Below are 237,365 nucleotides of genomic sequence, written 5' to 3'. Positions count from 1 at the left end.
AATTCAATCCATACAACTTATCTTTTCATAATAATGCAAAATAGTGAACACTCCACACCAACTCACAATCAAGATGGCCTCCAGCATTTCTAACCCCTTTTACCTCAGTGTTGGCCCCCACAGCTTTTCCTTAACAACCCTGACGGCCCTCGCAACCTTCCTGTTTCCCTTTTATTTTATCTCCCTCCAGTTCACAGACAGATTGGGATCAAAGGACTTTGCAATGCAATGGAGGTGTTTTGTCCAATACTGAGACAAGGTAACAAAGTTCTTAATGTTTAGCATATTAACCACCTTTTGTCAAGTTGCCTTTCATAACTATAAACTTTGCTTTAAAAACCCAACATTAACGCTAACTTTGTTTAAACTGATTTTGTGAAATAATGGTCAAAATATCCTGAAACACAACAGTTATATACAGAATCTAATTTCCCTACTTTCTTTTTGATGGTCTGCTATCCTCCTATCCGCTCCTGAAGGCACTGACTTATGCTGGCTGCCCACTAATTCCTTGTCCAAGTGGCCATGTGTGAGCCTGGACAGAGAGTTTCATCAGGTTGTTCAACCAGGCTGGGCATCACAGTGGAGCCCAATCCTATCCTCACTCCACATCCACACATGGACACTTTCCAGCAGAGGTCGCTGGACAGCAATCGGGAATGGCATCTTTAGCTGATTTTTTTTTCATTCCCCGACCCAGAGGTGCTGAGGTCAGCTTTGCCACCACTCTGACTGAGATCAGGTAATTCAGCACAGACCAAGGATCAAGCTTGGGACCATCTGGTCTGTGTGGTGCCTTTGCCAACTGAGCTATTGGGAGAAGCCCTGAGTTGCCATAGTTCTGTTGTGATTAATGAATCATCCAAAGGTCATTACCATTTTATTACCTTCTCATTTCCACCCCTTCTCAAGATGATCCATCGTGTGTTCTCACTGAGCTACCTCTGCAGTGCTGGCTATGTTTGAGTAAATGTGTCTAATAGGCCTTACCCACTGTATCCCAATCCCTTTAGATTGACAGTATAATTCTTCACCAGCTGCTTCCACTATTGATTCCAAGGCCTTCCACATCACTGGTATCACTTTGTTGATAGCAAGGTAGTCAGCAGTGCAATTTGCATTGATTTATTTATTTGGCTTCAAGACCCACCTTCTATCAGGCTCAACCTGGAGGCCCTGAAGTGCTGTCAGCATTGGACAAATCCCGGACTGTCAGGTTTTTGGTTACAAGCCACATACTCAGCATCTCTGAGTCAGGGAGTGAGAAAAATCTGCCAGAGTTGCCGCTCCCAATCGTTATCCAGCGACCCCAGCTGGAAAGTTTCCACGGGTGAATGTTGGGCGAGGATAAGGTTGGGCTAGCTGTGATGCCCATTGTGGTTAAATAGCTTGATGACACTGTGGCCTAGAAATTGGTTCTGAACGATCCCTGCGCCGGAACAGGTAGTCCCGAGGCACACCAGATAATTGGGGCTCGGGCCTCATTTAAATGAGACTGGCAATCTGCGGACACCTACTGGACATCCCCAGGCAGCTGGCCGGCGAATCGACATTGGATTTTGGGCCTATTGGAGTAGGTTCCATAGGTGACAAGACCTGTCTAGTAGGTACAGTGAGAGAAATTCTGGATTTACCAGCGAAGTCTAGACACCTGGGAGAGATTGAGTTGGCAATCCAGTGAGATCCCGCAGATAAATTCATATAATATTGTCCAAGATGATTTTAGGATGAGACAATCGTACTTCATTGGGGTTATTCCAGCAGGACGCACTGCTAGCGGAGAGCCTCGGTCGTTTGGTTGATGTGTCCCATGATTTTATGATCATTAAAATTTCAGATTTCACTGGCAGCTGCCCGGGCTTCCTCCCAACAGGGTAGTCCCTGTAAAATTGGTCCCACATGTCTGCAATCCTACAGACCCCGTGTCTGAGATCCCCTGAGTGTCTGAGATCCCCTGAGTGTCTGAGATCCCCTGAGTGTCTGAGATCCCCTGAGTGTCTGAGATCCCCTGAGTGTCTGAGATCCCCTGGGTGTCTGAGATCCCCTGGGTGTCTGAGATCCCCTGGGTGTCTGAGATCCCCTGGGTGTCTGAGATCCCCCGGGTGTCTGAGATCCCCCGAGTGTCTGAGATCCCCCCCCTATAGTGTCTGAGACCCCCCCCCCTATAGTGTCTGAGACCCCCCCCCATAGTGTCTGAGACCCCCCCCCCATAGTGTCTGAGACCCCCCCCCCCATAGTGTCTGAGACCCCCCCCATAGTGTCTGAGACCCCCCCCCCCCCCCCCCGATAGTGTCTGAGACCGCCCCCCCCCCTCCATAGTGTTTGAGATCCCCCTTGCTCTCTCACCCGTTGGCTCTCTGTGTGTTGTGAGGGGCGTTTTCTGCATCCATTGAGTTGAATGAGGCTGAACCTCACACTTGGTGATGCCAAGTACACATTTCTATGCATGTTCTGCTGCTCAGTAGCTTTTCTTTGACGTCATTCTCCCACCCCCTGTGTATTGTGTTTATCACCTTATCCGTGCAATTATTTACAGTGACATAAACTGCAGAAGTGAAGTGTTGCTTGTGCACATTACGATCCATTAATTTATCCGGTGACATGCTTGTCATCTGCCCTTCAATCCTTTGTAACGATCAACAAGACAACTTTGCCAATATTGTTCACTTTTCTCCCCTGTCCTCTCCTAAAGATTTTGCTGGGGTCAGGTTCCACCAGTGTTGCCAGCCCTCAGTACCTCGCCCACCAGCCATTCTCTTTTATATTCATTCTCGGGATGTGGGCGTCGCTGGCAAGGCCACATTTATTGCCCATCCCTTGTTGCCCTGAGAAGGTGGTGGTGAGCCTTCCAGCAAGTGTTTGTACAACTGAGTTGTTGCCTGGCCACTTAAGAGGGCATTAAATCAACCATGTAGTGTGGGACTGGTGTCGCATGTAGGCCAGACTGGGTAGCCGTGGCAGGTTCTCTTCCCTGAATGACATTAGTGAACCAGCTGAGTCTTTATGAAAATCCGACCGCTTTTATGGTCATTTTTTTACTGCCAGACCACAAATCACCAAATTTAGTGAATTCAGTTTCACAGTGAACCACGGTGGGATTTGAGCTAACAACCTCTGGGTCCCTAGTCCAGTACCATATCCACAGTGGGCCTGGACAGTGAATGTAGGCAGGCTAATTAACCATTGAAAGATTAAAAAAAAGGCTTTTTTTTATTTGTTCATGGGATGTGGGCGTCGCTGGCGAGGCCGGCATTTATTGCCCATCCCTAATTGCCCTTGAGAAGGTGGTGGTGAGCCGTCTTCTTGAACCGCTGCAGTCTGTGTGGTGACGGTTCTCCCACAGTGCTGTTAGGAAGGGAGTTCCAGGATTTTGACCCAGCTACGATGAAGGAACGGCGATATATTTCCAAGACGGGATGGTGTGTGACTTGGAGGGGGACGTGCAGGTGGTGTTGTTCCCATGTGCCTGCTGCTCTTGTCCTTCTAGGTGGTAGAGGTCGCGGGTTTGGGAGGTGCTGTCGCATGTCTCTAGCGTCTCTTACAACCTCAGGATGTCCCAAAGCGCTTTACAGCCAATGAAGTAGTTTTGAAGTGTAGTCACTGTTATAATGAAGGCAATGTGGCAGCCAATTTGCAGACAGCAAGATCCCACAAACAGCAATGAGATAGTGACCAGATATTGGTTGAGGGATAAATATTAGCTAGGAAAATAGGGAGAGCTCCCCTTCAAAATATTGCCACGGGATCTTTTATGTCCACCCGAGAGGGCAAACACGGCCTCGGTTTAACGTCCCATCTGAAAGATGGTACCTCCAATAGTGCAGCACTCCCTCAGTAATGCACTGCAGTATCAGCCTAGGTTATGTGCTCAAGTCTCTGGAGTGGGACTTGAACCCACAACCTTCTGATTTGGAGGCAAGAGTGCTACCCACTGAGCCACAGCTGACATAAGGGCCATCTCCATCAAGCCTGATCCTGTCCTTGGGTGACATTCAAAGCAGGAGTCACTAGGTAATGGTCAGATGCAGAACCCAAGCTGATATTTCCCTTCCCTAGCTCAGGGATGCTGAAGCTAACTGTAGAGGCTCTTCTGTTACCCTGGCTGAGATCTACCAACTGAGCATGGACTAGGAATTGACCCTGGGATTCTCTGCTCTGTGGTTCAGTGTGCCTTTGCCAATGGAGCCATCAATGGTGCCAGCAATGCAAGGGTAGAATGTCCTGACTCTTGCCCCCAGGAACGCCCATATCCCCAGATACAATGCTCAGGAAAAAGGGGCAGATATCAGTTTTGCCAAGTCTCTGCACCTTTTCAGTTGCCCCGTGCTTTCCCTGGGAGGCGGAGCTGGGCTGGTCCTTGCTGTAAGCATAGGCCCATTGCAGACATGCTAATGAGGTGGGAGATGGTGCTCCCATCTATCAGCCTAATTTTCTTGGGACAGCGTTAATTGGGCATCTCAGTCCTGGGGTGCCCACTAAAACATGGTGCTGTGGCCTGTCCTAAGACCCCTGCCAACAAGAGAATCAATAGGGGTCCTGCAGACAGGCCAGAAACAGGATTTTTTCAGGCAAATGGCTGGTGATCTTCATCAGCATCGAAAAGGCCCTGATCTCAGAGGCCCAACAGGCTGTGCAGGCCTGCAGCTGTGCTCAAATTTCCTGCCCTTTCTGCCAGTGCTAAGCTCCGTTAGGAGCAAATCTGCACCAGGGCTGCTCCTGGGCCACGTTATTGAGCCTGGATAGATAATAACGACAGACCTCTAGCTGGACAGGAGCAGTGGACTTCAGACTAACTGCTCCTGTCCAGCTTCAAAGCAAAGGAGGGAGACAGAAAAATCTTCATGCCAGAAGACTTACATCGAGTTACATTGAAAGAACAGCACAGAAACAGGCCACTTGGCCCAACTGGTCCATGCCGGCATTTATGCTCCACATGAGCCTCCTCCCTCCCTACTTCATCTAACCCTATCAGGATAACCTTCCATTCCTTTCTCCCTCATGTGCTTATCTAGCTTCCCCTTAAATGCATCTATGTTACTTGTCTCAACTTCTCCTTATGGTAGCAGGTTCCACATTCTTATCACTCTCTGGGTAAAGAAGTTTCTCCTGAATTCCCTATTGAATTTATTAGTGACTATCTTATATTTATGACCTCTAGTTTTGGGCTCCCCCACAAGTGGGAACATTTTCTCTACCCTATCAAATCCTATCATTATCTTAAAGACCTCTATCAGGTGACCCCTCAGCCCTCTTCGAGAGAAAAGAGTCCCAGCCTGTTCAGCCTTTCCTGATAAGGATAACCTCTCAGTTCTGGTATCATCCTTGTGAATCTTTTTTGCACCCTCTCCAATGCCTCTATATCCTTTTTATAATATGGAGACTAGAACTGTGCACACTGCTCCAAGTGTGGCCTACCCAAGGTTCCATACAAATTTAACATTAACTTTGCTTTTCAATTCTACCTCTCTAGAAATGAACCCCGGTGCTTGATTTGCCTTTTATTTATGGCCTTATTAACCTGCGTCACTACTTTTAGTGATTTGTGTATCTGTACCCCAAGATCCCTTTGCTCCTCTACCCCATTTAGACTATTATCCAAGCAGGATGTGGCCTCTTTATTCTTCCTACCAAAATGCACCACCTCACACTTATCCATATTGAAATTCATTTGCCAATTACATGCCCATTCCGCAAGTTTATTAATGTCCTCTTGCATTTTGATGCATTGTACCTTTGTATTAGTTACACCCCCCCAATTTGGTGTCGTCTGCAAATTTTGTAATTGTACTTCCGATTCCTGAATCCAAATCGTGAATGCAAATTGTGAACAACAGTGGTCCCAGCACCGATCCCTGTGGAACACCACTTCCCACCTTTTGCCAGTCTGAGTAACTACCCTTAACCCCTACTGTCCATTTTCTGTTTTGTAGCCAGCTTGTTTTCCATTTTGCTAACTGTCCCCTGACTCGACATGCTCTGGCCTTAGCATGAGTCTACAATGCTGTACCTTATTGAAGGCCTTTGGAAAATCCAAATATATTACATCTACTATCACTTGTCTACTCTTTCTCTTCTTCAAAGAATTCAATAAGGTTAGTCAAGCATGACTTTCCCTTCTGAAATCAGTGCGAACCATCATTATTATATTTTCGTTCTCTAGATGTTTTTCTATTACATCTTTGAGTAAAGATTCCATTATCTTTCCTCCTATTGATGTTATCTGCATGTGATTCATAACCCAGCTCATCTCTGGGTTTTCTCAACTTGGAGCTTTGCCCACTTTGTCAACGTTCCCTTTAATTACTACAGCCAGGCCATTGTCAACATTCATCTCAGTCATTACTATACACGTTAACCAAGGGAACTAGTAAAAGCTGACCAACAGCTTCAAAAAAGTTAACACAGCCCCCAAAAAGCTGACAACTAAAAAATGGCCCTGAAATTTGAAAACAAGTAGCTACGTGGACTTTAGTTTTAATCTCTTCATTTGTGCGTAGAATCCATTCTATTCTTTAGTGCACTGCCTGATAGGGATGTGTTTATTTTGTACTCTATTGATCTTGTGTCTGAAGATTCCCCATTGCTCATCTGTCGCTCCGTTTGCTCACTTTTCTATCCTGTTATTGTGATCTGATCTCTTTTTATCTAATTGAACTTTGATTCTTTTTTCAAGTCCAGCACCCTTATCTTTGATAGTTCATTGTTCTTTTCCATTTTAAATTGAACCTAATTAGATTGTGGTTGCTGTTTCCCAAGTGTTCTCCAATGCTTACGTCAGTTATTTGCACCACTTAATGTCCCAGAAGTAAATCAAGCAATGCTTCTTTCCTTGTTGGACTAGAAACTGATCTATGAAACAGTCCTGGATTCATTCCCACCTTGACGACATGCGGTATTTTCATTCCAGTCTATATTGGAATAGTTAAAATCACCCAATACTAGTGCCCTGTCGTTCTTACATGGCCCAGAAATTGCTGGAAAAATAATGGCGAATTAATGCCCCCCGCCATTATTAGTTTGCAAAAAAATCCAGCAATTTGTGCCGAAGAAGAAATACTCCATGAGTTCCGATTTTCCACAAATTGCCGGTCGGTTTGCACCGCTAGCCTCGACAAAACCGAAAAAATTACAACCTCGCTGTGAGCCTCTCCATTGAAATTAATTGCTGGATTTGCATCATAATTGCAAATTACTCTCGCCGCTGCCATTTAGGGCGAGTAATTCATGTGGTGAGGACCCTGTTCATGGCGTGATTTACGGTCCTGACATGAAACTCAACCTTGGAGGCTCAGAAAGGGAACAAGTGAAGCTGTGAAGTCTCACTCCAGCAGGTAGTGAATTGTCCCTGGAGGTTTTTAAAACATTTTAAAAAATCTGTCTTGGCGGTATTTTTGTGCCAGTCTTGCCATCCACACTCCTGTTACTGTCATAAGATAATAATTTTCAGGATGCAAAGCTGTTTTGACACTCAGAAATGCAAATTAGATAGATTTCTTTCAGAAAATAATTGTGGAATACAGTATATGAATAAGAGTGTTTGTACATTTCGTGCACCTACCCCGCCATTCAATTATTATTAACTTCTCAAGAACCAATACAACAATTCCCAAACACAACTGAGTTACAATGACCTCTTCTGCTCGTTATGGAATCTTTGTTCTTTAAAATTTTTTTCTTACTTTTCCTTTCTGTCTCCTTTTTCTCTTTCTCTTAATCCACTCTCTCTCTTTCCCTATTTTTTTATTTTTCTTTCTGTATCTAATTAGACTCTAATTCACCCTATTTCCTTCTCCGTTGTTGGCCCTGTTTCTTTCTCTATCCTTAAATTTCCTTGGTTAAGGGACTAGACCATTGGGCACGATGTTCATGAGGTCCCAGATGCGACACTGACATTGCTGCCCCATTTCCATTCACATTTCCAGCAATTTGCGGCACAAATATAGTGCGACCTGAAGGGTGAGGGAAAAAAGTCCAGTTCACGTCACTCGCCACGAGATGCGCCATTCCAGCAATTTCTGTGCCAATTTATCTAAACTGTCTGTAGATCTCCTCCTCTATTTCTTCTCCACTATTCAGTGGCCTGTAATGCACCAAGAATTGTACCATTTCGCTTCCTGTTTCTTAACTCTCCATTTGGATTCTGTCTTAAAACAATCCCCGAAGACATCCTTATCTTCAAATGCTGATAGAATCCTTTACCAGCATTGCCACCCAACTCTTTTTGTTATAACCAGGAACTCTATTCTTTGACGCACCCACTTTATAGGAATATATTTAATTTGTACTCTATCCATCTCATACTTTCCCCTCCTGTTTAATAACTTTTCTGTCCAGTAATTTCTTAACTCATTGAACTGTCCAAACCTAAGCAATGTCTCCATTATAGTTCCTGTTTCACATCCCTCCAGAGTTATTGATACTTCTAAGTGTACATTCATATATATATATTTTGTGAAGCCCTTGTACATTTTGACTGCAGCCTATTTTTATCCGGTTTAACATAAAATACACCAGGAAACCTTTCACAGAACAGGGGACAGAATAATGGAATACAATCCATCAAAATCAAGAAAATAGTACCATGTAACAAAAATGGAATTTGACCAATACAGATACTATAAAACAGGGACCCTCGACATAATTAATTTATTAAGGAACAGAAACAGTTCAGCAGAATGAGAATTCTATTGGTGTTAATACTTTGTTGAGCTTGAATTGTGCCTTTGTTAGTTGGTGAGCCGTGGTGTTTCAACGCAAGCTCAGTTCCTTTTAAAGATCACTTAGTATCATTTTAGCATAGGCTTGGGCCAAGGTTTTTGTAGCTTTTGGTTTGGGCTGAGACATTTTCGTTAAGATTGGCCTGAGATTTTTGGTTTAGCCCAAGAACTTTGGTTTAAGCTTAGGCTGAGATCTTAGGTTTAGGTGATGCCAAAGCAAAACCAGTAATCACTCTGTTAGAACAGGTTTTAATCCTTGCCCCGGTGTACTGACACAGCCACTAGGAACTTGTCCGTTCCACCTTTCAAACATCATTTTTATCAATTAAAAGGTTTATTGAAACAACTCGAAACTCAAATTTTTACTTTCTAAGAATACAAATATTAAGTAGCAGCAATAACATGGAAACATTAAAAAGCTAATGCACCACAAACATAAAATATAACAAGTAAATTTAGAAAAGCTTTCAAATATCAAAGTACAGGACGCATAGAATCAGATCAACACATGATACTTATGCAACTGCAATAAGAGAATTATTGATGTAATAAAACTGAAGTAATAAAACCTGCTGCGCTGATCGAAATTTCATAGTTAAAGGTTAAATGAGTGTCTAGAAGTCCACCATCTCTGCAATGTGTTTTGTTTCAACCCCATCTCTCCCTTTCCATTGCTAAAACCCTAGTCCATTCCCATCACTTGTAAACAATTTTACAACACCAAGTTATAGTCCAGCAATTTTATTTGAAATTCACAAGCTTTCGGAGGCTTCCTCCTTCCTCAGGTGAATGCTGTGGAAATCACCCCAAGGCTTGATTTGACTGCAGCCTATTTTTATCCGGTTTAACATAAAATACACCAGGAAACCTTTCACAGAACAGGGGACAGAATAATGGAATACAATCTGTCAAAATCAAGAAAATAGTGCCATGTAACAAAAATGGAATTTGACCAATACAGATACTATAAAACAGGGACCCTCGACATAATTAATTTATTAAGGAACAGAAACAGTTCAGCAGAATGAGAATTCTATTGGTGTTAATACTTTGTTGAGCTTGAATTGTGCCTGTTAGTTGGTTAGCCGTGGTGTTTCAACGCAAGCTCAGTTCCTTTTAAAGATCACTTAGTGTCAAAGGCTGCAGTGGAAATCCCCATCACCCCAAGGCTTGATTTCTCTAATGGGCTGTTAGCTAACCGCCCTGCCTCAACCCTCCGCAAGCTTCAACTCATCCAAAACACTGCAGACCTCCACAAAGTCTCACTCTCCCATCGCTATCTCCAAACTCACCTGGGCCATCACACACAAGTGTGTCAATTTCAAAATTCTCCCACTTGTTTCATATCCCTTCAAGGCTTTGCCTCACCCGACCATTGTCATCTTTTCCCGCTGTATGTTGCCGCAACAACAACAACAACTTGTATTTATATATCGCCTTTAACACAGTAAAATGTCTCAAAGTGCTTCACAGGAGCGATTATCAAACAAAATTTGATACCGAGCCACGGAAGAAGATATTAGGACAGGTGACCAAAAGCTTGGTCAAAGGTAAGTTTTAAAGACCATTTTAAAGGAGAAGAGAGAGGTGGAGAGATTTAGGGAGGGAATTCCAGAGCTTAGGTCCTAGACAGCTGAAGGCACGGCAGCCAATGGTGGAGTGATTAAAATCGGGGATGCTCAAGAGGACAGAATTGGAGGAGCGCAGAAATCTTGGAGGGATGTATGGCTGGAGGAGGTTACAGAGATGGGGCGAGGCCATGGAGGGATTTGAAAACAAGGATGAGAATTTTACCCTCTGCTCCTCCAACCCCAGACCTCTCACCTCTCGCTCCCTCCACTCCATCACTGGCAGCTCCTCATCCAACCATTACGCACCTGCCTTCTGGAATTCTTCACCCAATTCCTTCTGCTTTTCCACCTCCCTGCTTTCAGATGCTTCCCAAAAACCCTCCTCTTCGCTCATGATTTCAGTTCCCCATGCTAGCCTCTTCCCTTTTTCCTCCTTTTCCCATGCTCGCTATCTACTATTCTCCCTTTCCTCACTGATATATATTGATTCCTCAGTGCTCTAAGCTGTCTTCTGCATGTGAGCAGTGCTATATAAATGCAAGTAAGTTGTTCACTGCTTCTCACCAACTGAGTAGTTATGTTTTTGCAACCCGAGGTTGTACTGTGCTACGGCTCAGCTTTGAAAAGAGACATCTCAGATGGTTTGTTAGAGAGGTGCATAAGATACTTAATGGAAAAGAGAAAGTAAAGCCACCACAATACTTTCAGGTACACCAGAGCAGCAGGATAAGAGACAAAAAAATGAAGCATTTTTGTCTCGGATTTAGCCATGGCTTTGGCTTCTTTCATTGTGTAACAGTACATAAGCGTTTAAAAACTAGCTTCACTCTAGAGAATGTTCCTGCTTATTTTTGTTACATTTGTAACAGAGCGAGGGAGGGACGATATGTGAGCCATAGGCTTTTGAGAGCTCTGTATCCGCTATAGGTGTACAGCTTTAAGAAATTGTATAAAATGTCAGAATGACCAAGGCAAGGCAGCTTTAAGAAATCTTTAAAGGCAATTAAGGTCAGCCTAGAAGGATAAAAGGCAGAGAAATAGTTCTGTTGAGAGAGGTTGGAGAGGAAGGAGGTGTGAGTATGTCTGTTGGAAACTAATCCCTGTTTCTGTTTTGTTCATCTCTGAACTTAAAGACACCACTGCCGTGGATGATAAAACCTCAATGGTTTTGAACATTAAGCTCTAGTTTGTGTGTCTGATTGACCACTGGGTCCTAGGCTTGCTTGAGTGTTCTACACATTTTGTTGCAATGATTAGGGAGTTTTTGCAAAAGCAAATGTCTGAGGAAGGGGCCAAGCCATTCTTTTCAAATATAAACATTTGATTGGTAATTCCTGTGAAGCACTTTGAGACATTTTACTGTGTTAAAGGCGATATATAAATACAAGTTGTTGTTGTTGTTGCGGCAACATACGGCGGGAAAAGATGACAATGGTCGGGTGAGGCAAAGCCTTGAAGGGATATGAAACAAGTGGGAGAATTTTGAAATTGACACACTTGTGTGTGATGGCCCAGGTGAGTTTGGAGATAGCGATGGGAGAGTGAGACTTTGTGGAGGTCTGCAGTGTTTTGGATGAGTTGAAGCTTGCGGAGGGTTGAGGCAGGGCGGTTAGCTAACAGCCCATTAGAGAAATCAAGCCTTGGGGTGATGGGAATTTCCACTCCATCATAAGGTCAGAAATGGGGATGTTCGCTGATGACTGCACAGTGTTCAGTTCCATTCGCAACCCCTCAGATAATGAAGCAGTCCGAGCCCGCATGCAGCAAGACCTGGACAACATCCAGGCTTGGGCTCATAAGTGGCAAGTAACATTCGTGCCAGATAAGTGCCAGGCAATGACCATCTCCAACAAGAGAGAGTCTAACCACCTCCCCTTGACATTCAACGGCATTACTATCGCCGAATCCCCCACCATCAACATCCTGGGGGTCACCATTGACCAGAAACTTAACTGGACCAGCCATATAAATACTGTGGCTACGAGAGCAGGTCAGAGGCTGGGTATTCTGCGGCGAGTGACTCACCTCCTGACTCCCCAAAGCCTTTCCACCATCTACAAGGCACAAGTCAGGAGTGTGATGGAATACTCTCCACTTGCCTGGATGAGTGCAGCTCCAACAACACTCAAGAAGCTCGACACCATCCAAGATAAAGCAGCCCGCTTGATTGGCACCCCATCCACCACCCGAAACATTCACTCCCTTCACCACCGGCGCACTGTGGCTGCAGTGTGCACCATCCACAGGATGCACTGCAGCAACTCGCCAAGGCTTCTTCGACAGCACCTCCCAAACCCGCGACCTCTACCACCTAGAAGGACAAGGGCAGCAGGCGCATGGGAACAACACCACCTGCACGTTCCCCTCCAAGTCACACACCATCCCGACTTGGAAATATATCGCCGTTCCTTCATTGTCGCTGGGTCAAAATCCTGGAACTCCCTTCCTAACAGCACTGTGGGAGAACCGTCACCACACGGACTGCAGCGGTTCAAGAAGGCGGCTCACCACCACCTTCTCGAGGGCAATTAGGGATGGGCAATAAATGCCGGCCTTGCCAACGACGCCCACATCCCGTGAACGAATAAAAAAAAAATTTAGATCTGCACGGTTCCGGTAACTGTTTGGAAGGTATTTATAGGCCTGTCTTTTTCAAGATGTGGAGATGCCGGTGATGGACTGGGGTTGACAATTGTAAACAATTTTACAACACCAATTTATAGTCCAGCAATTTTATTTTAAATTCACAAGCTTTCGGAGGCTTCCTCCTTCCTCAGGTGAACGTTGTTGGAAATGAAATCCTCGAAATCGCATTTATAATTCACAGAACAATGCTTGGTGATTACAGACAGTTTTTTCAACTGCCCGTTGCCAAGGCAATCAGTGTGCAGACAGACAGGTGTTACCTGCAAGGTCTCCGAATATACAAATCACCAAAAAAAAACCCCAAAAAAACAGAGACAGAGAGGTAGAAACATAGAAAAGACAGCAACTGACCCGTTATATTAAAAACAGATAACATTTGTTCGCTGGTGGGGTAGCGTGTAGCGTGACATGAACCCAAGATCCCGGTTGAGGCCGTCCTCATGGGTGCGGAACTTGGCTATCAATTTCTGCTCGACGATTTTGCGTTGTCGTGTGTCTCAAAGGCCGCCTTGGAGTACGCTTACCCGAAGGTCGTAGGCTGAATGTCCTTGACTGCTGAAGTGTTCCCCGACTGGGAGGGAACCCTCCTGTTTGGTGATTGTTGCGCGGTGTCCGTTCATCCGTTGTCGCAGCGTCTGCATGGTCTCGCCAATGTACCATGCTCTGGGGCATCCTTTCCTGCAACGTATGAGGTAGACAACGTTGGCCGAGTCACAGGAGGAACGCGATGGACACCTACAGACGCTGAAAGACGCCCTGGTAAGAACGGGATATGACGCTCGACTCATCGATCGACAGTTCCGACGGGCCACAGCGAAAAATCGCATAGACCTCCTCAGGAGACTAACACGGGACGCAACCAACAGAGTACCCTTTGTCGTCCAGTACTTCCCCGGAGCGGAGAAACTACGCCATGTTCTCCGCAGCCTTCAACATGTCATCAATGACGACGAACACCTCGCTATGGCCATCCCCACACCTCCACTACTCGCCTTTAAACAGCCACCCAACCTCAAACAGACCATCGTTTGCAGCAAATTACCTAGCTTTCAAGAGAACAGCGTCCACGCCACCACACAACCCTGCCACGGTAACCTCTGCAAGACATGCCAGATCATCGACACAGATACCACCATCACACGAGAGGACACCACCCACCAAGTGCATGGTTCATACTCCTGTGACTCGGCCAACGTTGTCTACCTCATACGTTGCAGGAAAGGATGCCCCAGAGCATGAACGGACACCGCGCAACAATCACCAAACAGGAGGGTTCCCTCCCAGTCGGGGAACACTTCAGCAGTCAAGGACATTCAGCCACCGACCTTCGGGTAAGCGTACTCCAAGGCGGCCTTCGAGACACACGACAACGCAAAATCGTCGAGCCAAGTTCCGCACCCATGAGGACGGCCTCAACCGGGATCTTGGGTTCATGTCACGCTGCATGTTACCCCACCAGCGAACAAATGTTATCTGTTTTTAATATAACGGGTCAGTTGCTGTCTTTTCTATGTTTCTACCTCTCTATCTCTGTTTTTTTTTGTTTTTTTTGTTTTTTTTTTGGTGATTTGTATATTCGGAGACCTTGCAGGTAACACCTGTCTGTCTGCACACTGATTGCCTTGGCAACGGGCAGTTGAAAAAACTGTCTGTAATCACCAAGCATTGTTCTGTGAATTATAAATGCGACTTCATTTCGAGGATTTCATTTCCAACAACGTTCACCTGAGGAAGGAGGAAGCCTCCGAAAGCTTGTGAATTTAAAATAAAATTGCTGGACTATAACTTGGTGTTGTAAAATTGTTTACAATTGTCTTTTTCAAAGCAGTGAGTCTATCTGCAACCTTCGAAAAGTGTCTTCCTAGAACCTCCAGCGAGAATTAGTTAAATCAGATAATTTCAGTAGGTGATGAGAAAAGGAAAAAATTAATTACTGTATAGCCTAGCGTAGAAATTGCAAACTATTATTTTTCTCTTACAATGAGGAGCTAACTAAGCTTAGTTACAATTTTAAAATATATGTCATATTACTGCTAATATTTGCTTGCTCTATTGCTGTTTAATAAGTACGTTTGGCAATTAAAACCTGAGGCAAGACTTAGTGTAGTGTTGTTCTGCTGCCTTCTGAAGACAGAGAGGATTCCATGAAAGACAGGGTGCATAGCTGGTAGCTAACATGATCTGAAAAAAGGGTACTCTGTTCATTTCCTGGGCACCGAATGAATTTTACCTTGATATCAGGGCAATATATGGGACGGAAGGAGTTGGGGATAACTACAAGAGCGAGCTGAAGCACAGAAACCAGAACCATTGAGAGTAAAATAGGGTAAAATAGGGAAGCAGTGAGTTGGGATAAATGGTACATTCTCGGACTGGCAACCTGTAGCCAGTGGTGTTCCGCAGGGGTCGGTGCTGGGTCCCCAACTCTTTACAATCTATATTAACGATTTGGAGGAGGGGACCGAGTGTAACATATCAAAGTTTGCAGATGATACAAAGATGGGAGGGAAAGTAGAGAGTGAGGAGGACATAAAAAACCTACAAGGGGATATAGACAGGCTGGGTGAGTGGGCGGAGATTTGGCAGATGCAATACAATATTGGAAAATGTGAGGTTATGCACTTTGGCAGGAAAAATCGGAGAGCAAGTTATTATCTTAATGGCGAGAAACTGGAAAGTACTGCAGTACAAAGGGATCTGGGGGTCCTCGTGCAAGAAAATCAAAAAGTTAGTTTGCAGGTGCAGCAGGTGATGAAGAAGGCTTTTATTGCTAGGGGGATAGAATATAAAAACAGGGAGGTATTGCTGCAGTGATATAAGGTATTGGTGAGACCGCACCTGGAATACTGCATACAGTTTTGGTGTCCATACTTAAGAAAAGACATACTTGCTCTCAAGGCAGTACAAAGAAGGTTCACTCGGTTAATCCCGGGGATGAGGGGGCGGACATATGAGGAGAGGTTGAGTAGATTGGGACTCTACTCATTGGAGTTCAGAAGAATGAGAGGCGATCTTATTGAAACATATAAGATTGTGAAGGGGCTTGATCGGGTGGATGCGGTAAGGATGTTCCCAAGGATGGGTGAAACTAGAACTAGGGGGCATAATCTTAGAATAAGGGGCTGCTCTTTCAAAACTGAGATGAGGAGCAACTTCTTCACTCAGAGGGTGGTAGGTCTGTGGAATTTGCTGCCCCAGGAAGCTGTGGAAGCTACATCATTAAATAAATTTAAAACCGAAATAGACAGTTTCCTAGAAGTAAAGGGAATTAGGGGTTACGGGGAGCGGGCAGGAAATTGGACATGAATTTAGATTTGAGGTTAGGATCAGATCAGCCATGATCTTATTGAATGGCGGAGCAGGCTCGAGGGGCCGATTGGCCTACTCCTGCTCCTATTTCTTATGTTCTTATGTAAAAAGAACCCTAAAGTCTAACAAGCAGGTTCAGGGTTGTGAAGGGTAATTTTAGGACAGACTCCAGGAACCGTTTCTTTGCACAGAGGTTGATAAACAGCTGGAATGAGGTTGCCAGGAAGGGTGGTTGAGGAAGAGACCCTGGATTCGTTTAAGAAACAGCTCACGGGAAAATGGGAGAGCTGGTAATCTGGAAGGGTGAGATCAAATGGGCCGAATGGCACATAAATTGAACCTAATTTCTGCTATTGGGGCAGAAGAGAATGTTTCTAGAAAATAAATCTCGTGCTCCAGCACTTCAGTAGTTTTGAAATCCCACATTGCTGCAAACTGTGCTTTGTGTACTTCCAGGCTTTGTGCACCTCCCTCATGAGGGCTTTCTTCATGTGTGAGTGTCTGCAGGCACTCATGTTGGAGGTAAAAAAGTAGAGGTGAGATACTTCCCTGAGGGATAAACAAAGGAAAGACAACTTACCCAGGGTTGCTGTGGTGTACTTTCTAGCATCTTGTTACTGCAAGATTGATTGAGGCCTGGGAGCATGGACTTCCACCCATCTCTAGTCCAAGGAAGGGGTGTAGCCTTGCCTTTGGAGCAGGCCTCCAAGCCATCTCGAGCCCAAGGACGTCTTGTTGTCCAAGCTTTGGGAGCAAGTCTACAACCCATCTCTAGTCCAGGTAGAGTATGTAGCCCAGGCCATGCAGATGTCTAGCCCATCTCTACTCCATAGAAGGTGTACAATCTGGACCGGAGAGCAAGTGTCCAGCTTAACTCCAGATCCAAAGAATGCCTTTAGCCCGAATAGTGGGAGCAGATCTCCAGCCCGTCCTCTGGGCATGTAGTGTGGGGAGACTTCAAGCAGCAAAAAAATGGCAGTAGCTAAACATTCCATCCATTTACCACCAATCACATTGCTGCCTTTTCTTGTGGATTGTGCCATTGGATAACTCATCATATTTCCATTGAAGGAACTGTCAATGTTCACTCAACAAATAATTGTAGGTCAAGGGTCAGAGTTCACTGTGTGAACCAGGTTAGAGTAACTGACACACCTGTGACACAAGCAGAGTTTTTGTCCTTTGTCAAATAGGGAAAATGTATATTTTTTTTAACAGCAATGGTAGAAATCTGATTTAAAAATTAGTTTTAGCTAGCCCTGACTGAAAAGGAGCCCCTTTTGTCTCTGCGACAGAGTTAGGAGCAGCAGCCAATACACAAAACTGGACAGAGCCATCCACAGATTCGCTGTCAATATCTCTGACTGTACTCAGATACAAATTAAGTCAAAGTTTCAATAGCAAAATACTGCAGTAGCTGGAAATCTGAAATAAAAACAGAAAATGCTGAAAATACTCAGCAAGTCAGGCAGCATCCGTGGAGAAAGAAACAGGGATAACGTTTCAGGTCGATGACCCATTGTCAGAACGAGGAGAAGTTGAAGATTAAACAGTTTTTAAGCATGATGTGGAGATGCCGGTGATGGACTTTAAGTTTTTAAGCAAGCACAGAGCCAGGGAGAGGGTGGGGCGGGGGTGGGGGGTGGGGAGAAGGAAGGGGATGGGAGGAAAGAACAAAGGGGAAGCCCTTTGATAGGGTGGAGGGCAAGGGTGATTAAATGACAAAAGGGATGATAGTGTAAGCCTGGCTAAGTCAAAGTTCGCTTGGTGCAGGCAGTTTCTCTTCGAAATGCAAATGTGTGCGGGTCTACACACGTAGGCAAATTCTTTATTTCTAATAGCTGATCCATTGAGGGATATGCTGGAGGAGGAAGTCAAGGGACAGAATTTGTGAGGCTCCACTGCTTGTGTGGAGCCTCACCAATGTGAGCATGGGGTACTGAATTGGAGGTATCATGTTGTGGGCCAATTTCTGACATGCTTGGGTCCAGTGAGGCTCCGCAGCTGCAGTCACTCCTCCAAATAAAGATACTGCCCTCATTACTCAACTTTAATGCAGTTTGCTTGTGAAGCTGGGCTGTATATGATGTGATGTATCACCAAGTACAAATGTGACATAAGGAAGTCGACAAAAAGACTGTTTTAGCCCAAACGTCAGAACTGCATTCTAAAGAGGATACTTCAATGCCTTGTAGGCTGATCCTATCTTTATTATTTTTTAAAGTATTTGTACCATGTTCAGTCATACTACTTCGATGTAATTATCTTACTTGTAAATCAATCTATTACTTCTGGCCTGAACGATATGGTCTGACAGTGTGGTATTTACTGCCTTTCAGACTTTGACCAGAATGAGGGGGGGCACCCAATATTGTAGAATTGTATTCCAGCACAATCTGTAACCTCATGGCCCGGTATATTCCTCACTCTACCATTATCAACAAGCCAGGGGATCAACCCTGGTTCAATGAGGAGTGTAGAAGAGCATGCCAGGAGCAGCACCAGGCGTACCTAAAAATGAGGTGCCAACCTGGTGAAGCTACACCTCAGGACTACATGTATGCTGAACTGCAAAAGCAACATGCTATAGACAGAGCTAAGCGATTCCACAAACAACGGATCAGATCAAAGCTCTGCAGTCCTGCCACATCAAGTCGTGAATGGTGGTGGACAATTAAACAACTAACGGGAGGAGGAGGCTCTGCAAACATCCCCATCCTCAATGATGGCGGAGTCCAGCACGTGAGTGCAAAAGACAAGGCTGGAGCGTTTGCAACCATCTTCAGCCAGAAGTGCCGAGTGGATGATCCATCTCGGCCTCCTCCCGATATCCTCACCATCACAGAAGCCAGTCTTCAGCCAATTCGATTCACTCCACGTGATATCAAGAAACGGCTGAGTGCATTGGATACAGCAAAGGCTATGGGCCTCGACAACATCCCGGCTGTAGTGCTGAAGACTTGTGCTCCAGAACTAGCCGCGCCTCTAGCCAAGCTGTTTCAGTACAGCGACAACACTGGCATCCACCCGACAATGTGTAAAATTGCCCAGGTATGTTCTGTCCACAAAAAGCAGGACAAATCCAATCCGGCCCATTACCGCCCCATCAGTCTACTCTCAATCATCAGCAAAGTGATGGAAGGTGTCGTCGACAGTGCTATCAAGCGGCACTTACTCACCAATAATCTGCTCACAGATGCTCAGTTTGGGTTCCGCCAGAACCACTTGGCTCCAGACCTCATTACAGCCTTGGTCCAAACATGGACAAAAGAGCTGAATTCCAGAGGTGAGAATGGAGTGACTGCTCTTGACATCAAGGCAGCATTTGACCGAGTGTGGCACCAAGGAGCCCTCGTAAAATTGAAGTCAATGGAATCAGGGGGAAAACTCTCCAGCGGCTGGAGTCATACCTAGCACAAAGGAAGATGGTAGTGGTTGTTGGAGGCCAATCTTCTCAACCCCAGGACATTGCTGCAGGAGTTCCTCAGGGCAGTGTCCTTGGCCCAACCATCTTCAGCTGCTTCATCAATGACCTTCCCTCCATCATAAGGTCAGAAATGGGGATGTTTGCTGATGATGCACAGTGTTCAGTTCCATTCATAACCCCTCAAATAATGAAGCAGTCCGAGCCTGCATGCAGCAAGACCTGGACAACATCCAGGCGTGGGCTGATAAGTAGCAAGTAACATTCACGCCAGATAAGTGCCAGGCAATGACCATCTCCAACAGGAGAGAGTCTAACCACCTCCCCTTGACATTCAACGGCATTACCATCGCCGAATCTCCCACCATCAACATCCTGGGGATCACCATTGACCACAAACTTAACTGAACCAGCCATATAAATACTGTAGCTACAAGAGCAGGTCAGAGGCTGGGTATTCTGTGGCGGTGACTCACCTCCTGACTCCCCAAAGCCTTTCCACCATCTACAAGGCACAAGTCAGGAGTGTGATGGAATACTCTCCACTTGCCTGGATGAGTGCAACTCCAACAACACTCAAGAAGCTCGACACTATCCAGGACAAAGCAGCCCGCTTGATTGGCACCCCATCCACCACACTAAACATTCACTCCCTTCACCACCAGTGCACAGTGGCTGCAGTGTGTACCATCCATAGGATGCACTGCAGCAACTCGCCAAGGCTTCTTCGACAGCACCTTCCAAACCCGCGACCTCTGCCACCTAGAAGGACAAGAGCAGCAGGCACATGGGAACAACACCACCTGCACGTTCCCCTCCAAGGCACACACCATCCCGACTTGGAAATATATCGCCGTTCCTTCATCGTCGCTGGGTCAAAATCCTGGAACTCCCTTCCTAACAGCACTGTGGGAGAACCTTCATAAGAAATAGGAGCAGGAGTCGTCCAATTGGCCCCTCGAGCCTGCTCCGCCATTCAATAAGATCATGGCTGATCTGATCGTAACCTCAAATCTAAATTCATGTCCAATTTCCTGCCCGCTCCCCGTAACCCCGAATTCCCTTTACTTCTAGGAAACTGTCTATTTCTGTTTTAAATTTGTTTAATGATGTAGCTTCCACAGCTTCCTGGGGCAGCAAATTCCACAGACCTACTACCCTCTGAGTGAAGAAGTTTCTCCTCATCTCAGTTTTGAAAGAGCAGCCCCTTATTCTAAGATTATGCCCCCTAGTTCTAGTTTCACCCATCCTTGGGAACATCCTTACCGCATCCACCCGATCAAGCCCCTTCACAATCTTATATGTTTCAATAAGATCGCCTCTCATTCTTCTGAACTCCAATGAGTAGAGTCCAAATCTACTCAACCTCTCCTCATATGTCCGCCCCCTCATCCCCGGGATTAACCGAGTGAACCTTCTTTGTACTGCCTCGAGAGCAAGTACGTCTTTTCTTAAGTATGGACACCAAAACTGTCTGCAGTATTCCAGGTGTGGTCTCACCAATACCTTATATAACTGCAGCAATACCTCCCTGTTTTTATATTCTATCCCCCTAGCAATAAAAGCCAACATTCCGTAGGCCTTCTTGATCACCTGCTGCACCTGCATACTAAGTTTTTGATTTTCTTGCACGAGGACCCCCAGATCCCTTTGTACTGCAGTACTTTCCAGTTTCTCGCCATTAAGATAATAACTTGCTCTATGATTTTTCCTGCCAAAGTGCATAACCTCACATTTTCCAATATTGTTTTGCATCTGCCAAATCTCCGCCCACTCACCCAGCCTGTCTATATCCCCTAGTAGGTTTTTTATGTCCTCCTCACTCTCTACTTTCCCTCCCAAATATTGTATCATCTGCAAACTTTGATATGTTACACTCGGTCCCCTCCTCCAAATCGTTAATATAGATTGTAAAGAGTTGGGGACCCAGCACCGACCCCTGCGGAACACCACTGGCTACTGGTTGCCTGTCCGAGAATGAACCATTTATCCCAACTCTCTACTTCCTGTTAGATAACCAATCCTCCACCCATGCCAGAATATTACCCCCAATCCAGTGATTCTTTATCTTGAGCAATAATCCTTTATGTGGCACCTTGTCGAATGCCTTCTGGAAGTCTAAATACACTACGTCCACTGGTTCCCCTTTATCCACCCTGTACGTTATGTCCTCAAAGCACTCAAGCAAATTTGTCAGACATGACTTCCTCTTCGTAAAGCCATGCTGACTTTGTCCTATTAAATTATGTTTATCCAAATGTTCTGCTACGGTCTCCTTAATAATAGACTCCAAAATTTTACCCACCACAGATGTTAGGCTAACTGGTCTATAATTTCCAGCCTTCTGCCTACTAACCTTTTTAAATAAGGGTGTTACTTTAGCAGTTTTCCAATCTGCCGGGACCTTTGCTGAGTCCAGAGAATTTTGGAAAATTATTACCAAAGCATCTACAATCCCTACTGCCACTTCCCTCAAGACCCTTGGATGTAAGCCATCAGGTCCAGGGGATTTATCCGCCTTGAGTCCCATTATTTTATTGAGTACCAATTCCTTAGTGATTTTAATCGTATTTAGCTCCTCCCCCCCCAGAGCCCCCTGTTTGTCCAGTGTTGGGATATTCTTAGTGTCCTCTACCGTAAAGACTGAAACAAAATATTTGTTCAGCATTTTCGCCATCTCCATGTTTCCCACCATTAATTTCCCAGTCTCATCCTCTAAAGGACCTACGTTTGCCTTAGCCACCCTTTTTCTTTTTATATAACTGTAGAAACTCTTGCTATCTGTTTTTATATTTTTTGCTAATTTAGTTTCATAATCTATCTTCCCTTTCTTAATCAATCCTTTAGTTACTTTTTGTTGTCTTTTGAAGACTTCCCAATCTTTTATCCTCCCACTAAGTTTGGCTACCTTATATGTCTTTGTTTTTAGTCGGATACTATCCTTAATTTCTTTACTTAGCCACGGATGGCTGTCATTTCTTTGACACCCTTTTTTCCTCAGTGGGATATATTCTTTTTGAAAGTTGTAAAATAACTCCTTAAATGAACACCACTGCTCATGTACTGTCTTACCCTTTAATCTATTTTCCCAGTCCACTTTAATCAATTCCGCTCTCATACCATCATAGTCTCCTTTATTCAAGCTCAGTACGCTTGTTTGAGAACCAACCTTCTCACCCTCTAATTGGATATGGAATGTAACCATGTTATGGTCACTCATTCCAAGGGGATCCTTAACTCGGACATTATTAATTAATCCTGGCTCATTACACAGGACTAGGTCCAAGGTTGCTTGCCCCCTTTTTGGATCAGTTACATACTGCTCAAGAAATCCATCTCTATTACACTCAATGAACTCTTCCTCAAGGCTGCCCCACCCAATTTGATTTGTCCAGTTGATATCATAGCTAAAATCCCCCATAATTATAGCTGTTCCCTTATTACATGCCCCGACTATTTCCTGATTAATACTTCTTCCAGCAGAGTTGCAACTATTAGGAGGCCCACGAGTGTTTTTTGCCCCTTATTATTCCTTATCTCTACCCAAACTGTTTCATTATCCTGATCCTTTATCCCAATATCATTTCTCTGTATTACAGTGATTCCTTCCTTTATTAACATAGCCACCCCACCTCCCCTTCCTTCCTGCCTGTCCTTCCTGATTGTTAAATACCTTGGCATATTTAATTCCCAGTCGTTGTCACCCTGCAGCCATGTTTCTGTAATGGCCACAAGATCATACCCATACGTCGTTATTTGTGCCGTTAACTCGTCCATTTTGTTACGAATGCTACGTGCATTCAGATAAAGAACTTTAAAATATGTTTTGTGACACTTAGTTCCTGCTTTTTCCTTTTACTCCATACCTTCTGTGCCTTCCTGACACGCTTTCCTCTGTCACCCTGCTCAGGTTCCCAACCCCGTGCCACAGCTTTGATGCTGGGTTAATCGCCTTACGCCTTCTAGTTTTTATTTTTTCTGTCGTGCCTAAAGTACACTTTCTTTCCGCTGCTCTACGCTTTTCCCTTTCACTTGTTCTTGAACAACTGTTTGTACTATTAGTATTGTAGATTTCCCCTGGGTCTTCCCCTCTCTTGCTGCTCTCAACTTTATTCCCTTCTGACTCCCCGCTCAGGTTCCCATCCCCCTGCCACTCTAGTTTAAACCTTCCCCAACAGCACTAGCAAACACCCCCTCAAGGACATTGGTCCCGGTCCTGCTCGGGTGTAACCCGTCTCGCTTGTACAGGTCCCACCTTCCCCAGAACTGGTCCCAATATCCTAGGAATCTAAATCCCTCCCTCCTACACCATCCCTGCAGCCATGCATTCATCCTGTCTATTCTCCTGTTCCTTTACTCACTAGCACGTGGCTTCACCACACGGACTGCAGCGGTTCAAGAAGGCGGCTCACCACCACCTTCTTAAGGGCAATTAGGGATAGGCAATAAATGCTGGCCTCGCCAGCGATGCCCACATCCCATGAACGAATAAAAAAAAACTCCACTGCAAATATTGTAATTATGGGGTACTGGGGTAATTATTAATCCCTTGGCAGGTTATGCGACTCATGGTACATCTAAAGGTACAGTTTATGGGAGGCTTGGGTCTACATAGTGGACACTCTCTTTCTGCCATAAGCACAAGTTAACGCTGTTGGGAGAAAGTCCAAACCGTAACGATGCCATCACCTTCGCAGAGCGAATGATGCTGCTACATATGAGGGTGCAATTCCTCTCATGACACCTCCGTTAAATCTCAGATTTAAGACTTAATTGAGGTTGCATCTACTGCTTTTTGTGGGAGAGAATTACTTCTCCCACCCTTTACATGAAGAAGTGTTTCCTAATTTCTCTCCTGAATGGCTTGGCACTGATTTTGTCCTGGATGCCCCCACCAGAGGAAAAAGTTTCTCTCCATCTACCCTATCAATTCCTTTCAAAATCCTAAAAAACTCAATCAATTCACACTTTAACCTTCTATATTCCTGGGAATACAAGGCTAGTTAATGTAATCTCACCTCATAATTTAACCCTTGGAGCTCTGTTAACATTCTGGTGAATCTGTGCTGCACTCCTTCCAAGGCCAATATATCCTTTCTGAGGTGCAGTGCCCAGAACTGTACACAGTACTCCAGATGTGGTCCAACCAGGACTTTGTATAGCTGTAGCAAAACTTCCTCCCCTTTATATTCTAGCCCTCCAGTTATGAAGGCTAACATTCCATTAGCCTTTTTGATTATTTTTTTGAATCTGACCACTACATTTTAGTGATCTGTGTACATGGACCCCTACATAACTTTGGACCTCCACTGTTCCGAGCTTTTCACCATTTAAAAAATACTCGGATCAATCCTTTTTTCGTTCAAAATGGATGACCTCACACCTGCGTTGAAATCCATCTGCCACAGTTTTGCCCACTCACTGAATCTATCAATATCTCTGTAATTTTATGCTCCCATCGACACTACTTACATCAATCTTTTTGTCATCGGCAAACTTGGATATATGGCTCCCACCCAACGAACGATGGGGGTGACTTGTGTTCTGATTGCCCCATCACTCTCAGTGGGTTGTACGCTGCCCCATCACTGGACTCGATCCAGCCCACCTTAAGGAGAAGAAATTTCCCTCCCGCACCCCCCCCAACCTGTGCCAGGTGTACAAGTAAGTTTTTGATCCGTGTGCTAACCCAGATTCACAGTTGCATGTCCACGGATAAAACCATCCCTAATGGACGTCCGGAGGTCATGAAAGGCACTATGTGAATGCAAGTCCTTTTCTTTAATTCAACAACTTGCATTTATATAGAACCTTTCAAATCCTCAGGATACCCCAAAGTGCTTCACAGCCAATAAATTAGTATTGAAGTACAGTCACTATTGCCAGTGTTTACACTTCAAGGTCTGCCAATCATCCAGATCAGCCATGATCTCATTGAATGGCGGAACAGGCTCGAGGGGCTGAATGGCCTAGTCCTGTTCCTATCTTCCTGTGTTCCTATAACAACAACTTGCATTTAAAGAGTGCTTTTAACGTAGTAAAACATTTCAAGGTGCTATATACAGGAGCGATTATCAAACAAAATTTGACATAAGGAGATATTAGATATCAGGTGACCAAAAGGTTGCTCAAAGAGGTAGGTTTTAAGGAGCGTCTTAGAGGAGGAGGGAGACGTAGAGAGGCGGAGAGGTTTAGGAAGGGAATTCCAGACCTTAGGGCCTAGGCAGCTGAAGGCGCGGCCGCCAATGGTGGAGCGATTAAAATCGGGGTTGCGCAATAGGCCAGAATTGGCCTCTTAGTGATTCCCAATCATCCCCATTGGATGTTCCTTCCAGGTAGGCTGGCTAAGTCCTGGGCACAATGGGAACCAGCACACCCGAGTGCCCCTTCATCAACACTTTTTAATCACAAAGTGATACGATGTTTTTCCGGACAGTATTCTTTATCAGCCTTCGGGTGAAGTGGCCTTTCAAGTGCTGTCTCAGTTATCTCAGTTCAAACGGACCCATGCTGCGTGAATTGTGCTCGATCACGTTTTACAACCACTGAACTTTTATCAAGCAAACAACATTTTATACGGGCCGACCTTTGTGCTCAGCCTCACGTATCTCAGAGGGAAAACTTTCGGATGACATTTTAATATACCTCGCAGCTGTGCTTCCTGTACTCTTTAAAGTTAAAGACCTGAGAGAAGGACAATTGGAATGTTTTAACATACACCGTGGAGAAATGAGGCGATTGCTAAGTTTCTGTCTGTGGACCATGGTTGCTGTCCGGGCGTCCTTGGGTACGAACCCCTATCCGAAGTGTACCGATAAGTTGTTTACACTTAACGTGATCCTACTGAATGATTCTAGCTCTCCTTGGACCTTGGAAAACGTCCTTCCAGTTATAATGGATGGAATTCGGCTTATTGAAAACAAATTGCGACAGAAAGGTAAGAGGCAAGTTTAGCTTCGTCTCCACTGTGTTCAGTCCTGGTCTCCATATTACAAAAAGGATATAGAGGCACTGGAGAAGGTGCAAAAAAAGGTTTACAAGGATGATACCAGAACTGAGGAAAGATTGAGCAGGCTGGGGCTCTTTTCTCTAGAAAAGAGAAGGCTGAGGGGTGATCTCATCGGGGTCTTCAAAATTACGAAGGTGTTGGATGGGGTAGATGTAGTTAAGATGCTTCCACTTGTGGGGAGTCCAAAACTAAGGGGCCATAAATATAAGATAGTCACTAATAAATCCAATGAAGAATTCAGGAGAAACTTCTTTACCCAGAGAGTGGTTAGAATGTGGAACTTGCTATCACAAGGAGTAGCTGAGGCAAATCGCATTGATGCATTTAAGGGGAAGATCGACAAACACATGAGGGAGTAAGGAATTGAAGGATATGTTGATAGGGCTAGATGAAATAGGATGGGAAGAGGCTCATGTGGATCATAAACACCGGCCTAGACCAGTTGGGCCGAATGGCCTGTTTCTGTGCTCTTAATTCTATGTAATGTTCTATAGGATTGTACTTCTGTGGGATTGGGTATTGCAATGGGTTCATACACTGCCCTTCCACCTCTCAGTCCTGGGCTCAATCCAATCTACCTTGAGAGAAAGAAAGTTCACTTTCCACCCTTTTCTCTCTCGATGCCAGGTGTACACAAAAGTAAGGAAAAGTGGAAATGTAGCGGACAGAGAGAGCTATAAAAAGCAACACAGGGACACAAAGAAAGTAATAAGAGATACAAAAAGGGAATACTGCAAGGGATATTAAGGCTAACAGTAAAAGTGTTAATGAATATGTTAAGAGAAAGAGTGGTCTACTTTGATCTTTGGGCGACCTGTTGGGGGAGTGCGCTGGTCGGTGAAGAGGACCCCCCGGCAACGATTTTGAGGCTCGATTTCATTTAAATCTGGCAGGTGAGCTGTGGGGTGCGAAACAGGCATAACCACATGTGCAGAAAGTGCCTCCGTCTGCTCGAACTCGAGCTCAGGGTTTCTGAACTTGAGGAGCGACTGGTGTCACTGCAGGACATACGGGAGGCTGAAAGTTTCTTGCAGCGCACGTTCCAGGAGGTGACCACCCCGCAGCCACAATGAGTTCAGGAGGACAGTAAGTGGGTGGCCATCCGGCAGGGTAGGAAGAAGAGGCAGCAGTGCAGGAATCCTCCGGGAGTGTGCCGCTCACAAACTGGTTTTCATTGACCGGTGAGGATGACGACACCTTTGGGGAGTGCACTATAGAGCACATCCACGGCACCATGGGACAAAGGACTGCACAGGAGGGCACAGCGAAGTGTAGAAATGCAGTTGTTCTAGGGGATTCGATAGTCGGGGGATAGACAGTCGTTTCTACAACTCCCGATGTGAATCTGGCGTGGTGTGTTGCCTCCCTGGTGCCAGGATAAAGGACACCACGGAGAGGGTGCAGAACATTCTGTGGGGGGAAGGGGAACACCCAGAAGTTGTGGTCCGTGTGGGAACCAATGAAATAAGAAGGAAATGGGTTAAGGTCCTACAGACAGAGTTTCGGGAGCTAGGGAGAAGGCTGAAGTGCAGGACCTCAAAGGTGGTGATCTCTGGATCACTCCCCGTGCCATGCACTGTGAGTAAAGGAACAGCAAGATAAAGCAGGTTAATGAGTGGCTGGAGAAATGGTGCAGGAGGGAGGGCTTCAGATTCCTGGGGCATTGGGACCGATTCTGGGGCAGTTGGGACCTGTACAAGATGGAGGGTTGCACCTCAACAGAGCTGGGACCAATGTCCTCGCAGGGAGGTTAACTAGTGCTGTGGGGGAGGGTTTAAACTAATTTGGCAGGGGGACGGGAACCAGGATGAAGCACCAGAGAGGAGAAACTAGGTGCATAGAGGACTGAGAAGGACAAACAGTATTAGATAAGAGATCAGATGGTGGAGAAATGCAAAGCAGACTAAGGCGGGTTTGGAGTGCATGTGCGTAAATGGACTGAGCATGGTAAATAAGGTTGGTGAACTGCAGGCACAAGTTGCCACATGGAATGATGATATAGTGGCAATAACGGAGACCTGACTCAAACAGGAGCAGGAATAGGAACGTAACATTCCTGGCTAAAATGTATGCAGAAGGAAAAGGGATGGAAATAAAGGAGGGGGGTTGGCAGTGCTGATCAAAGATACTGTTACAGCCCTGGAAAGGGATGATGTGCTCGAGGGTTCAAAGACACAATTCATTTGGTTAAAGTAAAGGAGCAGTTACGCTGCTGGGTGTACACTATAGACCACCAAATAATGGGATGGAGATAGAGGAGCAAATCTGCAAGGAAATTTCAGGAAGAGAAAAAAACAATAGAGCAGTGATACTGGAGGACTTCAATTATCCCAATATAGACTGGGAAAAAACAGTGTGAAGGGCAAGCAGGGGGAGGAATTCCTGAAATGTACACAGGAGAACTTTCTTGGCCAGTGTGTTTCCAGCCCAACGAGGAAGGAAGCATTGCTGGATCTAGTTCTGGGGAATGAAGTGGGGCAAGTGGAGCATGTCTCAGTGGGAGGGATTTGGGAAACAGTCATCGCAATATCATTAAGTTTAGAGTAGTTATGGAAAGGGACAAGGAAAAATCAAAGGTAAAGATACTCAACTGGAAGAGGGCTAATTTCCCTGAAAAGGGATCTGGGCTAGGTGGATTGGAAACAAAGATTGGCAGGTAAAACAGTAAATAAAGCAATCGGTGGCCTTCAAAGAGGAGATAGTTCGCGTACAGACTAGACACATTCCTATGAGGGGAAAGGAAGGGCATCCAAAGCTAGAGCTCCCTGGATGAAAAAGGGATATAGAGGATAAATTGAAACATAAAAAGGAAGCTTATGATAAATGTCAGATTCATAATTCAGGAGAGAACCAAGCGGAATACAAAAAGTGCAGAAGAGAAATGAAAAAGGAAATAAGAGGGGCAAAGAGAGTGAATGAAAAAAGATTTTTTTTATTATTCATTCATGGGATGTGGGCATCGCTGGCAAGGCCAGCATTTATTGCCCATCCCTAATTGCCCTTGAGAAGGTGGTGGTGAGCCACCTTCTTGAACCGCTGCAATCCATGTGGTGAAGGTACTCCCACAGTGCTGTTAGGAAGGGAGTTCCAGGATTTTGACCCAGCGACGATGAAGGAACGGTGATATATTTCCAAGTCGGGATGGTGTGTGACTTGGAGGGGAACGTGCAATTGGTGTTGTTCCCATGTGCCTGCTGCTCTTGTCCTTCTAGGTGGTAGAGGTCGCGGATTTGGGAGGTGCTGTTGAAGAAGCTTTGGTGAGTTGCTGCAATGCATCTTGTAGATGGTACACACTGCAGCCACGGTGCACCAGTGGTGGAGGGAGTGAATGTTTAGGGTGGTGGATGGGCTGCCAATCAAGCGGGCTGCTTTGTCCTGGATGGTGTCGAGCTTCTTGAGTGTTGTTGGAGCTGCACTCATCCAGGCAAGTGGAGAGTATTCCATTACACTCCTGACTTGTGCCTTGTAGATGGTGGAAAGACTTCGGGAAGTCAGGAGGAGATTAGCGGGTCACATAAAATGGAACTTTAAAGACTTTTATAAACATATAAATATTAAAAGGATAGTCAAAGGAAGGGTTAGGCTGATTAGGGATCAAAAAGGAAATCTTTTGGAGGTAGAGGGCATGGCTGATGAACTAAATGAATACTTTGCTTCTGTCTTCACAAAAGAAGAGGATGCTGCCAATTTCACAGTAAAGGAGGAGGTAGAGAAATTGGATAAGATGACAATAGATAAAGAGGAGGTACTTAAAAGGTTGGCAGCGCTCAAAGTACGAAAGTCACATGGTGCAGATGGGATGCATCCTAGGTTGCTGAGGGAAGTAAGGGTGGAAGTAGCAGAGGCCCTGGCCACAGTCTTCCAATCCTCCTTAGATATGGGAGTGGTGCCAGCAGACTGGAGGGTTGCAATTGTTACACCCCTGTTCAACAAAGGTGAGAGGGATAAACTCGACAATTCAGGGCAGTCAACCTAATGTCGGTGGTGGGGGAACTTTTAGAGACAATACTCCAGGACAAAATTAATTGTCACTTGGAAAAACATGGGTTGATAAATGATAGCTAGCACGGATTTGTTAAAGGAAAATTGTGTCTGACAAACTTGATTGAGTTCTTTGATGAAGTAATGGAGAGGGTTGATGAGGTTAGTGTGGTTGATGTTGTGTATATGGACTTTCAAAAGGTGTTTGATAAAGTACCACGTAATAGACTTGTTAGCAAAATTGAAACCCATGGGATTAAAGAGACAGTGGCAGCGTGGATACAAAATTGGCTGAGAGACGGAAAGCAGAGAGTCGTGGTGAATGGTTGTTTTCAAACTGGAGGGAAGTATACAGTGGTGTTTCCCAGGGGTCAGTATTAGGACCACTGCTCTTTTTGATCTATATTAATGACATGGACTTGGGTACAGAGAGTATAATTTCCAAGTTTGCAGGTGATATAAAGCTTGGAAATATAGTGAGCAGTGAGGGGGATAGTAGCAGATTTCAAGAGGACATAGACAGATAGGTGAAATGGGTAGACAAACAGCAGATGAAATTTAATGCAGAGAAGTGTGAAGTAATGCATTTTGGAAGGAAGAATGAGGATAGGTAATGTAAACTAAATGGTACAATTTTAAAAGGGGTGCAGGAACAGAGAGACCTGGGGGTTCTTTGAAGGTGGCAGGACAAGTTGAGAAGGCTGTTAAAAAAAGCATATGGGATCCTTGGCTTTATAAATAGAGGCATAGAGTACAAAAGCAAAGAAGTTATGCTAAACCTTCATAAATTACTGGTTAAACCTCAGCTGGAATATTGTGTTCAATTCTGGGCACTACATTTTAGGAAGGATGTCAAGGCCTTGGAGAGGGTGCAGAGGAGATTTACTGGAATGGTACCAGGGATGAGAGAATTCAGTTATGTGAAGAGACTGGAGAAGTTGGGATTGTTCTCCTTAGAGCAGAGAAGGTTAAGGGGAGATTTAATAGAGGTGTTCAAAATTATGAGGGGTTTTGATGGAATAAATAAGGAGAAACTGTTTCCACAGGCAGGAGGGTCAGTAACCAGAGGACACAGATTTAAAGTAATTAGCAAATGAACCAGAGGTGAGATGAGGAGACATTTTTTTATATAGTGAGTTGTTATGATCTGGATTGTACTGGCTGAAAGGGTGGTGGAAACAGATTCAATTGTAACTTTCAAAAAGGAATTGAGTAAATACTTGGAGGGAAAAATTGCAGGGTTATGGGGAAATAGTAGTGGAGTGGAACTAATTGAATACCTTTTAAATGAGCCAACACAGGCTCGATGGGCCAAATGGCCTCCTTCTGTGTTATATGATTCTATGATAATTCAAGTGTCACTTGTTAAATTCTGCACAAGTGATAAGAAAGAGTTGCAATTCTATAGCACCTTGTCACATCTCGGAAAAATTCCAAAGTATTCACATTCAGTGAATTACAATGAAGTGCAGTGACTGTTGTTAAGTAGAACAGGGCAGCCATTTTGTGTCCAGCAAGATCCCACAGACAGCAAGCGAATGAATGGCCGGTTAATATGTTTTTGATGGCGCCTGTTGAAGGAGGCACTGGAAGGACACCCAGTTCTTCCTCTAATAGTGGCACAGGGTCTTTAACAAGCATCTATACAGCCACAGGGCACCTCAGTTTAATGTACCACCCAAAGGACACCTCCAACGACTCAACGCTCCTTCAGTGCTACACTGGAGTGTCAACCAAGATCTGGAGTGCACAATCTGCTGACCCAGAGGCGAGGATGCTGACCAACCAAGCTAGTCTGACAAGTAGAATCCGATGAGCGAGGAAAATTAGTACTCAGATGAGAAGAAGACTGTCCCGTCCATGATGAAGATTGAATGATAAAATATTCACTGACACACGTCAAAGTGTTGCCGTAGGTCTGCGCATATCATCGCTGGTGGCAGGAACTGTGTGGATGGGAGATCGGCCATGAGCCCAATGTCAGCAGGGGTGGTGAAGAGATGTGGAGGAGGATGCTACATGCTCAGGGTTAACTGTCGTGTCTGTTGATTTGCAGATTTATTAATTGCGATTTGAAGTTATTGATTGTCCTTCGATCGTGTATAAATTACCTAGCAAGGAGAAGGCGAACCAATCATATCACTTCAAATATTTTTGAGACATTTTTGCCCGCAAACTTTCCTGCCCTCAGCCCGTGAGTTTAGTCTCAAAAGAAACGCCTGGAATTTCCATCGGGGTTTCATCGATATTCAGGTGAAGTCACGGTGAGAGACCTGAGAATCTCCGCAGAAAATTTACCCAAAGATTTTTAACACAATAAAAACTTAGAAAATTACATATTCCACCAATAAAATTGTCCTTTATGTGAGTGAGTAGCTTTATTAATGTTTTTTTTAACAGGAAAACCTCAGCCTCTTTCAAAATCCTGGGTTTGAACTTGATATTTTGATAAACAGCTATTATTTTGTTAGTTTCAGGGAGATGGTGCAGTCTGAGCATGTCCCACAACTGGGGACGTATATCACCCCACAGTGTCAAATTCCAAGCGACTTTCGAAGTTGCAGAATAGTTTTTTTCAGGCAATGATTCATATATTTCATTTTTAGTTCAGAGGAACATTAATCAGAGACAGCTGGAGAGAGATACAGGGAGAGGGATCGAGAAAGAGAGAGAGAGGGATAGAGAGAGGGATAGAGAGAGAGAGAGTGAAGAATAGAGAGAGAGTGGGGGAGAGGGAGAGAGAGAGGGGATAGAAAGAGGGATAGAGAGAGTGAGGAATAGAGAGGGGATAGAAAGAGGGAGATAAAGTGGGGGCTAGAAAGAGAGAGGGATAGGTGAAGATTGAATGAGTGATTTTACCCCAATGGTTGAGTAATCGGGTGACACTGATTGTCTGGGCTCTCATAAAAAGATTTACCACTTGAGATGGGAAAAGTCACCAACTTCAAAGGGGGAGAACTTGGTGAAAAAGTAACTAACGGAGTTGTGCTCATGTTTCAGATTTTGACGTCACCTTGAATGCATCATTTCATGGTTTTGACACAGCTCTGTATGTGTCCAAAGGCTGCCCCACAAGCACTTGTGAAGGTGTGGAGAATCTGAAGAGATTATATGTGAGTACACTGTGAGTTAGACAAGCACGGTTGGTCCTGAGCTGTGACTCTGTGACTGTGTCCTGCCTATTTACTCAGTTGGGTGCAGCACATCAATGGCAATTGACAATTAATGGTATTTCATTGTAGCTGCCTGGAGACACACCAGACTGGTGGGTTAACACGGAGCCGGGGTAGAACTCCGTCATGGACATCGACAACCCATTGCGCACTCCACCCAATTTACACTCCGCCCGTTTCACTCTCTGTCCGATTTACACTCTGCCCGTTTCACTCTCTGTCCGATTTACACTCTGCCCGTTTCACTCTCTGCCCGATTTACACTCTGTCTGATTTACACTCCGCCCGTTTCACGCCCTGCCCGTTTCACTCTCTGCCCGATTTACACTCCGTCTGATTTACACTCTGCCCGTTTCACTCTCTGTCTGATTTACACTCTGTCTGATTTACACTCTGCCCGTTTCACTCTCTGCCCGATTTACACTCCGTCTGATTTACACTCTGCCCGTTTCACTCTCTGTCTGATTTACACTCTGTCTGATTTACACTCTGCCCGATTTACACTCCGTCTGATTTACACTCCGCCCGTTTCACTCTCTGCCCGTTTCACGCTCTGCCCCGTTTCACTCACTGTCTGATTTACACTCTGTCTGATTTACACTCTGCCCATTTCACACTCTGCCCATTTCACTCTCTGTCCGATTTACACTCTGCCCATTTCACTCTCTGTCCGATTTACACTCTGTCTGATTTACACTCTGCCCGTTTCACGCTCTGCCCCGTTTCACTCACTGTCCGATTTACACTCCGTCCGATTTACACTCCGCCTGTTTCACTTTCTGTCCGATTTACACTCTGCCCATTTCACACTCTGGCCGTTTCACTCTCTGCCCGTTTCACACTCTGTCCGTTTCACACTCTGCCCGTTTCACTCTCTGTCTGATTTACACTCTGCCCGTTTCACACTCTGTCCGTTTCACACTCTGCCCGTTTCACTCTCTGCCCGATTTACACTCTGTCTGATTTACACTCTGCCCGTTTCACACTCTGCCCGTTCCACTCCCTGTCCGATTTACACTCCATCCGATTTACACTCCGCCTGTTTCACTTTCTGTCCGATTTACACTCTGCCCATTTCACACTCTGGCCGTTTCACTGTCTGTCTGTTTCACTCTCTGTCTGATTTACACTCTGTCTGATTTATACTCCGTCCGATTTACACTCCGCCCGTTTCAATCTGTCCGTTTCACACTCTGCCCGTTTCACACTCTGCCCATTTCACTCTCTGTCCGATTTACACTCCATCCGATTTACACTCCGCCTGTTTCTCTTTCTGTCCGATTTACACTCTGCCCGTTTCACTCTCTGTCTGTTTCACTCTCTGTCCGATTTACACTCTGCCCGTTTCACTCTCTGTCCGTTTCACTCTCTGTCCGATTTACACTCCGGCCGTTTCACACTCTGTCTGATTTACATTCTGCCCATTTCACACTCCACCCGTTTCACACTCTGCCCGATTTACACCACGTCCGTTTCACACTCTACCCGATTCACATTCCGCCCGTTTCACACTCCGGCCAAATTTCTTTTCCATTACAGTCAGGCAGAGAGTGAAACTGGTGGAGTGTGAAACGGGCGGCCAATTGGCCATCTTGTGTTACTGACCAAGGTGATTTTAGACTCCGTCCATGGTTATCCAAACATGGTCAGTTCCCAGACTTGGCTAGATTGTCATGGGGAGGGGTAGTGAGCAGAGGCTTCTTTGCTGACTGCAGTGACGTTGGAGCAGCTTTACCCGACTCTGCAGCTGGGCTATTAGATTGCTTGGGCGAATGCAGGAAAATGGGGAGGGAGTAGGGGAAGGAGCGGACGCCCCTAATGCAGCCCCACCCGATTTTCTTGTATCCGCTGTGTCCAGGCCATCCAATAGACCAGGGGCAGGATCAAGAAAATCTGCCCCATTAATTCTTGCTGAAATCTAAAAAGGTGCAGTATCTATTAGACTGCCTACATAACCAGTGCAGAGCAGTTCCCAGTTAGAGTGAGATGCTCTGTTGTAAACGAGGCAGATGCTGAAATGCGGCGACTTGGTAAAATCTCCAATAAGGTCATCTTCCGTTCAGGGATGTTTGTAGTTTCTTAACCACTCACATTGAGAATGGTTAGAATGTGGACCTCGCTACCACATAGAGTAATTGAGGCAAATAGCATCGATGCATTTAAGGGGAAACTAGATAAACATATGAGGGAGAAAGGAATAGAAGGTTATGCTGATAGGATTCGATGAAGAGGGGAGGGAGGAGGCTCGAGTGGAGCATAAACACCTGCATAGACTAGTTGGGCTGAATGGCACGTAATTTGTGCTGTACATTCTATCATGAGCTGTAATGATACCATCTGGATCTTTCCCCTAAGACCGAAGGCGTTTGAGTCCCTTGGGACCAGGATAGGTTGTTGTCCTCATATTGGGAACGGTGGGTTTGAGACACCCTCCCCTCACTGCAGCATGAATGTGAAATCCAGGGATATCTCCTTACGTTTTGCACCTCCCTTCCCAGTGACACCACTCAAAGAGGCTTCTTCTGGGGCTGCTGAGTTCTGCATCATCTGATAAGTGGGGTGGGTTGAACACAGTGCTGAATATGGTTCATATCAGCCAGGTATTCCCCTTACTGTGTGACAATGAACCTGGTTCCTCTTATACCCTTCCACTGTACCACCCTTGTGGTATGGGAGGCATCATCAGCACAAGGACTGCTCTTCGAGAAGAGTGCCCAGCGCCAGCTTCTCAGGCATCTAAGGATGCATAATTAATGCAGCTTTGCCAGGATCGTCAACATCCCAGGAACAAATAAAATAAACCTTACCAACCAAAGGATGACCCAATAAAGGAGATCAGTGGGATCACAACGAACATGTCTACCATATCTGTGATTAAAAATATAATATTTTGTTCTAAATATAGAACAAAAACAGAATTGCAGAAATACTCACCAAATGCATCAGCCACTGAAGGGGAAAAGAAGAGCAAACTATCGGGTGGAGCCTGGCAATGGAGTGTTCTGTTTGTTCACAGTGGGAGTGAATAAAATTGAAGAATAAACTTCACCCTTTTTGAATTACATAGAATTTTACAGCATAGAAACAGGCCATTTGGCCCCACAGGCCTATGCCGGTATTTATGCTCCACACGAGCCTCCTCCTTCCCTTTTTCATCTAACCCTACCGATATTTCCTTCTATTCCTTTCTCCCTCATGTAGTTACCTAGCTTCCCCTTAAATGCATCTACGCTATTCGCCTCAACCACTCCACGTGGTAGGTAGCGAGTTCCACGTTCTAACCACTCTCTGGGTAAAGAATTGGGCAAAATGTTGCATGATTCGCAAACCACTAACGTGTATTGTTTTACGCTTTCCAAAGGCATCTTGTAATTGGAGTGAATACAAAGTGAAAGGAGAAGGGGGAGCGTACCCAGTAGGATTGACGATCTCTGACCTTGTTTCTCTTTTTATCCCTGTATCTAGAAGACTGAGAATTTAGGTTGTGCAATTCTGGGTCCAACGTGCACCTATGCCACCTTTCAAATTGTGTCGTAAGTCTCTGCTTCCTAATGGTTTGAGTTACTTTCTGTGTTGGAGTGAGAGGTGTATGTCAATATTATTGTCGCAGATGGTTACAAGGATTTACTTTCGAGCTCGAAGGGATAGAAACTTGGATTGTATGTGTGCTGGCGGAGGATGCGATGTGCATGACAGCATCAGGTCGCTGAAATTTTCCACTGCATAATTAGGTGGCAAATTACCCAGCTGATCTTCCCCTGCAGGCTGGAGGAGACGGTAACGGGTATAGATGACCCAAACTGGCCAGTCTTCACTACTGCCGGAGGGTGTGTGGTAATGAGTGACTTGCATCGACAGAAAGGTGGGACAAGTAAGGGGGTGCAGGAACAGAGAGAACTGGGGGTGTACTTACACAAATCTTTGAAGGTGGCAGGACAAGTTGAGAAAGCATACTTGGCTTTATAAACAGAGTACAAAAGCAAGGATGTTATGCTAAACCTTTAAAAATCACTGGTTAGGCCGCAGCTGGAGTATTGTGTCCAATTCTGGGTCCCACATTTTAGGCAGGACCTTAGAAAGGGTGCAGAGGAGATTTACTAGAATGGTACCAGGGATGAAAGACTTCACTTATGTGGAGAGACTGGAGAAACTGGGGTTGTTCTCCTTAGAGCAGAGAAGGTTAAGGGGAGATTTAATAGAGGTGTTCAAAATCATGAAGGGTTTTGACAGAATAAATAAGGATAAACTGTTCCCAGTGGCAGGAAGGTCAGTAACCAGAGGACATAGATTTAAGGTAATTGGCAAAATAGCCAGAGGAGAGATGAGGAGAATTTTTTTTATGCAGCGAGTTGTTATGATCTGGAATGCGCTGCCTGAAAGGGTGGTGGAAGCAGATTCAATAATAACTTTCAAAAGGGAATTGGATGAATACTTGAAGGGGAAAAATTTGTCGGGCTATGGTGAAAGACCAGGCAAGTGGGACTAATTGGATAGCTCTTTCAAAGAGTCAGCACAGGCACAATGGGCCGAATGGCCTCCTTCTGTGCTGCATCATTCTATGATTCTAAGATTCTAAGTAGCTTCCCCGATGGATCAGTGGGTAAATACATCCCCCAATGTGGTACTGATCAATACAGACAGGGAAGGTCCAAGTTCAGGCCATGTTCTGTACTGCGTTTGCTGATCTCAGCCGATTGGGGTGCTGCTATTGACCCAAGGAAGAATCAGCCGGGGTTCCTGCTTGTGATCATTCTCAGTGTCCCCAGAGTTCATTTTGTGGGAACAGGCTTGGGCTCAATTGTGATTCTCTCAATAAATCCCCTGCTGATACTCAAATGGCCACTTGGGTGAGGTACAGGAGGGCTAGTGGCGCCAAATGCAGTGTAGTCCAGTGAGGAGTGCCTTCAACAACAACAACAATAACAACTTGCATTTATATAGCACCTTTAACATAGTAAAACGCCCCAGTGCACTTCACGGGAGTGATTATCAAACAAAATTTGACACCGAGCGACATAAGGAGATATTAGGAGAGGTGACCAAAAGCTTGGTCAAAGAAGTAGGTTTTAAGGGGCATCTTAAAGGAGGTGAGAGAGTTGGAGGGGCGAAGAGGTTTAGGGAGGGAATTCCAGAGCTTAGGGCCAAGGCAGCTGAAGGCACGGCCGCCAATGGTGGAGCGATTAAAATCAGAGGATGCGCAAGAGGCCAGTATTGGAGGAACAAAGAAGAGGAAAAGTAGGTTAAAAAGGAAAAAAATGGAACAAAAAAGTTGAAATAAATAACAATATCATCACAAACTCTTTCACTTTTTTTCCTTGTCAGGCTGGAAACATCTTTGGAGATCCCCATTGTCTCTGCAGGAAGCTTTGGGTTATCCTGTGACTATAAACCCGATTTGACCAGGATCCTACCCACGGCTAGGAAAATCTCCAGCTTTTTCGAATGGTTCTGGCCCGACAAGAATGAAGTAAAGTCATACCATTGGAACTCAACTTATATCTACAAAAAAGATGAAAACACGGAATCCTGCTTCTGGTAGGGTGGCTTTTATATATTCTACCTCAGAATAAGATCAATATTCTCCCCAGACTACTCACTACTCTCTCCAAATGAACCTCACTTCCAGAGCTGAGAAGCTTCAATTTGACACAAGTGAATAAACCTCATCTCTGTAGTCAAAGGCTCCCTGTTTGACTCAGCCAATGAAGCTCATCCCCAAAGCTGAGAGGCTTCTGTCTCCACTTTCAGCCGACTATAGTCGCAAGAATGGAATTGAAGAAATGTGGACAGTGTGTTTCTTTAGATGGTCCATTGGAAGGATTGAGCTTGATGGGCTGGTGGCCTTTTCTCATTTAATGTTTACCAGCAGAATTGAGAGGAATTTACATCGAGAGCATTTAACTCCCTGCACACATTTAACTCCCTGGAATACTGAGAACCCTTACGTGCACACATTTAGGTGCCTGCGTGAAAAGGGCAGGACTTCATTTTGACCAAGAATACTGCAGGCAGGGTTGTCAGATGCACAGGGCTTTCCATCCCAGACAAGAAAATCCCAGAGTTCTCGAGCAATTGAGGAAGATGGATACTGGCAGGAAAACAGGATATTTCTCCCAGGTTTTGATATCTGCCTCAGAGGCAAGAAACCTGATGAAATATAAACATAAATGTAAATATGATCTCTTCGACATCTGTTTGGCCAGTAACTTATGATTAGAGCTGTTTTGTCACAACAGACACCAAGAGACATCCTTGTTCTCTTACACAAGTGATGTGGTACAGCCTGTCATACCAGCATCGTTACATGGTTCCATGGTTAATGTGAGCGGCTGTGCCTTTAGTTCAGTAAACGGGCAGGAATATCGACTGGAGTCGTCAAGAGAAACACTCCCAACCAAAGTCTTGCCCAAGGCCTCTCTCGGAAATGCTGCACCACTGTGTGATGGGTGGTAGTGCTTCCCATTCCCTCCTTCCCTCACCCCAACATGTGTCAGCTTGGCTCAGTTGGTAGCACTCTCATCTCTGAGTCACAAGACTGTGGGCTCAAGCCCAACTCCAGGGTTTGAGTACATAATCTAGGCCGGCGCGGACACGATGGGCCGAAGGGCCTCTATCCGTGCTGTATAACTCTATGACTCTATGACAATTCAGTGCAGTGCTGAGGGAGTGCTGCATTGTACGAGCTGATGCACTCCAGATGTTAAACCAAGGGTCCATTTGCTTGTACCAATGGCTCAGATGGATATTAAAGACCCCATGATGCCATTACAAAGGAAAGCGGGGCATTTTTTTGCTCGCCTGGCTGTCATTTCGTCCTCAAACAACAGCTCAAAAAATGGCTGTTAGTAGAATATTGGCTGCCGAATTTATTTAGAAAGGAAGAATGTGCATTTATATAGTGCCTACCCTGTCCTTGGTATATTTACATAACACCAATCACTCCACTTCAAAGTAATGACAAATCATTGTAGATGAAATATTTTGAGACATTTCTAAGAGCTGTGATAAGGTTCTTTACAAATGGAAGTCCTCCTTAGATCCTGATTTCAGTAATAGTATTGTGGTAGTTACTATGGGCTCGAATTTAGCAGGCCTGCGGGTTCCCAGCGGGTGGTCCTCCGGGAGCGTCGAAAACGCGAACGGCGAAATTAGTGGGTTGCCCACGCGATCGTAGCAGGCAATCCACTAATAGGATCCAATTACCTGCTCCTCCGGGGTCCACGGCGCTGGCCTGTGCGTCGGTCGGGCTGCGCATGCGCAGTACGATCTGTCAGCTGGAGGCTCTCTAGTTAAAGGGGCAGTCCTCCACTGACAGATGCTGCAACCAATGGGACAAATTGCAGCATGGAGCAGCCCAGGGGGAAGGCTGCTCCCAGTTTAATGATGCCTCACCCCAGCTATCATCAGATGGGGTGAGGAGGATTGGGAGGACACAGATCTTCCCCCCGGCGGGCGGGAGGAAGCAGCCTGCCTCTGCCACCAAGAAGGCCTGGCTCGAGGTGGCAGAGGGGGTCACCTGCGCCACCAACATATGGCCCACCTGCATACAGTGCAGGAGGCGCTGCAATGACCGCAGTAGGTCCGCCACAGTGAGAACACGAAGTCTTTCCCCTACACTCCGTCTGCCACAACACTGCCCCCACCCCAAATCTCCTTCGGCACCGCCAACACTATTCTGTCACATCACCCTTCATGCCCACTCACACCCCATCCTCATCTTACCTCCACCTACTCACCTCGCCAGTACTCATCCTGCCACTAACACGCGACCCAATCCTCATACAATCTCATGGCTCCATCCCATACTCACCCTCTCGTGCATCTCCCTCACGGCCAGCCTCACTCAACCTGCCACCACCTGTGCTGCAGCCACAGGGCATGCATCACATATGTGCAGTAGGCAGCGTAAGGCAAACGTCTCGTCAGCATGAAGGGGGTGCACAAGGGTGTCTGAGGGTTTGTCATGGGTGTTACCCATATTGAATTTCAGAGCCACAAACAGCACACATTATATTGACACCACCACTGCCATGTCTCCGCGAATCCTGTCCATTGTGTCCAATTATGCCCGCTCCTGGGTATCACTATGAGGACCCACCACTGATGCCACCCATCGTGTTACTGCAGAGTAGGTGCAGGTGTATTTGCAGGGCTCGTCCGCGCAGACGACTGAGAGACATCGGCGGTGTAGCCGGCTGCACCCTGGAAGGATGCGGAGGAGAAGGTGTGGAGGACAGTGGTGACTTTGCCAGCGACAGGTAAGCAGTTGGTGCTGGGGCCAGCCAGGAGCAGCTCGGCATGAAAGAGGCTGCAGATCTCCACGACTACATGTCGACCGAATCTGCGCCTCCCTGTGCACTGCTGCTCGGAGAGGTCCGGGGAGCTGCGCCTCGGTCTGTGGACCCTGTGGCGAGGGTAGTGCCCTCTGCGACGCGTCTCTCTCTGCGGTAGCCCTCCCTCCTGCTGTGCAGGTGGGCGTGCAACCACACCGTGTTGGGGGGATCCACGTCTCTGCGGCGGACGGCGTGGACTGCGAGGCTGCTGGTGCTGGTCATGCTCTTTGTCCTCCGAGGGTGTCCACACACCACCCAACTGGCAGGTGTTGGTCTGAGGGGTTGTGCAGGGTAGGTGTGTGGGTCCTCGGACTGGGGCTGCGGTTTCACGTCGGTCTGTCCTCTGGCTTGGCCGGGGGGTGGTGGGGGGCAGGGGTTGCCCTATGTGACGCGGTGGCCTCCTGCGTGGGTGAGGGCTCTCCCCCGTGGAGCGCACCTTGGCACCTGCCACAGGCTGCTGGCTGCAACACGCCTGGTTTGAAGGGTCCTGTTTCCCCCAATGTGGGAAACTGACTGCTTTGAACGTAAAATCCCACACTTCCTCTTTTGACAGCTGCTTCAGCTCATTAACTGACCACAACGAGCAAGTTAAGTACTCTCAAGTGGAACCCCGCTGGCTTTAATTGCCTGCGGGATTCCCACCAGCGGGGCTTTCGCGTGCAGCCCCGCACGTCAGCGCGGTACCCGGAAGTGGCCGGGATTTCATCCGAATCCGGTCACGTGATCGGAGATCGCGATTTTCGGGGCCCCCCCGCTGGAAACCCGCAGGTAACCCGACCCTAAAATCGAGCCCTATGTGCCCACTAGTCAAAGAATTCCATTTCAGTAAGATCCCCTTCGCTTAGAACCATCACCACCCCTCCCACCGTCCCACCTCCTAATGATAGTCCTTTCCTTATTTTGCTGGAGAGCAAGAAAAAGAATAGCCCTGAATCCCACATTGGTCAACACCCTACAGCCGGGTGGAGTACTCGTAATACTGCTGGATGTATAATATTACTGGGTGTATAATACTACAGGGTGCATAATACTACAGGTTGTAGTATTTGTACTACTACTGGGGGAAAAATACTACTGAGTGTACTATTCATAATACTACTGGGTGTAGTATTCATAATACTGGATATAGCACTCATAATATTACTGGCTGTATAATACTACTGGGTTTAACAACAATGATTACACTTCAAAAAGCTGTCCTGGGGATATGATAATTATATGTGAATGAAAGTTCATTCTTTCTTACAGGATGTGTTCCAACCCTTTAACAGATTCTGTTTCCATGATTTTAGGTACATCAATGCTTTGGAAGCAGGGTCAGCCCCATTCTCTTCGGATTTAGAAGTTAAGCAAATCATCCGTACACCAAATAAATTCCGGATGATGTTGAATGACCATCGCAGGAAGAGTAATGGTGAGAATCCTGTCTCTGCTCCATGTGCTATGGGTCAGGCTGCTGTGTAACTTTGTAATTCAACTAAAAATTGCAGGATTTCAGAAAACTGAGGAAGCATTCAGTAAACTGTCAGCTCCACAGGCAGGACTGTCATGTGATATCTCCATGTGTTTTTTTCACCCAATTTCCTGTCCTCCTTTTTTGAAAGCAGTGCCCAGTATCTCACCCAGTGACCCAATACAGAACTAAAGATATTCTAGGAAAAGCAAAAGAAGAATATGGCTAACCAAACCTATCCCTTTGATTGATCTAAACCCCAGCCTTTTCACCATATCCCTCAATCCCACCTATCTACCTTTTTTTTTTATTTGTTCATGGGGATGTGGGCGTCGCTGGCAAGGCCAGCATTTATTGCCCATCCCTAATTGCCCTTGAGAAGGTGGTGGTGAGCCGCCTTCTTGAAACGCTGCAGTCCGTGTGGTGAAGGTTCTCCCACAGTGCTGTTAGGAAGGGAGTTCCAGGATTTTGACCCAGCGACGATGAAGGAACGGCGATATATTTCCAAGTCGGGATGGTATGTGACTTGGAGGGGAATGTGCAGGTGGTGTTGTTCCCATGTACCTGCTGCCCTTGTCCTTCTAGGTGGTAGAGGTTGCGGGTTTGGGAGGTGCTGTCGAAGAAGCCTTGTCAAGTTGCTGCAGTTCATCCTGTGGATGGTACACACTGCAGCCACAGTGCGCCGGTAGTGAAGGGAGTGAATGTTTAGGGTGGTGGATGGGGTGCCAATCAAGCGGGCTTCTTTGTCCTGAATGGTGTCAAGCTTCTTGAGTGTTGTTGGAGCTGCACTCATCCAGGCAAGTGGAGAGTATTCCATCACACTCCTGACCTGTGCCTTGTAGATGGCGGAAAGGCTCTAGGGAGTCAGAAGGCGAGTCACTCGCCGCAGAATACCCAGCCTCTGACCTGCTCTTGTAGCCACAGTATTTACTCACCATATCACTTAATCCCACCTATCTACCTTCTCACCATTACCCTCAAGCCACAATAGATCTCTGAGAGGGAGAGAATGAATTGTGTACCTTACAGTACAAGTAAGAAAGCTAGGTCAGACTACATATGTTGTACGACAGCCCTTGCTTGCACCATGTGGATTTTTTTCTATTCGAAACTAAGACTAACCATTTAGCTATCTTCACCCCAGCACTGCCTCTCCTGTCCTGATGTCTCCCTGCCCCATCTTCCAAAGTTTAGTAATTTGCTTCTGTCTTCCACCTCCAGCCCTCATCGGACTCATCACCTCTGTGAGACCCACCTTCTGCTCTCGACCCTCTCCAGACTCGAGTACTGACCACTCACCTATCTTTCTTCGGCTCATTGCTTGCTGATACCATCAACCCCTCCCTTTCCCAGAGATTGTTCCACCCTTTCAAACCCCTTCATGTAAAGTTCCCCTATCCCTCTCTGCTCTCTAATTTCTGCCTCATCTCTAACTTCCCTTTCCTCTCTCAAGTTCCAGAATGTGTGTGTCATCATCACCAAACTCCATGCCTACCTCTCCCACCAATCCCCGTTTGAATCCCTTCAGTCTGGTTTCTGCCCCACTGATCCCGCCCTGTTCAAAGTCACCAGTGATACCCTATGTGACTATGCTCATGGCACGCTAACCCTCCTCATCCTCCATGACTTTCGACAGTCAATTGTCCATCTGTTTCGTCCTCTTCTCCTCGTTGATCTGCCTCTCTGGCACTGCCCTATAATGGATCCACTCCTTCCTGTCCCAATGGAGCCAATATATTTCCTCCAATGACTTCTCTCCCACTCTGTACGGTCACCTTCAGCATGCTCCAAGACAACGTCCTTGCCTCCCTCCTATTCCTCAGTTGCTTGTTCTTCTCCATGACATTATCCATAAGCATGGAGCCCACTTCCATTGTTCCCTGACAACATCCATCTTTCCCTCTCTGCCCCCATCCTTGATTCCATAACTATTGCTGACAGCAAGTCAAGACTGAGACAGAACTGTCTCCAGCTCAACATCAGCAAAACTGGAGCCTTTCTGTTTAGCTCCTCTCAGAAAGTGCGTGGCTCAGGCACTGAACCCATCCCTCGCCGCTGTTACTCGGTCTGGCTGAATCTGACAGTATACCTGCTGCTCAACCTCGCACTGAGCTTAGAACCCACACATCCAGTCTATCACCAAGACCACCGACCTCCACATTCGCAGTGATGCCCATCACTACCAACATCCTCATTGACACTTATGTCACCTCCCAGTTTGACTTCTCCAACACTCCTCATTGGCCTATAAAGCTCCACATTACGTAAATTCCCAACTCACCCAGAACTCTGCTGTTCATATAAATCCCACTCCCATCACCCTCACTGATCTCAATTGGCTCCTCATCCTTCAGCTCGTTAACTCCATCTTAATTCTCAATTCCCCCCCCCCCCACCCCACCGCCTCACTACTCCCTATCTATGCCTTCCTCTACAACCTTAACTCCCAGCGCATGCCCGCCGCTCTTTAGACCCTTGTCTACTGTGGGACCTTCCCTCTCACCCTCCACACCACCATTGGTGCCATCTACATAAGAACATAAGAACATAAGAAATAGGAGCAGGAGAAGGCCAATCGGCCCCTCGAGCCTGCTCCGCCATTCAATAAGATCATGGCTGATCTGATCCTAACCTCAAATCTAAATTCATGTCCAATTTCCTGCCCGCTCCCCGTAACCCCTAATTCCCTTTACTTCTAGGAAACTGTCCATTTCTGTTTTAAATTTATTTAATGATGTCGCTTCCACAGCTTCCTGGGGCAGCAAATTCCACAGACCTACTACCCTCTGAGTGAAGAAGTTTCTCCTCATCTCAGTTTTGAAAGAGCAGCCCCTTATTCTAAGATTATGGCCCCTAGTTCTAGTTTCACCCATCCTTGGGAACATCCTCACCGCATCCACCCGATCAAGCCCCTTCACAATCTTATATGTTTCAATAAGATCGCCTCTCATTCTTCTGAACTCCAATGAGTAGAGTCCCAATCTACTCAACCTCTCCTCATATGTCCGCCCCCTCATCCCTGGGATTAACCGAGTGAACCTTCTTTGTACTGCCTCGAGAGCAAGTATGTATTTTCTTAAGTATGGAGACCAAAACTGTATGCAGTATTCCAGGTGCGGTCTCACCAATATCTTATATAACTGCAGCAATACCTCCCTGTTTTTATATTCTATCCCCCTAGCAATAAAAGCCAACATTCCGTTGGCCTTCTTGATCACCTGCTGCACGTGCATACTAACCTTTTGATTTTCTTGCACGAGGACCCCCAGATCCCTTTGTACTGCAGTACTTTCCAGTTTCTCGCCATTAAGATAATAACTTGCTCTCTGATTTTTCCTGCCAAAGTGCATAACCTCACATTTTCCAATATTGTATTGCATCTGCCAAATCTCTGCCCACTCACCCAGCCTGTCTATATCCTCTTGTAGGTTTTTTATGTCCTCCTCACTCTCTACTTTCCCTCCCATCTTTGTATCATCTGCAAACTTTGATCTTGCCCTACACTCTGGAATTTTCATCCTGAACACCTCCGCCTAGCTCCCCTTCAAAAACATCCTCAAAACCTACTGTGTTTTTTTGGCCACCTCCCCACCATCTTTCCTTCTTCCAACTCAGGTCCCTTGACCCCATTTGTAAAGCACCTTTTAATATTTTCATCCAAGTAATGCGCTGGATCTATTCTTGGTCCCCTCCTATTTCCCATCTACATGCTACCCCTCGGCGACATCATCTGAAAACACAACATCGGGTTCCACATATACGCTGGCACCACCCAGATCTGCCTCACCACCACCTCCCTCGACCCTTCCACTGCCACTGATTTGTCATGCTGCTTGTCCGACATCCAGTAATGGATAAGCAAAAATTTCCTCCAACTAAATATTGGGAAGATCAAAGCCATTGTCTTCATACCCACCACGAACTCCGTTCCCTAGCCAATGACTATGTCTCCCTAGCCACTGTCTGAGGCTGAACCAGACCATTCGCAACCTTGGCGTCCTATTTGACCCTGAGATGAGCTTCTGACCACATATCCGCTCCATCACCAAGACCGCCAACTTCCACCTCCGTAACATCATCCGTCTCCACTCCGCCTCAGCTCATCTGCTGCTGAAACCCTCCTCCATGTCTTTGTTACCTCCAGACTCAACTATTCCAATGCTTCCCTGGCCGGCCTCCCATCTTCCACCCTCCATAAACTTGAGCTCATCCAAAACTCTGCTGCCCGCATCCTAACTCGCACCAAGTCCCGTTCATCCATCACCCCTGTGCTCGCTGACCTACATTGGTTCCCAGTTCGGGAACGCCTCAATTTTAAAATTCTCATAATTGTTTTCAAATCCCTCCATGGCCTCACCCCTCCCTGTCTCTCTAACCTCCTCCAGCCCTACATTCCTCCGAGATCTCTGGACTCCTCCAATTCTGGCCTCTTGCACATCCCCGATTTTCATCGCTCCACCATTGGCGGCCATGCCTTCAGCTGCCTAGGCCCTAAGCTCTGGAATTCTCTCCCTAAACCTCTCCGCCTCTCTATCTCTCTCTCCTCCTTTAAGACGCTCCTTAAAACCTACCTCACCTGTCCTAATATCCCCTTATATGGCTCGGTGTCAAATTTTGTTTGATAATCGCTCCAGTGAATCACCTTGGGACTACATTAAAGGTGCTATATAAATGCAAGTTGTTGTTGTTGTTGTGCATAAGGGCACGTTTCTTTTTTGCTTTAGCTGATCCCAGGGACATGGCTTATCGAGTGAATCTAAATTGTTTAGGTTAGCTCAGAGTGTAGATTGATTTAGATAGTTTATTTAGGTAGTTATGTTGTTTGGATTGTCTCTGGTAATAAAATGTTTACAACTTGTTGACTCTGTTGACTAACTGAGTCAATTGCTCCAGGTCCGTACAGCCTCCACCCAGCACAGCCCACAATGCTTAAGAAGGTTTAGTGCTCTTCCCAGTGGAGAGTTAGAGTGGGAGTTTGTCCCTTGTTTTTCCTATTGCTCTTCCTCATTAATGGCGACTCGGTATGTCCATGTGGGCCAGTAGTAACTGGAAGAGGGAGAGGCAGTGTTTTACTGCATTACAAAGCTGCACCACTGGGGTCAGCTGAGTGGAAGAGAGGGTTCTATCAGTAAATAACAGACTATAACATTGCTGTATATGTCACAGTGCTGCATGTTACTGGATATACTGCTTATATACACACAAATATTAGCTAACCTCCTCTATTGTTGCACAAGGGGAATCAAGTGTAGTGGTTAGATGAAGTGGAGTTTAAGGATGGGAAATAATTGGACAAAGGAGTACAGAAATCTTTTAGTCTCCATTTTAAAGTTATACATTCTGTCCTTATTTTTATGCAATACTTTGATTTGATATTATTTATGGTACAGTGTAGGTCCGATAAGTGAGGTGCCAGCCATACAGCAGCTGGGTGTCCCAGCTCATATTCACTTAGCGGCCAAAGTCCTCCGGCCCTGATCCTCGCCTGAACCTGCAAGCATCGCCAGGGGAAATCCCCCAGTGAAGAATTAGAAGGGGAGTGAGTTATCGGCTGGGATCTAATCGAGCGGTTGGCATATAGAAGCTAGATAAACACATGAGAAAGAAAGGAATAGAAGAAAATGCTGATAGGGTGAGATGAAGTAGGGCTCGTGTGGACCATAAACCAGCATAGGCCAGTTAGGCCAAATGGCCTGTTTCTATGCTGTAAATTCTATGTAATTCTATGTAACAGATACCTAGGAGTGAGTTACAGGCTGGAATCTAATCGAGGGGTTCGGGTAACATCATAAACCACATGAAAGGTTAAAGGATCACTCTCTGTGAAAACTGAGGTTTGTTGGGTTTGTTAGCCTTCCTGTGTTCGATGCACATGGTGGGTGAGACAGTGAATCCGTGACGTGACTGTCGCTGACACCTCCTGTTTCACTGCAGGGTTGGGTACAGAGATGACAGACGCTCCCCCTGAGGTCATTGACCCCTTGCTGCGCTGAAGTTGCACAGGCCTCAACTGTTGTCTGCACCTTGCCCCAGTTGGCATTCCTCATGTTGGCACCCAGGTCATGAGTTTCAGCAGGCAAGTTGGCCATGGGGGGCTTCGCAGCTCAGCCTAATCCTGTCTCACCACTTGATCAGGGTCAGCGGCCTTTGCTAATTCTGCTTCCCTCACTCGCTTGGGGGCAACTGTAGCACCTGTACAGTTGCCTTCCCCCCCCGCCACCCCCAAACCAGCTCACAGCACAGAAAGGCGATAGAAACCGTATCTGTGAATCTGCACAGCTCAGTTACAAACTGTGCCAGTGGGACAGATACCCCTTTGTAGTTTTAATGTTTGGGAGTGTTGGATCTTGAAGCTGGAGTGTGAGGTAATCTGATAGGTGGGAGACTGAAATCCATTTGGAATATTGTCACTGACGGTGTTTCAGGAAGGGGCTCAGTGGTAGCACTCTCGCCTCTGAGTCAGCAGATCGTGGGTTCAAGTCCCACTCCAGAGGCTTGAGCACAAAATCCAGGCTGATACTCACAGTCTCAGTACTGAGGGAGTGCTGCACTGTGGGAGGTGCCGACTCTTGTGTGAGACATTAAACTGAGGCCCCGTCTGCCCCCTCAAAAGTGGACTTAGAAGAAGAGCAGGGGAGTTCCCCCCGTGTCCTGGCCAATATTTACCCCTCAACCAACATCACTAAAACAGATTATCTGGTCATTATCTCATTACTGTTTGTGGGAGCTTGCTGTCTGCAAATTGACTGTTGCGTTTCCTACATTACAACAGTGACTACGCTTCAAAAAGTACTTCATTGGCTGTTTAGCGCTTTGAGACTTGCTGAGGTTGTGAAAGGCGCGATATAAATGCAAGTTCTTTCTTTATAGTCTGCAGCTGATTACTGTAAAACTCCAGTGGCCCCAGTTTGAACTCGGTGTGGGTTTTGAGCAGGTGGGTAATGGGGTTAATTGGAAACTCACCGCTGCTCCAGAATTGAGGCCCGGGCTATTTTTAAATCTCGAGTTTCATTTAAATCCCTTTGAACGGCTTCCCGCCCAGAAGCGATGGGATGTTGCCTGGTGGCTGCCCGCTGACACAAAGTAGATGTTGGGATTGGGTCCTGGGGGGTTTCTCGCGGAGGGTCTTGCCTTTGGGAAGGGGGAGGAGGGGATCCTGGGGCAGTGGAGGCCTAAGTTTTCCTTGTGAGTCTCGGGGGAGCTCTCCTGCTCCTCCTGGCCCCACAAAGGAAAGAAAACCACTTCCTTCCCAGTGGGCCCTGACTGGCCTCCATGCTCCAGTCTGAGTTAAAATTGCAGTCGGGTGCCGATGATGTCATGGGGACCTGACACGCCTGTGCAAAGAAAGATCCCATCACTTTTGGACGGGTGTCCTTACCACCTGCTCAGGAGAGCGGGTTAAAAATCACAGACGGCATGATTCTGGTAGTCAGGAAGTTTTTAACCGCTCACCAGATGGGCAGGGTTGAAATCACCCCCTTCTTTGTCCGCAGTTTGTGCACAACCCCTTCAAGGTGCTCAGCCTCACCCTCGATACGAACTTCACAATCTGGTATTCAAATGCGCTCTGTCTATTCTGCAATCAGGAAAGAGCAAATGGAAGACATGGAAGAATGTTTAAAAATAGCCAGTCGAGCTCCACTGATCTCACACCCCCTCCGACATGCCTTCTCACTATTCACTAATCTCATAATCACAAATAATTCCACTCAACAGAACCACTTTTAATAATAAAAATGAAACTTTATGGATTTAAATAATCAAATGAAATGTGAAGTTTACTAAATTTCATTAGACCGAACGTCAATTTCAGAGTTCCTGAACCGCTGCCACTGCGTTTGTAAATGTTTTTCAGAAATTAAAACTTAATAAGGGGGTCATTCAGATACATTAAACCAGTGCTGCAGGGCGAAGGGCAGGGGGCAGGGGGCAAAGGGCAGTGGGCAAGGGGCAAAGGACAGTGGGCAAGGGGCAAAGGACAGTGGGCAGGGGGCAAAGGGCAGTGGGTGGGGGGGTAGAGGGCAGAGGGTGAGGGGCAATGGGTGGGGAGCGAAGGGCAGTGGGTAGGGAGTGAAGGGCAGCGGGCAAAGGGCAGGGGGCAAAGGGCAGTGGACAGGGGACGAATAATCATGGGTGTGGATAAAGGGCAGTGGGTGGGTCGAAGGGCAGTGGGCAGAGAGCGGGCAGAAGTTGACCCTGAACAGCTGCTTGAACTGCTAGTTGGCCCACTTAATATGGCTTAAGCAGCACCTGTCTAATTGACGCCTACGGTAATGTCAAATGGCCCGACACAGGGGTCTGTCCGGCGTAACTGGGGATGGTGTAAGTGGTGGGGACTATATTGCAGTATTGTAGTTCTTATCACCGAGCCGCACTCCTTTTGAATGTAGCTCCCTGTTTGGATTGTGGGATGGGTGAACTTACCCTCATATCCTCAATCCCTTCACTCTCCAGAAACTCAGCATGAACCCATTAACCCTGCGTCAGTGCCTCCCCGGTAACCTAACCCACAATTCCATCACCCTCTGGGTGAAAAGGCTCTCCTTCTCACCCCTAACTCTGCCTCCATCACAAAGTCACTTTTGAGTAACTCACTGTGAAGCCATCTGAGGAGTTTATGAGATGTTTTAAGAAGCTATATAAATGCAAGGCTTTCTTTGACCGCCTCCTTTTTAGATTGTGCCCCCGGTATTTGATTCCTCGAGTCATAAACAACAAGAACAACAACTTGCATTTATACAGTGTCTTTAATGTAGTAAAACATCCCAAGGCGCTTCACAGGAGCGATTATCAGACAAAATTTGACACCGAGCCATATAAGGAGATATTAGGACAAAAGAGGTAGGTTTTAAGGAGCAATGTTACGGAGGTGGAAGTAGGCAGTCTTAGTGATGGAGAGGAAATGAGATCGGAAGCTCATCTCAGGGTCAAATACGCCAAGATTGCGAACAGTCGAGTTCAGCCTCAGATATCGGCCATTCCCTGTCTCTCTCCATTCCACCGTTCTCTATTTTGTTTTTCTCCAACAACAACAACAACAACTTGCATCTATATAGCACCTTTAACATAGTAAAACGTCCCAAGGCGTATCTCAGGAGCGATTATCAAACAAGGCGATATTAGAACAGGTGACCAAAAGCTTGGTCAAAGAGGTAGGTTTTAAGGAGCGTCTTAAAGGAGGAGAGAGAGGCAGAGAGGTTTAGGGAGGGAATTCCAGAGCATAGGGCCTAGGCAGCTGAAGGCATGGCCGCAAATGGTGGAGCGATTAAAATCGGGGATGCACAAGAGGCCAGAATTGGAGGAGTGCAGAGATCTCGGAGGGTTGTAGGGCTGGAGGAGGTTAGAGAGATAGGGAGGGGCGAGGCCAGGAAGGGATTTACAAAACAAGGATGAGAATTTTAAAATCAAGGCGCTGCCGGACCGGGAGTTCGATATGAGTCCTGGGGTGATGGGTGAACAGAACTTGGTGCAAGTTGGGATATGAGCAGCACTGCAGGTTCCAACCTGCAGAGCAGTTCGAATTCTCATGGGACCGGCAGATCCCTGGTGAACTGTGCGTTGGAGTTAATCTGTGAGCAGTTGGGAAAATACCTGCAGAACCCAAGATTTATGGCCCACTTACAGCTACGAATCCATTATGTTGCCAAGATAACAATTGCTTTTTAAAAATTAGATCGTGAGTCTGCTTATCATTACTCAGCAAACACTCAACTTCTCAAAGTTTTTGCCACTCTGCTATAATTTCTGCCCCTCAGTTAAACAATTTCTGATCAATACCCTTGGGTATGGAGCAGCCGGACCACACACTTTTCAACCTCGCGTGCATCCCAGGCCTTCCTCAGGGGCTGAGCAAGAGCTGGGCCCCAGCTGCACCAACCCTGGCGCAAGGTTCAGAGGTTGATCCACTCTGATTATGGTCTGGCCCACGTTGCTATGCCGTCGCATTGCTCATTTTTTTTTTTATTCGTTCACGGGATGTGGGCGTCGCTGGCGAGGCCAGCATTTATTGCCCATCCCTAATTGCCCTCGAGAAGGTGGTGGTGAGCCGCCTTCTTGAACCGCTGCAGTCCGTGTGGTGACGGTTCTCCCACAGTGCTGTTAGGAAGGGAGTTCCAGGATTTTGACCCAGCGACGATGAAGGAACGGCGATATATTTCCAAGTCGGGATGGTGTGTGACTTGGAGGGGAACGTGCAGGTGGTGTTGTTCCCATGTGCCTGCTGCTCTTGTCCTTCTAGGTGGTAAAGGTCGCGGGTTTGGGAGGTGCTGTCGAAGAAGCCTTGGCGAGTTGCTGCAGTGCATCCTGTGGATGGTACACACTGCAGCCACAGTGCGCCGGTGGTGAAGGGAGTGAATGTTTAGGGTGATGGATGGGGTGCCAATCAAGCGGGCTGCTTTATCTTGGATGGTGTCGAGCTTCTTGAGTGTTGTTGGAGCTGCACTCATCCAGGCAAGTGGAGAGTATTCCATCACACTCCTGACTTGTGCCTTGTAGATGGTGGAAAGGCTTTGGGGAGTCAGGAGGTGAGTCACTCGCCGCAGAATACCCAGCCTCTGACCTGCTCTCGTAGCCACAGTATTTATATGGCTGGTCCAGTTCAGTTTCTGGTCAATGGTGACCCCCAGGATGTTGATGGTGGGGGATTCGGCGATGGTAATGCCGTTGAATGTCAAGGGGAGGTGGTTAGACTTTCTCTTATTGGAGATGGTCATTGCCTGGCACTTATCTGGTGCGAATGTTACTTGCCACTTATGAGCCCAAGCCTGGATGTTGTCCAGGTCTTGCTGCATGCGGGCTCGGACTGCTTCATTATCTGAGGGGTTGCGAATGGAACTGAACACTGTGCAGTCATCAGCGAACATCCCCATTTCTGACCTTATGATGGAGGGAAGGTCATTGATGAAGCAGCTGAAGATGGTTGGGCCTAGGACACTGCCCTGAGGAACTCCTTCAGCAATGCCTTGGGGCTGAGATGATTGGCCTCCAACAACCACTACCATCTTCCTTTGTGCTAGGTATGACTCCAGCCACTGGAGAGTTTTCCCCCTGATTCCCATGGACTTCAATTTTACTAGGGCTCCTTGGTGCCACACTCGGTCAAATGCTGCCTTGATGTCAAGGGCAGTCACTCTCACCTCACCTCTGGAATTCAGCTCTTTTGTCCATGTTTGGACCAAGGCTGTAATGAGGTCTGGAGCCGAGTGGTCCTGGCGGAACCCAAACTGAGCATCGGTGAGCAGGTTATTGGTGAGTCAGTGCCGCTTGATCGCACTGTCGACGACACCTTCCATCACTTTGCTGATGATTGAGAGTAGACTGAAGGGGCGGTAATTGGCCGGATTGGATTTGTCCTGCTTTTTGTGGACAGGACACACCTGGGCAATTTTCCACATTGTCGGGTGGATGCCAGTGTTGTAGCTGTACTGGAACAGCTTGGCTAGAGGCGCAGCTAGTTCTGGAGCACAAGTCTTCAGCACTACAGCTGGGATGTTGTCGGGGCCCATAGCCTTTGCTGTATCCAGTGCACTCAGCCGTTTCTTGATATCACGTGGAGTGAATCGAATTGGCCGAAGACTGGCTTCCGTGATGGTGGGGATATCGGGAGGAGGCTGAGATGGATCATCCACTCGGCACTTCTGGCTGAAGATGGTTGCAAACGCTTCAGCCTTGTCTTTTGCACTCACGTGCTGGACTCCGCCATCATTGAGAATGGGGATGTTTGCAGAGCCTCCTCCTCCCGTTAGTTGTTTAATTGTCCACCACCATTCACGACTGGATGTGGCAGGACTGCAGAGCTTTGATCTGATCCGTTGGTTGTGGAATCGCTTAGCTCTGTCTATAGCATGTTGCTTCCGCTGTTTAGCATGCATGTAGTCCTGAGTTGTAGCTTCACCAGGTTGGTACCTCATTTTTAGGTACGCCTGGTGCTGCTCCTGGCATGCTCTTCTACACTCCTCATTGAACCAGGGTTGATCCCCTGGCTTGTTGGTAATGGTAGAGTGAGGAATATGCCGGGCCATGAGGTTACAGATTGTGCTGGAATACAATTCTGCTGCTGCTGATGGCCCACAGCGCCTCATGGATGCCCAATTTTGAGCTGCTAGATCCGTTCTGAATCTATCCCATTTAGCACGGTGGTAGTGCCACACAACACATTGGATGGTGTCCTCAGTGCGAAGACGGGACTTCATCTCCACGAGGACTGTGCGGTGGTCACTCCTACCAATACTGTCATGGACAAATGCATTTGTGACAGGGAGATTGGTGAGGACAAGGTCAAGTAAGTTTTTCCCTCGTGTTGGTTCGCTCACCACCTGCCGCAGGCCCAGTCTAGCAGCTATGTCCTTCAGGACTCGGCCAGCTCGGTCAGTAGTGGTGCTACCGAGCCACTCTTGGTGATGGACATTGAAGTCCCCCACCCAGAGTACATTTTGTGCCCTTGCTACCCTCAGTGCTTCCTCCAAGTGGTGCTCAACATGGAGGAGGACTGATTCATCAGCTGAGGGAGGACGGTAGGTGGTAATCAGCAGGAGGTTTCCTTGCCCATGTTTGACCTGATGCCATGAGATTTCATGGGGTCCAGAGTCAATGTTGAGGACTCCCAGGGCCACTCCCTCCTGACTGTATATCACTGTACCGCCACCTCTGGTGGGTCTGTCCTGCCAGTGGGACAGGACATACCCAGGGATGGTGATGGAAGAGTCTGGGACGTTGGCTGAAAGATATGATTCTGTAAGTATGGCTATGTCAGGCTGTTGCTGTGCCGTGTGATCCTGAGTAGGATTGATTTTTTTTTGGAGGCCTGTCCAATTTGGATGTGACATTCTGTATTTCTGAGTGAGTCATTCAAGTCATAGACTATTGCAGTGCACAAAACAGGCCGTTTGTTCCATCAAATGCGGGGCGGTGATTATCTCCCAGTGCAGGGGTGGTGTTAGGGGTCCCAACACCTGATTGCTACCCAGCGCCTCCCACTGGAATGTACGTGTGTGTGGTGTGAGGCTCGGATCAGGCTTGTCTCTGAATCCCCCCGCCCAATAGCTTGCTGACGCTTACTGGCTAGGGTGTCAGCGTGGCTCAGCACTCTCGCCTCTGAGTCAGAAGGTTCAGGTCCCACGTCAGGGATTTGCGCACATAATTTAGGCTGACACTCCCAGTGTAGTATTGAGGGAGTGCTGTACTGTCGGAGATGCCATCTTTCGGATGAGACGTGAAGCCAAAGCCCCGTCTGCCCTCTCAGGTGGACGTAAAAGATCCCACGGCCACTATTCGAAGAATAGGGGATCCTCACTGGTATCCTGGCCAATATTTATCCCTCAACCAACATTCCAAAACAGATTATTTGGCCATTTGCTGTGCGCAAATTGGCTGCTGCATTTCCTACATTACAACAGTGACTGCACTTCAAGAAGTACTTCATTGGCTGCAAAGCATTTTGGGATGTCCTGAGGTCATGAAAGGCACTATATAAATGCAAGTTTTTCTTTCCTTTCTTTTGTAATCCTTGCAATTTGTCCATTTCTCGAAGCTCCAGCTGTTGACAGTGGAGAGAATGGTGAGTGAATGTTTAGGGTGGTGGATGGGCTGCCGATCAAGCGGGCTGCTTTGTCCTGGATGGTGTTGAGCCTCTTGAGTGTTGTTGGAGCTGCACTCATCCAGGCAAGTGGAGAGTATTCCATCACACTGCTGACTTGTGCTTTGTAGGTGGTGGAGAGGCTTTGGGGAGTCAGAAGGTGAGCCACTCACTGGAGAATACCCAGCCTCTGACCTGCTCTTGCAGCCACGTCATTTATGTAGCTGGTCCAGTTAAGTTTCTGCTCAGTGGTGATCCTCACGATGTTGATGGTGGGGGATTCGGCGATGGTAATGCTGTTGAATGTCAAGAGGAGGTGGTTAGACTCTCTTTTGTTGAAGATGGTCATTGCCTGGCACTTCTCTGGCACGAATGTCACTTGCCACTTATCAGCCCAAGCCTGGATGTTGTCCAGGTCTTGCTGCATGTGGGCATGGACTGCTTCATTATCTGAGGGGTTGTGAATGGAACTGAACACTGTGCAATCATCAGCGAACATCCTCATTTCTGACCCTATGATGGAGGGAAGGACATTGATGAAGTAGCTGAAGATGGTTGGGCCTAGGAGACTGCCCGAGGAACTCCTGCAGCAATGTCCTGGGGCTGAGATGATTGGCCTCCTCCAACAACCATCTTCCTTTGTGCTCCAACCACTGGAAAGTTTTTCCCCTGATCGCCGTGGACTTCAGTTTTACTAGGGCTCCTTGGTGCCACACTCAGTCAAATGCTGCCTTGATGTCAAGGGCAGTTACTGTCACCTCACCTCACCTCTGGAATTCAGCTCTTTTGTCCATGTTTGGACCAAGGCTGTAATGAGGTCTGGAGCCGAGTGGACCTGGCAGAACCCAAACTGAGCATCAGTGAGCAGGTGAGTAAGTGCTGCTTGATAGCACTGTCGATGACACCTTCCATCACTTTGCTGACGATTGGGAGTAGGCTGATGGGGCAGTAATTGGCCGGGTTGGATGTGTGCTGCTTTTTGTGGACAGGACATACCTGGGCAATTTTCCACTTTGTCGGGTAGATACCAGTGTTGGAGCTGTATTGGGACAGCTTGGCTAGAGGCGCAGCTAGTTCTGGAGCACAAGTCTTCAGCACTACAGCCGGGATGTTGTCGGATCCCTCGCCTTTGCTGCGTCCAGTGCGCTCAGCCCTTTCTTGATATCATGTGGAGTGAATCGAATTAGCTGAAGACTGGCATCGGTGATGGTGGGGACCTGAGGAAGAAGCCGAGAAAGATCATTCACTCAGCACTTCCGGCTGAAGATGGTTGCAAGCACTTCAGCCTTGTCATTTGCACTCACGTGCTGGATTCTGCCATCATTGAGGATGAGGATGTTCACAGAGCCTCCTCCTCCCGTTAGTTGTTTAATTGTCCACCACCAGTGACTGGATGTGGCAGGATGCAGAGCTTTGATCTGATCCATTGGTTGTGGGATCGCTTAGTTCTGCTGCTTAGCATCACATGTAGCCCTGTGTTGTAGCTTCACCAGGTTGGCACCTCATTTTTAGATATGCCTGGTGCTGCTCCCAGCATGCCCTTCTACACTCCTCATTGAACCAGGGTTGATTCCCTGGCTTGTTGGTAATGGTAGAGTGAGGAATATGCCGGGCCATGAGGTTACAGATTGTGCTGGAATAAAATTCTGCTGCTGATGATGGCCCACAGCACCTCATGGATACCCAGCTTTGAGCTGCTAGATCTGTTCTTAACCTGTTCCACTGAGCACAGTGGTAGTGCCACACGACACGATGGTCGGTGTCCTCATTGTGAGGATGGGACTTCGTCTCCACAAGAACTGTGCGGTGGTCACTCCTACCAATACTGTCATGGACAGATGCAACTGCGATAGGTAGATTGGTGAGGACGAGGTCAAGTCGGTTATTCTCTCGTGTTGGTTCTTTCACCACCTGCCGCAGGCCCAGTCTGGCAACTATGTCCTTCAGGACTTGGCCAGCTCGGTCAGTGGTGGTGATACCGAACCACTCTTGGTGATGGACATTGAAGTCCCTCAACCAGAGTACATTCTGTGCCCTTGCTACCCTCAGTGCTTCCTCCAATTGGTGTTCGACATGGAGGAGCACTGATTCATCAGATAAGGGAGGGCGGTAGGTGGTAATCAGCAGGAGGTTTCCTTGCCCTTGTTTGACCTGAAGCCATGAGACTTCTTTGGGTCCGGAGTCAATGTCGAGGGCTCCCAGGGCCACTCCCTCCTGACTGTATACCACTGTACGGCCACCTCTTGTGGGTCTGTCCTGTCGGGATGGTGATGGAGGAGTCTGGGACGTTGGCTGATCGATATGATTCAAATGTCAGGCTGTTGCTTGACTAGCCTGTGGGACAGCTGTCCCATCTTTTGCCCCAGTCCCCAGATGTTCGTGAGGAGGACTTTGCAGGGTCGATTAGGCTGGTTGTGCCTTCATCATGTCTGAATCAGATGCCTAGATCGCAGCCAAGTGGTCCATCCGGTTTAGTCCTCTCATTCCTTTTTTGTAGCGATTTGATACGACTGAGTGTCTTGCTCGGCCATTTCAGGAGGCAGTTAAGAGTCAACTACGGTGGTGTAGGGACTGGTGTCACATATAGGCCCAGACTGGATAAGGATGGCAGGTTTTTAAAGGACATTCATGAACCAGTTGGTTCCTTACGACAATCTGACAGCTTCATGGTCACTTTTACTGATACCAGCTTTTTATTCCAGATTTATTCTGTTATTTTTCTAAACTGAATTCAAATTCATAAACTCCCATGGTGGAATTTGAACTCACCTTCTCTCGATGGGTTACCAGTCCAGCAACACACCCACTACGCTGCCATTCTCTGGGGCTGCAGAAACATGAGATTTATTCGGCAGTGAAGTCTCCCCGCACCATCAGAAAATGTTGATTTTTGACAGGTTGTTTGTTTTGGAGCCTACTGGGATTCTTATTTACAAGCCAAAAATAGTTTCTCCTGGGAGGGATGGAGATATTTTAAATATGAAAATAAATGAGTTGTGGGGACTTCAATTCGGGTTCCCAATTCTGATTCCTGGAGGTTTCATCACATGACTTCCTGCCTCCAACCACCCCACCCAGTCAAACAGCCATTTTTCACTCATTGTCCTCATCCTGCTCCTATGTTCCTTTCAGCCCCTCGAGCCTGTTCCGCCATTCAGTTAGATCATGGCTGACCTGTATCCTAACTCCATCAACCCGCCTTGGCTTCATATTCCTTAATACCCTTGGCTAGCAAAGATCTCAGATTTAAGACTATTAATTGAGCTAGCATCTACTGCTTTTTGGGGAGAGAGTTCCACACTTCTGCCACCCTTTGCATGAAGAAGTGTTCCTTAACTTCTCTCCTGAATGGCCTGGCTCTGATTTTAAGGTTATGTTCCCTTGTCCCAGACTGGCCCACCAGTGGAAAAAGTTTCTCCCTATCTACCCTAACAATTCCTTTCAAAATCCTAAAAACCTCAATCAAATCACCCCTTAACCTCATCTCCAATATTTTTATAACTTATAAACAAAAGTGTTTCATAAAAATTGCAAGAAACACACAATTTTTTTAATGCTCCTATGATTTTTCTCCCAGATGTTGCTCCTGATATTAATCCTTAATTCCCGGAGTTTCCAGGACAATCCTGGAGGGTTGGCGACCCAAACATCAATCCAGCTCCACAGGGTCCAGTTCCTATCATTGGGAATGTAACCCCAGACACACCAAGTAATCAACCCCAGACACGATGTTAATTAACCCCAGACGCACTGCGTTAATTAACCCCAGACACACCATGTTATTAACCCCAGACACTATGTTAACTAACCCCAGACACACCGTGTTAACTAACCCCAGACACACCATGTTAATTCACCCCAGACACACCATGTTAATTAACCCCAGACACACCATGTTAATTAACCCCAGACGCACTGCGTTAATTAACCCTAGACACACCATGTTAACTAACCCCAGACACACGTTAATTAACCCCAGACACATATTAATTAACCCCAGACACACCATGTTAATTAACCCCAGACACACCATGTTAATTAACCCCAGACACATCATGTTAATTAACCCCAGACACACCATGTTAATTAACCCAGACACGCCACGTTAATTAACCCCAGACACATCATGTTAATTAACCCCAGACACAACACACTAATTAACCCCAGACACATCATGTTAATTAATCCCAGGCACACTACGTTAATTAACCCCAGACACATCATGTTAATTAACCCCAGACACACCATGTTAATTAACCCAGACACACCACGTTAATTAACCCCAGACACATCATGTTAATTAACCCCAGACACAACACACTAATTAACCCCAGACACATCATGTTAATTAATCCCAGGCACACTATGTTAATTAACCCCAGACACATCATGTTAATTAACCCCAGACACATCATGTTAATTAACCCCAGACACATCATGTTAATTAACCCCAGACACAACACACTAATTAACCCCAGACACATCATGTTAATTAATCCCAGGCACACTACGTTAATTAACCCCCAGGTGCACCACGTTAATTAACCCCAGACACACCACGTTAATTAACCCCAGACACACCTAGTTAATTAAACCCAGACACACCACGTTAATTAACCCCAGACACATCATGTTAATTAACCCCAGACACAACACACTAATTAACCCCAGACACATCATGTTAATTAACCCCATACACACCACGTTAATTCACCCCAGACACACCACGTTAATTAACCCCAGACACACCACGTTAATTAACCCCAGACACACCACGTTAATTAACCCCAGACACACCATGTTAATTAAACCCAGACACACCACGTTAATTAACCCCAGACACATCATGTTAATTAACCCCAGACACAACACACTAATTAACCCCAGACACATCATGTTAATTAATCCCAGGCACACTACGTTAATTAACCCCCAGGTGCACCACGTTAATTAACCCCAGACACACCACGTTAATTAACCCCAGACACACCATGTTAATTAAACCCAGATGCACCACATTAATTAACCCCAGAAACTCCATGTTAATTAACCCCAGACACACCATGTTAATTAACCCCAGATGCATCACATTAATTAACCCCAGAAACTCCATGTTAATTCACCCCAGACACACCATGTTAATTAAACCCAGACACACCATGTTAATTAACCCCAGATGCATCACATTAATTAACCCCAGAAACTCCATGTTAATTAACCCCAGACACACCACGTTAATTAACCCCAGATGCATCACATTAATTAACCCCAGAAACTCCATGTTAATTAACCCCAGACACACCATGTTAATTAACCCCAGACACACCACGTTAATTCACCCCAGCCACACCACGTTAATTAACCCCAGACACACCATGTTAATTAACCCCAGACACATCATGTTAATTAACCCCAGACACACCATGTTAATTAACCCCAGACACACCATGTTAATTCACCCCAGACACACCACGTTAATTAACCCCATACACACCACGTTAATTCACCCCAGACACACCATGTTAATTAACCCCAGACACACCATGTTAATTAACCCCAGACACACCATGTTAATTAACCCCATACACACCACGTTAATTAACCCCATACACATCACGTTAATTAACCCCATACACACCACGTTAATTCACCCCAGACACACCACGTTAATTAACCCCAGACACACCACGTTAATTAACCCCATACACGCCATGTTAATTAAACCCAGACACACCATGTTAATTAACCCTAGACACACCTAGTTAATTAACCCCAGATGCATCACATTAATTAACCCCAGACACCACCATGTTAATTAACCCCAGACGCACCTAGTTAATTAATGAAGTGACACATTTTTCAACACAAGCTTACAATAATCCCAACCGAGGCCAAAACTGGTGCAAGATTACCTGTGTTGAGGGGAAACTGATTTAATTGAACAATTTTTATTTTTAAATCACTTCAGGACAGACAAGATTGGGTGAATTTTATCACATAGAAACATAGAAAATAGGAGCAGGAGTAGGCCATTCAATATAATCATGGCTGATCCTCTATCTCAATACCATATTGCTGCTCTCTCCCTATACCCCTTGATGTAAGGAATCTTACAACACCAGGTTATAGTCCAACAGTTTTATTTGAAAATCACAAGCTTTCGGAGGCTTTCTTCTTCGTCAGGTGAGTGTGGGATTCCATGAAGGTTACCGCATATATAGTCAGAGAACAATGCCTGGTGATTGCAGATAATCTTTCCAACTGCCCGTTGTCAAGGCAATCAAAGTGTTCAGACAGAGAGACATTACATACAGGACTACTGAATATACAAACGGTCAGAACCCAAAGACAGAGAGAGAGAGAGAAACATCCGAAAGGATGAGAAAGAGAGAGAATGACCAGTTGTATTAAAAACAGATAACTCTTTTTTCGCTGGTGGGGTTATGTGTAGCGTGACATGAACCCAAGATCCCGGTTGAGGCCGTCCTCATGGGTGCAGAACTTGGCTATCAATTTCTGCTCAACGATTTTGCGTTGTCGTGTGTCTCGAAGGCCGCCTTGGAGAACGCTTACCCGAAGATCGGTGGCTGAATGTCCTTGACTGCTGAAGTGTTCCCCGACTGGGAGGGAACCCTCCTGTCTGGCGATTGTTGCGCGGTGTCCGTTCATCCGTTGTCGCAGTGTCTGCATGGTCTCGCCAATGTACCATACTCTGGGGCATCCTTTCCTGCAACATATGAGGTAGACAATGTTGGCCGAGTCACAGGAGTATGAACCATGTACCTGGTGGGTGGTGTCCTCTCGTGTGATGGTGGTATCTGTGTCGATGATCTGGCATGTCTTGCAGAGGTTGCCGTGGCAGGGTTGTGTGGTGTCGTGGACGCTGTTCTCCTGAAAGCTGGGTAATTTGCTGCGAGCGATGGTCTGTTTGAGGTTGGGTGGCTGTTTGAAGGCGAGTAGTGGAGGCGTGGGGATGGCCTTAGCGAGGTGTTCGTCATCATCGATGACATGTTGAAGGCTGCGGAGAACATGGCGTAGTTTCTCCGCTCCAGGGAAGTACTGGACGACGAAGGGTACTCTGTTGGTTGCGTCCCGTGTTAGTCTTCTGAGGAGGTCTATGCGATTTTTTGCTGTGGCCCGTCGGAACTGTCGATCGACGAGTCGAGCGTCATATCCCGTTCTTACGAGGGCGTCTTTCAGCGTCTGTAGGTGTCCATCGCGTTCCTCCTCATCTGAGCAGATCCTGTGTATTTGCAGGGCCTGTCCATAGGGGATGGCCTCTTTGACGTGGTTAGGGTGGAAGCTGGAAAAGTGGAGCATCGTGAGGTTGTCCGTGGGCTTGCGGTAAAGTGAGGTGCTGAGGTGCTTGTCTTTGATGGAGATTCGTGTGTCCAAGAAAGAAACCGATTCTGAGGAGTAGCCCATGGTGAGTTTGATGGTGGGATGGAACTTGTTGATGTTATCGTGTAGTCTCTTCAGTGATTCTTCGCCGTGGGTCCATAGAAAGAAAATGTCGTCGATGTATCTGGTGTATAGCGTTGGTTGGAGGTCCTGTGCAGTGAAGAAGTCGTGCTCGAACTTGTGCATGAAAATGTTGGCGAATTGGGGTGCGAATTTGGTCCCCATTTCTGTTCTGTGTGTTTGGGTAAAGAACTGGTTATCGAAGGTGAAGACATTGTGATCCAGGATGAAGCGGATGAGTTGTAGGATGGCGTCTGGAGATTGGCTGTTGTTGGTGTTGAGTACTGATGCTGTTGCAGCGATGCCGTCATCGTGGGGGATACTGGTGTAGAGTGCCGAGACGTCCATCGTGGTGAGAAGTGTTCCTGGTTCAACTGGTCCGTGGGTGCTGAGTTTTTGTAGGAAGTCTGTAGTGTCGCGACAGAAGCTGGGGGTTCCCTGTGCGATGGGTTTCAGGATGCCCTCGACGTATCCAGAGAGGTTCTCACACAGGGTTCCGTTGCCTGATATGATAGGACGTCCGGGTGTGTTGGCTTTGTGTATCTTTGGGAGGCAGTACAAGTCTCCCACGCAGAATGAGAGCACGTAGGATGCTTTGAAGGTCTGGATCGAAGGTCTTGATCAGTTTGTTGAGCTGGTGGGTGTGTTCTTTGGTCGGATCTGCGGGTAACCGTCTGTAGTGTTCCGAGCGATCCAGACCTTCAAAGCATCCTACATGCTCTCATCCCACATACTCCCCTTGGAAGGAGTGCAGCGCAGATTCACCAGAATGTTACCAGGGCTCCAAGGGTTAAATTATGTGGAGAGATTACATAAACTATTGTATTCTCTGAAATATAGAAGGTTGAGGGGTGACTCAACTGAGGTTTTTAGGATTCAGAAAAGAATTAATAGGGTAGGTCTAGTGAAATTTTTTCTGCTGGTGGGGGTGTCTAGGACAAGGGAACATAACCTTAAAATCAGAGCCAGGACATTCAGGAATGAAGTTAAGAAACACTTCTTCACGCAAAGGGTGGTAGAAGTGTGGAACTCTTTAACACAAAAAGCAGTAGATGCTACCTCAATTAATATTTTTAAATCTGAGATAGATAGATTTTTGCTAGCCAAGGGTATTAAGGGAGGTGGAACCAAGATGGTGGATGGAATTAGGAGAGAGATCAGCCATGATCTAACTAAATGGCGAAACAGGCTCGAGGGGCTGAATGGCTTCCTCCTGTTCCTATGTTCCTATATTCCTTGTGTGTTTATCAAGCTTCCCTTTAAATGCATCGAAAATCATTATCAAAATAAAACCTTAATTCTGATGACCAAATCATTAACCCGTCATTTCCCCTTTTAGGTGCTGATCGATATTTTCCATTTTTAAAATCTTTAAAATAGGAGGTCAGAACTTGCAGGAGGTGTGAATAGCAGAGGAATGTTTAAGTCTGTTCCTATGACAGTCTTCAGCCTGTTACCTTGACGAAGACATTAACCCATTTAAAGCAAACAGGATATTTTACCTTTTAACCCTTGCCATTTCCTGGTGAGTTCTCCCGATCAGCCAACATAACTTGCCAGAAGATTGGCGCTAATCTCAGTAACCCTGCTCTCCGGGGCTCCCGCTGATCTTCCACCAGCCGATCGGGAGAACCTCCTAGAAAATTCTCTGTAAGCGTTTACTCAATAACAACAACTTGCATTTATATAGCGCCTTCAACGTAGTAAAACTTTCCAAGACGCTTCACAGGAGCAATTATCAAACAAAATTTGACACCGAGCCACATAAGGAGATATTAGGACAGGTGACCAAAAGTTTGGTCAAAGAGGTAGGTTTTCAGGAGCATCTTCAAGGAGGAGAGAGAGGTAGAGAATCGGAGAGATTTAGGGAGGGAGTTCCAGAGGTTAGGGCGCAGGCAGCTGAAGGCACGGCCTCCAATGGTGGAGCGATTAAAATCGGGGTTGCGCAGAGATTTCGGAGGGTTGATAGGGAGGGGCGAGGCCATGGAGGGATTTGAAAACAAGGATGAGAATTTTAAAATCGAGGCGTTGCCGGACCGAGAGCCAATGTAGGTCAGCGAGCACAGGGATGATGGGTGAATGGGACTTGGTGCGAGTTAGGATACGGGCAGCAGAGTTTTGGATGAGCTCAAGTTTACGGAGGGTGCAAGGTAGGAGGCCGGCCAGGAGAGTATTGGAATAGTGGAGTGAAGAATCAGAGAAAGGTTACTTCACTGAAGGAGGCCATTCGGCCCATTGAGTCCGCACTGGCTCTATGCATGTGCAATCCAGCTAGTCCCACTCTCCTGCCCTATCCCCTTAGCCCTGCAATTTTTTTCCTTTCAAGTATTTATCCAGTTCCCTTTTGAAGGCCATGATTGAATCTGCCTCCACCACCCCCTCGGGCAGTGCATTCCAGATCCTAACCACTCGCTGACCCTTGCACCAATGGGAACAGTTTCTCTCTATCTATTCTGTCTAGACCTTTCATGATTTTGAATACCTCTATCAAATCTCTTCGCAACCATCTGTGTTTCAAGGAGAACAACCCCAGCTTCTTCAGTCTATCCACGTAACTAAAGTCCCTCATCCCTGGAATCATTCTAGTAAATCTCTTCTGCACCTTCTCCAAGGCCTTCAAATCTTTCCTAAAGTGCGGTGCCCAGAACTGTACACAATATTCCAGTTGTGTGGCCGAACCAGTGTTTTATAAAGGTTCATCATGACTTCCATACTTTTGTACTCGATGTCTCTATTTATAAAGCCCAGGATCCCGTATGCTTTTTTAACCGCTTTCTCAACCTGCCCTGCCACCTTCAATGTTTTGTGCACATATTCCCCCAGATCTCTCTGTTCCTGTACCCTTTTTAGAGTTGTGCCCTCTAGTTTATATTGCCTTGCCTCGTTCTTCCAACCGAAATATATCACTTCACATTTTTCTGCGTTAAATTTCATCTGCCACATGTCCAATCATGCCACCAACCTGTCTATAGCCTCTTGAAGTCTATCACTATCTCCTCACTGTTTACCCTTCCAAGTTTTGTGTCATCTGCAAATTTAGAAATTGTGCCCTGTACACCCAAGTCCAAGTCATTAATATATATCAAGAAAAGTAGTGGTCCCAGCACTGATCCCTGGGGAACACCAGTGTACACCTCTCTCCACTCCGAAAAACAACCATTCACCACTACTCTCTGTTTTCTGTCCCTTAGCCAATTCTGTATCCATGTTGCTACTGCCCCCTTTTTTCCATGGGCTGCAATCTTGATGATAAACCTACCATGTGGCACTTTATCAAGCGCCTTTTGAAATTCCACATACACCACATCAACTGCATTGCCCTCATCTACCCTCTCTGTTACCTTATCAAAAAACTCTTATCAGGTTAGTTAAACACGATTTGCCTTTAACAAATCCGTGCTGGCTTTCCCTAATCAATCCACACTCGTCCAAGTGACTGTTAATTGTGTCCCGGATTATCGTTTCTAAAAGTTTCCCCACCACTGAGGTTAAACTGACTGGCCTATAATTGATGGGTTTATCCTTACACCCTTTCTTGAACGTAGGAATATAGGAACATAGGAACAGGAATAGGCCATTCAACCCCTCGTGCCTGCTCTGCCATTTGATAAGATCATGGCTGATCTGTGATCTAACTCCATATACCCGCCTTTGGCCCATATCCCTTAATACCTTTGATTGCCAAAAAGCTATCCATCTCAGATTTAAATTTAGCAATTGAGCTAGTATCGATTGCCGTTTGCGGAAGAGAGTTCCAAACTTCTACCACCCTTTGTGTGTAGAAATGTTTTCTAATCTCGCTCCTGAACAAGGGTGTAACATTTGCAATTCTCCAGTCCTCTGGCACCACCCCCCGTATCGAAGGATGATTGGAAGATTATGGCCAGTAACTCTGCACTTTCACCCTTACTTCCCTCGGCAGCCTAGGATGCATCCCATCCGGACCGGGTGGCTTATCTACTTTAAGTACAGCTAGCCTTTCAAGTATCTCTTCTTTATCAATTTTTAGCCCATCCAGTATCTCATCTCTGTCTTCCTTTACTGATGTAAGGAATCTTACAACACCAGGTTATAGTCCAACAAATTTATTTTAAAATAAATTTGTTGGACTATAACCTGGTGTTGTAAGATTCCTTACATTTGTCCACCCCAGTCCATCACCGGCATCTCCACATCATTCCTTTACTGAGACTGTGGCAGCATCTTCTTCCTTGGTAAAGACAGATGCAAAGTATTCATTTAGTACCTTGGCCATCCCCTCTGCCTCCATGAGTAGATCTCCTTTATGGTCCCTCTTCACCCCCCCCTCCTCCTTTTACAATCCGTTTACTGTTTACATGCCTGTAGAAGACTTTTGGATTCCCTTTTATGTTTGACGCCAGTCTATTCTCATGCTCTCTCTTTGCCCCTCTTATTTACTTTTTCACTTCCCCTCTGCACTTTCTATATTCCGCCTGGTTCTCACTTGTGTTATCAACCTGACATCTGTCATACGCCCCTTTTTTCTGTTTCATCTTACTCACTATCTCTTTTGTCATCCAGGGAGCTCTGGTTTTAGTTGTCCTACCTTTCTGCTTCGTGGGAATATGCCTAGACTGTACCCGAACCATCTCCTCTTTAAAGGCTGCCCCCTGTTCAATTACAGTTTTGCCTGCCAATCTTTGATTCCAATTTACCCGGGCCAGATCTGTTCTCATCCCATTGAAATTGACCCTCCTCCAATTGAGTATTTTTACTTTAGAGTGGTCCATGTCCTTTTCCATAGCTATTCTAAACCTTATGATACAATGATCACTGCTCCCTAAATGCTCCCCCACTGACACTTGCTCCACTTGGCCCACCTCATTCCCTAGAACTAAGTCCAGCAATGTCTCCTTCCTCGTTGGGTTGGAAACGTACTGGTCAAGAAAGTTATCCTGAACACATTTCAAGAATTCTTCCCCCTTTTTGCCCCTTATATTATTATTGTTAGCTCAGTCTATATTAGGATAATTGAAGTCCCCCATTATCACTACTCTATGGCTTTTGCACCTCTCTGTAACATCCCTGCAAATTTGCTCTTCTATCTCTTTCCCATTAGTCGGTGGCCTATAGAAAACACCCAGTAGTGTAATGGCATCTCTTCTACTTTTTAACTCTAACCAAATAGATTCTGTCCTTGACCCCTCCAGGATATCCTCTCTCTCCAGTACTGCAACATTCTCCTTAATCCCCCCTCCTTTCTTTCCTTCCCTAAATTTCCTGAACACTTTGTATCCAGGAATATTTAGTCTCCAATCCTGCCCTTTTTTGAGCCAGGTCTCCATTATCGCCACACATCATATTCCCATGTGGCTGTTTGCGCCTCCAGCTCACCAACCTTGTTTACCACACTTCGTGCGTTTACACATATGCACTGCAAATGAGTATTAGGCTTTCTCGTACTTTCTCTTGGTCTGATCCCACCTAATACTGTACTATTACTTGCCCGAGTGCTATCTTTCTCCCCCGATCCTTTGTGCCCCTTGTTTCTCCTTTTCATTGCTACATCCAGGTGCCCATCCCCCAACGAAATTAGATTAAACCCCCCCTCCCCCACACAGCACAAGCGAACCTCCCCACGAGGACATTGGTCCCAGCTCCGTTGAGGTGCAACCCGCTGGCCTGTACAGGTCCCACCTTTCCCAGAACTGGTCCCAATGCCCCAGGAATCTAAAGCCCTCCCTCCTGCACCATCTCTCCAGCCACACATTCATCTGCTCTATCCTCCTATTTCTGTGCTCACTAGCGTGGCACTGGGAGTAATCCGGAGATTTCTACCTTTGAGGTCCAGCTTCTTAATCTCTTTCCTAATTCCTTAAAATCTGCCTGCAGGACCTCATCCCTCTTTCTACCTATGTCATTGGTACCAACACGGACCATAACCTCTGGTTGTTCACCCTCCCCCGCCCCCCCCCCCCGCCCCCCCCCAGAATATTCTGCAGCTGCATAGTGACATCCTTGACCCTGGCACCAGGATGGCAACATACCATCCTGGAATCACGTCTGCAGCTGCAGAAACGCTTGGTCTGCTCCCCTAACTATAGAATCCCCTATCACTATTGCTCTCCTGACCTTTCTTCTCCCCCGCTGTACAGCTGAGCCATCCATGGTGTTGTGGACTTGGCTCTGGCTGCACTCTCCAGTGGAACCCTCTCCCTCACTAGTGTTGAAAACTGAATACTGGTTAGAGAGTGAGATGCACTCAGGGAACTCCTGCACTACTTGCCTGGTCCTCCTTGTCTGTCTGGCAGTCACCCAGAGTCTAGAGGTAACAAAGGCATGAGTGAGGGTTTCAGCAGCAGATGGCGGAGACAGGCGATGTTACGGAGGTAGAGTAGGCGGTGTTGGTGATGGAGAGGATATGGGGTCATGTTGGTACCTACCAGCAGTGGAGAAAGCATCATCTGATTGGCTCAAACAGCCTTCAGTGATCATGAAGTTATTGGATTGTTGTAAAAACCCAACTGGTACACGAATCTCCTTTAGGGACGGAAACCTGCCGTCCTTACCTGGTCTGGCCAATATGTGACTCCACACTAACGTGATTGAGGGTTAACTGCCCTTTGAAGTGGCTGAGCAAACCACTTAGTTTCAGGGCAACTAGGGATGGGCAATAAATGCTAGCCTTGCCAGCGACGCCCACATCCCGAGAATGAATAAATAAAAGTCTTGCCCTATAACAAACTCATTGATTCTGTTCACCTATCACCCCTGTTCTTGCTGACCTACATTGACTCCCGGTCCCTGAATGTCTCGATTTTAAAATTCTCATCCTCATGTTCATCTCCCTCCATGGCCTCGCTCTTCCCTATCTCTGTAACCTTCTACAGCCCCCTGAAAACTCTGCATCCCCGATTTCTTTAGCCCCACTATTGGCGGCTGTGCCTTCAGCTGCTTAGGCCCTAACTCTGGAATTCCCTCCCTAAACCTCTCCTCCTCTCTACCTCTCTCCTCCTTTAAGACCCTCCTTAAACCCTACCTCTTTGACTAAGTTTTTGATCCCCTGACCTAATGTCCTCTTCTTTGCCTCGGTGTCAATTTCTTTTGTTTGGAAGTGCTCAGGTGAAGTGTCTTGGGAGGTTTTACTACGTTAAAGTTTCTTCTTCCCACTACATTGCAATGCTTTCTGAAGACCACAGAAGATATTACAGGCCATTTGTACACTCCTTACAATTTAAATTTACCGCTCGGTGTGGTACTGAGAAACCCAGGGTGGTCTCAGCTTTGGTACATGGTCTGTACTGAGTTGACTGATCATGACCAAGATTCTACAATTGGCCATAGCTTCCTGGGCTAAATAAGGTGGTGATGGGGTGAAAATGAGCCAGGGTCTCTGCTCGTGATCACTACCCATTCACCTCTACTGGAAATGGTGTGGGGATGTCAGGCTGGAACAGGTGTGCCTTCACCTGTGATGCCCTCACAGTTAAATAGCTGACCACCACTCACCGTCTGGGTTCACGCAGGCAGAATGGTTGGTTGGGTGTGACGTGCAGGAGAGGTGGCGGGGACCGCAGAATCTTACCCCAGGACCACATGGGAAGGGGAGAAAACTGGGGGGAAAAGTGGGGACGCAGCAGGAAAGATACAAATCAATACACATTAATCTAACTGCCTGTTTCTTACTCACAGTGATCATCATGTGCGCGACAAGCAGTGACATAAATTCATTAGTAAATGGAACTATCATTGACAAAGATATTGTCATCATCCTACTGGACATATTCAAGTAAGTGCCACATCTTGGCTTCAGTTTATTATTGTTACTGACCAAAATATATCGACGCTGAAGAATCTTTTCACTCTTTGCCATTAATCTCAGGACAGGTACAGCATGGTTAGATACAGAGTAAAGCTCCCTCTACACTGTCTTAGTTCACACTTGAATAATGGTCACTTGGATGAGGCATCAGAAGGTACATGGCACCCGTGGATCATAGAATCATAGAAAATTTACGGCACAGAAGGAGGCCATTCGGCCCATCGTGTCCGCGTCGGCTGAGAAATGAGCCACCCAGCGTAATCCCACTTTCCCGCATTTGGTCCATAGCCCAGCAGGTCACGGTTTTTCAGGTGCACATCCAGGTATTTTGTAAATGAGTTGAGGGTTTCTGCTTCTACCACCCTCTCAGGCAGTGAGTTCCAGACCCCCACCACCTTCTGGGTGAAAACATTTTTCCTCATTTCCGCTCTAATCCTTCCACCAATCATTTTAAATCTATGCCCCCTGGTTATTGACCCCTCCACTAAGGGAAATATGTCCTTCCTATCCACCCTATCTAGGCCCCTCATAATTTTGTACACCTCAATCAAATCACCCCTCAGCCTCCTATGTTCCAAGGAAAACAACCCCAGCCTATCCAATCTGTCATCATAGCTAAAATTCTCCAGTCCTGGCAACATCCTCGTAAATCTCCTCTGTACTCTCCCTAGTGCAATTACATCCTTCCTGTAATGTGGTGACCAGAACAGTGCGCAGTACTCAAGCTGTGGCCTAACTAGTGTTTTATACAGTTCCAGCAAAACATCCCAACTCTTATATTCTATGCCTCAGATAATAAAGGAAAGTATTCCATGTGCCTTCTTAACCACCTTATCTACCTGTTCTGCTACCTTCAGGGATCTGTGGACATGCACTTCAAGGTCCCTCACTTCCTCTACGCCTCTCAGTATCCTCCTATTTATTGTGTATTCCCTTGCCTTGTTTGCACTCCGCAAATGCATTACCTCACACTTCTCCGGATTGAACTCCATTTGCCACTGTTCTGCCCATCTGACCAGTCCATTGATATCTTCCTGCAGTCTACAGCTTTCCTCCTCACTATCAACCACACGACCGATCTTTGTGTCATCCACAAATTTCTTAATCATGCCCCCTATGCTTAAGTCCAAATCGTTAATGTATACCACAAAAAGCAAAGGACCTAGTACCGAGCCCTGCAGCATGCCACTGGAAACAGCCTTCCAGTCGCAAAAACATCCATCGACCATTACCCTTTGCTTCCTGCCACTTTGCCAATTTTGGATCCAATTTGCCACATTCCCTTGGATCCCATGGGTCTTTATTTTTTTGACCCATCTGCCATGTGGGACCTTGTCAAAAGCCTTGCTAAAATCCATGTAGACTACATCAATTGCTCTACCCTCATCGATCCTCTTTGTCACCTCCTCGAAAAATTCAATCAAGTTCGTCAGACATGACCTCCCCTTAACAAATCCGTGCTGACTGTCCTTGATTAGTCCGTGCCTTCTAAGTGATAGAACCCATCAAGAACCTAACTCCTTAAGGAGGGGAGAAAACTAACAAGAAGAAACACCGCTCACGTTAGGAAACCATCCCTTTCTGCACCATGTGAAATTTCAATATCTGACACTCAAACCTGATGTCTCAGAGACACTTTTGTACTGAATTATGACTACAAGTGTATTGTTGGCCTTCACTTTATAGGAACTGACCGAGTCATAGAATCATAGAATGTTACAGCAACGAAGGAGACCATTCAACCCATCATGCCTCTGCCAGCTCTTTGAAAGAGCTATCCAATAGTTCCATTCCTGCTTCCACCATCCTTCCAGATCATAACAACTCGCTGCGTAAAAAAAATTCTCCTCATCTCACCTCTGATTCTTTTGCCAATTACTTGAAATCTGTGTCCTCTGGTTACCGACCCTTCTGCTACTGGAAATGGTTTCTCCTTATTTACTCTATCAAATCCCTTCATAATTTTGAACACCTGTAATATATCTCCCCTTAACCTTCTCTGCTCAAAGGAGAATCATTGACAATTCTCTGCTAATCCATAAAGTGTTTGTCACGTTCATTTCTATTTATAAAGCACAACCTCAAAATTCCCTCCTGTGCACTATTCAACTATTTGCCAACAAATCAGGTGAGAAGAAAAAGACTACAGTGCCCTTCAGGACGGGGAACCTGACACCCTTATCCAATCTGCCCCACCTCAATGCATTCCACACCCTTATAGCTAGCATAGAGGGCATCTTCATCCCAGCAGCCTGGACTGGATTGAAAGCCAATTCCTGGAGGTGAAAGGATAGCATCCTTCGTACCTAATTCCTACCAACCCTTAATCCTGTTGGAACAAATTTCCATACCCCTTACTGATTCCTTGGTCTTCTGTCTCAGTCACCATACATTGTAGGTTCTTCTTCATCCCTCCATCTCCCCTACAATGGGTGTAATTCCCCACTGAGGGGATGGGCAGATAACTGTTCTTGGCCCTACTGCAGGTGCGGGAGAGAGACTGAGAACAAATGTCCTAGACTCAGGGCCGGGGAAACGATTTGTTGCAAAAGAAAGTGATTGATTCTTTTTTTAGAACTAAACATCCCCAACAGCCCCAGGAAACAATGGCCCAGAGTTTGCTGAAAAAATATTGGCGTCTGAACAATGGGCACCGTTACTAATGCACAAATCTGCAAGCAACTTGTCGCAAGGAAGAGATACTCCGTGAATTGTGAATCGCCACAAATTGCTGGCCAATTTACGCCACTCCCCCATTAGTTTATATCCTCTTGAGGTCTATCACTCGCGAAAACTGCATCTCCTGCTTCACCTCTCCATGATTTTCATGAACTTGCTGTATTTGCATATTAATTGTCCATTAAACTTGCCACAGAAAGTTAAGTCTGGTGATTAACAGTGCAAATACCCTTTTAACGATGTGATAATTGTTAATGACTGCCAATCAACCTCTCTGACCCAGAAAGCAAACAATTAAAAGTGTGGAGTCTCATTCCTTCAGGTTGTGAATTGTTGTTGGAAATTTTAAAAATGTCAAATTGAAAATGTTTGTTTATTTTCTTACTTTTCCTTTCTGTCTCTTTTTTTCTATCTCTCGCTTAATCCAGTCTTTCTTTCATAGAGTGATAGAAAGGTTACAGCCATTCAGCCCATCGAGTCCGCCCCGGCTCTCTGCAAGAGCAATCCAGCTCGTCCCACTCCCCCGCCATATCCCCGTAGCCCTGCAAATTTTTTCCTTTCAAGTACTTATCCAGTTCCCTTTTGAAAGCCACGATTGAATCTGCTTCCACCACCCCCTCGGGCAGTGCATTCCAGATCCTAACCACTCGCTGTGTAAAAAAGTTTTTCCTCATGTCACCTTTCATTCTTTTGCCAATCACCTTAAATCTATGCTGTTGACCGGAGGTCACCAGTTACGATTATTGGCTTAGTACAAAGAGGAGAAGAGTCAATTCTCTCTTAACTCTCAATTCGCTTTATTCACGTCGTTAGATCATATACATATAGCTTATACGTCTGGTTAGATATAGACATGCACTTTTCACGAGGTTATACAGTTTTATACCCAAACTAGGATCTAAACACACACCCATTAGGTTTCTCTGACACTCCCTGAGTGGTCACAGAATATAAAGGCTAATACCCGAAAAGGAGAGCTGACGCTGGCCAGGCGTTCCGTTCTCTCTCTCTCTCTTTCAACGTCGTCTCTACGTTCCTGATGTAGGTTCTTCCACTTCTGCGATGGTTGGTCTCCGGAGTCTTCACTGGCTCCACGCCCGAGATTCTTCATTCTTATTCCGAATCTTATCTCTTCAAGCTGTGCTGTCTCGCTCTCCCGTTGTTTTAGGCTTGCTCGCCTAGTCCGTGTCTTCTCCTCATTGGCTCTGTCCCAAGGACTTAGGTAGCATTACTTCATTACTCCTTTTCTAAATAAGGACTTGTGTCTTATCACATCTCCTTTGTCTTTCATGAAACTTAGCTAATTCAAACCGGTTCCAGCCAGCTCAGGCCAGCGACTGAACTCAGGTTATTTCAGTTCAAAAGTTGCTTTTGCCTGTGTGTCAGCAGTTCAGAATAAACTCAGTAGTTTCTGCAGCCCCTGGCCAACAATGCCCTCTGGTTCTTGACCCTTCCGCCAATGGGAACGGTTTCTCTCTATCTACTCTGTCTCGACCCTTCATGATTTTGAATACCTCTATCAAATCTCCTCGCAACCATCTCTGTTCCAAGGAGAACAATCCCAGCTTCTCCAGTCTATCCACGTAACTGAAGTCCCTCATCCCTGGAACCATTCTAGTAAATCTCATCTACACCCTCTCTAAGGCCCTCACATCTTTCCAAAAGTGCGGTGCCCAGAACTGGACACAATACTCCAGTTGTGGCCGAACCAGTGTTTTATAAAGGTTCAACATAACTTTCTTACTTTTGTACTCTATGCCTCTATTTATAAAGCTCAGGAACCCGATTGCTTTTTTAACTGCTTTCTCAACCTGCCTTGCTACCTTCAATGATTTGTGCACATCTAGCCCCAGATCTCTCTGTTCCCGCACTCCCTTTTAGAGTTGTGCCCTTTAGTTTATATTGCTTCGCCTCGTTCTACCTACCGAATTGTATCACTTCGCATTTTTCTACGTTAAATTTCATCTGCCACGTGTCCACCCATGCCACCAGCCTGTCTATATCCTCTTGAAGTCTATCACTATCCTCCTCACTGTTTACTACCCTTCCAAGTTTTGTGTCTTCTTTAAATTTAGAAATTGTGCCCTGTACACGCAAGTCCAAGCCTTTAATATATATCAAGAAAAGCAGTGGTCCCAGTACCGACCCCTGGGGAACACCACTATACACCTCCCTCCAGTCCGAAAAACTGGAGGGAGATGTCTAGTGGTGTTCTCCAGTTTCCTCTCTTTATTTCTCTTTCTGTACCCGATTTGACTCTAATTCACCCTATTTCCTTTTCAGTCCTTCCTCTGTTTATTTCTCAATCCTTTAATCTAATTGTTTAAGGAGATACACTGTTTGTCCCGCTGCTCACCAAGGTCCCAGATGCCCTGATGCTCTCGCTGCGCCGTTATCTGCTTGCACTTCCAGCAACTTTGTGAGCAAAATATTTTTGAGCTGAAGGGTGCAGAACAAAGCGCCTTTCATCACCTCAGGAAGTCCCAAAGCGCTTTACAACCAATGAAGTACTTTTGAAGTATAGTCACTGTTGAAATGTAGCAGCCAATTTGCGCACAGCAAGATCCCACAAACAGTAATATGTTTTAGTGATGTTGACTGAGGGATAAATATTGGCCAGGACACCAGGAAGAATGCCCCTGCTCTTCTTCGAATAGTGCCATGAGATCTTTTGTGTCCACCTGAAAGGGCAGATGGGGCCTGAGTTTAAAGTCTCATCCAAAAGATCCCTTAGTACTGTACTGGAATGTCAGCCTACATTATGTGCTCATGTCTCTGGAGTGGGACTTGAACCTACAACCTTTTGACTCAGCAGCAAGAGCACTCAGCTACCCACTGAGCCACAGCTGACACTCAAGTCTAACTGACAGGGCACACCATGAGATGTCCTGCTCCAGCAAATTCTGGGCCAATGATTCTCACTATGTGTGGCTGCCTAGGCCACTGGAGAAGGCATTAGGAGTCAACTAGGCAAACTGGTGGCTGGTGACACGTTCCCCTTCCTGAAGGACAATAATGAACCAGTTGGGCTTATTGTAACAAGCTGGGCTGGAACATTTCATTGTCATTTTTTTTCTGGTGCCAGCGCACAATAACTAAATGTATTGAATTCACTTTCACGACCTGACATAGGGTAAGACGAGGAGGCGAGGGAGGAGGCTCGTATGGAGCATAAACGCCAGCATAGACCAGTTGGGCCGAATGGCCTGTTTTTGCGCTGTAGGCTCTATGTAGTTCTATGACATTTTGGGTTTTGAACTCATGATTCCCTGGGTTTGCTGGACCAGCCCCATAACCACAAGGCTACTGTACCCTCCTGGTAGCATTCAGAAGCTGGCATTTTCACAGCCTCTGCGTCTTCTTACGTAAAAGTGTGGCTCTGTGGCTTCCCTTGTGCTGAGGCTCTTGGCCCCAATTCACACTTTCTCCAACAGACAGCTGAGGTAGAGGAATTGGCCTGTAGTCAAGCAAGGGGAGTGAACCCACAGACTCGCATTGCCATCCTCCTCGAGGGTCCATGCATCGCTTTACTCCTTCTGTAAAACTAAGAATAGGCTATGCCATTGGAGGTTGGGGGGATGTTGCTTGTTGTCTTTCTCACACCTCTGTCCCTTCCTCTCTCTGACAGCCACTCTTACACTCCAGAGGCAGATTCGATGGAGTCCATGCAGCACGTCCTAGTGGTGACCCAACTGCCTCCGGATTACAACCACACCTCACAAGAGTCCGGAAACACCTCATCGGTAAGCAGTGCAGTAAATCTCCCTGAACAGGATCGTAGATACGATCAGGTCCAGTTGGTGCATCCTTGTTGCAGATTGTTAAACCCTCAAGAGAAGTGCGACTGATACGCATGTGTGATTGATACTCCACATCTTACACTAAAGATGACTTTTCTTTCCCTTTACCTTTCCCCTCCGATTTTCTATCGCCTCTCCTAAAGGTGCAGGGGGAAAAGTTGGATAGGTCCTATTTTTCGGCGGGGGTAGCGCGATCCGCTATTACCCCACACCCAAAGGCCCCTGCGCAGGCAGGACGAGACTTTCGTCAGGCCTGAGGACTTAACTGCAATCTGCACTGGAAATCAGCTTTGAACGAGGATTACATGCAATTTGCACTTTTCACCAGCAGGGGGCACTCCAATCTCTTAAAGGCAGGCCGTCAGAAATCTCATAAAGGTAGCTGGTACCTGTTATTTGCTGAAAAGACGAAGTCTGAACAGAGATCAGACATCACACACGTAAAACACGATGCAGGTCCCATCCCTATGTTTACACACTGATGAGTTATGTTAAAACATTGAATAAAGGTTGCGCACTACTAAATCCCACATCCTCCAATCTGTACGCCAGACCTCACCACTCTGCCAATCTGAGTTTGTACCAGGCCTGCGAGAGTGTGTGCACCAAGGTTCTCTGTTGATGCACTAGAGGCCTTGGTGCAAGAGGTGGACAAAAGGAGGGACATCCTATATGCGCGGTAGGGGGGAGGGCAGGGGGGTGGTGGTGCTGCAAGAGGCCCTCCAGACATATACCCAAATGGCAGTGGGAGGCAGCAGGGAATGAAGTCAATGCCAGGTGCGCAGCACCATGAACATGGATGCAGTGCAGGAAGAAGTTCAATGCTTTGACACGAGTGGTCAAGGTGAGTGAGGTCAACTGTCAAGTGGCATCTCCTACCAACTACACCACTAGCCGCATCCACTGCTCCATTGCACGACACCCCCATCATCCACATACCAACAAACTCTTTCCATCAGTACTCAACTCTTCCAATCAGATGCTTCCTCTCACCCTTACTCATTACCACTGTTGCAAGCCGCCCACCCACAACTCACAGGCCACACACACTGGCAGCTACTCAACATGACAAGCACATCATCCAGACGTCCCGCTTTCTTGCAGGAGAAGGTGGCGCATATCAGGAGTCAGCAAGTGGCAGTGACATTTAGCCCCTCGAGCCTGTTCCACCATTTAATGAGATCATGGTGGACCTGTGACCGAACTCCATATGCCTGCCTTAGCCCCACATCCCTTAATACCCTTGGTTCACAGAAATCTATCAATCTCAGATTTAGAATTCATAATTGAGCTAGCATCAACTGCCGTTCGCAGAAGAGCGTTTCAAATGTCTCCCACCCTTTGTGTGTAGAAGCATTTCCTAACTTCACTCCTGGCTCTAAATGTTAGGCTATGGGAATCAGGGGAAAACTCTCCAGTGGCTGGAGTCATACCGAGCACAAAGGAAGATGGTAGTGGCTGTTGGAGGCCAAACATCTCAGCCTCAGGACATTGCTGCAGGAGTTCCTCAGGGCAGTGTCCTCCGCCCAACCATCTTCAGCTGCTTCATCAATGACCTTACCTCCATCGTAAGGTCAGAAATGGGGATGTTCGCTGATGATTGCACAGTGTTCAGTTCCATTCGCAACCCCTCAGATAATGAAGCAGTCCGTGCTGCATGCAACAAGACCTGGACAACATCCAGGCTTGGGCTGATAAGTGGCAAGTAACATTCACGCCAGAGAAGTGCCAGGCAATGATGATCTCCAACAAGAGAGAGTCCAACCACCGTCCCTTGACATTCAACGGCATTACCATCGCCGAATCCCCCACCATCAACATCCTGGGGGTCACCTTGGACCAGAAACCTAACTGGACAAGCCACCTAAATACTGTGGCTACAAGAGCAGGTCAGAGGCTGAATATTCTGCAGCAAGTGACTCACCTCCTGACTCCTCAAAGCCTTTCCACCATCTACAAGGCACAGGTCAGGCGTGTGATGGAATACTCTCCACTTGCCTGGATGAGTGCAGCTCCAACAACACTCAAGAAGCTCGACACCATCCAGGACAAAGCAGCCTGCTTGATTGGCACCCCATCCATCACCCTAAACATTCACTCCCTTCACCACCAGCGCACTGTGGCTGCAGTGTGTACCATCCACAGGATGCACTGCAGCAACTCCCAAACCCGCGACCTCTACCACCTAGAAGGACAAGGGCAGCAGGCACATGGGAACAACACCACCTGCACGTTCCCCTCCAAGTCACACACCATCCCGACTTGGAAATATATCGCCGTTCCTTCATCATTGCTGGGTCAAAACCCTGGAACTCCCTTCCTAACAGCACTGTGGAAGAACCTTCACCACACAGACTGCAGCGGTTCAAGAAAACGGCTCACCACCACCTTCTCAAGGGCAATTAGGGATGGGCAATAAATGCTGGCCTCACCAGCGACGCCCACATCCCATGAATGAAACATTAAAAAAATGTCCCCTAGTCCTAGTATTCAACTATAGGAGACCTCCAAAAACAGTTACAAATGTCTCGGCAGCCAGAAGCAATAATCCAGCCACTATCTTGCATGGTCCCTTTAAATAACACTGCTGTGGGTCCTCCAGGCATTCTAAGACACGTTCAGATGGTCGGGGTTAAGACTGTGCATTGAGTTGAGCGTTAAGTCCCAAAATAGTGTCTATCACTTTAAATCAGCATTGCACACTGATTGTATCCATTTTTTCCCTACTTTATAAGCTTCCACCATTCGTTATCTGCGCTAACTCCTATACCAAGATGGTGTCTGGCGGATGTCACGCTGGAAACGTGTGTGCGCGGCCAAGATGCCATCTGCCCTCCGGTACCTAATTCAAGCGGCCATTACTCATATTTGAGTTTAGACAGCCAGTGCCTGGAATCATATAATTTACAGCACTGCCGGAGGCCAATCAGCCCATCGTGCATATACTGCTGCTATCTCTTCAACTGCAGATGCCTTCTCTCATCCCATTTCCTTGCCCTTTCCTCATATTTCTTTTTATATTCTTCTTTTTCAAAATACTTATCCAATTCCTTTTCAAATAGTTATCGCCACTACCTCAACGTTCCGTGTTCCTATAACCCTGCGTGTGAAGAAGATTCTTTGAACTTCCCCCTTTGTTCTTTTACTGATAATCCAGGCTGACACTCCAGTGCGATACTGTGGGATACTGCACTGTCTCAGATGGAGGTTAAAGCAAGGTCCCCCGTTTGAATCATTCGGGTAGCCGTAAAATATCGTGTGGCACTATTCGAAGAAGACTAGGGAAGTTCTCCTGGTATCTTGGCCAACATTCCTCCTTCAACCTAAAACAGATGATCTGTTCATTTATCTCATTGCTGTTTGTGGGATCTTGCTGTGCGCAAATTGGCTGCCATGTTTCCCTAAATTACTCGTGACTACACTTCAAAAGTACTTCACTGGCAGTAAAGCGCTGTAGGAGGTCCCAAGGACGTGAAAGGCACTATATAAATACAAGCTCTTCTCTTCTCTACCCAGGTGGTGTTCTGCTCTCTGGGTCTCTGCCCTTTACCCTTTACCTCAATACAAAACAAAACCTTTTCAGAGTCTTTGGGGGTGAAATTAATCTTGGGCTTCAATGGGAAAGAAAATCAGGCGGGGTGTAAAAGGGGCTGCCGATTGGCTATGACCCGTGTTATTGCCCAAGAAAAATTTCACCCCACTCTGTTCACCTTGTTAGATATTTTTCTGTGAGTGCGGGCGGGCTCTGCAGGTTTTACCCAGGACTCTGCTCTACTGAAAATTTGCAGCTGCGCGTTGGTCAAAAGCAGAATCTTTAATGCCCTGTTCACGGCACGTTCAGCAAGATCCCACAAAACAAGTGGAGTGGTGAGGTGGAGTCTTCCCGGCCTCGTACCGAGTTTCAAATCGATTCTTGAGTGTTTTGCACTGCTGGTTGAATCCGTGCGGCCTGTTTCATCATACCTGGGAATCTGTGCCTGGGCCTCTACGGTCAGTTTCCCTGAGGGTGATGATGAAGGCTGTTTGCCCTCATTGGCTGTTTCGTGCTGTCGTAGTAACAATGTTATTACGGGTCTGGGTTCAGGAGTCTCTCAGTAACGCAATTTGTTGTTGTTCATGATCGGGTAGAGTGAACATGGGATAGAGTGTATGTACATGGGCTGTGGAAGGAGATTAAAAGAGTGGGTAGAGTCCATGATAGGGTAGAGTGTTCATGGGCTGTGGAAGAGATTAAATGAGTGGATAGAGTCCATGATAGGGTAGAGTGTTCATGGGCTGTGGAGGAGATTAAATGAGTGGATAGAGTCCATGATAGGGTAGAGTGTTCATGGGCTGTGGAGGAGATTAAATGAGTGGATAGAGTCCATGATAGGGTAGAGTGTTCATGGGAGCACCAGGTGTGATGTATCGAATGGCCTTTTCTCATTTCTTGCTGCCTTTAATTCTTCTGTCCACATTCCCTGTTGCAGTGTTGTGTGGCTGGTGTTAATCCTCATCCTGTAACCTATTAAATACTTTGGGATCACTGGGATCTCCTGGGAGCTGCTAATTTAAAAGCTGATCTTGAATGTGTTTTTCAGCTGTACAATGACTTTATGCTGGGTTATTATGACGCCGTTATGCTGTTCGGATTCATCCTCGAGCAGTTTCTGGACAAGAATCAGACCCCAACACCACCCGACTTCATTAAATACTTTCGAAATATCTCCTTCATAGGTAACAGCAGATTCTGACAACTGTTGCATGAGCTGAAGGAGAAAAGACAGTGGATGGAGGGAGGGACGAATGGAATAGAGACAGGGGAATGGAGAGAGGGAGAATAGAAATGGGGGAATGGAGAGAGGGAGAATAGAAACGAGGGAATGGAGAGAGGGAGAATAGAAACGGGGGAATGGAGAGAGGGGGGAATAGAGATGGGAGAAAGGAGAGAGGGGAAAGAGGGATGGGAGAATGGAGAGGTGGAATAGGGACAAGAGTATGGAGAGAGGGGGAATAGGGACAGGAAAGGTGGGAGAGAGAATGGTGATGGAGGAAGAGAAGTGAAGGGAGCAGCATGGCGGAGGGAACAGGCAGTGTGAAGGAGTGTTTGGGAATGGTGTGAGTGAGAGGGCTCAGGCCACAGGAGAAAGGGATAAGGGGTAAAATACAGAAAGTGAGATGAGTGAGCCAGGACGTGAGAAAAAGGGTAAATGGAGGAAAATGTGAACTAGTAAATATACTAAATCCTGCTCTGACTTGCTTGCAGGAGCCCGAGGCCCAGTACACCTGGATAAGGATGGAGACCGTGAGATTAACCTGACTGTTCTGTACACTTCAACCAAGACAAAAAAAGTAGGTTCTTTACCTGGAGTGAGTTGGGTGATGATGAGTATTGCCCCATCACCACAGGAAAAAGGAAATCTTTCCATGTCCTGGCTGCTACGCTCTTCCCCGTCACACGCCAGGCTCCTCCCCATCACGTACACCAGGCCCCTCCCCCATTGCACACTCCAGGCTCCTCCCCTGTCACACATGCATCAGGCTCCTCCCCCATCACACACTCCATGCCCCTCCCCTGTCACACACGCATCAGGCTCCTCCCCCATCACACACACCAGGCTCCTCCCCCATCACACACACCAGGCTCCTCCCCCATCACACACACCAGGCTCTTCCCCATCACACACACCAGGCTCCTCCCCCATCAAACACCAGGCTCCTCCCCCATCAAACACCAGGCTCCTCCCCCATCACACACACCAGGCTCCTCCCCCATCACACACACCAGGCTCCTCCCCCATCACACACACGGCTCCTCCCCCATCATACACACCAGGCTCGTCCCCCATCAAACACCAGGCTCCTCCCCCATCACACACACCAGGCTCCTCCCCCATCAAATACCAGGCTCCTCCCCCATCACACACCAGGCTCCTCCCCCATCACACACCAGGCTCCTCCCCCATCACACACCAGGCTCCTCCCCCATCACACACACCAGGCTCCTCCCCCATCACACACACCAGGCTCCTCCCCCATCAAATACCAGGCTCCTCCCCCATCACACACACCAGGCTCCTCCCCCATCACACACACCAGGCTCCTCCCTCATCACACACACCAGGCTCCTCCCTGTCACACGCATCAGGCTCCTCCCTGTCACACGCATCAGGCTCCTCCCCCATCACACACACCAGGCTTCTCCTCCATCACACACACACCAGGCTCCTCCCCCATCAAACACCAGGCTCCACCTCCATCAAATACCAGGCTCCTCCCCCCATGGCACATCCCAGGCCCCTCCCTCATCAGACTCCTCCCCCATCAGAGAGTTCCAGCAATCCACGACCCTTTGTGTGAAAAAAAGGTTCGTGACATCACCCATGAACGGCCGAGCTCTAATTTTAAGGTTATGCCCCCTTGTTCTGGACTCCCCCACCAGAGGAAATAGTTTCTCTCCATCTACACAATTAATTCCTTTAATCGTCTTAAACATCTCAGTTAGATCACCCCTTAATCTTCTGTACTCAAGGAAATACAAGCCTAGTCCATGCAACCTCTCCTCATAATTTAACCCTTTTAGCCCCTGTATCATTTCTGTGGCAAGACTAGAGAAACTGGGATTGTTCCCTAAGGAGAACAATCCCAGCTTCTTCTGTCTCTCCACATAACTGAATTCTCTCATCCCTGTTACGATTCTAATAAGTCTCCTCCACACCTTCTTTAAGGCCTTGACATCCTTACTTAAGTGTGGTGCCCAGAATACTCCAGCTGAGGTCTAACCAGTGATTTATCAAGGTTTAGCATAACTTCCTTGCTTATATACACTGTGCCACTATTTATAAAGCCCAGGATCACATATGCCTTTTTAACAGCCTTCTCAACTTGTCCTGCCATCTTCAAAGATGTGTGTATGTGCAACCCCAGGTCTCTCTGCTCCTGCACCCCCTTTAAAATTGTACCATTCAGTTTATATTGCCTCTCCTCATTCTTCCTTCCAAAATGTATCACTTCACACTCTCTGCATTAAATTTCATCTGCCATATGTCTGCCCATTTCACTAGTCTGTCTATGTCCTCCTGAAGTCTGTTACTATCCTCCACATTATTTACTACATTTCTCCTTTTTATTTCAGTACAAAACGTGGTTTTACTTTGACACCAGGACTAACTCCGCCCATATCGTCGATCACACCCCTGAGTTTGTGTGGAAGCACGGACTGCCCGGGAGTGTTCCCAAATACGTCTCAGGTAGGTGCTAGTCAAGCCTGGGACTACTAGGCCGCAGCCAGCCTGATTATTTGCTGGTAGAAGTCCACGATAGTGATCGAATTCAGAGATCGAATCATAGAATCATAGAAATTTACGGCACAGAAGGAGGCCATTCAGCCCATCGTGTCTGTGCTAGCCAAAAAAGAGCTATCCAACCTAATCCCACTTTCCACAAGTTTGGTCCGTAGCCTTGTAGGTTATGGCATTTCAAATGCCTATCCAAGTACTTTTTAAATGCGATGAGGATATCTGCCTCTACCACCCTTTCAGGCAGTGAGTTCCAGACCCCCACCACCCTCTGGGTGAAAAATATTCTCCTCAGCTCCCCTCTAATCCTTCTACCAATTACTTTAAATCTATGCCACCTGGTTATTTACCTCTCTGCTAAGGGAAATAGGTCCTTCCTATCCACTCTATCTAGGCCCCTCATAATTTTATACACCTCAATTAAATCACTCCTCAGCCTCCTCTGTTCCAAAGAAAACAACCCCAGCCTATCCAATCTTTCCTCATAGCTAAAATTCTCCAATCCTGGCAACATCCTCGTAAATCTCCTCTGTACCCTCTCTAGTGCAATCAAATCTTTCCTGTAATGTGGTGACCAGAACTGTATGCAGTACTCAAGCTGTGGCCTAACTAGTGTTTTATACAGTTCTAGCATAACCTCCCTGCACTTATATTCAATGCATCAGCTAATAAAGGAAAATATCCCGTATGCCTTCTTAATCTACCTGTCCTGCTACCTTTGGGGATCTGTGGACATGCACTCCAAGGTCCCTCTGTTCCTCTACATCTCTCAGTATCCTCCCATTTATTGTGTATTCCCTTGCCTTGTTTGCTCTCCCCAAATGCATTACCTTGCACTTCTCCGGATTGAATTCCATTTGCCACTTTTCTGCCCACCTGACCAGTCCATTGATATCTTCCTGCAGTCTACAACTTTCCTCTTCACTATCAAACACATGGCCATTTTTGTATCACCTGCAAACTTCTTAATCATGCCCCCTACATTTAAGTCTAAATCATTAATATATACCACAAAAAGCAAGGGACCTAGTACTGAGCCTTGCAGAACCCCACTGGAAACAGCCTTCCAGTCGCAAAAACACCCGTCGACCATTACCCTTTTCTTCCTGCCACTGAGCCAATTTTGGATCCAACTTGTCACTTTCCCTTGGATCCCATGGGCTTTTACTTTTTTGACCAGTCTGCCATGTAGACTACATCAAACGCGCTACCCTCATCGACCCTCCTTGTTACCTCCTCAAAAAATTCAATCAAGTTAATCAGACACGACCTTCCCTTAACAAATCCATGCTGACTGTCCTTGATTAATCCGTGCCTTTCTAAATGATGATTAATATTGTCCCTCAGAATTGTTTCCAATGATTTGCCCACCACCGAGATTGGACTGACTGGCCTGTAATTACTCCGTCTATCCTTTTCTCCCTTTTTAAACAACAGTACAACGTTGGCAGTCGTCCAATCTTCCGGCACCATGCCTGTAGCCAGGGAGGATTGGAAAATGATGGTCCTCCCTTGCTTCTCATAACAGCCTGGGATACATTTCATCTGGGCCTGGCGATTTATCTACTTTCAAAGATGCTAATCCCCTTAATACTTCCTCCTTCACTATGTTTATCCCATCCAATATTTCACACTCCTTGACTACAATGTCTGCATCGTCCCCCCTCTTTTGTGAAGATAGACACAAAATATTCATTAAAAATCATACCCACGTCTTCCGCCTCCACACACAGGTTACCTTTTTGGCCTCTAATAGGCCCTACTGCAGAGCTACTCCTACAAAGATTGCACTTAGTCTTTAATCCCTGTGTACAATTGCATAATTTTCCTGGGGATAATTGCCTCTGGACCCCCCCCTAGAAATTCATCAATGACTGGTGGGGGGTGTGGGAGTGGGGCTGCCATTTGGAAGAAGTGATACAATTTCAAGTTTGCGCCACTTACTGCATAAGGCTACATTATGTAATTCTGTATGTAACCAGCAAGGTTACATACAGAATGTATGTAACCTTGTCCTGGAGGTTATATATGCTCCGAACTCATCACTAGATGGTCAACAAGTTAGAACAAGGGCTCTGAATAAGGACACATTCATGTTAAAGGGAGGAATTTCTCTACAATATTATTCAAACTCAGTTCTATCCACAACTACAAGCCTTGCAAGCCCCTGTCTAGAATTGCCAGTGTTTGTCAAGTCCAAAACTGGGCAGGGGAAGAAGACGGCATCAGGATTTGTATTCTCATGTCTGTTAATGAAAATATTATTGAAAACCTGAATATCTAACTAATGTTTCCAGGTCACGAGATACAAATGTAAGTAAAAGAACAATGAACTTGTGTCTTGAAAATCAATCCAGTTTTCACATGAGAAATGTCCAGATACACTCCTCAATACGTCAGTCTGTCTGGTCCAGGTGTGACCCCCCGTCTCTCTCCTGTGTAATACGACCAGGGTTTCCGGGATTGACCTGGAGTCTCCAGGAATTGAAGATTAATCTCCAGGACATTGCCGCGAGCAGACACCCAGGAGAAAAATCACAGGGGCAATAATAAAAATGTGGGTTTTTTTTCATTTTCTTTGAACATTTCCATTCATTAATTACAAAAGTTTTTGAGATGGGGGAAAATAACAACAACATCAGGGAAGGGTTTGACTGACAGTCAAAGTTAATCCAGTTGGGTAACAAAGAGTCTGTTCGCTTTCCAATTGGCCGTGGGAAGACCGTGCACCTGGCGGATGGACCAATGGCTGGAGTGTGGGGGCGGGGCGGTTCGAGGCCGGAGGTCATGTGATAAAACCTCCAGGAATACACACAACCAGAGTTGGCAACCCTAAATGCGATGCAGACTATTTGAACCCCGGTTCCACTTTAGTTGGCCGATCACCCTCTTATTTTACTCCCTACAGACTTTCTGATGCTGACGATCGCGGTGATAGGTTTGACTGTCACTGTGGTGGTGGTTACGCTAATCGCACTGGTTATATTGAGGTAAGTAGCAGCAATTGTATCTGATAAAGAACTGGAGTGGGCAAACCCCTCCTTCAGGGACCCCTGGAATGATGAAAGACCACAGAGGAGTTAAACTTGTATAGAACCTTGGTTAAACCACCTAGAATACTGCACACAGTTCAGGTCTCCATATTATAAAAAGGATATAGAGGCACTGGAGAAGGTGCAAAAAAGATTTACAAGGATGATACCAGAACTGAGAGGTTATAACTATCAGGAAAGATTGAACAGGCTGGGGCTCTTTTCTCTAGAAAAGAGAAGGCTCAGCGTTGACCTGAGAGAGGTCTTTAAAATTCTGAAAGGGTTTGATAGGGTAGACATAGAGAAGATGTTTCCACTTGTAGGGGAGACCAGAACTGGGGGCCATAAATATAAGATAGCCATTAAAAAATCCAATCGGGAGTTCAGGAGAAACTTCTTTACCCAGGGAGTGATGAGAATGTGGAACTCACTACCATATGGAGTAGTTGAGGCGAATAGGATAGATGCATTTAAGGGGAAGCTAGATAAGTACAAGAGGGAGAAAGGAATAGAAGGATATGCTGCTTGGGTTAGATGAAGTAGGGTGGGAGGAGGCTCGTGTGGAGCATAAACACCGGCATAGACCGGTTGGGACGAATGGCCTGTTTCTGTGCTGTAAATTCTATGTAATTCTATGTAAGAGGAGGTAACAGTATAAGATTCCCACATGTGGCCAATGCATGGCTGATGTTGGAATCAGACAGTGCAGACAAAATCCACATCGGACAGTCTATAAATGCAGTATGAATAAAGGCAAGTACTTGAGATTTATCTCCCCAGGGAAGGCATTTGGAGGAGACACTGGGCACAACAGGAAGCTGAGTTGGCTTAGGTGTAACCATTGTCCAAGAGTGCTGGTCATTTTCCCTGATATGCTGATCAGTGGCCTGGAGAGTTTCAGTTTCCACTGTGTAGTGACTCTGACAAGTTACTCCTGCAGAAGATTTTAGTAGCATTTGCTGTTCCTTAGGAGAAGTATTTACCTGGAACATGTTTAGGCCCTAGAGGCACCATTCCTTTCACAATCATTAGACTGTCGATAATCTGCTCCACACTAGGTTTCATACCAGGTATTGTAAGTGAGCAGACAGGGATCCTCAACCCAGGGTCTCTGGAAATACTGGTGAACTCCTTAAGATAATGTTGCATTTGTGCATTTTCAGTAACAGCTTAACTGGTTACCTTAACTATCCAGTCAGATCAGCCAGGGTTCCTCCTTCAGATCACTACACAGTGACACTGCTGGAAAATGCACCACAGCAGTGAGGTCAGCCTTGAGTTTGGCTGTGACTCTCTGACTTTGTAAAACCACTCACACATGAAAACTGGCCACTTAGACAGTGACAATCAGTTCCTCTCTCATCCCCTCAAAATCTGTCTTCTCGAAGTTAAAACTCTTATATTCCCCTCCTAGTCAATTGCAAGTCTTATTTTAATCTCCACCATATTGTATTGAATACCCCTCCTCCCTGCCATTTTGACCCAGTTTCTACAGAAGGATGAATATCTCCCAACAGGAACTTTACCCATAGATACCAATACTGTGCATTTACTATGAACCTGTTCAGATAAGAAGATGGTTCAACTGTTCCCCATCACTACCGGTTGGGCTGTTCTCTCACTTGGGCCATTCCCCCCCGGCTCAGCCGTTCTTCCCCCCCCCCCACCCTTTAACCTGTCCCCCCTGCCCCGCCGCATTTGGCCGTTTCCTCCTCGTTCAGGCGTTCTCCTGCTGTTTTGTAGCCTCAGGGTACAGTTATTGCTGAAAGTAGAAAGTCACTTGGTCCGGATGAGATGATTCCTAGGTTGCTGAGGGAAGTAAGGGTGGAAAGAACAGAGGCTCTGGCCACAATCTTCCAATCCCCTTTAGATATGGGAGTGGTACCAGAGGACCAGAGGATTGCAAATGTTACACCCCTGTTCAACAAAGGGGAGAGAGATAAACATAGCAATTACAGGCCAGTCAGTCTAACGTCAGTGGTGGGGAAACTTTTAGAGGCAATAATCTGGGACAAATTTAATTGGCACTTGGAAAAATATGAGTTAATAAATGAAAGTCATCACGGATTTGTTAAAGGAAAATCATATTTGACTAACTTGATTGAGTTCTTTGATGAAGTAATGGAGAGGGTTGATGAAGGTGGTGTGGTTGATATTGTGTATATGGACTTTCAAAAGGCGTTTGATAAATTACCATATAATAAACTTGTTAGCAAAATTAAAGCTCATTGGCGTAAAGGGACAGTGGCAGCGTGGATATGAAATTGGCTAAGGGACAGAAAGCAGCGAGTAGTGGTGAACGGTTGTTTTTCAGACTGGAGGGAAGTGTACAGTGGCGTTTCCCAGGGGTCGGTATTAGGACCACTGCTTTTTTTGATATATACTAATGGCCCGGACTTGGGAATAGAGGGTGTTACTGCAAAGTTTGCAGATGACACGAAACTCGGAAATGTAGTAAACAAATTGGAGGATAGTAATGGACCTCAGGAGGACATAGACAGACTGGTGAAATGGGCAGACACATGGTGAAAATTTAACACGGAGAAGTGTGAAGTGATTCGTTTTGGTAGAAAGAATGAGGAGAGGCAATATTAAATAAATGGTACAATTTTAAAGGGGGTGCAGGAACAGAGAGACCTGGTGGTGTATGTACACCAATCTTTGAAGGTGGCAGGACAAGTTGAGAAGGCTGTTAAAAATGCATATGGGATCCTTGGCTTTATGAATAGTGGCACAGAGATCAAAAGCAAGAAAGTTATGCTAAACCTTTATAAAATACTGGTTAGACCCCAGCTGGAGCATTGTGGCCAATTCTGGGCACCACACTTTAGGAAGGATGTCAAGGCCTTCAAGAGGGCGTAGAGGTGATTTACTAGAATGGTACCAGGGATGAGGGACTTCAGTTATGTGGAGAGACTGGAGAAGCTGGGATCATTCTCCTTAAAGCAAAGAAGGTTAAGAGGAGATTTGACAGAGGTGTTCAAAATCATAAAGGATTTTGATAGTGTAAATGAGGAGAAACTGTTTCCAGTGACAGAAGAATCGGTAACCAGAGGAAAGAGCCAGAGGCAAGATGTGGAGAATTTTTTTAACGCAGCGAGTTGTTATGATCTGGAATGCACTGCCTGAAAGGGCGGTGGAAGCATATTCAGCAGTAACTTTCAAAAAGGAATTGCATAAATACTTAAAAATGATAAATTTGCAGGGCTATGGGGAAAGAGCAAGGGAGTGGGACTAATTGGATAGGCCTTTCAAAGAATGGCCTCCTTCTGTGCTGTATTATTCTATGATTCTATGATATTAATCCATTAATTTACCAAATGTTTTGCCAACAGAAAGTACAGAATGGAGCAGGAATCCCGTTTAAAGAAATGGTCACACATTCCTAGTGTCCAAATCATTCCACTGGAGATGGGCGAGAGGAACTACATCAACCTGAAGGTAAGTCTGCACATAAACTCAGGCTTTTGGAGTTTATACTGGACATTTGTGTTTAAAGTAAACCTCCCAGGCTTTACAGACAGATAGATGCCAGGTTTGATCCTTGGTGTGTGCTGGGTTGGCTGATCTCACACAGGGTAGGTGCAAGAGGGCTACAGTTAGCCTCAGTGCCCTGGGCTAGAGAGTGGGGACAAACTCAATTAGGCCAGGAATCCTTGAAAATTTAGATGTGTGAACACAGAGTGAGGATTGGGCTGTCCTGTGATGTTTCTCACAGTTGAATAGCCTATCAACATCCACAGCCTAGGCTTACACAGGATGAATGACAAGTTGGGTGAGGGCACTGAGAGAACCTTTCCTCCTTCCCAACTTGTGATAAAAGGTGAAACAGAGCTCAGATTTCTCAGGGGTAACTGTATGCTCTGGAAGTGCCTCAACACTTGCCCATTGGCGAATAATCCCCTTTGGTGACAAGCTTCAGTTAAGAAGACGCAGGCTCTCTCCATAGTGTCCGTGAGTAATCCATTCTGTCTTATATCTCCAGATTGAAGAGGACAAGAGAAAGTGCAGTCTTCAGCCATTATATACAGCAAAATATGACAAAAAGGTATTGTATTTCAATTTTAAAATTCTTATCCTTGTTTTCAAATCGCTCCATGGCCTCGCCCCTCCCTATCTCTGTAACCTCTTCCAGCCCTACAACCCTCCCAGATCTCTGCACTCCTCCAATTCAGGCCTCTTGCAGATCCCTGATTTTATTCACTCCACCAATGACAACCATGCCTTCAGCTGCCTAAGCCCTAAGCCTCCCTAAACCTCTCCGCCTCACTCTCCTCCTTTAAGACGCTCCTTAAAACCTACCTCTTTGACCAAGCCACCTGTAATAATATCTCCTTGTGTGGCTTGGTGTCAAATTTTGTGTGAAAACGCTCCTGTGAAGCACCTTGGGACGTTTTACTACGTTAAAGGCGCTATATAAATGCAAGTTGTTGTTATTACACCAAGCCAACGATTACAGCAATCGGCTGTACAATATAAATTTGGCCAATATCATCGCTCACTGCTCAACACCCAAGTAATTACCTGCTGCCACGTAGGATACCACATACCAGGCCACTTCCTCAGTGTGGACATAAAACAAAACCTTACTCGTGGGAATATCAAGCTTGCAATCCTGAAATCCATGCTGATGCAGGATCTTGAGTGAAATATTCTTTTTTTTCTCCCTCTCTCCCCCAGATTGTTATCTTGAAGGAGCTGAAACACAAAGATGGCAACTTCACTGTGCAGCAAATGATCGAACTCAACAAGGTAACTCCGCTCAACACTCTGAGCATGCTGGGAGATATTGGTAACAAACATACTAAATTAATAGTGCCTTTCACAAACTCAGGATGTCCCAAAGTGCTTTGCAGCCATTAAAGTACTTTTTAAAGTGTAGTCACTGTTGTAATGTAGGAAATGCAGCAGCCAATTTGCACACAGCAAGATCCCACAAACAGCAATGTGATAATGAGCAGATAATCTGTTTTAGTAATGTTGGTTGAAGGATAAATATTGGCCAGGACACCGGGGAGAACTCCCCTGTCATGGGATCTTTTACATCACCTGAGAGGACAGACAGGGTCTCGGTTTAACGTCTAATCCGTAAGATGGCATCTCCGACAGTGCAGCACTCCTTCAGCACTGCACTGGGAGTGTCAGCCTAGATTGTGTGCTTAGGTCTCAGGAGTGGGATTTGAATCCACAACCTATCTGACTCAGAGGCAAGAGTGCTACCCACTGCGCCATGGCTGAAGGGATTACAGTCTCCACCCATTTACAACATCCGCGCTTATCATGGGCAGCCGCCTATATCGGGTAAATGGCGTTGTCCGTTGGTCATAACCATAGGCGTCTACGGCAAAAGGTGCTCCTTAAAATGCATTTAAAGCACACCGACTATTTTGTGCAGTTACCAATTTAAAAGCTCCGCTGAATTTCAGGCAAAGACAGGACTTCAGGCAGCTGCAATCGGCTGATCGAGGCTGCTCGGAGTCTGCAATCGGCTGATCGAGGCTGCTTGGAGTCTGCAATTGGCACTATTAACCACGGGAGTTATTTCATTGTTATGACCTATTATGGTTTCACCGTCCACCGTATATGGCGGGCAAATTGTGTTGGCACGAACACGCCCGCTATAAACGGTGGGGACTGTAAATACTAATAGTGTGTGTTACATAATATAACATCCTCTAGCATGCCATACCTAACCTGGGAATGCTTGATGTTCACACTGGGCTTCCAAATTAGGAATGGTTCCATTCCCCAGCACTAATCTCCCTCAACTTTTAACAAGCACAAAATTCACAATAAAAGTTCAAGTGCATGAGTACGGAAGAGAGCAGTTTGGAGGCCCAAATTTAATCAAGAGTAAAGAAAATTACACACAAGAAGCCCAGATGGACTATAAACAGATCATTTTGTAACTGAAGAAAATGGCGGCACGATATTCCCTTCAGTTGCAACACGCGATCATTATTAAACAGCTTGCTACAAAATTCTAAATAAACATTTTTTTTTCCAGCTGCTACAAATTGATTATTATAATTTAACCAAATTCTACGGCACGGTGAAGTTGGACTTGGAGATATTCACAGTGATTGAGTATTGCGAGCGAGAATCACTGAGGGTGAGTCTGCCTGCAACCTTGTTCAGCTTAATGAGTTTGTGGGTAAATCGGTGACACACTGAAACTGTTGATGCTTTGCCTGTTTGAAGCTCTGATCACCCTCGACCCCCCCCCCAATGTCCCAGTTGGTAAATGGACAGCCCTGTGCAGGCAGGTCCCTATCTGGATACTTGACCTGATAGCTGTGGTGGTGAAGGACGAGCTACATGTGGGAAGGAAGAAAAAGAAAAAAGAGTCCTTGTTCCTGGTCATTATCCATTAACCTCTGCGGGAAAACACATAGGTGTGGACGTTTGGTTAGGACAGGTTCGGACTTGGCTGTGATGCCCCTGCAGTCAAATACTCTGCCAGTACTCACTGACCTATGAAGAATGCTCACTTGAGTGAGGCACTGGAGAACTGTCAGCCTGAGGAACTGAGCTGAGAAAGCTTTGGGGAGGGGGGTGGTGGGATATTACTTGCATTTATATAGTGCCTTTCACAACTTCAGGAAGTCCCAAAGCACTTTACAGCCAATTAAGTACCTTTTGAAATGCAGTCACTGTTGAAACACAACAGCCAATTTGCGCACAGCAAGATCCCACTAACAGTAATGTGATAAATGACCAGATAATCCGTTTTAGCGATGTTGGTTGAGGGATAAATATTGGCCAGGACACCGGGGAGAACTCCCCTGCTCTTCTTCTAAATAGTGCTATGGGATCTTTTACATCCACCTGAGAGGGCAGACAGGGCCTCGGTTTAACGTCTCATCCAAAAGATGGCACCTTTGACAGTGCAGCGCTCCCTTAGTACTGCACTGGGAGTGTCGGCCTGGATTACATGCTCAAATCTTTGCAGTGGGTCTTGAACCCACGGCCTTCTGACTCAGAACAGAGAGTGCTACCCACTGAGTCCATAAGACCATAAGAGATAGGAGCAGGAGTAGGCCATTTGGCCCCTCGAGCCTGCTCCGCCATTCAATGAGATCATGGCTGATCTGATTTTTACCTCAACTCTACTTTCCTGCCTTTTCCCCATATTCTTTGACTCCCTTGCTGATCAAAAATTTGTCTAACTCAGCCTTGAGTGTATTCAATGACTCAGCCTCCACAGCTTTTTGGGGAAAAGAATTCCGAAGATTCACGACCCTCTGGGAGAAGAAATTCCTCCTCGTTTCCGTCTTAAATGGGTGACCTCTTATTCTGAGACTATGCCCCCTAGTTTTAGATTCCCCCATGAGGGGTAACATCCTCTCAGCATCTACCCTATCGAGTCCCCTCAGAATCTTGTTTGTTTCAATAAGATCTCCTCTCATTCTTCTAAACTCCAATCAGTATAGACCCAAACTGTCCAATCTTTCCTCATAAGACAACCCTTCCATACCCAGAATCAACCTAGTGAACCTTCTCTGAACTGCCTCCAATATATGTCCTTCCTTAAATAAGGGCACCAGAACTGTACGCAGTACTCCAGGTGTGGTCTCACCAGCACCCTGTACAGTTGTAGCATGACTTCCCTGCTTTTATACTCCATCCCCCTAGAAATAAAGACCAATATTCCGTTTGCCTTCCGGATTACCTGCTGCACCTGTATGTTGACTTTTTGTGTTTCATGTACAAGGACACCCAGATCTCTCTGTACCGCAGCATTTTATAGTATTTCTCCATTCAAATAATACATTGCTTTTTTATTTTTCCTCCCAAAGTGGATGACTTCACATTTTCCCACATTATATTCCATCTGCCAAATTTTTGCCCATTCGCTTAACCTGTCAGTATCCCTTTGCAGACACTTTGTGTCCTCGTCGCAACTTGCTTTTCCACCTATCTTTGTATCATCAGCAAATTTGGCCACAAGACACTCTGTTCCTTCATCCAAGTCATTCATATATATTGTAAGTAGTTGAGGCCCCAGCACTGAGCCTGTAGCACCCCACTAGTTACAGATTGTCATTTTGAAAATGACCCTTTTATCCCGACTCTTTGTTTTCTGTTAGTTAGCCAATCCTCTATCCATGCCAGTATATTACCCCCAACACCGTGAGCTCTTATCTTGTGCAGTAATCTTTTATGTGGCACCTTATCGAATGCCTTTTGGAAATCCAAATAAACTGTATCCATTGGCTCCCCCTTATCTACCCTGCCCGTTACTTCCTCAAAGAACTCTAATAAATTTGTCAGACACGATTTCCTCTTCTTAAAACCATGTTGACTCTCCTTTATTGTATTGTGAGTCTCCAAATGTCCTGCTACTACTTCCTTAATAATGGATTCTAGCATTTTCCCAATGACTGATGTTAGGCTAACTGGTCTATAGTTAGCTGCTTTCTGTCTCACTCCCTTCTTGAATAGGGGTGTTACGTTTGCGGTTTTCCAATCCGCTGGGACCTTTCCAGTCACAGCTATGTGTATGTTTATATAGAGTTACATCGAAAATGCAGCACAGAAACAGGCCATTCGGCCCAACTGGTCCATGCCTGCGTTTATGGTCCACATGAGCCTCCTCCCTCCCTACTTCATCTCACCCTATCAGCATACCCTTCTATTCCTTTCTCCCTCATGTGCTTATCTAACTTCCCCTTAAATGCATCTAAGCTATTCACCTCAACTACTCCATGTGGTAGCGAGTTCCACATTCTTACCACTCTTCGGGTAAAGAGGTTTTTCCTGAATTCCCTATTAGATTTATTAGTGACTATCTGATATTTATGGCCCATAGTTTTGGACTCCCCACAAGTGGAAACATCTTCTCTATGTCTATCCTATCAAACCATTTCATTATCTTAAAGACCTCTATCAGGTCACCCCTCAGCCTTCTCTTTTCTAGAGAACGGATGGAAAGTTAGAGGGTTAATTGATGAACAAATATTGTCTACACGAGAATAGTACCAATTCTGTGGGATTGGCGGCATCATTTGTAGAACAACAAATGGTTGGGGATGATTGAAATATAATGTTAGACGGATATCTGGGAGTTGAGCAGATATTTCCCAAGTTTCATTTATTGGTTGCATCCCTCTGCAGATTGAGTAAGTTGGGGAGAGTCTGTAGCACTGCACGTTGTACAGGGGATCAATGCCATTTCCACTTTGTGTAGCTTTTTAAAAAAAAATGTTATAACAATCGATTAAAATGGGCAGAGGTTGGCACAGTTGGCACGACTCATTGCTGATGAGTGGGCAAAGAATGTAGCCCAGTGAAGTTGCCTTCCATTTTGAAATGAAAACATTCTGTCTGCCCTCCCCCCAAACGAGGGTAACATGTCTTATGGTCGGTTAGCAAAGGGACCGCATTGATTGGTTCCAGTAGCATCAACGTTCCATCTCCAGAAAGTTATAGATGCATGAGGTCAATTTAAACGAGAGAGGATGTGGGGGAGAATAAAAAAAGTTCAAATTCACTTCATGTGTAACAAATGTAAAACTGAGAAGTTCAGGTATCCATAGGTGCTCTAGTAAAATAGATTCTAAATGCTTATAAGTTATTTATAAACAAGGACTAATTCAGGCCCAGAGTCCAAGTTGAGTTGTACTCAACCACTTCAATAGAGGCTGAGCTTTGCTGAGATCCATATCACAACGTTGACTTTGAAGGTCCCGCCAATGAATGGGATTAATTATGGACAGAGAAGCAACAAATATTCCATAGAGCACAGTGCTGGGAACAAGAAACTGTTCAGGGTTGAATAGTGGGGATGGATACATATTGTGGAATTTTGCTAGATTAACTTTGGGTCTTCAACAATAACTTGCATTTATACAGTGTCTTTAACATAGCAAAATGTCCCAAGGCGCTTCACAGGAGTGATTATCAAACAAAATTTGACACCGAGCCACATAGAAGTTCATAGAAGTTCATAGAAGTTTACACCATGGAAACAGGCCCTTTGGCCCAACATGTCCATGTCGCCCAGTTTATACCACTAAGCTAGTCCCAATTGCCTGCACTTGGCCCATATCCCTCTATACCCATCTTACCCATGCAACTGTCCAAATGCTTTTTAAAAGACAAAATTGTACCCGCCTCTACTACTGCCTCTGGCAGCTCGTTCCAGACATTCACCACCCTTTGAGTGAAAAAATTGCCCCTCTGGACCCTTTTGTATCTCTCCCCTCTCACCTTAAATCTATAGCCCCTCGTTATAGACTCCCCTACCTTTGGGAAAAGATTTTGACTATCCACCTTATCTATGCCCCTCATTATTTTATAGACTTCTATAAGATCACCCCTTAACCTCCTACTCTCCAGGGAAAAAAGTCCCAGTCTGTCTAACCTCTCCCTATAAGTCAAACCATCAAGCCCCGGTAGCATCCTAGTAAATCTTTTCTGCACTCTTTCTAGTTTAATAATATCCTTTCTATAGTAGGGTGACCAGAACTGTACACAGTATTCCAAGTGTGGCCTTACTAATGTCTTGTACAACTTTAACAAGACATCCCAACTCCTGTATTCAATGTTCTGACCAATGAATATAAGGAGATATTAGGACAGGTTGGTTAAAGAGGTAGGTTTTAAGGAGCGCCTTAAAGGAGAAGAGAGAGGTAGAGTGGCAGCTTTAGGGAGGGAATTCCAGAGCTTAGGGCTAGGCAGCTGAAGGCACGGCCACCAATAGTGGAGTGATGAAAATCGGGGATGCGCAAGAGGCCAGAATTGGAGGAGCGCAGAGATCTTGGAGGTTTGTAGGGCTGGAGGAGGTTACAGAGATAGGGAGAGGCGAGGCCATAGAGGGATTTGAAAACAAGGATGAGAAATTTAAAATCGAGGCATTGCCGGACCGGGGGCCAATGTATGTCTGCGAGCATAGGGGTGATGGGTGAATGGGACTTGGTGCAAGTGAGGGAGAAACTATTCAAAACTTTCCTTCATGAGATTAATTGGGTGGGGTAGAGTCCATGGTAGAGCAGATTGTACGAGGTCTGTGGATGGAGTATGATTGATAGGACCCTTTCTCATTCTATCTTTTCTTGTATACTCATGAAGTGGATACTTGAATGCGAGCTGTATTATGAGGGTTTCATTGAATTCGAGGAGGCCATAAGAACTTGGCTCAGATACAACCAGAGTCTGTTCACCTGTTCCTGGTTTTAAGAATCTATAGAACAAGTGAAAGAGTAAGAACACTATTGGGTGACCTGTGGTGACCTGGGACCTCTTGAGGCAGGTGCTCCACAGCTTTGCCTGGCTGCAAATGAACTTCAACTGACACCAAGCTTTAGTGGCTGAGATTGCCAAATTGGTCTCTGCACCGACTGTTCACTCTCTTTGTTGCTTCCCTCAGGATGTTTTGAATGACACACTATCGTACCCCGATGGCACCTTCATGGACTTGGAGTTCAAGATATCGGTCATGTATGACATCGCAAAGGTGAGTGTGATCACTGCAAATCCTCACGAAAAGCGGTTTTAGGCACCAACTCGATAATCAAAAGATCGAAGACTGCCAGTCAGTGATTCAGTGCTTGACCATTTTCTAACCTTTGCTGCAAAAACCGTAAAAATCAACAAAAATAATTCCTATTTAAAATCTTCTTGGTGAAATCTTCATTGGTCTCCGTGTCTGGGGAGGGCAAAAATCAAGCATGGTTCTCCCTCCTAATCACTATCCAGTGACCCCTGCTGCAAAATGCGGTGTGTGTGTGCGCGTGTATGTGTGTGCGCGTGTGTGTGTGTGTGTGTGTGTGATTAAAGATGGGGTTAATTATGGTTGCAATGCCTCCCATGCCTGAATAGCCTGGTGACATACTGGTGAGGCTCACTTTGTTCAGGTACCACAAGGCTACTGATTCCCAAAGCGGCAAACGACAAATCAGCAGAGAGTGGAACATCCAAAAACTAAAAAAGATGAAGAGATTGCAGTCCTGGGGTTTCTGGATTAACTGCAATGCCATTGCAGGGGCTGAAGGGTTCATTTTCTGCTCATCAAGGTACAGCACAGGTTAGATACAGAGTAAAGCTCCCTCCACGCTGTCGCATCAAACACTCCCAGGGCAGGTACAGTACGGGTTAGATACAGAGTAAAGCTCCTCTACACTGCCCCATCAAACAGTCCCAGGGCAGGTACAGCATGAATTAGATACAGAGTAAAGCTCCTCTACACTGCCCCATCAAACAGTCCCGGGGCAGGTACAGCACGTGTTAGATACAGAGTAAAGTTCCCTTTACGCAGTCCCCAAAACAATTCCAGGGCAGATACAGCACGGGTTAGATACAGAGTTAAGTTCTCTCTACACGGCTCCATCAAACAGTCCCAGGGTAAGTACAGCACAGGTGAGATACAAAGTAAAGCTCCCTTTACACTGCTCCATCAAACAGCCTCAGGGCAGGTACAGCATGGGTTAGATACAGAGTAAAGCTGCTTCTACACTGTCCCATCAAACACTCAAGGGCAGGTACAGCACAGTAAAGTTCCCTCTACACTGTCCCATCAAACGCCCCCAGGGGAGGTGCAGCATGAGTTATGAAGCAATCAATCCATTTATCAATCACATGGAATTTCCAGATGCTTCTTAAAAGGACTGCATTGTACTGCTTATCTCACTTGTGTTTACATGGATGATTCTTGCTACCATCTCATCCAATTACTGACTGGTAATTTGACCTTTATTTTTAAGGGTATGTCATATCTGCATTCAAGCAAAATTGAAGTCCACGGGCGGCTGAAATCCACGAATTGTGTTGTGGACAATCGGATGGTGGTGAAAATTACCGATTTTGGATGTAATACCATTGTTTTGCCGCAGAAAGGTGAGCTTTGGAAACCATGAGTTCAGAATGGAAAATGGTGAAATATTCCTTTCATTAACATCTTTCACATAACAAAACATCCCAAGCTAATTTCCAGGAACAGACCTGGACACTGGACAAGAAGTAGGGGAGGACCTGGCTGGGTGACCAGAGACCTGGTCGAAGAGGTAGGTTTTGAGGAGGGGAGGGAAGTGGAGATTAGGGAGAGAGTCTGATTGTTGGTTGGGAAACTCTGCTGCTAATGGCAGATTGGGGACAGGGGGAAAGGCAGACCATAGTTGGTGGAACGGAGAGTGGGTGCTGGGTTAGAAGGCTGGAGTAGAGTAGAAAGAGGGTGTGAAGAGAAGACAAGGATTTAGAAATTGATACAACGGGGGACAGGGAGCCAATTGAGTTTGTCAAAGTCGGGTTGAAATTTACAACAGATCCTCGTTTTTTCTTCCAATAGTGGTCATGGGATCTTTTACTTCCACCTGAGAGGGCAGACGAGGCCTTAGTTTAACATCTCATCCGAAAGGCAGCACCTTCAACAATGCAGCACTCCCTCAGTACTGACCCTCTGACAGTGCAGCACTCCCTCAGTACTGCACTGGGAATGTCAGCTTAGATTTTGTGCTCAAAGTCCCTGAATGGGACTTGAACCCACAACCTTCTGACTCAGAGGCGAGAGTTCTACCCACTGAGTCATGATTGACTCAATTAGCTGTGCAGTTGTACGCACTAAAGCCATTTAAAAAAACTCCTTCAAAAGGGAGCTGGATAAATTTCTGTCCAGGAATGGGGTTGAAGGTTCTCGGGATAGGCGTAGACTGAGATGACTAAATCCCTCTCCCCCCCACCCCACCTGGGACTTGATGGTTCTCTGCTGCTGGGGCTGGGTGAAGAAAGGTCCATGCCAGACAGTGGGTCAGGGTTTATTGGTAGGATTGTGAGGAGGGACGAACCGTCTGAGGTTTTGCTTGATTATCTTGTGAAAATGTAAGAATACAGAGTTTTCCCTCGGCGCATAGAGTCTGTGATAGAGTAAATTAGTGTCAGCCGTGGCTCAGTGGGTAACATTCTCCCCTCTGAGTCAGAAGGTTGTGGGTTCAAGTCCCCCTCCAGAGACTTGAGCACAGAATCCAGGCTGACACTCCCAGTGCAATACTGAGTGAGTGCTGCACTGTTGGAGGTGCTGTCTCTGGGATGAGAAGTTAAACCTGCCCTCTCAGGTGGACATAAAAGATCGCACGGCCACTATTGGAAGAAAAACAGGGGTTCTCCCCAACGTCCTGGCCAATATTTATCCCTCAACCAACATCACTAAAATAGATTATCTGGTCATTATCACATTGCTGTTTGTGGGATCTTGCTGTGTGCAAATTGACTGCTGTGTTTCCTACATTATAACAGTGACTACACTTCAAAAAAGTACTTAATTGGCTGTAAAGCGCTTTAGGACATCCTGAGGTCATGAACAGCGCAATATAATTGCAAGTCTTGTCCTTTCAAGTTCTTTTACTTGTCTGTGCAAGGTGCAGAATGTGTTCAGCCATTTATTTTTCTTCTAAACCTCAATTTCTAGATCTATGGACAGCTCCTGAGCATCTGCGGAAGGAGGGAGTGTCTCAGAAAAGTGACACGTACAGTTACGGAATCATTGCTCAGGAGATCATCTATCGAAAAGAGACCTTCTATACTCAGAGCTGCAGCAATTGGGCAGGTAATCAATGTCATCAGTGTCTGACTGATTCGGGCTGTTTTGAAAGTAGTCCTCGACAGGGGGCAGGGCCGCTCTTTGGTATTGGTAGTGGTGCGTCCAGGGAACCTTTGCACTGTTGTCCCATTCCTCCCCGCTCAGAGCAATGTGACCAAATACACATCGCTAGCAGGTAACCCCAAAGTATCTTTCCTTCAACTCCCCTCCCCTCTTTTGGACATAACTAAAAGAACCGCTCAACGATAATTCCTGTCAGCCAACTTTGCCAAAACAACAGTCAATGTCCTGCTATTTTCATGACAGGAGATTTCATGAGATCGAAAGCCATTGCCGATGTTCATCTTATTGCACTATTTGCTTTAACTGAAGGCACTTTGAAACTTGAGGACAAATTAGCCCCTTGTGGACTATTTCTGGATTATGTTTTACAGCTATAGGTTTTTATATCTCTTTGCTTCTATAAATTGTTGATGTAAATAAATTTGATTTGTTATTTTAGCTTGTACAAAGTGGGTCTAACATTTGATATTTTCCACCTTGCGGACTGCCAGCAAGGATACTACGTGAATTCCAGTGTGGAATGTTACTGCTTGCCAGGGCTATTGTTAGCCCTGGGATTCACAACCTTGAGCACGTAATCTTGGCTGACACTCCAGTGCAGTACTGAGGGAGCGCGGCACTGTTGGAGGTGCCATCTTTCGGATGAGACGTTAAACCGAGGCTTCGTTTGCCCTCTCAGGTGGACATAAAAGATCCCATGGCACTATTTTGAAGAAGAGCAGGAGAGTTCTCCCCGGTGTCCTGGCCAATATTTATCCCTCAACCAACATCACTAAAACAGATTATCTGGTCATTATCACATTGCTGTTTGTGGGAGCTTGCAAATTGGCTGCCGCATTTCCTACATTACAGCGATGACTGCACTTCAAAAGTACTTCATTGGCTGTAAAGTGCTTTGGGACGTCCTGAGGTTGTGGAAGTCGCGATATTAATACAAATCTTTCTTTCTTTCTTTAAGGCGTATACTACCTCATCACTGGAGGTGCAGCCTGCTTGTGGTATTGTAGCCGGGTACAGCTATCACAACAGAAATGTTGAACTATTGTCTTTTTGAAAAGTCAGCCTGTCTGAGGGCAGGAGGCGGAGGCCTTATGGGAGGAGGTGTCTGCTGGTAGCACCCTGTAATTGGCTATTTGGAGGGGGCAGGGGGCAGTGCTGCTGGTATCCCAATTTCTCACCCACTACGAGCCTCTACCCTGGGACTGCCATCGGGATCTCCCTGTGTGTGAAGTCACAGCCAATCCCTCCCCTATCACGCCGGGTAACACCACTCCTTGGCATGTGATATAATACAGAAGGAGGCCATTTAGCCCATCGTGCCTGTGCCGGCTCTTTGAAAGAGCTATCCAATTAGACCCACTCCCCTGCTCTTTCCCCATAGCCCTGCATTTATCTCCCCTTCAAGTATTTATCCAATTCCCTTTTGAAAGTTACTATTGAATCTGCTTCCACCGCCCTTTCAGGCAGTGCATTCCAGATCATAACAATTCGCTGCGTAAAAAAAATTCTCCTCATCTCCCCTCTGGCTCTTTTGCCAATTATCTTAAATCTGTGTGCTCTGGTTACCGACCCTCTTGCCAGTGTGGAAACAGTTTCTCCTTATTCACTCTATCAAAACCCTGTCCAGTTTTGGACCAGGCTGTCCATTTTGTGAATGGGAACTGCCATGAACAACTTTAATGTTGACAGGCCAATTTTTAGACCAGAAGTTTTTTTTAATGCTTCCATCCACATCTCATGATGAGGAGGCACTGGTCGTCGGTGTTGTTCAGGTTTCAATGAATGTTCATCAGCAGCAAAACAAATTCCAGAACTCAAATCCTGAGCCTTGAAATTCTGAGAAAGAGATTGAGAGAGAGAGGCACAGGGGGGGAGAGAGGCACAGGGGGGGAGAGAGGCACGGGGGGGAGAGAGGCACAGGGGGGGAGAGATGTCGAAAACTTAAACTTAAACTTATTACCTATTATATACAATGCATTAACTCCAAACACTTATTTTCAGACAAGTAAGAATTTATTAAAAGAAACTTGTATACAAGGGAAGCTGTACCCTAAACAATGGTTAGGGCTACGTCTTCACTGAACAAAGGAAACAGCTCACGTTTATACAGTTAATCAGCAACGCCCACCTGTCGTAGAATATGGGCGTACACGTACATTCTTTATTGGTTCAGGTAGTTAGTCAATCAAAATAGGGAATCCACCCTCTGGTTCCTCATGACTGCCTTGTGATGTTTGGACACAGGCCTGGGAAAGTAATTTTCCTTAATAAACAGTCTTTTTTATCAGTAGGTCTGTACCTAGTCTCAAGGCTATATGGTCATTCATTTCTGTTAGTCAGACAGTTATCAACATAAGCGAACAATAGCGCTTCTGTATGTCTTTGGTGAGAAACTAAAACATAAGCTTTCTATTATATTCAGCTGGTCAGTTAATATGGTCAACTATCCATCATGCATTTCTTCATTTATGGTTTAAGGGTATTAGAAAATTAATATGGTCAGGTCCACATTTATGGTTTAGGTGTATTAGAAAGTTAATATGGTCAGGTATCTCTTTATGCATTTCCACAGAGAGGCACAGGGAGAGAGAGATGGGGAGAGACAGGGGAACAGAGAGGGATGGGGGGAGAGAGAGAGAGAGAGTGAGAGACTGAGGGGGACAGGGAGGGAGAGGGAGAGGGACCGAGATGGATGGGAAGAGAGAGACGGGGGGAGAGAGTGGGACCGAGAGGGACGGGGAGAGAGTGAGAGGGACAGAGAGGGATGGAGAGAGAGAGATGGGGAGATTGGGAGAGAGAAAGACCAAGGGGGACAGGGAAGAGAAAGACCAAGAGGGACGGGGAGAGAGAGAGACCGAGAGGCACAGGGATAGAGACAGAGAGAGAGACCAAAAGACAAGGAGAGAGAGAGGCAGGCAAAGAGAGATCTTTGGGACTCGCTGTACTGCACTGGTCCAATCTGTTTGTTATCTCTGAGCATTGAGTTAGTCAACCCTCTCCCATTTCTCTCAGTCGTAGTCGATGCCAATACAGTTGTTATTACAAAGCTGTAGGACATTTTGAGAATTCCAGTCCTTTCTCATCTGTTTACTCAAACGTGATAATCTTGAACATTTGAAAGAGAAACCCTTGGAATAATGTTTATACTGATGCTGTCAGTCATTAACCCTTCACCTGTTTCTCAGATGCTAAATGGATCGTTTTATTCTTTTGCTATTTTTCTAGTAAAGTTGAAGAGGGTGCAGGCAGCGAATGAGAGTGTGCTGTTTCGACCTGATCTCCATCTGGAGACAGCTAAAGACAAAGAGCTAGAGGTAACTGAATCAGAACAGATCTGATTAACCCAGTGTCCCCTCTGGGTGGAGGTCTGATTAACCCCGTGTCCACTCTGGTTCCAGGGCTGGTTAACCCAGTGTCCCCTCTGGTTCCATGTCTGGTTAACCCAGTGTCCCCTCTGGTTCCATGTCTGGTTAACCCAGTGTCCCCTCTGGTTCCATGTCTGGTTAACCCAGTGTCCCCTCTGGTTCCAGATCTGATTAACCCAGTGTCCCCTCTGGATCCAGGTCTAATTAACCCAGTGTCCCCTCTGGTTCCAGATCTGATTAACCCAGTATCCCCTCTGGATCCAGGTCTGATTAACTCCGTGTCTCCTCTGGATCCATGTCTAATTAACCCAGTGTCCCCTCTGGGTTGAGGTCTGATTAACCCAGTGTGTCCTCTGGTTCCAGGTCTGATTAACCCAGTGTCTCCTCTGGTTCCAGGTCTGATTAACCCAGTGTCTCCTCTGGTTCCAGGTCTGATTAACCCAGTGTCCCCTCTGGTTCCAGGTCTGATTAACCCAGTGTCCCGTCTGGTTCCAGGTCTGATTAACCCAGTGCCCCCTCTGGTTCCAGGTCTGATTAACCCAGTGTCCCCTCTGGTTCCAGGTCTGATTAACCCAGTGTCCCCTCTGGTTCCAGGTGTACGGGCTGATCAAGAGCTGCTGGGAGGAAGATCCAGAAAAAAGACCAGACTTCAAGAGAATTGAGGCCACGCTGGCCAAGATATTCAGGTTGGTGGACTCTGTATACTACTACACAGTGACTGCACTCCAGCGAGGCGGATCGGGAAGGAATTGTATCCCACAGAGTTGTGGAGATGCAGAATCACATATAAGGCAATTTATGGACGTCAGTTAATACCTCAGGAGGAGGCTATTCAGCCCCTCGAGCATGGTTCCATATCAGTTAATACCCTTGCCTAATAAAAATCTATCAATCTCAGTTTTGAAATTGACCCCCAGCCTCAACAGCTTTTTGGGGGAGAGAGTTCCAGAATTCCATTATCCTTTAAAGAGCTGGGTGGGTACCTCATCGAGTCATAGAGTCATAGAAGTTTACAACATGGAAACAGGCCCTTCGGCCCAACATGTCCATGTCGCCCAGTTTATACCACTAAGCTAGTCCCAATTGCCTGCACTTGGCCCATATCCCTCTATCCCCATCTTACCCATGTAACTGTCCAAATGCTTTTTAAAAGACAAAATTGTACCCGCCTCTACTACTGCCTCTGGCAGCTCGTTCCAGACACTCACCACCCTTTGAGTGAAAAAATTGCCCCTCTGGACCCTTTTGTATCTCTCCCCTCTCACCTTAAATCTATGCCCCCTCGTTATAGACTCCCCTACCTTTGGGAAAAGATTTTGACTATCTACCTTATCTATGCCCCTCATTATTTTATAGACTTCTATAAGATCACCCCTTAACCTCCTACTCTCCAGGGAAGAGCAGGACCAAGGGTTAGAAGGACAAGGACAGATGGAGATGATTGAATGGGGTGTGGAACATGAGGGTCCTTAAGCTGCCAGGACCCATGGAACATCAGAACCTGGAAGGACAATGGCCAGTAGATGTCTAATGTAGGGTTACAGGGTGGGCAGGCATTCTGCAGATTTATTGATTTACCCATGAGGGTGGGGAGCAACTTTCTAGAATCATCTTGGGGAGTGTGTAGAAATTCTGTAGAGTCTGTGCCGGTTGAGATAGCCCCGGCAGGTGTGGCAGTCTTGGCACTGGAGCTGCTTGTGATGTTGGTGTACTGTTAGCCGTAGTTCTGAGGCTGGCACATTAGGCTAGATTCCAATATGAATGGACCAGAAGAAGCCTGGGCACTATGGGAAGACGGGGGAGGCATCAACAACAGCTCGCATTTATATAGTGCCTTTAACGTTCTAAAACATCCCAAGGAGCTTCACAGGAGCGATTATCAAACAAAATTTAACACCGAGCCACATAAGGAGATTTTAGGACAGGTGACCAAAAGCTTGGTCAAAGAGGTAGGTTTTAAGGAGCGTCTTAAAGGAGAAGAGAGAGGCGGAAAGGTTTAGGGAGGGAATTCCAGAGTTTAGGTCCTAGACAACTGAAGGCACAGCCCCCACTGGTGGAGCGGTTAAAATCGGGAATGCGCAAGAGGCCAGAATTGGAGGAGCACAGAGATCTCGGAGGCTTGTTGGGGTGGTGGACACACACACACCACGGAATACAGCAGGGGCTGGGAGATACCCGATGGTGGGTCGAGGTTGCATGTTTGATGTTGATGGTGGAGGTTCGGGGTGAGGTAGGGAGCTAGAGGCAGCCCCCGAGCCCTGACTAAACACTTGAAATTCTTCAACCAGAATGTATTGATGAAAATATATTGGGTGAAATTGCAGATGAAAAATCCAGGCAGTAATGGAAACGGATGTTAAACTTCCCCTTGGCCTGGAGGGAGCAGCAAAAAGCAGCCCAGACTAACAGCCCCTCCCTAAAAAGAAAAAGAAGCATGCTCAGCTCATAGTTGACACAATTTATGCCCAGAATTGCAAGATTGCATTTTTGATGTTGTTTTGATTGCCTTGTGTGCAAATCCCTCCATGGCCTCGCCCCTCCCTATCTCTGTAACCTCCACCAGCCCTACAACCCTCCGAGATCTCTGCACTCCTCCAAGTTTTGCCTCTTGTGCATCCCCGATTTTAATCGCTCCACCGTTGCCGGATGTGCCTTCAGTTGCCTCGGCCCTAAGCTCTGCAATTCCTTCCCTAAACCTCTCCGCCTCTCTACCTCTCTCTCCTCCTTTTAAGACGCTCCGAATATTCAAAAAAGGGGAGAGGGATAAACCCGATCATTCAGCCTAATGTCGGTGGTGGGGAAACTTTGAGACCATAATCTGGGACAAAATTAATTGGCATTTGGAAAAATATGGGTTAATAAATGAAAGCCAGCATGGATTTGTTAAAGGCAAATCATGTTTGATTAACTTGATTAAGTTCTTTGATGAAGTAACGGAGAGGGTTGATGAGGGTCGTGTGGTTGATGTTGTGTACATGGACTTTCAGAAGGCGTTTGATAAAGTGCCACATAATAGACTTGTTTGCAAAATTGAAGTCCATGGGATTAAAGGGGCAGTGGCTGCGTGGATACAAAATTGGCTGAGGGACAGAAAGCAGAGAGTAGTGGTGAACGGTTGTTTTTCAGACTGGATATTAGGACCACTGCTCTTTTTGATATATATTAATGACCAGGACTTGGGAATAGAGGGTATAATTTCAAAGTTTGCAGATGACACGAAACTCAGAAATGTAGTAAACAGTGAGGAGGATAGTAACAGACTTCAGGAGGACATAGACAGACTAGTGAAATGGGCAGACACGTGGCAGATGAAATTTAATGCAGAGAAGTGTGAAGTGATACATTTTGGTACGAAGAATGAGGAGAGGCAAAATAAACTAAATGGTACAATTTTAAAGGGGTTGCAGGAACAGAGAGACCTGGGAGTGTACATACACAAATCTTTGAAGGTGGCAGGACAAGTTGATATCGCTGTTAAAAAAGCATACTGGATTCTTGGCTTTATAATTAGAGGCATAGAGTACAAAAGCAAGGAAGTTATGCTGAACCTTCATAGAACACTGGTTAGGCCCCAGCTGCAGTATTGTGTTCAAATCTAGGCACCACACTTTAGGAAGGAAGTCAAAGCCTTAGAGAAGGTGCTGAGGAGACTAGCATGGTTCCAGGGATGAAAGACTTCAGTTACGTGGAGAGACTAGAGAATCTGGGGTTGTTCTCCTTAGAGCAGAGAAGGTTAAGGGGAGATTTGATAGAGATGTTCAAAATCATGAAGGGCTTCGGTAGAGTAAATAAAGAGAAACTGTTTCCAGTGGCAGAAGGGTCAGCAGCCAGAAGACAGATTTAAGGTACTTGGCAAAAGAACCAGAGGCGATATGAGGAAAAACTTTTTATGCAGCGAGTTGTTATGATCTGGAATGCACTGCCTGAAAGGGTGGTGGAAGAAGATTCAATAATAACTTTCAAGAGAGAATTGAATTAATACTTGAAGTGGCAAAAATTTGAAGGGCTATGGGGGTGGGACTAATTGGATAGTTCTTTCAAAGAGCAAGCACGATGGGCCGAATGGCCGCCTTCTGTGCTGAATCATTCTATGATTCTCATATCTCCTTATTTGGCTCGGTGTCAAATTTTTTTTGATAACTCTCTTAGTGCAGCACCTTGGGACCTTTTACCCTGTTAAAGGTGCTATATAAATTCATGTCGTTGTTTTAGAATGAAAGAAAGACTTGTATTTATGTAGCAGCTTTCACAACCTCAGGATTGCAGCCAATGAAGTTCCTTTGAAGTGTAGTTACTGTTGTAATGTAGGAAACGCAGCAGCCAATTTGTGCACAGAAAGGTCCCACAAACAGCAATGTGATAACAATAATCTGTTCTTAGCAGTGTTGGTTGAGGGATAAATGGGATAACACCCCTGGTCTTCTTTGAAATAGTCCACCCGAGAGGGCAAATGGGGCCTCAGTTTAACATCTCACCTGAGAGACAGCACCTCCAATGCTTCCTCAGTACTGCACTGGAGTGTTAGCCCAGATTTTTGTGCTCAAGTCTCTGTAGTGGGACTTGAATCCATGACTTTCTGATTCAGAGGTGAGAGTGCTACCCACTGAGCCACATTAGATATCTGTTTTCTGTATGGTAGAATGACCTACACAGGGCAGCTGTGACACTTCCCACTTTGACGTCCTACATGTCCAAGTATAATGGCACATACCAGGTTTACTCTTCACCAACTGCTTAAACCAGCTGCTCAGGTGAGGAGCTTTAGCAAAGAGGCATGATTGAGGTGAGGCTGACTCCCATTTCAGGCCCGTTCTGCTCAGTGACAGATCGGTCGAGACCCGAGCCCTTCCTCTCTGCAGTCATTTCCCTTTATTTTCTTTGTCACAAAGTCCACCTTAAAGCTCAATCCTTACCTCACACACGGGCCAAAGGAAGCCTTTCCACTCCATGCCCAGGAGTTCCGCACCATGAAAGAGAACTGGTTTACAATGTGCCAGTTTAACCTATCATTGAAGAAAGACCAGAAAGATCAAAATGCCCCTTTCTCGGTGTGGCCCTGAGGGACACTGTCCTGTCTCGGACTTCCAGGACTTGATATCAGTCAATATTCGGGGGATTCACAGCCCTTGTACGTCCCAGTCAGTGCCTTTGAGATCTGCCCTTGAGCTGTAGAATCCATAATACTCCCATCTCAAGGCACCAGCAACACATCCCACCGCCCGGCCCATCGTTGAAGACGGGGAGTAGATCTTGAAACGAGTCTGCCAATGACGTGGAAATGACTCCCAGGCGCAGTGGGAAAAGCTCTAGTCAGGTCTCCATTGAATCTTTTACAGCACGTTCCACAGAGAGACGAACAGGACCCACATGGACACGCTGATCCGCCGGCTCCAGATGTACTCGAAGAACTTGGAGCACCTGGTGGAGGAGAGAACCGTCCTGTACAAGGCCGAGCGGGACAGGGCAGATCAGCTCAACTACATGCTGCTGCCTAAGTGAGCAAGACCACCCTTTGTCTGTTGGTCTATCAGCCTTTCCGGTTGTTTATCTTTCTATTTCCTTGTCTGCCTGACTGTTTATTTCTCTGGCTGTATGTCTATTCTGCTAGCTATTTAGCTGCCCACCTGTACGGCTGTCTGTCTCATGGTCTGCGCATCTCATTGTCTGATTATCTGTCTCGCAGTCTGGTTGTCTGTCTGGCTAGATATGTCTGGTTATCTGGCTGGCTGGCTGTCTGCCTATAGATCTGTCCGGGTATCCACCTGCCTGACAACTGGTCTGTCCGTCGCGCTGTCTGATTCTCTGTCTGTGTATCAATTTGTATGGGTACTGTTCTGTCTTATCATAGAAGGATACAGCACAGAAGGAGGCCATTTGGCCCATCGTGCCTGTGCCTCCTCTCTGAAAGAGCTATCCAATCAGTCCCAGCCCTGCAAATTTTTCCTTTTCAAGTATTTATTCAATTCCCTTTTGAAAGTTACTATTAAATCTGCTTCCACCTCCCTTTCAGACAGTGCATTCCAGATCATTACAATTTGCAGCGTAAAAAAAATTCTCCTCATCTTCCCCCTAGTTCTTTTGCCAATTATCTTAAATCTGTGTCCTTTGGTTACCGACCCTCCTGCCACTGGAAACAATTTCTCCCTTTTTACTCTATCGAAACCTCTTATAGTTTTGAATACCTCTATCAAATCTCCCGGTAACCTTTTTTGGTCACAGGAGAACAGCCTTGCTATCTGTCTATATATATCTGTTTGACTATCTTGTCCAGTTATCTGTCCATTTGGGTATAAATCTGTCTATTTGGAATCCAAAATATTTTTATTATTATTTTTATTGTTCAGTCTTGGGATTTGGGCATCGCTGGCAAGGCTGGCATTTACTGCCCATCCCTAGTTGCCCTGAGAAGGTGGTGGTGCGCTTTCTTGATCTGCTGCAGTCCATGTTTATTGTTTGGAACAGTTTGATACGACTGAGTGTCTTCCCAGGCCACTTCAGAGGGGCAGGTAAAAGTCAACCACGATGATGTGGGTCTGGAGTTACATATAGCCCCAGGCAGGGTAAGAACAGCAGGTTTCCTTCCTTAAAGGGCATTACTGAACCAATTGGGTTTTACAACAATCCAACAGCTTCAGGGTCATTTTTACTGGTACCAACTTTTTATTTTCAGATTACTTAAAGTGAATTTAAATTCCTAAACTGCCCTGATGGGATTTCAACTCGCATTCTCTGGGTTACTGGTCCAGTAACATCACTACACCGTACTGGGTATCTGTCTCTTGGCTTATATCTGGTCCAGTGTACTTGAGGACATCTCCATCAACTGAGTTGGTAACTGGAAACGATGGCTGAGTACCACAGAGTCCTGGGCCGGAGTGGACACAGGGTCCTGGCCAAAGAGGACACATGGTCCTGGGCCGGAGTGGCCGCGGGGTCCTGGGCCGGAGTGGCCGCGGGGTCCTGACCGGAGTGGCCAACCCTACTTGGCACCTCCCTAATGATGGCAAAGTTGAGATCGAGGATGTGTGTGGGAGAATCTAGGTCTACGCCTCGACTCTTCAGCTGCTCCTTCACGCCACTTGTGATTTCTTTGAAGCCACTCCCACTTCCTGCCATGACATCATGAACCCAGGTTTCACAGGAAGGATACATACAATAAAATTGTTTTGTTTAGATCGCCAGTCTCCACTCTGTTGCTGAAACCCTCAACCATGCTTGTGTTAACTCCAGACTCAACTACTCCAGTGCTCTCCTGGCCTCTCACCTTCCACCCTCCGTAAACTTGAGCTCAGTCAAAGCTCTGCTGCCTGTATCCTAACTTGCACCAAGTCCCGTTCACCCTTCACCCCTGTGCTCGGTGACCTACATTGGCTCCCGGTCTGGGAACGCCACAATTTTTTAATTCTCATCCTTGTGTTCAAATCCCTCCATGGCCTTGGTCCTCGCTATCTCTGTAACCTCCTCCAGCCCTTACAACCCTCCGAGATCTCTGCACTCCTCCAATTCTTGCCTCTCACGAATCCCTGATTTCCTTCATCCCACCACTGGCGGTCGTGCCTTTAGCTGCGTAGGTCCTAAACTCTGGAATTCTCTCCCTAAACCCCTCTGCCTCACTACCTCTTTCTCCTCCTTTAAGATGCTCCTTAAAACCTACGTCTTTGACCAGGCTTTTGGTCGCTTGTCCTTATGTGGCGTGGTGTCAAATTTTGTTTGCTAACACTCCTGTGAAGCGCCTTGGGACGTTTTACTACATTAACGGCGCTGTATAAATGCAAGTTGTTGTTGTTTGCTGGTCTATTTTTCGTCCTCAAAGGGAGCAAGACATGAGCGCTTTTTTTTGCGTTCAATTCTAGGCCAGTGGTGAAATCGCTGAAGGAAACGGGCCGGGTAGAGTCTGAGCTTTTTGAAGAAGTGACCATTTATTTCAGTGATATCGTGGGGTTCACCACCATCTGTAAATTCAGCACCCCCATGGAAGTGGTCGACATGTTAAACGACATGTACAAGAACTTTGATCAAATCCTGGACAATCATGACGTCTACAAGGTATGAAAGGGCTAAGTGGTCGAACTTGGGAAGCTCAGGCTACGGCAGAATTGAGTCATTGTCACTGAGGTAAATGTAATTTGCATTAAAAGAGCAACAACCATAAACCGCCTGGAAATAGCAAAGAGTGAGGGTTTTTTTTCAATTTCTTATTTCAGAGAAAAAAGAATTCTGCACCCCAGCTATTTATTCAAGAGCTCAGAAAAGTGACTCTCTCATCTGAGTCAGAAGGTCATGGGTTGAAGTTCGACTCCAGGACTTGAGCACATAATAGAATCATAGAAGCATAGAATGTTACAGCACAGAAGGAGGCCATTCGGCCCATCGTGCCTGTGCTGGCTCTTTGAAAGAGCTATCCAGTTCGTCCCAATTCCCTGCTCTTTCCCCATAGCCCTACAAAATTTTCCCCGTAAAGTATTTATCCAATTCCCTTTTGAAAGTTACCATTGAATCTGCTTCCACCACCCTTTCAGGCAGTTCATTCCAGATCATAACAACATTCTACCTAAAAAAAAAGTTTCTTCTCATCACGCCTCTGGTTCTTTCGTCAGTTATCTTAAATCTGTGTCCTCTGGTTACCGACCCTCTGCCATTGATAAGAGTTTCTCCTTATTTACTCTATCAAAACCCTTCATGATTTTGAACACCTCCTATCAAATCTCCCCTTAATAGCCTCTGCTCTAAGGAGAACAATCCCAGCTTCTTCAGTCTCTTCACATAACTGAAGTCCCTCATCCCTGGTACCATTCTAGTAAATCTCTTCCACGCCCTCTCCAAGGCCTTGACATCCTTCCTAAAGTGTGGTGCCCAGAATTGGACACAATACTCCAGCTGGAGCCTAATCAGTATTTTATAAAGGTTTAGCATAACTTCCTTGCTTTTGTACTCTATGCCTCTGTTTATAAAGCCAAGGATCCCATATTCTTTTTTAACAGCCTTCTAATCTAACCTGACACTTCACTGCAGCTGTGGGAGATACCATCTTTCCAAAAAGACTCTAAAATGAGGCCCTGCCTTCCGATTCAGGTGGATATTAAACGTGTGGAGAAGAGCAAGGCTCTCAGCCAACGTACCTCCCTCAATCAACGCCACCAAAAATGGATGAACAATTCATCTCCTTACTGTGTGCAAAATGGCTGCCATGTTTGATTACATAATAGCCACTGCAGTTCAAAGTAATTCATTGTATGAGAAATGCTTTGAGATCCTTCTGAGCATTGTATCAATGCAAGTCTCTCTTTATCAGGCCAGGGAGTGTTTGCTGGGGTGAGTGCCATTCCTAGCATTGTCATGGCAACAGGCCACAGTTATCATTAAGTGTCAGCCATGGCTCAGTGGGTAGCATTCTCACCGCTAAATCAGAAGGTTGTGGGTTCAAGACCCATTCCAGAGACCTGAGTACAAAATCTCAGCTGACACTTCAGTGCAGTACTGAGACAGTGCTGCACTGTTGGAGGTGCCGTTTTACGGATGAGATGTTAAACCAAGGCCCTGTCTGTCCTCTCAGGTGGATGTAAAAGATTCCATGGCTCTATTTCATAGAATAAACAGCACAGAAATGGGCCATTTGGCCCAACTTGCCTATGGCGCTGTTTATGCTCCATACGAGCCACCTCCCACCTCTCTTCATCCAACTCTAACAGCATAACCTTCAAAGAAGAGCAGGGAAGTTCTCCCCGGTGTCCTGGGCCAATATTTATCCCTCAACTAACATCACTAAAACAGATTATCTGGTCTTTATCACATTGCTGTTTGAAGGATCTTGCTGTGCAAAAATTGGCTGCCGCATTTCCTGCATTACAACAGTGACTACACTTCAAAAAGTACTTCATTGGCTGTAAAATGCTTTGGGACGTCCTGAGGTTGTGAAAGGCGTGTTATAAATGCAAGTTCTTTATTATTGAAGTTCCCTCCGAGGGCAATGACACTGTGCTTGTTTCCTTGGATTAGGTGGAGACGATCGGAGACGCTTACATGGTGGCGTCAGGGTTACCAAGGCGGAACGGGAACAGGCATGCCGTCGATATCGCGCGCATGGCGCTGGACATTTTAAACTTCATGGGGTCATTCGAGCTGGCCCATCTCCCCGGCCTGCCCATCTGGATTCGGATAGGTGTTCACTCAGGTAACGGGGGAGGAGCGACACGAATAATCGTGGGGAGTGCGTGGGGTTTTGGGGGGGGGGGGGGGGTAAAAAGTGCTTGGAGTTGAAGCTGACGGGTTGTATCTTTGAGTCGTTACCCTTTCATCACATGGGATTTGGTCATGAAAAAGAAGGAAAGCATTTCCCTCTTACCGTGGCTCTGTCTGTTGCAGGTCCGTGTGCAGCAGGTGTGGTGGGGATCAAGATGCCGCGATACTGTCTGTTCGGAGATGTGGTCAACACAGCCTCACGAATGGAGTCCACGGGATTACGTAAGATCCACAGCACCGTCCTAACTTTCTCATCGTCCCTCTCTCAGCCTCACATCCTCTCTCAATCCAGCTGTACTCTGTCTTTCTCCCCCGTCCATTTGTCTCTATCTCTCTCCTCTCTCTCTCTCCCTGTCCCTCTCATCTCTTTGTCTGTCTCTATCTCTCTGTATTTCTCTCTCTGTCTGTCTGTCTCTGTGCGTCTGTCTCTTCCTGTCTCCAACTCTCTCTCTCACTGTCTTTCTGTCTCTCAATCTCTCTCTGTCTCTGCCTCTTGTCTCTCTGTCTCTGTTTCTTTCTGTATACCTCCATCTCTCTCTTTGTCTATATGTTCCAGTTGCCTGGTGCCTCCATCTTATCTCCATCTCCTTGCTCCTTCTGCTTGTGAACTTTCTCCTGCCTGCTCCAATTTCCCTCTGAGACCCTATTTGCCTTCCTCATGCATGCAATCCATGTCCATCTATCCTTCTTCTCCCATAACCCTCCCCTTCTCCACTTGGCTCTGTTTTTCCTTCTGATACAGAATAAAGCTCCCCCAACACTGCCCAACCAAACACCCCCAGGACAGGTACAACACGGCTTAGATACAGAGTAGAGCTCCCTCTACACTGCCCCATCAAACGCTCCCAGGACAGGTACAACACGGCTTAGATACAGAGTAGAGCTCCCTCTACACTGCCCCATCAAACGCTCCCAGGACAGGTACAACACGGCTTAGATACAGAGTAAAGCTTCCTCCACACTGTCCCATCAAACACTCCCAGGCCAGGTAAAGTGCGGCTAGATACAGAGTAAAGCTTCCTCCACACTGTCCCATCAAACACTCCCAGGGCAGGTACAGCACAGGTTAGATACAGAGTAAAGCTCCCTCTACACTGCCCCATCAAACATTCCAAGGCAGATGCAGGGTTAGATACAAAGTAAAGCTCCCTCTACACTGCCCCGTCAAACACTCCCAGGCCGGGTACAGGGTTAGATACAGGGTAATGCTCCCTCTATGCTGCCCTGTCAAACACTCCCAGGGCAAGTACAACATGGGTTAGGTACAGAGTAAAGCTCCCTCTACACTGTCCCCACAATGTTTCTCAACTCCATCCTCAGAAAAATACCCCCTACTTTTAATTTCCCTCATTAGCATTGCCCTACCAATTAATGCCAAATGAAGAGCAGTTATGTGTTGTCCTAACTGATTTGATGCACGATCCTCACAGTTGCCAGATGGAGGATGCTTTCATCCTCTCGGCCTGGATTTAAACCCATATCCCCAGGTGTACAGTATGTCTCATCCAGTTTCCCTCCCACTTACATTTTAAATATTCAAAAGGCCTTTTGCTGAACTGGATTAAGAAACAAATATTCTCTTTGCTGCAGCATTAAGAATTCATGTTAACCAATCGACGATTAATATATTGAAGAGGACAGCGTGTAAATTTGAATATGAGATGCGGGGCGAGACCTACCTGAAGGTGATTCTGTTCACTTTATGTATTTATATTTTTTCGTGTTCGAAATTTTCAAGACTGAGATCGACAGGTTTATGTTAGGTAAGGGTATCAAGTGACATGGAGCAAAGGCTCCATGTAAATGTAGTTGAGATACAGATCAGCCATGATCTAATTGAATGGCAGAACAGGCTCGAGGGGCTGAATGGTCTCCTGTTTCTATGTGCTTGTTGTTGTTGTTTAGGGACCCTGCCCCACTCCATGCCACGCACCGTGAGCTTTCCGAGAGTGCTGAGAGCTCCTGAGTCTCTGCTACTCTTATAGAACCTTGGTTAGATCACACTTGGAGTATTGTGCACACTTCTGGTCTCCATATTATAGAAAGGATAGAGGCATTGGAGAGGGTGTAAAAAAGATTCACAAGGATGATTCCAGAACTGAGAAGATATCCTTATCAGGAAAGGCTGAACAGGCTGGGACACTTTCTCTAGAAAAGAGAGGGCTGAGGGGTGACCTGATAGAGATCTTTAAGATAATGAAAGGGTTCGATTGGGTAGACGTAGAGAAAATGCTTCCACTTGTGGGGGAGTCCAAAACTAGAGGTCATAAATATAAAATAGACGCTAATAAATCCAGTAGAGAATTCAGGAGAAACTTCTTTACCCAAAGAGTGGTAAGAATGTGGAACTCGCTACCCAAGGAGTAGTTGAGGCGAATAGCATTGATGCATTTAAGGGGAGGCTAGATAAACACATGAGGGAGAAAGGAATAAAAGGATGTGCTGATAGGGTTAGATGAAGTATGGAGGGAGGAGGCTCATGTGGAGCATAAACGCCAGCATAAGCCAGTTGGGCTGGATAGCCCATTCCTTTGCTGAAGTTTTGACGTAACTTGATGTAATTCTTAATCGCGTAGAAAGAAAGAAAAGACTTGCATTTATATAGCGCCTTTCACGATCTCAGGACATCCTAAAGCGCTTTGCAGCCAATGAAGTACTTTTTGAAGTGTAGTCACTGTTGTAATGTAAGAAACGCGGCAGCCAATTTGTGCACAGCAAGATCCCACAAACAGCAATGAGACAATGACCAGATAATCTGTTTTCGTGATGTTGGTTGAAGGATAAATATTGTCCAGAACACTGGGGAGAACTCCCCTGCTCTTCTTTTAAATAGTGCCCTGGGATCTTTGACATCCACCCGAGAGGGCAGACGGGGCCTCAGTTTAACGTTTCATCCAAAAGACGGCACCTCTGACAGTGCAGCACTCCCTCAGTACTGCACTGGGAGTGTCAGCCTGGATTTTGTGCTCAAGTCTCTGGAGTGGGACTTGAACCCACGACTTTCTGACTCAGGCGAGAGTGCTACCTACTGAGCCACGCCTGACACCTTTATTTGATGCCTCACATACTAGTGCATTGGACGAAAGAGACACAGGTTTGATCCCTCGGCGTCCTCTGATACCTGCTCAATTCTGTGGAGAGGTGTCACGTGCCTGCCTGGATCTTTCCCTTTGTGGGGGGGTTAGTTTGAGGGTGGATTAATGCCAGGCTCCCACTGCATGTCTCCTAGTAGATGCACAGACCCAGCACCAGGGGTCGGGATCCCTCAATTGGCCTCAGTATCCCTGGGCGGGAGAGGGGACAATATCCATCACATTCCTGCTCTGGTTTGTTGTCTGGTGACTCCACCTCGCCAGTGTGGAGACTGGGGGAGGAGAGGGTCAGATTCAGCTGGGATGCCGACCTGCCCCTCAAGGAACTGGTGACCAGCCAGAGTCTGAACCTTCAGGAGAGGAATTTTAACAATACCTCCAATTGTACAGTGAGGATGTGGAGTCTTTGTACTCACAGGAAAGCAGGTCTTGCATTTATATAGCACCTTTCATAACCTCACAGCGAATGAAGTACTTTTGAAGCGTAGTCACTGTTGTGATGTTGGAAACACAGCAGCCAATGTGTGCATAGCAAGATCCCACAAACAGCTGTGAGATAATGACCAGATAATCTGCCTTAATGACGTTGGTCAGGGATAAAAATTGGCCAGAACGCCTCTGCTCTTTCTTCCAATAGTGCCATGGCATCTTTTACATCCACCTGAGAGGGCAAATGGGGCCTCAGTTTAACGTCTCATCTGAAAGACAGCTCCATCTGACAGTGCAATACTCCCTCAGTACTGCACTGGGAGTGTCAGTCTAGATTATGTGTTTAAGTCTCTGGGAGTGGGATTTAAACCCACAACCTTCTGATTACAGGGACAAGAGTGCTACCCACTGAGCCATAGCTGAAGGGATTGTTGATCTTGGGTACGGATTGACAGGCCCCAACACTCTGACCCATGGGCCGTGCGATCCAAAGCGTCACACAGGGAGTAACTGATCTCTTGTCTATTTCAGGGAAGAGGAACTGAAACCACCTATTGGCTCACGGGAGAAACAGACCGCAATTTTAGGCTGCCAGCCCCGCCCTCAGCGTAAGTATTTATCCAGTTCCCTTTTGAAAGCCACGATTGAATCTGCCTCCACCAACCCCTCAGGCAGTACATTCCACTCACTGTGTAAAAAAGTTTTTCCTCATGTCGCCTTTGGTTCACCTCAAATCTATGTCCTCTGGTTCTTGACCCTTCTGCCAATGGGAACAGTTTCTTTCTATCTATTCTATCTAGACACTTCATGATTCTATCAAATCTCCTCGCAACCTTCTCTGCTCTAAAGAGAACAACCCCAGCTTCTCCAGTCTATCCACATAACTGAATTCCTTCATCCCTGGTACCATTCGAGTAAATCTCTTTTGCACCCTCTCTAAGGCCTTCACATCCTTCCTAAACTGCGGTGCCCAGAATTGGACACAATACTCCAATTGTGGCCAAACCAGTGTTTTATAAAGATTCATCATAACTTCCTTGCTTTTATACTCTATGCCAGGATCTTGTATGCTTTTTTAACTGCTTTCTCAACCTACCCTGCCACCTTCAACAATTTGTACACATATACCCCCAGATTGCTCTGTTCCTGCACCCCTTTTAGAATTGCATCCTTTAGTTTATATTGCCTCTCCTCATTCTTCCCACCAAAATGTATTTGCATTTCTCTGCGTTAAATTTCATCTGCCACACGTCCGCCCATTCTACCAGCCTGTCTATGCCTCTTGAAGTCAATCACTATCCTCCTCACTGTTCACTACTCTTCCCAAGTTTTGTGTCATTTGCAAATTTAGAAATTGTACACCCAAGTCCAAGTCATTAATATATATCAAGAAATAATGCAGTGGTCCTAGTACCGACCCCTGGGGAACACCACTGTACACCTCCCTCCAGTCCGAAAAACAACCGTTCACCACTACTGTCTGTTTCCTATTACTTAGCCAATTTCGTATCCATGCTGCCACTGCCCCTTTTATTCCATGGGCTTCAGCTTTGATGACAAGCCTATTATGCAGCACTTTATCAAGTGCCTTTTGGAAGTCCATATCCACAACATCAACCGCATTGCCCTCATCAACCCTCTCTGTTACCTCTTCAAAAAATTCAATGAAGTTAGTTAAACACGATTTGCCTTTAACAAATCCGTGCTGGCTTTCCTTAATTAATCTACACTTGTCCAAGTGACTGTTAATTTTGTCCCAGGATTATCGTTTCTAAAAATTTCCCCACCACTGAAGTTAAACTGACTGGCCTGCAGTTGCCGGGTTTATCCTTGCACCCTTTCTTGAACATTTGCAACTCTCCAGTCCTCTGGCACCACCCCCGTATCTAAGTATGATAGGAAGATTATGGCCAGTACCTCCACAATTTCCACCCTTACTTCCCTCAGCAACCTAGGATGCATCCCATCCGGACCGGGTGATTTATCTATTTTAAGTCCAGCCAGCCTTTCTAGTACCTCCTCTTTATCAATTTTTAGCCCATCCAGTATCTCAACCACCTCCTCTTTTACTGTGACTTTGGCAGCATCTTTTTCCTTGGTAAAGACAGATGCAAAGTACTCATTTAGTATCTCGGCCATGCCCTCGAGCTCCATGAGTAGATCTCCTTTTTGGTCCCGAATCGGCCCCACCCCTCCTCTCACTACCCGTTCACTGTTTACATGCCTGTAGAAGACTTTTGGATTCCTTTTTATGTTGGCCGCCCAGTCTATTCTCATGCTCTCTCTTTGCCCCTCTTATTTCCTTTTTCACTTTCCCTCTGAACTTTCTATATTCAGCCTGGTTCTCACTTGTATTATTAACCTGACATCTGACATATACCCACTTTTTTCTGTTTCATCTTACTCTCTATCTCTTTCATTATCCAGGGAGCTCTGGCTTTGGTTGTCCTACCTTTCCCCATCGTGGGAATGTGCCTAGACTGTACCCGAACCATCTCCTCTTTAAAGGCCGCCCATTATTCAATTACAGTTTTGCCTGCCAATCTTTGATTCCAATTTACCCAGGCCAGATCCGTTCTCATCCCACTGAAATTAGCCCTCCTCCAATTGTGTATTTTCACTCCAGATTGCTCCTTGTCCTTTTCCATATCTAATCTAAAGCGTATGATACTATGATCACTGTTCCCTAAATAATTACTGACACTTGCTCCACTTGGCCCACCTCATTCCCCAGAACCAGATCCAGCAATACCTCCTTCCTCATTGGGCTGGAAACGTACTGGTCAAGAAAGTTCTCCTGAACACACTTCAGAAATTCCTCCCCCTCTTTGCCCTTTACACTATTACTATCCCAGTCTGTATTAGGATAGTTGAAGTCCCCCATTATCACTACTCTATGGCTCTTGCACCTCTCTGTAATTTCCCTGCAAATTTGCTGCTCGATATCCCTCCCACTAGTTGGTGGCCTATAGAATACACTCAGTAATGTAATGGCACCTCTATTGTTTCTTAACTCTAACTCTAACCTTGACCCCTCCAGGACATCCTCTCTCTCCAGCACTGCAATATTCTCCTTTCTTTCCTTCCCTATCTTTCCAGAACACCTTGTATCCAGGAATATTTAGTACCCAATCCTGCTCTTTTTTGAACCAGGTCTCCGTTATCACCACGCGTCATATTCCCATGTGAGTAATTGCGGCTGCAGCTCACCAACCTTACTTACGACTCTTCGTGTGTTTACACACATGCACTCTAAACCTATCTTAGACCTTCTTGTATTCTATCTTGGTCTGATCCCACCTAATCCCATACTATTGTCTAGTGCTATCTGTCTCTCCCAATTCTTTGTGCACCTTGTTCCTCCTTTCCAATGCTACATCCTGGTGTCCATCCTCCTGCCACATTAGTTTAAACCCTCCCCCACAGCACTACTGAACCTCCCCATAAGGACATTGATCCCAGCTCTGTTGGGGTGCAACCCGTCCAGCCTGTACAGGTCCCGCTTCCCCTAGAACTGGTCCCAATGCCCTAGGAATCTAAAGCTCTCCCTTATGCACCATCTCCTCAGCCACTCATTCATCTGCTCTATCTTCCTAGTTCTATACTCACTAGCACGTGGCATCGGGAGTAATCCAGCAATTACTACCTTCAAGATCCTGCTTATTAATCTCTTTCCTAGCTCCATAAAATCTGCCAGCAGGACCTCATCCCTCTTTCTACCTGTGTCGCTGGTACCGATATGGACCACGACCTCTGGCTGTTCACCCTCTCCCTTCAGAATGTTCTGCAGCCGCTCAGTGACATCCTTGACCCTGGTATCAGGGAGGCAACATACTATCCTGGACTCACGTCTGCGGACGCAGAAACACCTGTCTGCCCCCCGAACTATTGAATCCCCTATCACTATTGCTCTCCTGACCTTTCTCCACCCCCCCCCCCCACCCCGTACAGCCGAGCCACCCATGGTGTGGTGGACTTGGCTCTGGCCGCACTTCCCAGAGGAACCCTCTCCCTCACGTGAATACTGGTTAGAGAGCGAGATGCACTCGGGACTCCTGCACTACCTGCCTGGTCCTCCTTCTCTGTCTGGTAGTCACCCAGTCTCGCTCTGCCTGCATTCTCTTAGGCTGCGGGGTGACCACCTCCTGAAACGTGCTTTCCACAAAACTCTCAGCCTCGCGGATACACTGCAGTGATGCCAGCTGTTGCTCAAGCTCCGAAATCCGGAGCTCGAGCTCCTCCAGCTGACAACACTTCCTGCACCTGTGGTTGCCCAGGATCCGGGAAGCGTCCCGGAGTTCCCACATTACACAAGATGTGCATTCGATGGGACTGAGGTGCCCTGCCATGCCTCGATTTATTTATTAGCCACTAACTAAACTTACCAGAAATAAACTTAAGACTTAAAAAAAACCACTCACCAGCTACTCACCAATCAGCTCCTTCCCTTGTGCTGACGATTGGGGTGAAGGGCCATCACTACCCCTGAAACTCTGCCTTGTCGGGATGAGGATAGAAAACTTGGAAGAAAAGTACAAGGAAATGCATTTAAGGGGAAGCTAGCCAGGCACATGAGGGAGAAAGGAATTGAAAGATACGGTGATAAGGTGAGATGAAGTAAGGTGGGAGGAGGCTCATGTGAAGCATAAACACCAGCATGAACCAGTTGGGCCGAATGGCCTGTTTCTGTGCTATAAATTCTATGAAAAGTGACTTTTTGTATTTTTCTACTATAGTAAAATCCTTTTTTTAGGTTTGTCATGATTGTGACACTAGATACATTGAAATCAGTGTGTAATACTGTAACTACCCCATTACATTGAAATCAGTGTGTAATATTGTAACAACCCATTACATTGAAATCAGTGTGTAATATTGTAACAACCCATTACAATGAAATCAGTGTGTAATACTGTAACGACCCATTACATTGAAATCAGTGTGTAATACTGTAACAACCCATTACATTGAAATCAGTGTAATACTGTAACTACCCCTTTACATTGAAATCAGTGTGTAATACTGTAACGACCCATTACATTGAAATCAGTGTGTAATACTGTAACAACCCATTACATTGAAATCAGTGTAACACTGTAACTACCCCTTTACATTGAAATCAGTGTGTAATACTGTAACGACCCATTACATTGAAATCAGTGTGTAATACTGTAACAACCCATTACATTGAAATCAGTGTGTAACCGAGTGAACTGGTAACATCTGTTGTTCTTGCTTGCTCCAGAGGTGGCGCTGTAAGCTCACTCAGCTTATTGCCACGAGCACCTTTCACCGCACTAAGTGTGATCACGGGCTTGGGGGACTCACTCGTTTGTCTTTAATTCCACAGGGAAAACTTGCAGAGACTGCAGGCTGACTTTGCTCAGATGATAATTGCGTCCCTGGAGAAGAGGAGATCATCAGGATACCAGGCAGAGACGAACGAAGGGAACAGCAATGACTGGGAACTCGAGTACCTGCAGCTCAACTCAACAGAAATACTCAGCACATACCTGTAACCGTTAACAACGGGGTATCTGTTGCCAGGAGATATCTGGAACTGGGCTTCAGTCCTGTCTGGATGTATCATTTTACAGATGATCACTCTGAACTTTTAAGGAACATGGACCATAAACATGATTTTCTGATTTCTGTTCTTGAATCGTTATGCTTTTCAAGGTGAAAAAGTCATTGCTGGGGAGTGGAGTACATTTTCCAATTTTAGTATCAGGTGGTCCCAGGTCAGGTACAGGATGCAGAGTAAACCTCCCTTTACACTGCATTATTAACCAGCTCCATGTCAGGTACAGAACAAGATAGATGCAGTGCAAATTTCCCTCTCAGCTCAAGGTGTCAGCTGTGCTTAATTGGAAGCACTCTCAACATTGAGTCAGAAGGCCTTGAGCACATAATCAAGGCTGACACTTCAGTGCAGTACAGAGGGAGTGCTGCACTGTAGGAGGTGCCGTCTTTTGGATGAGATGTTAAATCGAGGCCCTTGTCTGCCTATTCAACTGGACAGATAGATCCCACGGTACTTCTTGAAGAGCAGGGGAGTTCTCCCAGAGTCCTGGCTAACATTCCCACCTCGACCAACATTGCCTCTAACGCAATTTATATCTGACCTGGAGGTGGCTAATGGGCCAGTGTAGCGACGCAGTGCCTCTAACTAATGCTATACCTGATCTGGAGGTAGGTGGTTAATGGAGCTGTACATGAAAGAAAAAAAGAACTTGCATGAAAGTAACACCTTTCACATCCTCAGGATGCCCCAAAATGTTTTAAAGCCAGTGAATTAGTTTTGAAGCGCAGTCATTGTTGTTTTATAGGCAAACACGGAAGCCAAGTTACACACAGCGAGATCCCACCAACAGCAAATGATAAATTCAGCTGTTTTTAAGTGAGTTTCTGTTTGCAATGTTGGTCAGTGGGAATTAAAAGTTATGACCAGGCAGAGACAGCCTTCAGCTGGTAAGAGGTTCAGTAGCAGAAAACAGGCTTCCTTTGTTACAGAATGGCTGCTTCCAGCCCTGTAGCTGTGCAGGGAAAGGTGATATAGGTGACATCTTTATGGCAGTTAAATGTCCTCCCAGCATACATGTTTTGACCATCAAATCGAGAAATTATAATTTCAATAGCTAAGGATATTGGCCCATATTTTGCTGTCGCCGGTCATCTAACGGCACCTGCTGTTAGTTAGACTTGCCCTTTGCATGTTTAGGATTTGAAATTTTTTGCGTGGCGAGTTGCTGAAAGTGCGAGCTGATAACAGCGCTGTGAGGGAAACAGGCAACTGGGACCTGAGTCAACAGGGCAAGCAACTGTATATCTCCTTAACCAATTGAAGAATTATAAACAGGCTTGGAAGGAAGTGGAAATTAGAGTGGGTGAATTCAATGTCAAATCAGGTGCAGAAAGAGATTGGATTAAGGGAGAGAGAAAAGAGACAGAAAGGAAAAGTAAAAATAAAATTTTAAATTTGACATTTTTAAAATCTCCAACAGCAATTTATACCTGAAAGAATGAGACTCCACACTTGTAATAGTTAATTTTCAGTGCCAGTGAGTTGACTGGCAGTAATCAACACTTATCATGTCGTTAAAAGGGTACTTGCACTTGAAATGACAAGACTTAACTTTCTGTGGCGAGTTTAGATTGTATCTACCACGCAAATACAGCAACTTCACGCCATTCAATACAGTTCAATGGAGAGGCAGACAGCGAGATGCCATTTTTGCAAAGCTAACTGCGGAGTGGCGCAGCCCGGACAGCAACTATTGAAAATTTGCGTTTAACAGCGCATGTGCCCCTCGCCTGAAGTTGCTGTACCATTACTGCATAAATGACGGCAAGTGCCATAGGACATAAGGACATAGGGACATAGGAACAGGAGTCGGCCATCCAGCCCCTCGAGCCTGCTCCGCCATTTGATAAGATCATGGCTGATCTGTGATCTAACTCCATATACCTGCCTTTGGCCCATATCCCTTAATACCATTAGCCTCACCGTTATTTTGACAGCAAATTCTAGCCCATTAACTCTTCCAAGGACACATTTGCACAAGGAATGTGGACTTGTGATAACGCCTATATGGGGCCTTTGTTACTCTCTCTAACTGTCTCCAGTTGAAAATTTGTGGAATTGTACTTGTTTTTCATAAGGGAAACAGCTATTTGAATGAGGTAATGCTATGGAACATGTGAATTTTCATGTGGCAGGATTGGAAAAAAGATTTTTAAAAAAGGTGGTTTAGGAGAGATATCTAAAAATTCGACGAGGTCTGATCAGCCTTGAAAATCTTCAAGCTCAAAACTGTAATGTGTTTGAATTCTCTGGTGAACTCGCAAATTATTGCAGTAAGTGTGCTGTTAGGTGTATGTTTATTATTGTCAATAATAGTTATTACAGTGTGCTTAATTCCTCTGAGTGTCAATAAATGCTTTGAACCGTATTATTTCGAGGAGTAACTTATAAACTTATTCGTAAGAAAACCCATCCTGTTTTATTTCTTTCATTTTACTTACTGCCTTTTATCACTTTTTCATTTCTTTCAAGTGATTTATTTCAATGAGTTAATGCTTTTCATTCATTCCTGATTTTTGTTTGATTATAATTCCTACTGCTTATAATTTTTTCACTTCTTTCAAGTTCAGTGATTTATTTCAGTGAATTAATACATTTCCTTTCATTCAGTCATGTTTTGCTCCAATTGGACTCATTTCGACTCATCAGTTTTTTTATTTCTTTCATTTTAGTTATTCTGCAGCCTTTTGTGCCTTAATTTCTTTCAAGAAAAGTGTTTTATTTCAGCGAGTTAATGCGTTCTCTTTCATTCACTTGTTTTATTTCTTTAATTTTGGTTATTTCTACTGCTTCTTGTCAATTTTTCATTTACTTCAAGGATTGTGTTTTATTTCAACAACAACAACTTGCATTTATATAGCGTCCATAACGTAGTAAAACATCCCAAGGTGCTTCACAGGAGCGATTATCAGACAAAATTCGATACCGAGTCACATAAGGAGATATTAGAACAGGTGACCAAAAGCTTGGTTTTAAGGAGCGACTTAAAGGAGGAGTAAGAGGCGGAGAGGTTTAGGGAAGAACTCCAGAGCTTAGGACCTAGTCATGGCCGCCAATGATGGAGCAAAGGAAATCGGGAATGTGCAAGAAGCCAGAATTGGAGGAGCACAGAGATCGCGGAGGGTTGTAGGGCTGGAGGAGGTTACAGAGATAGGGAGGGGCAAGGCCATGGAGGGATTTGAACACAGGGATGAGAATTTTAAAATCGAGGTGTTCCCGGACCAGGAGTGCAGCTCAAACAACACTCAAGAAGCTCGACACCATCCAGGACAAAGCAGCCCGCTTGATTGGCACCCCATCCACCACCCTAAACATTCACTCCCTTCACCACCGGCGCACCGTGGCTGCAGTGTGTACCATCCACAAGATGCATTGCAGCAACTCGCCAAGGCTTCTTTGACAGCACCTCCCAAACCCGCGGCCTCTACCACCTAGAAGGACAAGGGCAGCAGGCATATGGGAACAACACCACCTGCACGTTCACCTCCAAGAGTCACACCATCCCGACTTGGAAATATATCGCCGTTCCTTCATCGTCTCTGGGTCAAAATCCTGGAATTCCCTACCGAACAGCTCTGTGGGAGAACCTTCACCACATGGGCTGCAGTGGTTCAAGAAGGCGGCTCATCACTGCCTTCTCAAGGGCAATTAGGGATGGGCAATAAATGCCGGCCTCGCCAGCGATGCCCACATCCCATGAACGTATAATAAAAAAATACAAAAGCAAAGAACAGTAGAGATCCTGCGGACTGGGAGAGATGTAAAGAGCAACAAAAGGATATAAAGAAAATAGCTGCAAAAAGGGAATACGAGAAAAAACTTGCGAGAGATATCATGGACAATACTAAAGGATTTTACAAGTACTTTAAAAGAAAGAGGGTGGCTAACGGTACAGTGGGCCCCTTGAAGACAGACGAAGATGATATTGTAATTGAAAATCAGGAAATGGCAGACTTGCTAAATACTTTGTATCAGTCTTCACAATAGAGGAAGAGGATAAAGTACCAGAGAAATGAGGAAAACTAAAAATAAATCAAGGGGAGGAACTTACTAGATTTAATATAAGTAAAAAAAAATGGTAATGGAGAAAATAATGGGACTGAAGGTAGACAAATCTCCAGGACCTGATGGTTTCCAACCCCAGGGTATTAAAAGAAGTAGTTGAGGAAATGCTCTAGTCATGGTCTCCCAAAATGCTCTTGATTCAGGAATTGTCCCCTTGGATTGGAAAATTGCCAATGTCACTCCATTATTTAAGAAGGGTAGGAGAGAAAAACTATGAAATTATAGACCTATTAGTCTCACGTCTATTGTGGGGAAGTAACTAGAATCTGTTATTAGGGACAGAGTGACTGAGCACTTGGACTAATATGAGCTGATTAAAGAGTCAGCATGGATTGGTAAAGGGTGAGTCATGTCTAACAAACCTAGTTGAATTTTTTGAGGATGTAACTAACGTGATAGATAAGGGAGTGTCTATGGATGTTATTTATTTGGACTTCCAGTAGGCATTCAACAAGGTTCCACCTAAGAGACTGTTAACAAAAATGAGAGCTCATGGAATTGGAGGCAACCTATTGCTATGGGTAAGGAATTGGTTAGGATGTGGGAGACAGAGAGTAGGAATAATGGGTATGTACACAAATTGGCAGGATGTGACTAGTGGTGTTCCCCAGGGATCTGTACTGAGGCCTCAGCTTTTCAATATAATTTATAAATGACTTAGATGAAGAAATAGGAAGCCGTTTATCCAAGTTTGCTGATGACGCCAAGTTAGGTGGCACAGTAAATAGTGTAGATGGAAGCAGAAAGTTGCAAAGGGACATTGAGAGAATAAGTGTGCGGGCAAAACTGTGGTGGATGGATTTCAACACAGGTAAGTGTGAGGTCATCCATTTTGGACCTAAGAAAGATAGATCAGAGTATTTTCCAAATGGTGAAAAGCTAGGAACAGTGGAGGAGCAGAGAGATTTAGGGGTCCAAGTACAGGAATCACTAAAAGCTGGTAGACAGGTACAAAAAATAAGGAAAAGGGTTAATGGAATGTTGTCTTTTATCTCAAGGGGGCTGGAATACAAAGGAGTGGAAGTTATGTTACAGTTATATGAAGCTCGGAATGGAGCCCATTTGGATTACTGCATTCGGTTCTGAGCATCACAACTCAGGAAGGATATATTGGCCTTGGATAGGGTGCAGCGCAGATTCACCAGAACTGTGCCAAAGGCTGCAGACAGGTCGAGAAGGGTGAGGAGGGATAAGTCACCATGGTCACTGTCACATACTATGTTATATGTGACTTTGATCAGGGCCGTTTCAATGCTGCGGCTGGGGCGGAAACCCGATTAGAGGGGTTCAAACATGGAGTTACGGGAAAGATAGGCATGGGTTTGGGAGATGACAACACATTCAAGGACTTTGGAGAGGAAACAGAGGTTAGAGATGGGGCGGTAGTTTGTAAGTACAGAAAGGAAGTTGGGTGGTCAGCAGTTTGGTGGGAATAGGGTCGAAGGAGCAGGGGGTGGGTCTCATGGACAAGATGAGCTTGGAGAGGTCATGAGGGGAGATAGGAGAGGAACTAGAGAAAGATGAGAGTTCAGGGCTAGGGCAGAGGGAAACCGTAGGAGAAGTTTGGCTTGGTGGACTAGGAGAAGGGAGGAAAGAAGCAGAGGCAGATGAATGGATGGTCTCAATTCTAGTCCATGAGCTCCTCGTACTTCTTGTTGGAGGTAAGGGTGGAGGGAGCAGGGGACAGCGGTTTAAGAAGATGGTTAGTAGTGGGGAAGAGAAGGCGGGGGTTATCTTTGCATTCCAGGATGATCCTGGAGTATTGAGCAATTTTGGCAGAAGAGCGCAGGACCCAATGGTGCTTTATGTGGTCCAGCCGGATCTGGCAATGAGTGGTGAAACCAATTGTCTGCCAAAAACTTTCAAGTCTGTGTCACTTGGACATAAGGGAGCGAAAATGGGGGCCATACAGGGGGAATGACCAGGGTGGGAGAGAGTAAGGGTTTTACTGGTGGCAAGGGCATCAAAGGTGGAGGTGAGGGTGTGATTGAGCAGATCGGTAGCTGCAGAAATGATGTGGTGAATGGAGGGCCAAAGGCTGGACAGTTGGGAATTTGAAAGTGACTTGGGGGAGAGTTTTTTGCAGGGACGAACACAGAATGAAGTGGGGCTGGGAGGGGGAAGGGGGATGTGAGTGGAGAGGGATACAAGGAAGTGATCAGAGATGCCCCTATCAGTGATTGACATGATGGGAGTAGAGAGACCACGTAAGATGGCAAAGTCGAGGGGGTGGCCATGAATATGGGTAGGGGAGTTTATATGGAGGGTGAGATTAAGGGAGGATAGGAGGGCAGTGAACTCAGAGGAGAGAGAGCACGAGGAGTTGAGGTGGAGATTGAAATCACCGAGGGTGAGAAGTCACTCTGTGCAGAGGCTGAGGGAGGAAAGCAGTGAAAATATCTCGGTGAGAAACTTGGTGTGGTACTTGGGTGGGCGATAGAGAACGAGGATTTTAAAGGAGAGGTGAAAGGGGTGGAACAAGGTGAGATGCTCAAAGGTGGAGAAGGTGCCAGAGGAACAGGGAAACAGACCAAAGTGTGATTTGGTGATAAAGGTCACACTGCTACCGCGGTGGTCTGGGCGGGGAAGGTGGTGGAAGGTATAGCCAGGCGGGGAGGCTTCATTAAGGGGGAAGGTGTCATCACTCATGAGCCAAGTTTCCGTCAAGGCCATGATGTCGATGCAATCATGGATGGCAAGGGCCTTCTTCACAAGTGAACGGACATTCTGGAGGGTGATATGGAGAGGGGCGGTGATAGCTGATCCACTGGCAGAGTCCACGGGGGGACGGGAAGGAGATTGGCAAGATTAGCCCCCAGCGGGCGTGCTGGGCGGGAAGATCGGTGAGAGAGTAGGATGGGGCAATTGGGATTGCTGCTCGTAAGGATGCAGCAACCAGTGCCTCGATGAGCATTTCGGAGGATGCCAAGAGAGGCAATGAGGGAAATTATAGGCTTATCCAAGCGGGAGTCAAGCCTGGGACGGCGGCAGGAGCGCTAGGAAGGTCGAGGAGTGCCAAAGAGTTGGGGTGGGGATCTAGGGGGGGGGGCAAAGTACCCGAGAAGGGAGAAATGAAAGGAGGCAAGATGACAGGAGAAAGCCGCCAAGGAGGGGTAAAGAGAAGAAAAAGGGAAATAGAAGCAATGGGCTCAGGTCCGGAGTGGCACGCAGATAGACACAGGGAAACTCAAGTTACACCGGCATAGCAAAGGTTAGGATAGATAATACCCTGGTGGTAAACAGAGAATAGAGAGGAGACAATCGGAGAGAGTCCAAACTAATTCATTGAACTAATACTTTTTCTTTCAATCACTTGTTTTATTTCCTTCATTTTAGTTATTACTACTGCCTTTTATCACTTTTTCATTTTGTTCAAGGAAAGTGTTTTATTTCAGTGAGTTAATGGTTTTTCTTTCATTCATCGTTTTATTTCTTTGTTTACTGATTTGTTATGAATTAATTATGAGTTAATATTTTCTCTTGCATTTTGATTCATTTTTTCATTCTTCAATTGTCCTCACTTGTACTACTTATCTCTTCTTGATTTTTTTTCAATTCGGTCATTTATGTCAGTGATTTAATGCCTTTTTTCATTCAGTCATTTTGTTTCAATATTACTTCTGATCACTTTTTCATTTTTCTCAAGTAATATGATTTTTTCAGAGAATTAATGTTTTTCCTCATTCTGTCATTTATTTCTTCAATTGTGCTAATTTCTATTATTTACCACGTTGGTTCTTTCCATGTCAAGTAATTTAAACAACAGTGAGTTAATGCTTTTTCTTCCGTTTAGTAATTTTATTTCTTCAATTGTACGGGGAAACAGCACGAAAATGGGTCTCATCAATTGAGCTCATCCAAATCTCTGCTGCCCGTATCCTATCTCACACCAAGTCCCATTCACACATCTCCCTGTGCTCGCTGACCTACATCGGTTTGGCAGCGCCTTGATTTTAAAATTCTCATCCTTGTTTTCAAATCCCTCCATGGCCTCGCCTCTCTCTATCTCTGTAACCTTCTCCTCCTCCGAGATCTCTGCGCTCCTCCAATTCTGGCCTCTTGCGCATCCGCGATTTTAATCGCTCCACCATTGGCGGCCGTGCCTTCAGCTGTCCGGGTCCTAAGCTCTGGAATTCCCTCCCTAAACCTCTCCGCCTCTCTACCTCCTTTAAGACAGTCCTCTTACCTCTTTGACCAAGCTTCATGTTGTTCGGTGTCACATTTAGTCTGATAATGCTCTTGCGAAGTGCCTTGGGATGTTTTACTATGTAAATGAAAGTTGTTGTTGTTGTTGATGGCTCTGGTATGGCACAAGCAGTGGGAGATATGATAGGTGATAGCCTCCATCTAGTTTACTCTAACTACAAGTTAGAGTAAACTTCTAAGACTCTGAAATGGGAGGCAGACTTTGGAGCTGTCAATTGCCCTCAGGTGGCTTATGTTATTTATTCAGCTCCAGTGGCCTAGTGGATAAGGCACTACCCTCCTTAAGCTAGGGTTTGAGCCCTATCTGGGGTGATGTGCTTTTAAAGATTGATGCTCGGCAAGGTTTATATGAATTACAATCCACTCTCTTTAAAAGTTAATCAGTACGGTCATGCTAAGATGTCTTTATATAAATCCTGGCATGTTTCCACACACTGCAGCTGTGAACAAAGGTACTTTGTGTTCTGGAGCCATGGTATTCTGAAGTTTGGTACCCAGAGGATGCAAATTTAAGGTAATTGGCAAAAGAGCCAGGTGGGGATGTGAGTTTTTTTTATGCAGCGAGTTGTTATGATTTGGAATGCACTGCCTGAAGGGGCGGTGGAAGCAGATTCAATAGTAACTTTCAAAAGGGAATTGGATAAATACTTGAAGGGGAAACATTTTCAGGGCCATGGGGAATGGAACTAATTGGACAGCTCTTTCAGGGAGCAGGCACAGGCACGATGGGCCGAATGGCCTCCTCCTGTGCTGTATTATTCTATGATTCTATGAAGGGTAATTGACATGAAACGTTAACACTATTTCTCTCCTGAGTTTCCCCAGCATCTTCTGGGGATTTTTTTTTGCAAAATAATTTTTTTTATACTAATACACAAATTAGCATCAAACTAGTTATTTGTTCTTTCCTATGCACGAGTCGGAATGAAAGAGACAATGTTACTAAAAGTTTCTCTGTGTGCGTTGAGAATAATTCGCAATGTAAATAATGAATTACATGTCACAAAATAGCAGTTAAGTATCACGATTTTCAAGTATTTGCGTGTAGCCCCAGTGGCCTAATGGATAAGGCACTGGCCTCCTAAGCCAGGGATTGTGGGTTCGAGTCCCATCTGGGGTGGTGTAAAATTTTAATTTTGTGCAACATATTTTTTTAAAGAAAAGAATGATTTTATTTTTAAACCAAGTTTTAAGAATATTTTTTTCCCAATTTTTCATAATTTATTTTGAAATAAAAATTGTCAAATTAGAATTTACTGCTTTTTAAATTGAAATTTTAAAGTTGGACTTTAGAGAGAAAATGAATTTGTATTTGATTTTCCATTAACATTTATTTTTTAAATCATTATTGTCAGAATTATTAAATGAAGATAATGAGAAAGGCAGTCCAAGCTGAAACAATGCAATGTTTTGCTTTGTCTTTCTGCCTCCTGCGGGAAACATTGTGTAATTACAATTATTATTTGTATTTTGTTATTTCTACTCAAAATGAGTTAAAAACACATACAGGAATACGAATTGACTCTTTCAACAAGGAATTTTCTTTGTCGTTTTTGGCCGCTGAAGAGTTACTTGTCCAGGTGATGCCCAAACCTCAATCATGCAAAGTACAATTATTTTACTGGGATAGTCACTGTGCAATGCTGCTTTACATTGCTGAGTTTCATTTATGTCTTGAGGGTAATAACTATTTTTGTGAACATTTTCAGTCCTTCATTTGTGAAATAAGAGGACCCGGACTCCTAGTCTCTGTTCAGTAACTCCCTCCTACGAGCTGCTTTTATTTCCTCCTTGATTTCTATTTTGGACAGTTACATGGGTAAGATGGGTATAGAGGGATATGGGCCAAGTGCAGGCAATTGGGACTAGCTTAGTGGTATAAACTGGGCGACATGGACATGTTGGGCCGAAGGGCCTGTTTCCATGTTGTAAACTTCTATGATTCTATGATTTTGAGAGTGTAACTTATGAAATCTGTGCTGATTGTATCCATCACATCATGTTGGAAGAAGATCAGTGAATATAAGGCAGATAGAACTTAATGTGTGAAACATGCAACACAATCGTTCAAAGCTATGCAATATTCACACCATGTCTATGAAGTCTGTACAACAACAACTTGCATTTATATAGCGCCTTTATTGTAGTAAAACGACCCAAGGCGCTTCACAGGAGTGATCATCAAACAAAATTTGATAGGAGCTCAATATGCTCTGCCACAGGGTTTAAATTTCTTTCTTTTGTTAATAAATCCAACTCCCCAATACGTTGCCTTGCTACCTGAACACTCCGAACCTCAATCTGGCACCCACCCTCACCCTGGCCTCAATGCTGGCCTCTATCTGTATACACCTCGCCCAAACTGACCCTGCCAAAAACATAACCTGTGATGAGTGAAGCTGGAGGTCCATTAGAATATATCTGGTCCACAAGCGGTAGATATGGTGGCTGTGCCTTCAGCTCTCTCGGCCCTAAGCTCTGGAATTCCTTCCCTAAACCTCTCCCTCCTCCTTTAAGACGCTTCTTAAAACCTACCTCTTTGACCGAGCTTTTGGTCACCTCCACATGTGGCTCCGTGTCAAATTTTGTTTGATAATCGCTCCTGTGAAGTGCCTTGGGACGTTTTTACTACGTTAAGTGTGCTATATAATTGCAAGTTGTTGTTGTTGATATACGCTGTGTATACAACGTGTATATGTTACATTGAGTTTTGCCGTAATATATAGACTGTGCATATATGTATAATATACACAGAAAGTTTATAACATATATAATATATAGACTGTGCATATATGTATTATATACACAGAACGTTTATAACATATGCTGTATGTATATAGCCTATGAATAATATATACACTGTAATGTTTCACTTAGTTTTTGACGGATGCTTAGGTAGGCAAATGTGGCAGTGTTGGGTCTCGGTTCAGGAATGCCTCGATTTTAAAATTCTCATCCTTGTTCACAAATCCCTCCAAGGCCTCGCCCCTCCCTATCCCTGTAATCTTCTCCAGCCCTACAACCCTCCGAGATCGCTGCGCCCCTCCAATTCTTGCCACTTGCGCATTCCCGATTTAATTGCTCCACCATTGGCGGCCATACTTTCAGCTGTCAAGGCCCTAAGCTCTGGGATTCCCTCCCTAAACCTCTCCGCCTCTCCACCTCTCTCTCCTCCTTTAATACGTTCCTTAGAATCATAGAAAATTTACGGCACAGAAGAAGGCCATTCGACCCATCGTGTCCATGCCGGCCGAAAATGAATCACCCAGCCTAATCCCACTTTCCAGCACTTGGTCCGTAGCCCTGTAGGTTACGGCACTTCAAGCGCACATCCAGGTACTTTTTAAATGAGTTGAGGGTTTCTGCCTCTACCACCCTTTCAGGAAGTAAGTTCCAGGCCCCTACCACCCTCTGGGTGAAAAAATTTTTCCTTTATCAATCATTTTAAATCTATGCCTCCTGGTTATTGACCTCTCTGCTAAGGGAAATAGATCCTTCCTATCCACTCTATCTAGGCCCCTCATAATTTTGTACACCTCAATTAAATCACCCCTCAGCCTCCTCTATTCCAAGGAAAACAACCCCAGCCTATCCAATCTTTCCTCATAACTAAAATTCTCCAGACCTGGCAACATCCTTGTAAATCTCCTCTGTATCCTCTCTAGTGCAATCACATCCTTCCTGTAATGTGGTGACCAGAACTGTACGCAGTACTCAAGCTGTGGCCTAACTTGTAGGTAGTTACCAGAGAGTAGGAATAAACAGGTCTTTTTCAGATTAGCAGACTGTGACTAGTCAGGTACCACAGGGATCGGTGCTTGGGCCCCAGCTATTCACAATCTATATCAATGATTTGGATGAGGGGACCAAATGTAATATTTCCAAGTTTGCTGATGACACAAAACTAGGTGAGAATGTGAGTTGTGAGGAGGATGCAAAGAGGCTTCAAGGGGACATAGACAGGCTAAGTGAATGGGCAAGAACATGGCAGAATGAATATAATGTGGAAAAATGTGAAGTTTTCTACTTTGGTAGGAAAAACAGAAATGCAGAGTATTTTTTAAATGGTGAGAGATTGGGAAATGTTGATGTTCAAAGGGACCTGGGTGTCCTTATAAATGAGTCACTGAAAGGTAACACACAGGTGCGGCAAGCAATTAGGAAGGCAAATGGTACCAACGTATTACAAGAGGATTTGAGTAGAGGAGTAAACATGTCTTACTGCAATTATACAGGGCCTTGGTGAAACTGCACCTGGAGTATTGTGTACAATTTTGGTCTCCTTGACTAAGAAAGGATATACTTGCCAAAGAGGGAGTGCAACGAAGGTTCACCAGACTGATTCCTGGAATGGCGGGATTGTCGTATGAGGAGAGATTGAGTAGACTAGGCCTGTATTCGCTAGAGTTTAGAAGAATGAGAGGTGATCTCATTGAAACATACAAAATTCTTACAGGGCTCGACAGGGTAGATGCAGGGAGGATGTTTCCCCTGGCTGGGAGTCTAGAACCAGGGGTCACAGTCTCCAAATATGGGGTCGGCCATTTAGGACTGAGATGAGGAGAAATTTCTTCACTCAGAGAGTGATGATCCTTTGGAATTCTCTACCCCAGGGGGCTGTGGAGGCTCAGTCATTGAGTTCATTTAAAACAGAGATCGATAGATTTCAAGTTATTAAAGGCATCAAGGGATATGGGGATGGTGCAGAAAAATGGCTTTGAGGTAAAGATCAGCCATGATCTTATTGAATGGCGGAGAAGGATCGAGGGGCCAGATGGCCTACTCCTGCTCCTATTTCTTATGTTCTTATGTTCTAGTGTTTTATACAGTTCCAGCATAACCTTCCTGCTCTTATATTCTATGCCTCGGCTAAGAAAGGAGAATATGTCATATGCCTTCTTAACCACCTTATCTACCTGTCCTGCTGCCTTCAGGGATCTGTGGACATGCACTCCAAGGTCCCTCTCTTCCTCTACATCTCTCAGTATCCTCCCATTTACTGTGTACTCCCTTGCCTTGTTTGCCCTCCCCAAATGCATTACCTCACATTTCTCGGGATTGAATTCCATTTGCCACTTTTCTGCCCACCTGACCAATCCATTGATATCTTCCTGCAGTCTACAGCTTTCCTCCTAACTATCAACCACACGGCCAATTTTTGTATCATTTGCAAACTTCTTAATCATGCCCCCTACATTTAAGTCTAAATCATTAATATATATCACAAAAAGCAAAGAACCTAATACTGAGCCCTGCGAAATCCCACTGGAAACATCCTTCCAGTCACAAAAACACCCGTCGACCATTACCCTTTGCTTCCTGCCACTGCGCCAATTTTGTATCCAACTTGCCACTTTCCCCTTTTTTAACCAGTCTCCCATGTGGGACCTTGTCAAAAGCCTTGCTAAAATCCATGTGGACTACATCAAACGCACCACCCTCATCTACCCTCCTTGTTACCTCTTCAAAAAATTAGTCAGACACGATCTTCCCTTAACAAATCTGTACTGACTGTCCTTGATTACTCCGTGCCTTTTTAAGTGACGGTTTATCCAGTCCCTCAGAATTGATTCCAATAATTTGCCCACCACCGAGGTTAAACTGACTGGCCCATTACTCGGTCTATCCCTCACTCCCTTTTTAAACAACTGTACAATGTTAGCAGTCCTCCAATCCTCTGGCACCATGGCTGAATCCAGTGAGGATTGGAAAATGATGGTCAGAGCCTCCGCTATTTCCTCCCTTGCTTCTTATAACAGCCTGGGATAAATTTCATCTGGCCCTGGTGATTTATCTGTATTCAAAGGTGCTAAACCCCTTAATACTTCCTCTCTCACTATGTTTATTTCATCCAATATTTCACACTCCTCCTCCTTAACTACAATGCGTCCCTTTCTTTTGTGAATACAGATGCCAAGTATTCATTAAGAACCATACCAACATCTTCCGCCTCCACACATAGGTTACCTTTTTGGTCTCTAATAGGTCCTACTCTTTCCTTAGTTATCCTCTTGCTCTTAATGTACTTATAAAACATCTTTGGGTTTTCCTTGCCAATATTTTTGCATGCCCTCTCTTTGCTTTCCTAATTTCATTTTTAATTTCACCCCTGCAGTTTTTATACTCCTCTAGGCTTTCTGTAGTGTTGAGTTCTCGGTGTCTGACATAAACTTTCCTTTTCTGCCTTATCTTACCCTGTATGCTCCTTGACATCCAGGGGGCTCTAGAATTGGCAGTCCCACCCTTTTTCTTTGTGGGAACATGTTTACTCTGAACCCCTTGAATCTCGTCCTTGAATGCCTCCCACTGCTCTGACATATTTACCATCAAGTAGCTGTTTCCAGTCCACTTTTGCTAAATCACTTCTCAGCTTAGTAAAATTGGCCTTTCCCCAATTGAGAACTTTAACTCCTGTTCTATCTTTGTCCTTTTCCATAACTATACTAAAACTAACTGAATTATAATCGCTTCCACCAAAATGCTCTCCCACTGCTACTTCTTCCACCTGCCCAGCTTCATTTCCTAAAACTAAATCCAGAACTGCCCCCTCTCGTGTTGGGCTTGCTACGTACTGGCTAAAAAAGTTCTCCTGAATGCAATTTAAGAATTTTGTGCCCTCTATGCCCTTCACACTGTTTGTATTCCAGTTAATATTAAAAGCTAATATATTTGTATCCCAGTTGATATTAAAACCTACCTCTTTGACCAAGCTTTTGGTAAACTGTCCTAATACCTCCTTATGTGGCTCGGTGGCAATTTTTGTTTGATAATCGCTGTGAAGCGCCTTGGGACATTTAACAATGTTAAAGGCGCTATATAAATGCAGGTGGTTGTTGTTGGTTATGGGATAACTATTGACTAGGAAAATTCCCCAACTCTTCTATTTGCTATGGGGTCTTTTGTATTCACCTAAACATGTAATCTATATTTAAAATCATATATGATGTATGTATGTAGCATACATATGTTATGTATCGAGTGTTGCTTGTGCTGCTGCAGGGATGGGGATCGATGCGCTCTGTGCTCGATTGCCTCCGGCTCTCTGCTTTTTCTTGGACCAATATGGCGGCGGTTAACGGCGAATGGCGGTCCGGAGTGGCGGCTTCCCGGTACGAGTCCAGCCCGAGAGAGTGCGCGTCTGCGGCCCGCTGTGGCACCGAATAACTGCGCCCTTAACGCACCGAGTAACCGCCGCGGACTCGCTGGGATCGAGGGGGAAACCGTGCAAACGGCCGAGGAGGCCTACCGGATCGAGCAAAGCCTCGGTGTTTCCTGGATACTGTGGCCGGGAGAGATCGTTTGGTGGGCGGACGCTGGAGGGGATTTAGGTGGATCAGCGGCGGAGGGTGGGAAAGCTGGGCGCAGAGATTAACAGAAAGAGCGGGAAGGCAGTGCTACCCTGGGAGAGGTGCTCCCCTGGGCCTCGAGGGCCAATATAAGGTCAAATATCATATCTCTTATTTCAGTATTAAATTCAACTCTGGTTTCATTCACTCACATTTTGTAAATTTAATGTCTTTTTAAAAATTATTTAAGCAGAAAATTATTTTAAATTCATCAGATTTTTTAGAAGGAGTTCTCCTTCAGATAACCTGAGTAATTTTGCTGTTAAATATGGAATTAATCCATGTGAGGGGGGAGAGACTGGAGATTACCATGGGGTCAATTTAGTTGCTGTTTATACGTGGTTATTGGAGGTTAATGCAGAGTTATCAATTGTAAACAATTTTACAACACCAAGTTATAGTCCAACAAATTTATTTTAAATTCCACAAGCTTTCGGAGGCTTCCTTCCTCAGGTGAACGGTGTGGAAACATTTCCACACCGTTCACCTGAGGAAGGAGGAAGCCTCCGAAAGCTTGTGGAATTTAAAATAAATTTGTTGGACTATAACTTGGTGTTGTAAAATTGTTTACAATTGTCAACCCCAGTCCATCACCGGCATCTCCACATCAGAGTTATCAATACAGTATTGGGGAAAATGCTACATGGCATTTGTGATGCAAAATGGGTATTACGTAGAATTTACAGCACAGAAACAGGCCATTCGGCCCAACTAGTCCATGCTGCACACGAGCCTCCTCCCACCCTATTTCGTCTCATCCTATCTGTATGCCCTTCTATTCCTTTCACCTTCATGTACTTATCTAGCTTTCCCCTTAAATGCATCTATGGTATTTGCCTCAACCACTCCATGTGGTAGCAAGTTCCATATTCCCACCACTCTTTGGGTAAAGAACTTTCTCCTGAATTCTTTATTGGATTATTAGTGCCTATCATATTTATGACCCCTATTTTTGGACCCCCCCCCCCCCCAATAAGTGGAAACACCTTCTCTATGTCTCCCCTATCAAACCCTTTCATAATCTTAAAGACCTTTATATCAGGTCACCCCCCAGCCTTCTCTTTTCTAGAGAAAAGAGCCCCAGCCTGTTCAGCCTTTCCTGATAGCTATAACCTCTCAGTTTTGGTATCATCCTTGTAAATCATCTTTGCACCTTCTTCATTGCCACTATATCCATTTTTGGATTGCAAATCATTGAAATATATGGAGTGGTATTTGATTTTCAAAGTGAGATACATTAAAACAGGCTACATTTAAGATTCCCAAAATTTCAGTAAGCTTATCCTGCAAGTATCTGATGCTTGCAGACAAGAAAAGTCCCAGATTTGATCCCTGCTTAGCTCAGGTGGTGGTCAGGGTGCTAGAGTTGGTCTTGGTTCTCCTGGATTTGGGGCAGAAAATTGCAATGGTTCCCTCTCCCAATCATTATTCAGTAGCCCCTGCTGTAAATATGTGGACATTTGATGTTACGTAGAATTTACAGCACAGAAACAAGCCACTCGGCCCAACTGGTCTATGGCAGCGTTTATGCTCCACATGAGCCTCTTCATCTAATCCTAACAGGGAACAGGTTCATCTGTGATTTTAGGGAACTTGCCAAATGAAAGGTTTGTACATGAATAGCAATCACTTGTCCACAATCAGAGGGGGTTTGCGGAACTGTAATGCAATAAGAAGTCAACACCTTTTTATATTGGGAGAGAAAATTACCCAGAGAAAAAATATTAAATGAAAATTAGAGTTGAAATTAATCTTTATCCCAGATGAACATATCAGAATGGAAAAAACTGGGATTGGAGAATATATTGCCAAACTAATCTTTCCATTTAAAAAAAAATGACTTGTAGATACTTATAATAGGCAATCCTGAACCAACTAACTGTTTAGAGATTAGTTTTGTGCTAAAAAGATTCCTTATGGTTAAAGCTCCAAATACATAAATGCTTTGGAGTTGATTATTGCAATTAGGCCACAAGATTGTTGCCTTCAGAGATATTTATGTACTTTTTGTTTTAATTAATTCTTAGAATGTGGGTGTCCCAGGCAAAGCTGGCATTTATTGCCCATCCCTAGTTACCCTGAGAAGGTAGTAGTGGGCGACTTTCTTGAACCACTATTTTTCTTTGTTGTGGGACTGGAGTCACATATAGGCCAGACTGGTTAAGGTTTTCTTCTCGAAAAGACATTAATGAATCAGTTGGGTTTTTACGACAATCTGATAGCTTCATAGTCACTTTTTTTTACTGATACCAGCTTTTAGTTATATATTATAAAATATCGAAAGAAGTACTGTTATTGTCCTTTTAAATTGAAAGAATACAGATGCAAGAGGACACGGAGGGAACATCTGGAATTTTAATGAATATTTGTAAATAAGAGGAAGAACTTGCATTTATACAGCACCTTAATCACATCTCAGGACATCCCAAAGTGCTTTACAAACAATGGATTGCTTTTGAAGTGTAGTCATTGTTTTTGTAGGCAAATGTGAAGCTAATTTGTGCACAGCAGGGTCCCACAAACAGCAATGAGTTAATGATCTGTCTTTAAGCAGGAATGTTAACCAGGGCACCGACAGAACTCCCTGCTCTCTATCGTACCATGGGTTCTTTTATGTTCACCTGAGCAGACAGATGGGGTCTCAGTTCAGCATCTTATCTAAAGATTGGTAAGTGTGTTAATATGGAATAATAGTATCAGAGGAAAACAGCTGGAGGAGTTGGGTGAGAATATAAAAGAATTGCTACAATATTTTAAGATAAATTTATAACCGTACCAATATGAGTAATCATAGTGTTTGAGTCCTGGCATTGCGAACATACTAAAAAGGACATGAAAAAACATTTGGTCCATCGACCCTCCCCCTTCCCAGCATGATATAACGTACACAAACCATCACCCCCATTCTCATTCCCCTCCCCCTCACACAGTCACAAATCTCCTGGGAGAGGCAAAAAAAAGACTGAAAAACCATAGTCCAATTTAGGAAAAACTCTGGGAAATTCCTCCCCCCCCCCCCCCCCCCAAAAGATGTTCAAACAAGCTCCAGGAGACTACAGGGACACGAACCCTTAATTAACCACTTACCTGTGTATATAGATGTTTGCCACTCATAGAGACTTGTGCTGCTCCCTTTTGAATGCTTGCCATGAATCAGCACTCACTGCAACTTATTCCAAAGGTTGATGGCTCTTTGTGAAAAATACTTCCTAGTATCTGGTTAAATGCTTTCATAACCGATATTCCTTGATCCTCCCTAACCCATAAACAGTAACAACTTGTATTTATATAGCGCCTTTAACGTAGTAAAATGTCTCAAGGAACTTCACAGGAGCATTATCAAACATAATTTGACACTGAGCCACATAAGGAGATATTAGGACAGGTGACCAAAAGCTTGGTCAAAGAGGTGGGTTTTAAGGAGTGTCTTAAAGGAGGAGAGAAAAGTGGAGAGGTTTAGGGAGGGAATTCCAGAGCTTAGAGCCTAGGCAGGTGAAGGCACAGCTGCCAACAGCGGAGCTATAAAAATCTAGAGATGCGCCAGAGGCCAGAATTGGAAGAGCGCAGAGATCTCGGAGGGTTGTAGGGCTGGAGGAGGTTACAGAGATAGGGAGGGGTGAGGCCATGGATGGATTTGAAAACAAGGATGAGAATTTTAAAATCAAGGCATTGCCGGACCAGGAGTCGAATAACCAACCTAACTGGACTGAGTCAAATTCTTTCATTATTTTAAAGATATTGATCATATCACCTCAATGTTTACCCTTTTCCAAAGTAAAAATAAAGCTCTCTGAGCTTGTCGTAACTAAAAGCCTTTAAACTAGGTATCAGTTTAGTGGTCCTCCTCTGAGCCTATTCCAAGGCCTCTGTTAAGGGACCTAAACTGAATACACTATACCATATGAAGGCCTTGTACAAAGAAAGGATAATATTGCTTTTTTTTATATTTAATTGTCCTGGCAATACATTCTAACACCCTTCGCTTTCATAATAGCCTTGCAGCACTGGTCATAGACCTTCAATGAATTGTGCACTATAACCCAGGTCATTGTTGCACTCAACAGCCTTACACTTGCACCCTGCATGGTGTACTCATGTTGAATACATGCTTGGAATTGTCCCTACCTAAGTGCAGCACGCTGCATTTGTCTATTAAAAGATACCCACCAGACATGGGCCCACTCGATCTTCTACTGTATCTAGATTCGCCTGCAGTCTATTTTTTTCATCTAAGGCCCATACAGCCTCACATATCTTCCTGTCTGCACGCTTGTGGATCGTTCACCCGATGTCTTCATCCAGCTCATGGATAAAGATGGTGAGAAACAATGGCCCGAATATTGATCCCTCAGTACCACACTGGGAGTGTTCGCCTAGATTATGTGCTCAGGTCTCTGGAGTGGGACTTGAACCCACAATCTTGCGACTCAGAGGCGAGAGTGCTGCCCACTGAGCCACGACTGACACCCTGGGCAGAACATTGCCAAATTTGAAATGATTAGGAAAAAGAATGTGATAAATCAAGAAACAGTAGATGGGTAATGCTGATCTTCGGTTTTAAAATCTTGTAACAGGAGGTTGGGCGGACGGGTGGCACTGGAGGGTTAAAACAGTTCCACGGTGTTGAGGTTTGGTAAAGAATGAGTTCTTGAATTTAACATGGAGGGATTCAGGGAGGAGAAAAAGCAAGTCAGATGACATATTTGGAACGTAGGAGGAACGAGAGAGCAAAGTTTGGAGGAGCACTAAATACAACATGAAGAAAATAGGAAATAGAATGTTGTGGTTTAAGGGTTGTTAGCAAGTTGAATCCTTGTCTGCTTGTGGTCAGGTTTTGGGTCCACAGAAGAAAACTTAGTAAAAGCCTGCATTCTGAGGAGATCAGTTGCATCATTTAGGAATGTGCTTCACTATCAAGTGCTACACATTTTATTTTATTCCTGTTCTGCTGACTCTCAAGCAGTTTAAATGTCTTTGCTACAAGTCCTATTTTAATTAAGGATCTTTGAAGTCAGCTTTTATTGCCAATTTAGAAAGCCTTTTAAGGTTTTAAATTTTTTGTTTAAAAACTGGCAGAAAGTCAGTGGGATGATTGGGGAGGGGGTGCGGAGGTGGTTATTGGACCCCAAAAACTCAGAGAAATTAAGAAAAAACATTTTATTTTTGAACATCGCCAAAACGCAAAAAAAAAAGCAAGGGATTTTAAAAAGCTCCATGACAACTCACAGTTATTTACATAGTTCTTGGACACTTTTATGGGGCTCACCATCAGACTCTCATTTGTCGTAGAATCAGAGAACAGCACAGAAGGAGGCCATTCGGTCCATCATGCCTGTGCTAGCTCTTTGAAAGAGCTATCCAATTAGTTTCATTGCCCTGCAATTTTTTCCCCTTCCAAGTATTTATCCACTTCCCTTTTGAAAGTTATTATTGAATCCGTTTCCATGACCTTTTCAGGCAGTGCATTCCAGATCATTGCAACTCGCTGCATAAAAAAAAAAATTCTCATCTCCCATCTGGTTCTTTTGCCAGTTACCTTAAATCTGTGTCCTCTGGTTACCGGCCTTTCTACCACTGGAAACAGTTTCACCTTATTTACTCTTATCAGCACACTTCATAATTTTGAACAACTCTATTAAATCTCCCAGTACCCTTCCCTGCTCTAAGGCGAACAATCCGAGCTTCTCTAGTCTCTCCACGTAACTGAAGTCCCTCATCCATGGTACCATTCTAGTAAATCTCTGCACCCTCTCCAACATTGAGATCCTTCCTAAAGTGTTTTTTAAAGTAATTTAACCCCTGGATAGGTTTTTTAATTGGGGGTAAAATTGAAGAACCTATTTGTATTGTTGTGGTTCCAGCTACTTATCCAGCCCTATAATGGTGGAATAAAAATTGCTGGAGATTATCCACGGGAACAATTGAAACATAGATAATAGGAGCAAGAGTAGGTCCTTCGGGCCTTCATCTGCCGTTCAAAATGATCATGGCTGATCGTCTAACTCAGTACCCTGGTCCTGCTTTTTCCCCATATCCCTTGATCCCTTTTGCATTAAGAAATATATCTATCACCTTGAATACATCTAATGACTTGGCCTCCACTGCCTTCTGTGGTAGAGAATTCTACAGGTTCACCACCCTCTGAGTGAAGAAATTTCTCCTCATCTCAGTTCTAAATGGCATACCCCGTATCCTGAGACTGTGAACCCTGGTTCTGGACTCCCCAGCCATCGGGAACATCCTCCCTGCATCTAGTCTGTCTAGTCCTGTTAGAATTTTATATGTTTCGATGAGATCACCTCTCATTCTTCTAAACTGGAGTGAATATAGTCAACTCAATCTCTCCTCATACGTCAGTCCTGCCATCCCAGGAATCAGTCTGGTAAACCTTCGTTGCACTCCCTCCATGGCAAGGACATTCTTCCTCAGAAGGAGACCAAAACTGCACACAATACTCCAGATGTGGTCCCACCAAGACCCTGTATAATTGCAGTAAGACATCCCTGCTCTTGCACTCAAATCCTCTTGCAATGAAGGCCAACATACCATTCGCCTTCCTAACTGCTTGCTGCACCTGAATGCTCGCTTTCAGCGACTGGTGTACAAGGACACCCAGGTCTCGTTGCACCTCCCCTTTTCCCAATCTATCACCATTCAGATAATCTGCCTTTCTGTTTTTACAACCAAAGTGGATAGCCTCACATTTATCCACGTTATACTGCATCTGCCATGTTCTTGCCCACTCACCCAACTTGTCTAAATCACATTGGAGCCTCTTTGCATCCTCCTCACAGCTCACATTCTATCCCATGTTTGTGTCGTCTGCAAACTTGGAAATATTACATTTAGTTCCCTCATCCAAATCATTGATATATATTGTGAATAGCTGGGGCCCAAGCACTGATCCCTGCGGTACCCCACTAGTTACTGCCTGCCACCTGGAAAAAGACCTGTTTATTCCTACTCTCTGTTTCCTGTCTGTCAACCAATTCTCAATCCGTGCCAGTATATTCCCCCCAATCCCATGTGCTTTAATTTTGCACACTAACCTCTTGTGTGGGACCTTATCAAAAGCCTTCTGAAAATCCAAATACACCACATCCACTGGTTGTCTCCTATCCTACTAGTTACATCCTCGAAAAATTCCAGTAGATTTGTTATGCATGATTTCCCTTTCATAAACCCATGCTGACTTTGTCCAATTCCGTTAATGCCCCCCAATTGCGTTCTTGCTTTTAGTGTGTGACCTGAGTTCGCCTTTGATTGAAGACGTGTGTGTGTGTGTGTGTGTGTGTCTGTGCGCGCACGCGCATACTGCTGCCCTTTCTCCAAACCCATGTAGGAATGGGCATTGATGTTTGCTGTAGCAGCAGCACCTAAAGCAAATCCAGTTCCCCAAGTCCAAAAAAAGCACTGATGCCCCAACTGCCCTCTCAGGTGGACGTAAAAGATCCCATGGTACTATTTGAAGAAGAGCAGTGCAGATCTCCCCGGTGTCCTGGCCAATATTTCTCCCTCAACGAACATCACTTAAAACAGATTATCTGGTCATTATCACGTTGCTGTTTGTGGGATCTTGCTGTGCTCAAATTGGCTGCCGTGTTTCCTACATTACAACAGTCTCTACGCTTCAAAAGTACTTAATTGGCTGTAAAGTGCTTTGGGACGTTCCGAGGTCATGAAAGGCGCTATATAAATGCAAGTCTTTCTTTCAAATTGGACAGCCCTTGTTTCTTTTCCTGTTGAAAATCAAGTGCAGAGTATATATTCATCGCAACCGTCTTATCACCATGGCTCATATAGCGTGTAACATATGTGCTGACACCATGGGTGCAATGCACGCTCACTCTTTTTTGGTAAGAAGATGGAAATTTTAGGATTTTTTTCCTCAAATTGAGGGGTGAATCAGTATCAATTCAACACGTGAAAAAAAATAGGAATTCATTAGTGGAAATGATTCCTAATTTTAATCTCCATTCTAGTATAAAAGAGACTGCAGTCTTTGTTATAGCCACAATAACACAGTCTCCCGTTGGGGAAAAAAAGTGGGACCAGCAGAGCAATCCGATAACCGTGATATAAGAGCTAAGAATTAAAATGACAAAAAATCTGAAGTAGAAACACATATTGCTTGCAAGGAACTGCAAGGTCGAACAGCATCTGAAGGACAAATGTAGGTTAACCTTTCAGGCGTGACCTTCCATCCGAAGTTCTGATGAATGATCCTAGCTAGAATGTGAAGGTTCTGATTTGGATAGGATGGTGCTCGGCTGGTGCTCTTCTCTTTCAGGTGTGATTGTCTGTCAGATGTGATGTCTCAGTTGTAACCCCTCCGTTGTGACCTTCACATTTGAATTTCCGTGGTGGATGAGGTACTAGTCCTGGCTGCTTTGTCTGAGATATAGGAGGTTGGGGATGGTTCAGTTTTCTCTCTCGCTTAAGTGTGCCTCTTAGTGGGTTGATTAAAGAATGGGATTAATGATATCCGCAGAGATAGTCTTCATTTACAGGCCTTGCAGAAGTTGAGGCTGTAAGACCACTGCTTTAATATTACATATTAAAGGATATAGAGACACTGGAGAAAGTGCAAAGAAGATTTACAAGGATGATACCACAACCGAGAGGTTATAACCATCAGGGAAGCCTGAACAGACTGGGGCTCTTTTCTCTAGAAAAGAGAAGGCTGAGGGGGTGACCTGCTAGAGGTCTTTAAAATTAAGAAGGGGGTTGATAGGGTAGATGTAGAGAAGATGTTTCCACTTGTGGGGGAGACCAAAACTAGGGGCCCATAAATATAAGATAGTCACTAATAAATCCAATAGGGAATTCAGGATAAAGTTCTTTACCAAAGTGTGGTGAGAATGTGGAACTTGCTACCTCGTGGAGGAGTTGAGGCAAATAACATAGATGCACTTAAGGGGAAGTTAGATAAGCACATGAGGGAGAAAGGAATAGAAGGATATGCTGATAGGGTGAGATGAAGTAGGGTGGGAGGAGGCTCGTGTGGACCATAAACACCGGCATAAACCAGTCAGGCCAAATGGCCTGTTTTTGTGGTGTAAATTCTGCTTTAATTGCACCACCTGCTGGCCAGTTACAAAGCATGACTATAGACTGGAGGAGGAGGAGATGTCTTAGCTAGAAATGTGGTAAGGAGCTATTTTAAAAATATATATAAAATGTGTTTCTTCTCTTATGCTGCAGGATAATATGCAGATGAAACCTACAACTTGCTGAAGAACCTGGTTTTTCAAATGTTTACACTGTCAAACTGCTCCAGGTGTTGCATCCAAGTTAGCATACACGGTATTCTAAATTCAGATTCCAGTCATGGCTTATGATGAACCACTCAAGAAAAAAGAAGGTAATTTATTTGGGGTGATGTCAGAATGAATGTAACTTGGAACAAGCCATTTGCATCTGAAGTGTATGATTTTTTTTCAAGTCCTAGGTGCTTGTTCAAACTGGGAAGCTCACAGCTTTTTGCATGACTAGTTTTCAAGCTCACATCTCTTAAGCCTGTACTTTTGCAATTTTGAAAGATCATTCTGTCAAATGTTGCCTCTTTGGCAAAGAATAAGAGACACTGATTTGTCATGTTTGCATTTAACCTCCAGCTTTATAGCTCATTTTATAACAGGGATATGTGAAATTTTGATTTGTGAATATGCTTCAAGGGATAACCTATAATTTTTCATAATTTTCACAAGAGTAGATAAGGTGCTTTATGGGGCATTGAATGCTCGATGTACATTTTGCGATGGTGCTCCTTGTGCTATGCAATTTTCCTGTTTAAATTTTTTCAGCGTTTTAATTTCACTACCTCGTGTGATGTTTTCCCCCCAACCTGTCTGTCCGCGAGGTACAAACTCGCGATTAAGTGTGGTTCTATGGGCATCGAGAATTTACCAACAAGCCATTTTCAAACGTGAGTCTGGAACATGAGTGTTGGTTGGAATCCTAGAAAGGAAGAAGGAACACCAGAAAGCAGGACACTAGACAGGTGGCCTGGGCTAAGGAGAGAGGCCTTGCAGCTGAGCACCATCCTATCCAAATCATAACGTTCACTTGCACTGTATAGTGTCCAGGAGCAGGAACTCCAGATGATTCTTGTGCACATTCCCCCCCGCCCCCCGGACTAGACCTGTGGGGTCTGGCATGATGTGGCTTTGTCTGGTGTTCCTCCTCTCCTTCCAGGTTTGTGGCAGTCATTGGTATTGGTACGCAAGCTGTGCTGTACTGAAATTGAACTTGGCTGCAACAATGTACAGAGTTGTATGGGCAAAGGAGGTGCCCTTTTTTACCATCTACCTGAGCAACTTGTGCGGAGGACCAACCAGTATGGTTTTTAACACCTCTTGCGCGTCCCCAATTGTAATCGCTCCACCATTGGCAGACGTGCCTTCAGCTGCCTAGGCCCTAAGCTCCAGAATTCCCTCCCTAAACCTTTCTGCCTCACTCCTCCTTTAAGGCGCTTCCTAAAACCTACCCCTTTGACCACCTGTCCTAATATCTCCTTCTGTGGCTTGGTGTCAAATTTTGTTTGATAATCGCCCCTGTGAAGCACCTTGTGATGTTTTGCTACGTTAAAGGCGCTATATAAATGCAAGTTGTTGTTTTGATTTCCTGGGAGCGATGGCATGCCAGCCCCCTTGTGACACTTTTCCATTTACATTCCCACCCAGCACCTGTCCCCATCAGACACTGGGCATAAGCAGAGTCGTAAAATGAAGCTCACAAAAATGTGGGTCTGTGTTGCCAGAGCAAAGTAAGTTTAAGTATTGAGCTTGCCGGTGATCAATTATTAGTTGCACTTCTGCTGTGCTACATTACTCGGGGATTGTAGAGGGTCCTTTATTCTGCATCTGATCTGTACTGTACCCGATGTGGGAATGCTTGATGCTGATACTGGAGGCCAAAAAAAATTGGGGGGGGGGGGGGGGGAGGGGGGACATAAAGAATTGTGTTGCTCAGCAATAACATTTCTTATCTCAACGAAGACAAAATATATATGCAAAAAATACTCAGTTACCAATTTCCTTGTTTAGATTTTTAAAAATCCAGTAAATGTTCTTCATTTCCAATTATTTTCTACACAACTGTGATTTTAGCATTTGTTTCATGTCCACCCTGTCCCTTCCTCTACTTCACTGCAAAATAAGGGTCCTGACTTGGTCAGGCAGGAATGTCCATGCTCCAGGGATGCTCACTGCAGCTCAGTTGACGGACCCACTAAGAGGCCATGCTTGAGTGATTTTCTTGAGTTGGAACCCAGCCAAAATTGTGAAACTCGTTCTCTAGGGGAAGCCTGAATGCAAATACTAGTTGCCATTGGGATTCTAACTTGGTTCATCTAGTGGGGAGTCCAATATCCTGGTTTTAGGAACAGGAGAAGGCCATTCAGCCCCTCGCCTGTTCAGCCATTCAATTAGATCATGGCTGATCTGTAGCAGCGTTAGTATTTATTCTGCAACTGAATGGCAAGCTATAATGCTTTGTGACTTTTCTAAACATCTTATACATTTTGTAGAACACTAGAAAAATGTCTGGGAGAAAAATGGATTCAATCCTTGACATGTTTGGTTTGTAATTGCATGTCTTCAGTGGGTTGTTATGAAGCCTCTGATAGTTGTGATCAGATTCAACCTAGATAGACATGATAAAGGTCTCCTCTCATGGTTGCTAAGGATCTTTTGAGTTTGACTAGTTTTAATCCAACTTCCATTCGGACACGAGTTTACAGCATAATTACCTGCTCTCCAGTTAGAGTCCATTGGCACAAATTTTACTTCATGCTGGCGTGAAATCGAAGTGTGAACCTCATGCAGTAGGAGGTGCTTTTCTGGTCATTGAGTTCAAGCTTGTTTGTTGAGATTAGCACATTGCATGCTTGCTGTGGCAGCTGCTTCATCCGCTAATGCAAGAGCGATGCTGCCCGTTGGAAGAATAATCTATTTTCCATCACTTATCTTGAGGAACGCAAGCAGACTTGCACAAAAAGATTGTCGCTTTACAGAGACAGCCCTGTATCACATTGGACTTCCCAAAGAGAGGATTGCAAGTTTGAATCCTAGGCTCGACTTGACATTTAGACTCCCTTACCCAGACATTATGATTGCATAGGAATGCCAGTGCATTGTGTGGTGGAGAGACACAAGATGACAATTTGCACCTGTGGTAATGTCAGCTGTGCTGTCAAGCAGAGGTAAGGCTTCTCTGGAGCAAATCACACTGGGATGCTCCATTGTATTGTCGTAGCTGACCATTGAGCGTCATGTAATAAATTGGATAGCCAGGTGGTGGAGGATAGAATACTAGAGCCTGATCTTCAATTGGTTCCAAGCCTTTATTCCCAGAGATCCACATTCGCCACTCCACACCCTAGATAAGCTCTCATATAAATGGATACAAGAGAGTCCCCAATTGATACGCATCACCTGAATAGAATTAACACTGATAATAATCATATGGATACAATTAACGTGTCACAGGGTTAACAGGCCTTCTCTTGGTTCGTGATTGGCTTTGGAAGGTTCAGAAGAGGAGACAATAAATGGCCAAGCGCACCAGTGGGGCGCACACCCATTAGAAATATCCCACACTCCTGTAGGTCATCGTAGAACTGCAATGATGGCGGCTTGGGAGAAACTTGAGACCCAGATCGTTGCACCCCTGAGCTGAAGGAGAAAAGGTGTCTGTGTGAGGACGTAACCCCATTCCCCCTTCTCCCAAAGAAACTGGAGGGGTTAATATATATATAAGATATAAATAGATGATTTGTAAGCCCTTTACTGCTGTTGCAGATTGTATAGTGGGTGAAAGTGGAATTGAAGAGGTGGGTCTGGCAGCAGGCAGAAGTCAAAGAGAGAAGAAGCGCTCGTATAAAGATTTGCTGAGAGAAGAGGAGGAAATAGACGCAGAAGTCCGAAAGTCAGCTAAAAAGAAAGCGAAGGTGAGGGTTTTTATTATGTTTTTTTCCTAAACCTTGCTGTTTATGCTCGCCCTGCACGCTGCAGCCCCACCTCACATCTTCCTCCATCCAAGAACTACTGTTGATGTGATTCGGGCAGGAAAAGCTGAGCAATGTCTATTTGTATTTGTTTTTTTATTTGCTTGCACATCCCAAAACAGGAAAAAAAAGTGGTCAGATTGAGAGCAACACACAGCTTTGTTGGGTGGTGTCAAAAGAACATTTATCAAACCGTTGTCCTTGATTCTTTGCAGTTGGAGTGACTGAATTACGTTTTCATGAACTTTGGCACTTGTGATTAAATAATGGAATACTGTAAACATTTCAGTCTTTTTGTCAGTGAATTCGCAATTTCAGTCTGTCGTAAGGCCTATCTTTGTGGAGTCCTTCCTTGCCCCCCCTTCCCCTTTTCCCCCATTTGTGATACTCATATTGCAACCCACGTCATATCACTACTAGAAAATGAAGTGTCTTTTGTACATGGTGGGCCATCGCAAACACATGAAAGTTAACTTTTCTGGCAGTATTTTATCTATTCCTGGTGTTCCTATCATTGCAATAGCCTGAATTTTGCATTGCATTGAAAGCAGTCCTGATCCCCAAATGTTGTAGTGAGATTCTGAGCCATACTGGCCAGGAAATCCCAGGCCTGTGCTGAGATTGCTGATCTCGGGCAGGGTGCTGATAGGGAGGCACTACAGTTGTCTTCAGCGCCCTGGACTACAAGGGGACAAATCAGCCAGGATCCTTACTCTTGATCAATATCCAGCAATCACTGCTGGAAGTGCATGGATATGGACAGAGGTTGAGGACAGGACTTGCTGCAAGGTAAGGGCTCATCGGGTTGGGGGTAATATATTAGCATGGATAGAAGATTGGCTAAAGGACAGAAAACAGAGAGTAGGAATACACAGGTCATTTTCAGATTGGTAGTCTGTAACTAGTGGGGTGCCGCAAGGATCGGTGCTTGGGCCTCAGCTATTTACAATCTATATTAATGACTTAGATGAAGGGACCGAGTGTAATGTATCCAAGTTTGCTGACGATACAAAGCTAGGTGGCAAAGCAAGTTGTGAGGAGGACACAGAGTCTGCAAAAGGATATAGACAGATTAAGTGAATGGGCAAGAAGGTGGCAGATGGAGCATAATGTGGGGAATGTGAGGTTATTCACTTTGGTAGAAAGAATAGAAAAACAGAATATTTTTTAAATGGTGAGAAACCATTAAATGTTGGTGTTCAGAGAGACTTGGGTGTCCTCGTACAAGAAACAGGTACAGCAGGCAATTAGGAAAGCAAATGGCATGTTGGCCTTTATTGCAATGTGGTTGGAGTACAAGAGTAAGGAAATCTTACTACAGTTGTACAGGGTTTTAGTGAGACCTCACCTTGAGTAGTGCGTATAGTTTTGGTCTCCTTATCTAAGGAAGGATATACTTGCCTTGGAAGTGGTGCAACAAAGGTTCACTAGATCAATTCCTGGGATGAGAGGATTGTCCTGTGAAGGGAGGTTAAGTAGAATGGGCCTATACTCTCTGGAGTTTAGAAGAATGAGAGGTGATTTCATTGAAACATATGAGATTATGAGGGGGTTGACAGGGTAGATGCTGAGAGATCGTTCCCCGGCTAGAGAGTCTAGAACTAGGGGGTATAGTCGCAAGATAAGGGGTCGGCCATTCAGGACTGAGATGAGGAGGAATTTCTTCACACAGAGGGTTATGAATCTTTGGAATTCTCTACCCCAGAGGGCTGTGGATGTTCAGTCGCTGAATATATTCAAGGCAGAGATGGATAGATTTTTGGACTCTAGGGGAATCAAGGGATATAGGGATCGGGCAGGAAAGTGGAGCTGAGGTTGAAGATCAGCCATGATCTTATTGAATGGCAGAGCAGGATCGAGGGGCGGTATGGCCTATTCCTGCACCTATTTCTTATGTTCTTGCTGTCAGAGCTGAACAACCTGCAATCATTCATTGCCGAGGCACACACATGAATGGTGGGTGAATACCGGAGGGTGCCTTGTACCTGTGCAACTGGAGCTTAAGAAGAGATCATTGCTTTCAGGAGAGGAAGGGAGAGAATTGGGGAGGGAGGAATATTCCCCCTTCATGGATCGACCATGATGGACTTAATCCACAGTGACGTTTACTTTTCGCGAAGTCGCGCTCTCTTTCTAAATCCTTTCGGCTGCATTTCATCCACATAGCATCTTCTGTGCTTTTGCTAAAAAGGACTATTTAATCACAACTGAGGCTTCCATCACAGGCAAGGGCATTAACTTCTGTACTGTCACCGTAATGACATCCTATCCAAAGCATACTGTTGCTCCAGCCACTAATATAATATTATCTTATATTTTTTTCCTACTTGGTTTTACTTTTTTTGAAACAACCATTTTTGGTTCTCACCATTCAGCTGCTTTGCATTTTCTCTGTGCCCACTAGGAGTGCTTTCCTATCTCTTGATGGGGAAACACTTGGTCTTCGCCCAGGATTTACCCTCAGTGGCACGGCTAAGGTTAAGACTTAATCCATTGGTGAATCTCTTGGTGTTTAATCAATCATAAACCACATCCTGTGGTACCATGTGAGGACCACGAATGTACTGCCCCAACAAATAACACTCCTTTCTAAGCCATCACTAGTGAACACTACCAATATCAAATTCTTAACTGGCATTACCTGCTGTGAGCATAAGTTATCAAGCCAGTTCCTTGTTGAATATTATATGTTACAAGCTGCTTGACTTAACTGGGAGGATCGTACAAAATTGACGGGCAGGGAAGGACCAACTGGTCCATCAAGCCTGCCTCAAACTTTGATGGCCGGAGCATCATTGATCGGAGATTACCTATGCCAGTTGTTCATTTCCCATTTGGAGCAGTGCAAATAGGACCATTGCCTGCAACATCCTGGAATCAGGTGATTGGAAATGTTCCTGAATAACTTGTAAAATATAAAGTTACCTAACACGATCACATTGCGACAGTGACCGATGGACAGCGGCACCTTGGCATTATAATTTTAAATGTATTTATTCCTTCAATATTGTTACCATTGTCGATAATTAGAGACCTCCCACAAATGCCTGCAATATCTCGAGAATGCAGACCGCTTGTTGAAGCCTTTGCCATCTTGTATGTTGACCACTGGGCTACTCAAGCCCTCTTGGAGGATGATCGTGTCCCCCGAAGACGTTACCGCAATCTGAAAAGGCCAGCTCCAAGCATGTTTCCACGACTGATAAACCAGCTGCCACCTTTCCCCGAAGGTGATATTCTTCCTTCTGCTGTGCCAGAGTCTACCTCAATAAAACTGTGGAATTCTGAGGGCAAGTTTGTGCTGTGGACTGCTATTTACTGGGACTTCGGATGAGATGATCCAAGCTCATTTCCCTTGGGATTCTTTAACAATCATCGTGAGAAGACCTTCACCCCAACTGTCAGGGTACAGATATCCGAGGGGAAAGAGTAGTGTTGTAACACAGAACGCCACCCATTCTCAAGTTTGCCCCTTTTCCATAAAGTTGCTCATCTCTTCTGCATTTAACCTTGTATCGATTAACGTAAACCTTGGTCCTAGTTGTAAAATGTAATTACATTTGTATATAATGTAGACACTGTTCCGAATTTAAATCTTTAGTTTTTTGTTCTATATAAAGGAGAGTGAAGGTTTCCTGTTGGGCGCAGATTTTCATAAGAAAAAAAAGAAACTGCTGCATTTAACGGGAGAAGAATTCTACTATGGAGGTACTTGGTGAAGTTATTTTTTCCAGTGTTTGTTTTTCTTCGTGATCTCCCTCCTTTGGGTTCAAGTAGAGGCACTGGACAAGGTGCAAAAAAGATTTACAAGAATGATACCAGCAGAACTGAGAGGTTATAAACTATGAGGAAATATTGAACCGGCTGGGGCACTTTTCTTTAGAAAATGAAGGCTGAAGGGTGATCTGATAGAGGTCTTCAAGATTATGAAGGTATTTGATTGGGTAGACCTAGAGAAAATGTTTCCGTTGGTGGTGGAGACCAAAGCTAGGGGCCATAAATATAAGATAGTCACTAATAAATCCAATAGGGAATTGAGGAGAAACTTCTTTACCCAGAGAGTGGTGAGAATGTGGAACTCACTACCACATGGAGTAGTTGAGGCGAATAACGTAGATGCATTTAAGGGAAAGCTAGATAAGTACATGAGGGATAAAGGAATAGAAGGTTATGCTGATAGGGTGAGATGAAGTAGGGTAGGAGGAGGATCATGTGAAGCATAAACATCGGCAGTTGGGCCCAATGGTTTCTGTTTCTGTGCTGTGAATTACACACAATTCTGTGTAATTCTATGTAAGTAGACTGTTCCAGATGAGCGTCAATACTGCTTCAGAACAGGTTGGAAAGAGTTGAACGCAAGTGTTTCGTTGTGTCAGTCTCTTTTATTTTCCCTACTAACTTGTGAGGAACCACTCCCGTTATCACAGATTGTAGATAACCACCCCTGCTTGGAGCTGACATGACCGCATCAGTGAGATTGGGAATCTTTTGGTTAAAAAAATCGTGGCGTAGGTGCGTATCCGAGTACTCTGTTGTGATATGATAGAGCTGCAATGCACTATGCCAACCTCTGCCTGGAAATTTTGAAATTAAGTGACTGTAATACTAGCCTATTGTCACTAGGGGTCTGATGCACTAATTTAGTTAATCCAGAGATACCTGACTGGTAGTGGACATGGGAGAGTGCCACATGGTCCCAGTGTGATGTATTGTGTCCAGTCGCACTCGTATATTGTACAAATCTTGTACAATATCAAACGTGTGTTCTGTTGTATTCTGGCCCTGACCAAAGTAACAAATAATATCCTTTGTGACTCTGATCAACTCTGCAGCCTTTGACATGATCGCCCACACTATCTTCATCCAACCCCTCTCCCCATTGTCCAGCTCGGCACAGCCCTTGTTTGGTTCCACTCTTACCTATTCAGTCGTAACCATTACTTCTTGACTTGTCAGAATACTTGTCCAACATTCAGTCTTAGATAATCCATAACTTCCTCCAGTTACTTTCGTATCTCTGCACTATTCCCTTGAAGAATAGTGTGAAGTAGTGGAAGGACTCGCAGGGTGGTTGGCAGTCTGACAGGTGTGGATGCTCCTTCCTTGGTCATCTTTATACCAACCGATGGTTGGGGCGGGTGGGGGGGGGCGGTGGCTAGTCCTATATGGCAGGAAGGTTTTATGGGCTCCCACAACCCATACAATGAGGTGGGGGAGAGGCCACCCACACCCACTGGACATGAGTGGATGTCAACCCAGAATTCAGAGCCGGAGCTTTGGTCTCCACTTGCTGGGATTGTCTGGAGTGGGGTTTGAACCCTGCACTTTCTGACTCAGGCAGGATTGTTACCATTAAGCCAAAGGCTCGCTCCACACTTCCCCTCCCTGGTCACTGTCTCAAGCTGAGCCAGGCTGCTCGCAGCGTCGGTATTCTATTCAACTTTGAGCTGAGCTTCTGAGCCCGTATACTTTCCGTTACAAAAACCACCTACTTCCTGCAGTTAAACGTTAGGAAGACCGAAGCCATCGTCTACGAATCTCGTCATAAACACTGCAGCCTTACCATTAATTCCACCCCTTCCCTGGCCACTGTCTCAAACTGAGCCAGGCTGCTGGCAATGTCGGTATCCTATTCAACCTTGAGCTGAGCTTTCGAGCCCGTATACTTTCCATTACAAAGACCACCTACTTCCACCTACATGACATCGCCTGCCTCTGCCCCACCTCAGTCCATCTGCTGCTGAAACCTTCATCCATTTTTTTTTGTCACCTCCAGACTTGACTGTTGCAATGTTCTCCAAGGCAGCCTCCTCTCCTCCACCTCTGTACACTTCACCTCATCCAAACTCGGCAGCCTGTACCCTATTATGCACCACTTCCCACTTCCCCATCACCCCTGTTATATTGTCATTTTTGGTCTTGTCACTGCACACGTTGTCTTTTTAATTGCATAAAACTGATGCTTTCCTCTGCAAAAACTACTTGGAGTTACAAGCCAGTAGGACAGTCCAGTGGTTCAGCTTCCATTGGAGAGACAAAAAGTATTTAGAAGGTCACTTGAATCACGGCACTTTTATGCTGGCTTTCAATTACCTTTTGCTTTAGAGATGTACATAAGGCCCTTGATTGAGAAATATATTGTCACACGTGCGTATTATTTGGTCAAGAGTGAGAATTGGCACCAGCTTCCATGTTGAGACAGTATAAGAATGGCAGTGGACTAGTCCTTGTATTGTGATGTCCTTAATCCTGTGATTATAGTCCCATAAACTCTTCCTAGGGTATGAGTTTATAGATTGGAAGTGAAATTACCGGGTCTCTTGATGACTTTGTAGGTGTTTTGGAGAACAGTGATGACTGACCTTGTGTTTGCCATGCTGGAGCATTCTTGGGGACGGGGCAGGGTTGGTGGAGACTGGATAATCGGGTCCGAGAGAAGCAAACAGCTTTTTGAATCCCAAGTGTGCTATAACCTTGAATATACATTAGTGCAAAAATTAAGAGGTGTTATTGAGCAGAGCACCAAATGGTTGTGCTGGCTTTGATTCAAGAGGAGCTGATCTCACTTAGGATGGAAGTAAGGGTGCTAGAATTATCTCAGTGGGTCTGACGGGTAAGAAACAGTCAGGGTTCCACTGTGTCTATTGTACGGACATGGAATGAGGATTGGGCTCTACCAGTGCTTACCATCTAAACTGATTTATGGCCACTTGGATGAGGTACTGATGGGTGGCCAGTGCCAGCGAAACCGGTACCCCATAATATTTTAGTGCTTTCAGAAAAGGGAAATAATGAGGGTGGGGAAGAATTGATAAAAGAGAGAGATTAGATTCTGAAACTTGGATGATGGTGTGAGTGAGATAATTGTACTCATTCCTGTGAACTGACGTTACAAAACAATTCACTGTTTTATTTTACTGTATATATGTAGAACTGTCACCTATGGAACATGTGGAAAAGAAAAAGAAATCTGAGAGTCATCATCCCGACACTGCCATGGGCCTCCTCAAGGCTATAACCTCACCCATATCAACGGTCGCAAAGCCTTCTAAAAAAGTCGAGAAACCATTTTCTGCCTTCAGCTCGCCATCCTATCCTCCTTATTACACTGAGAGCAAGAAGGAGCACAAGAAAAAAGCCAGCAGTGCAGAGTACGAGGAAACCTCTGAAGAAGGTGACTTCCACAAGTTAAAAAAGCTGAAGCCGCTTTTTGTAAATACAGACACCGTGACTGTGCGCGAGGGGGAGGGTTTAAAAATGAAACTCCTCCTCTCGCCCAAAGACAAATCGGGCACGGACGACGAGGCATTCAACTTTGCAGGGACGTCGAGTCTAAAGAAATCATCCAAGAAGTTGAGCAGGGAGGAGCATGGGGCTTTCCTCTCTGGCCTTGATACTCACAGCTTATCAAAGGTGTCGGGTGTTCGTAAAAAGCACAAGTCAGAGTCTCGAGTTAGTGAGAACTATGACTCCGATGCGCATTTCTATACTGAAGTCCATGCCAGCAACCTCTCTGAGTACGAGTTCTCGGGTTTGGAGACGCTAGATACTGCGTCATCCTCCGGCGGTGAGCTTGAGGCGGGAGAGCTGGTTATTGACGATTCTTTCCGTGAGATGAAGAAGAAAAAGAAGAAGGACAAGAAAAGCAAAAAGAAGAAGGACAAAGAAAAACACAAAGAAAAGAAACACTCAAAGTCTAAGAAGATATTGCCTTCAGGGAAGGTCTTATCAGCCACTAAGTGCTGTCATCCACCGCAGCCGACTGTTAGCACACCTTATGCAATAAGTGTGCCCCCACCTTCCATATTCCACATGGAAGGACAGAGTGAGAAAAAGAAGAAAAAGGAAGAGAAAGAAAAAGACAAAGAAAAGGTCGAGAAACCTGAAAAGGTAGGGCTACTCTGAACTTATTTTATTAACCATCAGGAAACTTCACTGAAACACCAAATATCCAATTACTTGTCTGCCAAAAAAATCCCCATTGCCCTCAACTTAGATTAAATGTAATCATATAAGAAGGAAAGATTTGCATTAATATAGTGACTTTCACAACCTCAGGATGTCCCAAAGCACTTTACAGCCACTGAAGTACTTTTTGAAGTGTAGTCACTGTTGTAATATAGGAAATAATAGTTACCTCAGAGTGCGACAAGGACATAATCTAATCAACATATTCAGATGAAACCACAAACCACGAAAAGAAAGCTGGAGAAGGCCATAACTGTAATCTGAACCTAGTGATTAGCTTACAGTCTTCTAATTGTTCGGTGGAGTCTTTTTTTATTTTATTTTGCCTCTGATTGTTCACCTTCTCTAGCTTTCCCAAACTCAGCAAGCCAATTCCAGTCAAGTCCCATAAGGAGCAGTGACCAAACTGGTGCCTGGCTCAAGTGACCAATATGCCACCGCCTTTGTTATCTGTAATGATGTGCCTGCCCAGCAGGATGCAGCATGGGTTCCACCAGGGGGAGCCAAAGGGTGAGCTAATGTACAAACTTTAAGTTGCTTGCTACAGCCAATAAGCCTGATCCACATAAATCCAGCAACACCACAGGAAAAACCATTGCCAGTTGCTTAAAAAAAAACTATTAGCTGCACCTTGCTAACAGATAACTTCTTAAGGCTCCATCTGGGCTTGGAGCTGACTTGCATTGTTGGGTCTGAGTAGAAGGAACTTTGCTCTGCGTCTGACTATGCAATACCTGATCTGGGCGCGCTTGATGCTGTAATGGAATGTCTGAAATAGGAAACCATGCCATCCTTTGGCACAGACATCCTTCAACTCGATCACAAAAGTTCACTCAAAAAAATTAATTAAAAAAAGCAACATAATTTAACATGTCTACACACAGGAATTCATCAAGGAAAAGTTGAACTGTATATGACTTGTTGCTGAATGGAATATCGAAGTGATACGTATCACTTGAGAATTACTTTTGTAATGATATTGTGTGTTGATTACAGAAAAAGAAGAATATGTCAGCTTATCAGCTGTTTTGCAAGGAGTACCGGATTAATATTGTTGCTGAACATCCAGGAATAGGTAAGAGTACTATTCTTTATATATGTCCGCCCATTCCACCAGCCTGTCTATGTCTTCTTGAAGTCTATTACTATCCTCCTCACTGTTTACTACACTTCCAAGTTTTGTGTCATCTGCAAATTTTGAAATTGTGCCATCAACACCCAAGTCCAAGTCATTAATACATGGGAACAACACCACCTGCACGTTCCCCTCCAAGTCACACACCATCCCGACTTGGAAATATATCGCCGTTCCTTCATTGTCGCTGGGTCAAAATCCTGGAACTCCCTTCCTAACAGCACTGTGGGAGAACCGTCACCACACGGACTGCAGCGGTTCAAGAAGGTGGCTCACCACCACCTTCTCGAGGGCAATTAGGGATGGGCAATAAATGCTGGCCTCGCCAGCGACGCCCACATCCCGTGAACGAATAAAAAAAAAAGCAGTGGTCCTAATACCAACCCCTGGGAATACCACTGCATACCTTCCTCCAGTCTGAAAAACAACCGTTCACCAATATTCTCTGTTTCCTGTCTCTTAGCCAATTGCGTATCCCTGCTGCCACTGCCCATTTTATTCCATAGGCTTCAATTTTGCTGACAAGCGTATTATGTGGCACTTTATCAAAAGCCTTTTGAAAGTCCATATATACAACATCAACCGCATTGTCCTCATCAAACCCCTCTGTTCCCTCATCAAAAAACTCAATCAAGTTAGTTAAACACGATTTGCCTTTAAAAAATCCATGCTGGCTTTCCTTTATTAATCCACACTTGTCCAAGTGACTAATATTTTTGTTCCAGATTATCGTTTCTAAAAGCTTCCCCACCACCGAGGTTAAACTGAATGGCCTCTGTTTGAGGCATCCCTGCTGATATCAGCATTTGATCTCTCAATTATTGCAGCTTTCAGAACCTTATCAATGGGAATTCCTGCTGTGCGAGGAGAAGCAAAGTAAAATACACAATGCTGGTGTCTCAGAGTGCAAATGCGATGATGGATGTACACAAACTTCTTCACTGATGGGACATGGTTCTTATCTTTCCCCCGACTCCCCCCACAGTGCAGAGTTCCTGATCTTGTCTGCACTGCTGCAAGGTGTCGTCGAACAGGGGCCACCCTCCTTCCACCTGGCGACAGTGTTTGTTGTGAATGAAGTTTTTTTTTGGAGGAGCATGAAACGTCTTTTCTCTCCATTCCCTCCGGTCTCCCCAGCCCACAAACTTGAGCCAGTGGTTCAGTTAACCCACTATGAGCCCTCCACAAATGCTGCTCGGTACCAGGTGGAAGGAGGGTGGCCCCTGCTTGGGGAGATCAGGATATTTTTGTTTTATCCAGAGAGTTGTGAGGACATGAAGCAGTGATGGAAACAGAATCCACAAAGCTTCTAAAAGGGAAATGGCTATATACTGAGAAACACTAAACATTTAGAAGGGCAGGGCAATGGGACTAAGTGAGTGTCTCTTTCAGAAAGCCAGTACAAGCATGATAGGCTGAATGTCCTTCTGTGCTGTAAAATTTTATGATTGTATGAACAGCCATTTTGTGCTTTAAGCTATCTTAAAAGTAGAACATGTTAGCATGCAGAGGGTATTAAATTCTGAGTACTGGAGGTTAACCTGCTCCTGTTGATGTAGAAAGATAGTTTGTGAAAAGCCAGACTGGAGAAATTATAAAACATGATTATGCACTGATGAAGCCACATAAAAAAAACTTAGTGTAACCAACAACATGTTCATGCTTAGTATTCATGAATACAATAGCCTGCTCAGTGGTGCACTATATTCCAAATCTGTTGAATCATTTAAAAGGGAATTAGATGGATTACTGATCCAGCAAATATGAGTGTGGGTTTGGGGAATAAAATTACCATTTAAAAAAAAAAGTAGCTGAGCTCATGAAAGAAGACTCTGGTGACAGAGAGTTTATTGTCACTTCATTTTTATGTTCTATGTGTGGAGGTATCCCGAGTTGAGGATCAATGTGCTGATAAGCTTGATCATCAGTCCCATCCTTCAATAACTTGACAAGACAGTGTCTGCTCAGTCACATCATTGTGGTTAAATGTAACTTGGAATTCAGCTTCTTGCTGATGGCTGTACTTATCTTTGCCACAGATTTCGGTGAGCTCAGCAAGAAGCTGGCTGAGGTATGGAAACAGCTTCCCGACAAGGAAAAGCAGGTAAGCACAGCCTGCTCCTGCATCGTTTGCAGACCAGCTTTTAGAAACGGCCCTGTTACACATTTACTTGGGGACCAGTTTGGTAATGTTCACACGGAGATTGAAGCAAACCAGAATGAGTTGTTTGGTACTGGCTTTGTTCCAAAGTAGATGCTCTCATGGATTTGCTTGAAGCTAAAAGGAGTTTATTTTTTGTAGTTACATTATTAGAAAGAAAAAACTTGCATTTATACAATGCCTTTCACATCCTCAGGATGTCCCAAGCATTTCGCAGCCAGTCATTTACTTTTGAAATGTATTCAGTTATTTTATAATCAAAATGTGGCAGCCAGTTTGAGCACAGCAAGATCCAATGGACTGCAAATCAGATAAATGACAGTCAGATATGTACAAAATGTACATCTTGAAACATGCTTTTCTTGTGTTGAATAGTCAAAATGAACTGATGCTATGACCCAGCTATTTAAGACATGTATATGTTAAACACAGTTGGTTTGAAGCCAGAAGCTGGCCTATAGTCAAACAGGGATCTTGTCTCATCAGTACTTTTGTATTGAGGGAGGGGGGGAATGTTACATTCGAAGAACTCTCTGCTTTTCTTCGAATAATGTCATTTGATCTTGTGCATCTCATCGATGGTGACACCATGACAATGCAGCACTCAGTCATTACTGCCCTGGATGTGGGCTTAGATTTATGTGCTCAAATCCTGGATTGTAGCTTGAACCCACGACTGCTGACATAGAATGTATCTAGCATTGTCACCTCTATCTGTTGTACCTCCATGTGTGGTGCAAGTGTAAGAACGTGTAGATTTCCCCCTCCTTTTTTTTTCCCCCCTCTCCCGGTCGAGGGAGCATCTAGCCTGAAACCACAGATGACATTGGTAACTTACTTTCTGAGCAATTGCACGCCTATACCTGCATCCAGTCACTCCATCTATTGTGCAGTCCTCCAGCCATTACTTTAAAGGTCCAATACAGAATTACATGGAATTTACAGCACAGATACAGGACATTCAACTGAACAGGTCTACACCGGTGTTTGTGCTCCACATGAGCCTCTTCCCACTCTACTTCATCTCACCCTGTCAGCATAACCTTCTATTCCATTCTCCCTCATGACTTATCTAGCTTCCCCTTAAATGCATCTGTGCTATTCGCCTAAACCACTCCGTGTGATAGCGAGTTCCACATTCTAACCACTCTCTGGGTAAAGAAGTTTCTCCTGAATTCCCCATTGGATTTATTAGTGACTATCTTATATTTGTGTCCTCTAGTTTTGGACTCTCCCACAAGTGGAAACATCTTCCCTATGTCTACCCTATCGAACACCGTTATATATTTTAAAGACCTCTATAGGTCATCCCTCAGTCGTCTCCTTTCTAGAGAAAGTCAGTCAGATTTTTTTCTAGAGTAAATGAGCCTAAATCATTATCATTGTAAGGTTGTGTATTCGTCTGCATGTCACAGCTACTCTAGACCGGTGTTTTGTTTCTTAACTTGTCCCACAATTTTGGTCTCCTTACCTAAGAAAGGATATACTTGCCATAGAGGGAGTGCAACAAAGGTTCACCAGATTGATTCCTGGGATAGCGGGATTGTCGTATGAGGAGAGATTGAGTAGACTAGGCCTGTATTCTCTCGAGTTTAGAAGAATGAGAGGTGACCTCATTGAAACATACAAAATTCTTACAAGGCTCGACAAAGTAGACACAAGGGGGATGTTTCCCCTGGCGGGGAGTCTAGAACCAGGGATCACAGTCTCCGAATAAGGAGCAGGCCATTTAGGACTGAGATGAGGAGAAGTTTCTTCACTCAGAGGGTGGTGAACCTTTGGAATTCTCTACCCCAGAGGGCTGTGGAGGCTCAGTCATTGAGTACATTCAAAACAGAGATCCATAGATTTCTAGTTATTAAAGGCATCAAGGGATATGGGGATGATGCAGGAAAATAGCGTTGAGGTAGATCATCAGCCATGATCTTGTTGAATGGCGGAGCAGGCTCGAGGGGCCAGATGGCCTACTCCTGCTCCTATTTCTTATGTTCGTATTACCACCTTCCTTGCCTTGCACCATCATCCCTTTTGTCATTTAATCACTCTTGCCCTCTATGGGCCTTCCCTTTTGTTCTTCCCTCCCCTCCCCTCCCTCCCTCCCCTTTCCCTGGCTCTGTACTTGCTTAAAAACTTTAACTCTTTAACATCTTACAGTTCTGGTGAAAGGTCTTCGACCTGAAATGTTAACTCTGTTTCTTTCTCCACAGATGCTGCCTGACTCACTGAGCTTCTCCAGCATTTTCTGTTTTTATTTCAGATTTCCAGCATCTGCGGTATTTTGCTTTTGATCTTGTGTATCCATCTACTTTTTTTTTCCAAGGCTACAGCTTCAGTGTAAAAATTGGCGAGTATCAGAGACCAGATCTGGGACGTTTTAGTTACAGTCCAGCTAGTGTTATCCCTAGGATTTTAGTGACATGCAGTGTGTGAAATTTTCAATCCAAAAATTGAAGTTAAAAAGACCTATGAGATATTAAATAATGCAGCTTGGCAAAAAAACCCCACCAATTAGCATTGAGCAAAGCTATGTCACCTAAGCAACCACTTAGTTCCAAGCAAAATCAGCACAAGGTACCTGGTGCTGGTTTGCTTTAGTCTCTGTGTGAACATTACTAAACTGGCCCCGGACATGTGGGTTCTGCAAACTCTGCCCAGTTGAGCTGTTCAGCGCAATTAGCTGTTTAGTCAAATTTGCATTACCTGGAGAGAGGATGTTATGCTATAAAACATAGGCGGGATACTGATGGTTACAGGTCTGCCATTGATACTGGCAGTGATGAGAGCAACTTAAAATGATGAATTTGGATTTTCACTTGAGAAGCATTCTGGTTCAATATTAAAGCGTTATTTACATGCTAATGTGTTGTGATATAATTACTGTGCTGCTGCGGTGGGAGCTGGACCAGTTCTTGACTGGGGCAGAGATCACATCATATAGAACGTAAGTGTCTTTATAGTTAACACTTGGTCCGTGTGATCTCCTGGACTGGTTTCAATCAGTCAAATCAGTCAGAGAGGAATTTCCCAGGGTATTTTTTTCTCTTATTGGCCCTGAGATTTTTCTCTTTTTTGCCTTTCCCAGGAGATTACATTGTGGGGTGGGGGGGCGGTGGAACGGCAGGCGCGGGGACGGGGGTGGGGGGACAGTGGTGGTAAGGGGGAATAGAAGAAGTGTTTAGTTGTGATGCTCCGGCCATCATGGTGTGGGGCAGGCTTGATGGACCAGCTGGTCTTTTCCAGCCCATCAATTTTGTATGTTCGTAGTCTTGTTACTTGAGCACTGGCTTTTCTGATAACATGGTCAGTATGTGGTGGGGCAGAGTTTGTGCAAGGATGTCAAGTTCAGCACTGCGCTGATAATGAGCTGTGCAAGGGCTCATTTAAAACTGTCTCTGTGCACAGGATTTATTCTTGAATTAGACGCACTGCAGGGTTGAGCTTTTTTTTTTGGAAAGTGAGACGATTTTCTTTTCAATTGTAGATCTGGAAACAGAAGTGCCAATACTTGCAGCACAAGCAGAACAAAGCTGAGGCCATGACTGTAAAGCGGAAACTGACTGATCCATCGGAAGAGACAACTGCTAAACAGAAAGGTATTCCTCAGCAATGCACACGGTTACATAAGAACATTGACGGACAGGAACAGACCCACCGGTCCATCCAGTCTGTCCCAGGCAACTGCAATGCCTTGTGCACTCCCACCCCTAGGGTTGGCAACCCTCCAGGATTGACCTGGAGTCTCTAGGAATTGAAGATTAATCTCAAGGACTGCTAACAGCAAACCCGGGAGAGAAATTATAAGGGATTTAAATAAAATTGAGGTATTTTTTCATTTTCTTTGAAGACTTCTGTTTATTAGTTATTGGAGATGGGAAAAAAAGCTGTTTGACTGACAGTTAAGAATCATCCAATCGAAGAGTCTATTCACTTTCCAATTGGTGGGGGAAGGCGGGGGGCGCCAAGAGGATGGACATGTTGGGCAACCAATCGGCAGGAGTGTGGGGGCGGGGCAGCTGGTGGCAGGTCATGTGATGAAACCGCCAGGAATACGTCCAACCAGAGTTGGTGACCCGACCCACCCCTCCTGGGAGAGGCAAAAACCAGATAAAACCCAGGCCAATTAGGGGGAAAAATCTGAAAAATTCCCCTGAAACCATTAGACGATCAAAACTAGTCCCAGAGATCACTCCGCCCCGATTAATGTCATGCCGGACCTACCTTTTTATATTCGGTAATCTCTGCCCCAGTCAGAAACAGGTCCAGCTCTCACTTGAAGAAATTCAGCAAATCGGCGTCCACCGCACGAGCTGGCAGCCTGTTCCACAAGTCCATTATTCTCTGGGAAAAGAACCATCTCCTGACATCTGACCTAGTTCTGGCCTTACATAACGAGATTGTGACCCCTGGTCCTCCCTAAACTATTTATTTGAAATAAATTCTTACACAAACACAATCTATTCCCTTCATCATCTGATAAACCTCGCTAAGGTCTCCCCAGTCTGTACTTCTCTAAAGTGTAGAGTCTTAGCTCTTTTAGTCTATCTTAGTAACTGAGATGCTTTAAACAGGGCATTAACCTTGTGGCCCTCCTCTGCACCCTATTGAAAGCCTCAATATTACCCAACATGTGAGGAGACCAAATCTGGGCACGGTATTCCAACGGAGTCCTAACCAAGGTCTTGTACAAGGACAAAATAGCTTTGTCTTGTAGTCAATTGTCCTATAAATGCACCCCAACACCCTATTCGCTCTAGCTACTGCTTCACTGCATTTCTCATGAACCTTTAGAGAACTGTGCACTAGAACGCCCAGATCTCTTTCTCTCACAGGTTTTAGTACTTTTCCCTGAAGAGTGTATGTATGTTCAGCATTCACCCTGCTCACATGCATAACACTGCACTTTTCTAAGTTAAACTGCATTTGCCAGTCACGAGCCCCATTCCCCAGCACATATAGAGTTGCCTGTAGTAGTCGAGCATCATCTACTGTCCTGACTCTCATACCGTGGTGTCATCTGCAAACTTGCAGATTGTTCTCCCAACATAATAAACAGCAACAGCCCTAACACCGATCCCTGCGGGACGCCATTGGTGACAGGTCTCCAAGCAAATCCAGGTCCATCTGCAACCACTTTCTGCCTGCCGCCTTCTAGCCAGTTCTCAATCCAGCACAGTAGATTGCTATTAAGGCTTCGATCTTCTACAGAAGCCTCTTATGCGGTATCTTAAAAGCTTTTTGGTAGTCTACGTAGACAACGTTCATCCATTATCTTTGTATTTTTTGAAGAAGTCACCATCAAGTTAGTAAGACAGGACCTCCTTTTTAAGGAGCCATGTTGGGTGTCCCTGACGTGTCCTTCTCTGCCTAAGTGGTCAAATATTGCATTGCTAATGATTCCCTCGAGCATCTTCCCTATTACTGAGGTTAAACTAATGGGCTTATAGGTACCTGCATTTGTCTTATCTCCTTTTTTAAAGATCAGAATTACATTAGCCTCCTCCCAGTCTAAGGGAACAGTTCCAGACTCCAGTGAGCTATTAAAGATATGGGTAAGGACCTCACACAGGTTCCTGTCCTATGTCCCTGAGGACACTCGGTTCCCAATAATTTCACTTGTATGCCATTCAGTGTTCCACAGAAATTATTTTAAAAAATTTCTGAGGACATTTGCCCTCCTGGACATGGACCTTTCTTATTTTTTTGCCCTTGCAGGTGCTTGTGAGGCTCGCATCCCCTGTAGATGAGAAGGCCAGGCAGGCTGCTAGCTGCAGAGGGCCAGGAGATATGCAACAGTTGGAGATGCCATATCCAAATTTTTTTTCCCTGTGTGTTTCGACCCTCCCCTTGCAAGGACACTCCTGGCCTTTGCTGGTTGTCTCCCAGCACTTTGTATCTGAGATTGGAAGCTCAGCAAGATAGCGGCAATCCAACCTCCGTCCCACCATTCGCTAATGAATCAACGAGTAGAGCCTCCTCCACCCCCCCCCCCCCCCCCCCCAATAATTATCTTATAGGAGGTACTTTAAAGATCGTTAATTGTTAGAAACAAAATTACAGGCTGTATGGTGCTGGATCCAGGAGCGCATACTTCACTAATAAAAAATAAAATTGCATTTTAAATATATTAGGCGTCAGCTGTGGCTCAGCAGTAGCACTCTCTTCTCTGAGTCGGCAGGTTGTGGGTTCAAGCCCCACTCCAGAGACCTGTACACATAATCTAGGCTGACACTCCAGTGCAGTACTGAGGGAGTGCTGCACTGTCGGAGGTGCCGTCTTTCGGATGAGACGTTAAACTGAGACCCCGTCTGCCTTTTCAGGTGGATGTAAAAGATCCTATGGCAATATTCCGAAGAAGAGCAGGGGAGTTCTCCCCGGTATCCTGGCCAATATTTATCCCTCAACCAACATCACTAAAAAAATAACAGATTATCTAGTCATTATCACATTGCTGTTTGTGGGATCTTGCTGTGTGCAAATTGGCTGCCATGTTTCCTACATTACAACAGTGACTGCACTTCAAGAGTACTCCTTTGGCTGTAAAGTGCTTTGGGACGTCCTGATGATATGAAATGTGCCATATAAATGCAAATTCTTTCTTTTTATATGTTGTGGATTGAACTTCATTTATTTTCAAATTCTTCCTGTTCTTGTTTCATGTTTTCCAGTATGACACATTGTGTAAGAAAGCAACCTAATCTCATATCAGCTTTTGACCATATATATTAATTACTTGGATGAAGAAATAGAGAGTTGTATATCCAAGTTTGCAGATGACACTAAATTAGGAGGCACAGTACGTTGTTTGGATAGGAGGGGGAAATTACAAAGGGACATTGACAAGCAAAGCTATGGCAAATGGAGTTCAATGTGGGGAAGTGTGAGGTCATCCACTTTGGATCTGAGAAAGACAAATTGGAATATTTCCTTAATGGTGAGAGACTAGGAGCTGTGGAGGAGCAAAGGGATTTAGCTGTCCATGTACACAAAGCTAGTGCACAAGTACAAAAAGTAATCAGAAAGGCTAATAGAATGTTGGCCTTTATCTCAAGGGGGCTGGAATTCAAAAGTGAGAAAGTTATGCTTCATTTGTACAGGGCCTGAGTCAGACCCCATCAGGAATACTGCATTCAGTTTTGGGCGCCGAACCTCAGGGAAGATATATTTGTCTTGGAAGGGGTACAGCTCAGATTCACCAGCATGATACCAGGACTTAAAGGGTTAAATTATGAGGACAGGTTACATAAATTTGGCTTGTAATCCCTTGAGTTTAAAAGGTTGAGGGGTGATCTAATCGGAGTGTTCAAAATGATAAGAGGATTTGAAAGGGAACATAAGAAATAGGAGCAGGAGTAGGCCATACGGCCCCTCGAGCCTGCTCCGCCATTCAATCAGATCATGGCTGATCTACCTCAACTCCACTTTCCTGCCCTATCCCCAGAACCCTTGATTCCCTTAGAATCCAAAAATCTATTGATCTCAGTCTTGAATATGCTCAATGACTCAGCATCCACAGCTCCCTGGGATGGAGAATTTCAAAGATTCACAACCCTCTGAGTGAAGAAATTTTTCCTCATCTTGGTCGTAAATGGCCAACCCCTTACCTTGAGATTAAGACCCCTGGTTCTCGAGTAGCTACAGAGAAACTATTTCCCCCTGGTGGAGGAATCCAGAACAAGATGATATAATCTTAAAATTAGAGCTAACCTGTTCAGGGGTGAAATTAGGAAGCACTTCTTCACACAAGGGGTGGTGTAAATCCGTTAACTCGCTCTCCCGAAAGGCTATAGATGCTCCGGGTTAGTTGAAAATTTCAAGACTGAGATTGATAGATTTTTGTTGGGTAAATGGAGTTAAGATACAGATCAGCCATGATCTAACTGAATGATGGAACAGGTTCGAGGGGGGCTGAATTGCCTACTCCCGTTCCTATGTTGCTACGTCTGGCAGTGCCATTCAGTACCTGGTTGGGAGTGTGTGAGAGGAGCCCGGCATGATTCGCAGTCCACTGTCGTCAAACACCCAGATATCCATTTAGTGCTCCCTGTAGTGGCAGAACCAGGTTCAGCAACAATACCCTGTGGGGAATTCTAACTGCCACCTGGTGTTCTACCACTCCATTGTGCTCTGCTTTCCTATTGTGTGTTGTGGTTTTAAAAAAAAATTATTGTTGAGTTGTCCAAATAATTACATGCTTTCTTTGGTTGTGGTAGAATAGAGGATGACAGGAGTATGGACTGTGTTGTAGGTCACCCTGTACTTGCAAATACATAGATTGAGAGTCCTGATCAGTTCTTGGGTAGTTTATTTATTGTCTTCCAGGGTACTTTATTTATTGTCGAGGACTCTCATTGGCACTGGATTGGGATGACACCCTAAAGAGTGACTCTTAACATGAATATCTGAAGTTGATGTTGCTAACAGAACTGTAGTTTTACACTACAGAAAGCGAAACCGACTCCAGACGTGGAGTTCTTCTTCCTAAGTCAATGTAAACAACCTGACACTAAGAACTGAAAAATGTGGGCTGAAAATCTGCCCATCTGAACTTTGGGTCTCCGTATTGCACAGCAGAGCCTGCAGTACTTGCCAAGGCTGCTTTGACAGCACCTCCTAAACCTGCAACCTCTACCACCTAGGAGGACAAAGGCAGCAAGCACATGGGAACACCACCAACTGCACGTTCCCTTCTGAGTCACACATCGTCCCAACTAGGAAATATATTGCCGTTCCTTCGTCGTCGCTGGATCAAAATTCTGGAACTCCCTTCCTAACAGCACTGTGGGATGCAGCGGTTCCATAAGGGGGCTCATCACCACTGTCTCCAGGGCAATTAGGGATGGGCAGTACATGCTGGCCTCGCCAGCAACGCCCAGATCCCATGAATGAATAAAAACAAAAAGTTCACCAACAGAGACCAGTTCCTGATGCGAGTACAAAAAGGAGAAAGCAGCTCATGGAGGTTGCGTTCCTAAATCGGAAACCAGAAGCGCAGTAAATATGAACGCACTGTACGATTCCCTTCCTTGTCTCTCCATCCCCCAAATTCCCAGGCCTGACACCAGTGCCACCCTGAATTGTCAGTCGATAGAGTTGGGCAGGGAAAGTCTGGGGATGACTCTCTGTCTTCTCCCACTCACCCTGGGGAATTATCTATAAACCCCACAGCTGATAATGGGAGCTCAGTATCATGATGGATTCTGGCCGCACACCCACTCTTTCACACGGAGGTACTACAAATTGATGCTCGCGTAACTTCAGCGTTGTTTCGAGGCATTGAGAAAATAATGATGTGCACCATAAATTCAGTAGTTATTAGTTATGCCTAGATGAGAGCTGATCAAGGAAAAGATAGTGTTCATATTTTGAAGGCTAACTGCTCAGGAACACAAGCTCTACTTCTCAATTCACTGTCTTGTCGGAGTGCCTGATGTAGTTAGACTTTCTGACTATCAGCCCATAAATAAACATTATTCTTTTTTACTTTAAGTCTTACTTGTGAGCTAAAAGTTATTTTTTAAAAATTGCAAACTTATTTTTTTAAATCTATATTATCTGTAATAAATTAAAAGTCTTGCATATGGAGCGGCATTTCTGTAAGTGCTGTCACACTTTGTCGAGACCCCTATTGTTGTAGAACCGGGTATGTGCTGTGGCTCACCATGAGCAATGCCACTGGAGAGTCTGTAAAATGTAACAATTGTAGATTCATACAACTTCTAAGAATGCATGGCTGGGAAAAGGATGGAAAAAGTGTCCTATGTCGGGGGGTGGCTGGAGAGGAATTTCCCAGATTTTTTTCCCCCCAAATTGGCCCGGGTTATTAATCTGGTTTTTCACCTCTCCCAGGAGATCGAGTGGTTTTGGGTGGGCTGGAAAATGTATTTTTACAAAAGGTATCACAATTGTGAGGGACAGGCTGGATGGACCAGAGGGTCTTTTCCTGTCTGTCATTGTTCGTATGAACCAAGCCTGTGAGTCCCCAGTTCATCAATTTCCTAATCTTTTCATTCTCTCCATGTTTCAGGCAGGCAAAACTCTTCCTCTCTGTCTGGTATGGCAACACCTCACAAGAAATCATCTCATTCGATGGGATTAGGGGCAAGCAGTCACTCCTCCTCCCCAATTAAGATGCCAGAAGCTGATCCAATTGATGTCGCAGCACACCTGCAGCTTCTGGGCGAATCGTTGAGTCTCATCGGTCACCGGTTACAAGAAACAGAGGTGAGATGTGCTGGGAAGGAGGCGAGAAGGAGAACAAATCTAATACAGAGCCGTCCTGTGAAATCTTAATTAACATGGGAAAATGATGAACCGGAGAATAAATCTGACTTTTCTTCACTATGATAAAGGGATTTCCACACTATAGACCTGCAATTTCCCGAGCATTTGTGTAAAAAAAAAATACACTCCCTGTACCAAATGTTAGAGAGAGATTTTAATATTGTTGTGCAATAGTTAACTTCCTGTTAGAGCAACTATATTTACAGCTGTTTTAAAACTAAAATTCAGCCTCAGTCCCACTCCCCCTTAGCTAAAATGCAGTGATGTGAATTCCTTCATTCTCTCCAGCAGAGAAAAGAATGTAACTCCATATCTTCCTCAGTCTTCCCTTCCTCCTTGATGCATTTAAGGGGAAGCTATTTAAACACATGAGGGAGAAAGGAATAGGTGGTTATGCTGATAGGGCTATTTGAAGTAGGTTGGGAGAAGGCTTGTAAGGAGCATAAACGCCGGCATGGACTAGTTCGGCCGAATGGCCTGTTTCTGCTGTACGTTCTATGTAATCTGCATGCTTTTAAAGGCTAAGTTTGGTGTCACCTAACATCTGCCTCATGATTTGCCTAATCGTCTCACCTGATGGTGCCCTGCATTATGGGCTTTGGCCCTTCACCGAGGTTATCCAATTAAAAAAAATGATCAGCTAGAGAATTGGGTGTTGCAGTGTGTTCGACACTGGCCTTTCATCTTTGGGACATGGGTTCAAATGCAGCCCAGATCGATGGAATGAAAGGCTCTTCTGTCTGCTGGCTGTAAGAATCCCAGTGGGCAAGACCTAATGCACAAAACTGTCCCTAATTCAGAGAAGACACGTGGGAATGGAAGAAATGTCACACTGGTGCAGTCGGGGTGCTTCTCTGAGGTTGGAGCAAAGTAGAAGGAGCTTCCCTCTGTTTCTGGCTATGCTTTACCGATGTTTAAAAAGTAAACTTTTTTTTAAAAAAAGAAGCTCATAACTTAAAAACATCGTTATAGTTGTCGTCCTCACTGTATTGCTCGTTATCTGTGAGCTTTGGTGGCGGGCTGTTTGTCTAGGGCATCAGAGTCAAATCTGGTCCTGTCCTCACTCAAAGTCCATACACACTTTCCAGCACAGGTCACTGGTTAGCAATCGGGAGCTGGCGCCTTGACTTTTTTTTTCTCCCTTTTCCTAGTTCAAGGATTCTGAGGCCAGTTGTAGCTTCGGTCAGCACCGTCCCCAGTGTGATCGTCCAGCTACAGCATGGAGTGGAGTTTGAACCCGGGACCCTCCTGGTCCCATTGGTTCAGCTGCTCAGTGGCTAAACTTGCTGAGCCATCAGGGACGAAGTGTTTTGTTTTTAAAGTTAAGGCTGGAACAATATCTAACACTGTGCAGCGTACTTTTGTTTTGAATTCATAAAATGGATAGTTGGAAACATTCTTTCTTTCTTTCTAGGGTATGGTAGCAGTGTCTGGGAGTCTCTCTGTCCTACTGGACTCCATAATCTGTGCACTGGGTCCTTTAACCTGCCTCACTGCACAGGTTGATCGTCTCAATGGCTGTCCGAAAGAAGTTTTGGTAAGTTTTTCTCTTCTGCATTGTTTGCCATCATAACTGAAAAGCACCTCCCTCCCAGTGTGCAAATAGTAATCTGAGGCCGCTGCCTCTCCATGCTCAGATAAGCCTGCTGCCAGTAGCGAGGTAGGAGGCTGCCTGGTCCAGTAACGTCTAGCATAGGATTAATATACTGGATTGTCCCAAGTTCAAACTTTTAAAGCAGAGGAGATTTACAAGAATGGTACCAGGGATGAAGGATTTCAATTACATGGTAAGAGTAGAGAAACTGGGATTGTTCTCCTTAGAGCAGAGAAGGTTAAAGGGAGATTTAATAGAGGTGTTCAAAATCATGAAGAGTTTTGATAGAGTAAATAAGAAGAAACTTTCCACTGACAGGAGGGTCGGTAACCAGAGGACACAGATTTAAAGTAATTGTCACAAGGGCCAGGAGATTTTTTTTTTACGCAGCTGAGTTATGATTTGGAATGCGCTGCCTGAAAGGGCGGTGGAAGCAGATTCAATATTAACTTTCAAAAGGGAATTGAATGAATACTTGAAGGGAAAAAATTTACAGGACTATAGGGAATGAGCAGGGGAATGGCCGAATGACGACGACCTCCTGTGCTGTACCTGCTATGATACTATGTGTAAGCATGAATTTCCCTTTCCTGTTACAGTTACTTGATTTAGAGCCCCCTCATTGGTCTAGCGTATAAAGGTAGCACCAATCCACACACAACAGACACCATTGCATCTTTTAAGGGCATTTAAGGGGAAGCTAGATAAATACATGAGGGAGAAAGGAATAGAAGGGTATATTGATCGTGTGAGATGAAGAGGCGTGGGAGGAGGCTTGTGTGGAACATAAACATGGAACAGTTGGGCTGAATGGCCTGTTTCTGTGCTATAAAATTCTATGCAATTCATGCACACATGGAGCTCTCTCCTGGATAGCAGAATTGTAGTTTCATCCAGGTAGTGTAAACGGGGTATGGTCTGGCTGAGACCTGAACTGCAGATACTGGTCTCAGACTGGTTAGCTGATGTCTAAGAGCTGCTTAAACTATTGATTCATTTTCCTGGGGGGGTGAAGTTGCAGCTTTTAGTAGAAATGTTCCAGTCACCTGGGAGAATCTCAAATTATCCACATTGGCCCCAAGCCCAACAAACTTCCCCCTGCCTCCTCCTCAATCCACAGCTTCACATACCCTAACAGCAATGGAGCAGTGCGGTTATAGAATCTACAGCACAGAAAGAGGCCATTCGGCCCATCGTGTCTGCTGGCTCTTTGAAAGTGCTATCCGATTAGTCCCAAACCCCTGCTCGTTCTCCGTAGCCCTGCAATTTTCGCCCCTTCAAGTATTTATCCAATTCCCTTTTGAAAGTTATTATTGAATCTGCTTTCACCGCCCTTTCAGGCAGAGCATTCCAGATCATAACAACTCGCTGCACAATTAAAAAAAAACTCATGTCACCTCTGGATTTTTTGCCAATTACCTTAAATCTGTGTCCTCTGGTTACCGACCCTCCTGCCAGTGGGAACAGTTTCTCCTTATTTACTCTATCATGATTTTGAACATCTCAATTAAATCTCCCCTTAACCTTCTCTGCTCTGAGGAGAACAATCCCAGCTTCTCCAGGCTGTCCACACAACTGAAGTCCCTCATCAGTTTGAGGCCTTCCTGTGAAATCAGAGGCAGAATTGGGGTAGGAACCTTCCTGGATAGATTGGGAGATTTCTGAGATATAGTATTGCTGTTGCTGTTATTTGGGGGGGGTGCACACTGGATGTGACATTTCTTTTTTGTGTGCTTTTTCTGTTACTTTCTTTTGTTGTTTTATTTCAGCTGATGGTGAAACTGTCTCTTTTAAGAAATTTAGATTTTTCTGCTCCGCCCCACCATCAACTCCATGGGTCTCCATCCTCCCCATCCCAGGACTGTTGCCGTGCCTCTTTTTAACTGCAAAAGCAACTCTGGGATCTTCTCCTTCTCTCGCTCTCGTTCTTCACTTGACACTCCCCAAACTCATTCTGAAGGACCGTGGGTGTCAGCCCATATCCCACCACTTTGTAACTCAGCCCTTATGCTAGTCACTCACTCAGTTTTCCATTTTTTTTCCCTTTCATTTTTCTTGTATTTTTTCCCTCAGTACAGTTGCAAAGTAATATAACTATCTCAAAAGACTGAACAGGCTGGGGCTCTTTACTCTAGAAAAGAGGAGGCTGAATGGGGGTGACCTCATGGAGGTCTTTAAAATTACGAAAGGGTTTGATAGGATAGACGTAGAGAAGATGTTTCCACTTATGGGGGAGTCCAAAACTAGGGGCCATAAATATAAGATAGTCACCAGTAAATCCAATAGAGAATTCCGGAGAAACTTCTTTACCCAGAGTGTGGTGAGAATGTGGAACTTTCTACCACACGGAGTACCTGAGGCGAATAGCATAGATGCATTTAAGGGGAAGCTAGATAAACACATGAGGGAGAAAGGAATAGAAGGTTGTGCTGATAGGGTTAGATGAAGAAGGTTGGGAGGAGGCTCGTGCAGCATAAACACCGGCATAGACCAGTTGGGCTGAATGGCGTGTTTTTTGTGCTGTAAATTCTAAGTAATTAACTAGGAACGTGTTGTTTATTAGCCCCTGGTATCGTTGAGACAGGGTATTGTAAAGAGACTAGAAGGCAAATGTGTGAACCTTGAGTGAACCAATGCCACTTCAGTAATGGAAATATTTGCATTGATTTAATGAGGTGCATTGATCAGTGGGATAATAAATCTGCCTTCTGCATATTCAGGACTATCCACCGGTGCTTTCCAGGTCTGAAGTGAGATCAAGTGTTCCTGGAAATAAATATAAAACAGTTCCTGTTCAGGTTTTCATTCTTGTAAATAAGTTGCTTCTCCCCCCCATCTCCTTCATTTTAAATACTGGTGGGTGTCTTAAGCGTATCAGAGCGGGTCTTTTTATTCTGGCGGTGAGAGCACATCAGCAGTAGCGATAGTGGGTAACTACTCAATTACTAACACGTTTTACATATTCCCAGTTCTAGTCTGTTCTCTCTACTGAAGTAAAAATATCAGCGTGACCCCTGGCCTTTCATTTTGTGTGCTGCAACGGTTCGACCGGCATTATACGCCCTCCAGTACCTTGCCCATTATTCATATGTGAGCCTGGCACTGAGTATTGGCAAGCTGTTTTTGACTGTGGAAGGACATCTCAGCCAAACCTGATCCTGTCCAGATGAGTGCACTTTACAGCAGGGACCACTGGAAAGTAATGAGGAGCAGGAGCCCTGCTTTTCTTCTGTTCCAGTTTGTTTTTTCCTCCATCCATCCCTAGCCCAAGGAGGGCTGAGGAGAACTGGGTCCCTTCCACCACCAATGGGGCTGAGATCAGCTCACCAGCTGTCTTCCATTATAACTACAGCTTTCTAATTGTATTTTCTGCATTCACCCAGGCACACACTCTGGATAACATCGCTTATATCATGCCAGGACTTTGACCTTGAGAGACATATGGTACTGGATCAATGGCAGAAAACTGAATAATATATTGTACAGAAAGACTGTTCACTGCAGAAGAGCACATTTGTCTTGTACCATCTTCCCATAGTATTGTAATTATTGTTGAATGGTGTGAAAAGCCTGGTTTGAAACGGTCGAGACCAGGTAAGCCTGGGACTGGAGACTCGCTGTGAAGAGTGAGGAAATGGGCATTTATTGGAGGGAGTGTGGAGTTGACCTACCAGGGACTACTTTGACACCAAAGCTGAACGCCAGCACTTGACCATCTTGTGCTGGAACCTAATTGTTGTCACGGGGTATGTGGCATTTTGTAAGTTTCTAATATTAAAAAATGTATTTTTTTTTAAAACTGCAAATCTGGAATAAAACAAAATATTGGAAATATGTAGCCGGTCAGTCACCAACTGAAACAAGAAAAATGGAGTGTTCTGATGAAAGACCACACCGAAAATGCCAAACCAGTCTTTCTCTTTCAGATGCTGAGTGACCTATTGTGTATTTGCTGTATTTTGTGTTTTATTACATTATTTTATAGCACTGAGGCGGAGTGAAGATGCAGTTTGTCTGATGTTTCGCAATGGTTCTCATTCAGTCTTCATTTCAACTGGCCTTTAATTTAACTCCAGTAAGCTCTCCCATGGATTATTCCTGTATTCGATACTTAAGAGTATAAAGCATCCCAGCTGTCTGGGCTCCCCCTGGCCTGGCCCCCCGGGCTCGCCCTCCCCCGCTCGGGCTCGCCCTCCCCCTCGCCCGCCCGGCACTGTGACATCTTGCTAAGGATTATAATGTTTTGTAAAATTGCAGAGCCTAACATGACTAATTTTCCTATTTCAAGCTCGACTCTATGTAAAGCCAGCTCTCATAGATTTTTCACCCAGTATGTAGCATCTTTAACAATCTGTTTTGGGCAAGCAAAATCTTGTACGATTGTGTCTTTGTTCCCATTACCCTCCCCTTTCCTGAACACCTTGACTGGTACTTGGCTAATTGTTCTTGGTATGTGAGTCTGGGCAGTGAGTGTTAGCTGGCTATTTTTCATGTGAGTATCACAGTTGAGCCAATTCAATCCTTCCCAATGTCCACAAATGTGCACTTTGCAGCTGGGTCATTGGGTAATGATCAGGAGTGGGAACTCTGGCCTTTTATAGAATCATAGAATGATACGGCACAGAAAGAGGCCATTCATGCCTGTGCCGGCTCTTTGAAAGAGCTATCCAATTAGTCCCACTCCCCTGCTCTTTCCTCATAGCCTTGCAAATTTTTCCCCTTCAAGTATTCAATTCCCTTTTGAAAGTTACTATTGAATCTGCTTCCACCACCCTTTCAGGCAGTGCGTTCCAGATCATAACAACTCGCTGCGTAAAAAAAAGAAAATTCTCCTCATCACCCCCCCGCCCCCGGGCCCTGGTTCTTTTGCCAATTACCTTATATCTGTGTCCTCTGGTTACCGACTCTTCTGCCATTAGAAACAGTTTCTCTTTATTTACTTTTTCAAACCCCTTCATGATTTTGAACACCTCTATTAAATCCCCCCTTAACCTTCTCTGCTCTAAGGAGAACAATCTCAGCTTCTCCAGTCTCTGCACGTAACTGAATTCCCTCATCCCTCGTCCCATTCTAGTAAATCTCCTTTGCACCCTCTCCAAGGCCTTGACATCCTTCATTTTTATTTTTGTTTTTCTCCCAACCCCAACTGGAGCAAACTGAAGCTAATTGTAATAATTCATTACTGCCCTAGTTTCTTAATTTCTGTGTGCGAACATTTTAGTGCATTAACAAAAAGGCATTTTTAACAGCATTTCTAGAAACTGATAGAAATTAACTGCCCAGTTATAACTGACCTGATTCTATAACTGGTTTCATATGCAAGACTGACTGTTTCAGTAGATTAAATGATGGTTACTGCAGATATTGTGCTTAGTGTTTATGATGCTCTCTCTGATCTATAGGAAGGAAATTAATACTGTTTATTCCCTTGTTTCTTTCCGTATTTCTTCATTCTTTACCCAAAGTCTCCTTTGAGTAGGATAGCATGTTTGGGGCCTGTGTGTACCTGCTGTGGCCTGTGAACAGTGATTCAAAAACCAGGTGATGTTGCAGCACCTTTTCTGTTTGAATCAGCACCATTCACCATGGAATGCCCCCACTGTCAAGAAAACCCCACCCATCAAAAGTCTGCTGTGCGTTGAGCCCATGATTCTGTACTTGTAATGATGGATCAAAATGGCAAAAAATATTGTGGACATAAAAAGGAATGGTGTCCAAATGGCTGACAAGTGTTGAACAGGGTTCGAAACATTCAACAACAACTTGCATTTATATAGCGCCTTTAACATAGTGAAATGTCCCAAGACGCTTCACTGGAGGCGTAATCAAACAAAATTTTACACTGAGCCACATAAAGGAGGTAATAGGACGGGTGACCAAAAGCTTGGTCTAAGACGTAGGTTTTAAGGAGCATCTTAAAGGAGGAGAGAGGCGGAGAGGTTTAGGAACGGAATTCCAGAGCTTGGGGCCTAGGCAGCTGAAGGCATGGCCGCCAATGGTGGAGCAGTGGAAATCGGGGATGCGCAAGAGGCCAGAATTGGAGTAGTGTAGAGATCTCGGAGGGTTGTAGGGCTGGAGGAGGTTACTGAGATAGGGAGGGGGTGAGGCCCTGGAGGGATTTGATGAGAATTTCAAAATCGAGGCCAATCAGGAGCCAATGTAGGTCAGCACAGTTATTTTTTTTCCATGGAGCGCAGTGGAATGTTTCAGGTAGATGTTTACTGGCAGTATGAGAAGTGAAGTATTGATAAGAAAAGGCCTTTATGATATTCAGTTGGATTTGATCATCCCCAGTGTTTCTCCACAGCCTTGCCTGCCAGATTGTTCTGAATGTTTAACACTGAGTTTCTCCTGATATCTCTGATAAATTTACCTTTCATTGATTTAAATTCATGTTCTTCTGACCCTACTTTTCTGGTTTATTCTGGGTTTACCAGATCTATATTTCATATCTGCCAATGAGCTCCTGCTTAACAGTCTACTTTCTGGACTGAAGAATTGAGTTTCTGTAATTTTTCTTCTCCTTCACACTTGGGATGAGTCTCGTGTCTCTGCACCCTCTCCAGTGCATGGATATGATTTCTGTGGTGTGGTGAGGTGACCAGAATTGAACACACTATTCCCAAGTGTGGTCTTACCAAGGCATTCTAAGGCCTTGGTATAAGCTCTGCAGACTTGTGCCCTACGGTGCTAGGTATATACCCCAGCAACCTGTTAGGCTTCCCCTACATTTCAAAATAAAATCTAACATAACAAGCAACCCACAGCTTGCCACTGCTGAGCTGGGAGTGCAACAGGATGGAATGTAGGGAAGATACTCCCATTAGATTAGCAGGTTCAGCATTCATTCAGATTGGCTGCAAACTGTGTTGTCATCCATGGTCAGCAGACTGCTTGGCTCAGCCTCAGTCTCTAGTTTGTGGTTTTGTTTGTCAGTAGAGTGCATCAAAAATAAAATGAATACTACAAACACCACGTCACCGCACAAAGTCAGTGCCTAACGCAATAATCTGAAAGTTGTGCCTTTATTTAGATTTTATCACATTAAGGTCCATCTTAACATCTTACCCCCAATTGGCTTTTAATTGCAAAAAAAAATCATGCTTATCAGGTGTCAGCCGTGGCTCAGTGGCAGCACTCTCACCTCTGAGTTAGAAGATCATGGGCTCAAGTCCCACTCCAGAGACTTGAACACGTAATCCAGGCTGATACTCCAGTGCAGTACTGAGGGAGTGCTGCCCTCTCAGGTGGACGTAAAAGATCCCACGGCACGATTCGAAGAAGAGCAGGGGAGTTCTCCCCGGTGTCCTGGCCAATATTCATCCCTCAACCAACATCACTTTAAAAAAAACAGATGATCTGGCCATTATCACATTGTTGTTTGTGGGATCTTGCTGTGTGCAAATTGGTTGCTGCACTTCCTACATTACAACAGTGACTACACTTCAAAAAGTACTTCATTGACTGTAAAGTGCTTTGGGACGTCCTAAGGTCATGAAAGGCGCTAAATAAATGCAAGTATTGTGATTGATCCATACTTGTTTGAAATAACTGATCTTACTGAGAGTTCCATTGTATACATCAGCCTGACTGGAACTACTTGACAGTGCTTTGGTATTTTTTAATTTGTTTACAGGCAAAAAAGTAGTCAGGGTGTAGAGTTGTATTATAATTTGCTCAGTAGTTCTGCAATTGTATCACATAATTTATTTTGTTCCTCACAGCAGACAGCTGTAAATATACAAGAAAAAATCAGTTGTACAGACAGCTATCTACAGCCAAATTCAAATGTTAACTAGAATATTGTTGACTCAATCACACCATTCTCGCTGTATTGCACCGTATCCTCAGGTAACCCATATTTATTTCAATGAGTGATTTTTACAATATTCTTTCTTGTAAACCATACCTCTGTCCTTCACTTCCTCAGTCGCTGAAGAGATGGAGAATACATGGGGCTCCATGAAGGAGCTTTGTAAATGGAAATATTTGTGATACGAATTGTTTGGAACTAAAAAAAAAAGGCAAAGTTGCCTTCCTGGAACATATTTTAGGAGGTTAAATACCATTCAAAGTACATTTGAAGTACTTTGGTATTTGTGTGTATATTCATGTGTTCAACAAGTTTAGTTCTGGGGGTGAGTGTGCCTGCTTCTGACCTGAGCCTGTGTGCAGTATGCCACTTGGGTCATCAATGTCCAGCTGAACGTTTAGATGCTTGAAATCTGAATAGGGCCGGTGTCAATCATGTGGGTGTTTAGATGGAAGAGTAAACTTGTCCAGTTTTTAGATGAAGGGACATACTTCCATGGGTGGAGATTGCAAACCCCTTTATACTCATCCATACTGATTGCAGTAACTTGTTTTGGTTTGGATTTTGCATTACAACAAGTCTCTCTGAAACAACTTGGCTGGCCTCCTTATAGGTACTCATGCTACATTTTATTGGCATACGTTCAGTTTGGATGCAACTTTGACCATGCCTTGCTTAGCTTTGGGTTATCATTCGCTGAACAAAGGATGGATTATTTTGGTCAGTCGGTGTGAAGGAACATAGGAACAGGAGGAGGCCATTCAGCCCCTCGAGCCTGTTCTGCCGTTGTTAGATCGAGGCTGATCTGTATATTAACTCCATCTACCCGCCTCGGTTCTGTAACCCTTAATACCCATACCTAACAAAAATCTTTCAATCTCAGTTTTGACATTTTTAATTGACCCTCAGTCTCAACAGCTTTTTGGGGGAGAGAGTTCCAGATTTCCACTACCCTTTGTGTGAAGAAATGCTTCCTGACATCACCCCTGAATGGCCTAGCTCTAATTTTGTTATGCCCCCTTGTTCTGGATTCTCCCACCAGAAGAAATAGTTTCTCCCTCTATCCTATTAAACCCTTCAAAATTCATAAAGTACGGCGTGTCCTCAAGAAGTTCCTGTACACAAGGTGGCAGTACAGGTGACCTTTCATGTTGACTGTAATGGAGCAGCTCTTTCAATCTCAGAAATTTACCCGGCAGAGTGCCCCCGCATGCCATTATTTTGAATTGAGTTTTTAACTTAGTGTTTCAGCTGAGTAGCGAGAGCTTTACTCTCTGCTGCACCTAAGCTAGGAATATATGCTGACACTGGGTGCCAGAAATGCACTAGCATCCCACACCTGATGAGCTCATGAACTGCTTGAATAGGCCTGGTACCTTTCCTTTTACAGTACACGTTGAGCCCACCTTCCCCCCCCCCCCCCCCCGAGGTAGGAAACCACATTATAACCATGGGTCAGTGAGGGTTTTGGAACTGATTTTATTTTTTTTAACCTGCACAACGGCTGTAGTATTGAGATGTTTAATGGGTCACTTTGGTTTTCTTTTTATCAGCCTCATGGTGCCACAGAGGTGATTCTCAAATACTGGCCTCCCACATACAGGTTCAGTGTTGCCCTTTTTAAAGATTTATAAATGTTTGTGTATTGTACCTTTTTTAAAAAGAAAATATGTAAAGATTTAGAATATTTGCTGTACTTTGAGCTTTTAATCGAGTTGCACACTGTAAACTGTAGCTGTACTGTATGTACTATGACATAAAAGAGAGTTTTTGTACTCGAGTCAGTCTGATTATTTCATTAAATTGTGTGCATTATTGCTGTTAACAGCAACGGCAGTGTGGAGAATAACAGTTGGGTGTTCAGTGTGTTAGCACTGAATAATGGAAAGTCCTTCAATGCACAGAGAATTACAGATTACACCGAGCATAATGGACATCAGGCAGTGATTACACAGAGAATAATGGACATCAGGCAGTGATTACACAGAGAGGTGGGCTAATCTAACACGGAAGAGTTGCACAACCAAGCCTGATTCTGCCCTCACCTGATAATACGTGTGCAGGCGTATTCAGATCACGTTCAGGATTGGGAAACTTGTCAAACCCACCAGTGCTGAGACCAGTTCTGGTAACCTCTGCTGCTGCTGCTCTGGTTGGATTAAGCTAACTCCTCACCGAATGTTGATCGATCTTTCTTGGATAACTTGCTTAGCCATCAGGGTTTTTTTTTTAAACTGAAATATATTTGTTGATAGCATTGTCCTGTGGTCGCACCGACGAGGGTGAATGCAGCTTTGAATTCTGTTCCTCTTGTTTTATGAACCGAAGCACAGCACAGACAAAGGCAAAAAGAGAAAACTAATGCTTCATAGCGGGGAGAAATGGATGAGAGAGTCACGTCTTGGCCCTCATAGAAGCTGGCTACTATGCAGCATGAAATGGCATATCTGGCGAAGGCTGCGGCCTGAAACTTGGCTCCGTCGCCTTGCAGATATTCAGCGATGCTGATCTATGGAGTGGCTCAGAGGACGGCTGTGCTGGCAAGCATCATCCAGGGAGTTGGATGCTGCGCTTCTCGTCACTTGCTTGTAAACTGCGTCTTGGGTTTCCTTTCCTTTAACTTCTGCTGCCTTCTGGGCGCTGGGTTTAAATGCCTTTTCATGGCTAGCAGTCTTTCAGAATGTTTCTTCAATTTTAAAGGGGGTGCAGGAACAGAGACCTGGGGGTTTACGCACACAAATCTTTGAAGGTGGCAGGACAAGTTGAGAAGGCTGTTAAAAAAGCATATGGGATCCTGGGCTTTATAAACAGAGGCAGAATACATAAGCAAGGAAGTTATGCTAAACCGTTATAAGTCGCTGGTTCGGCCCCAGCTGGAGTATTGTGTCCCATTCTGAGCACCACACTTTAGGAAGGATGTCAAGGCCTTGGAGAGGGAACAGAGGAAATTCAGTAGAATAGTACCAGGGATGAGGGAATTCAGTTAAGTGGAGAGTCTAGAGAAGCTGTGTTTGTTCTTAGAACTGAGGAGATTTAGTAAAGGTGTTCAAAATCATGAGGGGTTTTGATCAGTAAATACGAAGAAACTTCCACTTGCAGAAGGGTCGGTAGCCAGAGGACACAGATTTAAAGTAATTGGCAAAAGAACCAGAGGGGAGGTGAGAATTTTTTTTTCCGCAGTGAGTTTTGATGATGCGCTGCCTGAAAGGGCGGTGGAAGCAGATTCAATAATAACTTTCAAAAGGTACTTGAAAGGGCTATGGAGAAAGAGCAGGGGAGTGGGACTAATTGGAGAGCTCTTTCAAAGAGCCGGCACAGGCAGATAGGCCAAATGGCCTTCTCTGCGCTGTACCCTTTAATTGTCTCCATTTAACTTGCCTGCAATTATCTGCTCTTACCACTAGTGGGCTCCCTGCACCCATCTAAATCTGCATCTGAAACTGCACTAAAATTAGGTGTGAACTTACAGAACTTCCATTGAAACCTGTCTTCTGCCAATATTAGAAAATCTAGGCGCTAGCGTCTAATGTAATACAGGACAAAATCACTTGGCGAAACATAAGTTAAACAGGGCCACTCAGCAGAGATTTCAAAAAGGTAGGTTGTGCTTGAACAACCTCACAGTATTCTTTGAAGACATAATATGGAGGATAGATTAAAGGAAATGATACAGTACCATATAAGGCAGTTATAGTAGGTAGTATATGGAATTAAAGGGAATGTGGCCACATGGAGAGAGAGAGATGGCTGGAGGGCAGAAAGCTTACAGGTAAGGTGAAGTTCCTGAGACTGGAAAGGTAAGTTGAGTGGTGTTTCACAGGGGTCTGAATTAGGGCCACTCTTACTCGCAATGTATAGAAATAATCTAATAGAGAAGGGATAAGTAGATGAAGATAATATACAGAAAACAATTTAGCAAGAGGGATATGGAGAAGAGGAGTAAAATCAAAAGACTGAAGTAAAAGTAGGGGATTAGCTTGAACAAAAAAAAATCATGGTAAAAGGAATAGAAAAAAAAGTAATAAAAATAAAATACATATATTGCAATGTGCAGAGTGGGGAAGCAATTATTTTACTGAAAGGTGTAGACTTAATAACATTTACAAAAACCTGGCTGCAAACAGGACAAAACTGCCAATCATCTTGTGACATAATATATTTAGGAGGGATGGAGAAGATGAGAAAGGTAGTATAGTGGTTCTGTGGGTAAAAGGGAATGTGAGTTGTGCAAAGAGGTGACGTAGACAAGGAAAGGAGTACAGACGGTCAATATGGTGGGAGCCCAAAGATGAAATAAGGCTTGTTCCATTAATAGGGGCGTATTACAGAGCTCCAAATTATGGGAAGGTAATGGAAGAGTGAATCTGCGGTCAGATTAGAGAGATGAGTAAATTTTGTTCTGGAAGATTTTAATTACCCACTTATTGATTGGGACAGAGAGGGAGTAAATGAAGAGAAGGGAGTAGAATCGTTACAGCACAGGAGGCCATTCGGCTCATCGAGCCCCTGCTGGCTCTTTGTAAGAGCAATCCAGTTCGTCCCATTCCCTGTTCTTTCCCCATAGCCCTGCAAATTTTTTCCCTTCAAATATTTATTCAATTCCTTTTTGAAAGCCACAATTGAATCTGCTTCTACCACCCTTACAGGCAGCGCATTCCAGATCATAACTACTCGCTGCGTAAAAACGTTTTTCCTCATGTCGCCTTTGGTTCTTTTGCCAATCACCTTAAATCTGTGTCCTGTGGCTCTCAACCCTTCAGCCAATGGGAAGAGTTTCCCTTTATTTACTTTATCTGAACCCTTCATGATTTTGAACACTTCTGACAAATCGCCTCTCAACAATATGGACAGGACTCCCTCCTCAAGCAGGTCTACAAGGGCAGAGACGCTGCTAGATCTGGTTATGAGTAAAGGAATGGATCAGGTGGATGAGCACTTTGGAAATAGTGGCTACAATACGATAAGGTTTAAGATCCAACTAGAAAGGGAAAAATCAGTGCAGAATCTCGAACACCAGATTGGATTAGGGCAGATTTTAGAAAAATAAGGATCGAGCTCGCTGAGGTGAGGTGGAAAGAGAGATTGGCACACACACAACTGTAGAGCAGCAGGGGGATGTTTCTAAAAAAATTGCAAAGGTCCAGAATAAATATATTCTATTAACAAAAGGAAGCCACCAGTAATTTCAGGGTGCCATGGATAAAAGGTTAGAAACCAATTAAAATTGAAGAGAGGGCCTATAAGGACTGTAAGAATAATAGAAAAACTAAAGGAGAATATGAGAAAATAGGAATAGAGGTTACAAGTGAGATAAGGGGAAAAAAAAATCTAAATATTAAAAGGAACAGTGAAGTATATGAGTTAAAAAGAGAATTGTTAAAAGTGAGGTGGGACCCCTGAGAGGAGAGGATTGTCAATTTATCGATGATCTGAAAATGGCAGAGGTATTTAATGAGTACTTTGCATTGGTCTTTACTAAAGGGAAGGATATCAGAGAGGAGGTGAATGTTGAAATGGTTGAGAGCAAGATGAGTGTTAGGATGCATAGATGACATTTTTAGATATTTAAGTTAGCCTAAAGGAAGACAAAATGAGATACCTCCTAGAATCAGGAGAGAGATGAAGGAGGAAATTGCCGCGGCCCTATAAATTATATTTCAGGGCTCTATCGAGTGTGGTCTGGAAAGTGACCAATATACTAGCCATTTTTAAAAAGGGAGACAGAGCTAATCCTGGTAATTACAGGCCAGTTAATTTAATGTCTGTGGCAGGGAAAATCTTAGAGTCTTTAATTATGGATGAAATTACCATGTATTTAAATAAAGATAAAAAGGCTAAAAGTAGATTTCAAAAGGGACAATCGTGCTTGACAAACCTAGACTTTTTATTGAGGATGTGACAAGACCAGTAGACGGGGAAAATGCACATGGACTTTAGGAAAGCTTTTCACAAGGTACTACATGGAAAATTATTAGACCAAGGGGTATGGAATTTGAGGAGGATAGCAAACTGGATTAAAAATTGGATAGAAGGGAGAAAACAGAGAGTGGGAGTTAAGACCAGTTTTTCAGAAGACCAAAGAAAGTTGCAGAGGGGATATTGATATCTAAATGGGTAAAAAGTGGCAGATTATGAGGGGTTTTGATAGAGTAAATCAGGAGAAACAGCTTCCACTGGCAGGAGGGTTGATAACCAGAGGATGCAGATTTAAGATAATTAGCAAAAGAACCGGAGCAGGAGCGTGACTGATTGGATAGCTCTTTCAAAGAGCTGGCATAGGCATGATGGGCTGAATGGCCACCTCCTGTGCTGTATCATAGAATCATAGAAAATTTATGGCACAGAAGGAGGCCATTCAGCCCATCGTATCTATGCCAGCCGAAAATGAGCCACCCAGCCTAATCCCACTTTCCAGCACTTGGTCCGTAGCCCTGTAGGTCACAGGTACTTTTTAAATGTGATGAGGGTTTCTGCCTCTACCACCCTTTCAGGCAGTGAGTTCCAGACCCCCACCACCCTCTGGGTGAAAAAGTTTTTCCTCAGCTCCCCTCTAATCCTTCTACCAATTACTTTAAATCTATGCCCCCTGGTTATTTACCTCTCTGCTAAGGAAAATGGGTCCTTCCTATCCACTCTATCTAGGCCCCTCATAATTTTATACACCTCAATTAAATCACTCCTCAGCCTCCTCTGTTTCAAAGAAAACAACCCCAGACTATCTGATCTTTCCTCATAGCTAAAATTCTCCAGCCCTGACAACATCCTCATAAATCTCCTCTGTAGCCTCTCTAGTGCAATCAAATTTTTCCTGTAATGTGGTGACCAGAACTGTACACAGTACTCAAGCTGTGGCCTAACCAGTGTTTTATACAGTTCCAGCATAACCTCCCTGCTCTTATATTCTATGCCTCGGCTAATAAAGGAAAGTTTCCCGTATGCCTTCTTAACCACCTTATCTACCTGTCCTGCTCCCTTCAGGGATCTGTGGACATGCACTCCAAGGTCCCTCACTTCCTCTACACCTCTCAGTATCCTCCCATTTACTGTGTATTCCCTTGCCTTGTTTGCTCTCCCCAAATGCATTACCTCACACTTATCCGGATTGAATTCCATTTGCCACTTTTCTGCCCACCTGACCAGCCCATTGATATCTTCCTGCAGTCTACAGCTTTCCTCCTCACTATCAACCACACGGTGAATTTTTGTATCAGCTGCAAACTTCTTAATTATGCCCCCTACATTTAAGTCCAAATGATTGTAGGGTGTTTTGGGATTGTTCCCACCCTATTGATTGGTGCAGATATCTGGTCCCCGGTCTTGCCAAGGAACACTTATACCTCACGGACCGGGGGTTCAGGAAAACGGGACTTACGCTAACGCACCAGTTGATGGATCACGCGGTCGAATAGCACAGAGAACACACAAACTCGGTGTTTGAATTGAATTGGAATGTTGGTTTTATTATACAGTCAACACGAAAAAGATAACAACACAAACGGTCCTACACAGTACATTGAGTTACGCACGCCCACTGCAGTACTTATCCTGCTAAACTAAGAGGTTGGTGGGGACCCTGGAAACACCTATCACACACACACACACACATATCGAGGCTCACCAATCCTTTGCACTTGCAGGTCTGGCTGACCGGTTCTCTCATGTAGGGTTCATTGGTTTCGCTGGAAGCTGCTCTCCTCCAAGAGACAGGCAGAACACAACAGCAAGCAAGAGCCAGAGAGAGCGAACGCAAGAGCAAGAGAGGTTTCGAGTTTCCACTTATATACCCCTCTCTTACAATGGTCTTCGTCACTTAAACGAGGCACTTGATGTCTGTTTAAACAGTTCTTATAAAGTCCTTAAGAATCCTTGATGGCTTTTGATGGTCCCTCATCATGTTGCAATTGCTTTTCTCGATGGGCCATTGTTCATTCCGATTTGTTGATCACCTGGTATACAGGACTCCTTTTGTATCCAACGTCCTAGGTGTTGATCGGTTTTGCTTTAAAACAAAGACATGGCCCCACCATGTCTGAAGCAGTTGCCTCTTTCAATGGCCGACTGCCTTTCTGATCGTCGACCACCTGCTGTAGGTTTTGCATTAAAACAGAGACATGTCTGAAGCAGTAATTCTCCCACATTCCACTGTGTGTGTTGTTGATTCGTCTGGTGACCTCTCACCTATTCTTCCATGTTAGGATTTTAGTCAATGGCCAAAGTTTTCCATACTAAGGGAAAAGGTGGAATTCCCAGAATTCTTGCATCATTAATATATATCACAAAAAGCAAAGGACCTAGTACTGAGCCCTGCAGAACCCCACTGGAAACAGCCTTCCAGTCACAAAAACACCTGTCGACCATTACCCTTTGCTTCCTGCCACTGAGACAATTTTGGATCCAATTTGCCACTTTCCCTTGGATCCCATGGGTTTGTAATTTTTTGACCAGTCTGCCATGTGGGACCTTGTCAAAAGCCTTGCTAAAATCCATGTAGACTACATCAAACACACTACCCTCATCGACCCTCTTTGTTACCTCCTCAAAAATACGATTCAATGAATAAAGTGGATGGGTGCAAGCAAAAGAACAGGAGCAGATTAGGTGATTTATTTGGAGAAAGGCAGATTCAATGGGCTGAGTTGCAACATTCCTTGATTCACTGTTCAGTCAGACCTGCCCTGATTTCAGTGGAAGAATATTAAAAGTCTCTGAAATTGGGAGGGGGTCCTCTGAAATCAAGGCAGAGGGGGGATACTGGGGAATGGGGTGGGGATGAGTCCCAGCATTTCCTGCAGAGCCGGGAGCAGCAGCAGCAGCAACATGTTGAGTGGGAGCGGCGCTGAAGAGCAGTCAGTAAAGGGGTGAGTGAAACCCGCAGACCTTACTGTAGGGAAATAGGGAAAGATTGTTTCTACTGGTGGGTGAATGGGGAACAAGGTTACGAAAACTACGGATTCTCACTGGAGGAACCAAGCGGGAAGGGATGACGAATTTTCTTGAACTGAGGGCTATTAGACCGTGGGATCCTTCACCACATGTGGCTATTGAGATTGAGACTAAAACTTAAGTTCAAAGGGAAAGGGATAAATATTTGAAAAGGAGGAATATAAAAAGATCTGGGGGGAAATGGGGTTACAGGAGAGAGCACCAGCACCGGGGACCGAATGGCCTCTTGTGCGTAATTTCTATAATTCTATGAAAACTCTCCTTTGAGTCCGAGCCCAGTGACTGGTTTAGAAATGTTGGTGCTGAGCTGAGTTTATGACGATGTGCCCTGTGCGAAGAGCCCCAAACACCGAGCCCACTGCCCTTTGTGCGATCTCTCGGTTTGGTTCAGGCTGGTTTTGATGTGTGACGTCCAAATACAGAGTAGCTCTGACTGAGGCCCCCAGTTCAGTGTTGTCACCTTCACACGGAACCAGAGTCCAAGAAGATAGGGAGAGAGATCGGGCCTATTAAAAGTGGCCATTGATTGGGGAGCCCGATAGCACCTTGTGCAGTGCAGGGGGATTCTGGCTATAGTTTCAGGGTGAATATCAGCGGGTTATAGGATTACCACTAATTACAGGTAGGATATCGGGGCATTACTCCTATTACTACCAGTTACTTATAGACTATCAGAGTTATTGTATTACTGTTGGTTATGAGGGGAATCCAAGTGTTACCAATGCAATTTCAGTGAGTTCCGTAAGGGGTGGAATGAAAGTTTCTCCCAGCTCTGGTTTTTCCCTCTGCGAATCGCTCCCCCGCCCTCTGTTTCTTCTTCCTCCTCCTCCTCCTCCTCCTCCTCCCCACGACCTCCCCTGCCCTCCATTTCTCCTCTTCGGTTGCTCACAGGAGGCCTCCTGGTTCTCGAACCTTGTCGCACAACAACCGCTGGAGCGAAACTACAAGCAAAAATAGTGAACGACAGGAAACACAACCTTTATAACAGTTGTCTGAGTCATGTGATCAGATGCCCCATGGATCAGATGTCATGTGATCAAACATCACACGGTCAGATGTGTTGTGGTCAGAATGTCACATGATCAAACCTCCAGGAATGCCTCCAACCAGAGTTGGCAACCCTAATTGCGTGTGATACCATGTAATCAGTTATACCCAGGTGGGAAATAATATGCCGAGCATGGGTCACCCCTACTCTGATGTTTGAAACTCTGAAAAGAACTTTTTGATTCTCAGTTAAAATTTTGCTGCTATTACTCAGCCAAGACAGCAGGGGGCGCCGACGATGCACACTCCCAGATGGGTACCTTCTTGCCGCTTCCAGAGCTTGTCGTCAGCTAAGGGAGATGTGTGTGGTAGCGGGGGAGGAGTAAAATGAAAACGGCGATATTATCACACTGTCGCCGGTATATTCTCTTGCGGTCGGTATTTGTAATGTACGTGGATGCCCGGGAGTAATTATTGTGAAGGAGGTTTGATTTCGGTTTGTTGATGATGGTCTGTGCCCATGGTGCTTTGCGAGGGGTGGTAAACATCACGTGACGCGGGTCAGCTGTCCGCCCGCCGCTCGCGCTCCGAGATGGAGTTTCTCTACGGCAATCCCTTCAGCACCCAAGTCGGGCAACGGGTTGGTAAGAAAATGCGTTAAAATTGTGATTTCCGTTGAACATAACGAAGCTTTCTTACTTCAGTAATATTTTTTGAAACGGGACGAGCTGGTTTTGAAAGGTTCCGAGGGGGATTTTAACGGCTGAACTTTATGCCGCAAGTGATTGACAGCCGCACCATCCAATCCAGTGCGGGCCGGTCTGGCATCGGTAGCCAATGGAATTTGTGATGGGCGGGACATCGTGAGATGATTGACAGGTCGGCTTGACAGGCGGCAGCGTTTCTGAAGCTTTTGGTCCAGGGACCAAATTTAAAAAGTAAATTTTGCTCATTTGCGGGGATACATTTTTGAGGTGCATTGTGCACATTTTAAAAAATTTACATGTGCAGAGTTGTCATGATGGTTTCTTCCCTCTGGGGAAATTTTAGAAATAGTGATTACAATGGGGAATAGCATAGATGCATTCAAGGGGATTCTAGATAAGAATATGAGGGAGAAAGGACATGCTGATGGGGGTAGGTGAAGTGGGCCAAATGTAACATCACCTGTCTCTGTCCCTGCCTGAGCTCATCTGCTGCTGAAACCCTCATAGAATCATAGAAAGCAGCATGGAAGGAGGTCATTCGTCCCATCGAGTCCGGGCTGGCTCCAAGCAAGAGCAATCCAGCTAGTTCCACTCCCTGGCCCTATCCCCGTAGCATTGCAAATTTGCTCCTTTCAAGTATTTATCCAGTTCCCTTTTCAAGGCCATGATTGTATCTGCCTCCACCACCCTCTCTGGCAGTGCACACTTGCTCTGTTAAAAAAAAAAAGTTTTTCCTCATGTCACCTTTAGTTCTTTTGCCAATCATCTTAAATCTATGTCTTCTGGTTCTTGACCCTTCTACTAGTGGGAACAGTTTCTCACTATTTACTCTGAAATTGTGCCCTGTATGCCCAAGTCCAAGTCATTAATATATAACAAGACAAGCAGTGGTCCTAGTAATGACTCATTCATGCCTTTGTTACCTCCAGACTCAACTATTCCAATGCTCTCCTGGCCGGCATCCCACCTTGCTCCCTCTGTAAATTTGAGCTCATCTAAAACTCTGCTGCCCGTATCCTAACTCACACCAATTCCTGTTCACCCGTAAATCCTGCGCTCGCTGACCTACTTTCGGTCCCGGTCCAGGAATGCCTCAATTTTAAAATTCTCATTCTTGCTTTGAAATCTCTCCATGGGCTTCCTCCTCCCTATCTCTGTAACCTCCTCCAATCCCTTCAACCCTCTGGGATCTCTGCGCTCCTCCAATTCTGCTTCTTGCCCATCTCCAATTTTCATCGCTCCACCATTGGTGGCTGTGCCTTCACCTGTCCAGGCCCTAAGCTCTGGAATTCCCTCCCTAAACCTCTCCGCCTCACTACCTCTCTCTCCTCCTTTTAAGTCGCTCCTTAAAATCTACGTCTATGACCAAGCTTTTGGTTACTTATCCCAATATCACCTTACGTGGCTCGGCCACAAGTTTTGTTTGATCACTCCTGTGAAGCGCCTTGGGACGTTTTACTACATTAAAGTCGCTATATAAATGCAAGTTGTTGGTGTCGTTATTGTCCGATACCTCACCTGAGCTTGATCTAGCGCTGTATCCGTGAAATTAATAATGTACCGCAGCACTAATCTCCCTCACCTTGATGAGTGCGCACAAAAAAACACTGTATTTTCTTCTTAATGTCTTTATTTAAAAAGGAAGAGTAATTCGGGAGCAGAATAGCACAAGAGAGTTAATACGCTGTTCTTTCACTCCTACCTTAGTTTGAATCTGATGATCTCTTGCTTTTCTGCACAGATGCTAAGTGGGCATTCTCAAATCTACATCCTATTGGCTGCAGGGTCGCAGCAAAACAAAAAAATCCTGAATGTTACTCTGCATTTATGCTGTCCTGTACCTGGGAGGGCTTGATACGTTACTGAATATATGCGTGATGTTAAGTGAGTGGTAGCAGGCTATTTAATTGTGAGGGGGAGGGTGGCATTACAACCGAGCGCCATCTTCTCTTCACCTGACATTCACACACCTGGACCTTCAGCTTGGATTACTGTGTAATATTCAGGAATGGGAGACTTGGCTGATTTTTCCCTCTCTCTTCAACCCCCCCCCCGCCCTGCCCCAGGCCAGAGTTGCTGAGGCAAATTGTGGAGCTTCTGCTCGCACCCCAGCTGAAATTACTAACTCGGCACGTTCCAGGAACCGAGCTTGAGGTTTTTTGGTCGAAATGGCTGTGTTGTTAGCCTTAGCAACTTGACCCATTGGGGGAATATGGTCATTGCAGAGAGTAGGAGATAAGATGAGGTAAATTGAGAAGTTGTAATGTGATATAAAAATGAGTAAATGCAAAGTCAATCTTAATTTATTTTCAACTTTAATTCGCAATTTCAATTTTTCTCCCTACTGCTTCATAGAATGAATCAGAAGGAGGCTATTTGGCCCATCGTGCATGTGCTGGCTCTTTTGAAAGAGCTATCCAATTAGTAAAACTCATCTGCTCTTTTCCTGCAGTCCTGCAAATGTTTCCCCTTCATGGGATCTGCGTCACTGGTTCACGACCACAGCCTGTTGTACTTAAACAGTATCATTCTGGAGAATCATAGGTGCGAACCCGATGTGCGGTGCACTTGTGTCGTGTACCCGATGTGCGGTGTCAACAGAAAGTAGTATTTTATGGCTGTTCAATTAATTTTTAATTAATAATCTTCCACCAGCCACTGTTGTCACAGGTACTGTGTAAGTAGGTTTTTGAACCGGTTTGCTGGACCCTGCTTAATAGAAGGCTGCTGAGATTTACAGTAAACAAACACTGACATTTCTGCTCATTTGGTTTTTATTTGTTCAAAATTTGATGTTCAGAGGATATAATCGGCCCCTCTGATGGTAAACTGAGATTCTGCTTGCTCCTTGAGCCTGATAATAACATTTTCTGACCTTTTAAGTTTTTGAAAAAATATTGCTGGAATAAAATGTTGGACCTTTGGACATTAATTCTGTGCATATTGTGGCAGCAATATTTTGGGTACATTTTTGTGCTTCTCCAAGTGAGGGTTCCCAGTGTTGGAGAATGCAGCATTTTTCCACTCTGCCCATTGTCAGCAACAAGTGTTCCCAGCTCATACACTTCACTGGTTAGATGTAGAATAAAGCTCCTTGTACTCTACCTCAGCAAATTTTAAAAGGGGCACCCTTCTCCCACGGTATCACTGCATTGTCATTTCCACACACCAATTATTCTTATGACCTGTGAGAGTGAAAGTGGCACTGTTGCATTGAGGAAGGGCAACAGCAAGAAATTGGGTTGAGACGGGCCAGACTCACTTTGTTTGGCACCCTTGTGGCCATTGGAAATAGAACCTTTCATTCCATTAGTTGATTAGGTAAAACTCCAGGTCCCATTGTTGATGGTACAGAGATTCTGCCAATGTCGCCAAGTCCTCATCAGAACTTTTGTTTTATGTGCTCGACTGGTGGGCAAAACGGATAAGCGGAGATCTTGACTTTCTCTAATGAAACAGTAAAAACGTTGGTTTTGCGTTATGTTGACAGCCTGCCATAAGCAGTGCAATGGCTCATTTCCAGATGAGATTCAAGAAAAATTAAATGGGGGAAGACATATTTTAATTTCGACACTATTTGAGGCAGATAGATGGAGTTAGGATACAGATCAGCCATGATCTGAATGATGGCACAAGCTCGAGGGACTGAATGGCCTACACCTGTTCCTATGTTCCTAAAATGGGATAGGGGCAGGAATTGTACTGCAATCCAAATATTCCTCAGTAGAATTTTCAGAGCAAATTGTACAAAGACTTGAACCAGCCTGAAAGTGAAGTGTGTTGATTGCTCCTTTTTTAAAAAAAAAGGCTTTTGTTTCTCATTCTCCAATTTTCTCTCCTTGCCAATCCCCTAAAGAAGACAATAACTAGGGTGAAGTAGGAGACTTCCAGTACCTTGCTTAAGTGATCATTCCTCAATGTGTGACGAGACCGTTAATGTTGATGTGCTATTCATCCACGGGTGCCATCACACTTGAGTTGATCTGGTCCGTACAATTTTTTTGAATCTAGAAGCAGAGAGTACTTTGCATAAAAAGTGCTTCTCTTAGACTATCCTCCTCCTTTGCCATTAAAATGCCAATAAGGTTTGGTAAGTTGGGGAAAGAAGTGTACCAGAGACGGACAGTAGGTATTCATCAGCATTCATTTATCAAGTTAAAACAAAAATACAAAATGCTGGAAACACACAGCAGGTCAGTCTGAACCTGTAGAAAAGTTGGATACGGACCTTTTTTCACGAGCCACACCCGAAACACTAACTTTTCCCTTTACTCCACAGATGCTGACTGACCTGCTGTGTGTGTCCAGCATTTTCTGAATTTTAAAAAAAATTTCAAATTCACGGCACCTACAGCATTTTGCTCTTTGCTTTCGTTTGAGATTTCTTTGTTCTAAATCAAATAAAACTGGAAGAAGATTCCTGCTGGAGTTTTACAGGAATATGGTGGTCAGTTGTCCTAATAGCTTTGAAATAAGTCTTAATCTCTGAGCCCTCCAGACCAGGTTTGATTCCTGGTCTATGCTGCGTTAGCTGATCTCCGTTGCAACAGTGGTAGAGTGCTACACTTGGCTGCAGCACTCCAGATTAGGGAAGAGAAAGTTGGCTCGGGTTCCATTCTGATTGCTACACAGTGGTCGTTTTCTGGATGCTGGATCAGGCTCACCTGTGATGCCTTCCATAGCCAGATAGCCTACCAGTGCTCATTTGTCAAGAATACACATGAATAATGGCTACTTGGGTGAGATACCAGAGAGTGACCACTATGTTTTGGAACCATACTCCTGAGAGTCAACTCCTGCAGGAGGGAAGGGGAGAAAATGGAAAGGAGGAAGAAGGAAAAGAACAAAAGAAAGAACTTGGATTTATATAGCGCCTTTCATGACCTCAGAACATCCCAAACCGCTTTACAGCCAATGAAGTACTTTTGAAGCATAGTCACTGTTGTAATTTACACTCAGCAAGGTCCACAAACAGCAGTGTGATAATGACCAGAAAATCTGTTTTTAGTGATAAATATTGGCCAGGTCACCGAGGAGAACTCCCCTGCTCTAATTTCAGTAATGCCGTGGGATCTTTTACACCCACTTGAGAGGGCAAACGGTGCCTCGGTTTAACATCTTATCCAAAAGACGACACCTCCGACAGTGCAGCGCTCCCTCAGTACTGCACTGGAGTGTCAGCCTAGATTATGTGCCCACGTCTTTGGCGTGGGACCTGAACCCACAACCTTCTAACTTGGAGGTGAGAGTGCTACCAATTGAGCCATGTCTCAAACAAATAAAGGTGACCAATTAAATACTTGGGGAATAAGTCCATTTTTAAAAAAAAAACAATGTTCAGTGTCTCTGGAACTTTTGCAAGAGTGCTTAAGGAGTTGAAAGAGAAATTATGGGGTATATCAGCTGAAATTTTCAGATGTCGAATCACAAAACTGGAATGGCATTAGGTATTTTTCAGTCGTCAAGACCAAGGTATGAGATTATATACAAATTGTCTTGAATTTCAAGCAATGTAACCAGGAGCTGACAGGTCACTGATCCACATTACCCCAGTTCACCTACAGTGTGGAACAGAGAAAGGTACTTATGCACACTGAATGAGGTGGATGACAGGCTTTAGTTATGGAAAAACACGTGAGAAATTGGGATTCTTCTCAACAAAGGTTAAGAGGAGATCTAATAGTGATCAATGTTATGAGGAATTTTGATAGGATAAATTGGGAAAAACTATTTCCAGTTGTCAGTGAGTTGTTAATTAGAGGGCATAACTTTATTACAACAACTACTTGCATTTATATAGCGCCTTTAACATAGTAAGACGCCCCAAGGCGCTTCACAGGAGCGTTACCAAACAAAGCAAGCCACACAAGGCGATATTAGGACAGGTGACCAAAAGCTTGGTCAGAAAGGTAGTTTTTAAGGAGTGTCTTAAAGGAGGAGAGAGGCGGCGAGTTAGGGTAGGAGAATTTTTTTTTTGTCAGTTGTTGGGACGTGACATGCCCTACCAGAAATGGCAGTGAAAGTAAAAATTAAAATAGCTTTTGAAAGGGAAGTGGTTAAATACATGAATAGAAGGATATGTGGAAAGTGCAGGGCAATGGGACTAAATGTATAGCTGTTTCAGAAAGCTGGCTAAATGGCCTCTTTCTGTGCTGTAAAATTTGTTGGAAGCTTGTCAAATCTGCACAGTACCCTTTCATTTACATTTGTTCCACCTACTTCTGGAATAGTAAAAGCAAGTTTCATATTTTTTCATTGAGTATCTCACCATTACATATAGGCTCTTCTTAAATGGAGTATCTAATCTGTGGAAAGGGCTTGCACAGTAGTTTTTTTAAACCTATATTTTTGAAATGTATTTATTATGTAGATTTCATAAACCATTTTATATGGCATCAGCGTCCAGAACGTCTTTATAATAAAGATAAACTCCTGTTGTCTTTTGAATTTAATGCTGTGGTAATGAGTTAAGATGGTGTATGAACTAGTACTCATTTAAGAAACAACTGATCCTGTTAGCTTCACAACAACAGTGCTTAAGAGAGAATATAATGGTATGATCACGCTACAAATTGAGTGTCAGTGTGAACCATTTTTAACTTTGTACTGGCACTAAACTTTTGGGATGTAAATCCCAAAGTCAAGGCCCAAACTGACCTTGAAGTGAGACTATCTCCTCCAGAGAGTCTCATTCCTCTTCAGTCTGGTGTTAGGATGGGTCCTTACTTTGGATTCAGGCTGTGTTTACACTAAGTGCAGTCACTGTGCAAAGCAAAACCACTTTGTGCTGACCGTTATATTCTAAATGCATTTTAGTCACTTCAGCCCACATCGGAGACTGTCTTTACCGAGAGTTTCAGCCGTATGTTTCACATGATGAAGATAAAGGAAAATAATCTTTTGTTTAGTTATTTCAAGGAAGCAATTTAGAATCAGAGAACAAAATTAAAAGGAAGACTTTCACTTCTTTCAAGAGCTTCACGTAAAGTGCATCATTGTTGTGTAGCTAAATATGGCAGCTATTTGGTGCACAGTAAGATCCCACAAACAGTAATAAGATGAATGGGCAATTAATCTGTTTGTGGTGGTCGTGCTTGTGGGAAGAAGGTTGGCCAGGACATAGGCTCATCTTTGAATAGTACCATGCCATATTTGACATTCACCTAAATCATCGGAACAGTGCCCTAATTCAACGCCTCATCCTAAGCATAGCATCTCTAATGCAATACCTCCTCAAACTGTCAGCCTACATTATATCCTGGAGTGAGATTTGAACCTATCATCTTTGGACTGAGCTGAGAGTAGTAAAACTGAGCCAAGCTGAAGCACAAATACAGATTTGTGTCTAAGTATACATCTTTTGCCAAAAATGGAAGTTTAGGCTCTGCTACATAAGGTTCCAACTGTTGTCAAAATTCCACTGCCACCCACCTTTTGATGTGGAGATGCCGGTGATGGACTGGGGTTGACAATTGTAAACAATTTTACAACACCAAGTTATAGTCCAGCAATTTTATTTTAAATTCACAAGCTTTCGGAGATTTTCTCCTTCCTCAGGCAAATGTTTCAAGAAACATTTGCCTGAGGAAGGAGAAAATCTCCGAAAGCTTGTGAATTTAAAATAAAATTGCTGGACTATAACTTGGTGTTGTAAAATTGTTTACAATTGTCACCCACCTTTTGAACAGACTAACTATTGTACGGATAGCAATGTGTAACAAGGTTGTCATTTAATCGACCAGTTTGGTTGATCTTGTAAACTGTAAATTGCTTAAGCTTCTCTTTGGACATCTTTGGATTTACAGTATTAAATTGTAACGCTCTAGGTGTCATCAACTATATTCATGTTGTACATTAGGTTCATTTTAACAAGACCATAACAACGGTTCAGAAACAATTATCTTTGTTGAAGACTGAAGCTCTTTCAGGATAAAACTATGCCATAAATCTAAAATGCTGTCACCTGCAGTGCTAAAGGAGACTAGGGACAAAATCTTTTGGTGAAAATCTACATGATTGAAAGTAAGCAAATGTATTTTTTTTTAACAATTAGAGTACTAAAGGGGCAAGTTACCATGGACTCCCTGGCTTAGGAATATGGAGAAACAGCAATAAACCATTTGAACCTATATTCTTGATTTGTCTTATGTTCTGATGAGTTCTCAGGAGGGAGAATTAGTTTGCAGTTAAGAAGAAAAATGACAGGATTATTGAAATGATAGTATAACAGTAAAACCTAGCAATCCAAGCAAGCTTTATAGAAAGAAGATCTTGTATAATTGAGTCTCGTGTTTCCACCAGCATTGAGGATGTTGTAAAATAAAATTTGCAATGTTTTTTAAAACTTAATGCTTGCTCTGTGAAATACTGTGCAGATCTAACCATTTAGGAAAGCCTGAAAATCAATAAATATTCCAATTCCAAATAGTCCAATTGTTTCGCATTTTTTTTTAACCCCCAAGAGCAGGACTTAATTTAATCCTTGATTTTTCATGATCGCAAGTTAACGGAAGGAAAATTAATGGACCATAAAAAGCCAATTGACACATCAATACGCAACCATTTTTTTCCAAGTATATTCAACCAGCATGGTGATTCCACCAAGGAGCAGTGCTTCCACTCTCAGGGTTTTGCACACCATGTCCGTGGAGTCAACTTGAACATACAAACATAGGAACAGGCCATTCAGCCCCTCGAGCCTGTTCCTCCATTCAATTAGAGCATGGCTGATCTGTATCTTAACTCCATCTACCCGCCTTGGTTCCATAATCCTTAATGCCCTTGCCTAACTAAAGTCTATCAATTTCAGTTTTGACATTTTCAGTTGACCCCCCTATATCCACAGCCTTTTGGGGGAGAGAGTTCCAGATTTCCACTACCCTTTGTGAAGAAATGCTTCCTGACATCACTCTTGAACTGCCTAGCTCTAATTTTAAGATTATGACCTTTGCTCTAGACTCTCCCACCAGAGTAAATAGTTTCTCTCTATCTACCCTATCAAATCCTTTAATCATCTTAAACACCTCAATTAGATCACCCTTTAACCTTCTGTATTCAAGAACAGATATATTTAATTGAAACAGAGGTGGCTGAGGGGAGATTTAATTGAGGTGTATAAAATTGTGAGGGGCCTAGATAGAGTGGATAGGAAGGACCTGTTTCCCTTATCAGAGAGGTCAAAAACCAGGGGGCATAGATTTAAAGTAATTGGTAGAAGGATTAGAGGGGAGTTGAGGAGAAATTTTTTCACCCAGAGGGCGGTGGGGGGGTCTGGAACTCACTGCCTGAAAGGGTGGTAGAGGCAGAAACCCTCAACACGTTTAAGAAGTACTTTGATGTGAACTTGGAGTGCTGTAACCTATATGGCTACGGACCAAGAGCTGGAAAGTGGGATTAGGCTGGTTGACTCTTTCTCGGCCAACACAGACATGATGGGCTGAATGGCCTTCTGTGCCGTAAATTTCTATGATTCTATGAACAGCAAGAAACCAATCTTGGTGGATATCCTTGCATGGCAAATTGATCCTCTTTGAAAAGAAAAAAAAATTGCAGTGGATTCATTCCACTAATACCTTATCCTTCCCATCCAGTTGTCTTTTGAACCTTCCTAGTATTTTTGGCCCCATTAGTCTATCTGGTAAATTGTACCAAATGTTTATTCAATGAGTTTTTTAAAAAAAACTTTTTTTTTTCTTTGTTTTAATTTGACTTTTTTCTCGCATTTTTATGTTTTCTGGGTCTATTGGCCTGATTTAGTTTGGAGCATTGAGGCTTTAATCAAATGTAACCAAGCTCTCTGGATACACCTGCCTTGACCTGTAGCCATTTTCACTCACAGTTAGGAAGTGATAAAGAAAATGAAGCTTTTTTTGTACTTAATCAATTTTGGATCAGTCACATTTATCATTTGCTCTGGTTCATTATTATATAGACTATTATGTATATGTTTAACTGTTTTAGGGGAGCAGTATTCATCTTTTCAGCAAGACTATAAATTTGACCATATAACAAATGTTCTGAAGCAATTGAAAAGACTGTAATCTTATCATGTGACTCAAGACATAGTTTTAAATTGCATAAGTTTCACTCACAGAATCATAGAATGATGCAGCACAGAAAGAGGCCATTCGACCCAACTTGTCTGTGCCGGCTCTTTGAAAGAGCTATCCAATTAGTCCCACTCTCCTGCTCTTTCCCCGTAGCCCTGCAAATGTTTCCCCTTCGACTATTTATCCAATTCCTTTTTGAAAGTTATTAACTAATCTGCTTCCACCACCCTTTCAGGCAGTGCATTCCAGATCAAACTCCTTGAAATTTGTCAACTGAAACCCTCAGATTTGATAGTTGTCTGTCTAATTATGATGTCATGCTTACCAGAATAACAGGTGCTATTTTATAACGCTGATGTCAACATCCTTTCCTTGTAACTTCTATATTTATGAAATTTGTACTTTTCTGAAACTAGCCAGTGCAGACAACTGACAAAGTTGTGTTCATATTTCTGCTGTTTCTCATCCAATGGGCCTGTTGCTATTTAATCAATCAATTCTTCAGATGAAAGCACAAGTTTAACCACCAGTATCTGTTTTTTAAAAATAGTGACAGGAATTTCTAACTTTTGCAATTTTGTCTGTATGTACATTAAGTATTGACTGATAATTGAGATTAGACTGTAGCTGTATGAATGATTAATTGTGTATGTATGTGTGATTACACGAATGGGCAGATGTTTCTTTTGCAACAGATTCAATCCACGGTCATACTTGGAATGCATCTTATCAAAAGATGATTGTGGGAATATTGTGTAACTAATGTGGAATGGTCAATCTGACACACAAATCTACAATAGATTTTCAGTTCCGGACAGCCAGATGAGCAGATCACCCTTTTCTTACTTCTGTTTTGTAATTCACGAGGAAAGTTTATGACATGAGGGGAAGAATTTCAGTGTCTCTGGCTGTGTGGATATATAATTGGTTTTGTAGAATGAGCTTATTACTGTCTACAGATAATTTAAAGTAGTTTTTTCGCTAGGAAAAAGTTGGAATTATTCGACTGTGAATGAACAATACCAACATGCATTTATATAGCACTTTTAATGTGGAAAACATCACAAGGTTCTTCATAGAGCCGAATCAGGGGGGAAAAATAGATCCTGAGCTAAAGGAGATATTTAGAGCGGTGAGCAAATGCTTGGTTAAAGAGGTGGGTTTTAAGGGGGAGGGCAGTGGAGGGGTTTAGAGAGAGAATTCCTGAGTGTGGGGCCTAGGTGGCTGAATGCACAGCCTGCAATGGTGGGGCACAGGGGAAATGAATGAGGCCAGAGTGGAAGGAACGGAGAATTTTAGGGGGATTGTGGCAGCATGGAGAAGGTTACAGAGATGGCAAGAAATAAGGCCATGAATGGATTTAAACACTAGGAATAGAATCTTGAGGTTTTGGGGGACTAGCAGTCAGTGCAGGTTAGCAAGTCAGGGTTGGTGGGCAATTGCTACTTGTTCATATCCTATACCGCATCAAGAGTTTTGAATGAGTTGAAGTTTATGGAAGGTGGAAGATGAAAGGCCAGTCAGTAGTGCGTTGAAATAGTTCACTCTGAAGGTGACCAAGGCATGGATGAGGGTTCCAGCAGCTGAGGTGGAGGCAAGCGATATTACAGGGGTGGAAATAGGCGTTCTTTATGATGGAGAGGATATGGGGTTGGAGGCTCAGCTTGGGGTCAAATCGGACAGTAAGTTTGCGAACAGTCAGGTTCAAACTGAGACAATTACTGGGAGAAAGGGATGGAATTGGTGACAAGGGTGTGGAGTTTGTGGCGAGGGCCAAAGATGCTTGCTTCATTCTTCCCATTGCTTAACTGGAGAACGTTGCGGCTCATCCAAGACTGGATGTCGAACAAGCAGCCTGACGACAGACCGTGGAAGGGCCAAGAGAGGTGGTGGAGAGGTAGAGCTGGGTGTCGTCAGCGTACGTATAGAAGTTGAACCCGTGTCTGCAGATGACGTTGCCAAGGGGCAGCATGTAGATGAGGAAGGAGCCAAAGAAAGATCTTTGGGGGACTCCGTCTGCTCACTGACACCATCAGATTGCTTTCTTAGCAACATTTCTGTAACAAATTCCATATTTCACTTTAGATTGTACTCTTCATAAATACTGCAATTACAACCGATATTTACACACCATTCGTATAGAGTGGTCACTGAGGAAATGCAGAATATTACTTAGAATGTATAGCACAGAAACAGGCCATCAGCCCAACTGGTCTATGCCGGCGTTTGTGCTCCACAGAAGCCTCCTCCCACCCTTCTTCATCTAACACTATCAGCATGACCTTCTATTCCTTTCTCCGTGTGGGGGTGGGAAGAGAAGCAACATAACTAAGTAGGAATTTAGTGCTTAAATTGAATTATCATTTGATTGAAGTAACTTTGAATTGAAAAGCAGAATGTAATTGCCCAGTATTGCAGTTATAATGTAACTGGTGGAATCTCTAAAGGCCATACCTGATCGAGGTCTTTTAAGATTATGAAAGGGTTTAATAGGGTAGATGTGGAAAAGATGTTTCCACTAGTGGGAGAAACCAAAACTAGGGGCCATAAATATAAGATAGTCACTAATAAATCCAATGAAGAATTCAGGAGAAACTTCTTCACCCAGAGAGTGGTTAGAATGTGGAACTCGCTACTACACGGAGTAGTTCATGCAAGGGGAAGCTGGATAAGCACGAGGGAGAAAGGAATAGAAGGTTATGCTGATAGTGTTAGATAAAGAAGGGTGGGAGGAGGCTTCTGTGGAGCATAAACGCCAGCATAATCCAGTTGGGCTGATGGCCTGTTTCTGTGCTATACATTCTAAGTAATATTCTGCATTTCCTCAGTGACCACTCTACACGAATGGTGTGTAAATATCGGTTGTAATTGCAGTATTTATGAAGAGTACAATCTAAAGTGAAATATGGAATTTGTTACAGAAATGTTGCTAAGAAAGCGACCTGATGGGCTTCCATTCGGTCATCCAGCCCAGATTGATGAGATGGAAAGAAGTCTGCTTTCTGGACAGGTTCGAAGTGAACTGAGTTTGAGCAGTCTCAGTGCAGCTTCTCGTGGACGTGGGCCTATAGAACAGCACCGTCCGTAATCCAACATAAGTTGCTGCTAAATTCACAGCCGCTTTCAGAGGGGCCAAAGGGATAGTTGGAGTTGAAACTGAAAATGTCACATTTATGTTGGAAGTGGTTGCTCTTGTGGGCATTGGATTATGATAGCACGGAGTGGAGACCAATCCCATATCGAACCCAGGTTCTGCTTAACTTGGTGTTTGATTTTGAAACTGGGTGTTTTGTTTTCCGGCACTAATATTCTTCATGACTATTACAATCAAATCAATACATTTTGAAAAATGCAAAGAATGAGCCGGCAGAAATATTAGGTCCCCTTACTCGATTTGTATTTGGAGAAATGCAGGGAGGAATGGGGTGTTCAGCGAAATGAGTTGGCCGAGACTGCTGTGTAGTGTTACAGAGGGGAAGGTCTCAAATTTGATGGATGAGAATCACCGACCCAAACATGTCCATACCACAGCACATTGAAGCACCCCTGGAATGTCACCTGTCCATTTGTACAGTCTGATCTTAATTCAGTGTTTAATTCAAATTATCTCATGATCCAATTTTTAGCACTAAATTCCCACAGTGCTGTTATTTGTGTTGCTTAATTTAAATGATTCGATAATTAAATTTTTAGCACGATAAATGACTTTGAATTATCAGATGTAGCCTGTACTAGGTTTAGAATGCTATCCCACAATACTGCCAAGTGGCACAAAATCCCTTTCAGGTAGTTTTTAGGCTGCATATCGTGACACCACTTTGTACCTGAGTCCCTTTGGACATCCACTGTTTTTAACTTTTTAGAAAGATGTTGTGCTCCTTAGTCTTGACTGGATGTGCCATGGATTGAAAAATTATTTTGAGCAACACAGGTGACGTTGAATGCGTGGCATCATTAGAACAGGAGCAGCATCAATTTGAAATTATATATCCTAGATTTTAAAAGTTTTAACAATTTTTAGCAGATGGCCCATTTGTTATCAGAATTTGTAACAGATTTAAAAACAGGTTCCTCAAGCAATTTATTAAGGCATGCAAGTAGGCATTCGGGAGGGATTGAAAGCAATAGAAAATCTATTTGTATACAACCACATCGTTTAAAAATTTTATGACTTAAATTGTTTTAGCAGTGGAATGAAAACCTCAGTAATATGATTAGCTATCAGTGCTGTATTGTAAAGGACATTCAACTCCATGTATCTCTTGTGTGATTCTTATTTTCAAATTTTAAGTTTGGTATGTTTATTTGCTATGCTTCACTTGCATAGTAACAGTTTCAGGCAGAAGACATTTGGTCCATCTAACCAAGTATTTGTCCAGTACATTAGCCACTAGCCACGTGTGGCCAATTGGGAATCTGTATGTGGCTAATTGCATTTTTGATTAGTAAATAAAAAATGAGTAACGGACACAGTCGTTGGACATGCAATCTCAATACTCCTATTCGCACGTTGTATGCATATGAACTTTACCCATTTTGTGCGTTTGCTGGTAAAATGGTAGAACGAAAAGCAATGGGCTCGATTTTAGCGTCGGGTTTCCTGCGGGTTTCCAGCGGGGGGGGGGGCCCCGAAAATCCCGATATCCAGTCACGTGACCGGATCCCGGCCACTTCCGGGTGCCGCGCTGACGTGCGGGGCTGCGTGCGCAGGCCCCGCTGGTGGGAATCCCGCAGGCAATTAAAGCCAGCGGGGTTCCACTTGAGTGTACTTACCTTGCTTGTTGAGGTCATTAAATGAGCTGAAGCAGCTGTCAAAACAGGAAGTGTGGGATTTTAGCTTCAAGGCAGTGAGTTTCACACACTGGGGGAAACAGTCTCCCTTCAACCGGTCGTGTTCCAGCCAGCAGCCTGTGGCAGCTGCCAAGGTGCACTACACAGCGGGTGGGAGAGCCCTCACCCACGCAGGAGGCCACCGCGTCACGTAGGGCAACCCCTGCCCTTCACCACCCCCCGCCAAGCCAGAGGACAGACCGACGTGAAACCGCAGCCCCAGTGCGAGGAACCACCTACCTACCCTGCACAACCCCTCAGACCAACACCTGCCAGATGGGTGGTGCGTTGACATCCTTGGAGGATGACCAGCCCCAGCAGCCTCGCAGTCCACGCCGTCCGCCTCGGAGACGTGGAGCCCCCCAACACGGTCCTGTGGCACACCTACCTGCACAGCAGGAGGGAGGGCAACAGCAGAGAGAGACGCGTCACAGAGGGCACTACCCTCGCCACAGGGTCCACAGACTGAGGCGCAGCTCCCCGGACCTCTCCGAGCAGCAGTGCACACGGAGGCGCAGAGTCACTCGACATGTAGTCGTGGACATCTGCAGCCTCTTTCATGCCGTGCTGCTCCTGGCTGGCCCCAGCACCATCTGCTTACCTGTCGCTGCCAAAGTCACCACTGCCCTCCACAACTTCTCCTCCGCATCCTTCCAGGGTGCAGCCGGGTACACCGCCGATGTCTCTCAGTCGTCTGCGTGGAAGAGCCCTGCAAATACACCTGCACCTACTCTGCAGTTACACAATGGGTGGCATCAGTGGTGGCTCCTCATAGTGATACCCAGGAGCGGGCATTATTGCACACAACAGACAGGATTCGGGGAGACATGGCAGTGGTGGTGCCAATATAATGTATGATGTTTGTCGCTCCGAAATTCAATATAGGTAACACCCATGGCAAACCCTCAGACACCCTTGTGCATCCCCTTCATGCTCACGACACGTTTGCCGTACGCTGCCTACTGCACATATGCGATGCATGCCCTGTGGCTGCAGCACAGGTGGTGGCAGGTTGAGTGAGGCTGGCTGTGAGGGAGATGCACGAGAGGGTGAGTATGGGATAGAGCCATGAGATTGTATGAGGATTGGGTTGCGTGTTCGTGGCGGGGTGAGTACTGGCGAGGTGAGTAGGTGCAGGTAAGATGAGGATGAGGTTTGAGTGGGTATGAGGGATGATGTGACAGAGTAGTGTTGGCGGTGCCGAAGGAGATGTGGGGTGGGGGCAGTGTTGTGGCAGACGGAGTGTAGGGGAAAGACTTCGTGTTCTCACTGTGGCTGACCTACTGAGGTCATTGGAGCGCCTCCTGCACTGTATGCAGGTGGGCGATATGTTGGTGGTGCAGGTGACCCCCTCTGCCACCTCGAGCCAGTCCTTCTTGGTGGCAGAGGCAGGCCGCTTCCTCCCGCCCGCCGGGTGGAAGATCTCTGTCCTCCCCCTCCTCCTCACCCTATCTGATGATACCTGGGGTGAGGCATCATTAAACTGGGAGCAGCCTTCCCCCTGGGCTGCTCCATGCTGTAATTTGTTCCATTGGTTGCAGCATCTGTCAGTGGAGGACTGCCCCTTTAACTAGAGAGCCTCCAGCTGACAGATCGTACTGCGCATGCGCAGCCCGCCCGACGCGCAGACCAGCAGTGCGGAGCCCGGAGGAGCAGGTAATTGAATCCCATTAGTGTGTTGCCTGCCACGATCGCGCGGGCAACCCACTAATTTCACCGGGCGCGTTGACCACGCTCCCGAAACCAAACCCGCCGGAAACCCGCAGGCCTGGTAAATTCAGGCCCCATGTGTGTGAATGTTTTTTGATCATTGTGAGCGCTTTACTTTCTTGGTTACTGTTTGTTAAGTAAATATACACAAGTGAAGTACATTACACTCCTGTGAAGTGCCTTTCGACGTTTTACTATGTTAAAGGCGGTATATAAATGCAAGTTGTTTATGTAAGTGCAGCTGGCCACAACCTCACCTGTGGCAATTTCTATTGAACAATTCTGACCTAGCCCACCTATCCACCGTATTCCCTTCGTGCATTTCTAATAATCCTGAATTCCATTTGTTGACAACATGTCTGGTTCCTTATAGAATCATAGAAAATTTATGGCACAGAAGGAGGCCATTCAGCCCATCGTGTCTGCGCCGGCAGAAAATGAGCTGCCCAGCCTAATCGCACTTTCCATCACTTGGTCCATATTCCAAGTTCCTTCTTGAAACCCATTAAGGTTTGCTGTTCCACCATCTGTGCCAGTAATCTGTTCCACACGCCCTTTTAGTAAATAAGTTCTTCCTGCATTTCCTATTTTCTTGTCCTTAATTTCTAAATATGACCCTTTGTGCTTAAATTCTGTACGCGGCAGAAACGCTTACTTGGATTCAATTTGTCCAAACCTTTCATAATTTTAAACACTTTAATCATCCCCTCTCTGTTTTCTCTTCATTTTGGAAGGAGGAATGAGGAGAGGCAATATAAATTAAATGGTACAATTTTAAATGGGGTGCAGGGACAGAGAGACCTGAGGGTTCACATACACAAATCTTTGAAGGTGGCAAGACAGTTGATGCGGCTGTTTTTTAGAAAAAAGCATACGGGATCCTTGGCTTTATAAATAAAGGCAGAGTACAAAAACAAGCAAGTTATGCTAAACCTTTATAAAACATTAGTTAGACCTCAGCTCGAGTATTGTGTCCAATTCTGGGCACCACACTTCAGGAAGGATGTCAAAGCTTTGGATAAGGTGCAGAGATTTCCCAGAATGCTTCTAGGGATGAGGGACTTCAGTTGTTTGGAGAGACTAGAGAAGCTGGGATTGCTCTCCTTAGAGCAGAGATGGTTAAGGGGAGATTTAATAGAGGGGTTTTGATAGAGTAGATAGGGAGAAACTGTTTCCACTGGCAGGAGGGTCGGTAATCAGAGGATACAGATTTAAGGTAATTGGCAAAAGAACCAGAGAGGAGATGAGAATTTTTTTTACGCAGTGAGTTATGATCTGGAATGCACTGCCTGAAAGGGTGGTTGAAGCAGCTTAAATAGTAACTTTCAAAAGGAAATTGGGTATATACTTGAAAAGGAAAAAATGGCAGGGCTATGGGGAAAGAGCAAGGGAGTGGGACTAATTGGTTTCAAAGAGCCGGCACAGGCACGATGGGCCAAATGGCCTCCATCTGTGCTGTGTTATTCTATGGTGGGACCCAGGGTTGTCAATCTTTCCTTAAGTTTTGGGATCAACCACACAACCCATCTCTACCCCACAACCCCCTTCAATAACTGAATATCCCTCACCAGGTTCAAATATAGTTTTAAAATGACCTTTCTGGATTTATGTTAAACCCCTTGCTATGCATCCCAACATTCTGTTTGCTTTTTAACAGCTTGGAACATTGTGCTGATGGTTTTAATGACCTGTCCAGTAAAACCCCAAGATCTTTCTCAACTTTCCTCAAGTACATTCCCATTTAGCACATAATCCGCATCAACTTTCCCTCTGCCAAATCTCATAACCTCACTTTTCCCTGTATTAAATGGCATCTGCCACTTCTCCACCCACTGATTGAGCTTCTCAATCATTTCTCACTGCTCCCAATTTGGTATCATCTGCAAATTTGGACACTTTGGACATAATTCCTTCCTCTAACTCATTTATAAAAAATACAAAGAATAGTTGCCCCAACATTGAACCATGTGGCACTCCACTGATAACTAGCTGCCTACCAGATACTTGCCCATGCACTACTACTCGTTTTCTACCAAAACCATTTGCCAGCTATCTCATGGGCTTGGACCATCTGTAAGTGGCCTATTACGTTGGACAGAGTCAGATACCTTCCTGAAATCCAGGTAGATGACATCCACTGTCTCTCCTCTATCTACTGGGTCTGTCATCTCCTCAAAGAAGTCCATTAAATTAGTTATGACCTCCCACTCTTAAAACCATGCTGACTGTCTCGGATTAGCTCGTGCCCCTTAAAATGCTCCCTTACACTATACTTCATAATACTTTCAAAAACTTTCCCAGCAGTGCACCTAAAGCTGAACAGGTCTATATTTTATGGTTCCTCTTTTGCCCCTTTTTTTTGAAGGTGAGCTATTTTCCAATCTTCTGGGATTTGGCCTGGGTCCAGTGAACTCTGGAAAAATATCCACAAGAGGACTCAATCGTTTGAGTCGATTCCTCCAGACCCTTTGGGATGGAAGTTGTTGGAGCGAGGAGCTACAACAACCAGGAGCTTCAACAGCCTCCCCAGTATGTCACTTCGAGATTTAAAACATTTCAGTCTGATTGTAAAATCTCTAAGCATATGCCTTTTCATTCCAAAATTGCAACAAAAAATCTGTTGCAATTTGTGTTCTTGTTTTTACAATGTAGTAGAATTGAGCATTAATAACTGGCATATTTTGTTGAGTGTTCTTTGAACTAGTATGAGAAACTGTGTGACCCAAAGCCATTTGCTGCAGTGGATCTAGCATGTTCCCTCTACAGCTCTTTTTAAAAACAAGCCTGTTAGTACCATTATCAACAATAACGGGATCTCCCTGTGTGCATGCCTTATTTGTCTTGTAACCGGTCAATCAGTTTGGAGGTGCTCCAATTCTGTCCAAAAATATAATCTTTTGGAAGTGACAGTAATCCTTTACTGTAACCTAGTGATTTGTTCATGGTTGCATAGAATTTACAGCACAGAAACAGGCCATTTGGCCCAACTGGTCTGTGCCAGTGTTAATGCTCCACACGAGTCTCCTCCCACCGTACTTCATGTAACTCTATCTGCATATCCTTCTATTCCTTTCTCCCTCATGTGTTTATCTAGCTTCCCCTTAAATGCATCTGTGCCATTTGCCTCAATTACTCCATGAGGTAGCGAGTTCCACATTCTCACCACTCTCTAGGTAAAGAAGTTCCTCCTGAATTCCCTATTGGATTGTCTGGAAATATCAGGAACAATCAGCTTGAAGTTAGAAAACCTGATCGAAAAATTGTTTTTCACTTTGGCTTTTTTCCCCCTGCCAGTTCTATCCCGTCCCCCTCTCCTTAAGTCATCCTTGCTTTGCGTGTGACAGAAGAGATGTCCATCTGTGCTATTATGACCATGTCTGTGCCTTATCTTGAGTGGATAGTGTGACTGACTCACAGAAATGTAGAGAAATTCTTTCAAGACGGCCTTCATACAGGAAGGCCGCCGGTGGGGATTGGTATCTGTTCCTCGATCATCTCTTGGTTGGTTCTGCCGACCTGCCCACTCAGCCCGCTAATGCCCTAACTGGTAGTAATGTTTTGGCTAAAAAAGCAGCGGGAATCTGATAGATTAAAATCCAGCAATACTGCTCTGCACATTGAAGTTCTCTACTAACCTGTGCCTAAACTCTCCAGATTTAAGTAAGTGCGATGTGTCCCTTTTGAGAAATAGCTTTCATTCCATGTTGGGCAAACAGAAACTACCAGTAGCTGAGTAGCTTGGTTTGGTGGGCTTCTGCGTATCTCGTAAACCTGGCTGGCATAACCCTCGTTGCTGGGGTGTGGTGCTCCAGGACCTTGCCCATAGTGCCATTCTTCGTGTGGGAGTCTAGACAATGAGTATCATCAGGGAAATTAACCGCAGGAGCATCACAACCAAGCCTGATCTTATCACCACCCAACATCCCCACGTACACTCGCAGCAGATGATGCTGGATAGCGATCGTCATTGGGAAGCCTGGCCGATTTTCCTTTCTCTAGCCCTCCTCCAGGCCAAAAGTCAGGGTGTTTGACCTGATACCAGATCTCTGGTACCTAACTGTGTTGAATTACACAATGAGTCCAGGGTGACTCGTCCTCCCCTGATGATGAGTGGAAACTTGATGTGTGGAGAATCAAGGACACAAATACTTTCAGCAGTACATCAGAGGGATAATTCATATGGTGCACTTCTTTCTTATTCCATGCCTAAGGCTGTCAGTGTCACGGGAGATTTGTGTGCTTGGTATCTCGTGAGATGAGAATTTTATTTATAGTATCATAGAATGTTACAGCACAGAAGGAGGCCATTCGGCCCATCATGCCTGTGCCACTAATAGTACAACAGCATTGTATTTATTTAGTTTTGAGTTTATTCGGATTTAATTTTGTTTTCAGTGTATTTCCATTTGGTTTTTTGCCAGTGCCGGACAAGAGTAAGCAATTTCCATTAACCTGGGAGTAGGTTGACTGATGTCACAGTGGTTATGCAATTTGAAGTTTGATTTTAAAAAAAATACACATATTACATATAAAAATAAAACTCGGCTGCCCGTATCCCGGCTTGCACCAAGTCCCGTTCTCCTATCACCCCTGTGCTCGCTGACCTACATTGGTTTTGTGGTCAGGGAACGCCTCAATTTTTAATCTGGAATCTAAGTTCTTTTTTTAAAAGAAGTTCTGGCAAAGGCAAGGCCAGGAGTGGTACTGAGCCATGCAGACCAGGAAGGCTCCAGGTCTGACTACTGTGTCATAAATGATCTGATCTGATTTGGAGCTGCAGTAGGAAGAGATACAGTTGGCTTCAGTGCCCCGATAAGGAAGCAAATAAATGGCCAATTATAAACCAAAATCTCCCAATTGTAGTCCAATGACCCTTGCTGGAAAGTGTGCATATTGGACTGAGGAAGAATTGGACTCTTCTGTTGTTTCCTAAACACACAGTTAAATAGTTTGTCAACACTTCTAGGCTTCTACATGAAGAATAGTCTCTTGGACATAATACAAGAGGGAGCCGACATTCGTGGAACGTTTGAGAGAGGAGGGGAAAACATTTATAGTTGAATTATCCCTGAATATTTGGTTAGTCCTTTTAACAACTTGACTATTTTCCAATTTAGAAAGAAGAACGAACGAACTTGCATTTCTATAGCACCTTTCATGACTTCGTGACGTCCCAAAGTGCTTTACAGCCAATGAAGTACTTACCCAAAGCCATCCAGGCATTGAAAGTCGCACTCAGCCCTAATTTAATCAAGTGTGGAGCGATCCCGCCCAATCTAACCCCTGTTTGGGGCCCTGATGTTCCTCCCCACGGAGGGGGAAGGGTTAAGTTGGAGAACCTTCTGGTGGGTCTGGGTCTGGGTCTTGGCCTGGCCAAGGCGGTCACGGGTCCAGGATGGGCTGCCCCATGGGGTGAGGGATCGCCCTGGCTGCCCAACTCTCTTCCGCATTATTATTCCGAGGCCTTTTGCGACTGGTGGGCACCGCAGGGTATAGTGTATTATAGACACTGATAACAACTTTATGGTTTAGTTGGGAAGGTTCTCTTTGCTTTTGTTGGGACTTTTTTGGTGATGTTGAGCTTCCCTTAGTATGATTGGACCATATGTTTCTTTCTTGTATTAATAGTGCCCTAAAAGGGGCACTTGTTTGGTGACTCAGTGTCACCCTTATTAGTCTATCAAAATAGACCTAATATTTAATTTCCTTTTAAACTTGGGAGCTATCTTGCTTCTCTCCTTCATACCTTTTCCAGTGTATGTATATCAATTCATTGTGGTGACCAAATCTAGACACAGCACTCTAAAGGTACTTTTATATTACAGGCGAGGTCTCCCTTCATTGGCTGGTATTCTATAGTAAATGCAGGAAGCCAGATCCTGTATTTATACTCCAATAAATATTTGGGAGCACCAGCGACTGAATGAGAGCTGAAGGTCAATGGTCATTTCCCTAGAAAGGAACAGTAGGAAATAGAGTAAAAGTGCCTTTACTGTGGCCTGACTATTGCATCATCAAGCTTTAAGCTGATGTCTGTGGACTTGTTCAGTTTAACAGATTGGGGAGGACCAGGAGACACGAGTTTAAACGATATAAGAGGATAAGCAGTTCTTCTTTTCCCAGAGAGTAGTGAGCCTTTGGAATACATTGCCGGCTGGTGTGGTGGGTGCTGACTCTCTGCCTTCAAGAGGGAGCTGGACCAGTTCCTGACTGGAGCAGAGATCGCATCATATAGAAGATAAGTGACTTTATAGTTAACACTTGGTCCATGTGATCTCCTGGATTGGTTTCAATTGCCTGAGGGGATGGAGAGAAATTTTCCAGATTATTTTTTCCCTTTATTGGCCCTGGGTTTTTTTCTCTTTGCCTCTCCTGGGCTATTACATGGCAGGGGGAGGAAGAAATGTTTAGTCATGATGCCCTGGCTATCATGGTGTGGGGCAGGCTTGATGGATCAGCTGGTATTTTCCTGCCCATCAATTTCATATGTTGGTATGTTCGTATCCCATTGCTTTAGTTTGATGTTTTGGCATTCTATTATTTTTTAATTGCCAAATTTGATATTGAAAATGATGTACCTACCACGTTTCTCTGGTACCTTTTTGTGAGGCTCCCCAAGTCAATTTTGTTGCATCCATTGTCTACCTACGACCCCATAATTTTGACCTGTGCATAATACTTTTACATTTATCAGTGTCAGATTTCATTTGCCATTAGTCTGCTTAATTCTGCAGCTAATCTAAATTCTTTTGCAGATATTTAGCTGAATATTCTGTCCCTGTTGCGCTCTCTCTTTTAGTAGTTGTCAGTAAATTTGCAAGTTAACCATTCACTTCAGTCTCTTGGCAGTCACTGTTACTTGAAGGTTCCATGTATTATGGATCTTATCTAGATCTGGTTCAGGATCAGGATAGGAGTTAAGTCTAGTGAGATCCTTAATACCCTTGGTTAGAAAGCGATTTTGTACCACGCGCACCAGTTCTGATTCTTAATTGCTTCACTTATATTAAGGAATTCCCAGTTTATATTGGGATGCTTCAAGTCTTCAATTATTGCCTATACTACAACAACAGCAACAACAACAACAACGTGTATTTATTTTGCACCTTTAGCATAGTAAAACGTCCCAAGCCACTTCACAGTAGCGATTATCAAACAAAATTTAACACCGAGCCACATAAGGAGATATTAGGACAGGCGACCAAAAGCTTGGTCAAAGAGCTATGTTTTAAGAAGCTTCTTAAAGAAGGAGAGAGAGATTGAGAGGTTTAGGGGGGAAATTCCAGAGCTTAGGGCCTAGGCAGCTGAAGGTACGGCCGCCAGTGGTGGAGCAAAGGAAATTGAGGATGGGCAAGAGGCCAGAATTGGAGGATCGCAGGGATCTCGGAGGGTTGTAGAGTTGGAGGAGGTACATTTCTTCTCATGTATGGTATCATGCTTATCCTGTCAGGGCTTATGAAACGGACCCCTACAGTTCATAGAATCATAGAATGATACAGCACAGAAGGAGGCCATTCAGCCCATTGTGCTTGTGCAGGTTAATTCTGTCCTCACTCGGGATAGCGATCATAATTGGGAAACTTGATTTTTTTTTTCCCTCTCTACTCCCTAATCCAAGGTGCTGAGGTCAGTGCTAGTATCTGCACCACTGCTCTGGCTGAGACCAGCTAATTCGGCATGGTTCGTGGATCAAACACAGCCCCTTCCTGCTCTGTGTGATTTTGCAATAAACCAGATAGTGCATCTATTCACTGAGTGATCAAGAGCTTTATCTGCAGTGATGCAATTTGTTAGTTACCTGCTGAGTTATAGCATGCGGTCCACAAGACTTGTGAAAAACTCTTGAAGGACAAAGCGCTGCCAAGTGATGATTAGCTTCATCACAAGGAGGGCAAAATCAGAAGGCATGTCAACCCATATCACTCTTGAACACCAGTTGGTTACTTAATAATAGCACCTATACGGCTATGGATTAATAGAAACATGGCCTGCTCCGCCATGTTCTTGCCCACTCACCCAACTTGTCCAAATCACACTGGATTAAAGTCCCACTCCAGAGACTGGAGCAAAAGGTCCAGGCTGATACTCAGTGCTGCACTGTCGGAGGTGCTGCCTTTTGGATGAGACGTTAAACTGAGGCCCTGTCTGCTCTCCCAGGTGGATGTAAAAGATCCCATGGGACTATTCGAAGAAGAGCTGGGGAGTTCTTCCCGGTGTCCTGGCCAATATTTATCCTTCACCCGACATCTTTAAAACAGATGGTCATTATCACATTACTGTTTGTGGGACCTTGCTGTGTGCAAATTGGCTGTCGCGTTTCCCACATTAAAACAAAAGTACTTAATTGGCTGTAAAGTGCTTTAGGATGTCCTGAAGTTTTGAAAGGCAAGTCTGTCTGTCTTTTAAGGCAGAGGCCTGACAACTGGTGTTGCTGATGTGCACCTTGGTTTGTATAGAGATGTCACATTTTTGGAAGAAAAGAAGTTAAATAATCTCTGGAGGGCAGCAGTTTAGTTACAAATGACAGAAAAGCCCTGGGTTAGGGATGAGAAAATCAGCTAAGGTTCCTGATACTAATACCTATACATACAATGACCCTTGCTAGAAGTGTGTGCATGTGGGTCTTGGGAGGGGGGTGGGACAGAATGGGGCTCAGCTGTAATTTCCTCTACAACTCGTAGCCTGCCACCATTGAGGGTTACTCAAGAATATGGCCACTTGAAGCAGATACCAGATGGTAACTGCTACCCTTGGAGTCGTATCCCAGTGTGAGAGCCACTACCTTCAGGAGGGGAGGGAATAAAATTGGAGAGGGCAAAACAATGAAAAGTTTGGAAGGGGAAAATAGTACCACAGTTTAGTTAGAAATATTAATCTATATGACATTACAGAGAATGTAATCTATAAAAGATTGTAAAAAGTCTGTATTTTGTGAATTATTAGACATGACTCTTGATTGTTTTGCCTCAGTAATCCTTTAATCACCTTTTTTAGATACTTTCTTACATGCTATCCTTTTTTAATAGAACAAGCAACAGATGGAGCTCTGCAAGCTGAGGATTGGGGCCTCAATATGGAGATATGTGATATCATCAACGAGACTGAGGAAGGGTGAGTAACATGACTTACTACAGTACAACAGTTATCCTTCAAAAGTGACAGTATAATGTTGCTTGCAGTATTGTGCTTTCCTCCATATATAAAGGAGATTAGAAAAATATTCTTTGCACAGCGAGTGGTTAGAATATGGAATGTTTTGCCAGAAACTCTTGGTGAAGCAACGATGACAATTGTGCTTTTAACGTAGAAAAACATCCAACATCGAGAGGAACTATTTGCTCAGGTGGGGGAGTCCAGAACAAGGGGCATAACCTTAAAATTAGAGCTGGGCAGTTCAGGGATAAAGTTAGGATGCATTTCTTCTCACAAAGGGTAGTGGAAATCTGGAACATTCTCCCTCAAAAAGCTGTTGAGGCTGGAGGTCAATTGAAAATGTCAAAACTGAGCTAGATAAATTTTAGGCAGGTAAAGATATTAAGGGATATGGAGTAAAGGCGGGTAAATGGGAGTTGAGGTACAGATCAGCCACGATTTAATTAAATGGCAGAACAGGCTCAAGGGGCTGAATGGCCTAACCCTGTTCCTATGTTCTTCAGAGCTGCAAGGAAAATAGTGGACACTGAACCAAAAAAATATATAATGAAGGGAAGACCAAAAGCTTGGTCAGAGAGTTTGGTTTTCAGGAAGGAAGGGAGGGAGTGGAGGGGAGGAAGAGTTTAGGGATAGAATTACATAGCATAGAGCCAGTGTGACTGAAGGCACAGCCACCAATGGTGTGACGAAGGGGGATGCACAAGAGGCTCGAGTCAGGAACAGAGTTCGGGGGGGTGTGGGGAGGGAAGGGTTTATAGTGTTGGGGGAGGTTACCGAGACAGTGGGGGATAAGGCCAGCGAGGGATTTAAACATGAGGATGAAAATTTTCAACTTGGTATGGGGGACTGATGCCAGCGAGGACAGTGAGCAAGACTCGGGCAGCAGAGATTTGGATGAGCTGAAGTTTATGGAGAGTAGAGGATTGGAGGCTGAGTGGGACAGCATTGAAGTAATCAAATTTAGAGGTAACAAAAGCATGGACTAGAGTTTGTGGCAAAAGTGGCGGGGCGAGGGGTGGAGTGGGGGCAATGTTAGAGGTGGAAGTAGGTGGTTTTTGTGATGGAAAGGATATGGGGTCGGAATCTCAGCTCGGGGCTGAACTCGGCACTGAGGTTGCAAAACAGAGTCTATAAATTATTTTAAAAAGAAAATAGCTCTCAAAGGAGAAATATTTTACGGGTACGGAGAATCAGCAAGAGAGTGCGATTGGGCTGGGTGGCTTGTGGAGAAAATCACTGGTACAGATCTGACAGACTGAGTGCCCAGTTTCTAGTATTACATAGAATTTACAGCACAGGCAAGGCCATTTGGCCCAACAGGTCTATTCCAGTGTTTATAATGAGCCTCCTCTCACCTTGCTTCATCTCACCCTATCAACATATCCTTCTAATCCTTTTTCCCTCATGTACTTATCTAGCTTCCCCTTATTCGCCTCAACTATACCATGTGGTAGCAAGTTCCGCATTTTTACCACTCTCTGAGGAAAGAAGTTTCTCCTGAATTCCTTTCTGGATTTATTAATGACTACATTATATTTATGGCTCCCAGTTCTGGATTCCCCCACAAGTGGCAACATCATCTCTACACCTAAGCTGTTGAACCTCTTCATAATTTTGCCCCTGCATGTTCAGTCTTTCCTATAATTATAAACCTCTCAGTTCTGCTATCACCCTTGTAAATCTTTTTTGCACCATTTCCAATGCTTCTATGTCCATTATGCAATATGGAGACCAGAAGTGGGCACAATACTCTGTGGTCTAACCAAAGTTCTACGTAAGCTTAACATAACTTCTCTACTTTTGAATTCTATTCCTCTGAAATGAGCCCCAGTGCTTTGTTTGCATTTTTTATGGCTTTATTAACCTGTGTTGCTACTTTTAATGATTTGTGAATCGGTACCCCTTTGCTCCTCTACCCCATTTAGACTCTTATTTTCCAAGCAGTATATGACCTCCTTATTCCTCCTACCAAAATTCAGCACCTCACACTTATATTGAAATTAATTTGCCAATTACACGCCCATTCTGCAAGTTTGTTCATGTCTTGTATTTTGTCGCAGTCTTCTTCAGTATTAAGTATCTGCACCCCCCCCCAATTTGGCGTCGTCTGCAAATTTTGATATTGTATTTCCAATTCCCAAGTCCAAATCATTTATGTAAATTGTGAACAGCAGTGGTCCCAGCTCCGATCCCTGTGGAACACCACTTCCCATCTTCCACCAGTTTGAGTAACTACCTTTAAACCCTACTTGCTGTTTTCTGTTCTGTAGCCAGCTTGCTATCCATTCTGCTACTTGTCCTCAGACTCCACATGCTCTGACGTTAGTCATGAATCTACTATGCAGTACCTTATTGAAGGCCTTGCCTGCTGCATTATCTTTGTCTACTCTTTCTGTACTTCAAAGAATTCAATAACGTTGGTCAAGTATGATCTTTCCTTTTTGAAATCAGTGTTGACTATTCTTTATTATATTTTTTATTTCTCGATGTTTTTCTATTACATCTTTGAATAAAGATTTCAATATCTTTCCTACCACCGACACTGGTCTATAGTTCCCTGGATTTTTTTCTATCTCCCTTTTTAAATATAGGAATAACATTAGCAGTCCGCCAGTCCTCTGGCACTGTTCCCTTTTCTAGTGAACACACACACGCACACATCTCGTCCTGAGCCTCTGTTAGTATGCATTGGATGCAATCCATCCATACTGGGGTTTTATCCTCTCTAAGTTTGACTAGGTAATTAATTATCTCCTCCCTTCTATCTTAATTGACTTGCTATCTTTTTAAATCTCCCCTTCTAATGTCCTGTCCACCATATTCTCCGTGGTAAATACGGAAACAAAGTCATTATTCAGTATTTCTACCTTTCACTGTCATTACCTGTGAGTTTACCTTGTGCATCCCTGAGTGGCCCTATCACTATCTTGATTTTCCTTTTGTTATTCATGTGTCTGTATAATACTTTACTATTTCTTTTTATATTCTTTGATAATTTAATTTTGTACTTCCTCTTTGCGTTCCTAATTGTTTTTTGACTTCTTTTCTAACCTCTTCGTATTCCTTTTTGTCATCCTCTCTTTTATTGTCTATGTACTTAGTGTATGTTTTTTTCTTTAGTTTCAATTTACCCTTATCTCTTTATTCATCTTTGGTGTTTCATTATTGGCTAGTTCTTGTTTTTTCGAGGAATATATTTCTCCTGAACTCTTTTGATCACCTTTTAAAATATTTGCCACTGCGGTTCTGTCTCTTTGTTTGTCAATATTTTTTTTCCAGTTTACCTTCCCTAATTGCATTCTCATCCCCTCAAAATTGGCTTTTTTCCAATGTATTACTTTGGTCTTAGTCTTTCTTATGTCTTTCTCAATCATTATCTTAAACCTTATTATGTTGTAATTACTATTGCCTAGATAGCCCCCTGTGCTTACTTCTCTTATCGGCTCTGTTTCATTTCCCATTACTAGATCCAGCAGTGATTCCTCTCTTGTTGGGCTTCTTGCGTACTGGGTAAGAAAGGAGTCCTGAACACAACGTAAAAACTCCATTCCCTTTTCCTCTTTCCCTACCTCTTCTTGCCAATTTATTTGTGGGCAGTTAAAATCTCCCGTGATTATTATTCTGTGTCTTTTACTCATTTCATAGATTTACCAACATAATTTCTTCCTCCACTTCCCTTCCACTATTAGGTGGTCTGTAGGATACCCCTATTAGCATGATCGATCCCCTCTTATCCTTTGTCTCAATCCATATGGATTCTGTTTCTATCTTAATGTTGGTTATGCCCCTTTTTTCTACTGCCATGATGTTATCTCTAATTAGTACAGCCTTCATCCTTCCCTATCCTTTCTGAATATGTTATATCCTGCAATGTTTAACTGCCAACCCTGTTATTTATGCAGTCATGTTTCATATCCCTACTACATCTGGTTCCTCGCTACCTAACTATAATCTTTCAAAGTTCTCTAGATTCGGGAACTGTCCCTCTAGATTGGAAAATCGCACATGTCACTCTGCTTTTTAAGAAAGGAGAGAGAGGGAAACCGGGGAATTATAGATCAGTTAGCCTAACATCTGTTGTGGGGAAAATGCTGGAGTCTCTAATTAAGGATAGGTTGACTGAACACCTCGAGAATTTTCAGTTAATCAGAGAGAGCCAGCATGGATTTGTGAAAGGTAGGTTATGCCTTACAAACCTGATTGAATTTTTTGAAGAGGTGACTAAAGTAGTGGACAGGGGAATGTCAATGGATGTTATTTATATGGACTTCCAGAAGGCATTTGATAAGGTCCCACATAAGAGACTGTTAGCTCAGATAGAAGCCCATGGAATCGAGGGAAAAGTATGGACTTGGTTAGGAAGTTGGCTGAGCGAAAGGCGACAGAGTAGGGATAATGGGCAGGTACTCACATTGGCAGGATGTGACTAGTGGAGTCCCGCAGGGATCTGTCTTGGGGCCTCAATTATTCACAATATTTATTAGCTACTTCGATGAAGGCATAGAAAGTCTCATATCTAAGTTTGCCGATGACACAAAGATTGGTGGCATTGTAAGCAGTGTAGATGAAAACACAAAATTACAAAGCGATATTGATAGATTAGGTGAATGGGCAAAACTGTGGCAAATGGAATTCAATGTAGACAAATGTGAGGTCATCCACTTTGGATCAAAAAAGGATAGAACAGGGTACTTTCTAAATGGTAAAAAGTTAAAAAACAGTGGATGTCCAAAGGGACTCAGGGGTTCAGGTACATAGATCATTGAAGTGTGATGAACAAGTGCGGAAAATAATCAAGAAGGCAAATGGAACGTTGGCCTTTATATCAAGAGGACTAGAGTACAAGGGGGCAGAAGTTATGCTGCAGCTATACAAAACCCTGGTTAGGCCGCACCTGGAGTACTGTGAGCAGTTCTGGGCACCGCACCTTCGGAAGGACATATTGGCCTTGGAGGGAGTGCAGCGTAGGTTTACTAGAATGATACCCGGACTTCATGGGTTAAGTTACGAGGAGAGATTACACAAATTGAGGTTTTATTCTCTGGAGTTTCGAAGGTTAAGGGGTGATCTGATTGAAGTTTATAAGATATTAAGGGGAACGGATAGGGTGGATGGAGAGAAACTATTTCCGCTGGTTGGGGATTTTAGGGGTAGGGGGCACAGTCTAAAAATTAGAGCCAGTCCTTTCAGGAGCGAGATTAGAAAACATTTCTACACACAAAGGGTTGTAGAAGTTTGGAACTCTCTTCCGCAAACGGCAATTGATACTAGCTCAATTGCTAAATTTAAATCTGAGATAGATAGCTTTTTGGCAACCAAAGGTATTAAGGGATATGGGCCAAAGGCAGGTATATGGAGTTAGATCACAGATCAGCCATGATCTTATCAAATGGCGGAGCAGGCACGAGGGGCTGAATGGCCTACTCCTGTTCCTATATTCCTATGAATTATTGCCTCTAGTTTCCCCGTTTTGTTTTGGGTGCTGTACATACTGCTGTACAGGCAATTTAATTTGTTTTTATTAATTGTTCCTCTCGCTTTGTTTGTTATTTTATACTTGTATTTAATTACTTTATCGGTACCCTGACCGTTTATGTTACCCTTATTCCTTACCTTGGTTTGATCTTTACTCTCATCTCCTATTTCTTTTATCTTCAGGCTTCTATTATATCCACCAGATCCCTCCCCCAAACCCCATCCCCATCTTACAAGTTTAAAGTCTTATTCACAGCCCTATTTATCCTTTCCGCTCAGACTCTGGTCCCATTCTGGTTCAGGTGGAGCCTGTCTCAGCGGTACAGCTCTTTCCTGTCCCAGTTCTGGTGCCAGGGTCCCATGAAATGGACCCCCTCCTTCCTACACCACTCTTTCAGCCACGCATTCACCTTCCTGATCTGACTATCCCTATGCCAATTAGCATGTGGCTCGGGTAGTAATCCTGTGATTACCACCCACGGGGTCCTACTTTTAATTTAGTTCCTAGCTTCTGACACTCCCTTAGCGGGACCTCCTTCCTGTTCTTCCTCCCTATGTCATTGGTCCCAAGTGGACCACGACAACTGGATCTTCCCCCTCCCTTTCCAAGTTCCTCTCCAATTGCTCCGCGATATCCTTTACCCTGGCACCAGGTAGGCAACACACCCTCCTGGACTCTCGGTTGCAACTGCAGAGGATGGTATCTATTCCCCTAATTATCAAATACCTTATGATTACAACCTTTCCATTCTGCTCCTCTATCCCTTGAACTGCCTCATGCTCTATGGTGCCATGGTTAGCATTCTGGCTGTCCTCCCTGCAGCCTTCAAACTTATCCTCACAATCGTACCAGTTGGGTAGGCCCAGTATCTGTAGGACCTCCTTCTCTACCTCCCCTAGATTCCCTGTACCCTATTGACGACACACTCCCCTTCCTACTTTCCTTTGAGGTGTGACTGTACTCTGGAGCATACTATCCAAAATTTTCTCCCCCTTGTATGTCGAAGTGTCTCTAACTTGCACTCCGGCTCAAAGACTCTGAGCTGGAGTGTCTCAAGGCAGAGACGTTTCCTGAAGATGTGGCAATCCGGGACAGTTTCACTGTCCATAAACTCCCATATACTGCAGTCCCAACTGATTTTGTTTGTTTGTAAGTAATTTATTTCTAGAATTAAAGAATCACATAAAGTCTAGATGGATTTAGCTTGGTTTAAAATTAATTAGTTATCAGTTATTCAGATTATTTATTTACCAACTTAACTATTTATTTAAAGTTGATAAAATTTGATGAACTTCAAATTAAACACTTGGCTTAAATTTCTGAGGCTCCGCTGCTCCTCCCTGTGCGCTGACTTATGATGTCACTGTTTCAGATCTTTCCCTGAGTTTGTTTTACTGCCGGTTCTTCCACTCTTTCTAAACGATTGGCTCTTGCTGCTCTCCTGCTCTTTTTAAATGATGGACTCTGCTGCCTTGCTCCTTTTTCTGTGCTGCAATATTTTATATATTAGTGAAATTGAGACTAACTGTGCATCCATTGGCAAACCCAACCTTCAATCCATCTCGGTCCTTTTTCTAGCTTAATTTATTTTTGTTCCTTCCCTAGTCACTGAGGTCCTAATGGTACTCCAATTCAGATCAGCTAACTCAGCACAGAATGGGCATCAAATCGGAGACTTTCCAGTTTTGTGTGGCTCATTAATGTATTGTCTTTACTCACTAAGCCATCATTTATTTATTTTTGTCAGCCAAGTGTTTGATAAGCTTGGAGGCCCATCACCGTGTTAAGAGTTTCCAAACTAAGCCACTGAAAGATCTCCACATTGTATAGGGATGTGCCCCACTTACCTAAGTCCAGAAAACTTGGGTATAGTTTAAGGGTTAGAGATTCCAAGTGTACACTGGAGCAGTGCTGGAGTTTAGCTCAAACTTTGCATCTTACCAGTGCAGATCAGCAGTAGGCTTCCCACAGCTTGCCTACCATTAAGGGCATCGTTTTACAGAATTATGCAGCACCAAGTAGGAAGAATCCTAACCCTCAGTAACCGGTCTACCCTTCCAGATTCCATTAATGTGCTAAACCAAACAATAGCAGTGCTTTGAGAGTACTACAGACCTTTAGGTATTTGATTGCTGAGTGTTACAGTATTTTGATCTGGTTCTGAACCTCGATTTTCCAGGGTGTCATTTTGGGCCACCTCAATTTCTAAGAGACCCCACCCACCTACTGAACCATTGAGGGAGCTGAGAATTACTTGACTATACGTCAGGCTTTGTCATGTTATTTTTCCTTGTTTGTTTTTATCGCAATTCCCCTTTGCAGCACTGTGTTTTGCAACTACTTTAGTGGAACAAACAAGCTAGTTTATTCTATGGGAATCTTATTGCTTTACAGTGCAGCTGCTCCATGCTAATGAAAATCAGTTTGTTTTGTTGACTGTTTAACAGATTGCTCTCGGCCATTTTATTTCATTCCCAATCGGTATTTACTGAGTGTTTTGGTAAATGTTGAGCAGGGACAGAGAAAGAATCCACTTAAATAAGCTACCAACAAAATGCAAGCCTTCATTGTCACTATTAGAGTTGTTGTGCTGCACAGGAATCCCCTTGCACATAAACCTAGGGTTACCAACCCTCCAGGATTGCCCTGAAGTCTACAGGAATTAAAGACTAATTTCCAGGACACTACTGCAAGTAACCCCAGGAGAAAAATCAAAGGGGCAATAGAAAATTGTGTTTTTGAAAACATTTTCTTTAAACACCTTTGTTTACTAGTTATAAAAAAACATTGGACATGGGGGGGGGGAAGAAAAGGCTGTTGGGATGATTCTTGGCTGTCAGTCACTCTGGTAATGAAGAATCTGTTCACTTTCCAATTGTTGTAGGAAGGCGGGGCACCATGAGGATGTACATGTTAGGCGACCAATGGCGAGAGTGTGGGGGTGGGATGGTTGGAGGCAGGAGGTCATGTGATGAAACCAGGTTTGGCAACCCTACATAAACCTTATGTGCAACTTATTCTTTTAACTGTCCATGCTTAGGTGCCAACATCACTGCCGTGTGCATTGCACGTTGTTCGGTTAGTTTTGTATACTTTAGTTTATGACACTGGTACAGAGAATGATGATTTATACCCATTGTAGCCCACTGGTAGCTTTGTCACCTTTCAGTTATCCCATCAGTCTCTCCTAACACATGGTGGTTTTTTGTATTGTAGATTATAGGAAATAGAGCAATAACCATCTGAATCAACATAATTGTAAGTCATTTATAGGAAAGCTACAGACTAATTGGTGTCTGAATGCTTCCTGCAGAGAGATTATTACTCAAAACAATTTTAAAATTTAGGCTTGAGTCTTCCAAATAGTAATAAAAGGAGAGATAATTGCATCTTTTTAACCGGGACGGGACGTATGCAGAAACCAGTTGTCTTTGTTTTGTCTTTAGATGTCGACCATGGCTCAGTGGGTAGCACACTTACAAAGTTGTGGGTTCAAGTCCCACGCCAGAGACTTGAGCACAAAATCCTGGCTGACTCTCCCAGTGCAGCTACTGAGAGATGAGACATTAAGGCCCCGTCTGCCCTTCTCAGGTGGACATAAAAAATCCCATGGCACTATTTCGAAGAAGAGCAAGGGAGTTCTCCCCGGTGTCCTCGCCAACATTTATCCCTCAACCAACATCTAAAACAGATTATTTCGTCATTTATCCCATTGCTGTTTGTGGGACCTTGCTGTACGCAAATTGACTTCCACTTTTCCTATATTACAACAGTGACTACACTTCGAAGTACTTCATTGTTGTACAGCGCTTTGGGACATGAAAGGCGCTGTATAAATGCTAGCCTTTCTTTCTTTTTAGTTGAGGAAATTGAATTAAGGGCAAACATCCATCATACAGGACACCATCACAGTGGAAAAGAGTAGGAGAGAAGACAAAATAAATCAGTAGTGGATGGATGCCATCAAGCTTGAGGTTTTAAAAGCCTGTAGATTGTAGGGAGAAGGGGAGGCTGAGGGAGATAATGAGTTATAGTAGGAGATGGTGCAATGAGTCTTGATTTCAGCAGGAAGGAGGAAGAGCTTGTGGGATGGTGAATTCGAAGCTTATGCTATACATAAGTTGAATCTCATTTGCAACCTCTTGAGGTCCACAATGATGGCAAGAAAGCATCTACCGAAAATGAAAAAAAACTAAGAGATGCCAGTAAGTGTCGAAACCTCAAATTATAATGTGTGAGTTTTCCTTTCAATGATTCATTGAAAAAGTAAACCAAATGATTATAATTTCACTGGATTAGAATCTTCTGTACCAATTTAAAAATAACTAAGGCCTCCCCAGGAACGAACTAACAAATGAGTTAATGTGGGGACAAGAAAGAATTGTGCTCATTCTCATGAGTGACAACAAATGAGTTTCTCATGGAGGCTTTGAGCTGTTTCTCATCGAAATGTGCACTTTTTTTGTACTGTATGTATGTTGTACATGTTTGCATATGTAGATATAATACTTTCATGTTATGATGTGGCGATGCCGGTGATGGACTGGGGTTGACAATTGTAAATAATTTTACAACACCAAGTTATAGTCCAGCAATTTTATTTTAAATTCACAAGCTTTCGGAGGCTACCTCCTTCCTCAGGTGAACGATGTGGAAATGAAATCCTCGAAATGAAGTCGCATTTATAATTCACAGAACAATGCTTGGTGAGTACAGACAGTTTTTTCAACTGCCCGTTGCCAAGGCAATCAGTGTGCAGACAGACAGGTGTTACCTGCCAGGTCTCACAGAATATACAAATCACCAAAAAAAACAACAAACAAAAAAAAAGAGATAGAGAGGTAGAAACATAGAAAAGACAGCAACTGACCCGTTATATTAAAAACAGATAACATTTGTTGGCTGGTGGGGTAACGTGTAGCGTGACATGAACCCAAGATCCCGGTTGAGGCCGTCCTCATGGGTGCGGAACCAAGTGTGCACCCATGAGGACGGCCTCAACCGGGATCTTGGGTTCATGTCACGCTACACGTTACCCCACCAGCCAACAAATGTTATCTGTTTTTAATATAACGGGTCAGTTGCTGTCTTTTCTATGTTTCTACCTCTCTATCTTTTTTTTTGTTTGTTGTTTTTTTTGGTGATTTGTATATTCTGTGAGACCTGGCAGGTAACACCTGTCTGTCTGCACACTGATTGCCTTGGCAACGGGCAGTTGAAAAATCTGTCTGTACTCACCAAGCATTGTTCTGTGAATTATAAATGCGACTTCATTTCGAGGATTTCATTTCCACATCGTTCACCTGAGGAAGGAGGTAGCCTCCGAAAGCTTGTGAATTTAAAATAAAATTGCTGGACTATAACTTGGTGTTGTAAAATTGTTTACAACTTTCATGTTAGTTAGAGATGTCCTGTTTTGATCTATTATGCAGATAAGGTTGAGTTGAGGCCTGTTTTTCTTTAAAACCATGATGGGACAACAGGTATTGATTTTAAATATTGTTGAATATTGATTGGTGGCGCGGAGGCAGGAAAATCTATCAAAACTTCTTACGTGTGAATCTAAAAAACTAACGCAACTTAACAAATGGTTTCAAAAAGGTTAACACAGCTCCAAAAAACATGAGGTGCAATGCCCAAAAACCTTCCAGAAATCAAAGAAAGCAACATAAATGGGTTTTCTCTAAGCCCTATGACACTCCAGAATCTCATAAAACTTCAAGCTACCCTTGTGAGCCAAGGCGCTTCACAGGAATGTTATTAAATAAAATTTGAAACCAAGCCACATAAGGACACATTAGGACAGGTGACCAAAAACTTGATCAGAGAGGTAAGTTTTAAGGAGCGTCTTAAAGGAGGAGAGAGAGAGGTAGAGAGGTGGAGGGATTTCCAGAGCTTAGGGCCTAGGCAGCTGAAGGCACGGCCGCCAACTGTGGAGTGATGAAAATTCGGCATGCACAAGATTCCTGAATTGGAGGAGCGCAGAGATCTCGGAGGGTTGTAGGGCTGGAGGAGGTTACAGAGATAGGGAGGGGCGAGACCATGGAGGGATTTGAAAACAAGGATAAGAATTTTAAAATAGAGGCTTTGCCAGACTGGGAGCCAATGTAGGTCAACAAGCACGGGGTGATGGGTGAATGGGACTTGGTGCGAGTTTGGATAAAGGCAGCAGAGTTTTGGATGAGCTCAAGTTGTTTGAGTAAACATCCTCTTCTCTGAAGCAGAATTAGAAAGTTCTTTTACTCACAGAAATTCCTGCAGCACTGTAAAATACTGGTGCCCAGTTATCCATCGTACCTTGACTCCATGATACACTAAAAGCAGGTAGGCCCAATCACTGACCGCACGGTTACAGCCCATTGGTCAGAACAGATGCATTCAGCCCGTGACAGAGCAACACGCAGACAGATAGCAAGTGAACTGGTCACAAAGCGTTTGCTTGTAAACCGAAGTGATGGGGGATGCCTGAGTCCTGCTGAGTTTGGGGTATGGAAGCCATCAAATCGTGGATAGAACCAACTTTGCCGAGGTGCTTTATAGGATGATTTCAGGGCAGCATGATAAGTTGAAATCCCACACTGGTTGCTGTTGTCAAAGACCGACAAGCAGAAACAAGATGAAAATGCTGACTGGTCGGCATGTATTACACGCACTCTGCTCACCTTTTCAGGAAGGACCGGCATGAAATAACTTTGGCGAGGCCACGTAACCCCTTTACGCTTCAGTAACCAACATCTTGAGACCTACTCTAGCTATGTTTGTTTCGTTCCTTTAATCCTTTCTATAACAAACCATTTAATTTATTTAACAGCAGTATAATGACTCCTGGCTTTCAATTATAAGCTGTAGTGAACATACAATTTTAAATACACTTCATTTGCTTGTTTATATTTTGTACTGTTATAGAGTTTTGTGATGAGATTGACAAGCTGAGTGGTATGTATATGTTTAACACAGATTTACTGTGATGAATATTGGGTGTGAGGGTTATTTTTGGAAAATTGTAAGATGTGGACTGGACACGCCCCAGAGATTTATCATCTATTAAATATGTTGAACAAGGTGTGTTCACATTCCTTTTATTCTTGGTATTTGTATACTCCTAGTCCAATTTTTTATATTTGATGTGAAGTTGAGTTCCTCATCTTTGAGGTTGCTCTCTTTCTTCTCTCGTTCCCTTCTCTCACCTTGCTGGCTCCCTGTCCCAGAATGCATTGAATTTAAAATCACTGCCTATATTTTAAAATTTGCCTTGTGTCACCCTGCCTCTGCAACCTCCGCCAGCTTTGTATTCTCTCTCTCTGGTCTGCGATCCATCTCCTTCCCTTGCTTCTACTTCTCTTCTATTATTGTGGCAGAGCCTTCAGCTGTCACAGCCCTACTCTCTGCAACTAAACCCTTCTACCCATAAGCACCTCTTTCTGCCTTTTTAAAACCTTCTGCAAACTCAACTCTTTGGTCATCTCTCCGAAGTCTCCCACAAGGGCTCAGTGTCTGTTCTTTCCATTCTGTGAAGCACCTTGGGATGTGTTTTCTATGTTAAAGGCACTGTAACGATGCAAGCTGTATCCAGCCATCTTGAAACTGTTTTGAGGTCTGGATTTGACGTTTATGCAATACGGAGCTGGGCACTTTTAGTGGCTACTGTTAACCCTGTAGAAGGAACATCTCTTCAGTCAGGACTGGAGGAAAGACTTTGCATGTGTGTCTTAAAAAAAAAAATAGATTTAGAAACCATTCAATATGTCACACCAGCATTTAAGAAGTCACAGTTGATACTGTGGCAAGATGTGAAGCACCGTTGCTCTGTAGGAGACAAAACTTTCAATTTAGATACCGAACTTTACATTGGCTGACTGTAGAATTCCTTATACTTCCTTTGAAAAGAGAAAAAGGACATTTATCCAGTGCTTTAGTGTCTCAAAGCACACCACATGTGGTGAATTACTTTTTGAAGTTTGGTGACTGTTGTAATAGGGGCAAATGCTGCAGCCATTTAGCACACAACAAGACCCCACAAACAAAAGCAGGAATGTGATTTTGATTGGTTGTGAGCAGTGGTAACGTTTATGATTTTCAGTGGGGTGGAGTTTAGGTGGTTTCATGTTGGTAGAAACTGCTTCAGGCCTGTCGCAGAACTAAACCGTCCTGTTTCCTTTGCAGCTGAAGAGCATAGTCTCCCTATGGTCGCAACTGGTTGTGTATTCTTGCCATAGATGGCCATTGGTAATTTGCTTTATGGAGATCTGGGTGTGGCGGTTCTCAGAAAATGTGGTACTACCCGGGCAAACCTTTAGAATCTGCTGTATAATATTGCCGGTCTTTGACTTGTGTCACTAATAATCTCAGTTAATTTAAGATTAAGTGTCAAAGCTGTTAATTGGAAAATGTGAGATCAATCAATTGCCTCACTCATCAATTTGTCGCCATTAAATAAAACTTTTCTGTGTATTGGTTTTGAAGTAGTGATGTGTCAATTGGGTAACATTATATTTCCAGTTTAAACAATGAATTTTTACCTCCATTACAGAATGTTCACTATTTATCATAAACTAAGTAAACAATTCAGTGTTTTGTGAATTTAATAGCTTGTATATGTCACCAAATATTGAAAGTCTTTATTCCAAATGCCCTAAACCAGTGGGTGTTAAGACCTGAGGGCGAAATCGCTCTGAAAAGTTTACATGAAGCCTATTGTTTAGAATAAAATATAAAAATTCTTACAAAATGTTTTGTTTGTATGGCCGGCCTGTATTGAAACACAACATTGCATCCAATCCCTTCTTCAAAAACAAACTTAAGCTCATAAGAGGAAGGTGGCTGTTTTGCCCTTTTCATCTAATCCTCCCAGAGTGTTAACTTGACCATCTTCCCACGATGGCGTTTTGGCATCAATAGGCAGCCAAGGACCTCCGTATAACGTCTTGACGAAGAGGATGGCACCTTAGACAGAGCAGCAGTTTTTCAGTGCAGCACTAGAATACCAGTTAGATTATGCACTCAATTACTGATGAGGGGCTAAAACCAAGAATCTTCTGATCCTGGGGAGAGTGCCGCCAGTTGATGCACAAGTGTCTCATACAAAAAACGTGTAACCGTTAAAAGTTCAAAACTCTGATAAATAAATAGAAAGGAAAGGACTTTTTTTTGTTGATGTGATTAACAATGTGAAATCCCCTATTGGTGTTATGGAATGGGAACTGAAATATTGCTGCACTGCACCATGGAGTTTCAGGGTGTTTTTCCACACTCTCTGTGTTCTTCAGTTCCACTCAGTGCGGGCGTGAGATGGAAGACTTCTGTATTGGGGAGGGGATGCCCCAGGATGTTAATGCAGAACGCTCTTATGTACCCAGCAACTCTCTTAAAAGCAGCAACAGTTAATTCAATTGCTTATGGTTTTAAG

At 44.7% G+C, this 237,365-nt stretch overlaps 3 protein-coding genes and 1 non-coding gene across 12 annotated transcripts in view; all 4 read left to right on the top strand.

Moving 5' to 3' along the window:
• Positions 1–26,396: 26,396 nt before the first annotated feature.
• On the top strand, positions 26,397–126,472 carry LOC137305387 (guanylyl cyclase C-like). Its single transcript, XM_067974221.1, has 28 exons — positions 26,397–26,604; positions 33,658–33,770; positions 37,296–37,363; positions 39,153–39,365; positions 43,456–43,577; positions 72,304–72,400; positions 78,741–78,855; positions 83,493–83,628; positions 84,158–84,243; positions 86,027–86,134; positions 87,212–87,218; positions 89,098–89,179; positions 92,557–92,662; positions 93,207–93,269; positions 93,902–93,973; positions 95,229–95,333; positions 100,593–100,679; positions 101,926–102,058; positions 103,623–103,760; positions 107,043–107,131; positions 107,777–107,868; positions 112,519–112,677; positions 115,036–115,228; positions 117,179–117,353; positions 117,545–117,643; positions 119,012–119,106; positions 121,474–121,550; positions 126,293–126,472. Exons 1-28 carry the CDS (start codon positions 26,397–26,399, stop codon positions 126,459–126,461), a joined length of 3,207 nt encoding a protein of 1,068 aa, XP_067830322.1. The 3' UTR covers positions 126,462–126,472.
• A 9,372-nt stretch (positions 126,473–135,844) lies between these two features.
• On the top strand, positions 135,845–135,917 carry trnar-ccu (transfer RNA arginine (anticodon CCU)). The gene has a single exon. It is a non-coding gene; the product is annotated as a tRNA-Arg (tRNA).
• Positions 135,918–141,855: 5,938 nt separating this feature from the next.
• hmgxb4a (HMG box domain containing 4a) lies at positions 141,856–187,884 on the top strand. Of its 4 annotated transcripts, XR_010958755.1 has the most exons (12): positions 141,860–142,237; positions 151,348–151,507; positions 154,947–155,095; positions 158,773–158,860; positions 162,084–163,042; positions 164,117–164,195; positions 166,295–166,359; positions 169,898–170,009; positions 176,441–176,637; positions 178,112–178,234; positions 181,675–182,037; positions 186,016–187,884. XR_010958755.1 is itself a non-coding variant. In XM_067974690.1 (11 exons), the coding sequence occupies exons 2-11, from the start codon at positions 151,474–151,476 to the stop codon at positions 181,717–181,719; spliced, it is 1,851 nt and encodes a 616-aa protein (XP_067830791.1). In that variant the 5' UTR covers positions 141,856–141,906; positions 151,348–151,473; the 3' UTR covers positions 181,720–187,884. The 4 variants fall into 4 exon arrangements, 3 of the variants coding, with proteins under 3 accessions (XP_067830791.1, XP_067830790.1, XP_067830792.1); XM_067974690.1 differs by having other exon boundaries at positions 141,856–141,906; positions 181,675–187,884; XM_067974689.1 differs by having other exon boundaries at positions 181,675–187,884.
• An 8,681-nt stretch (positions 187,885–196,565) lies between these two features.
• The window catches only part of tom1 (target of myb1 membrane trafficking protein), a 90,516-nt gene continuing 49,716 nt past the window's right edge, over positions 196,566–237,365 (top strand). For 2 of the 6 annotated variants that reach the window (XM_067974688.1, XM_067974685.1), the window contains exons 1-2: positions 196,567–196,678; positions 222,357–222,441. In XM_067974688.1, coding sequence (XP_067830789.1) covers positions 196,627–196,678; positions 222,357–222,441 — 137 coding nt within the window. In that variant the 5' untranslated portion in view covers positions 196,567–196,626. Of the gene's footprint in view, positions 196,679–215,777; positions 215,860–222,356; positions 222,442–237,365 lie in introns of those variants that run through there. The other 4 variants (XM_067974684.1, XM_067974682.1, XM_067974687.1 and 1 more) reach the window with 3 other exon arrangements.

This window comes from Heptranchias perlo, chromosome 40 (genome assembly GCF_035084215.1).
Source record: "Heptranchias perlo isolate sHepPer1 chromosome 40, sHepPer1.hap1, whole genome shotgun sequence".
Classification (NCBI taxonomy): Eukaryota; Metazoa; Chordata; class Chondrichthyes; order Hexanchiformes; family Hexanchidae; genus Heptranchias; species Heptranchias perlo.
Note: the sequence above shows the minus strand (reverse complement) of the source record. Positions and strands in the feature narration are given on the sequence as shown.

Bases quoted from the DNA above. Each gene is read 5' to 3' on its own strand.
- LOC137305387 (XM_067974221.1), top strand. From the start codon at position 26,397: ATGAGGCGATTGCTAAGTTTCTGTCTGTGGACCATGGTTGCTGTCCGG. The intron at 92,663-93,206 runs GTAAGTCTGCAC...TTATATCTCCAG, and splicing joins GGAACTACATCAACCTGAAG to ATTGAAGAGGACAAGAGAAA. The intron at 93,974-95,228 runs GTAACTCCGCTC...TTTTTTTTCCAG, and splicing joins AAATGATCGAACTCAACAAG to CTGCTACAAATTGATTATTA.
- hmgxb4a (XM_067974690.1), top strand. From the start codon at position 151,474: ATGGCTTATGATGAACCACTCAAGAAAAAAGAAG. The intron at 163,043-164,116 runs GTAGGGCTACTC...TGTTGATTACAG, and splicing joins AGGTCGAGAAACCTGAAAAG to AAAAAGAAGAATATGTCAGC. The intron at 164,196-166,294 runs GTAAGAGTACTA...TCTTTGCCACAG, and splicing joins TGCTGAACATCCAGGAATAG to ATTTCGGTGAGCTCAGCAAG.